Consider the following 251,101-nt stretch of genomic DNA (forward strand, 5'->3'; position numbering starts at 1 on the left):
TTATTTATCCCTCAGTAGTATCAGTAATTAGTAGTATTGTTTTCACTCACAATCTGTACACGGCTAATGTTTGTCCATCTGTATTGGTTCATTATTAAACTCACCTTCTTCTACCTGACTACCGGTGTAATCGTTACAATGAAAAACTTTGTGTTTAATTTTCCACTTAAAAACACTCTTCCATTTCCGTCGAGGCTGGAACTGTTGCTGTTAAAATAGAACAAATCATTTTCATTATGAACTGGAATAAACTGACTGATGACATCACAAAGATGTAGACAGAAAACACACATCCAGTCCTAATGAGAGGTGTGTGACTGGTTGAAGTTCTCAACAAGCAGGTCTACTCTGGGCTTAGTTATTAACAGTGCAGTCCTGAGGGAATGCCCAGCATTGAGTCTCTTTCTGTTTTTTAAAAGTACGCCAGAGTTGAGAACCCTGACTCATATAGGTATGTGGTGCCAAACTGGATCAGAACATTTACTGCTTTCTCAGCCAGGCAGGAGATCGCTCACTGCTGTAGATGACAACAAAATGAGAGGACCATGGCACTCTTCATACAATTACATAAAATGCCTTTATTTGTATGGCATGTTCAATGGAAACAAAGTTTTAAAAATCCAATGCGTTTTGACTGCACGGCCTTGGTCAGGGAGTACAAAGAAACGATAATGCAATGTCCTCTTTTGAACAGCTTTTTCCAGTCAGTCCTAACTTGATGGGGGAGGGGCCACAACATTGATTGGATAACACCAAGTAAGCAATACCAAACACATTAAAAAGTGAAATACTGTATACATTGGTGCAAAAAAAGTATTTAGTCAGCCACCAATTGTGCAAGTTCTCCCACTTAAAAAGATGAGAGAGGCCTGTAATTTTCATCATAGGCACACTTCAACTATGACAGACAAAATGAGAAAAAAAATCCAGAAAATCACATTGTAGGATTTTTAATGAATTTATTTGCAAATTATGGTGGAAAATAAGTATTTGGTCACCTACAAACAAGCAAGATTTCTGGCTCTCACAGACCTGTAACTTCTTTAAGAGGCTCCTCTGTCCTCCACTCGTTAACTGTATTAATGGCACCTGTTTGAACTTGTTATCAGTATAAAAGACACCTGTCCACAACCTCAAACAGCCACACTCCAAACTCCACTATGGCCAAGACCAAAGCGCTGTCAAAGGACACCAGACCTGCACCAGGCTGGGAAGACTGAATCTGCAATAGGTAAGCAGCTTGGTTTGAAGAAATAACTGTGGGAGCAATTATTAGGAAATGGAAGACATACAAGACCAAAATGATCACAAGAACGGTGAGCAAAAATCCCAGAACCACATGGAGGGACCTAGTGAATGACCTGCAGAGAGCTGGGACCAAAGTAACAAAGCCTACCATCAGTAACACACTATGCCGCCAGGGAATCAAATCCTGCAGTACCAGACGTGTCCCCCTGCTTAAGCCAGTACATGTCCAGGCCCATCTGAAGTTTGCTAGACAGCATTTGGATGATCCAGAAGAAGATTGGGAGAATGTCATATGGTCAGATGAAACCAAAATATAACTTTTTGGTAAAAACTCAACTCGTCGTGTTTGGAGGACAAAGAATGCTGAGTTGCATCCAAAGAACACCATACCTACTGTGAAGCATGGGGGTGGAAACCTCATGCTTTGGGGCTGTTTTTCTTCAAAGGTACCAGGACGACTGATCCGTGTAAAGGAAAGAATGAATGGGGCCATGTATCGTGAGATTTTGAACGAAAACCTCCTTCCATCAGCAAGGTCATTGATCCCAAACACACCACCCGGGCAACGAAGGAGTGGCTTCGTAAGAAGCATTTCAAGGTCCTGGAGTGGCCTAGCCAGTCTCCAGATCTCAACCCCATCGAACATCTTTGGAGGGAGTCTGTGTTGCCTAGCAACAGCCCCAAAAAATCACTGCTCAAGAGGAGATCTGCATGGAGGAATGGGCCAAAATACCAGCAACAGTGTGTGAAAACCTTGCAGAAAACGTTTGACCTCTGTCATTGCCAACAAAGGGTATATAACAAAGTATTGAGAAACTTTTGTTATTGACCAAATACTTATTTTCCACCATAATTTGCAAATAAATTCATTAAAAATCCTACAATGTGATTTTCTGAATTTTATTTCTCATTTTGTCTGTCGTAGTTGAAGTGTACCTATGATGAAAATTACAGGCCTCTCTCATCTTTTTAAGTGGGAGAACTTGCACAATTGGTGGCTGACTAAATACTTTTTTGCCCCACTGTATATGTTATCAAAAAATGTATCTCCAAGCTAGAAGCATCAGAACACCTAGAAAGGTAGTTCTAACCTTAAATATGACTGGGCAAAGTGCAAGGAATAGGAGAGCAATCCATTCCATAGTACACTAGAACACAGCAAACATGGACAACAACAGTCTAAACATATCTGAGTGCAATCAGCAAAATGTCCAGTAGATGACAACAAATGGACCCATCATGACCCTACAGGAAAGGTGAGAAATCCAAATCTTCTTTTAAACCAGGGTACTTACTGGCCTGTAGTTTGTAAATCCATATCTTCAGATCAATACCCATAGCTTGTAGGGAGGCAGGGTTGCCATGGTGTAAGGACTAGTAGTGCCTTGCCATGGGGTAGTCTTCATTACCTACCCGTATGGCATACTTGTGTTCAGCTAAGCGGTCTTGAAGGTGTCCCTTTGTCCGTCCAATGTAGAACACCTTGCACTGTGGACATTCCAATCTGTAGATGACATGAGTAGTTTTGCACTTAATGAAATGCTTGATGTGATATTCCATTTTAGAAGCTTTGCCAACAAAATACTTTTTCTGTGCAATATTTCTGCAATGGTTATATACTGGTTGAGAGCTGTTTTCTGTCATGTTGTCAATGTTTGGTCAGAAAGTGTTGTTTTAATTTGTTCGTTTTGAGAGTCTCATTGCTAAGCACTTCCCCGCCCAAAACACATTGTGATGCTCCTTGTTATTTTTCAAAGTTTTGTATTAAACCAAGAGAGAGAGAAACTCAATGCTGTTTTTGCGTTTCATGACAATTAAGCTCAGTCAGAACATGTGGCTAGCTTGAGTCCATTCAATGACAGCAGTGAGTGTTGGCGAGTGGGAATGACAAGTCAATAGCTGACGAGGCATCGTCTACTGCTGAACGACAGCACTGCACTGCAATAATAATTGAGAGTGGAAAGGAAGCCTGTACAGAATAAAAATATTCCAAAACATGCATCATGTTTGAAACAAGGCACTATAGTAGCACTGCAAAAAAACATGGCAAAGTAATTCAGTTTTTGTCCTGAATACAAAGTGTTATTAATCAATGCAGAAGGAGCTTCCACAAAGTATTTATTGAAATAGGAGTTTGACTACTTATGTAAATGAGATATTTCTATCCCCACAAGGATAGTAGAACCAACACACACAGCTCCTCCAGACTGAACGTTATGCAGGCTTCTGGTTTAGGGCCTCTCTGGTAGCTTTGTCATTGTTTCTCAAGGAACTATTAAGTATTAAGATGAGAAACAGTAGAACACCCAGAACAGTGATGATACTGATGATAGGTGACCTGACGATCCCAGAAACGCTTGTTTTTCATTTCTCACTGAGAAAATAAAGAGAGGTTAGCACTCTGAATACTCACAAATGTTGCAGTATCAAGCCCCATATGGAATATATACACTGAGTGTACAACACATTCGGAACACCTTCCGAATATTGAGTTGCTCCCCCCTTTGCCCTGAAAACTGCCTCAATTCATCGGGGCATGGATCCTACAAGGTGTTGAAAGCATTCCACAGGGATAATGACCCATCTTGACTACAATGTTTCCCACTGTTGTGTCAAGTTGGCTGGATGTCCTTTGCGTGGTGGAACATTCTTGATACACACAGGAAACTTTTGAGTGTGAAAAACCCAGCAGTGTTGCAGTTCTTGACACACTCAAACCGGTGCTCCTGGCGCCTGCTACCATACCTCATTCAAATGCACTTAAATCTTGTCTTGCCCGTTCACCCTCTGAATGGTACACATACACAAGCCATGTCTCATTTATCTCAATGCTAAATAAATTAAATCCTTCTTTAACCTGTCTCCTCCCCTTCATCATCACTGATTAAAGTGGATTTAACAAGTGACATCAATAAGGGATCATAGCTTTCACCTGGATTCACCTGGTCAGTCTATGTCATGGAAAGAGCAGGTGTTCCTAATGTTTTGTTAACTCAGTGTATATGAATACTGTATTATCACATTTAATTTGAATTACTGGACCTTTTCCTGGTCATATCACATGAACCCATTTAACTTATTTAACACTGGTCACTATATATTAGCATTGTACTTACATGTAACTTACATGAAACATTCAATGTGCCATGTCCGTTGCCACAGTTTGTGTTAATGGTAAAAGTGTAGTTTCCCTCATCAGCTTTGGTAACATTTTTGATCTCACAAAAGTAGGTGTTGGTTGTTATCGTAGTGTTACAATCTTTTATACAATCACAATTTCGTATTGGAGATTTTGATTTATGTTTCCAGAAATAATTTGTAGTTTTACATCCCATATTATTCTGACCTACATCACTGTATTGCACTCTACATGTCAGGTTGTGGTTCTGTCCTGGAACAACCGATTGATTTTCACACGTTACATTAACCCCTGGAAAACAAACAGGGACATGAATTAATGGACAAGCAACATAATATCGGATGCCAATGAATGAAAGGATATCAATGGGTAATATTGGGTATCAAACTATATCAAGGAATGAACATGCAACATGATATCATAGCATTGTTCCTATACAATTTTACATTATGATAAACGTGTTCATATACTGTACATACAATGACAAACGTGTGCATTCACATGTACATTATCATTCAGTGGTGTCCTGAAATGATTAACACCCTTCATAAAGATCAGCAATAATGACTGTACACTCTTAGAAGTAGAGCTGCCTGGAAGAACCTTTTGGTTTGCCACACCAGCTGAACCTTTGCAGGTCCTTGAGTAACCCCTCTGAAAAGGGTCTCAGAGGAACCTCTGTGTGAAAGTTCAAACTGGAAACCTTTGGTAATGTGAGGGGTTAAAATGTGAACCTTTTTATTAACATATTGTAGAGGTGACAGACTGTCAGATTAGAGGCATGGCTTATTGGAGGTGTGGCTTTTAGCTAGTTCTTTATGGCCACCCGTTAGCGTAAATATCATTCTGGTTCATAATTTTCATAATATTGAGTGTTTATGGATATTAGAGCAGTGGTACTGGGTTACCTTCAGACAAGTGTTGTAAGTCTTGTGGGCATACTAGAGTAAACAATTATCATGTACAGTGCCTTCAGAAACGTTTAATACCCCTTGACTTATTTCACATTTTGTTGTTTTACTAATTTTATTAAATATATTTTTTACACATAATACCAAATACATAATGACAAAGTGAATGCATTTGATTAGACATTTCAGTAAATGTATTGAACATTATATAAAGACATATTGAATTTCAAACGTGTACATTCACATTCATATGTACAGTGGGGGGAAAAAGTATTTAGTCAGCCACCAATTGTGCAAGTTCTCCCACTTAAAAAGATGAGTTCTGTAATTTTCATCATAGGTACACTTCAACTATGACAGACAAAAATGAGAAAGATACAGAAAATCACATTGTAGGATTTTTAATGAATTTATTTGAAATTTTTTGCAACCTGCCGCCCCATCAAACTAGTCAAGGTTAGTATTGTGGAATAACTACAATGTGTTTGATCCATCCTCAGTGTTCTCCTATCACAGCCATTAAACTCTGTAACAGTTTTAAATTCACCACCAGTCAAAACTGTAACTCGGCCACTCAAATCAAATCAACTGTTATTGGTCACATACACAAGGTTAGCAGATGTTAATGTGAATGTAGTGAAATGCTTGTGCTACAGTGTCCTAAAGTGCAAATCTTTGTAGCCGTGTCTCAGATGTGGAGCATGTGGTCTAACAGGAACAGAATCAAGAGTTATGCAGATTCTTCCCTTGCTGTTTACGAAGGGTCAGCAGCAATACAGGACTCATTCTTTATGGTGGCTGGGAGAGAACCGATTCCGGGTTTGGATAGTCTGTGTGAAATGCCAGGGGAAGGGATTCTAAAAGGTAACAAGTTAAAGCTGGTAAGATCACGCTCGCAAGCTCAGAAAGAAAAAAATGGAGTTTTCATCTATCACTACAATGTTCATTTCTGGGTACTTATGTAAATAAGGTATTTCTGATATTATTTTTAATACATTTGAAAAATGTACATACAAACTTGTTTTTGCTTTTGTCATTATGGGGTATTGTGTATTGATTATTATTTTTTATTTATTTAAGTACTTTTAGAATAAGGTTGGAAAGTAACAAAATGTGGAATGGGGTCTGAAAACATTCCTACTGCACTGTAGCTTAGTAGAACCCCCCCTCTTGTTTAATGCACAAAAATGTAAGAGGGTAATTCTACCCAATGCAAACGCTGAGTGTTGGAGTGTGCCCCTGGCTAGCAGTAAAGCAATAGAAAATAGAAAATCTTGTCGTCTAGATTGCTTAAATAAGGAATGTGAAATTATTTAAACTTTTACTTTTGATACCGAAGTATATTTAAAACCAAATACATGAATCAAGTAGTATTTCACTGGGTGACATTCACTTTACTTCAGTCGTTTTCTATTAAAAGGCGTCTTTTCTTGTATGGAAATTGGGTACTTTTTCCACCACTGGAATTTATACACCTCTGTCAGCATCAATGAAGCTACAAAACTGTCTGTGTTCAATCTGAACATGACAATACAATGACATTTCATCAAATGTCTTTTTTTCTCTCAACATGGCAGGGTTCATAATTATTGACACCAATGAAGATTCTTATTAATAAAGTATTGAACGGTTTTGTATTTGGTCCCATATTCCTAGCATGCAATTTGACTCTTCAAACATGTTGGATGCATTTGTTGTTAGTTTTGGTTGTGTTTCAGTTATTTTCTGCTCAATAGAAATGAATGGTAAATAATGTATTGTGTCATTTTGGAGTCACTTTTATTATAAATAAGAACAGCATATGTTTCTAAACACCTCTACAATAATGTGTTTGCTACCACGATGATGAATACTCCTGATTTAATTGTGAATAATGATGAGAGGGTCAAAGATCCTAACCCAAGACATGCTAACCCCTCACCAATACAATAACAGGGGAGGTTAGTATGTCTTGGGGCTATGATCGTTGAACCTATAACTTTCTCACTCATAACAACCATAATAATGTATAAAGTGTGCAGTTTACCTTGTTTTTCTGACTGGACATTAGAAGTGAGCAAACTGAGACTCAGAAACAGCAGAAGCATTTTGCCATGTGTCCTAAAGCACAAAGAACAAATACCACAAAACATGAATAGCTTATACATTAACCTACATTAACCTACATCAGATTGGACATAGGCCTACTGTTTGAAGCATAGTCTATGTTTTGAAGGGACTGGAATTAACCACAGCCCTGATCTGTAGTCATGGCAACTGTGGAGCTGTAGTGATATTTAAGAACAGGTCAGGAGAAATTCTGGGTGAATCTGAATAGTTTTCAAGTCCCACTCAAAGCAGTTTTTAAAATTACTTTTCCTGATGAAAGACCATATCCAAAGTATAAATACAGTAGTGTATACACACTTAAGCTTTAAAATAGACATTGAGAAAAATAGAGCTTTTTAGACTTATCTACAAAAGTCAATGAGTTAAAAAATACTTTGGCGTTGTAAAATGGGTATGAGAGGTTCTGAATTGCAACCTGGGTCTCCCGCCGCACCAAAACTTCTCCCCCCTGCAAGCAATCTGCAAAGCCTGAACTTTTCCACATTTATGCATTTTCGTCTCTCCACAGCCTTAGAAGGCCTACCAAAGAAACACCCAGAGTTCAGCTGAATTCACCATCGAACACAGACTGTCATTAGCGCTGAGGAAAACAAAATAACCTTCTGAGTTTGAGACCCTGAGAGTAATCATGAGATGTCCGTCGAGGTGACGTGACCAACACATCGTGACTCACTCACTCACTCCCTCCCTCCCTCCCTCCCTCCCTCCCTCCCTCCCTCCCTCCCTCCCTCCCTCCCTCCCTCCCTCCCTCCCCCTCCCTCCCTCCCTCCCTCCCTCCCTCCCTGCCTGCCTCCCTGCCTCCCTCCCTCACTCACGCGTGTTTTAAGGGCAAGCAGGCAGGCAGGCTGGAAGGCTGGAAGGCTGGCAGGCACACGCACACAATAATCTTAGTAGGTAAGGATACTGTACTTACAAGCTTACAGCCTCTGAATGTTCTGCCGTCAAATAAAGTTGTATTGTGCAGTGTCCCAGAAAATAACTGTGAGAGAAGAGATTGGGTGGAGACAGTGGATCCCGCATTTCACAACCCCTAACCTACATGATGCCAAATGTTGAGAAGGCATGCAACACGTTCTTTCTCTCTCTCTCTCTCTCTCTCTCTCTCTCTCTCTCTCTCTCTCTTTCTCTTTCTCTTTCTCTTTCTCTTCTCTCTCTCCGACAGATCCCCAACAGTCCTAAAATGGGAGCTGAGGGAGGACAAAGCTACAGTCATTTCACTTTCACCAATGTTTTTTTTCTTAGACAGGAAAGAACCCCAGACGAAAGTGGAGTTTCCAGACTACACTACTAAAATGCTATGTTTATATCACTTTACTTTTGTCAGAGCAGAGGTGTATGATTTGATGTGGATGATTTTCCATACATTTTCTCAATTCTAGGATCTGGATTCTGTGGCATTCGGGAGAGAGAGATAATCCCCGTCAGATTTCAGAATGAATTCAAATCAGACTGATTTCAGAGAGTATAACATATAGATGCCGCATGAGCTTAGTTCAACTGTCACATCAGATCCCCAAATGTAAGGTTGTTTTATTTATTTGTTTGTTAACAAAGCACACGTAAAAAACCTCTTTATTGCCTCAAAACATGGTTAAAACTATAATTGTTATATCATGAGTGGTCAGTCCTTGTATCCATAGTAGATCTAGCAATTTGAGAGTGGTTCAATGTCTCCATCCCCATTCCTCAGCAGTTTACCAAATCAGCAGCGGCTTTGTTATTGTCCCAACTGCAGATTACCCCTTTTAAAAAACATGACTTGGTCTTCCTTGTTTGAACAGGAACAAAACACAACTGAAACGTGTTTGGTTCCACTTTGAAGAGCTAGCTACACTAAATAGCCTGAATCAGGAGTTGTTCCTGTACAGGTATAACTCATGGCCCTGATTATACATTCACCAGACAGTTTATTAGGTACACCCATCTAGTACCGGATCGGACACCCCTTTGTCTCCAGAACAGCCTGAAATCTTTGGGGCATGGATTCTTCAAGTCAAAAACGTTCCTCATGGATGTTGGTTCATGAAGGTAGGTGGACTGTGAGCTACTGGTAGGTGGGCTGCAAGCTACTGGTAGGTGGACTGTGAGCTACTGGTAGGTGAGCTGTGAGCTACTGGTAGGTGGACTGCGAGCTTCTCGTAGGTGGACTGCGAGCTACTCGTAGGTGGACTGCGAGCTACTGGTAGGTGAACTGCGAGCTAGTCGTAGGTGGGCTGTGAGCTACTCGTAGTCCGCGATCGACCTGTTGCAGAGCTTTGCCCTAGACACTATGGTGCAGGAAAATCCCAGGAGGGTGGCCATTTCTGAGATACTGAATCCGGAGTGCCTGGAAACAGCGATCGTACCACGCTCAAAGTCGTTTAGGTCACTCGTTTTGCCCATCCTAACGTTCAATCAAACAGTAACTGAAATCCTCGATGCCTGTCTGCCTGCTTTATATTGCAAGCCAAGGCCACGTGACTCACTGTCTGTAGAAGTGATCCATTTTTGTGAACAGGGTGCTGTACCTAATAAACTGTCCGGTGAGTGGATCTCATATGGACATCATATAGCTAAGATAATTCCAGTGCTCATGACATGGATGAACACGTGCATTGCAAATGGCAGCCACACTACCAGCATAATGAATTCCCTCTGAAACAAAGCACAAATATTAGCTGTTTCCCCTAAATGGTGAAAGCAGTGGATCAGCCTCCACAACACTCGAGAGCAGTACATCGGATGGAATAACAGCATCACCTTCTGGTCGAGTAAGGAAGTTCAGAATCAAGTCTTGGATATATGGGTGTTTTCCAGAGATGATTCTTTAGGCAGGGAGCAAAGGAACACAAACACAGCATCCAGGCCCTCTGGCCATCCCCGCCTATACAATGGTACCTATGGAAACCACTGCAGTGGGTCCTTAGAAGACAGAGGGTCAGTGATTGTTTGGGCTTTTGGATGTTGAGGTGTGTTTGGGTTTCTGTGTGTGTGTGTCTCACCACTGTATGTGTGTTTGTGTCTGGCTGGGGGTCTGCTGTGTGTACTGTGTGTGTAGGAGTGTGTTGGCATGCATTGAGTCCTGTCCATCCAGCCAATCCTGGTAGAGTATGAGTAGGTCAGGGTTTGTGTCAGGCAGCCTGACTGTTAGACTGCTGTAGGCGTCCTCCATCTGCTGAACCAAGGCCTTGTCCACCCGACCCCCTGTCTCTCCCTCCGCCTGCCCACGACCACTCACACAGCCTGGGGAGAGAGAGAGGGGGGAGAGAGAGGGGGGAGAACGGCAGTCAAACAAAGTATAAAATACAAAAATAAAGATTACACTAAATCCCTTTTCTAGTTTCTATATCCAGTTCAGCTCAACACAATCAGGTTGACAGCTGCCTCGTCACATTAACCCAAAACCAAACCAGGACCAGGAAGTAGATGTGACCTACCGCCGGGACATGACAGCACCTCCACCAGTTGGTAGGGGATGTGTCCTGTCCTCATGCGGTGGACCAGAGTCTGGATGTTCCTGAAGCCGTAGACGGATGCAAACTGCAGCAGCACCTCCCCATCCCGCTCCAGACACACCTCCTGGAAGTCACGGTTCCTAGAGGAGGGAGGCAAGGGGGAGAGAGGAAGGGAGGCGGGGGGAGAGAGGGAGGGAGAGAGGAAGTGAGGAGAGGGGAGAGAGGGAGGGAGAGAGAGAGGAAGTGAGGAGAGACGGAGGGAGGAGAGGGGAGAGAGGGAGGGAGAGAGGAAGGGAGGGAGGCGGGGGAGATAGGGAGGGAGGAGGGGGAGAGAGGGAGGGAGAGAGGAAGTGAGGAGGGGGGAGAGAGGGAGGGAGGCGGGGGGAGATAGGGAGGGAGGAGGGGGGAGAGAGGGAGGGAGAGAGGAAGGGAGGCGGGGGAGAGAGGGAGGGAGAGAGGAAGTGAGGAGGGAGGAGAGGGGAGCAGGAAAGGGTTGAGATGGAGGGAGGCAGGGAGGTCAGAGAGGGAGATGGGATATATTTTTAAATTCACTCCCTCTTTTACAGCCTGCTTCCTTTACTCTCTTTTCTACCCCTCTCCGCTCTCATCCTTCCCTCTCCTGAGTTCAAATACTATTTAAGGTATTTCAATTACTTTCAAAGACATTTGGAAGTAACAATTCAGATATTTTTTATTCAACCACAAAAGTAGTTGTGTCACGAATATTACCGAAGGTGGCTCACCTTCTTGTTCGGGTGGCACTCGACGGTCGTCGTCGCCGGTCTACTAGCTGCCACCGATCCTTTGTTCCGTGTTCGTTTTGGTTTTGTCTAATTGGTTTCACCTGTTCATTGTTTGGTTGTTAGGGTGGGGTTATTTAAGTTCGTTTAGCCCGCTTCTGTTTGTGCAGGCTTGTTCTTCTGTATTTGTGAGAGGTGTTAGTGTTTTGTTGGGTTTTCTCGCTGTCCTGGTATTTTACCTAAGGGTACTATTATGTTTTTATAGTTAGGCCTGTGTTGGGTATACTATTTTGTTCCTTTGATTTTTGGACATAAAGCGTGTTTTTTTCCCGCATCCTTTGCTCTCTGCGCCTGACTCCACACTCATTCTCTCATTGAGCGTTAAAAGTTGAATATTGGCATCTATATGAAAATACTCAAATAAACAGTATTTATACACGTATTTATATACTCCCATGCATTTGGACCAGGGCCCGTATCCACAAAGCATCTCAGAAAAGGTCCTAGGAATCCTGTTAAAACCTGTTTTAAGACTACAAAAACTCTCCAAACTCTGAGCCAGGAATAAAATTGACTTATAAAAGTATATCTCAGCTGGTAATCACGACAGTTTGAGGTACCCCAAAGGAAAAATATTGTTGCCGTAAATTGACATTGCTGCAAATGATGGAGAATAACCAATCACGATGAGGCATCGCCAGCTGTGAACTCTATAGCAGGCACCAGACAACTACAGTGAATGTGACTGTACATCAAATGTTGTAATGGTAAAAAGGTAGATATCATTTCTGCCTGACACGATCACTTTGCCTACTATTAATTAATGCCTAACATGTTGGCATGCATAACCTTTTTTGATAATTCAAATTTTGAAAGTTGTTAAAAGCAGAATTTTATAATATTACCATTGTCAACACATTCGTCGTCACTCCCGTTCAACGACTCTAAATCGCTTTGGCACAGTAGGCATCAAGTCACTTGCCGATAATGTTGCATATAACGCTGCAACTTTTTGAAAGAGCTGTCATTTTCATCTTACACTATTGAAGTTAAAACCTGTTATGGCTGTGGTACCTGTACAGGCATCAAAATCAGTGGAAATTCCAGAGCGCCAACTAATAGTACTCGATACAACTCACACTTTCATTAAAACACACATGCAGGGTACTCAATTAAAGCTACACTCGTTGTGAATCTAGCCAACATGTCAGATTTTTAAAATGCTTTTCGGCGAAAGCATGAGAAGCTATTATCTAATAGCATGCAACCCCCCGAAATACACGAAGGGGACGTAAACAAAATAATTAGCGTAGCCGGCGCTACACAAAACGCAGAAATAAGATATAAAACATTCATTACCTTTGACGAGCTTCTTTGTTGGCACGCCTATGTGTCCCATAAACATCACAATTGGGTCTTTTTTTTAGATTAAATCGGTCCATGTATACCCAAAATGTCCATTTATGAACACCGTCAAATCCAGGAAAAAACTCTGTTTCCAAACGCAACGTCATTTTTTTAAATTAAAAAAGTTGCCTATAAACTTTGAGAAAACACTTCAAACTACTTGTGTAATCAAACTTTAGGTATTAGTAAACGTTAATAAACGATCAAATTGATCACGGGGCGATCTGTATTCGATAGCAGCAAGTCTTGAAATCGTCATCCATATTCTACCTTTCATAACTTCCTTCGGTGTACCCGAAGACAGGAAGTGCCTATTCCTCATCCAACCAAGGATAAACTTCAATTCAATTGCCAGTACTGGCGATATCGTGTGGAAGCTCTAGGCATTGTAAACTGGACGCTATCTATTTTTCCTTGCCATAGACAATACAGAGACTGGCGGAGGGATATTTTTTTCGTGTTTTTTTGTGATCAGTTTTTCTTGGGGTTTTGCCCGCAACACACGTTCTGTTATAGTCACAGACATCATTTAAACAGTTTTATATACTTCAGAGTGTTTTCTATCCACACATACTAATCCTATGCATATACTATATTCCTGGCATGACTAGCAGGACGTTGAAATTGTGCGCGGTTTTTATCAAAAAGCTGCGAAAATTCGCAGCATCCTTCAAATCAAATCAAATCAAATGTATTTATATAGCCCTTCGTACATCAGCTGATATCTCAAAGTGCTGTACAGAAACCCAGCCTAAAACCCCAAACAGCAAGCAATGCAGGTGTAGAAGCACGGTGGTTAGGAAAAACTCCTTAGAAAGGCCAAAACCTAGGAAGAAACCTAGAGAGGAACCAGGCTATGTGTGGTGGCCAGTCCTCTTCTGGCAGTTAACTTAACAGTTAACACTATAGATGAAGAGAAAGAGAAGACCGTTACACACTCGGAGTAGCTGAACCTAACAGACAGAAATACACTCACAGACACACATCGCCACCTCACTGAGCAATGAGCCTGACATTGAGCACTGACAAACACTTCCTGGTTAAGAGCCCAGTGAACATTGAAACACTCACACGTGGTCTAGAGGGACAGAGTCCAGGTCTGCTACGGACACCTTCATCTGTTCCATCATGAGGAACACCTCCCCTAGAACACACACACATTCCGTCTCACATTAAAACAACAGACAACTTATATGGAACGCAGTGTTTGATATTTATCAGACATAAATGGGACACATCACGTCCCAAAAGTTGACTCGAGTTTCCCGAACAGCCCCTGCAAGCACCTGGATGATCATCAAGACTCATGGAAGAATGTTCTGTGAACAAATGAGTCAAAAGTATAACGTTTTGAACGACATGGGTCCCGTTATGCCTGGCGAACACCAAACACTGCATTTCATAGTAAGAACCTCATACCAACGGTTGGTGGTAGTGTGATGGTTTGTGGTAGTGTGATGGTTTGTGGATGCTTTGCTGCCTCAGGACCTGGACAACTTGCCTTAATAGAAGGAACCATGAATTCTGCTCTGTATCAGAATTCTACAGGAGAATTTCAGGCCATCCGTCAGGTAGCTGAAGCTGATGTGCAGCTGGGTCATGCAGCAAGACAATGATCCAAAACACGCAATTAAGTCTACATGAAAATGGCTAAAAAGCAACAAATGTGAAAGTTTGGAATGGCCTAGTCAAAATCCAGACCTAATCCCAATTGAGATGACAGGACTTGAAACGAGCAGCTCAGGCTTGAAAACCCACAAAATGTTGCTGAGTTACTGCAGTTCTGCATGGAATAATGAGCCAAAATCCCCCCACAGCGAGCTGAAAGACTGATCAACAGCTACAGGAAGCATTTGGTTGGATTCATGGCAGCTAAAGGTGGTACAACCAGGTATTGAGTGTAATGGGGGCAATGAATATCTCACACAGGGGCATTGGGTGTTGCATAACTTTGTGAATAAAGAAAGTATGCAATTGTTGTGTTATTTTTTCACTCAGGTTCCCTTCATCTAATATTAGGTTTTGGTTGAAGATCTGATAAAATTCAGTACCAAAAATATGCAAAAGCAGAGAAGATCAGAAAGGGGGCAAATACATTACAGCTAGAGAGGATAAATATAGAGGTAGAGAGGATAGATATAGAGGTAGAGAGGATAAATATAGAGGTAGAGAGGATAGATATAGAGGTAGAGAGGATAAATATAGAGGTAGAGAGGATAAATATAGAGGTAGAGAGGATAAATATAGAGGGAGAGAGGATAGATATAGAGGTAGAGAGGATAGATATAGAGGTAGAGAGGATAAATATAGAGGTAGAGAGGATAGATATAGAGGTAGAAAGGATAGATATAGAGGTAGAGAGGATAGATATAGAGGTAGAGAGGATAAATATAGAGGTAGAAAGGATAAATATAGAGGTAGAGAGGATAGATATAGAGGTAGAGATGATAGATATAGAGGTAGAGAGGATACAGTTGAAGTCGGAAGTTTACATACACCTTAGTCAAATGCGTTTTGTTTTTTTTTACAATTCCTGACATTTAGTCCTAGTAAAAATTTCCTGTCTTATGTCACTTTGTTTAAGAACGTGAAAAGTCAGAATAATAGTAGAGAAAGTGATTTACTTCAGCTTTTATTTATTTCATCACATTCCCAGTGGGTCAGAAGTTTACATACACTCAATTAGTATTTGGTATCATTGCATTTAAATTGTTTAACTTGGGTCAAACGTTTCAGGTAGCCTTCGACAAGCTTCTTACAATAAATTTGGTGAATTTTGGCCCATTCCTGACAGAGCTGGTGTAACTGAGTCAGGTTTGTAGGCCTCCTTGCTCACACACACTTTTTCAGTTCTGCCCACAAATTTTCTATACGATTGAGGTCAGGGCTTTGGGATGGCCACTCCAATACCTCGACTTTGCTGTCCTTCAGCCATTTTGCCACAACTTTGGAAGTATGCTTGGGGTCATCAGAAGACCCATTTGCGACCAAGCTTTAACTTCCTGATTGATGTCTTGAGATGTTGCTTCAATATATCCACATAATTGTCCTTCCTCATGATGCCATATATTTTGTGAAGTGAACCAGTCCCTCCTGCAGCAAAGCACCCCCACAACATGATGCTGCCACACCCGTGCTTCACAGTTGGGATGGTGTTCTTCGGCTTGCAAGTCTCCCCCTTTTTCCTCCAAACATAAAGACATTTCTCCAAAAGTACGATATTTGTTCCCATGTGCAGTTGCAAACCTTTTTTATGGAGGTTTTGGAGCAGTGGCTTCTTCCTTGCTGAGCGGCCTTTCAGGTTATGTCGATATAGGACTAGTTTTACTGTGGATATAGATACTTTTGTACCTGTTTCCTCCAGCATCTTCACAAGGTCCTTTGCTGTTGTTCTGGCATTGAAAAGTACGTTCATCTCTAGGAGACAGAACGCATCTCCTTCCTGAGCGGTAAGATGGCTGCGTGGTCCCGTGGTGTTTATACTTGCGTACTTGCAAACATGGTACCTTCAGGCGTTTGGATATTGCTCCCAAGGATGAACCAGACTTGTGGAGGTCTACAATTTTATTTCTGAGGTCCTGGCTGATTTATTTTGATTTTCCCATGATGTCAAGCAAAAAGGCACTGCGTTTGAAGGTAGGCCTTGAAATACATCCAAAGGTGCACCTTCAATTGACTCAAATGATATCAATTAGCCTATCAGAAGCTTCTAAAGCCATGACATAATTTTCTGGAATTTCCAAGCTGTTAAAGGCACAGTCAACTTAGTGTATGTAAACTTCTGACCTGGAATTGTGATACAGTGAATTATAAGTGAAATAATCTGTCTGTAAACAATTACTGGAAGAATTACTTGTGTCATGCACAAAGTAGATGTATTAACCGACTTGCCAAAACTATAGTTTGTTAACAAGAAATTTGTGGAGTGGTTGAAAAACAAGTTTTAATAACTCCAACCTAAGTGAATGTAAACTTCCGATTTCAACTGTAGATATAGAGGTAGAGGTAGATCTAGACATATTTATTTATTTATTTATTTTATTTTATTTCACCTTTATTTAACCAGGTAGGCAAGTTGAGAACAAGTTCTCATTTACAATTGCGACCTGGCCAAGATAAAGCAAAGCAGTTCGACACGTACAACGACACAGAGTTACACATGGAGTAAAATAAACATACAGTCAATAATACAGTACAAACAAGTCTATATACGATGTGAGCAAATGAGCTGAGATAAGGGAGGTAAAGGCAAAAAAAAGGCCATGGTGGCAAAGTAAATACAATATAGCAAGTAAAACACTGGAATGGTATATTTGCAGTGGAAGAATGTGCAAATTAGAAATAAAAATAATGGGGTGCAAAGGAGCTAAATAAATACATAAATAAATAAAATAAATACAGTAGGGAAATAGGTAGTTGTTTGGGATAAATTATAGATGGGCTATGTACAGGTGCAGTAATCTGTGAGCTGCTCTGAAAGCTGGTGCTTAAAGCTAGTGAGGGAGATAAGTGTTTCCAGCTTCAGAGATTTTTGTAGTTTGTTCCAGTCATTGGCAGCAGAGAACTGGAAGGAGAGGCGGCCAAAGAAAGAATTGGTTTTGGGGGTGACCAGAGAGATATACCTGCTGGAGCGCATGCTGCAGGTTTGTGATGCTATGGTGACCAGCGAGCTGAGATAAGGGAGGACTTTAGGAGCCAGTGGGTTTGGCGACAAGTATGAAGCGAGGGCCAGCCAACGAGAGCGTACAGGTCGCAATGGTGGGTAGTATATGGGGATTTGATGACAAAACGGATGGCACTGTGATAGACTGTGTTGTGGAGGATCATTACAAAATATAACACTTACAAGAACTTGTGAATTCAATGTAGGCTTTTAATACAAACATATCAGAAGCCTAAATGGTCCGCGAAACACACACTTTCCCAGAGCACTGGCTCTGATTTATACACATACAACATATGAGTCCATCCCACATGCAAATTAAGTTACTTCCCTCAGTCCATCTGCCACCATTATCTTTCAATCTGTTCTTCCTGCTTGTTCATGCCCAATAACACCATATCTACTTTCAGTCAAGTTATAATGGTTACAGGACCTCTTCATGTCCCAAACATAATACATGCCCATCTTATCCTATGTTCAGCTTGGTGTGGTCTTTGGTATGTCTGTCCTTATTAGGACTAGTAGACTATGTGTCTCTTCTCTTCATGTCCTAAAAATATATGATATAAAAATATATGCCCTATGTCTATAGTCCATCCGTTGACCCCCTCCTTTGTATGTTCCTCTGATCTTGGCATGTCCAGCTGTCCTATGCTCTCATGGCCTTACTTTGGTTTCCTGTCCTATACAATAGACAATGCATTTTACCAGAATGGCAAATGCACTCTAAGTGTATCTTTCTCTTGTGGTACAGTATTATGTTTCTCCCTATATGTACATCTTGCTCCCACAAATCCCTCCTCTGGTGCTAATATAGCTACAAAAACTACACTAAAAGGACATATAGGGTGGAGGCCAATACCAACAGTTGACAAAAACATTAACATTAACAAAAGCTTACAAATCACCTGGACCAAACATCTCCAGATCCTATTTGAAGCATAAAACACTTACAAAACGCAACTAGACCAAACATCTCCAAACAATAACATAGATAGGAGTAAAAGATCTAGTCTGTAAAGAATAAAACACTTATAATCAATCATTATATTGTGAAGAAGCAATGAGCATGTAGTATGCCCACTCATCCAGAAACTATCAGCTATTCCTTAATCCTGATTATTTAACATTTCAAGATATAATGTTACTTGAGTTATATTACCACATTTTACCTTTGTGTTTTACAATCATTACTTTATCAAATTGACTAACTCCTGCAGATTCTATCACCCAAATAGTTTATTCAATTAACTATAGTGTTTCCCACATCCATCCCATTATCTCCATAGCTGTAGAAACATTCATTTTTCCCCCTTTCTTTTCTTTTACAATAGTAAACCCATCATTATGAGGATCATTCAATTCAGTTATTATGTTGCACATTCATGTTCTCCCAACATATTTTTATTTAATTCACTACTGCCTTTAGTGTTACCTGGTGCCAAACCGCATTCTATGTTACACAAAGTAATGTAGTATTTTCTCTGAATACATTGAACATTTTACATTTAACACATTCTTCAAATGATGCAAGTTCAGGTACTATCAAAAGATGAGACAAAGGTGATTTTCTACACAAAATACAATTGTCCATCTTATGTTTGTTTTTGCTGTATACTTAGCCCATTCGTACCACTCGTTCTTCATTACTTCTTCTCGTGTGGTGTCCTTGAGTGGTTCTGATTCTGAGATATGTCGCTTTTACAATGTTTTTGTCTTGAGGAATATCATTAGAGTTTGTCAAAAAGTTCCAAATGTCAGTAAAGAACCCTCCTGGTTCTGATGCTTTAGGTTTCTTTGTGGGTACATTGGACTACTTGGTAAGGGCAGTTGATGTTATGTTAGTGGTAGCTACTGTGGTCTTCACAGCAGCTTCCACTGTTGTTGTCGTTCTAGCTACCACAGGCTCTTCCTGTTTAGGTATTGGCGTAGGACCAATTCTAATGACTGAGGTGCTACTCCCTTCGGTCAATATTCTCGTTATTTCAACTATTAATTCTTCACCTTGAACTGGTTCAATCTGATTCATGGTGGGCACCCACTCGTCTACTTCTTTGGTTAACGTCAGGTCACATCCTTTTGGGTCCCAAATGACTTCTCCCTTCTTTTGATGATGTGTCCATCCACAGAATGCAATCTCCGGTAAGGGTTTGATCCTTTTGATTGAGATTGTCTTCTGTTCTCCTGTTTCAGTTATGTGTTGAGGTGGAACAGATATACTAACCTTGTCAGTCTTTTTGGATTGTTTGGCTGGTTCCTCTCTTCTCTTCCTGTTTCCACCCTACATCTTTATTGTGCGTGAGTCCGTTGTTTCTATACCAGCGTTCACTGTTACTTCTGTTATGTCAATGTCATTGTTCTTCTGTGGTTCTAACTTCAAGTGTCTGTTAAGGAGACCATTCAAGAGCTGAAAAGTCAATTGTGGGGAAATCCCCATTTTCTTCAGCTTGCTGGACTTTTCCTCCTCTTTGTGGGGTCTCTCCTTCTGTTCCTTGTGAGGCCTCTCCTCCTCTTTCTTCCCATGAGGCTCCCTCCTCAGGCCGGACTGGGCTTCCATCTAGAAGGGTGTCAATTTTAGGGAAGAGATGTTCCCATTCTGCAGGTGGTACTTAGGGGTCCCACTGTGGAGGGCTTCTGTCAAAGAGGTCTGCCACAACAGGTATGTCATCAAGAGTATCAGGCATGTTACTCCCTCCCATCCCTGGACTCTCTGGCCCCACAGGAGTAAATTCTGGTTGTTCGCAGGTTCTCTCTCCAGTGTTGTCTCTCCTTCGTCTTCTTCTGAGTGCATTAGGCAATGTACCTGTCGTATTTTGGCTTTCACTTGGTCTGCTGTTCTCTTGGCTCCTCCCTGGCTTCTCGATTGCTTTCGCTGTTCCTGCTATTTCCGAGCTCCTGCCTGATGGATCAGCATCCTCTGTGTCCTCATCTCGATATGGTTGTGTCCTTCTTTCTGTTGGGACTCAGGTGCAGTGATTCAGATGGTACCATGGTACCACGTCTTGCTTCCTTTCACTTGGACGGCCGTGTTTGTTGCTGCGGCCTCCTCATAAGGGTCTTTCTCTCATCGGTTGATCCCACTTCCTCCGGAACACTCGAACATAGACTAGATCTCCTGGTATCACTGGGAGATGTCCTTCTGGTCCCCTTGGATCATCAGACGTGGAACCTCTCGTCCTGGTTCAGGTTTCTGCCTTCTTTCTGTGAGGCATTCAGACTAGAGACGTATGGCCTCTGTTCTATGATTACACTATACATTCTCTTACTTCCATCACTCATCACACAACAAACTGACATTCCAGCTGAAGCTGGCCAACCCTTCTCCATCTGGTTTCCTAAACATAAGACTTGGAAAACAAAGGACAAAACATAACAGTATTGACAATGTTATGTGTTATGCATGAATATATTCATGAATACTGAAATTCCCACTCTCTCTTCACCTGCCTCTATGCCTCCAGGATACTTTTCTGCTGGACTCCACAAAAATAAAAGCCCTGTAAAGCTTCACCCAGTCTTCCCCTTTCGGCCCCAGGTTCTGAGAGGTGTTCCCAAATCATGTCATTTTTTACTTAGTTCCCCATCTGCTCTATTTCAACTGATAAGCATGTACATAACCTTAATCAACATTATTTCTTCTTGAAGTAATTCAACACTGTATCTGCTTTCACATCAAGCCTTCAACATGTTGTTTAGAGTACACCTACCCTAACATATATCCTTTTTCACATGATGCATTAACAAATAAAACAAGTAACCCCCAAACTCAACCCAGTTTGTCTACAGTGGAATCTAGTATTTTTTGCTCTCTCTCTGGTTCCACATCCTATGTCAGGGTGTTTTTAAGCTCACCCATTATTCAGCTAGACCTTACTTCTTGTGAGACTTATGCACCCACCAAAGAGAGACATGACGATCTTTACCACTGCAGGTGCTGTAAGAAGTATACCCCAGCCTGGTGTATCTTGATGTACACAGTCTCCAGAATTCAGCCCATGCCCTTCCATCTGGCCTCTTATGTGCTGTTTTTTCCTGAGGACATACACTCTAACACATGGGTTATTTCCTGACAACAGACTTTCTTCTTATAGCAAGATCACTAAATCTTAATTTTTTAATAACAGTCATATGTAAACATTCTGTCTCAAATACCTGGCCTCCTGCCACAAAAAATATTCATAATGATAGCCAAATTATGGTCCCTACAGCAACTGCTGTAAGAATAACATGGAATCAGTCAAGTGTCTTCCATTTGGAAGAATATCCAATCCTAACAAAACTAAGTCATAAGTTTCTTAAACTTTTGCTCTCGTGTTCAAAATGCCACCACTTATTTATTTGACCATAATCTAGGTATGTGTATTGTTCTATTTACTTTAGAATTGTGCCTATATTTTATATCCCTATATTTTTACAAGACCAACTATCCTTCCTTTTCTGTGAGTTATCTCGTCTTTTAATATACATTGTTTCTAGAAACACCCCTCCGCTACCATTACCTTCATGTATGAGCCCCCAATGTAGTTATGTAGTGAACTCCATAATATCGACTGAAACATGGCAAACGTTGTATAGAATCAATCCTCAAGGTGTTTTTCACATATCTCTTCGTTGATATATCGTTCGTGGAAGTCTGCTTTCTCCTCTGAAATCACATGGAATACTGAAGATTGCTCACCAATTTCGGCGCAGGACACCGGGCGGACACCTGGTAAATGTGGTCTCTTATGGTCAATCTTCCAGTGATATGCCTACAAATACGTCACAATGCTGCAGACACCTTGGGGAAACGACAGAAAGGGCTGACTCATTCCTCTCGCATTCACAGCCATATAAGGAGACAATGGAAAACGGAGCCTCAAAAATCCTGCTGATTTCCTGGATGCCGTTTCATCTTGGTTTTGTCTGTAGCTCACGTTCTAGGGCACGCACAGAGAATATCATTGCAGTTCTGGAAACGTCAGAGTGTTTTCTTTCCAAAGCTATCAATTATATGCATAGTCGAGCATCTTTTTGTGACAAAATATTGCGCTTAAAACGGGCACGTCTTTTTATCCAAAAATGAAATAGCGCCCCCAGAGTTTCAACAGGTTAAGAAACGGCTAAGCTTGAGAGCTAGCATATTTATTTCATTTCATTTGCGATTTTCATGAATAGTTAACGTTGCGTTATGGTAATGAGCTTGAGGCTGTATTCAAGATCCCGGATCCAGGATGGGTACTATCGAGAGGTTAATTCCTGATTCATGGTTTTAGTGAAACAAAGTCTCTCCTGTCCTTCAGGCTATTTTTAAATTGCAGCCTCTGTTGCTACAAATTGCCAGAGTCGCCTGCTGTTTTCCTCCTATTTCGTTACAGGGCTCGTAATATTTTTAAATTCTTTCTTCCTACTTCGCATCCGTTATATACTATCCGTGGCTTGTTTAATGCCTCTTTTTAACACCTATTGTATTGTTTACAATGGTTGTTTAGCACATTATCACGTCAATGTTTTATCCTTATGTATAACTTATTTTGCCCAATATTTATCGATTTCGTTCCTTTTCCCAGTGAGAGTTAAATGCACTCTCTTTCTAAAATTAAACTCAGTTAACTGTGAGAGAGGCCTGCGCATTCCTCTTCCTACCAGTTGGTCACAGACACGCAGCCTGTTCTTCCTCTTTTTTCTAATCTGCTCATTCATCACAAAGAATTGTCATTAATTAGTTTATTTTTCATTCATTTCATTCACACCCTTCGTTTTACCTAAAACGACCTATAGTTTCTTACCTACTGACTTAATTCACTTCCTCTACATAAGCCGGTATTATCCTATAGGATTTTTCACACATACGCTTCGTTTTACCTAAAACGACCTATAGTTTCTTACCTACTGACTTAATTCACTTCCTCTACATAAGCTGGTATTATCCTATAGGATTTTTACCGATATGACGAGACTACTGCCTAACCAGGTCAGCCTGTCTTCATACCCATACCCTTCATAACCATACTTCACCCACCCAATACTGGCCTCTATTTCATATTAGAGCAATATCGTGGCGTGACCTACCGATTTACAGACCCCCGTTTAGCTAGACGGAGCGTTTTTATCCACAGGATTTATTTTGCAGTTGAACCCAGCCAAATCGGGTCAGAGTTCTTCCGCTCCCTATCTATTCACCTGAGCAGTCCTTTTTTTCTCTTCTAAAAGGCGTAAACCGTGAATACACCACCCAAGCAGACCCCATTCTAATCTTTTTCTTAAAGGGCGGTATTTGTGGACTTTTCTACTTATTTTTTGATACGTTTATGACCCTATGAGCAGGCAGCAGCTGCCCCACACCAGGCCAGGCAGCTCAGCCAGAGAGCGCAAACAACCGCACCTAGTCAAACCACACAAGGTCCCGAAATGAATGGCTCGGTGAGAGGGGCAGTCCAAATCACACACACCCAACACAGGTCGCCCGCTCAGGTTGATTGGGCTGTGTTTACGCACATCCCAAAACAGATCCTGAGACAGTCGAGCCTGGTCAAGTAGAATCAGATGGAACAAATCCTCCCAATCAAACCAGACACGTGGGTCCGTTCGAACGGTCCGACCAGAACGGGTGCAAGCCCCCTCCACTAAACGCCCGACACCAGCAAGGTTCACAGCCCCTACTCACTTAGTCCTTACACCTGCACATATATGTTTATTTATTTATTTTTAACAACCCCCAAAATCACACATGCATGCAATTCATTGAATTCAAAAGTTCTTCAACACTTACTGGGTTTTTGGGAAATTTTAAAGAGAGACCTACATGACGCCCTTCTCGCTGAGACAGGATCTCTGAAGCAATCTAGACAAACATTTCAACTACGTAAGAACAAGCTTACCTTTTTATAGTTGTGTGGCCACATTTGTTTGCAAGATTGTCCAAAGAAACTATCACCAGCCCGGAACGTCACTCCGTAGTCCCTGTTCCTCCTGGCAAAGCTTGCCAAGTTATGTCGTGGAGGATCGTGGGCCCCTTATGTTCAGCTTGGTGTGGTCTTTAGTATGTCTGTCCTTATTAGGACTAGTAGACTATGTGTCTCTTCTCTTTATGTCCTAAAAATATATGCCCTAGGTCTATAGTCCATCCGTTGGTCATTTGGCTAACCCCCTCCTTTGTATGTTCCTCTGACCTTGGCATGTCCAGCTGTCCTATGCTCGCATGGCCTTACTTTGGTTTCCTGTCCTATACAATAGACAATGCATTTTACCAGAATGGCAAATGCACTCTAAGTGTATCTTTCTCTTGTGGTACAGTATTATGTTTCTCCCTATATGTACATCTTGCTCCCACAACTGCATCCAATTTGTTGAGTAGGGTATTGGAGGCTATTTTGTAAATTACATCGCCGAAGTCGAGGATTGGTAGGATGGTCAGTTTTCCAAGGGTATGTTTGGCAGCATGAGTGAAGGATGCTTTGTTGCAAAATAGGAAGCCAATTCTAGATTTAACTTTGTATTTTAGATGTATGATGTGGGTCCTCTAAGGAGAGTTTACAGTCTAACCAGAGACCTAGGTATTTGTTGTTGTCCACGTATTCTAAGTCAGAGCCGTCCAGAGTAGTGATGTTGGACAGGCGGGCAGGTGCAGGCAGCGATCGTTTGAAGAGCATGCATTTAGTTTTACTTGAATTTTAAGAGCAATTGGAGGCCACGGAAGGAGAGTTGTATGGCATTGAAGCTTGCCTGGAGGGTTGTTAACACAGTGTCCAAAGAAGGGCCAGAAGTATACAGAATGGTGTCGTCTGCGTAGAGGTGGATCAGAGACTCACCAGCAGCAAGAGCGACATCATTGATGTAAACAGAGAAGAGAGTCGGTCCAAGAATTGAACCCTGTCGCACCCCATAGAGACTGCCAGAGGTCCGGACAACAGACCCTCCGATTTGACACACTGAACTCTATCAGAGAAGTAGTTGGTGAACCAGGTGAGGCAATCATTTGAGAACCCAAGGCTGTCGAGTCTGTCGATGAGGATGTGGTGATTGACAGAGTTGGAAGCCTTGGCCAGATCAATGAATACGGCTGCACAGTAATGTTTCTTATCGATGGCGGTTAAGATATCATTTAGGACCTTGAGCGTGGCTGAGGTGCACCCATGACCAGCTCTGAAACCAGATTGCATAGCAGAGAGGGTATGTTGAGATTCGAAATGGTCGGTAATCTGTTTGTTGACTTGGCTTTCGAAGACCTTAAACAGGCAGGGTAGGATAGATATAGGTCTGTAGCAGTTTGGGTCAAGAGTGTCCCCCCCTTTGAAGAGGGGGATGACCGCAGCTGGTTTCCAATTTGGGAATCTCAGACAAAACGAAAGAGGTTGAATAGGCTAGTAATAGGGGTGGCAGATTTTGCAGCACTTTCAGAACATCACCTGACTGGATTTGGGAGAAGGAGAAATGGGGAAGACTTGGGCGAGTTGCTGTGGGGGGTGCAGTGCTGTTGACCGGGGTAGGGGTAGCCAGGTGGAAAGCATGGCCAGCAGAAGAAAAATGCTTATTGAAATTCTCAATTATAGTGGATTTATCAGTGGTGACAGTGAATCCCATCTTCAGTGCAGTGGGCAGCTGGGAGGAGGTGTTCTTGTTCTCCATGGACTTTACAGTGTCCCTGAACTTTTTTGAGTTAGTGTTGCAGGAAGCAAATTTATGCTTGAAAAAGCTAGCCTTGGCTTTTCTAACTGCCTGTGTGTATTGGTTTCTAGCTTCCCTGAAAAGCTGTCTATCACGGGGGCTGTTCGATGTTAATGCAGAACGCCATAGAATGTTTTTGTGTTGGTTAAAAGGGCAGTCAGGTCAGGGGAGAACCAAAGGCTAAATCTGTTCCTGGTTCTAAATTTCTTGAATGGGGCATGCTTATATAAGATGGTTAGGAAGGCATTTAAAAAAATAACCAGGCATCCTCTACTGACGGGATGAGATCAATATCCTTCCAGGATACCCCGGCCAGGTCGATTAGAAAGGCCTGCTCGCTGAAGTGTTTCAGGGAGCGTTTGACAGTGATGAGTGGAGGTCGCTTGACCGCTGACACATTACAGATGCAGGCAATGAGGCAGTGATCGCTGAGATCTTGGTTGAAGACAGCAGAGGTGTATTTAGGGTGCAAGTTGGTTCGTATGATATCTATGAGGGTGCCCATGTTTACAGCTTTGGGGAGGTACCTGGTAGATTCATTGATAATTTGTGTGAGATTGAGGGCATCAAGCTTAGATTGTAGGATGGCTGGGGTGTTAAGCATGTTCCAGTTTAGGTCGTCTAGCAGCACAAGCTCTGAAGATAGATGGGGGGCAATTAGTTCACATATGGTGTCCAGAGCACAGCTGGGGGCAGAGGGTGGTCTATAGCAGGCGGCAACGGTGAGAGACATCTTTTTAGAGAGATTGATTTTTAAAATTGTTTGGGTACAGACCTGGATAGTAGGACAGAACTCTGCAGGCTATCTTTGCAGTAGATTGCAACACCGCCTCCTTTGGCAGTTCTTTCTTGTCTGAAAATGTTGTAGTTAGGGATGAACATGCATCATGTTGTTGATTTGACTTCTAATTTAGTTTGGAGTCAATTTAAGTAATAATTACTTTTCATTGAATTTACTAGAAGTTTTTGAGTTAAAAAATGCAGATGGTCTTACAGTGTTAAAACAACACTCTCCCCCAAAATACTGTGTTATGGAATAAAACTAAAAAGTGTAGCAGCATAATCTCTAATAGTTTTAAAGTCTGAATAACCCATGGTGTTAGGGAACCAATGCTCTAGGGGTGTTAGTTTGTCAACACTTTATATAATTTATATAATACTATTTTATAGTACTATTTTGATGGGTCACATATACACATTAAGTGTTACATTTAACACTGTAGATGTAAAATTGTTGATCTGAATAATTCTATCTAGGGTTAAAGTTATGGTTAGGTTTTATGACTTTGTTGTTGTGCCAGCTAGTGACCACTCTGCAGAGCTGCCTCCACATTCATGAGTCGTCCAAATAAATGTCAACCTGCGAGCTACTGTATGTACTGTGATGTCTGAAATATACATTATTGGTATAGATAATAATTAAATAGAAGACAACAAGCTCTATATGATAGAAGTAACATTATAACGACTGGTTATTTCCAAAAGTGTATTTCAACATAAATCAATAACGATATTCATAACAAAATTCCCATTTAGAATATCACATCAATTATACAAACCAAGCTTAGTGGTAAATCAGTGCTTGTGAGTTTTGCAGAATAATACAACACATCAAATGACACAGTGCCTTCAGAAAGTATTCACATCCCTTGACTTTCTTCACATTTTGTTGTGTTAAAGCCTGAATTGAAAATAGATTCAACTGAGATGTTTGGGTCACTGGTCCACACACAATAGCCCATAATGTCAAAGTGGAATTCGGTTTTTCAAAAGTTTTACAAATAATGAAAAAAAATTACATCATAAATGTCTTGAGTAAAAAAGTGTTCAACCCCTTTGTTGTGACAAGTCTAAATAAGTTAATGAGTAAACATTTGCTTAACAAATCACATAATACATTGCATGGACTCACTCTGTGTGCAATAATAGTGTATTAACATGATTTTTTAATGAATACCTCATCTCTATACCCCACACATACAATTATCTGTAAGGTCTCTCGGACGAGCAGGGAATTTCAAACACAGATCCAAGCACAGAGACCAGGGAGGTTTTCCAAATGCCTTGTAAAGGGAACCTATTGGTAGATGGGTAAAACAAATAGCGAACATTGAATATCGCTTTCAGCTTGGTGGAATTACTAACTTGACTTTGGATGGTGTATCAATACATCCAGTCACTACGAAGATACAGGTGTCCTTCCTAACTCAGTTGTCAGACAAGAAGGAAACCGCTCATGGATTTCACAATGAGGCTAATTGTGAATTTAAAACTGTTACAGAGTTTAATTGCTGTGATAGGAGAACACTGAGGATGGATCAAACACATTGTAGTTATTCCACAATACTAACCTTAACTAGTTTGATGGGGTGGCAGGTTGCCTAGTGGTGAGAGTGTTGTGCCATTAACCAAAAGGTTCCTGGATTGAATCCCTCAAGCTGAAGGTAAAAACCTGTTGTTCTGCACCTGAACAAGGCAGTTAACCCACTGTTCCCCGGTAGACTGTCATTGTAAATAAGAATTTGTTCATAACTGACCTGTCTAGTTAGATAAAGGTAAATAAATAATAATAATTGACAGAGTGGAAAGGAAGCCTGTACAGAATAAAAATATTCCAAAACATGCATCATGTTTGAAACAAGGCACTATAGTAGCACTGCAAAAAAACATGGCAAAGTAATTCAGTTTTTGTCCTGAATACAAAGTGTTATTAATCAATGCAGAAGGAGCTTCCACAAAGTATTTATTGAAATAGGAGTTTGACTACTTATGTAAATGAGATATTTCTATCCCCACAAGGATAGTAGAACCAACACACACAGCTCCTCCAGACTGAACGTTATGCAGGCTTCTGGTTTAGGGCCTCTCTGGTAGCTTTGTCATTGTTTCTCAAGGAACTATTAAGTATTAAGATGAGAAACAGTAGAACACCCAGAACAGTGATGATACTGATGATAGGTGACCTGACGATCCCAGAAACGCTTGTTTTTCATTTCTCACTGAGAAAATAAAGAGAGGTTAGCACTCTGAATACTCACAAATGTTGCAGTATCAAGCCCCATATGGAATATATACACTGAGTGTACAACACATTCGGAACACCTTCCGAATATTGAGTTGCTCCCCCCTTTGCCCTGAAAACTGCCTCAATTCATCGGGGCATGGATCCTACAAGGTGTTGAAAGCATTCCACAGGGATATTGACCCATCTTGACTACAATGTTTCCCACTGTTGTGTCAAGTTGGCTGGATGTCCTTTGCGTGGTGGAACATTCTTGATACACACAGGAAACTTTTGAGTGTGAAAAACCCAGCAGTGTTGCAGTTCTTGACACACTCAAACCGGTGCTCCTGGCGCCTGCTACCATACCTCATTCAAATGCACTTAAATCTTGTCTTGCCCGTTCACCCTCTGAATGGTACACATACACAAGACATGTCTCATTTATCTCAATGCTAAATAAATTAAATCCTTCTTTAACCTGTCTCCTCCCCTTCATCATCACTGATTAAAGTGGATTTAACAAGTGACATCAATAAGGGATCATAGCTTTCACCTGGATTCACCTGGTCAGTCTATGTCATGGAAAGAGCAGGTGTTCCTAATGTTTTGTTAACTCAGTGTATATGAATACCGTATTATCACATTTAATTTGAATTACTGGACCTTTTCCTGGTCATATCACATGAACCCATTTAACTTATTTAACACTGGTCACTATATATTAGCATTGTACTTACATGTAACTTACATGAAACATTCAATGTGCCATGTCCGTTGCCACAGTTTGTGTTAATGGTAAAAGTGTAGTTTCCCTCATCAGCTTTGGTAACATTTTTGATCTCACAAAAGTAGGTGTTGGTTGTTATCGTAGTGTTACAATCTTTTATACAATCACAATTTCGTATTGGAGATTTTGATTTATGTTTCCAGAAATAATTTGTAGTTTTACATCCCATATTATTCTGACCTACATCACTGTATTGCACTCTACATGTCAGGTTGTGGTTCTGTCCTGGAACAACCGATTGATTTTCACACGTTACATTAACCCCTGGAAAACAAACAGGGACATGAATTAATGGACAAGCAACATAATATCGGATGCCAATGAATGAAAGGATATCAATGGGTAATATTGGGTATCAAACTATATCAAGGAATGAACATGCAACATGATATCATAGCATTGTTCCTATACAATTTTACATTATGATAAACGTGTTCATATACTGTACATACAATGACAAACGTGTGCATTCACATGTACATTATCATTCAGTGATGTCCTGAAATGATTAACACCCTTCATAAAGATCACCAATAATGACTGTACACTCTTAGAAGTAGAGCTGCCTGGAAGAACCTTTTGGTTTGCCACACCAGCTGAACCTTTGCAGGTCCTTGAGTAACCCCACTGAAAAGGGTCTCAGAGGAACCTCTGTGTGAAAGTTCAAACTGGAAACCTTTGGTAATGTGAGGGGTTAAAATGTGAACCTTTTTATTAACATATTGTAGAGGTGGCAGACTGTCAGATTAGAGACATGGCTTATTGGAGGCGTGGCTTTTAGCTAGTTCTTTATGGCCACCCGTTAGCGTAAATGTCATTCTGGTTCATAATTTTCATAATATTGAGTGTTTATGGATATTAGAGCAGTGGTACTGGGCTACCTTCAGACAAGTGTTGTAAGTCTTGTGGGCATACTAGAGTAAACAATTATCATGTACAGTGCCTTCAGAAACGTTTAATACCCCTTGACTTATTTCACATTTTGTTGTTTTACTAATTTTATTAAATATATTTTTACACATAATACCTCATAATGACAAAGTGAATGGATTTGATTAGACATTTCAGTAAATGTATTGAACATTATATACAGAAATATTGAATTTCAAACGTGTACATTCACATTCATATGTACAGTGGGGAAAAAGGTATTTAGTCAGCCACCAATTGTGCAAGATCTCCCACTTAAAAAGATGAGTTCTGTAATTTTCATCATAGGTACACTTCAACTATACTAATATTTAAAACCAAATACTTTGAATCAAGTAGTATTTTACTGGGTGACATTCACTTTACTTCAGTCGTTTTCTATTAAAAGGCGTCTTTTCTTGTATGGAAATTGGGTACTTTTTCCACCACTGGAATTTATACACCTCTGTCAGCATCAATGAAGCTACAAAACTGTGTGTTCAATCTGAACATGACAATACATGTTGTTAGTTTTGGTTGTGTTTCAGTTATTTTCTGCTCATAGAAATGAATGGTAAATAATGTATTGTGTCATTTTAGAGTCACTTTTATTATAAATAAGAACAGCATATGTTTCTAAACACCTCTACAATAATGTGTTTGCTACCACGATGATGAATACTCCTGATTTAATTGTGAATAATGATGAGAGGGTCAAAGATCCTAACCCAAGACATGCTAACCCCTCACCAATACAATAACAGGGGAGGTTAGTATGTCTTGGGGCTATGATCGTTGAACCTATAACTTTCTCACTCATAACAACCATAATAATGTATAAAGTGTGCAGTTTACCTTGTTTTTCTGACTGGACATTAGAAGTGAGCAAACTGAGACTCAGAAACAGCAGAAGCATTTTGCCATGTGTCCTAAAGCACAAAGAACAAATACCACAAAACATGAATAGCTTATACATTAACCTACATTAACCTACATCAGATTGGACATAGACTGTATGCTTCAAGCAGTAGTTATATGTCTTGAACACATGACCAACACATCCTGACACACTCACTCACTCACACACTCACTCACACACACACACACACACTCACTCACTCACTCACTCACTCACTCACTCACTCACTCACTCGTGTTTTAAGGGCAAGCAGGCATGCAGGCAGGCTGGAAGGCTGGCAGGCACACGCACACAATAATCTAAGTAGGTAAGGATACTGTACTTACAAGCTTACAGCCTCTGAATGTTCTGCCATCAAATAAAGTTGTATAGTACAGTGTCCCAGAAAATAACTGGGGGAGAAGAGATTCGGTGGACACGAGTGGAAACTCCCTTTCACAACCTATACCCTACATGATGCCAACTGTTGAGAAGGCATGCAACACATTCTCTCTCTCTCTCTCTCTCTCTCTCTCTCTCTCTCTCTCTCTCTCTCTCTCTCTCTCTCTCTCTCTACAGTGAATTTACTTTCACCAAGGGTTTTTAGCCACAGATTATTGGCATGGGAAACATGTCTTAACATTGCCAAAGAAAGTGAGGTGTATAATCTCTCTCTCTCTCTCTCTCTCTCTCTCTCTCTCTCTCTCTCGCTCTTTGTCTCTCTCTCTCTCGCTCTCTCTGTCTCTCTCTCTCGCTCTCTCTGTCTTTCTCTCTCGCTCTCTCTCTCTCTCGCTCTCTCTCTCTCTCTCTCTCTCTCGCTCTCTCTCTCTCTCTCTCTCTGTCTCTCTCTCTCTCTCTCTCTCTCTCTCTCTCTCTCTGTCTCTCTCTCGCTCTCTCTCTCTCTCTCTCTCTCTCTGTCTCTCTCTCTCTCGCTCTCTCCCTGTCTCTCTCTCTCTCGCTCTCTCCCTGTCTCTCTCTCTCTGTCTCTCTCTCTCTCTCTCTCTCTCTCTCTCTCTCTCTCTCTAATATAAGCACTGAAAAGGGACAAAGCCTACATAGATTTTTCTTATAAAAACACCAGACTCAAGGAGAGTTTCCAGATGTGTTTTAATGCTCAACATGTGTGACAAGGAAATCATAGGTCTATTTTTTTCGATAATACAACTTAAAGGGGTTATCTGCAATTGGTTCCTCCATTATGGGATTTGTAAATGACAGATATATTTGACTCGTCACGAAACTAGGCGTATGTCGTGGGTCACTACTTCACACGAGAGCCATTTGAACATAATGTTTGAACATTGTTTTTTATCAAAATGCGTTTTTTGGCAGAAATGCCTTCTGGAACATGTGAACTTTCATGTGCCTTAATAACAAACGCGTAAGCCATCTGTAAATACAAATAATATTGATAAATGATGATGAATGGTCTGGAAATGTCAAGGAATGAGTTTGGATTGGTCTGCCATACAGCTCATCTTTCTATTCGAGCTGGTTAGTATGTGTAGGAAATTCTGTCTAATGCTGCTTTTTTCATATATATTACATATTAGAATTGCATAAGTGTTGCTCTCCACTTTTCTGGAGGACCGAGTTTTTAAATGTATGATAGCTAAGGAGATGGAGAAAACACCTGTCTCCGAATTAATCTTTAAACTAAGGGCAACGTTACATGTATGATCTTATTATTTGTATCTGAGAGCCATTTGCTTGGCTAGTTATAGCCTACTGTTAGCTAGCTAACATTGAACCTGGTTGGCTAGCTACCTGCAGATTCATGCTGGTTAGTAACATCATGAGTCTGGATTATGGTCCATTGTTTAGCGAGCTAACAAAAGACTCCAGTATGCAAGAATCCATTTCAATAGAATGTCACTGCGACAACTGTTTGCCAGTTAGCTTGGGTGCTTGACTGCTGTTGTTAGGACAGAACACTCGTATCAACCCTTAAAGAGATTGGTGGAACTAAAGCTTAAGAGGTTGTGAAGGATGCTGAATGGGGGTAGAAAAAGAAGTGCTCTGCAGTTGGCACCAAAACATTCGAAAGCCATTTCCTCAAAATTGAGGTTACAAGTTGATCAATTTTCAAAGCAGAATAACTTTCCCATTGTTCCTCAAATGCAGTGTATGACATACCATTTTTGTCCAATGTCAAAAACAGGATTTCAAATGTTGCTACATAAGTCTGAATAAAAGCGGTTGGGCACATACCCCATCACCCCTTAATTGTCTAGTGTTGATCACGTGCCCACTGGAGCCTCTTCTTGCTGTTTTTAGCTGATAGGAGTGTAACCCGTTGTGGTCCCGTTGTGGTCTGCTGCAATAGCCCATCCGTGACAAGGATCGATGAGTTGTTTCGTACCGAAATGTCGCTCTGCACACCATTGTTGTACTGTGTCGTTATTTGTCTGTTTGTGGCCCGCCTGTTAGCTTACACGGTTCTTGCCATTCTCCTTTGACCTCTCATCAACAAGCTGTTTTCACCCACAGGACTGCCACTGACTGGATGTTTTTGTTTGTTGCACCATTCTCGGGAATCCCGAGACCAGGAGTCTCTAACCTTCTCTAACATGACACCCTACACCAGGAGTCTCTAACCTTCTCCAACATGACACCCTACACCAGGAGTCTCTAACCTTCTCCAACATAACACCCTAGACCAGGGCTCTCCAACATTTTTGAGCACGAGAGCTTCTTGAAAAAAATGAAATATGTTGCTAGTTACAATTTTTTTTCTAGATTTCAAATAACATTCTTCTCTTATCCTCTCCCCTGCAACTCTTCCCTGGGTCCTTAGTGTACAAGAGAAAGTAGTGCACTGTTTTAAGGGGGGACCTATTAAATAAGTGATTTTTTTAAATTCTTCCTGGTTTAAGATTTTGTTTTGTTTGGAGTCCATGTCAATGCTTAAATCACATCAGAACACAATTTCTTCAGGTCTGGAATTGTCATTTGTGAGTGTAATTTCCTTTTATATGTTCATCTGGCCCTTTAATTGCGTGTCTTGCGAATGAGGAATGGGCCATCTGATGTGCTGGTCTAGAAGGTTCTGTACTGCTGCTGCTCATTTCAAGGCAAAGTTTCTCATGTTCACCTTGAATTTTATATTGTTGTTATTTCTTTATTCATGTTCAAATTCCCATGTGCAGTCTGAGCCATTCTCTGCTGTACTACTAGTGTTGATGCTTTGGAACTGAAAGTAGTCAAATCTCTTGTTAGGCTTTTTATGTACATTACATCAGCTTGGATACAAGTGCAGATTACACGTCGATTTTGTTCATGTAAAACAGGGGTTCTTAAACTTTTTCAGCCTGGGACCAAAGCTTATGAAAACATGCAACTATATGTAAATATTGGTACATTTCATTGCCCTCATGCCTGAAACAAATGCATCATAAACAAATAACTGTCAAGTCTACTCCTCCTCCCTCCCTGCTTCCTGTGATTGCAGCTCCTGGTCTACTAACCGCTGGTCTACTGGTCCTGGCAACCCACATTTTGCACACCTGGTAACCATCATTGCGCACACCTGCTCCCCATCGTTATACACACCTGGACTTCATCATCACCCTCATCACTCTTCCTTTATTTATCCCTCAGTAGTATCAGTAATTAGTAGTATTGTTTTCACTCACAATCTGTACACGGCTAATGTTTGTCCATCTGTATTGGTTCATTATTAAACTCACCTTCTTCTACCTGACTACCGGTGTAATCGTTACAATGAAAAACTTTGTGTTTAATTTTCCACTTAAAAACACTCTTCCATTTCCGTCGAGGCTGGAACTGTTGCTGTTAAAATAGAACAAATCATTTTCATTATGAACTGGAATAAACTGACTGATGACATCACAAAGATGTAGACAGAAAACACACATCCAGTCCTAATGAGAGGTGTGTGACTGGTTGAAGTTCTCAACAAGCAGGTCTACTCTGGGCTTAGTTATTAACAGTGCAGTCCTGAGGGAATGCCCAGCATTGAGTCTCTTTCTGTTTTTTAAAAGTACGCCAGAGTTGAGAACCCTGACTCATATAGGTATGTGGTGCCAAACTGGATCAGAACATTTACTGCTTTCTCAGCCAGGCAGGAGATCGCTCACTGCTGTAGATGACAACAAAATGAGAGGACCATGGCACTCTTCATACAATTACATAAAATGCCTTTATTTGTATGGCATGTTCAATGGAAACAAAGTTTTAAAAATCCAATGCGTTTTGACTGCACGGCCTTGGTCAGGGAGTACAAAGAAACGATAATGCAATGTCCTCTTTTGAACAGCTTTTTCCAGTCAGTCCTAACTTGAAGGGGGAGGGGCCACAACATTGATTGGATAACACCAAGTAAGCAATACCAAACACATTAAAAAGTGAAATACTGTATACATTGGTGCAAAAAAAGTATTTAGTCAGCCACCAATTGTGCAAGTTCTCCCACTTAAAAAGATGAGAGAGGCCTGTAATTTTCATCATAGGCACACTTCAACTATGACAGACAAAATGAGAAAAAAAATCCAGAAAATCACATTGTAGGATTTTTAATGAATTTATTTGCAAATTATGGTGGAAAATAAGTATTTGGTCAATAACAAAAGTTTATCTCAATACTTTGTTATATACCCTTTGTTGGCAATGACAGAGGTCAGACCCTACAGGAAAGGTGAGAAATTCAAATCAGGGTACTTAGTGGCCTGTAGTTTGTAAATCCATATCTTCAGATCAATACCCATAGCTTGTAGGGAGGCAGGGTTGCCATGGTGTAAGGACTAGTAGTGCCTTGCCATGGGGTAGTCTTCATTACCTACCCGTATGGCATACTTGTGTTCAGCTAAGCGGTCTTGAAGGTGTCCCTTTGTCCGTCCAATGTAGAACACCTTGCACTGTGGACATTCCAATCTGTAGATGACATGAGTAGTTTTGCACTTAATGAAAGGCTTGATGTGATATTCCATTTTAGAAGCTTTGCCAACAAAATACTTTTTCTGTGCAATATTTCTGCAATGGTTATATACTGGTTGAGAGCTGTTTTCTGTCATGTTGTCAATGTTTGGTCAGAAAGTGTTGTTTTAATTTGTTCGTTTTGAGAGTCTCATTGCTAAGCACTTCCCCGCCCAAAACACATTGTGATGCTCCTTGTTATTTTTCAAAGTTTTGTATTAAACCAAGAGAGAGAGAAACTCAATGCTGTTTTTGCGTTTCATGACAATTAAGCTCAGTCAGAACATGTGGCTAGCTTGAGTCCATTCAATGACAGCAGTGAGTGTTGGCGAGTGGGAATGACAAGTCAATAGCTGACGAGGCATCGTCTACTGCTGAACGACAGCACTGCAGTGTGTGGGTCGCGGAATGATCAAGAAAGTTGCTGAAAAAATATCTGGTAAACCGCGAATCAAACGGACATCTCCAGCCCACTGACTCACTACGCAGAGAGCTCCCTGAACAGAGAGCGAAGATGCACTTGGCCAAATCTATTTCAGTTATTCAATAAATAATTATACATTTACTCTGATACTTCAATAAAAGGCTGATTTAAACACTAAACAGTACCGGATCCAGAATTTACCCTTGCTGGACACCTTTTGGTAATATCCAGGAAACCTGATTTAACACCATTAGTAAATACACATTGAGTTGTCAATTAATTTTAAAACCAGTTCCATGCAGCCTGGTCTAGGCTAATTGAGGTCACAGGGGTCACCACCTACGTGAAGGGGGAGAACCTGGGCCGCCTTCCAAACCTTGGGGAGAGTACCAGATATAATCGTCAGGTTAAAAATATGTGTCAATGATTCAGGGGGACAGAGAGCTGAAGCAAAAATGGGTCCAGGATATTAGCCCCAGTGGTCAATTAAACGACTGTTTCTCTCAAATAAAAAGCCTGCCGGAACAAAATTATGATTTTAAAGCATCACTTATACAATTCTTCTCAGTTATGATGCCAGAGTGAGACATAACTTGCATAGGCAGTGAAGAAGAGGAATTTTTCCCCTTCATTGCATTTGCTGTTTTCCAACATTTAGATGGATCGCCAGCAGAGTCAAAGATAAAGATTAAAAAGTAGCTTTCTTAATCGAGATCGTGTTTCTACATTCTCGTAAAGATTGCCAGTTCACTACACAGTCAATTTTCCTTGCTTTTGCCCAGCCCCAATTTCTCATCTGAATGAGCTCAGATAGCTCTGATGAAAACCAAGGTTAATGTCATGCTCTGATTCTGAATTGTTTAAAAGGTCCTGTTTATCTGCCAGAGGAATACGTTTGGAGGATTCATTTCTAACGGCTAAATCAGAGTAGAACATGTCAAGCTCCCTGTAGCTCTAAAATAATGTATGAGTATTCAAAGTCAAAATATATTCTACAGTTTTTCCATCAAGAAAATAAATATTCTGTAGCTTATTATTTATAATAGCTTGAATGTCATCAGGCTTTGGGCAAGTCATGATGAGGTTAAATCATGTCCTCTGTTTATCTCGCTCCTCTCCTCTGTCACTCCTCTGTCTCTCCTGTCCTCTTTTCTCTCCTGTGTCACTTCTCCTCTCCTCTGTCTCTCCTCTAAAGCACGCGGACATTGCAACACTCCTGATCAAGTTCAACATATGAGAACAACACAGTCACAGACAAGTGGTCCTTCACCCCTCTCCACGAGGGACAGACCACACTTGACCTGGCCACAGCACACATCCTTCTTCTGCTAGTGTTAACAGTAGATAGCAGGAAGATTTCAGAGGAAGTGTTACCATCAGTATTGCCTGATTCTCAAAATAAACAAGAGACCTCATGTTTTTGGCTCAAAATGTTAGACATGGTGAATGTAGACATGCATTTTATATTTCTAGTTGTTTCTGACTTATAATGACGTACTCTGCTCGCTATAATTCCCATCCAATGTATTTTTACACACGTGCCGGTGGAAACCGCTTATCACCCAGTACCTCTCACTCTGACCATATCCTCTTCCTTTCTCAGGCTTATTTCCATGCCCTGTTGATGGACACTACGCCTCCAAACACAGAGAACAGGAAACACCAGTACAGATCATCAAACTGATTAACCTCTGGAGGGGACAACAGGCATTGCTCAACCAGCGTTTGATTCGGCCCATTTACCACTCATCCTAACGGACTTAATACATAAATCGTTCAGCGGATGTATTTTGACATTTTGTGTGTGTTTCTTAGAGGGTGACAGGTTAGTTGGGGTCTGTTCTGAGGGGCAAACAGTTTCATTGTGTTTAATAGCTGCTCATAATTAGTTATCAGTTATTACATATGAAAGACTAGCTGTGGAATTTTCTGAAAGACTAGCTATGGATATTGTTGTTTTTGTAACTGACAAATCTCTAATCATATCCTGAAATTGTGTCCCTCAGGGCTGCAATGTTAAACGTCAACATGATGGAAGGGGGCTGCTTAAATTCAAGATGTCTGCCAGTGATACTGAACTTGTACCACTATGGGAGAACATTCTCTCTGATTGTAAAGGATATCAAAACTCATCTCCTCTCATGTGATATAGGAACATGTGGACTGTTGCTGTTCCATCTCTGCCTCAGATTCAGCGATCTAAGAGGGCTTTAGGTCAGAGAAATGTTGAATCATCCCCTTTTGGAAAATGAGATAACTGCTAGTTGTTTTAGATGCAGTTAGGGGTAATATGATTAAAGATACTTGAGTTATATGAATACTTTAGATATATGAAGAATATTATATAGGGCATTGATATAGAGTTGGCCCCCCCTTTTGCTGCTATAACAGCCTCCACTCCTCTGGGAAGGCTTTACACTAGATGTTTTACTGAGATCGCTGTGGAAGAACTTGACTGGCCTGCACAGATCCCTGACCTCAACCACATCGAACACCTTTGGGATGGAGAGGTTCAAACCAACTTAATGCACCATAGGACACATGTCAATCAAGAGCTCTCTCTGGGCAGACCCAGCCGTTGTGCACAGACAAGTTATATTAGCATGATTTAGCATAATTAATGAATCATTACCGTTTTGTTCTGTTCATGTGACTGACCAACACTGTTTCATAACATTTGACAGACCAATACTTCACAAGGCTTCTTTCTCTCTAAGTTGAGACCTTGAATCTGAGATATCTTTTGTTTGTTCTCAAAACATGGTCATTCGTTCTCAAAACACGGTCTGGGCATACTACCAAATTGCAGCTACTGATAGTAAGGATTTGTACAGTCAGCCACTTGCATGAACACAGAAATTAGTTATAAGAAAAGCACAAACATTAAAATTCCCATTACAGGATTCAATTGTGATTTTGGGGTCACAGGTCTACACACAATAGCCCATAATGTTAAAGTGGAATTATGTTTTTCAAAAGTTTTACAAATGAATTAAAAATGAACATCTGAAATGTCTTCAGTCAAAAAGTATAATAATAAGTTGCATGGACTCACTCTGTGTGTTTTCCAAATGCCTTGCAAAAGGCTAGTATTGGTAGATAGGTAAAACAAAACAAAAAGCAAACATTGAATATCCCTTTGAGCATGGTGGAGTAATTAATTAACTTTGGGTGGTGTATCAACACACCCAGTCAATACAAAGATACAGACATCCTTCCTAACCCAGTTGCCAGAGAGGAAGGAAACTGCTCATGGATTTCACCATGAGGCTAATGGTGACTTTAACCCTCCTGCTATGTATACAATTTTGTTCAGGCACATGCCCATTCATCAGATGTACACACTTCCTCTCCGAGACCTCCACATGCATGTGTGTTTGAGCACACACACTCACACACCTCACTCCCCGCCTTGGCTTCCAATGCAACCCCCACGGGAACCTTTCCCCAATAGAATCTTACCCCCATGGGAACCACACGTATTGGCATTCTCACAAATAATCGCAACATTGTTTCAATAAGATATAGATCTTTTCTCACAGCTCCGGTGTATATAAAGCTTTTTTGAGGCCCTTCTCAGAATTCATTCTGTGGCAGCACAATGACCAAGTGATATACTGTATGTGAGGCTCTTGGTCATATCTTTGATCATGACACTGGTGAGGAGGAGAGAGACCAGGAAACTGACAGGGAAGATGCATTAGAGGAGGAAGTGTCAGAAATTGAAGACAACACAGAATATGATCCAGACCAAGAGACAAACGATGTGGAACATTCCAGTGATGAGGAAGAGGGCCCTGTGGAGGTTGTTGGTACATTCCGTTCAAATAATGGGAATTTGTCCTGGTCTTCATACCCACCTGAGAGGAGAGGTCGGCTGTCTGCTTAAAATGTTATTCTGTTGACCCCAGGGCCAACAAGATACGCCATATCCCGGGTGGATGACATAAAATCCTGCCACTATTTAAAAATGTGAAATGGTTTCAAACAAATGTCCTTGTTAAACTTTGACACAAAGTAGTCTGTGATAAATTGCACAATATGTTTCATCTGAGTATTAGTCAATCTAATCCATACATTCTTTTCTTTTACTCAAAAATGAGTTGTATGAGCTCAAGTCAAGAGGTCTACAGGCCATAAATAGCAAATAGAAGTTCAAAACTTGTAATATTCACAAGAACTTAAGTTGATAAAAAGATCTAACACAACATTAGGTGATACTATATGTATTATTATGGATTTATAAGCAGCTATAATGGGGCGGCCATTTTGAACTGGAAACATAGAAACATAGACTGTGATGGCTGTGATAGGAGAACACTGAGGATGGATCAAACACATTGTAGTTACTCTACAATACTAACCTGATTGACAGAGTGAAAAGAAGGAAGCCTGTACAGAATAAAAATATTCCAAAACATGCGTCATGTTTGAAACAAGGCACTAAATTAATACTGCAAAAAAACATGGCAAGGCAATTCAATTTTTGGCCTGAATAGAAAGTGCTATTTTTGAGTCAAATCCAATACAACACATTACTGAGTACCACTCTCCATATTTTCAAGCATAGTGGTGGCTGCATCATGTTATGGGAATGCTTGTAATCGTTAAGGACTGGGGAGTTTATCATGATAAAAAATAAACGGAATGGAGCTAAGCACAGGCAAAATCTTAGAAAAAAACTTGGTTCAGTCTGCTTTCCGCCAGACACTGGGAGATGAATTCACCTTTCAGCAGGACAATAACACAAGGCCAAATCTACACTGGAGATGCTTACCAAGACAGTGAATGTTCTGGAGTGGCTGAGTTACAGTTTTGACTTACTTGAAAATCTATTTAAAAAAATATAAAATCTATCGCTTCATGTTCTTAGGAAACTATGCAGTATTTATTTTTTTATGTATTATTTCTTACATTGTTACCCCAGGAAATCTTAAGTCTTATTACATACAGCCGGGAAGAACTATTGGATATAAGAGCAACTTCAACTTACCAACATTACGACCAGGAATATGACCTTCACGAAGCGGATCCTCTGTTTGGACCAACACCCAGGACAATGGATCAGATCCCACTAGGCGACCCAAAACAACGGCTCCGCAGAAGGGGTAGACGGAGTGGTCTTCTGGTCAGGGTCCGTAGACAGGCACATCGCTCACCGCTGCCGGTTATACTACTCGCCAATGTCCAGTCTCTTGACAACAAGGTTGATGAACTCTGAGCAAGGGTAGCATTCCAGAGAGACATCAGAGACTAACGTTCTTTGCTTCACAGAAACATGGCTCACTCGAAAGACGCTTAACGGAGTCGGTGCAGCCAGCTGGTTTCTTCACGCATCGCACCGACAGAAACAACCATATTTCTGGTAAGAAGAGGTGCGGGGGGGGTATGCCTTATGATTAACGAGACGTGGTGTGATCATAACAACATACAGGAACTCAAGTCCTTCTGTTCACCTGACTTAGAATTCCTCACAATCACATGTCGACCACATGATCTACCAAGGGAATTCTCTTCGACTATAATCACAGCCGTATATATTACCCCCCAAGCAGACACATCGATGGCCCTGAACAAACTTTATTTGACTCTGTGCAAACTGGAAACCACATATCTGCATTCATTGTAGCTGTGGATTTTAACAAGGCAAATCTGAAAACAAGACTCCCTAAATTGTATCAGCATATCGATTGCGCAACCAGGGCTGGTAAAACCCTGGATCATTGTTATTCTAACTTCCACGACGCATATAAGGCCCTCACCCGCTCTCCTTTCGAAAAAGCTGACCACGACTCCATTTTGTTGCTCCCTGCCTACAGACAGAAACTAAAACAAGATGCTCCCGTGCTCAGGTCTGTTCAACGCTGGTCCGACCAATCTGATTCCACGCTTCAAGACTGCTTCGTTCACGTGGACTGGGATATGTTCCGCATTGCTTCCAACAACAACATTGACGAATACGCTGATTCGGTGAGCAAGGTCATTAGAAAGTGCATTGACGAATATGCTGATTCGGTGAGCAAGGTCATTAGAAAGTGCATTGACGATGTCGTACCCATAGCAACGATTAAAACATTCCCAAACCAGATACCGTGGATTGATGGCAGCATTCGCGTGAAACTGAAAGCGTGAACCATTGCTTTTAACCAGGGCAAGGTGACCGGAAACATGAGCGAATACAAACAGTGTAGCTATTCCCTCCGCAACAATCAAACAAGCTAAGCGTCAGTATAGAGACAAAGAAGAGTCTCAATTCAACGGCTCAGACACAAGAGGTATGTGGCAGGATCTACAGTCAATCACGGATTACAAAAAGAAAACCAGCCAGGTCGCGGACCAGGATGTCTTGCTCCCAGACAGACTAAATAACATTTTTGCCCGCTTTGAGGACAATACAGTGCCACTGACACTGCCCGCAACCAAAACCTGTGGACTCTCCTTCACTGCAGCCGACGTGAGTAAAACATTTAAACGTGTTAACCCTCGCAAGGCTGCAGACCCAGGCGACATCCCCAGCCGCGTCCTCAGAGCATGTGCAGACCAGCTGGCTGGTGTGTTTACGGACATATTCAATCATTCCTTATCCCAGTCTGCTGTAACTGAGTTAAACGACTACCGCCCCGTAGCACTCACTTCCGTCATCATGAAGTGCTTTGAGAGACTAGTCAAGGACCATATCACCTCCCCCTACCTGACACCCTAGACCCACTCCAATTTGCTTACTGCCCAAATAGGTCCACAGACGACGCAATCGCAACCACACTGCACACTGTCCTAACCCATCTGGACAAGAGGAATACTGTACCTATGTGAGAATGCTGTTCATCGACTACAGCTCAGCATTTACATTTACATTTAAGTCATTTGGCAGACGCTCTTATCCAGAGCGACTTACAAATTGGTGAATTCACCTTATGACATCCAGTGGAACAGCCACTTTACAATAGTGCATCTAACACCATAGTACCCTCCAAACTCGTCATCAAGCTTGTGACCCTGGCTCTCGACCCCGCCCTGTGCAACTGGGTAATGGACTTCCTGACGGGCCACCCCCAGGTGGTGAGGTTAGGTAACAACATCTCCACCCCGCTGATCGTCAACACTGGGGCCCCACAAGGGTACGTTTTGAGCCCTCTCCTGTACTCCCTGTTCACCCACGACTGCGTGGCCATGCACGCCTCCAACTCAATCATCAAGTTTGCGGACGACACTACAGTGGTAGGCTTGATTACCAACAACAACGAGACGGCCTACAGGGAGGAGGTGCGGGCCCTCGGAGTGTGGTGTCAGGAAAATAACCTCACACTCAACGTCAGCAAAACTAAGGAGATGATTGTGGACTTCAGGAAACAGCAGAGGGAGCACCCCCCTATCCACATAGTCGGGACAGTAGTGGAGAGAGTAGCAAGTTTTAAGTTCCTCGGCATACACATCACGGACAAACTGAATTGGTCCACCCACACTGACAGCGTCGTGAAGAAGGCGCAGCAGCGCCTCTTCAACCTCAGGAGGCTGAAGAAATTCAGCTTGTCACCAAAAGCACTCACAAACTCCCACAGATGCACAATTGAGAGCATCCTGTCAGGCTGTATCACCGCCTGGTACGGCAACTGCTCCATCCACAACCGTAAGGCTCTCCAGAGGGTAGTGAGGTCTGCACAACGCATTACCGGGGGCAAACTACCTGCCCTCCAGGACACCTACACCACCCGATGTCACAGGAAGGCCATAAAGATCATCAAGGACAACAACCACCCGAGCCACTGCCTGTTCACCCCGCTATCATCCAGAAGGCGAGGTCAGTACAGGTGCATCAAAGCAGAGACCGAGAGACTGAAAAACAGCTTCTATCTCAAGGCCATCAGACTGTTAAACAGCCACCACTAACATTGAGTGGCTGCTGCCAACACACTGACTCAACTCCAGCCACTTTAATAATGGGAATTGATGGAAATTGATGTAAAATATATCACTAGCCACTTTAAACAATGGTACTTAATATAATGTTTACATATCCTACATTACTCATCTCATATGTATATGTATATACTGTACTCTATATCATCTACTGCATCTTTATGTAATACATGTATCACTAGCCACTTTAACTATGCCACTTTGTTTACATACTCATCTCATATGTATATACTGTAATCGATACCATCTACTGCATCTTGCCTATGCTGCTCTGTACCATCACTCATTCATATATCTTTATGTACATATTCTTTATCCCCTTACACTTGTGTGTACAAGGTAGTAGTTTTGGAATTGTTAGGTTAGATTACTCGTTGGTTATTACTGCATTGTCGGAACTAAAAGCACACATCTGCTAATCATGTGTATGTGACAAATACATTTGATTTGATTTGAGGAAGTTAAAGCTGTGGAATTGTTAGATATTTCTTGTTAGATATTACTGCATTGTCTGAACTAGAAGCACAAGCATTTCGCTACACTCGCGTTAACATCTGCTAACCATGTGTATGTGACAAATACAGTTGATTTGATTTATTAAACTTAGGTTTAGGGTTAGGAGTTAGGGTTGGGTTAGTGTTAGGGGTTAAAGTTATGGTAAGGGTTAGGAGTTAGGTTTGGGTTAGTGTTAGGGGTTAAAGATAGGGTTATGGTAAGGGTTAGGAGTTAGGTTTGGGTTAGTGTTATGGGTTAAAGTTAAGGGTTATGGTAAGGGTTAGGAGTTAGGTTTGGGTTAGTGTTATGGGTTAAAGTTAAGGGTTATGGTAAGGGTTAGGAGTTAGGTTTGGGTTAGTGTTATGGGTTAAAGTTAAGGGTTATGGTAAGGGTTAGGAGTTAGGTTTGGGTTAGTGTTATGGGTTAAAGTTAAGGGTTATGGTAAGAGTTAGGAGTTAGGTTTGGGTTAGTGTTAGGGGTTAAAGATAGGGTTATGGTAAGGGTTAGGAGTTAGGTTTGGGTTAGTGTTATGGGTTAAAGTTAAGGGTTATGGTAAGGGTTAGGAGTTAGGTTTGGGTTAGTGTTATGGGTTAAAGTTAAGGGTTATGGTAAGGGATAGGAGTTAGGTTTGGGTTAGTGTTATGGGTTAAAGTTAAGGGTTATGGTAAGGGTTAGGAGTTAGGTTTGGGTTAGTGTTATGGGTTAAAGTTAAGGGTTATGGTAAGGGTTAGGAGTTAGGTTTGTGTTAGTGTTATGGGTTAAAGTTAAGGGTTATGGTAAGGGTTAGGAGTTAGGTTTGGGTTAGTGTTATGGGTTAAAGTTAAGGGTTATGGTAAGGGTTAGGAGTTAGGTTTGGGTTAGTGTTATGGGTATTGTTACACATTGCCTCTTCACTAACATACAATTACTGAGAATGTGAATTAATCAATATAAATAATGTTATGCAATTATTAAAAAGCCTAAAAGGACAATATTCATCTGTATAATCAACACCAATGCTGGAAGATAACAGGTCTGTCTGCCTCAACTGCATTGGCATAACCTTTACTAAGCTTGTTTAAAAAGGAAGCTGGTTTTGGTCTGCACAGTGCCTTCAGAAAGTATTCATACCCCTTAACTGACTGAATTCAAAATGGATTAAATCAATTTATTTTCTCACCCATCTACACACAATACCCCATAATGACAAAGTGAAAACATGTTTTCAGAAATGTTTACTAATTTTCTGCAAATGAAATACACTAATCTCATTTATATAAGTATTCACACCCCTAATTCAATACTTTGAAGAAGCACCTTCGGCAGTTTTATTTTAATAGGCAAGTCAATTATTATCAAAATCTTGTTTTCAATGACGGCCTAGGAACTGTGGGATGACTGACCGTTCAGGGGCAGAACGACAGATTTGTACCTTGTCAGCTCGGGGATTTAAACTTGCAACCTTTCAGTTCCTAGTCCAACGCTCTAACCACTAGACTACCCTGCCGCCCCAGTGTTTACAGCTGTGAGTCTGCAAGAGATTTTCACACCTGGATTGTTCAACATTTGCCCATTTATTATTTTCAAAATTCTTCAAGCTCTGCCAAATTGGCTGTTGATCATAGCTAGAGAACCATTTTCAGGTCTTGCCATAGATTCACTGTCTTCTTGGTAAGCAACTCCAGTGTAGATTTGGCCATGGGTTATTGCCCAGCTGAAAGGTGAATTAATCTCCCAGCGTCTAGTGTATTGGATTTGCCTAAAAAATAACACTTTGTGTTCAGGACAAAAACTGAATTACTTTGCCATGTTACCATAGTTCCTTGTTTCAAACATGATGCATGTTTTGGAATATTTTTATTCCGTACAGGCTTCCTTTTCACTCTTATTTACCTTTATTTAACTAGGCAGGTCAGTTATGAACATATTCTTATTTACAATGACAGTCTAGCGGGGAACAGTGGGTTAACTGCCTTCTTCAGGTGCAGAGCGACAGATGTTTACCTTGTCAGCTTGAGGGATTCAATCCAGGAACCTTTTGGTTAATGGCCCAACACTCTAAACACTAGGCAACCTGCCGCCCCATCGAACTAGTCAATTAGGTTAGTATTGTGGAGTAACTACAATGTGTCAAATTTCTCCTATCACAGCCATTACAGTTTTTCTCAATTGCTAAATCACTGAAACCCATTGGCTGAACTAAGTTCAGTTGCCTGGACTCATTGAGCTAATTATGCAGTCTGTTGTCAATACCTTAAACCATTTCACATGGTAAAACACAATTTGCAGATCTCACTTAGATTTTTCAGCAAAACTCTAAACACATTCTCATTCTCAAAACACATTCTGCACTCTAATGCACATGTCATCCATACTGGTAAACACAAGTGGCAACAATCAAATACAAATAGATGTCACGGTCGTCCTCCTCTTCATCTGAAGAGGAGAGGCGAGAAGGATCGGAAGACCAATATGCGGCGTAATATGTGTTCATGTTGAATGTTTTAATTAAAGAAAGAACTGAACACCGAAACACTATACAAAAAAACAGTAAACAAAATAACAACCGTGAAGCTAATGCGAGCTGCGCTGAAACAAGCCATCAACATAGACAATCACCCACAAACAAACAGTGCAACCCAGGCTACCTAAGTATGATTCTCAATCAGAGACAGCTAATGACACCTGCCTCTGATTGAGAACCATACTAGCCCGAAACATAGAAATCCCAAATCATAGAAAATCAAACATAGATTGGCCACCCAACTCACGCCCTGACCATACTAAATAAATACAAAACAAAGGAAATAAAGGTCAGAACGTGACAATAGAGAACATATGTCATTGATTGAACACAACAACTCAAAATTGATTTAACCTGTTTCAAATGATGCGACACAACCAATATAAGCCAGTTCAGAGAGCAAACAGGTTGTTGAAGGTGGGAAGGAGAAAGTCTGAGAATGGATGCTGTAGTACAGTGCATTGTAGGCTGTATACTGTACAATGGACAAATTGTATGGCCCTGAACATTGTGCTTTCCATTTATTAACAGTACTGACTGCTCAATAAATTTTGACTGGTTGCAGGTTCATATCAACAAAGAACAAGAATTACAGTATCACAGAGACAAAGGACAAGTTTGTGAGATGCAGGGTACAGTACTGTAAAAATAGGGGTACACGGAGGAGGAAGAACAAAATTGCAAAGAGCAAAGCAGAGAAGTAATTTCTGATCAATTTTGAGCTACTATGATAGAACATGTTTTCGCTCACCAAAAGACAATGACGGAAAAATTATGAATATTATATGAATATTTTTTAGATTAAAAATGTACTTCTCACTGAGAATTGTATGTTTTGAACAATGTGTCTTCTATTTTTCGGTGTATTGTTTACTGGCAGCCATAGACTATGCTATACACCCCTCACAACCCCAAGACGAAATACACCACAAATAAACGTATGTCACACCCTGACCCAATAAATGAAGATAAACATAATAAATATTTCGACCAGGGCGTGACAGAACACCCCCCCCTAAGGTGCGGACTCCCGGACGCACATCAAAACAATAGGGAGGGTCCGGGTGGGCGTCTGTCCATGGTGGCGGCTCCGGCTCAGGCGCGGGACGTGGAACCCACTCTATAAATGTCTTAGTCCCACTGAGAGGAAGCTCAGCCAGGTAGTTGGATCCGGCAGATCCTGGCTGGTTGGTGGTTCTGGCAGATCCTGGCTGACTGGCAGATCTGGAAGTGTCTGGCTGACTGGCGGATCTGGAAGAGTCTGGCGGATCTGGAAGAGTCTGGCTGACTGGCAGATCTGGAAGAGTCTGGCTGACTGGCAGATCTGGAAGAGTCTGGCTGACTGGCAGATCTGGAAGTGTCTGGCTGACTGGCAGATCTGGAAGAGTCTGGCTGACTGGCGGATCTGGAAGGGTCTGGCTGGTTGGTGGTTCTGGCAGATCCTGGCTGACTGGCAGATCTGGAAGTGTCTGGTTGACTGGCAGATCTGGAAGAATCTGGTTGACTGGCGGATCTGGAAGAGTCTGGCTGACTGGCGGATCTGGAAGAGTCTGGCTGACTGGCGGATCTGGAAGAGTCTGGCTGACTGGCAGATCTGGAAGAGTCTGGCTGACTGGCGGATCTGGAAGAGTCTGGCTGACTGGCAGATCTGGAAGAGCCTGGCTGACTGGCAGATCTGGAAGAGTCTGGCTGACTGGCAGATCTGGAAGAGTCTGGCTGACTGGCAGATCTGGAAGTGTCTGGCTGACTGGCAGATCTGGAAGAGTCTGGCTGACTGGCGGATCTGGAAGAGTCTGGCTGACTGGCGGATCTGGAAGAGTCTGGCTGACTGGCAGATCTGGAAGAGTCTGGCTGACTGGCGGATCTGGAAGAGTCTGGCTGACTGGCGGATCTGGAAGAGTCTGGCTGACTGGCAGATCTGGAAGAGTCTGGCTGACTGGCAGATCTGGAAGAGTCTGGCTGACTGGCAGATCTGGAAGTGTCTGGCTGACTGGCAGATCTGGAAGAGTCTGGCTGACTGGCGGATCTGGAAGGGTCTGGCTGACTGGCGGATCTGGAAGAGTCTGGTTGACTGGCAGATCTGGAAGAGTCTGGCTGACTGGCGGATCCTGACAGACTGACAGCTCTGGCTGCTTCATGCTGACTGACGGCTCTGGCTGCTCCATGCTGACTGGCGGCTCTGGCTGCTCCATGCAGATTGACAGCTCTGGCGGCTTCTTGCAGACTGACAGCTCTGACTGTTCCATGCAGACTAACAGCTTTGGCAGCTCCTTGCCGACTGGCAGCTCCTTGCAGATTGGCAGCTCCTTGCAGACTGGCAGCTCCTTGCAGACCCGCAGCTCCTTGCAGACTGGCAGCTCAGGCTGCTCCATGCAGACTGGCAGCTCAGGCTGCTCCGAACAGACTAGCAGCTCTAGCAGCTCTAGCTGCTCCATGCAGACTGTCAGCTCTGGCTGCTCCATGCAGACTGGCAGCTCAGGCTGCTCCGAACAGGCAGGAGGCTCCGGCAGCGCTGGAGAGGAGAAAGGCTCTGATAGCGCTGAACAGACAGGAGACTCCAGCAGCGCTGTAGAGAAGAAAGGCTCTGACAGCGCTGGAGAGGCGGGAGACTCCGACAGCACAGGAGAAGCGAGGCACACTGTAGGCCTGATGCATGGTGCTGGCACTGGTTATACTGGAGCGAGGACACGCACAGGAAGCCTGGTGCGGGGAGCTGTTACCGGAGGACTGGTGTGTGGAGGTGGCTCTGGATAGACCGGACCGTGCAGGCACACTGGAGCTCTTGAGCACCGAGCCTGCCCAACCTTACCTGGCTCGATGCCCACTCTAGCCCGGCCAATACGAAGGGCTGGTATGAACCGCACCGGGCTATGCACCCGCACAGGAAACACCGTGCGCTCCATAGCATAACACGGTGTCTGCCCGGTCTCTCTAGCCCACCGGTAAGCACAGGGAGTTTGCACAGGTCTCCTACCTGGCATAGCCATACTCCCTGTGAACCTCCCCCCAATAATTTTGAGGGCTGCTTTTCGGGCTTCCATCCGCGTCGCCGTGCTGCGTCCTTATACCAGCGCATCTCCGCTTTAGCCGCCTCTAGTTCTTCCTTGGGACGGCGATATTCTCCAGGCTGTGCCCAGGGTCCTTTTCCATCTAATATCTCCTCCCAAGTCCAGAAGTCCTTAGATCGCTGCTCCTCACAATTACCAGGAGGAGTAGGCTCAGGTCTGACTCCTGACTCTGCTACTCTCTCCCTGAGCCCTCCCCCAATAAATATTTGGGGGTGACTTTCGGGTTTCACTCTGCGCCGCCGTGTCTTTCTTTTCGACTCCATTCGCCTATAGCCCTCATCGCACTGCTCCAGCGAATCCCAGGCGGGCTCTGGCACTCTCTCTGGGTCGGCCGCCCACCTGTCTATTTCTTCCCACGTCGTATACTCCAAGCCTCTGCTGTCCATAACGTCCTCCCTTCGCTGCTCCAGCTGCCTGTTCCCACGCCACTCGGTCCGTGTGTGGTGGGTGATTCTGTAACGGCGTTCTTCGTTTGTCGCAAGAGAGTCGGACCGAAATGCAGCGTGGTGGTTACTCATGATCTTTAATGAAGGATCGCGATACATAAAATAACTATTACAAAATACAAAACAACAAACGGAACGTGAAATCTAATTACAGCCTATCTGGTGAAACTACACAGAGACAGGAACAATCACCCACGAAATACAAAGTGAAACCCAGGCTACCTAAATACGGTTCCCAATCAGAGACAACGAGAATCACCTGACTCTGATTGAGAACCGCCTCAGGCAGCCAAACCTATGCAACACCCCTACTCAGCCGCAATCCCAATAACTAAAAAACCCCACTACGAAATACAACAACATTAACCCATGTCACACCCTGGCCTGACCAACTAATTAACGAAAACACAAAATACTAAGACCAAGGCGTGACAAATTGGTCCCCCTTAGAGTTGTTTATTAACTGCTGTTTGACCAGGTATATTGACAGAAAACTGTGCACAACTTTATCTTGTACACTAAGGACCCAGGGAAGAGGTGCGGGTGACAGAATATAAGATGAATGTTTCTTTTTGAAATCTAGAAAAAAAGAGGAACTAGCAGCATGTTTCATTTCTTTCAAGAAGCTCTCATAGGGTGTAGGGTGTCATGCTAGAAAAGGTTGGAGACTCCTGGTGTAGGGTGTCATGCTAGAAAAGGTTGGAGACTCCTGGTGTATGGTATCATGCTAGAAAAGGTTGGAGACTCCTGGTGTAGGGTGTCATGCTAGAAAAGGTTGGAGACTCCTGGTGTAGGGTGTCATGCTAGAAAAGGTTGGAGACTCCTGGTGTAGGGTTTATATATAAAAATATAATAAATATATCCCATTTATTATATTTTTATATATAAACCCTACACCAGGAGTCCCAACCTTTAGCATGACACCCTACACCAGGAGTAGGGTGTCATAGGGTGTAGGGTGTCATGCTAGAAAAGGTTGGAGACTCCTGGTGTAGGGTGTCATGCTAGAAAAGGTTGGAGACTCCTGGTGTATGGTATCATGCTAGAAAAGGTTGGAGACTCCTGGTGTAGGGTGTCATACTAGAAAATGTTGAAGAGCCCTGGTGTAGGGTGTCATGTTAGAAAAGGTTGGAGACTCCTTGTGTAGGGTGTCATGTTAGAAAAGGTTGGAGACTCCTGGTGTTGGGTGTCATACGAGAAAAGGTTGGAGACTCCTGGTCTAGGGTGTCATGTTAGAGAAGGTTAGAGACTCCTGGTCTAGGGATTCCCAAGAATGGTGCAACAAACAAAAAACATCCAGTCAGTGGCAGTCCTGTGGGTGAAAACAGCTTGTTGATGAGAGGTCGAAGGAGAATGGCAAGAACCATGTAAGCTAACAGGTGGGCCACAAACAGACAAATAACGGCACAGTACAACAATGGTGTGCAGAGCGTACCAATTGTGTGGTACGCACAACTCATCGATCCTTGTCACAAATGGGCTATTGCAGCAGATGACCACAATTGGTCTATACTTCTATCAGCTGAAAACATGAAGAAGTGGCTCCAATGGGCACGCAATCAACACTAAACAATTTAGGAGTGGAAAAATATTGCCTGGTAATAACAAATCCAGGTTCCTCTTGTGTCATGCTAATGGATATCAGGAATTGGTATAAACAGCATGAATCGATGGACCCAACCTGCCTGGTGTCAACGGTACACCTATCTAGCACTGGATCGAACCCTTCTTTGCCTCCAGAAGTGTCTGAATTCTTGGGGGCATGGTTTCACTGCCACCCAATCTGCAGCAGCTGCGTGATGCCATTGTGTAAGCATGAACCAACATCCCTGAGGAAAGTTTTTGACTTGTAGAATCCATGCCCCAAGAATTCAGGCTGCTCTGGAGGCCAAGAGGGGTCAGATCCAGTACTAGATAGGTGTACCTCTGGAAACTCTACTAGTCTGGGGTTCTTTCCTGTCAGGAAAATCCCTAAGCAAAAAAGTCCAGGGAAAAAACCCTTGGTGAAAGTAAATTCACTGTAGCTTTGTCCTCCCTCGGTACCCATGTTAGGACTGTCGGTGCTGTGACACCTCGGCTGTGGAGAGACGAAAATGCAGTCATGTGGAAAAGTTCAGGCTTTGCAGATTGCTTGCAGGGTGGAGAAGTTTCGGGGCGGGGGGAGCCCCAGGTTGCAATTCAGAACCTCTCATACCCATTTTACAACGCCAAAGTATTGTTTAACTCATTGACTTTTGTAGATAAGTCTAAAAAGCTCTATTTTTCTCAATGTCTAGGTGTCTGGCTAGACTGCAAACTCTCCTTCCAGACCCATATCAAACATCTCCAATCGAAAATCAAATCAAGAGTCGGCTTTCTATTCCGTAACAAAGCCTCCTTCACTCACGCTGCCAAGCTTACCCTAGTAAAACTGACTATCCTACCGATCCTCGACTTCGGCGATGTCATCTACAAAATTGCTTCCAACACTCTACTCAGCAAACTGGATGCAGTTTATCACAGTGCCATCCGTTTTGTCACTAAAGCACCTTATACTACCCACCACTGCGACTTGTATGCTCTAGTCGGCTGGCCCTCGCTACATATTCGTCGCAAGACCCACTGGCTCCAGGTCGTCTACAAGGCCATGCTAGGTAAAGCTCCGCCTTATCTCAGTTCACTGGTCACGATGGCAACACCCATCCGTAGCACGCGCTCCAGCAGGTGTATCTCACTGATCATCCCTAAAGCCAGCACCTCATTCGGCCGCCTTTCGTTCCAGTACTCTGCTGCCTGTGACTGGAACGAATTGCAAAAATCCCTGAAGTTGGAGACCTTTATCTCCCTCACCAACTTCAAACATCAGCTATCTGAGCAGCTAACCGATCGCTGCAGCTGTACATAATCTATTGGTAAATAGCCCACCCATTTTCACCTACCTCATCCCCACAGGTTTTATTTATTTACTTTTCTGCTCTTTTGCACACCAATATCTCTACCTGTACATGACCATTTATCTATCCAGTGTTAATCTGCAATATTGTAATTATTTGCCTACCTCATGCCTTTTGCACACATTGTATATAGACTCCCCTTTTTTTTCTACTGTGTTATTGACTTGTTAATTGTTTACTCCATGTGTAACTCTGTGTTGTCTGTTCACACTGCTATGCTTTATCTTGGCCAGGTCGCAGTTGTAAATGAGAACTTGTTCTCAACTAGCCTACCTGGTTAAATAAAGGTGAAATAAATAAAAAATAAAAAATAAAGTGTTAGTGGTTAAAGTTAGGATAAGGGTTAGTGTTAGTGGTTAAAGTTAGGGTAAGGGTTAGTGTTAGTGGTTAAAGTTAGCGTTATGGTTAGTGTTAGTGGTTCAAGTTAGCGTTATGGTTAGTGTTAGTGGTTAAAGTTAGGGTAAGGGTTAGTGTTAGTGGTTAAAGTTAGGGTAAGGGTTAGTGTTAGTGGTTAAAGTTAGCGTTATGGTTAGTGTTAGTGGTTAAAGTTAGGGTAAGGGTTAGTGTTAGTGGTTAAAGTTAGGGTAAGGGTTAGTGTTAGTGGTTAAAGTTAGGGTAAGGGTTAGTGTTAGTGGTTAAAGTTAGGGTAAGGGTTAGTGTTAGTGGTTAAAGTTAGGGTAGGGGTTAGTGTTAGTGGTTAAAGTTAGGGTAAGGGTTAGTGTTAGTGGTTAAAGTTAGGGTAAGGGTTAGTGTTAGTGGTTAAAGTTAGGGTAAAGTTAGGGTTAGTGTTAGTGGTTAAAGTTAAGGTAAGGGTTAGTGTTAGTGGTTAAAGTTAGGGTATACGGTTAGTGTTAGTGGTTAAAGTTAGGGTAAGGGTTAGTGTTAGTGGTTAAAGTTAGGGTAAGGGTTAGTGTTAGTGGTTAAAGTTAGGGTAAGGGTTAGTGTTAGTGGTTAAAGTTAGGGTAAGGGTTAGTGTTAGTGGTTAAAGTTAGGGTAAGGGTTAGTGTTAGTGGTTAAAGTTAGGGTAAGGGTTAGTGTTAGTGGTTAAAGTTAGGGTAAGGGTTAGTGTTAGTGGTTAAAGTTAGGGTAAGGGTTAGTGTTAGTGGTTAAAGTTAGGGTAAAGGGTTAGTGTTAGTGGTTAAAGTTAGGGTAAGGGTTAGTGTTAGTGGTTAAAGTTAGGGTAAGGGTTAGTGTTAGTGGTTAAAGTTAGCGTTATGGTTAGTGTTAGTGGATAAAGTTAGGGTAAGGGTTAGTGTTAGTGGTTAAAGTTAGGGTAAGGGTTAGTGTTAGTGGTTAAAGTTAGGGTAAGGGTTAGTGTTAGTGGTTAAAGTTAGGGTAAGGGTTAGTGTTAGTGGTTAAAGTTAGCGTTATGGTTAGTGTTAGTGGTTAAAGTTAGGGTAAGGGTTAGTGTTAGTGGTTAAAGTTAGGGTAAGGGTTAGTGTTAGTGGTTAAAGTTAGGGTAAGGGTTAGTGTTAGTGGTTAAAGTTAGGGTAAGGGTTAGTGTTAGTGGTTAAAGTTAGGTTAGTGGTAAGGGTTAGTGTTAGTGGTTAAAGTTAGGGTAAGGGTTAGTGTTAGTGGTTAAAGTTAGGGTAAGGGTTAGTGTTAGTGGTTAAAGTTAGCGTTATGGTTAGTGTTAGTGGTTAAAGTTAGGGTAAGGGTTAGTGTTAGTGGTTAAAGTTAGGGTAAGGGTTAGTGTTAGTGGTTAAAGTTAGGGTAAGGGTTAGTGTTAGTGGTTAAAGTTAGGGTAAGGGTTAGTGTTAGTGGTTAAAGTTAGCGTTATGGTTAGTGTTAGTGGTTAAAGTTAGGGTAAGGGTTAGTGTTAGTGGTTAAAGTTAGGGTAAGGGTTAGTGTTAGTGGTTAAAGTTAGGGTAAGGGTTAGTGTTAGTGGTTAAAGTTAGGGTAAGGGTTAGTGTTAGTGGTTAAAGTTAGGGTAAGGGTTAGTGTTAGTGGTTAAAGTTAGGGTAAGGGTTAGTGTTAGTGGTTAAAGTGAGGGTAAGGGTTAGTGTTACTGGTTAAAGTTAGGGTAAGGGTTAGTGTTAGTGGTTAAAGTTAGGGTAAGGGTTAGTGTTAGTGGTTAAAGTTAGGGTAAGGGTTAGGGAAAATATGACTTGGAATGTAAATAAATGTTAGTTCCCCACAAGGATAAAATAATGTGTGTGTTGCTTGTTAGTAGTGGTTTTCAAAATATGTTTTACTCTGTACAGGCTTCCATCTTTTCACTCTGTCAATTATTATTATTTATATAGCTTTATTTAACTAGGCATGTCAGTTTTTATTTACAATGAGAATCTACCGGGAAACAGTGGGTTAACTGCCTTGTTCAGGTGCAGAACAACAGGTTTTTACCTTCAGCTTGAGGGATTCAATCCAGGAACCTTTTGGTTAATGGCACAACACTCTCACCACTAGGCAACCTGCCGCCCCATCAAACTAGTCAAGGTTAGTATTGTGGAATAACTACAATGTATTTGATCCATCCTCAGTGTTCTCCTATCACAGCCATTAAACTCTGTAACAGTTTTAAATTCACCATTAGCCTCATTGTGAAATCCATAAGCGGCTTCCTTCCTGTCTGACAACTGAGTTAGGAAGGACACCTGTATCTTCGTAGTGACAGGATGTATTGATACACCACCCAAAGTCAAGTTAGTAATTCCACCAAGCTGAAAGGAATATTCAATGTTTGCTTTTTGTTTTACCCACCTACCAATAGGTTCCCTTTACAAGGCATTTGGAAAACCTCCCTTGTCTTTGTCCTTGAATCTGTGTTTGAAATTCCCTGCTCATCCGAGAGACCTTACAGATAATTGTATGTGTGGGGTACAGAGATGAGGTGGTCATTAAAAAATCATGTTAAAACACTATTATTGCACAGAGTGAGTCCATGCAATTTATTTTGTGATTTGTTAAGCAAATGTTTACTCATGAACTTATTTAGACTTGCCATAACAAACATTTTTACTCAAGACATTTAAGATTTCTTTTTTTTTTTTTTACTTTTGAAAAACCGAATTCCTCTTTGACATTATGGGCTATTGTGTGTGGACCAGTGACCCAAACATATCAGTTGAATCTATTTTCAATTCAGGCTTTAACACAACAAAATGTGAACAAAGTCAAGGGATGTGAATACTTTCTGAAGGCACTGTGTCATTTGATGTGTTGTATTATTCTGCAAAACTCACAAGCACTGATTTACCACTAAGCTTGGTTTGTATAATTGATGTAATATTCTGCATGGGAATTTTGTTATGAATATCGTTATTGATTTATGTACAAATACACCTTTGGAAATAACCAGTCGTTATAATGTTACTTCTATCATATAGAGCTTGTTGTCTTGTATTTAATTATTATCTACACCAATAATGTATATTTCAGACATCACAGTACATACAGTAGCAGGTTGACATTTATTTGGATGACTCATGTATATGGAGGCAGCTCTGCAGAGTGGTCACTAGCTGGCACAACAACAAAGTCATAAAACCTAACCATAACTTTAACCCTAGATAGCATTTTTCAAATCAACATTTTTACATCTACAGTGTTAAATGTAACACTGAATGTGTATATGTGACCCATCAAAATAGCGTTATTAAACTAACACTGTTCAAAGTGTTGACAAACTAAAACCCCTAGAGCATTGGTTCCCTAACAAATTCAGACTTTAAAACTATTAGAGATGATGCTGCTACACTTTTTAGTTTTATTCCATAACACAGTATTTTGGGGGAGAGTGTTGTTTTAACACTGTAAGACCATCTGCATTTTTAACTCAAATACTCAAAAGTTCAATGAAAAGTAATTATTACTTAAACTGACTCCAAACTAAATGTCATGCATAGGTGTATAGGTGGCAGGGAAGTCAGGCGCAGGAGAGTCAAATGGAGTCTTTTAATAAAGTCCACGGAGTATGCTCCATAACACTAAAAGTACATAACAAACAAACAAACAAACAAACAAACAAACATGGGTACAAGGACCCGACGCACACCTATACAACAACCAAACTACACTGACAATAAAACAATCTTTGACAAAGACATGAGGGGAAACAGAGGGTTATATACACAACAGGTAATGAATGGGATTGAAAACAGGTGTGTGGGAAGACAAGACAAAACCAATGGAAAATGAAAAAAGGATCAATGATGGCTAGAAGACCGGTGACGTCGAACGCCGAGCGCCGCCCGAACAAGGAGAGGCAACGACTTCGGCAGAAGTCGTGACACTAAATGAGAAGTCAAATGAACAACATCATGCATGCTCTACTGCATGTCCATTTTTGTGAATTGTTTTTAAAATCTGTGTTTTTGCCAGAACATCAAGTGATTTATTGATTAATTTTATGCTGCACAAAGATCAATAAAAAATGTCTAAACTAATCTCTTTTTTTGCACCCTTACTAAAATGGTTATTCTAGTTTAAATGGATTAGGTAGTCTCTCACACTGTTCTGAACCGTGGCAGTCATTATGAATGCAGGTTGCGGGTGAATAGAATTTCCAACTGTTGTATATCCTATTTCTGTCTGGATTCCAATAGGAACAACACATCACTTTGCAAGCCTGCATAATGTGACTTGCAGGTAAGGAAGTAAGTACGTCACTGTAAGGTCCAAACCTCTTGTATTCGATGCATGTGAAAAATAAAATAAAATAATTTGAGGTAGGGTTGCAAAATCTTGATACATTTTCCAAGTTTTCCAGAAATCCCATTTGGAAGATTCCTGGAAACGCTACAAACAGTTTTTTTTTTTTATCTGGGAATTGTGCAACCCTAAATATAGGCCTGACGTGGCCTTTAAATCATCAGTGTCAGGCCAATAGTAATGTTACGTTTCATACCATGCTCTGAGGTGTGCGTCTAACATGCTAAGTATCCATCTTCGAAGCAGTTTGCCGATACGTGTTTCACTTTATCAGAAGCTTCGTTTGATCACATGGTTTTCCAAACTGTGTGTTACAAAATGCGATATCTCACATAAAACTGGGCTTTACTGAGTTCTTTTAATGCATGACTAACATTTTATGACAATGTTTCACACACACACACACACACACACACACACACACACACACACACACACACACACACACACACACACACACACACACACACACACACACACACACACACACACACACACACACACATACCACGTATCCTATTTAAACCTTTACAGTACAAATGCTTTATTGTCATCCCCTCATCTTTACAGTCAGGCCCAGTGTATGGAGTCATAGTGCCATAGAAAGGACAATGTGGAGGCAGCAACAGAACAGATGCTATGACCCTGAGGTCACATTCTGTGGGGACAAATCATCAGTGTCCTATCGCCCCTGCATCTGTATTGGTTAAATAGCTAACACATTGTGGGAAAACTTCTGGGAAATCCTACACTGGACCAGAACATTCCAATATGGTGTAATTGTAGATCACAATTCTTGATGATTCCTTGATATTAGGAAACGCCCGTTGGTGCCAGTCATTGATCAGTGCATTGATACCAGCTATGGTCAGTTCCAGATATACAATGTGATTTTCTGGATTTATGTTTTAGATTCCGTCTCTCACAGTTGAAGTGTACCTATGATAACAATTAAAGACCTCTACATGCTTTGTAAGTAGGAAAACCTGCGAAATCGGCAGTGTATCAAATACTTGTTCTCCCCACTGAATGTAACCGATGTGAATTGGCTAGTTAGCGGTGGTGCGCGCTAATAGCGTCTCAATCGGGTGACGTCACTACTTCTGAGACCTGAAGTAGTTGTTCCCCTTGCTCTGCAAGGGCCACATCTTTTGTGGCGCGATGGGTAACGATATTTCGTGGGTGGCTGTTGTTGATGTGTGCAGAGGGTCTCTGGTTCGAGCCTGGGACGGAAGTTAAACATTTACATTGATGCTGTTGACCCGGATCTGTTTGGGCACAGACCTTGATATTATGACAGAATTCTGTCTCTGCAGTAGATTAGATTGCAACTCCAACCCTTTTGGCAGTTCTATCTTGGTGGAAAATGTAGTTGGAGATCGGAATTTCAGAATATTTGGTGGCCTTCCTTAGCCAGGATTCAGACACGGCTAGGACATCAGGGCATCTTTGTTCCATTGTCATACTGGCTGGCAACGTTTTTAACCCTTGCTTGCTAGCTAGCCAACTACAGCTAACTACATCAAAAAGTGCAGCCAGAACAACAGCAAAGTAGCTACATTTGCATTTGTTTGTTTGTTTTCTAGTGACATGTATTTGGATACATCCATAACAATGAGCTAATGAGGCACGATTTTGCCTGACGTGGAAAATGTGCTCTCTCGTCAGGACACTGTTGTTCAAAGGAGCTAGCCAACAACACAGCTACAGTAACACAATCACTTCAAACTGAAGCTGGAAAGACTGCACATTAGCTGCATTTCATTTGACCTACAGTGAGGGAAAAAACTATTTGATCCCCTGCTGATTTTGTACGTTTGCCCACTGACAAAGAAATGATCCGTCTATAATTTTAATGGTAGGTTTATTTGAACAGTGAGAGACAGAAAAACAAAACAAAAATCCAGTAAAACGCATGTCAAAAATGTTATAATTTGATTTGCATTTTAATGAGGGAAATAAGCATTTGACCCCTCTGCAAAACATGATTTAGTACTTGGTGGCAAAACCCTTGTTAGCAATTACAGAGGTCAGACGTTTCTTGTAGTTGGCCACCAGGTTGGCACACATCTCAGGAGGGATTTTGTCCCACTCCTCTTTGCAGATCTTCTCCAAGTCATTAAAGTTTCCAGGCTGACGTTTGGCAACTCGACCCTTCAGCTCCCTCCACATATTTTCTATGGGATTAAGGTCTGGAGACTGGCTAGGCCACTCCAGAACCTTAATGTGCTTCTTCTAGAGCCACTCCTTTGTTGCATTGGCAGTGTGTTTTGGGTCATTGTCATGCTGGAATACCTATCCACGACCCAATGCCCTGGCTGAGGGAAGGAGGTTCTCAGCCAAGATTTGACTGTACATGGCCCCGTCCATCGTCCTTTTGTGGCGGTGAAGTTGTCCTGTCCCCTTAGCAGAAAAACACCCCCAAAGCATAATGTATAAACCTCCATGTTTGACGGTGGGGATGGTGTTCTTGGGGTCATAGGCAGAATTCCTCCTCCTCCAAACCCGGCGAGTTGAGTTGATGCCAAAGAGCTCCATTTTGGTCTCATCTGACCACAACACTTTCACCGAGTTGTCCACTGAATCAATCATATGAACTTCAGACGGGCATGTATATGTGCTTTCTTGAGCAGGGGGATCTTGCGGGCGCTGCAGGATTTCAGTCCTTCACGGCGTAGTGTGTTACCTATTGTTTTCTTGGTGACTATGGTCCCAGCTGCCTTGAGATCATTGACAAGATCCTCCCGTGTAGTTCTGGGCTGATTCCTCACTGTTCTCATGATCATTGCAACTCCACGAGGTGAGATCTTGCATGGAGCCCCAGGCCGAGGGAGATTGACAGTTATTTTGTGTTTCTTCCATTTGCGAATAATCGCACCAACTGTTGTCACCTTCTCACCAAGCTGTTTGGCGATGGTCTTGTAGCCCATTCCAGCCTTGTGTAGGTCTACAATCTTGTCCCTGACATCCTTGGAGAGCTCTTTGATCTTGGCCATGGTGGAGAATCTGGAATCTAATTGATTGATTGCTTCTGTGGACAGGTGTCTTTTATACAGGTAACAAACTGAGATTAGGAGCAATCCCTTTAAGAGTGTGCTCCTAATCTCAGCTCGTTACCTGTATAAAAGACACCAGGGAGACAGAAATCTTTCTGATGATTGAGAGGGGTCAAATACTTATTTCCCAATTAAAATGCAAATCAATTTATAACATTTTTGACACGCATTTTCTGGATTTTTTTGTTGTTATTCTGTCTCTCACTTTTCAAATAAACCTACCTAGGTTAAAAGTATAGACTGACCATTTCTTTGTCAGTGGGCAAATGTACAAAATCAGCAGGGGATCAAATACCTTTTTCCCTCACTGTATATCCATAACAATTATGCCAGCTGATTCATGATTTCGACTGGTTGAGAAACGCTGTCTGCAGGTCTGTCTCGTCCCGACTCCCGACACATTCATTACTACGGGACAGCTGGAGATCGAATTTGAATATTGAAATATTGAAATGTTGCAAATGTCATAGAGACAGACAGCAAGGTTTCTACACATCTCTGCTGTTGTAAACTAAATGTTAGTCTTAATATCAAATTGCCTGGCTGGGCTGATGAGACAGTGGATTGCTCAGTCAGATGGAACACATTAAATAGGCATTTTAACGTCATAGATTTAGCTGGTGGAAACTTGTGGAATAGACACCGACTGGAATGCGGTTTTAACCAATCAGCATTCAGGATTAGACCCACCGGTTATATAAATAAATATTATCTCGAGGTCTGAGTTAGGGTTGCAAAGGGTCGGTCAGAAACTTTTCGGGAAATTTACCTGAAATTTTCCATGGGAAGTTAAGCCCGGGAATTTAGGGAATTTTGCTTAAATTCAGCAAAAAAAGTTAGCTTATAACAGTGAACCTTTTTTGTATAATACACAAGGCAATTGTGGCATATTTTGGTTAAACTAGCCCCAATTCAATGGAATTGCAATCCTCTGCATGCACAGTCTGCAAGGTTAAATAAATATACAAATGTAAAAGTGCATTCTTCCATCTAGTCAAATGGCTACCCAGACCAAATTTACACCACTGCTACTCATCTGTTGTCATCTATGCATAGTCACTTTAATAACTCTACCTACATGTACATATTACCTCAACTAACTGGTGCCCCCGCACATTGACTCTGTACCAGTACCCCCATGTATATAGTCTCGCTATTATTATTTCACTGCTGCTCTTTAATTACTTGATACTTTTATATCTTATTCTTAACTGTATTTTTTTAACTGCATTTTGGTTACGGGCTTGTAAGTAAGCATTTCACTGTCAGGTCTACACCTGTTGTATTTGGCACATGTGACAAATACAATTTGATTTGGCCATTTATTTTGTGCCACGGGACAACAGCTGTTGACAACTGTAGCATTTAGCTAAACTCAAATATATTTCAAATCATATTAATTTATAAAGCCCTTCTTACATCAGCTGATATCTCAAAGTGCTGTACAGAAACCTAACCCTTTTCCAAGAAACACCCAGAATTGCAATTACAACATACTGGAATTTTCTGGTCCATGCTGGAATGTCAGCTAAATTTTCCCACTCTTGTTTAAGTTCATTTAAACCAGAGAGCAACAGGGTCTAACATCCTGCCCAAACCGGACGCAGGCATGTTGATTTTGTACCCCCACTCTAGATACAATCAGGCTACACACAATGGAATATCAAAATAAAGTCTGAACCAATTATATTAATTTGTGGACAGGTCAAAAATCATTAAACATTTATGGAAATATAGCTAGCTTGCTGTTGCTAGCTAATTTGTCCTGTGTTTATAAACAATGGGTTGTTATTTTACCTGAAATACACAAGGTCCTCTACTCCGACGATTAATCCACAGATAAAATGGTAAACCGAATTCCTTTTCTCTTCCTTCCTCGGGCTTCTTCTTCTTCTATGAAGTTTAATGGCTGTTGGTATCCAATGTGTTGCATTAACACCACCTACTAGACTGGAGTACAACTCCCCTGTACTTTGCTTGAAAAATAAAAATGTACTAAATACATGTTGTTATTTACTTTATTTAACTAGGCAAGTCCATTAAGAACAAATTGTTATTCACAATGGCGGCCTAGGAACAGTGGGCAGAACAACAGATTTTCAGGGATTTGATCTAGCAACCTTTCGGTTACTAGCCCAATGCTCTAACCACTAGGTTACCTGCCACACCTCTAATATTACTCACTAATTTCAAAATTATATCAAATAAAATGAGCACCAGCCTACTCCACTAATTAAATGTATTTATTTCTACCTCATGCCATCACTATTGGGGAATAATCAGAATTGGTTGGTAACATAGGTAAGATGTTTTATATTCATCATATGTGTGTAAGTTACTTCTCATCAGAATGTTATTTTTGTATAATACTTTGGCGGGGTTGCAGTATCTGTTCTCTGTCAGGACTAAGTTGCTTGGGCCGCAGAGAGGGGAGAGGTCAAGGTGTCATCATGTGTAAACATATCTTTTGCTCCACTGTGTCTGTGTGCCAGTCACTCCCTACTTTTCCCATCGGGGAGAGGAGGATGGCAGTGTCTGGAATCATTCTATGCTCCCTCTCTGTTGCCCCTATCTTAACCTATAGCCTCACTCTCCTCTCCGTGAGCTTGTCCAGGATTGGTTGTATTTAGAATTGGTTGTATCTAAATGACAATTTGATATATATCATAGGGTGGGGGTAATGTCTTGGTACCATTTTGCACCAAGGATGAAATAAGAGCTTTGTTTAGGAGACCAAACTGAACGATAATTTATAGCCAACTCTGTCTGGCTAGGGGATACTCCTCTCTGAAGTAAAGTCTTTCTTTGTGTAAGTTCCTAGGACCTGTGGATTGTCATGTCGTCGAGGGGGGGGGGGGTGGATTTTTGCTATTAAAGATACTCAGTTTCAATGTAGAAGGGACTCTCAGAGAATTCATTGATGGACACTGAATTGATCTGAGAGTCACAGGGTTTGTGATAGAGCTCATATAATTAAAGATGGACTTTGATAACTAACTCTGACTTGTGTGGTTTGCTCCCATGATTTGGTAAATAGAGGAAATTTCCTGAAAGGATGGGACACCACCACTTAACACTCAAATACCTCACCAAATGCAGCTGCCACCACAACCTCCATTTTCTGAGATTTATATTACATCCCTGCAGTATATTTGATAAATCAAATCAAATTTTATTTGTCACATACACATGGTTAGCAGATGTTAATGCGAGTGTAGCGAAATGCTTGTGCTTCTAGTTCCGACAATGCAGTAATAACCAACAAGTAATCTAACTAACAATTCCTAAACTACTGTCTTTTACACAGTGTAAGGGGATAAGGAATATGTACATAAGGATATATGAATGAGTGATGGTACAGAGCAGCATAGGCAAGATACAGTAGATGGTATCGAGTACAGTATATACATATGAGATGAGTATGTAAACAAAGTGGCATAGTTAAAGTGGCTAGTGATACATGTATTACATAAGGATGCAGTCGATGATATAGAGTACAGTATATACGTATGCATATGAGATGAATAATGTAGGGTAAGTAACATTATATAAGGTAGCATTGTTTAAAGTGGCTAGTGATATATTTACATCATTTCCCATCAATTCCCCTTATTAAAGTGGCTGGAGTTGAGTCAGTGTCAGTGTGTTGGCAGCAGCCACTCAATGTTAGTGGTGGCTGTTTAACAGTCTGATGGCCTTGAGATATAAGCTGTTTTTCAGTCTCTCGATCCCAGCTTTGATGCACCTGTACTGACCTCGCCTTCTGGATGATAGCGGGGTGAACAGGCAGTGGCTCGGGTGGTTGATGTCCTTGATGATCTTTATGGCCTTCCTGTAACATCGGGTGGTGTAGGTGTCCTGGAGGGCAGGTAGTTTGCCCCCGGTGATGCGTTGTGCAGACCTCACTACCCTCTGGAGAGCCTTACGGTTGAGGGCGGAGCAGTTGCCGTACCAGGCGGTGATACAGCCCGCCAGGATGCTCTCGATTGTGCATCTGTAGAAGTTTGTGAGTGCTTTTGGTGACAAGCCGAATTTCTTCAGCCTCCTGAGGTTGAAGAGGCGCTGCTGCGCCTTCTTCACGATGCTGTCTGTGTGAGTGGACCAATTCAGTTTGTCTGTGATGTGTATGCCGAGGAACTTAAAACTTGCTACCCTCTCCACTACTGTTCCATCGATGTGGATAGGGGGTGTTCCCTCTGCTGTTTCCTGAAGTCCACAATCATCTCCTTAGTTTTGTTGACGTTGAGTGTGAGGTTATTTTCCTGACACCACACTCCGAGGGCCCTCACCTCCTCCCTGTAGGCCGTCTCGTCGTTGTTGGTAACCAAGCCTACCACTGTTGTGTCGTCCGCAAACTTGATGATTGAGTTGGAGGCGTGCGTGGCCACGCAGTCGTGGGTGAACAGGGAGTACAGGAGAGGGCTCAGAACGCACCCTTGTGGGGCCCCAGTGTTGAGGATCAGCGGGGAGGAGATGTTGTTACCTACCCTCACCACCTGGGGGCGGCCCGTCAGGAAGTCCAGTACCCAGTTGCACAGGGCGGGGTTCTCGAGCTTGATGACGAGCTTGGAGGGTACTATGGTGTTGAATGCCGAGCTGTAGTCGATGAACAGCATTTCACATAGGTATTCCTCTTGTCCAGATGGGTTAGGGCAGTGTGCAGTGTGGTTGAGATTGCATCGTCTGTGGACCTATTTGGGCGGTAAGCAAATTGGAGTGGGTCTAGGGTGTCAGGTAGGGTGGAGGTGATATGGTCCTTGACTAGTCTCTCAAAGCACTTCATGATGACGGAAGTGAGTGCTACGGGGCGGTAGTCGTTTAGATTAGTTACCTTAGCTTTCTTGGGAACAGGAACAATGGTGGCTCTCTTGAAGCATGTGGGAACAGCAGACTGGTATAGGGATTGATTGAATATGTCCGTAAACACACCAGCCAGATGGTCTGCGCATGCTCTGAGGGCGCGGCTGGGGATGCCGTCTGGGCCTGCAGCCTTGCGAGGGTTAACACGTTTAAAAGTTTTACTCACCTCGGCTGCAGTGAAGGAGAGACCGCATGTTTCCGTTGCAGGCCGTGTCAGTGGCACTGTATTGTCCTCAAAGCGTGCAAAAGTTATTTAGTCCGCCTAGCAAGACATCCTGGTCCGTGACTGGGCTGGATTTCTTCCTGTAGTCCGTGATTGACTGTAGACCCTGCCACATGCCTCTTGTGTCTGAACCGTTGAATTGAGATTCTACTTTGTCTCTGTACTGACGCTTAGCTTGTTTGATAGCCTTACGGAGGGAATAGCTGCACTGTTTGTATTCAGTCATGTTACCAGACACCTTGCCCTGATTGAAAGCAGTGGTTCGCGCTTTCAGTTTCACGCGAATGCTGCCATCAATCCACGGTTTTTGGTTAGGGAATGTTTTAATCGTTGCTATGGGAACGACATCTTCAACGCACGTTCTAATGAACTCGCACACCGAATCAGCGTATTCGTCAATGTTGTTATCTGACGCAATCGAAACATGTCCCAGTCCACGTGATGGAAGCAGTCTTGGAGTGTGGAGTCAGCTTGGTCGGACCAGCGTTGGACAGACCTCAGCGTGGGAGCTTCTTTTTAGTTTTTGTCTGTAGGCAGGTATCAGCAAAATGGAGTCGTGGTCAGCTTTTCCGAAAGGGGGGCGGGGCAGGGCCTTATATGCGTTGCGGAAGTTAGAGTAACAGTGATCCAAGGTTTTTCCACCCCTGGTTGCGCAATCGATATGCTGATAAAATTTAGGGAGTCTTGTTTTCAGATTAGCCTTGTTAAAATCCCCAGCAACAATGAATGCTGCCTCCGGATAAATGGTTTCCAGTTTGCAAAGAGTTAAATAAAGTTCGTTCAGAGCCATCGATGTGTCTGCTTGGGGGGATATATACGGCTGTGATTATAATCTAAGAGAATTCTCTTGGTAGATAATGCGGTCTACATTTGATTGTGAGGAATTCTAAATCAGGTGAACAGAAGGATTTGAGTTCCTGTATGTTTCTTTCATCGCACCATGCCTCGTTAGCCATAAGGCATACACCCCCACCCCTCTTCTTACCAGAAAGGTGTTTGTTTCTGTCGGCGCGATGCGTGGAGAAACCCGTTGGCTGCACCGCCATAGCGTCTCTCCAGTGAGCCATGTTTCCGTGAAGCACAGAACGTTACAGTCTCTGATGTCCCTCTGGAATGCTACCCTTGCTCGGATTTCATCAACCTTGTTGTCAAGAGACTGGACATTGGCTTGAAGAATGCTAGGAAGTGGGGCACGATGTGCCCGTCTCCGTAGTCTGACCAGAAGACCGCCTCGTTTCCCTCTTTTTCAGAGTCGTTTTTTTGGGTCGCTGCATGCGATCCATTCCGTTGTCCTGTTTGTAAGGCAGAACACAGGATCCGCGTCGCGAAAAACATATTCTTGGTCGTACTGATGGTGAGTTGACGCTGATCTTATATACAGTAGTTCTTCTCGGCTGTATGTAATGAAACCTAAGATGACCTGGGGTACTAATGTAAGAAATAACACGTAAAAAAAAAAAAAAAAACTGCATAGTTTCCTAGGAACGCGAAGCGAGGCGGCCATCTCTGTCGGCGCCGGAAGTGTGTTATATATTTTATAAGTGTGTTATATATTTTATAAGTGTGTTATATATTGCTATAAATACTAAAAATCCAATCTTACTGAAACATATCACTTTTTGGCCTCTCCCTCTGTACTGGTATATCTCTACTACTCACACCACTCCTCCCCATTTTCCTCTACTTTCTTCACTGCCTCAGCATATGACAACTTCTTCACTACTCTAACCTTGGAAACCTCAACCTGCCTCTCTCACACGGGACATGTCTGATCCCCAGCCCCACGGGCACCCCTACAATTAACACATTCTACTACTTTCCCCAATACTACACATTCCTGTCTCATACCCTTCTGCACATTTCTCACAGCTTGGATCCTCGCTCCTACACCCTGCTGCCACAGGCCCATAAGCTTGACACCTGTAACATCGTAATGTATTCGGCACATAAGCTAGTACAGGATCATTGATATATCCTAACTTCACTTTGTCGGGCAAAGACTCAACTTCAAAACTCAAAAGAACAGACAATGACTTGTCCGTTTACCCACTCTCGCCATCTTTCCCCACGTGGGGTAAATGCTCCTAAAAACCAATGAGGAGATGGGAGAGGCCGGACTTGCAGTGTGTCGAGCGTCACAAAAAGAACCTATTTCTATTTTAGCACCTGGCCACGCAGACGCTCGCTGAGCTACGTGAGCAGTGTCGGTACAATGATTGAACAACATGGATGTGTACATTTATTTTGTGACGCGAACAGTGTGGTCAGCATGTAACATGAGCTGCCTATCAGTCATTGTTTTCCAAACCAGTGGATAGCCAGTGAAAAATGTGCTCTTGCAACAGCTGCATAGTGTGGATCCAAGCCTGTGTAATAAAAGTGAGGCTTTTAATGCTCAATCTAATTCATGCTGATAAAAAATAAATCCATAGGCCTAATGGACACATGGGTCGGCAGGGTAGCCAAGTGGCTTTAGAGTGTAGAGGCGGCAGGGTAGCCTAGTGGTTAGAGTGTAGAGGCGGCAGGGTAGCCTAGTGGTTAGAGTGTAGAGGCGGCGGGGTAGCCAAGTGGTTAGAGTGTTGGACTAGTAACCGGAAGGTTGCAAGTTCAAACCCCCGAGCTGACAAGGTACAAATCTGTCGTTCTGCCCCTGAACAGGCAGTTAACCAACCCACTGTTCCTAGGCCGTCATTGAAAATAAGAATTTATTCTTAACCGACTTGCCTAGTTAAATAAAAAATAAAACATGCTCAAACTCACACTTTTGATAGACTTAAAAAGGGGCAACCTGCAGTTGCTACATCAATATTTAAATTAAAAATATGTATATCTATTGATTCTTGGAGAATATCAGTTATAAATGCCTCATCAGCTTAGTTCAACTGTCACACCTCATCAAAACCCCAAATGTAAGCTTGTTTAACTCCAATGTTTGTAAACATTGTACATTTATACACTGTATAGCCTCATAACATGGTTAAAACAATAATGTTGATATCATTGATGGTCAGTTCCATAGCTCTGACTATTAATCTGAGTGGTTACATTTCTCTAGGCCCATCCCTCAGCTTTTTATTACCAAAACAGAGGCGAGGCGCCCGTTTTTTTATTGTTTCATCTGTAAATTTGCCCTTTAAACAGCTTGCATATTATCAAGATAAAGTATCACCAACTAAAAGGTAAACAAGAGGCCTATAGCAAATGCAGCATATGGCGTCATTTTTCCTCATGTAAATAGCACTTTTCAGTACTGCCATTCCATGAGCGCAGCGTTTATTTTTCAACTCGAATCAATGAGCCCAATCAGTCCTCCGTGACAACAATATCATAAAAAAACAAAGTAGGGCTGGCTAATAAGGCCTTAGTTTTGGGGTCATGCTCAGGTAAAACAATGTGGCTAATCTATACCTCCGTATTTCCAAATCCTTTTGGGACAGGTTTCTAATAACGGAATAAAATGTAGAAAGTAACCTGACCCAACTCGGCTAACCTGCCATGTAAACAACCATCTGGAGCGACAAATCATCAGTATTACCACACTGGCAACAGCTGGTTTATAAATAAATATTTTCTCTTTTAAAAAAGGGGAGAATTCAGACAGTAGCAAGTCAAAAGTGCACAAGAGAGCAACTAGACAAATACATTTCATAGAAAAAAAAACACTTTATTATATTATCATCAACCATAATTGGACTGTGTGTGTCCATCCAGATTGCACACATCAGTAGATTCCGTAGGTGTGCTCCTGTCCGTCTCTGTACCTGTCCAGGTACCGTAGGGGCTGTCCATGAGGGTACTTCACCTGAGGAGGGTGGTACACAGGAGGCCGCTCAAACTCAAACACGGGCTCTTTCATGTCTGAGGGACCAAGAGAGAGGATGCGTGAATCTCATGTCCACCCCGACGACCTCCTATGAGAAAAGACGATCGATGCATTCCACATTGCAGCCGACTTAAATGAGGAGTCAAGACTGACTGATCATAAATAACTGCTCAATATTGTCTGTAGATCAGTCAGTCACAATTTATCCATAAAAACATCATGTTTTTCCCTACTCTCAAACATGGCCTAGTGTTCGAGAGCATTAATTCCATGATGAATAGTGGCTAAATGGTCACTGACAGTCAGTCCGCAGCAGTTGTCTGCATTGTCGGCTGCAATGTAGAAAAAGCCCCTCGTTGACTTCCTCTGGAAGGCAAACAGATCATTATAGCCGATGATGTCACCTCCCAGGATAAGAGAGGACGGGCGGGTTCTTCCTTCAGATCACACAATTAAATACACACACTAAAGCGTTCCCAGAAATAGTATAACTCAAGGTCCACGATTTTCTTGTAAATAGACATGTCTGCAATCGCTGAACTGAAATAGAGACAAGATGCCACAGCACACACATTGCAATGAGTGTGTACCAAAGTATACTGAACAAAAATATAACCGCAACATGTAAAGTATTGGTTTCATGAGCTGAAAAAAAGTTCCCAGAAATGTGTTTGTATCCCTGTTGGTAAGCATTTCTCCTTTGCCAATATAATCCAATCCCCCGACAGGTGTGGTATATCAAGAAGCTGATTAAACAACACGCTCATTTCACAGGTGCACCTTGCGCTGGGGCCAATAAAAGGCCACTAAAATGTGCAGTGTTGTCACACAACACAATGCCACAGATGTCTCAAGTTGAGGGAGTGTGCAATTGCAGGAATGTCCACCACAGCTGTTGACAAAGAATCTAATGTTAATTGTTCTACCATAAGCCACCTCCAACGTAGTTTTAGAGAATTTGAACAGTACGTCCAACTGGCCTCACAACCGCAGACCACGCCAGCCCAGGACCTCCACATCTGGCTTCTTCACCTGCGGAGTCGTCCGAGACCCGCCACCCAGACAGCTGATGATACCAAGGAGTATTTCTGTCTGTCATAAAGCCCTTTTGTGGTGAAAAACTTACTCTGATTGGCTGATTAGCCAAGTGGGTGGACCTATGCCCTCCCAGGCCCACCCATGGCTGCACCCCTGCCCAGTCATGTGAAATCCCTAGATTAGGGCCTAATTTATTTATTTCAATTGACTCATTTCCTTATATGAACTGTAACACAGTAAACTCATTGAAATTGTTGCATGTTGCTTTTATATATTTTTGTTCAGTGTACATGTGCACACATCAAATTGCCGGCAACATTCCCAAAGGTTCAGCCAAACTAATAAAACTTGTGTGCACTTACCTAGTATGTTATGGAAAGTGTGGGTAACAGACTGGTCCCACTGACTCTGGAAGAAGGAGAGGCCTGCTGGAGTCATGCTGTCCTGGTGCTTCCTGTAGAACTCTACCGTCTTAAAGCTCCGCTCTGACAGAGACACACTTGGGGAACAGGGGGGGCATGTTACTATGTGTGTTCGTCTGTTTGGGTACCCTATGGAATGAACAGCTTGATGATTGATGTCATGGAGCGCGAGTGACACTTGTGTATGACCTGTTCCTCACCATGGCAGCGGTCGGATGTCTTCATGGAAGTCGATGGTTTCTTCCTGTCTGAACAGAATATAAACATAGCGGTGAAAGCCAGTACCCTTAGCAGGGATCGGGGCCAGGTATGGACACAGCTCCTCTCCTGAGGTCACAGCCCCACCTGGGATGTTCCCACTGGAAACAAAGAGAGGACGTCAATGACTCGCTTTTTTTTTGGGCAACCAATTTGTGATTGTTGTCATTTGATATTAGAGGTGTAAAAATATTCTGATGGTAACAGAGCTCATCATCATCAATTAAAAACAGATTTAAAAAGGGTCATCATCAGCCTAGTTAAATAAAGGTTACATTTATATATAAAAAAACATGTTTTTTTAATCATCGTCATCATATTGATGGTTGAAGGAGTAGGCAACCCCCAAGATATTTAAACCACTTACAAGTTTGACAAAAAGCACAATACAATTATCATTACTGCAATACTCACACCAGCCAGTGCACATACTCCCCTTCACTGTCCAGCAAATGCTCATCTGATACAAAGAAATCATTGGTTTACACACAAAACATGCAGTAAATGTTTCTTTAGTAATACAGTGCCACCATGTGGACATGTTAAGAACTGAATTACACAATTCTTGGTATTTTCTGATGGTGTGTGTCTGACCTGGGCTGGTGAGCAGCAGTGTCCATATGGAGCCCTCCTCTGCCTCAAAACTGACCTGAGGTGCCACAGCAGCCTGTTAAACACAGAGGTGAGGAGGTGAAATAGGAGAATACACAGACACATGGGTTGGTGCTCCCCTTGGGTTGTGCCGTGGCGGAGATCTTTGTGGGCTATACTCGGACTTGTCTCAGGATGGTAAGTTGGTGGTTGAAGATCTCCCTCTAGTGGTGTGGGGGCTGTGCTTTGGCAATGTGGGTGGGGTTATATCCTTCCCGTTTGGCCCTGTCCGGGGGTATCATCGGATGGGGCCACAGTGTCTCCTGACCCCTCCTGTCTCAGCCTCCAGTATTTATGCTGCAGTAGTTTATGTGTCGGGGGGCTAGGGTCAGTTTATTATATCTGGAGTACTTCTCCGGTCTTATCCAGTGTCCGATGTGAATTTAAATATGCTCTATCTAATTATCTCTTTCTTCTCACAGAGGACCTAAGCCCTAGGACCATGCCTCAGGACTACCTGGCATGATTACTCCTTGCTGTCCCCAGTCCACCTGGTCATGCTGCTGCTCCAGTTTCAACTGTTCTGCCTGCGGCTATGGAACCCTGACCTGTTCACCAGACGTGCTACCTGTCCCAGACCTGCTGTTTTCTGCTGTCTCTAGAAAGTTGGAGCGATAGAGATACTCTTAATGATCGGCTATGAAAAGACAACTGACATTTACTCCTGAGGTGACTTGCTGCACCCTCGACAACTACTGTGATTATTATTATTTGACCATGCTGGTCATCTATGAACATTTGAACATCTTGGCCATGTTCTGTTATAATCTCCACCCGGCACAGCCAGAAGAGGACTGGCCACCCCTCATAGCATGGTTCCTCTAGGTTTCTTCCTTGGTTCTGGCCTTTCTGGGGAGTTGTTCCTAGACACCGTGCTTCTACACCTGCATTGCTTGCTGTTTGGGGTTTTTAGGCTGGGTTTCTGTACAGCACTTTGAGATATCATCTAATGTAAGAAGGGCTATATAAATACATTTGATTTGATTTGATATGCAGGATTCTGGGGGCAAAAAAAAAAGTGTCTCTGAACAAAGGTTGCATCTGTCAGTAAATCGATTCTGAAAACTACAGCATCCACCTACGATCCGTTTCTCTTACCTCTGTGGGGGTCAAGTGGTTCCCATAGTGTACTTGTGCTGGGCTATCCTGGCCGTAGCTGACACACAGTGTGAAGCGGGGGTAGAAGTAGGCCATGGGGAACAGATCCTTGAAGATCCCATAGTGATCCGCTAGCCTCTGGACATGGTACGGGCCGCTCGTCTCCTCCCAGCCTGCCTGCACCCGATCCAGGGAGACCTTAACTGGAAAAACAACATCCATATTAGATCAAGATGACCCGTTAGTCTTTGAAATTAAGCTAATATGTCTGGTTTCTGTATGGTATTCAAAAATATCCGGCCGAGCTGGGGGAACTTACAGGTGCGCAGACGCATGGCTCTCTCCAGCTCTATACTACGTCTGTTCTCCTTCACCACCCTCTTCCGCTCCCTCGCTTCCTTCACCCTGGAGGGCCGACAATGTGGCAGCCCAATGTTGGCTCGCTCCACATCTGGACCAGAATGACATACAGGAGAGAAAACTGAGCATGCCAGACAATAAAGGGTTGAAATGTCTTCTGTGTCAGTTGCCATTCATCTTTATACTTCAAATCTTCTAAAAACTGGGCTGATAACACTACTTGAACCAGTAACTTAGCTGCAGATGCAGGACAAGTGCACTACCACCACTGTGATAAAGCAAGGTCCAGACCTCTTTGCAGAGGCCGAAAGTAAACATACTGTAGGAGGGCACATTAGGTAACGTTACTGTGTCAGTGTATAAGAAAATACCGCGCACCACGCCCAGGGTCCTCTTGCTCCTGATACTGTCTGTAGGTCTTCCACCAGGCTGGTGTGTTCTTCGCCTCCTCTGCTTTCTTGAGGTAGCGTGTGTAACTGCGATACTTTTCGAGTGATTCCAAGTTTTTGTAGTCTATGTCCTCATTTGGCATTGGTCCCAATGGAGCAGACCGTCGGCATAAAATGACTGAAAATCAAACACATATTACCAGAATAAATATTATATGCAAGTAACGTTATAAGGCATACGCAGGGAGTAGCCACTAGGCAGCTAGCTAACGTAGCTATGATCTGCAAACTTCCTTTCGGTATTCGCTTGCGAGAGGCTCGCCATTCTAATAATTCCTGAATTTGGAACCATAAATCTGTCCACAATAACATCTTACCTGCAGTTCCAAACGTCCTGGCATTGCTGACCCCTATATCTGTGCCCGTTCGCAAGACAGAGGAGCAAAGCATACGCAACGCCATTTTGGTGGTGAATGACGAAAAACGCAAACTGTAACTTCCGGTATGTGGAGTATAGATAGCTACGTATGATATTTATGAGTACTTCGTCATCATATGGCGCTTCATATGTAATTTGATGAGACGGATTCCCAGCTACTGTATTCAAATTAGATGACCTATATTAATTTATTACAGCGGTGAGCAACATTTACTTTAAAATCGAATCTTAGAATGACAATATGTTAAGTGTTTTACCTTTGATTCATAGAACTGTACTCATCTTTCGACTTGATAGTTGTCTTTTTACTGTAATAATGGTTACAAAGTAGCTAACTGGCTAAGTAGTAGCTACTATGATTTCCATTAATTTGATGTAGGCTTGCTAGCTACAAACTGCTGGCTTTGCTATAGCAGGGCTCTATGCTTACCTAAACTGCATTTGTGCGCCTCAGTTGAAAAATGTAGGCGCACACAAATACATTTAAGAGCACAATGAAAAATCTTTGCGATATTAAAGCCAGAATCCTTCATTTTTCTAGGTGCATTGCTACTCCTGAAATCAAATTCCAGGTCACACAGCATAATATGTAGGAGCCAGTGAAGGCTGCTGTGGGGAGGACGGCTCATAATAATGCCTGGGATGGAGTGAATTTCATTTCATTTACTCCTTTACAGCCATTATTATGAACGTTCTCCCCTCCGCAGCCTCCACTTGAGCCCTGTATAGCCTATGTAGCATCGTGTGACTCATGCAATGACATCCCATAATGGAACGTCGAGTTGCTGATAAGGTCCAGCTGTCACCATGGTCCTTCTTCAAAATGACTCTTTTTCTAGTGATGCTGCCGATAAGAAGGCCAGTATACAGTAGGCCAGTGTTCTGCCCCTGAACAAGGCAGTTAACCCACTGTTCCGAGGCCGACATTGAAAATAAGAATTTGTTCTTAACTGACTTGCCTAGTTAAATAAAGGTAAAATAAAAAATGTAAAAAAATACAGTAGACCAATATACAGTAGGCCAGTATACAGTAGGCCAGTATAGTATACAGTAATGGTTGGGTTTTCAATTGACATTATGACAACTACAGTATGCATGAAGCAATCTTAGAATCAATATTGAAAGCAATATCCATGTAATGGAGCTACTGTATCGGCAACCCACATGTCCTACTTCTCCCATTAATTTCTCTCCACAGACCTGAAGGGGAGTGTTTTGTACACAGATACACTGTAGTGATGGAGGCCCACAATTTGTCCTGCATCATTTGTTTGGATCCCTTCACCATCCCAGTCACCGTCCCATGCGGTCACACCTTCTGTCGAGACTGCATCACGGCGCACTGGGACACGAAGTCCATATCCGATATGCCCTATCTGCAATGAGAAATTCACCACCAGGCTTGTCCTGAATCGCAACGTGTCCCTGTCCTCTCTGGCTGAGGCCTCAGCGAACAGTGCCGGCGCATCCGGTAGAGACACTGTCCCAGTTATGAGGGGCGACATGGCCAGAGCCATGACCCTGATTCTGTGTGACCGACACAAGAAGCCCCTGGTGTACTACTGCCGGACAGACAACGTGTGTGTGCTGTGAGTGTGCCATCTCTGAGTGTAAGAACCACGAAGAGGTGCTGGTGGAGTGTGAGAGTGAGAACCAAGAGGTGAGTGTCAGACAGACCTTATGTAACTCCTATGTTTTTGTGGATGTCAACGAGATTAACACATAAAATATGTTCTGGGGGGCTCCCGAGTGGCACAGCGGTCTAAGTGCTAGATGCGTCACTACAGACCCTGGTACAATCCCAGGCTGTATCACAGAGAGCCATGAGGCGGCACACAATTGACCCAGTGTCGTCCGGATGTCCTTGTCTCATCGTGCTCTAGCGACTCCTTGTGGCCGGCCTGAGCGCGTGCACGCTAACTTCGGTCGCCAGCTGTACAGTGTTTCCTCCGACAAGAAGCAGTGCGGCTTGGCAGGGTCGTGTTTCGGAGGACGCATGGCTCTCGACCTTCGCCTCTCCTGAGTCCATACGGGAGTTGTAACTACCAATTGGATATCATGAATTGCGGGAGAAAAAGGGGTCAAAAGAATTCTGCCCCAAACACATTGGCTGCCTGTGACCCAACACTTCTGGAAAACACTGGCTATATACACACTATATTCTGTCTGACAAGGACTATCTGCGGTCAACATTTGTGTGCTGCAGCTGTCGTGGAATTTAATTCATATTCTACTACACACTCAATGTGGTATTGTCCATCTGTTTCCACAGTCACTACTGTGGAGGAAGAGTGTGGAGGTGGGAATATGTATAGAGGAGACTGAAAGGAGCTGGGCTGACAGAGAATATCACCAAAGCCAAGGTAAAGTTTATTTTTATTTTTTATAGTGACAGTCCAATACACTGGTGAAAGTACCAACATAGTCAATGGAGAGGCCTACATTGAAAATAGGTTCCTTTTCCCGGTAAAGTAGATTTGTCTGTGTGACGGTCATGGAATTTTGATTGACAGTTATTTGTCATTCAAAAGTCTGACACAGTTGTCAAATGAACAAATCTGTTGATGCTAGTGTGAACACTGCTCACTGCGTCCAAGTTGCTTGACATAGGACTAATATGTAAATATATACTGAACAAAATAATAAACGCAACATACACTTATTTTTTTATTATACTCTTATTTATATTATCAGTAGCGCCCTGTTTTAAATACAAAGAAAAAAAACGCATATAGCCACATATATATACAGACACAAGACATATAAGGTACACATTAAGAAAAACAATCACAATTAACATTTAAAATATCAGAAATTGGTGCCGTGTAAGAACCGAATTTTGAATTTCCCCAGAGGCACCAGAACATCTTATTGTTGTTTTTTCTGTAAATGGCTTGACATGTAAGGTGCGGCATAACTGAAGGCGCATTTTCCGATCTGTGTAGAAACTAGGGGGAAAACCAGGTCAATGTAATTCATTGACCTAGTTTTCTAATGAGTAATTCTAACAGATTAGATGTCAGATACATTGGAGGTGTTTGCATTAATGCTTTATACAGTTGGAAGTCGGAAGTTTATATACACCTTAGCCAAATACACTGGAATTGTGATACAGTGAATTATAAGTGAAATAACCTGTCTGTAAACAATTGTTGGAAAAATGACTTGTGTCATACACAAAGTAGATGTCCTAACCGACTTGCCAAGACTATAGTTTGTTAACAAGAAATTTGTGGAGTGGTTGAAAAACGAGTTTTAATGACTTCAAGCTAAGAGTATGTAAACCTCCGTCTTCAACTGTAGATAACATAAAACATGCAACAACTTCAACGATTTTATTGAATTACAGTTCATATGAGGAAATCAGTCAATTGATATAAATTCATTAGGCTAAATCTATGGATTTCACGTCGGGCAGGGGCGCAGCCATGGGTGGCGCTGGGAGAGCATACGCCCACTTGGGAGCCAGGCCCAGCCAATCAGAATACGCTTTTCCCCACAAAAGAGCTTTATTACAAACAGAAATAGTCCTCAGTTTCATCAGCTGTTCGGATGTCTGGTCTCAGACAATCCTGCAGGTGAAGATACTGGATGTGGAGGTTCTGGGCTGGCATGGTTACACATGGTCTAAAACAGCACATTTTAGAGTGGCCTTTTGTCCCCAGCACAAGGTGCACCTGTGTAATAACCATACTGTTTAATCAGCTTCTTGATATGCCACACCTGTCAGTTGGATGGATTATCTTGGTAAAGGAGAAATACTCACTAACAGGGATGTAAACATGTTTGTTGCCAACATTTTAGAGAAATAAGCTTTTTGTGTATACGAAACATTTCTGGAGTCTTTCATTTCAGCTCATGAAACATGGAACCAACACTTTACTCGCTGTGTTTATTCCATATAATAAGCATTTCAAATGAGCTCATCAAGGCTCATGAATATCAGCTCCCGGCCCACTCAACCTGTCTTTTTAGACTTCCTGGTAGTAAGACATGAATGTAATTCATAAACAATTGAGCATTTGTATCCAAAACATATTATGGGTGAAATTGTCACTCAAAAGGAAGGATGTTAAAAAAGTTTGCCAACATAACCATGATGTATTGCCTATCTGCTGTTTTAGAGCCAATTGTGACTAATATGCATCTTCTCACATGCTCCCTCCACAGACCTCTGCACTCTGACCCTCGTACGGCCAACAGTCACCTGCTACTCTCCCAGGAGGAGTGCTGCGCCGTGTCCCCGCCCACAAGACTCACCAAGACCACACCTGGCAGGTGCTCTGCTTCCAGGGCTTCAAACACAGAAAGCAGTACTGGGAACTGGAGGTGTCCAAGCCATGGGCCTACCTGGGGGTCAGAGTGTAAAGGCCAAAGTAGCCCAGAGCAGGGGGTCAGAGTGTGAAGGCCATGGGCCTACCTGGGGGTCAGAGTGTGAAGGGGGTGGGCAGTGTAACTGGCTTCCAGGTCCAGAGTTGAGTTTGGGGACTATAGAATTGCATCTATGTCTTTTGAGACTTCCCAACATAACCCTTGACCCCTGCGTCTCTCCCCCAGTTCACCTATGAGGGCATCCCCAGGAAGGAAAAGGGAAAGAGTAGCATGGTGGTAATGAACGATCTGTCCTGGAGCCTCCAGCTAGACGAGGATCAGCTGAACGCCTGGCACAGCGGGCGCCGGGAGACAGTGGCTGGTCACTAACCACCACATTGTAATGCTGCTGGATTACGAGGCGGGAACGTAGTACGAAGACAGGCTGATGAGGCTGCATTCCTTCTACTATGCCTTCACTCAGGAGCTGTTCCCCCGCCTGTCGGATAGGGGAGGGCGTCAGCGTCACCCTCTGCTCGCCGTGACGACAACACGAAAGGGAACAACTGAGCTAACAATGTCACAAGGGACTAGTCTTGCAAAGCTGATGAGTGTTCTGATCTCGCCTTACTGTACAGATGTTTTTACAGTCCTGTTGTGGGACACGGACTTGAACGGGAGCGACTCGTAAGTACATATGTGACATGGGACTCTTCTGCACTGTTAATGTTCTGAAATATGGGATCACTCAGGACAGTGGACTAGTCTTTGGGATACTGGTGTGGGATTTGCAGGTTCTCAGAACCGTGAGCACAGTTAGGAACTGGAAATGACTACTGTGCGGGAAACTGGTTTTCCTTAAGAGAAGGGAAAAGCACATGTCTAGGGTCCCTAAAGGCCGAAGAAATTTCACAGAAGTTCCTGTTGGATTTTTAATGGAGCTGACGTTAAATGGTTTGCACTACTTTGTGTTGGAAGTTGGAACTGGACAAAGATGGTATTTAAAATGTGGTCTTCCGATTTAGACAGTTTGTCGTTTTGTTAAACAAAGGCAATGACGTAGCGTATAAAAAAAAATACAGAAAGTTGGGTACCCAGGCTTGCATCACAATGTGTACAGAAAAATGCACTACTGTCAAATTAATAAAATAGACACACTTCACATCACAAGATCAGTTTAATAAAAATTCAATCCATATTAGTTACAATTGAGCCCATGCTTTGGTCTTTTTAATAATATATTTGACCATTTCAAATGAATTAATCAATAAATTAGTGGGAACTTGAAATAAATATAGCCATATCTGACTTTTTTAACTATACACATAGCCATGGCAGGCGCAAAGAGGCCCGATGCATAGCATTCTGAAAGTGCAAAGAATCTTCCAGCTGCATTGTGCCAGAGAGAAAGAGAGATGCCCAAATATTAAGGTGCTCAGATCAGATTCAGGAGACTGACCTCAAACATGTCAGTGAAGGACACACCACAAGAGAAGTTGATAGCCATCAGTGTAGTTAGATGTGAGAGATGTGACTATTGATCTAATATGTTAGTCCAGAACACTGCAGAGTAAATGTGATGCAAGGAACTATTTAATTTGTTTAATTTCCTTGATGTGATGTGGTGGGTGAGTGAGTTCTAGAATGTTCAGAAGAGTGACACAGGACATGACATCATAGGGCAACTGCTCTATATACACACACACACAGGAAGTAGCAGTAGTCGCAGAAAGCTAAGATCATCTTTCCATGTAGTTTGATAGTTCAACTGGGATCAGGGATTCTTAGTGTTCTAGATAGCTGTCCACTATACCGGACATTTTGGTTCCTATCAACACAATGGGAAAGTCTCAAATTACACTATATTCCCTTTATAGAAGGGTGTTATTTCAGATATGTAAATTTTCAACAAAGACCTGGTCCAATGATCTACTGCTATCCTCTCATTAAAAGTTGTCACATTAAAAGCCTGTACAGAGAAATAATAAATGAAATCAACAATATACAGCCTTTCACTAGCCCCTGGAAAGCTGAGAAATCACAGTCCTGTTCAATTAGTCATCAACGGTCTTCTGAAATAAACCAGGTTCTCACCAAAACGACCTGCTAAACCTTGAGCCTGCATGTCTGTCCGTTTCTGCTTTAGCCATCTTGCCGTTGTCTGATCTGGCAAGAAAATGTAGTGTTTGGCAATGCAGAAAAAGGCACGTACCCAAGAATACTACTAAACCTCAGTCAAAAACACCTCTGTCTTAACCTAATATTCCCCTTTTTCCTGACATCTTTGGCTCAAACAAGCTACAATCATATCATCAACCACTAGAAAAGCTGTAAGTAACACTGTTTAGTTAAAGTCAGGTGGAGAGAACTGTTTAGTGGAACTCAGAAGGTAACTGCCTGTACACGAGCTGGGAAGAGGAGCTGACATAGCTGGTTGTGAGTTAAGAGACTGGCCAGAGGAGGGGTGGAGTGACTTAAAAAGGGAGCAAGGTAGACCGAGAGGATATAGACCAAAAGGAGGGGTTGGTGGAAGAGAAAGAAGGAACAAAGACATCATAGGGATAGAGAGATGGGGTGGTGGTACAGGCCGTGTGAAGGAGGAGTGGGAGCTCTCTACTGGCTCTTCTTGTCTTCAGTAGGGGAGTAGGGGGGTGGGTTGTCCTGGAGAAGAGGAGAAAAACACATTACAGATATACACAGTATGGAGGACATCATACTGAGTTAAAAGCACTACAGTGTGCCGCTTCCTGCACAGCATTCATTGGCTGTACTCTGACCTGCTCTATGTTTATTGGTCGGGCAGTTGTCTGCATGAACCTTCCGCAATGACCCTGCCTCTCCTACCTGATGCTGGGCCAAAGTACAAACAATTTAAATATTTAAAAAATTAGGAGAATCCATACCCTTCTAAATCGAAACTTATGTTAATTACAGTACCAGTCCAAAGTTTGCACACCTACTCTTTCAAGGGGTTTTCTTTATTTGTACCATTTTCCACATTGTAAAAAAAATGTATATATAAAAATGGTGAAAACATCAAAACTATGCAATCATGTAGCAACCAACAACAACAAAGGTGTTAAAAATAAATATATTTTTGAACTTTCAATGTAACCACCCTTTGCCCACTTTATAAACTCTTGGCATCCTCTCAACCAGCTTCATGAAGTAGTCACCTGGAATGCATTTCAATTAACATGTGTGCCTTGTTAAAAGTTAATTTGTGGAATTTCTTTCCTTCCTAATGCATTTGAGCCAATCAGTTGTGTTGTGACAAGGTAGGGGTGAAATACAGAAGACAGCCAGCCCTATTTAGTAAAGACCATATTATGGTAAGAACAGCTGAAATTAGCAAAGAGACAGTCCATCATTACTGTAAGAGATGAAGGTCAGTCAATCTGAAACATTTCAAGAACTTTCAAAGATTCTTAAAGTGCAGTCTCAAAAACCCATTAAGCGCTATGATGAAACTGGCTCTCGTGAGGACTGCCACAAGAAAGGAAGACCCAGAGTTACCTCTGCTGCAGAGGATAAGTTCATTAGAGTTACCAGCCTCAGAAATTGCAGCCCAATATGCTTCACAGCGTTCAAGTAATCGACACATCTCAACATCAACTCTTCAGGGGAGACTGCTTGAATCAGGCCTTCATGGTCAAATTACTGCAAAGAAACCACCACTAAAAGGACACCAATAAGAAGAAGAGACTTGCTTGGGCCAAGAAACACGAGCAATGGACATTAGATCGGTGGAAATCTGTCCTTTGGACTGGTGAGTCCAAATTAGAGATTTTTGGTTGCAACTGCTGTGTCTTTGTGGAACGCAGAATAGGTGAATGGATGATCTCTGCATGTGTGGTTCCCACCGTGAAGCATGGAGGAGGTGGTGTGATGGTGCTTTGCTGGTGACATTGTAATTCATTTAGAATTCAAGGCACGCTTAACCAGCATGGCTACCACAGCATTCTGCAGAGATATGCCATCTCATCTGGTTTGTGCTTAGTGGGACTATCATTTGTTTTTCAAAAGGACAATGACCCAAAACACACCTCCAGGCTGTGTAAGGGCTATTTGACCAAGATGGAGAGTGATGGAGTGCTGCATCAGATGACCTGGCCTCAACAATCACCCGACCTCAAACCAATTGAGATGGTTTGGGATGAGTTGAACCCCAGAGTGAAGAAAAAGCAGCCAACAAGTGCTCAGCATATGCGAGAACTCCTTCAAGACTGTTGGAAAAACATTCCAGGTGAAGCTGGTTGAGAGAATGCCAAGAGTGCAAAGCTATCATCAAGGCACTTGATGACACATCAAGGGTGGCTACTTTGAAGAATCTAAAATATATTTAGATTTGTTTAATGCTTTTTTTGGTTACTACCTGATTCCATAGATGTTATTTCATAGTTTTGAAGTCTTCACTATTATTCTACAATGTAGAAAATAGTATTTAAAAAAAAAAGTAAAACCCTTGAATGAGTCGGTGTGTCCAAACTTTTGGCTGGTACTGTATGTCTATTAGATTAAAATGTGTTCCTACACATCAGATTTAGGTTGGTAAAAAAAAGTGCTAAACAGGGGTACCTGTGGCAAGTAGGTGGGAGGAAGTGTGGAACAGCTGCCACTGGTTGCTGCCTCTGCTGCCTTTGCCTCCGCTGGTGGAAGGAGAGAGAAACACCAGTGAAAAGAGAGAGAAGTGGGGGAAAAACACATAGAAAGCAAGAGAAGTGAATTCATTGTCCTTACTTAATGTGTCGGCAGCATGAGCTCACTCATCACGCTAATTAAACTACCATTACTGAAGGTACTTTGCAAAAAAAGAAAAATAACCTAAATGTATTCTGACCTGCAGGTGTGGAAGGCAGGGCAGGGTCGTGGGGGGCCTGCTGCCCCAGGGGGGCAGAGTAGGGCGGTGGGGGCATGTAGGCCGCAGGACCATCAAACGCTGGTGGGTTGGGGTAGAATACACCTGCAGAGAAACAAATAATACATATGAAACACAATATTACATGGGCTGGTTATGATTAACTTAGGTTTTCCCATTTTCAATTAGACAAGTACAAAAAGAAATTCATAGGAAGACAACAGTAGTCTGATCCGTACCTTGTGGAGGGGGGTTAGGGTAAGAGTACCCGGGTGGGGGTCCCGCCGGGTACCCATTGGCTGGGGGAGGAGGGTAAGCATAGGCCCCGTTGCCCATGTAGGGACAACCCCCAAAGCCACCACTCACAGGCTGCCCTCTGGACGCTGCACAGGGGAAGTGGGGGGAAAGACATCATTTAAATCTAGCTATTTAAAAAGGAGATAGTCATTGGGAAAATTGATCACAGAATCAGCTCCGAAAGTCATTTACCTTGTGCAGCGACCTGTAACATGTACTGTCCAAACTCTATGGCTCCTCCTGCAGCAAACACCATCTTAAAGGTGGCACAGCCCTCCCAGCCTCCTGGAAAGTGAGAAGTACAGTTACCAACTTTCAAAACTAAAATAAATATAATCCTGATTTCTATTTTTAAAGTCCATTTTTAGCACAGCAGTGGTCCTTGGCTAGATACGTCTAATAAATGTACATCGTATATTTCTCAGGTAATGAGTGTGAAGTTCATTGAGGGCTTGTGGGAAACACAGTCAGACTCCCTCTCTCACACACAAACACACCTCCGGGCTCTGCGCTGACTGTGCCTTTGATGTAGTTGGCCCCCAGGACAGGCTGTTTGACCTCACAGCCCTTCATCAGGTAGAAAGGCATCATGAAGGACTGCAGAGCATCACGACCCCCCTTCGCCACAAATATCACCTGAGGAGAGACAACTTGATTTACAGCCATCCTTTCATACCTAGATAGGTGCCTATGTGTTAGGGGCTAAGGTGTTGGTTGTATAATATGTTTGCATGGTAAAGAAGTGTGTCTCCTCTTACCCTGTAGGGGGTCAGGAAGATGCTCCCCTTCTTACTCTTCCTGAAGGCACCAGGCAGGCACTCTGCTTCACAGAACACCAGCTCCACATTCTCATAGCTCATCAACACACTGATGACACATATTTGCCAACATATAAGGTTGATGTTGCAAGCCAATTCATTATTACTTTATCTAAAATCAACATGACAATCATCCTTTTTCATAACCACATGGAGCTAAAAATATATATATATTTAAAAAAAACAGGTTTAAGAGATTAGGGGGGCATTGTGTAACTGTCCAAGCTGGTCAGTTACCTAAAAGGGCTCCAAGTTGGTTACCTAAAATGACCCATTGCAACTCTGCAGTAAAGAGCAAGATTATGAGATTAGGGGCCATTGTGCAACTGTCTAAATTGGTCAGTTACCTAAAGGGATCCATTGCTTCTCTTCAGTAAAGACCTAGTAATGTATAATAGGCTTGGGCCTGATGACACTCGTGGCTAGCACTTGTGTTAAAAAAAAATTAAATTAAAAGATATATATATATATTTTTTTTTTTAAAGGGGGGGGTGTATCTGTACTTCACTATTTAACTTTTATTTCACTACATTCCTAAAGAAAATAAAGTACTTTTTTTATTTTCTCTGACTCCCAAATGTACTCGTTACATTTCGAAGGGTTAGCAGGACAGGAAAATGGTCCAATTCACACAATTATCAAGAGAACATCACTGGTTAACCCTACTGCCTCCGATCTGGCTGACTCACTAAAATCTCACATGCATCGTGTGCCCCTGGCTATCGTAAATTAAATTAAAATAAGAAAATGGTGCTGTCTAGATTGCTTAATATAAAAGGGATTTGAAATTATTTATACTTAAGTATATTTAAAACAAAATACTTTTACACATGTATTACTACACTAGGTGACTTTAACTAGTCGTTTTCTATACTGAACAAAAATAAAACATGCAACAATTTTACTGAGTTACAGTTCATATAAGGAAAATCAGTAAATTGAAATAAATTAATTTGACCCTAATCAAGGGATTTCACATGACTGGGCAGGAGTGCAGCCATGGGTGGGCCTGGGAGGGCATAGGTCCACCCACTTGGCTAATCAGCCAATCAGAATGTGTTTTCCCCCACAAAAGGGCTTTATTACAGACAGAAATACTTCTTGGCTCCATCAGCTGTCTGGGTGGCGGGTCTCAGACGATTCCACAGGTGAAGAAGCCAGATGTGGAGGTCCTGGGTTCCCTGAAAACTTGAGACATCTGTGGCATTGTGTTGTGTGACAAAACTGCACATTTTAGAGAGGCCTTTTATTGTCCCCAAAACAAGTTTCACCTGTGTAATGATCATGCTGCTTAATCAGCTTCTTGAGATGCCACCCCTGTCAGGTGTATGGACTATCTTAACAACGGAGACACATTCACTAACAGGGATGCAAACAAATTTGGGCACAACATTTGACAGAAATAAACTTTTGGTGCGTATGGAAAAATAGTGGGATATTTTATTTCAGCTCATGAAACATGGGACCAACACTTCACATGTTGCGTTTATACTTTTGTTCGGTACATTAAGGTCTCTTTACTTTTACGAAAGTATGACAATTGGGTCGTTTTTCCAACACTGGTGACTGGCTAGGAGGCTAGTTATAACATCTTACCTGTTAACCCCCAGACCCGCATGACAGATACGTAACGTTAACTATGATCGGGAAAAGAGCGACACTATTTGCCAGAGCAGGCTATCCTTTGCTAACTAGTTAGTTATTTAGCTATATTTTGCAACTTTGTAGGGGCTAACTTAGCTCAACCTCAACCGATTAGTTGACGTGAGCGGCAGTCAACACAAGATGACCATCATTATGGTAAACAAGAGTCCCGGCAAATGTTGACAAGACACAAGGCAAGATCTGTTAGCTTGGTGCCTGAAATAATACGCAATGCTAACGCTACAGTAACTACAAAACATTGAATGGCTAGCTGGTAAACTACACAAAAATATAAGCTAGACTACATAGCTCGCTTCATGCACACAGTTAGCTAACGGAACGTATACGGCTAACTTGCTCACGTTGACTGAAAAGCACTACGCTAGTACGAATAAGCTAGCTAAACGTTTACCTTTCATTGTTGGTGATAATGACGCCTCCGGATTCAGAATTGTTCTTATTCAAAGCCATTGCGATGTTACCGAGTGTGTAATGAACAACGTTAAATAATGACAGATGCTATCTGAAATATAAACTGGATCCCCGTTACCAGCCAGCCTTGTCCCGCTCTTGTTGTGATGCTGATGCACCTGCACTTCCGACGTGCGTTACGTCCACACGGTGACGTCATCTCTGAGAAGGGGCTCTTTTTGTGCCATTACTCAAATCAAATCAAATTTTATTTGTCACATACACATGGTTAGCAGATGTTAATGCGAGTGTAGCGAAATGTTTGTGCTTCTAGTTCCGACAATGCAGTAATAACCAACAAGTAATCTAACTAACAATTCCAAAACTACTGTCTTAAACACACAAGTGTAAGGGGATAAAGAATATGTACATAAAGATATATGAATGAGTGATGGTACAGAGCAGCATAGGCAAGATACAGTAGATGGTATCGAGTACATTATATACATATGAGATGAGTATGTAAACAAAGTGGCATAGTTAAAGTGGCTAGTGATACATGTATTACATAAAGATGCAGTGGATGATATAGAGTACAGTATATACGTATACATATGAGATGAATAATGTAGGGTATGTAAACATTATATTAGGTAGCATTGTTTAAAGTGGCTAGTGATATATTTTACATAATTTCCCATCAATTCCCATTATTAAAGTGGCTGGAGTTGAGTCAGTGTGTTGGCAGCAGCCATTCAATGTTAGTGGTGGCTGTTTAACAGTCTGATGGCCTTGAGATAGAAGCTGTTTTTCAGTCTCTCGGTCCCAGCTTTGATGCACCTGTACTGACCTCGCCTTCTGGATGATAGCGGGGTGAACAGGCAGTGGCTCGGGTGGTTGTTGTCCTTGATGATCTTTATGGCCTTCCTGTAACATCGGGTGGTGTAGGTGTCCTGGAGGGCAGGTAGTTTGCCCCCGGTGATGCGTTGTGCAGACCTCACTACCCTCTGGAGAGCCTTACGGTTGTGGGAGGAGCAGTTGCCGTACCAGGCGTTGATACAGCCCGCCAGGATGCTCTCGATTGTGCATCTGTAGAAGTTTGTGAGTGCTTTTAGTGACAAGCCGAATTTCTTCAGCCTCCTGAGGTTGAAGAGGCGCTGCTGTGCCTTCTTCACGATGCTGTCTGTGTGGGTGGACCAATTCAGTTTGTCTGTGATGTGTATGCCGAGGAACTTAAAACTTACTACCCTCTCCACTACTGTTCCATCGATGTGGATAGGGGGGTGTTCCCTCTGCTGGAACAGTCCGTGTAGTCCGTGCTATTTGGGATCCTTGGGACGTCCGTAGCCCATTGGAGTTGAATTGTAAAATGGTTAAAGGTTAGATAAAGGTTAAAGATTAGATAAGGAATAGCTCTATAATCTCTTAATACTTGCCTCCAGAGAGAGTGGACGACATTAGAAAGATGTAATTAACCTCAGTGAATTTCTTTGCCATGCTGTTTTTAGTTAATGCAGCATTTAAGAGTGTTGGGCCAGTAACAGAAAGATTGCTGGTTTGAATCCCCGAGCCGACTCGGTGAAAAATCTGTCTTTGTGCTCTTGAGCAATGCACTCAACCCTACTGTAATTCGATTTGGATAAGAACATCTGCTAAATGACTAAATTGTCAATATTAACAGTTGATTTCAAAAGAGCGCTCCCGAAAATGTAGAGTACTTACTGAAACAGGAGGGTGAAAGTGCTCATGGTCTCTTCATTTTGTGGACACCATATATTTGTTGACGAGGACACAACCATGTGTGTAGGCTACTCCTCCCTGTATGTCAGGAAAAAGCACAACTCAACAAAGACAAAGTGTAACATCAAAAAACAGCTAGCCTGCATTATTACCCCCTTTGCCCGCACACACACACACACACACACACACACACACACACACACACACACACACACACACACACACACACACACACACACACACACACACACACACACACACACACACAGAGTCAGTGTTTTACTGTGTGGGTATACGTGTGTATGTGTTAGCCACATTCAGATTGAGCTTGCATATTCAGCCTACCAGGGGTGATAGGTACTTTTTGTGGTCAGCGCAGGCTGCAAAAGCCCATGTTGCTGCCCACCTTCTTTAGCAGTGGGTTTCTGAGAAGCTCTTCTCCTGACTGTAATTGGTGCACTGGTTTACTGTGCAGGGGTTGACCTCCCAACTTCCAAGTTTAATCCTTTGTTATATCTCATGCCATGCTTTTTATGTAAAAGGATTACTGTTGTGGACATTTCCATGCCTAATGCAAATCAACCATGTACATTATTTACATGTAATTGTCGTTCCTAATCCACAAATAACAGGACATAGCCATTTGTTTTTCTGGGTTTGTTTGTCCGTTTATGCATGTGTTGTGTTTGTGTGTGCATGCGAGAGAGGAAGAGAGAGATGAAGAAACAGAAAGTCACAGCAACCATCTTCAACAGGAAATGATGCCTTCCTGCTAAGTGACAGCTCGGCACCACTCTGCACTACTCTCTTGTATAACCTCTCACTGCCTCCCATTCCTTTAAACACAGCAGAAAACCTTCAGCCACACAGCCTCAGCAGAAAAGGGTATTTGGCTGTTCATCCACCTCAACCATGATGCCAAGCCAGGATGGGCTGTCCACAATTGGAGACAACCTGCTGCAACCTCCCGATCAGGCAAGTACCAAACTTTGTCATGTTACAAATAAGTTAATTTAATACAGTGAGGTCCAAAAGTGACCATTTTGTTGTTGGCTCTGCACTACAGAACATTTGGATTTCATATTGAATGAACCTTTTACGAATTACATCAGTTTTTGTACATAGTCCCTTCGTTTTAGGGAAACAAAAGTATTTGGACAAATTCACTTCTATTGTATTAAAGTAGTGAAAGGTTTAGTATTAGTAGAATTTGTCCAATTACTTTTGGTTCCCTAAAATAGGGGACTTTGTACAAAAAGTGTTGTAATTTGAACTGTTCAGCCAATATGGATGAAAATACCTTAAAATTAAAGCTGACTAGCTGCACGTTAACCTCATAGTCATTGTATCATTTCATATCCAAAGTGCTGGAGTACAGAGCCAAAATGACAACAACAATTGTCACTGTCCAAATACCTCTGGACCTGACTGTATGTTTTTTTCTCATTTGTCTGTAATAAGGATCAAAATAGATCCACGGCATTCCTCTTCTGTGAAAGACATTCATCGTATTGGTATTGGCCCAATTTATTAGGAAGGGGTTCAATTACATGTTGCCACTATGGACATCATCGGGTTCCAATGTGTGTGTATGTGTTGGGGGTATGATGCCCTCTCGGATGACAGTTTGGGATGATGGCCTCAAAAAAAAAAAAAACGGATGCTGAGGTCAAATCGTTTTTTGCGAAACTTTATTTTCACCATCACTGAAATGCTCTTCTGTTTTGAGTGACTTGAACATATCCTTGTAATTGAGCTGAAAATGTGTCATGATCATTGATGTTTTGATAAGACGAACTGACTGATGTCTATAATGAATGCACTCGTTCTGTGAGTGTTACATGCAGTCCATTTGGTATTCTAAGATAAGATCCCACTTTGCTTAAAACTGGTTCAATTGACGTTGTTTCCACATTCCACATAAAAATGTGATGACATTGAATCAACATGGAAAACTCATTATATTAAAAAAAAAAAATCCTAAACGTAATGGAATTTAGTATGTTTTTCCCCAAACTTTTAACCTAAATCTAATGACAATATGACAATTTTGGTTGATTTCACATTGAATTCGTTAGTTAACAACTTAACCAAATGTCAATGAAGACTAGACGTTGAAATGATGTCTGTGTCTAGTGGGATGTGACTGTGAAACATACTTCGGCATGATCAGTGTTTCGGGAAATCAGATGACACAGAGGGAGGTGTTTTCACTTCTCATAGAAGAACCACAGACGAGAAATCCATAGTTTTGATACCCGCGTGTCTGTGAGTGCATGTGTGTGTGTATGTGTGTATTGCATTCCTGTTTTATCTGTGTCCTTGTCAGATCTTTCTTATCCTATCCTATATTTTTTTGTTCTGAAACTGGAGACGAGTAGTTCCCGTATTGCCTCACATGAGGAAGTCCCTGACCTAACTAGTGTCACCCTGCTATTTGCATGAGATATTTCCACATTAAAAACACAGACATTTCTCAAGCTCCCCACTGTTGCACTGTTGATATGTCACAGCAAGTACAGTTGGCCCGTCTATAGTGTAGGGCCACGGGTTTCCTGACCACCAGTGGCTAAACTGCGTTGTTTCTCTTCCACATACAGGCTCGTGGCTCAACCAGGAACAGACAGAGACAGGTACAGTGAGCAGAACCTCTCCACTTCAACGACATATTTTAAATATGCCAGAAATACGAATGCTATTTTGCCATACATGTTTTCCACAAACAAGGGTTACTGTATATTGTGTGTAACTGCCCTCCTCCTCCCCCTCCTTCTCAGAGCTCCCCTGCCCGTAAACTGGGGATGACCAGGAGACAGAAGGACAAGAGGGTAGGTCCAGCTCCTATTTTCTCCACATAAGGACTAATGTTGTTAATAACCAGTATGAGCCAAAGCCTGATGCAATAAATATCATAATCAACGATGCCGTGTCTTGTTTGTATCTGCCATGATCAAATAAACTACTAAGTAGGCTCGTACACAAGAACTTCACGAACTGTGACTTTGGGACTTCAGCACTTCCTGAATTAAGAACCCACAGTAGATAACAGGATGGATGTACTTTCAGGACTTTAAAGAGAATGAGAACCCAGAAGAGAAGGAGAAGAGACACAAGGAGCAAGAGGTATCATCGCTATAACAGAATAATTCTGCTCGTTTTCATAGACTTTTTAGCTACAGGAGGTGGCACATTAGTATGTCGTTTAAGAGACCCTATTAAAGGTTGATGTTTGTTGCCCTCCCCCCAGCTCAAGCCGCTGTATAAAGAACTGCTGTACACCATCATCCACAAGCTGGGGAAGCCAGCCTCAGCAGAGGTCTTTACTGATAACCAGCTGCACCAATACATCAGAGAGGTGACAACCAAACACTCAACTTACTCTATTCTAACCCTCTCACAGATATGACATCTAACCAAACACTCTCAACTTACTCTATTCTAACCCTCTCACAGACATGACATCTAACCAAACACTCTCAACTTACACAGAACACAGACATGACATCTAACCAAACACTCTCAACTTACTCTATTCTAACCCTCTCACAGACATGACATCTAACCAAACACTCTCAACTTACTCTATTCTAACCCTCTCACAGACAAGACATCTAACCAAACACTCTCAACTTACTCTATCCTAAACCTCTCACTGACCAAATGTGTTCTGATTATTTTATTGTCCAAATACTAATACAGTACCTTGTTGCTATCAAACCACCCCTCCCCCTTCAGGCTTTCTCTATGGCAGAGGATGAACACCAGAGTCTGACAGAGAGGGTCCAGAGCACAGAGGTGAGTACGCAGAGGAGTGTCATACTTCTAGGAGAAGACATTTGACCCAGCAGTATTTACCTATACAGCATCTAAGGGGGTTATGTCCACAGGAGGTTGGTGGCATCTTAATTGGGGACAACAGGACTGTGGTAATGACTGGAATGGAATCAGTGGAGTGGTATCAAATACATCAAACACATTGGTTTCCATGGTTTCCAGGTGTTTGATACCATTCCGTTTGCTCCGTTCCAGCCGTTATTATGAGCTGTTCTCCCCTCAGCAGCCTCCAATGGTTCTGTCATACGAAGTCTGAGTCTTGTCCACAGCCTCCAGTCTACTGTCTGATGGCCACTGTGAAGGAAGCCAAGGGCATCCTGGGAAAAGACATCAGTGGTACGTCATACTTCAGATCTGTGAACACAATCAAATGTACTTCAACTACTTTGGTTATCTGGAGGCGTCCAAGAGAGTTCTGGATTTAGGTTGGTCCGTTTAGGAACCGCAGATCTAACAGTTGTGGTCTGTGAATCCTCCGGTGTGATGTGTTGTCCCCAGGTTTCAGTGACCCATACTGTTTGCTGACCATCCTGGAGGATGAGAAGGAGAGCAAGACACGACGGTCCAGATCTAAACCCCGTAAAGCCGTGGTGAAGGACGCCGTCTCAGACGAGGAGGTTTACACCACAGAAACCAAGAAACAGACCCTCAACCCCATCTGGAACCAAACCTTCGTACTGTGCGTGAAGGAACATTTAGATAGAACCTATGTTCTATGTTCTATTTGTTATTTTATTAGGATCCCCATTAACTGTTGCAAAAGCAGCAGCTACACTTCCTGGGGTCCACACAAAACTTGAAACATAATACAGAACATTAATAGACGAGAACAGCTCAAGGACAGAACTACATACATTTAAAAATGACACAAGTAGCCTACATATCAATACATACACACAAACTGTCTAGGTCACACAGGGGAGAGGCGTTGTGCCATGAGGTGTTGCTCTATCTGTTACATACATAGAACACACCTATGAGTTTACATAGGGTGCCTTGAAATAGCCTGGTCCCAGTTTGTACTGCCTTGAACGTCCTGTTAGCCTGGTCTCAGATCAGTTTGTACTGCCTTGAACGTCCTGATAGCCTGGTCCCAGATCAGTTTGTACTGCCTTGAACGTCCTGTTAGCCTGGTCCCAGATCAGTTTGTACTGCCTTGAACGTCCTGTTAGCCTGGTCCCAGATTAGTTTGTACTGCCTTGAACGTCCTGTTAGCCTGGTCTCAGATCAGTTTGTACTGCCTTGAACGTCCTGTTAGCCTGGTCTCAGATCAGTTTGTACTGCCTTGAACGTCCTGATAAAATAAACACTGAAGCTACTCATGTAGTGTCTTTTATTTGTATTTCAGTTTATTATTATTATTTTAGGGTGTAGATCAGCTTTAATAGTGCAGATAGATTGTGGCTTCTATCAATGTAATTGTCTGCATCATTTCCAATCCCCCATTTTTTGTAAATATATATATATTATTTTAAATCTATTAAGTGTCTTTCATGAAGATTATAAACCTCTCTCTTCCCCTGGGCTGGTAGGGAGTTTGAAGAAACTGATGGGGCAAGCTTCCACATGGAGATGTGGTGAGTAAACCAGTAGTCTACTGTTTGTGAGTCGGCTTGAAGGAAAAGAAACAAATAGAAAATCTTTTTCCATATTAATGTCTGATCAATCTCTCTCTCGTAGGGACAGGGATGAGGAGGTGTCTCTGGCACAGAAGCTTGAAGAGATCAGAACCAACTTCCATGGACTGAGGAGGTAGAGCTCACACACACATACACGCACGCACACACGTACGCACGCACGCCCCCACACACACACGCACGCACGCACGCACACACGTACGCACGTACGTACACACACAATATCCCAATGTTGATTGTTTATGTTCCCATTCAGGATGATCAAGGATGCTAAGAAATTAAAAGGCCAGGATGATTTCTTGGGAAACATTGTTCTGAGACTGAAGGTAAAGCAGTTTCTACACACACGCTCACCCACCATGACGCTCAACCACCATGACGCTCACCCGCCATGACGCTCAACCGCCATGACGCTCACCCACCATGACGCTCAACCACCATGACGCTCAACCACCATGACGCTCACCCACCATGACGCTCACCCACCATGACGCTCAACCACCATGACGCTCACCCACCATGACGCTCACCCACCATGACGCTCAACCGCCATGACGCCACCCACCATGACGCCACCCACCATGACGCTCACCACCATGACGCTCAACCACCATGACGCTCAACCACCATGACGCTCACCCACCATGACGCTCAACCACCATGACGCTCACCCACCATGACGCTCACCCACCATGACGCTCACCACCATGACGCTCACCCACCATGACGCCACCCACCATGACGCTCAACCACCATGACGCTCATCCACCATGACGCTCACCCACCATGACGCCACCCACCATGACGCTCACCCACCATGACGCTCACCCACCATGACGCTCAACCACCATGACGCTCAACCACCATGACGCTCACCCACCATGACGCTCAACCACCATGACGCTCACCCACCATGACGCTCACCCACCATGACGCTCACCCACCATGACGCCACCACCATGACGCTCACCCACCATGACGCTCACCCACCATGACGCCACCCACCATGACGCCAACCACCATGACGCTCATCCACCATGACGCTCACCCACCATGACGCCACCCACCATGACGCTCACCCACCATGACGCTCACCCACCATGACGCACCCACCATGACGCTCAACCACCATGACGCTCAACCACCATGACGCTCACCCACCATGACGCTCACCCACCATGACGCTCACCCACCATGACGCTCACCCACCATGACGCTCACCCACCATGACGCTCACCCACCATGACGCTCACCCACCATGACGCTCAACCACCATGACGCTCAACCACCATGACGCTCACCCACCATGACGCTCAACCACCATGACGCTCACCCACCATGACGCTCACCACCATGACGCTCACCCACCATGACGCTCACCACCATGACGCTCACCCACCATGACGCCACCCACCATGACGCTCACCCACCATGACGCTCACCCACCATGACGCTCACCCACCATGACGCTCACCCACCATGACGCTCACCCACCATGACGCTCAACCACCATGACGCTCAACCACCATGGCGCTCAACCACCATGGCGCTCACCCACCATGGCGCTCACCCACCATGACGCTCAACCACCATGACGCTCACCCACCATGACGCTCAACCACCATGACGCTCACCCACCATGACGCTCACCCACCATGACGCCACCACCATGACGCTCACCCACCATGACGCTCAACCACCATGACGCTCACCCACCATGACGCTCAACCACCATGACGCTCACCCACCATGACGCTCACCCACCATGACGCCACCCACCATGACGCTCAACCACCATGACGCTCAACCACCATGACGCTCACCCACCATGACGCTCACCCACCATGACGCTCAACCACCATGACGCTCACCCACCATGACGCTCAACCACCATGACGCTCACCCACCATGACGCCAACCACCATGACGCTCAACCACCATGACGCTCACCCACCATGACGCTCACCACCATGACGCTCACCCACCATGACGCTCAACCACCATGACGCTCACCCACCATGGCGCTCACCCACCATGACGCTCACCACCATGACGCTCAACCACCATGACGCTCACCCACCATGACGCTCAACCACCATGACGCTCACCCACCATGACGCTCACCCACCATGACGCTCACCCACCATGACGCTCACCCACCATGACGCTCAACCACCATGACGCTCACCCACCATCACGCTCAACCACCATGACGCTCACCCACCATGACGCTCAACCACCATGACGCTCACCCACCATGACGCTCACCCACCATGACGCTCAACCACCATGACTCTCACCCACCATGACGCTCACCCACCATGACGCTCAACCACCATGACGCTCACCCACCATGACGCTCAACCACCATGACGCTCACCCACCATGACGCTCACCCACCATGACGCTCACCCACCATGACGCTCACCCACCATGACGCTCAACCACCATGACGCTCACCCACCATGACGCTCACCCACCATGACGCTCACCCACCATGACGCTCACCCACCATGACGCTCAACCACCATGACGCTCACCCACCATGACGCTCACCCACCATGACGCTCACCTACCATGACGCTCATCAAGTAACGCTCCCAGTATGTGTGTGTGTGTGTGTGTGTGTGTGTGTGTGTGTGTGTAGGACCTGCATTGTACAGAGGATAACTGGTATGTCCTGGAGCCTAGAACAGAGACGTATCCAGATCGGGGCCAGTGTCATCTGCAGCTCAAATTCACCCACAAAGAGGTATGGAGCTCAAGTCCTTCTACAGCTCTCTAGTAGCACATGAAGTTACAACATAATGTAATGAACACATAAAACCAACCATGTCAATTTAAATATATGGTCAGACTGATGAGAGAAACGCCCAAAGAGCAGGGTGGTTTTTCTCTAACAGAAACTTTGAGATATGTGGGATTTTTTTGTAAGAGAGAGTTGATCTAGTTTGTGATCTACTGGATGACAAAGAAACCTACTCATTACAATGTGTTTCTCTGTGACAGAGAGACGGGACATTGAGTGCAGGTCGTAGTGCCTACGTCAACTACTGTGGGATTCTACAGCAGTTTGTTCAGTCACACATCTCTAAGCAACAGGTAACAGTTTGTCCAGTCACACATCTCTAAGCAACAGGTAACAGTTTGTCCAGTCACACATCTCTAAGCAACAGGTAACCGTTTGTCCAGTCACACATCTCTAAGCAACAGGTAACAGTTTGTCCAGTCACACATCTCTAAGCAACAGGTAACAGTTTGTCCAGTCACACATCTCTAAGCAACAGGTAACTGTTTGTCCAGTCACACATCTCTAAGCAACAGGTAACAGTTTGTCCAGTCACACATCTCTAAGCAACAGGAAACAGTTTGTACAGTCACACATCTCTAAGCAACAGGTAACTGTTTGTCCAGTCACACATCTCTAAGCAACAGGTAACTGTTTGTCCAGTCACACATCTCTAAGCAACAGGTAACAGTTTGTCCAGTCACACATCTCTAAGCAACAGGAAACAGTTTGTACAGTCACACATCTCTAAGCAACAGGAAACTGTTTGTCCAGTCATACATCTCTCAATTCAGTTTGAACATCTGACAGTCATACATGGTTCATCTGTGAAAGCAATACACCTCTCTCCCAGGGTAGTGTACATCTAGTGGTTCATCTGTGAAGGCAATACACCTCTCTCTCCCCCAGGGTAGTATACATCTAGTGGTTCATCTGTGAAGGCAATACACCTCTCTCTCCCCCAGGGTAGTATACATCTAGTGGTTCATCTGTGAAGGCAATACACCTCTCGCTCCCCCAGGGTAGTGTACATCTAGTGGTTCATCTGTGAAGGCAATACACCTCTCTCTCCCCAGGGTAGTGTACATCTAGTGGTTCATCTGTGAAGGCAATACCTCTCTCTCCCCCAGGGTAGTGTACATCTAGTGGTTCATCTGTGAAGGCAATACACCTCTCTCTCCCCAGGGTAGTGTACATCTAGTGGTTCATCTGTGAAGGCAATACACCTCTCTCTCCCCAGGGTAGTGTACATCTAGTGGTTCATCTGTGAAGGCAATACACCTCTCTCTCCCCCAGGGTACATATATACATCTAGTGGTTCATCTGTGAAGGCAATACACCTCTCTCCCCCCAGGGTAGTATACATCTAGTGGTTCATCTGTGAAGGCAATACACCTCTCGCTCCCCCAGGGTAGTGTACATCTAGTGGTTCATCTGTGAAGGCAAAGAGGGTAGTGTACATCTAGTGGTTCATCTGTGAAGGCAATACACCTCTCTCTCCCCAGGGTAGTGTACATCTAGTGGTTCATCTGTGAAGGCAATACACCTCTCTCTCCCCAGGGTAGTATACATCTAGTGGTTCATCTGTGAAGGCAATACACCTCTCTCTCCCCCAGGGTAGTGTACATCTAGTGGTTCATCTGTGAAGGCAATACACCTCTCTCTCCCCCAGGGTAGTATACATCTAGTGGTTCATCTGTGAAGGCAATACACCTCTCGCTCCCCCAGGGTAGTGTACATCTAGTGGTTCATCTGTGAAGGCAATACACCGCTCTCTCCCCCAGGGTAGTATACATCTAGTGGTTCATCTGTGAAGGCAATACACCTCTCTCTCCCCCAGGGTAGTATACATCTAGTGGTTCATCTGTGAAGGCAATACACCTCTGTCCCCCCAGGGTAGTGTACATCTAGTGGTTCATCTGTGAAGGCAATACACCTCTCTCCCCCAGGGTAGTATACATCTAGTGGTTCATCTGTGAAGGCAATACACCTCTCTCTCCCCCCAGGGTAGTGTACATCTAGTGGTTCATCTGTGAAGGCAATACACCTCTCTCCCCCAGGGTAGTATACATCTAGTGGTTCATCCAATACCCGGGTAGTTATCTAGTGGTTCATCTGTGAAGCAATACACTAGTGGTTCATCTGTGAAGGCAATACATCCCCCCCCAGGGTAGTATACATCTAGTGGTTCATCTGTGAAGGCAATACACCGCTCTCTCCCCCAGGGTAGTATACATCTAGTGGTTCATCTGTGAAGGCAATACACCTCTCTCTCCCCCAGGGTAGTATACATCTAGTGGTTCATCTGTGAAGGCAATACACCTCTCTCTCCCCCAGGGTAGTATACATCTAGTGGTTCATCTGTGAAGGCAATACACCTCTCTCTCCCCCAGGGTAGTATACATCTTGGTTCATCTGTGAAGGCACACACTCTCTCTCCTAGTGGTTCCCAGGGTAGTATACATCTAGTGGTTCATCTGTGAAGGCAATACACCTCTCTTCCCCCAGGGTAGTATACATCTAGTGGTTCATCTGTGAAGGCAATACACCTCTCTCCCCCAGGGTAGTATACATCTAGTGGTTCATCTGTGAAGGCAATACACCTCTCTCCCCCAGGGTAGTATACATCTAGTGGTTCATCTGTGAAGGCAATACACCTCTCTCTCCCCAGGGTAGTATACATCTAGTGGTTCATCTGTGAAGGCAACATACATCTGTGAAGGCAATACACCTCTCTCTCCCCCAGGGTAGTGTACATCTAGTGGTTCATCTGTGAAGGCAATACACCTCTCTCTCCCCCAGGGTAGTATACATCTAGTGGTTCATCTGTGAAGGCAATACACCTCTCTCTCCCCCAGGGTAGTGGTCCGTGGAAAGGAGACTTGTGTGGGGAAGGACAGACCCTGTTGGAACTATACGCCACTCAGAATGACCTCTCACCTTTCCTGCAGGATCTGGCGTAAGTACCACACACACTCAACACACACGCACACACTCACACACGCACACACTCACGTACACGTTGACATATGTCTTACAGGAAGTGGGTGGCCTACAGTAAACTTTACCAGAGTTTAGAGGTGGACTCCTCACTGCTACTGCAGCAGCTGACCAGTATAGAGTACCACTGGCACCAACAGGAGCTGCCCTACCAACAGGTAAAACAGTTCTTCCTTTCCTTATTTGACATATTATACACTGTATATTATTTACTAATGAAATAACCACATTGACATACATGCAGAAACAGGAGCTAGGGGACTCTCTCCATGGTTTCCTGCAGTACGGACTGTGTCTCGTGGCCAAATACAGAGACATATTTCCCCCAACGCAGGACGCTAACCCTCGCCTACACACACTACTCAGGTACCCTGCTGCGAGGTGTGTGTGTGTGTGTGTGTGTGTGTGTGTGTGTGTGTGTGTGTGTGTGTGTGTGTGTGTGTGTGTGTGTGTGTGTGTGTGTGCGTGTGTGCGTGCGTGCGTGCGTGCGTGCGTGCGTGCGTGCGTGCGTGCGTCTGTGTGTGTGTGTGTGTGTGTGTGCGTGCGTGCGTGCGTGCGTGTGTGTGTGTCTGTGTGTGTGTCTGTGTGTATGTGTGTCATATAGTATGTGTTTAAAACACATCTGATGAACAAACTGTGTGTTTTAGAATCCTGTCTCAGATATGTAAGACGCGGGCGTTTCAGAAGCTGAACCCGGCTCAGTTTGACCTGCACGACGAGGTCAATGACGCGGTGCACGTGAGTACATGTCGAAAGACCACTTTAAAGACCGCAGTTAATATGGTATGAACTATCTGTTAAACGATCCACAGAGCTGTTGGACTGAAAGTCTTTGTTTTCCTCAGTGTGGTACACAGGAGTGGTTCTCCATTAAGAAGGGATTACACCAGCCCATGACCAAGGTAGGCTGCAGACAAACAACGAGACCCCTCACACATATCACTTTCAAAATAACATCAAGCATTTATTTACCCACATTCTGTAACTTTATCTCTCTTTCCATCCCCACCCTCCCCTTCCTCCCCTTACCAGGACATGACAGAGACCGTGAGTGCCCTCTCGAGGCTGATAGGTGAAGTGCAGGAGGACATCAAGCACAACAAGGACAGCTGGAATAGAGTGTTTGTCAGGTAGGAGACACACAGTAGGAGACACACAGAACGACTGTATGGAGCGAGGTCACATTAGAGGGTTTATCAGGTAGGAGACAGACGAACACACAGAACGACTGTATGGAGGGAGGTCACATTAGAGGGTTTATCAGGTAGGAGACAGACGAACACACAGAACGACTGTATGGAGGGAGGTCACATTATCTGTCTTTAATACGAAGAAGGTCTGACTGTTAATCACATGAACGGACTTGAATGTGTTTCTCTCTCTCTGTGTAGTGCTGTGCAGGTTGATGTGTTCACTATAGTCTACCAAAAGCTGGACTCACTGGTAAGTGGCTGTGAAAGATAACTGCATTACTCCCTACCTCTCTTCCTCCCCCTCTCCACTGTGTAACTCACTGCTTCTCTCTCTCTGTGTCTCTGTGTCTCTCTGTGTCTTTCTCTCTCTCTCTCTCAGTTGGCGGGGGAGGTGAGGGACACCTTAAACCAACTGGAGGGTAAGATGGAGCAAAGTCTAGCCAATGGCTTGTTCCCTCTCTACCTGAGTCTACAGGCCATCCACAAAGACAAGGCCTTCCTACAGAAAAGGTCAGAGGTTACTCCCTTATATGGTCAGACAGTAGCAACAAACTCTGTTAGCCGCATGCATGTGAGTCCGCACTCAACTTTCTGCTGTTTTCCCCTTCAGTTAACACTATCAACATTTTGCTCAACTGTGGGAATTTTAATTGTAATATACCGAAACAAAATAAACTATGCTAGATTTAGTATGCAAAACCAACTATTCCATTGGCAAGCACAACTCAGGCCCGTACACAGACGGGGGGTCAAAACCAATCAGAGCTGAAGGAGGCCTATATGCAAATAGCGATGGACAAATATGTATCTGTGCCAGTCACTTTGAACTGGACTGTGTTTATAGCATGATTATCCATGCCCCGATGAATGGAGGCAGGGTGTGAAACTCAATATTAGGAAGGTGTTCCTAATGTTTGGTACACTCAGTGTAGAGCTAAGGCTGTTGCGTTGTTTCAGTGTTAAACCGTTGGAGCTGACTAACTTCCATGAGGGCTTCCGTGAGGCGCTTCCCTATTGGTTGAACAAGGCCTTCAGCACCACTCAGGACAGGGTGGAGAGAGCTGTGCAGGTGGACCAGGTAACATGCTGTAATAACATAACACCTCATGAAGCAGTATAATTAAGCAGTAAGGCCCAATGGGATGTGGTATATGGCCAATATACCACGGCAAAGGGCAGTTCTTAGGCAGGACGCATCGCAGAGTGGTATATTGGCTATCACAAACCTCCGAGGTGACTTATTGCTATTATAAACTGGTTACCAAACGTAATTAGAGCAGTACAAATAAATGTTTTGTCATGCCTGTGGTATACGGTCTGATATACCACTGCTGTCAGCCAATCAGCATTCAGGACTCAAACCAGCCTAGTTTATAGAATAGATACCAGGTAATATTTACTGTACAACTTGAAGCTAGGGTGAGATACTCAACCCGTCCCCCTACCAGGTAATATTTACTGTACACCTTAAAGCTATGTGAGATACTCAACCCGTCCCCCTACCAGGTAATATTTACTGTACACCTTAAAGCTAGGGTGAGATACTCAACCCGTCCCCCTACCAGGTAATATTTACTGTACACCTTAAAGCTATGTGAGATACTCAACCCGTCCCCCTACCAGGTAATATTTACTGTACACCTTAAAGCTATGTGAGATACTCAACCCGTCCCCCTACCAGGTAATATTTACTGTACACCTTGAAGCTAGGGTGAGATACTCAACCCGTCCCCCTACCAGGTAATATTTACTGTACACCTTAAAGCTATGTGAGATACTCAACCCGTCCCCCTACCAGGTAATATTTACTGTACACCTTAAAGCTAGGGTGAGATACTCAACCCGTCCCCCTACCAGGTAATATTTACTGTACACCTTAAAGCTATGTGAGATACTCAACCCGTCCCCCTACCAGGTAATATTTACTGTACACCTTAAAGCTATGTGAGATACTCAACCCGTCCCCCTACCAGGTAATATTTACTGTACACCTTAAAGCTATGTGAGATACTCAACCCATCCCCCTACCAGGTAATATTTACTGTACACCTTAAAGCTATGTGAGATACTCAACCCGTCCCCCTACCAGGTAATATTTACTGTACACCTTAAAGCTATGTGAGATACTCAACCCGTCCCCCTACCAGGTAATATTTACTGTACACCTTAAAGCTATGTGAGATACTCAACCCGTCCCCCTACCAGGTAATATTTACTGTACACCTTAAAGCTATGTGAGATACTCAACCCGTCCACCCTCTCTTCCCCCAGCTGCAGCCGCTTCAGTTGGGGATGGTGCCCATCAAACACAGCTCATCAGCCGTAGACCTGGTGGCCTGTGTCCAGCCCATCTGTCAGCTGTGGGAGCAGCTCTCCTGGCCAGACCCTGAGGAGGCCTTTATGCTAATGGTCAAACTCACTGAGGTAGTTCGTCACAAAAAAATGCGTGATCATGCAAATACACATATTATCTCATCATAATCAGACAAGAATGTGCTCTATCATACTTGGGGCTCCCGAGTGGCGCAGTGGTCTAAGACACTGCATCTCAGTGCAGCGTCACTGCAGTACCTGGTTCAAATCCAGGCTGCATCACTGCAGTACCTGGTTCAAATCCAGCCTGCATCACATCCGGCTGTGATTGGAGTCCCATAGGGCAGTGCACAATTGACCGAGCATTGTCTGGGTTTGGTCGTCATTGTAAATAAGAAGTTGTTCTCAATTGACTTGCCTAGTTAAATAAAGGTATAAAATACACACGTTTAATATTGTTGATATACAAGATTGAGCTCATTTTAATGTGTGTGTGTGTGTTCAGGACGTGTGTAAGATCGTGGTGAACTACTGTCGTATCCTGAAGGAGCGGGTCAGAGAGCTGTCTGAGAACTCTGACCACAGCAGTGCTGTCAACAAGGTGAAGGAATGAACCCTCCTACCTTCGTATCTCTTCCACTTTCATTCCTCTCTGCTCAATCTTTCTTCCCTCTTGTCCTTCCCTCTATATCTCCTTTTCTCTTAACTACATTCAAGTGAATGAATTGTGTTAATTGCCACCTCTCTGTGTCTCTCAATCTCGCCCCTCCTCTCCTCCCCCTCCCTCCCTCCACCCCCCCGCCAGCTGTGTGTAGTAGTGAATGACTTGGAACACCTGAGGTCGGTGCTGACCCACCTGCCCCAGCAGCTCAACTGGGCAGCGCTTCGAGAACGCACACGTCACGTGATAGAGGACCCTCAGTTCCACAACGTGCTCCCCTCACAGCTGCAGCATGCACAGGGGGTCCTCAGCAGAGAGATACGCTCTGCCTTAGAGACCGTTGGACGGAAGGTAGAAGGAGAGAGGGCTGGGGAGGGTTTAGATAGAGCGGTTGCAAAAGAGACCCAGACCATATTGAGTAATTGGCCTATAGTCCCCTTCTTCAATATAGCATTTCAAGTCTCTCTGTCTCTTTCTCTCTCCAGCTGAATTCAGACATTGAGACATACGTCCGCAGCATGTCTACTCGACACAGACTCCCCTCCAAGTCCACTGAAGATGTAAGAACCTGTCATCATTAGCCATTTCCAATTCAGCGATACTGGATTTATAGACAACCATTTCCTTTTGTGTTATGATGATTAGGACTCTATGTATTGGGTATCATGTCACATTACCTAGACTTGACCCTTTATCTCCAGAAATTAGAATGAAAGCAATAGAGTACCACAGTATGAGTCATAATACCCATCAAATCTAGCGGTCAAACAAGGAAATGGTTCCAATCGTTATTTCCATAGAGGATTTTAGAAACACTTAAAAAAGGGCTTTTAGTGAATGCTCACCCTGGTGTGATGTTTTGATAACCGTGTAAATCTCTCTAGGACAAGCTGACATTTGTCAATACATTCACCGCCCCAAAATGAAATGCTAATTAGCTGCTAATATGGCTATCATACAGAACTACAAATGCCATGATGCTCTGGATGAGAGTGACGAATCGAGGCAAAGGTAAGAATCTCTGGATTAACGATCTAATATAAACTCAATTTAGGAATTAATAAATTGGCTACGTCTGTTTAAATTGACAAATCTGTAAACTCTCTTGGGCAAGTTTTAAATGTTCACAATAACTGTTAGAAACGGTGTCAGGTAGAACTTGCAGGATTTTGTAGTTTTGAACGATGTCTACTTTGATGCTAATTATAATTTTAGAATTTAAGTATAAATAGAGCCGACTATATTGATAAAAGTCACCTTGTCCTAGAGAGATTTACATGGTTAACAAAACCTCACACCAGGGTAAGACTTCACAAAACAAAGGGTTTCTAAAATCCCCTATGGGAAAACGATTGGAACCATTTCCTTGTTTGACCGCTAGGTTTTATGGGTATTATGACACTTCCACTGTGTGGCTCTATTGTCTGATGGTGCTAGACCATCTGACATAAAAATAAAAAAAATGGGAGAGTTTGTTAAAAACCTTTTATTTAAAGCTTTTCAAATCCAGGTCATGTGACATGATTGTCAGAAACACAGGGCCCTAGTTTACGATGGCTGATGTAAACCATGTCCCTGTACTGCTCCATACATCCACCATCCCAGGCTGTGGTTCCTCTGATGAAATATCTGGAGAAAGAGCTACAGTACATGAATGAGAACCTGGTCCAGGAGAACTTTAACAGGTGTATACACACACACACACACACACACCCCTGTAGTACCCAACACACACACTCACCTGTGGTTCAACCAGTACTGAGGATGTATTACCCTCTGTGTTCTTAGAGCAGTGGTTTACAAGCTTTTGAAATATTTTCATCTCCCCCCTTCCTTCCTTCCTTCCTTCCTTCCCTAGTCTGTTGACTCCGTTGTGGACTAACTCCATAAGAACCTTATACCAGGTGGCTACACAGCAGAAACAAGAGGGGGACTCATGGTGTTCTGTCAACGACTGCAGTACACACTCCAGGTTAGTATAGTACTACAGTACACACTTCAGGTTAGTATAGTACTGCAATACACACTCCAGGTTAGTATAGTACTGCAGTACACACTCCAGGTTAGTATAGTACTGCAATACACACTCCAGGTTAGTATAGTACTGCAATACACACTCCAGGTTAGTATAGTACTGCAATACACACTCCAGGTTAATACTTTCCTAAAAGTACACACTTCAGGACAATTCTGACTGTGTTGCAGTGTCTGGAGCAGTGTTTTTATGCTGAGGGGAACGGACTGCCACTGGAGACCCTACACACAGACGACTACAAAGTGAGTTCATGTTGGTTACATGGCACAGTATATTGTTAGAACTTGGTTCTATAAGGGCATGTAGAAAAAGGGTGACCTTGTGTTATGAACGCTGTACAATAACCCTCTCTCTTTCTGCGCTCTCCTCAATTCATTCAGACTCTGAAATCTCACTTGACACACAACTCTCTCAACTGCCAGCAGCTCATAGAGAAATTCCTGGATAGGAAAGTATGGGAACAGGTAAGAGTGTATTCTACTTGTGTTGTATAGCAGCGAAAAACCATAGCTATACAGAATACATTGGATTGAATCTGCATTTGTGTAACAGAAAGTTTACAGTGGAGAAAAGTATGGCGCGGTCACACTCATAGCATCCTACAGGAGGTCTGACCTTAGACTTAGAGTGGAAGTGTTGAATGCAGCGAATCTCCTACCCATGGACTCCAACGGTCAGTGGTTTCCTCTCCTTGTCCCTTTTACATCGACATAGATCAAGGCAAAGGACAAGACAGGTCTTCTTAAAGATCCGACATCTCTGGCGTCTCTCTCCCTCCTCTCCAGGTTCCAGTGATCCGTTTGTCCAGTTGTGTCTGGAGCCTCGTCATGTGTTCCCTGAGGTGGAGCCTCGCACCACCCAGATCAAGAACTGTGACCTCAACCCTCTGTTCGACGAGGCCTTCGAGTTGTAAGCCCTATAGCTCCAACTGCTGCCCCTTCCGTCGCTACATTGGTGGCAGCAGATAATCCAAGTCTCTCAGATCTTTGTTGAAAACATGTTATGAGTTACAACCACCTTTTCCACTTCAACCTTGTCTCCTGCCATTTCCTACCCCAGGAACTATACAGGTAATCAATCTCTCCCACATCCCCCTCTTTGTCTTCTTCTCCATGTACCCCCCTGCCTCCCTCCGTCAGTATGGTGTCAGTGGAGCAGTGTCAGGCTGCGGGGGCGTGTCTGGTGGTGACAGTGTTGGACTATGACACCCTGAGAACAGACGACTTCGAGGGGGAGGCCTTCCTGGCTTTGAGGGCAGTGCCGGGTGTCGGAGGGGGGCCAGGGCACCAGCCAGACCCTTCCCCGGCCCAGATACGCCTGCCGCTCACGCACCCCAAACCAAACGGTATGATCTAGAATTAAGTTGTGTGAAAATTAACACATACTTGCATGATACTGAAGCGTGCTCGTTTTGTCCAGATGACAGTATTCTGAAGCTGTTGGAGTCGAGGAGAGGAGAGAGGGAGGCCCAGGTGTTTGTGAAGAAACGCAGACAGAGAGAAAAACAGTCACAGGAGGAGAAACAATGAGCATAATAACAAAAATAGACATGTATTTTATTGTTATATACCAAAACAGACTCAATTAAACACTGTTGGTGGATGCAGTAAAGGGATGGACTGTGTGCCAGGTGTGTGTCTGTGTATAGTGCCGGTGCTCTCCACAGGGATCATGTCTTTTCACCGGATAGCAACACAAGCACACACACCCCTGCTGTATCCAAAGCAGAGGTGGTACCTGATAACTGGTGTGGTCAGTGCATGGGGCAATTACGACATACAAAAACAATGTATATTAAAGGCTGGTTGTTTGACAGAAACTAAATGGCATTTGAGTTAACATGAAGCACCTTGTTATTATATTAAACTAATATACATCATTTCAAAGACCACACAATTGACTAGTATATTTTTCAAGATTGTGTTGTTAACATGCCCCCATCTTTCCAGTTAAAGAATATTACAGACAGCAAACCTGAGAGTCAGTCACGTACAGAAACTAGTCCTAACACACACAGACGGCTTCATCCAAATAGTCTAAACAGGGCTGTCATTCCTTCATCTGTAATTTCTTTATAGACTTCCACCATATATTCCCTTCCTGTAGTTTCAGAGCAGCGCAAAGGGAGAGGAAGCCTTTTTAAACTACTGAGATGCCTATTTCTCCTCTGACTAGAAGTCTCGTGAGCAAAAACTACTAGAACTACTGACTTTTGCCTTCACCTCTCTAGAAAAAAAGCATGAACATTCTATGAAAAATAGAAAATATTTTCCATTTTAACTGTAAAAAAAAACAAAGGAATTGTACTGCAGCAGTCTTCAGCGGTGGTCCCTATCGCCTCGATCACACCGACAAGGTACTTGTGGAAAATAGTACGCAGCATCATCTGGATGTGTGTACAACAACAGTTCAACCTTCTGCTACCATTTCTGTCCATCCATCTATGCATACTGTTTGACTCATACAATGGATAAATCAAATGTATATTACCTCAGCGAACGCACCGTAACTTCCTCTACAACGCAATTCTGCAAGGCAAACGAAGCGTTCCATTAAATGTACTCCTGGAGTGCCAAAACTTAATGACGCTGTCGGTGTGATCGAGACATTAGGCCGTAGCATCATGGAACAGAGGCCAAGCGTGCCCTTAACTGACTCTGAGTCAGTTGTGTGGTTTAGTTCGTAATGGTGAAAGTCAGGTCTGTAGTTAGTAGTTATAGTATAGTTGTTTTTGTAGTTATAGTATAGTTGTTTTTGTAGTTATAGTATAGTTGTTATAGTAGTTATAGTATAGTTGTTATAGTATAGTTATAGTATAGTAGTTATAGTATAGTTATAGTATAGTTGTTTTAGTAGTTATAGTATAGTTGTTTTAGTATAGTTATTTTAGTAGTTATAGTATAGTTGTTATAGTATAGTTATAGTATAGTTGTTTTAGTAGTTATAGTATAGTTGTTTTAGTAGTTATAGTATAGTTGTTATAGTAGTTATAGTATAGTTATAGTATAGTAGTCATAGTATAGTTATTTTAGTAGTTATAGTATAGTTGTTATAGTAGTTATAGTATAGTTGTTATAGTATAGTTGTTATAGTATAGTAGTTATAGTATAGTTATTGTAGTATAGTTATAGTATCGTTGTTATAGTAGTTATAGTATAGTTATAGTATAGTTATAGTATAGTTGTTTTAGTTGTTATAGTAGTTATAGTATAGTTGTTATAGTATAGTTGTTATAGTATAGTAGTTATAGTATAGTTATTGTAGTATAGTTATAGTATCATTGTTATAGTAGTTATAGTATAGTTATAGTAGTTATAGTATAGTTGTTATAGTAGTTTTTATAGTTTATAGTATAGTTATAGTATAGTTATAGTAGTTATAGTATAGTTGTTTTAGTTGTTATAGTAGTTGTTATAGTAGTTATAGTATAGTTATAGTATAGTTATAGTATAGTTATAGTATAGTTATAGTATAGTTATAGTATAGTTTCTGCATTCAACAATGTGAAACAGCAAGACAACAAGACAATGAGACAACGACAAGCTGGCTGAAGCAGCAACATACACCCTGACCAATAATGTGTAATTATATAACTGAACAAAAATATATATTCAACATGCAACAATTTCTAAGATTTTACTCAGTTACAGTTGATATAAGGAAATCAGTAAATTGAAATAAATTAATTTACGCCCTCATCTATGGATTTCACATGACTGGACAAGGGTCCACCCACTTGGCAGCCAGATCCAACCACTGAGGAGCCAGGCCCAGCCAATCAGAAAGAGTTTTTCCACATAAAAGGGCAGAAATACTCCTCAGTTTCATCAGCTGGTCTCAGACGATCCCACAGGTGAAGAACCCGGATGTGGAGGTCCTGGGCTGACGTGGTTACACGTGGTCTGCGGTTGTGAGGCCAGTTGGACATGCTGCCAAATGACGTTGGAGGTGGCTTATGGTAGAGAAATTAACATTCAATTCTCTGGCCACAGCTCTGGTGGTAATTCCCACAGTCAGCATGCCAATTGCACGCTCCCGCAACTTTAGCCATCTGTGGCATTGTGTGACAAAACCACACATTTTAGAGTGGCCTTTTATTGTCCCCAGCACAAGGTGCACCTGTGTAATGATCATGTTGTTTAATCAGCACTTTGATATGCCACACCTGTGAATGGATTATCTTGGAAAAGGAGAAATGTCGTAAACAAAGGAGAAGTGACGTAAACACAGTGCACATATTGAGAGAGAAAAACTTTTTGTGCATATGGAAAATGTCCAGGATCTTTTATTTCAGTTCATGAAACATGGAACCAACACTTTACATGTTGCATTTATATTTGCTCAATATAGTTTGCTAGAAGCTGGTTGTTTTGACAACAATAAAAAGGTACCCGTTTGCTGAGATGGTACGCCATTTCTCTGTTGCATTGCTCCATGGCAAAACTCTTCTGTTCGGCCTGGTCTTCCCTCTCGTAGCCCGGTGCCCAACCGTACCCCCCCCTCTAGCCCAGGGGGAGAGGGGTTCGCTTCCCACACACACGTCCTCACACAGCGACAGCACCTTCCCTAATAGGCCCTGCTCTGCCACACACAACCCCCCTAACGGGGGGAACGGCCCTCCAGACAGAGACCCAGACCTCCCACCTCAGCCCCCAGGACTGGGACATCCCTCATGGGCAGGGTAAGGGTCCAGCGGGCCTGGTGGGGAGCTGGGGGTCTGAAACAAGGGTTCTTCACTGATATGGGGCTCTGGGGGACAGGAGGAGAAAAAGAGTAGATAACTTACTTACTATCATTATAAACTGAGTGATTCAAGTCCTGAATGCTGATTGGCTGACAGCTGTGATATATCAGGCCTTATACAATTTACTGCTTTAATTCCATTAGGTAACCAGTTTATTGTAGCAATAAGGCACCTCGAGGGTTTGTGATTTTTGGCCAATATACCACGGCCAAGGGCTGTGTCAAAGCGCTCCCCGTTGCGTCGTGCTTAAGAACAGCCCTTAGCCGTGGTATATTGGCCATATACCACACACCCTCTGGCCTTATTGCTTAATCATACCACGATTATGGGGTTGTCGTAAGACACTTACTGTTGTCTAGGTGTGCGAAGGCAGAGAAGGGGCCTCTGGGGCAGCTGCCACACTGCTGCATGTCATTACACTTGGTGGATTTATAAATCTGGAGGGGAACATCAGACAAACAGTCACTGAACATAGAGTTCTGTCTCGTGTTAAGCAAATGGAGTTAACTGGCACAATCCTGCCAGCGCTACAAACGGACGACGTAGTTATGATTTGAGATGAGGATGGAGCTCAACACGTACCTCGGGGTGAAACTGCTGCTCGCTGCGTGTGTGGAAGTACTGGCAACCCTCTTCACCCTCACACTTACTGGGGTCTCCCCACTCCTCACTGTGCTTGACCGCTGGGCACGGCAGCGCTCTGGAGAGAGAGAGAACAAACTGAGGGTTTATAAGTCATATGACCTGTTTCTGTCAAATGGATGTGTCTATGTTTTCTACCTGTGTTTGTGTGCACTACTCCTCATGTTTCTACCTGTGTTTGTGTGGACTACTCCTCATGTTTCTACCTGTGTTTGTGTGGACTACTCCTCCTGTTTCTACCTGTGTTTGTGTGGACTACTCCTCATGTTTGTACCTGTGTTTGTGTGCACTACTCCTCCTGTTTGTGTTTGTGTGGACTACTCCTCCTGTTTGTACCTGTGTTTGTGTGCACTACTCCTCCTGTTTGTACCTGTGTTTGTGTGCACTACTCCTCCTGTTTGTGTTTGTGTGGACTACTCCTCCTGTTTCTACCTGTGTTTGTCTGGACTCCTCCTGTTTGTACCTGTGTTTGTGTTTGTGTGCACTACTCCTCCTGTTTGTACCTGTGTTTGTGTGCACTACTCCTCCTGTTTGTACCTGTGTTTGTGTGGACTACTCCTCCTGTTTGTACCTGTGTTTGTCTGGACTCCTCCTGTTTGTACCTGTGTTTGTGTTTGTGTGCACTACTCCTCCTGTTTGTACCTGTGTTTGTGTGCACTACTCCTCCTGTTTGTACCTGTGTTTGTGTGCACTACTCCTCCTGTTTGTACCTGTGTTTGTGTGCACTACTCCTCCTGTTTGTACCTGTGTTTGTGTGCACTACTCCTCCTGTTTGTACCTGTGTTTGTGTGGACTCCTCCTCCTGTTTGTACCTGTGTTTGTGTTTGTGTGGACTACTCCTCATGTTTGTACCTGTGTTTGTGTGCACTACTCCTCCTGTTTGTACCTGTGTTTGTGTTTGTGTGGACTACTACCTGTGTTTGTGTGCACTCCTCATGTTTGTACCTGTGTTTGTGTGGACTACTCCTCCTGTTTGTACCTGTGTTTGTGTGCACTACTCCTCCTGTTTGTACCTGTGTTTGTGTGGACTACTCCTCCTGTTTGTACTTCTACCTGTTTTGTGTTTGTGTGCACCTCCTCCTGTTTGTACCTGTGTTTGTGTGCACTACTCCTCCTGTTTGTACCTGTGTTTGTGTGGACTACTCCTCCTGTTTGTACCTGTGTTTGTGTGCACTACTCCTCCTGTTTGTACCTGTGTTTGTGTTTGTGTGGACTACTCCTCATGTTTGTACCTGTGTTTGTGTGGACTACTCCTCCTGTTTGTACCTGTGTTTGTGTGCACTACTCCTCCTGCTTCTACCTGTGTTTGTGTTTGTGTGCACTACTCCTCCTGTTTGTACCTGTATTTGTGTGCACTACTCCTCCTGCTTCTACCTGTGTTTGTGTTTGTGTGCACTACTCCTCCTGTTTGTACCTGTGTTTGTGTGCACTACTCCTCCTGTTTGTACCTGTGTTTGTGTGCACTACTCCTCCTGTTTGTACCTGTGTTTGTGTGCACTACTCCTCCTGCTTCTACCTGTGTTTGTGTGGACTACTCCTCCTGTTTGTACCTGTGTTTGTGTGCACTACTCCTCCTGTTTGTACCTGTATTTGTGTGCACTACTCCTCCTGTTTGTACCTGTGTTTGTGTGCACTACTCCTCCTGTTTGTACCTGTGTTTGTGTGGACTACTCCTCCTGTTTGTACCTGTGTTTGTGTGCACTACTCCTGTTTGTACCTGTGTTTGTATTTGTGTGCACTCCTCCTCCTGTTTGTACCTGTGTTTGTGTGCACTACTCCTCCTGCTTCTACCTGTGTTTGTGTTTGTGTGGACTACTCCTCCTGTTTGTACCTGTGTTTGTGTTTGTGTGGACTACTCCTCCTGTTTGTACCTGTGTTTGTGTGGACTACTCCTCCTGTTTGTACCTGTGTTTGTGTGCACTACTCCTCCTGCTTCTACCTGTGTTTGTGTTTGTGTGGACTACTCCTCCTGTTTGTGTTTGTGTGGACTACTCCTCATGTTTGTACCTGTGTTTGTGTGGACTACTCCTCATGTTTGTGTTTGTGTTTGTGTGGACTACTCCTCATGTTTGTACCTGTGTTTGTGTGGACTACTCCTCATGTTTGTACCTGTGTTTGTGTGGACTACTCCTCATGTTTCTACCTGTGTTTGTGTTTGTGTGGACTACTCCTCCTGTTTGTACCTGTGTTTGTGTGGACTACTCCTCCTGTTTGTACCTGTGTTTGTGTGGACTACTCCTCCTGTTTGTACCTGTGTTTGTGTGGACTCCTCCTCCTGTTTGTACCTGTGTTTGTGTGGACTCCTCCTCCTGTTTGTACCTGTGTTTGTGTGGACTCCTCCTCCTGTTTGTACCTGTGTTTGTGTGGACTACTCCTCCTGTTTGTACCTGTGTTTGTGTGGACTACTCCTCATGTTTGTACCTGTATTTGTGTGCACTACTCCTCCTGCTTCTACCTGTGTTTGTGTTTGTGTGCACTACTCCTCCTGTTTGTACCTGTGTTTGTGTTTGTGTGGACTACTCCTCATGTTTGTACCTGTGTTTGTGTTTGTGTGCACTACTCCTCATGTTTGTACCTGTGTTTGTGTTTGTGTGCACTACTCCTGTTTGTACCTGTGTTTGTGTTTGTGTTTACTACGCCTCCTGTCTTTGCTGTTGTGGTAGTAGGGACAGGCGTAACCTTGGCGACACAGACGAGGAGGTTTTTTTACGCAGATCTGTCTTGTAGTGGGACAACACATAGTTGTTATCTACAGAGAGAGGAGAGAGAGGGGAATGTAATTAGCATTGGAATCATGGCCTTCATATAGAATCTTCCTAGATCAGTTAAAAGATGTGTATTGTGTGTATAGCCGTACTCTGCCAACGGGGTTCCTCACTCAAGATCTTCTCAATGAGGGCGGTACTAGTCACCAGCCCGTCTCCTCCTCCTCCCTCTGCAGCCCCCGACCCCCCCCTGAGACTCCATCACCTGCACCTCCCTTGAGAGGGGGCGAGGGACGTCATGGCAACGAGACCAGTTAGAAACAGAACAATGAAACAGACAAAAGAGCCTGGACTACAAGATTGAGAGACCCTGTCTCTGGCTTTGGGTCATTATATTTGTATGACGCGTCTCCACTCTACCTGACGTCGTAGACGGGACATCGTAGGTCATGTGATCCGTGTGCGAAGGCGCAGTGGGAGCCGTTCTTACCGCAGTGACCCTTCCCGTCCGTCTCGTGGATACAGGAGTCCGTCTTATAGTACCTCAGATGATCCCGCCGCTCTGTCTCGCCTGTCGTACCATGCAGAAACGGACATCTGGAAATCACACCGTTGAGAGATACAATTATTTTTTTTAAACATACAGGGGTGAAAAACAATTTACACATCTTGATGGGTCAGGTGATATTGGCTCAGAGCCACCATCTTCATCATTAGCATCGCCCCTGTGTGTGTTAATGGGCTAGGTGTGAGTAAGTGATGTGTTAGCACTTCCCCTGATCTGACTGAGTTATGGGGAGAGTGGTGTTGCTTTCAGCAGCAAAGCACTGCAGTCAACAGCCATCACTTCAGCTATTCACCGGGATGGTTACAGGTGCTAGAATCGTTAGTGGGTGCATCCTCTCACCTCATTGATAAACAGTAACCTCAATCTGAAAATAAATCCCAATCCCAGGTGCTTTACTACGCAATGTAGAGCATGTTCAGTATATATTCATGTCGGGAACTCAAGGATTGACCATTATTTTGCCCCAAAAACATTGTTTTTTGTTGATTAAAAGAAGAGTGTCTCTGTCTGAGTACCAATACATGAAATCAATTTTTTAAATCCTTGGTGCCCACCCAGCACACAGACAAACACTCTCTCCCTCTCTCTCTGACACACACACACTCACTCGTCCGCATCAGGGCAGGTTCCTGTGCTCTCGTCGTATTTGGTACAGTAGACGTCTGGGCTGTAGTTGAAGGTTCCGTCCCGCCTGCGGATGGGTCAGCGGCGCTGGTTCAGGAAGTGCCAATGGAAGCAGGAAAAGGGTCGGTGCTGGCTACACTTGTGCTGAACGATCAGAGAACACTGTTCTGTCCTGAACTCCTTCAGACACCTGCATAGAGGGGGGAGGGGCAGAGAGGGAAAGACAGGTTGCCGGTGGTGATTGATTAATGAGTAGTGTATTAGTGTATGTCTTATATTTGACACCAAACGATAACTATAGCAAGCTGCAGGAGTCATAGCAACTTATGTTGCTCTCTTACTCTCTCAAAAAAAACAGACACACACAAAGATAATTTATGAACCAATTGTAGGTCATTAGACCAACCATTAAATCAAATCTTATTCGAGTCTTACATTGTAATTGTATTGCATATTATAATATCCAGACACAAAATGTTAACTCAGGTCAACTCTACATATGGATAACACTGACAGCTCCCCAAACAGTCCACCTCTGCCTATCCAAAACATACCAACTCAGTCACCAGTAGGCCTCTAGAACGGGTACACATTCATCCAAACCTGAGATAACTGAGAGAATACTTTAATTCAAATCCGACAGGATCAACTGACCAAATTCTCTTAACCTCAGTGGTGTTTTGGTATGTTTACTTACACACGTGAAGTTGAGTGTGTCTATATGTGGTCTACGTACGTGTAGTGTTGAGGTTTCTCAAGGTAGTGCGTGCAGGACGTTGGCAGGAGACGTCGTGCCTCCTGCGGGCGAGGAGGAGGAAGGTCCACCGGTGGTCGTAGTCACCGACGAGGACAGGGGTTGTATATGTGTTTGACATAATTTTCCTCTTTCTAGCCTTCCTACCCGTGTCCTGTATCCAGTGTGCGACGAAGTCCGCATTCTTTACTGTTGTATGCTTGCGCCTGGTACCAGGAAGTGTAAGCAAAGATACAGTACCACAGATCGAACCAGACATTTCACCGGATGTATAAATGTGAAGCGTTCGGGTGGCGTTTCCACTCACTACCAAATCTCTGACGAGAGGAAGCCCAGTGGACGGCAGTGGGAAAAGAGCGAGCAAGATTTTCTTCTATGATATACTGGCGGTCCGCAAACAAACGTTTAAAGTGTATGCCGCCACCTACTGTGCTGGAGTGTAATCACGATTTACAACATTTCTAAAACCTCTTACCTAACAGTACTGAGAAAATAAAAAAGAGCCCTACTAACTTCTAATAGACCCTCCCCCATTCCAAAAATCGCTTCCAAACCTCTCCAACCCTGTTCTACCTCAATGACCCTACACTTCAATCTTTCCCTCTCTTCAACATACTTACAACAATATAACAACACATGCTCCACCATTTCATCGACCAAACACTCCATGCACAAACCATTCACGTGCTTGCCAACCAGATGTAATGATGAGTTCAATGTACAATGTCCTAAGCACAATTGAGCAAACACAACATCTTCCTTCCTAATCTGACCTTTGAATCTTGGTCCACCGACCTTTCTTCGAAGGGCATGTAAGTGCCGGCTCTTGGGCTCAGAGTCCCATCTCTTCTCCCGCACATGTATCAAAAATGTCTCTAATCTTACATTTGGCCTCACCTCCAGCCAGTGGAAGACTAATATAAATTGTATATTGTTTCAAAACTCTTTTGGCTAACTGGTCAATAATATAATTCTCTTCAACACGTGAATGTGCTGGAACACAGCAGAATCTCACTACGACACCCAGTCTCTCAATTCTCCATAATAACATTGATACCTCCAATAGTACGTGACTCCTATGAGATTTACCAGATGATAAACTATTCAATAGAGACAGAGAATCTGAGCATCCTATAATTCTAACAGGTTGTACGTCCTCCACCCACTGGAGGGCAACTATTATCGCCAGCAGTTCAACTGAGTACACTGACAACAACTCTGTTAGTCTTCTACATATCTGCACATCAAATTCCAGAATGTAAACGCCTGCTCCTGTATGCCCACTATCTGTGTCCTTGGATCCATTTTTGAAAAGTGGTAGAAAAGCATAAAAACTTCTACCAATGTAATTGTCAACCAGTTTCCCTTCATCATTGACTTCTGACCAATCTTTCCTTTTCTCTACCAAGGTCAGATCAACAACGGGATCTGGGAGTAACCATGGAGGAACATCCCCTATCAACACAGAATGGCCAACCTCCAGCTCCCTCAAACCACTCTCATCAGCAAGCTTTCCAACTGTCCAACCAAAACCACTGCCTTGTCTACTAGCATATTCCCAACAGTCATCTAGAACAGTAACAGTGGGATAATATACATAGCCCACCTATATTTTAGCCCAAACAACTACCTCTTTCCCTGCTGTATTTAATTTTTTTATTTTGCTCCTTTGCACCCCATTATTTTTATTTCTACTTTGCACATTCTTCCATTGCAAATCTACCATTCCAGTGTTTTACTTGCTATATTGTATTTACTTTGCCACCATGGCCTTTTTTTGCCTTTACCTCCCTTATCTCACCTCATTTGCTCACATCGTATATAGACTTGTTTATACTGTATTATTGACTGTATGTTTGTTTTACTACATGTGTAACTCTGTGTCGTTGTATGTGTCGAACTGCTTTGCTTTATCTTGGCCAGGTCGCAATTGTAAATGAGAACTTGTTCTCAACTTGCCTCAAATCAAATCAAATTTTATTTGTCACATACACATGGTTAGCAGATGTTAATGCGAGTGTAGCGAAATGCTTGTGCTTCTAGTTCCGACAATGCAGTAATAACCAACAAGTAATCTAACTAACAATTCCTAATCTACTGTCTTATACACAGTGTAAGGGGATAAAGAATATGTACATAAGGATATATGAGTGAGTGATGGTACAGAGCAGCATAGGCAAGATACAGTAGATGGTATCGAGTACAGTATATACATGTGAGATGAATATGTAAACAAAGTGGCATAGTTAAAGTGGCTAGTGATACATGTATTACATAAGGATGCAGTCGATGATATAGAGTACAGTATATAGGTATGCATATGAGATGAATAATGTAGGGTAAGTAACATTATATAAGGTAGCATTGTTTAAAGTGGCTAGTGATATATTTACAACATTTCCCATCAATTCCCATTATTAAAGTGGCTGGAGTTGAGTCAGTGTCAGTGTGTAGGCAGCAGCCACTCAATGTTAGTGGTGGCTGTTTAACAGTCTGATGGCCTTGAGATAGAAGTTGTTTTTCAGTCTCTTGGTCCCAGCTTTGATGCACCTGTACTGACCTCACCTTCTGGATGATAGCGGGGTGAACAGGCAGTGGCTCGGGTGGTAGATGTCCTTGATGATCTTTATGGCCTTCCTGTAACATCGGGTGGTGTAGGTGTCCTGGAGGGCAGGTAGTTTGCCCCCGATGATGCGTTGTGCAGACCTCACTACCCTCTGGAGAGCCTTACGGTTGAGGGCGGAGCAGTTGCCGTACCAGGCGGTGATACAGCCCGCCAGGATGCTCTCGATTGTGCCTCTGTAGAAGTTTGTGAGTGCTTTTGGTGACAAGCCGAATTTCTTCAGCCTCCTGAGGTTGAAGAGGTGCTGCTGCGCCTTCTTCACGATGCTGTCTGTGTGAGTGGACCAATTCAGTTTGTCTGTGATGTATATGCCGAGGAACTTAAAACTTGCTACTCTCTCCACTACTGTTCCATCGATGTGGATAGGGGGGTGTTCCCTCTGCTATTTCCTGAAGTCCACAATCATCTCCATAGTTTTGTTGACGTTGAGTGTGAGGTTATTTTCCTGACACCACACTCCGAGGGCCCTCACCTCCTCCCTGTAGGCCGTCTCGTCGTTGTTGGTAATCAAGCCTACCACTGTTGTGTCGTCCGCAAACTTGATGATTGAGTTGGAGGCGTGCGTGGCCACGCAGTCGTGGGTGAACAGGGAGTACAGGAGAGGGCTCAGAACGCACCCTTGTGGGGCCCCAGTGTTGAGGATCAGCGGGGAGGAGATGTTGTTACCTACCCTCACCACCTGGGGGCGGCCCGTCAGGAAGTCCAGTACCCAGTTGCACAGGGCGGGGTCGAGACCCAGGGTCTCGAGCTTGATGACGAGCTTGGAGGGTACTATGGTGTTGAATGCCGAGCTGTTGTCGATGAACAGCATTCTCACATAGGTATTCCTCTTGTCCAGATGGGTTAGGGCAGTGTGCAGTGTGGTTGAGATTGCATCGTCTGTGGACCTATTTGAGCGGTAAGCAAATTGGAGTGGGTCTAGGGAGTCAGGTAGGGTGGAGGTGATATGGTCCTTGACTAGTCTCTCAAAGCACTTCATGATGACGGAAGTGAGTGCTACGGGGCGGTAGTCGTTTAGCTCAGTTACCTTAGCTTTCTTGGGAACAGGAACGATGGTGGCCCTCTTGAAGCATGTGGGAACAGCAGACTGGTATAGGGATTGATTGAATATGTCCGTAAACACACCAGCCAGCTGGTCTGCGCATGCTCTGAGGGCGCGGCTGGGGATGCCGTCTGGGCCTGCAGCCTTGCGAGGGTTAACACGTTTAAACATTTTACTCACCTCGGCTGCAGTGAAGGAGAGACCGCATTTATCCGTTGCAGGCAGTGTCAGTGGCACTGTATTGTCCTCAAAGCGGGCAAAAAAGTTATTTAGTCTGCCTGGGAGCAAGACATCCTGGTACGTGACTGGGCTGGATTTCTTCCTGTAGTCCGTGATTGACTGTAGACCCTGCCACATGCCTACCTGGTTAAATAAAGGTGAAATAAATAAATAAAAATAAAGACACTAGTCATTACTTCTTTCATGACCAGAGATTTTTCAACTTCATCGCTCACCTTTTCTAATGCATCCAAAGTAGCTCTACCTTTACGGAATCCACTTTGACATTGACCCAATAAACCTCTATGTTCCAAGAAATCATGACAATCTATTTATTGTCATATTTTCCATCAGTTTACACAAGTTAAAGGTCAGTGCTATTGGTCTATAACTATCAGCACCATGAAGGGTCCTTTACCAGGCTTAACATGAGGTCATATTACTGCACGTTACCAACCAGAAGGTATAACCCCCTCACTCCAAAGCATATTAAATAATCCCAGGAGAACATGCATGACCTCATCATGTTGATGCTTAAACATTACATAGCACAAGTGATCATGACCTGGGGCTGTATATCCACACCCTATTAAGGCTAAACGCATCTCATGTGTGGTAAAAACAGCATCCAAAGAAGAGTCAACAGTATCCCTTTTCTTATACACACTAACATGAGTATTTAAAATCTCCACACCTGCGTTGCTTGTGTACTTCATCCAAAGTTGCCATGTAACCTAGAAAATGTCTTCCCCAACAAGTCAGCTTTTTCTTCATCACTTACAGACATTTTTGGACCCACAACCAAATCTGGAATTCGAGAGGACCTGCTTCTTCCAGTCATCTTCTTCAACATTGTAACAGCTTTCTTCTGTTGAAGGAGGAGCGGACCAAAATGCAGCGTAATGGTTACTCATGTTTATTGAATGAAAGTAGACTAGACGTGAAATAACTGAACATGAACAAAAAAACAACAGACGGAACCGTGAAAAAACTATACAGCCTGTTTTTTTTATAAAAATGTATTTATTATCTTCAATACCATTCATTCTTTACAACTCATAATTTACATACATACTCAAATAATGGTATTTTAATTAAAATAATTAAACTAAACATAAACCCCAAACAAAACCTCAGGGGAGCATCTTCCCTCCCCGTCACCCTACAAAATACCTTTCCCTATCTCCCCGTCCCTAATCTCCTTACAAATCTAAATGACACCCAGCCCTAAACCCCCCTTCCACCTCTCCCGAGCAGCATGCTGCCCCCACTTCCTCTCCTCCCTCTTCATCCTCCCCCTCAAATCTCCTTCCACTCTCCTCACTATCCCTTCCACCCCCCAATCTCTCCCTGTCTTCACCATGTACTGCCTTGCTTCCCACAGCCCCCGTTTAAAGAGACTCATGAGAAGCCAGAGCAGAAACCTGTCCCTATCCGTCCCTCTCGCTCTCCCTACACCCCTCTCTAACCTGGCCCACGTCAATACAAAATCCCCCTTTACCAAACCTAACAACACCCGTGCCCTAGCCCATACTACTCCGGCAAAGGCACAGTCCCAAAAGACATGGTGCACAGTCTCCTCCCTGCCACAAGAGGATCTTGGACAGGTGGGGGATTGCACTAAACTAAACCGGTACAAGATGGAACGTACCGGCAAACACTTATGAAGGCTCAACCAATTCAGGTCCTTGAGCCTGTTGTCCAGACCCCGCGCCTGCACTCCCTCCCAGACCACTTCCGAGATGCCTACTACAGGCGCCCGACTCTCTGCCTTTCTGACCTCCTCGTACAGGTGCCTGTGATCTAAACCTACTCGGGCAACTTCAACCTCTGGGTGCGCACGCAGCCACTTGGCCGCATGACCAAAGTGCCACGGCAGCTGTTCCGCCCAAGGACCCGTGTTAGACCACACCATTATGCTTCTCGCCTGATACGAGAAAAATACCCGCAGGAGGTAACCGGACGGGTGTATCACTGGCTGAGCAAGCTCCCTTAACAAGAAAGAAACAACAATTGCATCCAGCTTGAGGGGGAAATGTGGTACCCCCCTACCTCCCTCCCCGATGGGACAGATCATGCGTGCCCTGGCGACCCACTCGCACCTGCCACTCCACATAAACTGAAACACAAGCCTCACTAGAGGCCTCCTCAGACAAGCCGGCAATGGGTAGATGTATGCCAAATACAAAAGAGACGGCAACACATCCACCTTTAGGACCAGGACTTTGCCCATAAAAGACAAATACCTAGCTTTCCACATTGCTAGCTTCCTCTGTACCACTGCGATACGCATGTTCCAGTTTAGCGTCGCTGAGCCGGAGGTCTCAAAATGGACCCCGAGAATCCTCAGGGCCCCCTCACAGAGAGATAACCCCCCAGGCACATCCGTTCTACCGCGCCATCTTCCGAAAAACTTGACGGAAGACTTTGCATGGTTCAGAACTGCTCCCGACGCTCGAGTGAAATCCCCAAAGAAGGCAAGGGACCTTGTCAGGCACGAGTCCTTGCACAACAGCAAGGAAGTGTTGTCGGCGTACTGCGTCATCTTAACACGCAGCCCACCACTTCCAGGGATCAGCAAACCTTCCACCCCTGTGTCTGCCCTAATGGCAGCCCCCAGAGGATCCATGTACAGAACGAAGAGGAGAGCCGAGAGTGGGCACCCCTGCCTGACCCCAGACGAGAGGTCAAAAACGTCACCCAAGTGACTATTTACACTAACTCGGCACCCCGCTCCGACATATAATGTACGAATCCATCCTATAAACTTCTCCCCAAATCCTAATCGACCTAACACTCTGAATAAAAAGGATCTATTCACGCGATCGAAGGCTTTCGCCTGATCTAGCGCTGCTACCATAAAAGGCAGTCCTCTATCTTCAACCCAAGCGATGGAGTCCCTGATTAACTGTAGGTTCCATCTAATAGAGCGGCCCTCTACCCCGCACGTCTGATCCTCATGAATGACGTAGGGAAGGGCTGTGCGCAACCGGTCTGCTAAAACCTTTGCAAGTAGCTTGTAATCTACACACAGCATGGTCAACGGCCGCCAGTTGCCAAGGTCTGTTACTTCCCCCTTCTTATATAAAAGTGACAGCACACCAACAGCCATTGATCCCCCCGGGACCCCCGTCTCAAGGATGGCCTTCAAGACTTCAAGGACCACTGGTCCAAGTATACCCCAAAACTTGAGATAAAACTCAGCCGGCAGCCCATCCATCCCAGGCACCTTCCCTTTTCCCATCCTCCTAAGAGCGCTCTCAACCTCTTCTAGTGAGATCTGGGCCTCCATCACTTCTCTAATGTCCTCCGGCAACCGCCTGGACAAGTGTTCTAAAAACACATTTCCCTGCTCTACATCTATTTCCCTTTCCTTAAATAAACCTTGGAAATGATCAGTTGTCACCCTGACCATATCCTCTGGTTCTCTAACTATACTACCATTTTCTTCCCTAACACCATGCATTACCTTCCTACTCCGTCTTGCCCTAACCAACTTAAAGAACATAGCAGAACAAGTCTCATTATGTTCTAGAAAGCCACTATGCGCACGCTCCAGGAAAGCTCGAGCCTTCCGCTCCTGCAATTCCCTGAGCTGCGCCTTTAGGGTTGAGGAGCTCTCCCAGTCAAACGACCCGCCGAGGTTGCCTGCCTCGTATTCGTGTTCAATTAACCTTTGGATACGATCCACCTCCCTCCTCTCATCCCTTTTTTCCCTCTTGCAATACCCTATTATAAAAGCCCTAATCCTCACCTTAACTAATTCCCACCACTCTAACACCCCCTCGCACATGGACCGGAGGCCCTCAAGCCTCCTAAAGAAACCATAAAACCCGTCAACAAAAGCCTGCTCCTCCAGCACATCCCGATCTAGCTTCCAGTACCCCCTACCAAAGAGGCAGACTGGCGACCCCACCTGCAGGAGCACCCCGTCGTGATCCGAAAAGAAAACAGGCAACAGCCGCCCAGACAACTTTCCCAAAGACCTGGGTACAAAAATATAGTCGAGCCTCCGCTCAACCCCCCTGGAGTTACGCCATGTAGGACCGTCCATTTTCGGAGTAGTGTGCAGACCACCATCTACCAGACCATGGCAAGCCATTAGCCTGGCAATGGCGCCTGCACTGCTATCCCCCCCTCTTCCTAAATCTGTATTAAAATCCCCCCCTATCACTAATTTCCTATTTGTGACACACAGGGGCGTCAGACAGTCCACCATCTACCTCCTGTCTGTCACCACCTGTGGCCCATACACCACCACTAATCTAAATTTACAATCCCTTATCGTGACATCCACCCCTATAACCCTCCCCTGCATTACCACAAAAGAATCTTCCACTGTTACCTCCCTGTGCCCACACAAAATCCCTACTCCCGATGAGTGCACCCCCCCAACACCCCAAACCGACTCCCCCTTGCCCCACTCCCTCTTAAACCTACTAACATCCCCTCCATCCCTCAGGTGCACCTCCTGTAAAAAAAACAAAAATCAAACCCCACACCCTCCAAATAACTAAAAACCGCCCTCCTCTTAACAATATCCCTTAAACCCCTTACATTTAAACTTACAAAAGTAAAATTAGACTCCATGAAAAATTACAAACATTTAATACACTCAAATTCCAAACCCAGACAGAAAAAAAACAAAAACAGGAGACTCACCCGATGCTCCCCTGCTCCATATCTACCGGTGAGAACACCATCCGTAATCCCGACATCCCCCCCTCTTCCTCCATCACACCATCCCAGGATGCAGGAATAGTGTTTGGCTCCGGGGTGCCCTGCACCCTGGGTCTACCCCCACAATCCTCCCCCTCCCCAGTGTTGCAGCTGGTTTGGAAAAAATTTGGGGAGGCTGAGTCCCCAAACAAAAAAACTCCCCACCACCCAGTCCTGAGTCTTGTTAGGTGTGTCCCCACCCAAACGAGGTTGAGGGCCTGGGGAAACCAGCAGCAACCCAGAGGTTTCTCCCACCCCCATCACTCTCTTGGCCATCCCCTCCCCCTCGCTGTCGGCCAATCGCACCCTCCTCTTCATTCTCTTCTTTGGTGATGGCGGCAGTGGAGAGATACCACCCTCCCCCCCGCCAGCTCCTCCACCATACCCCTCATCTCTTCCATCAGGGCACGTTCCCCCCAGTCCACTTGCTCTTCCACCGTCTCCTTCTCCACCACTCCTCCCTCGCTTTCTTCTCTCTCATGCTCCTCCACTCAGTTGCCTTCTTCCGCCTCTTTTCCTGGTTCTCCTACTCCCGTGCCTTCCGTTTCCTTCTCTCTTCCATCCGTCGCTTCTTGCTTCTCCTCCTTCCTTGCGGCCTTCCCCTCTGGACTTGTACTCTTGTCATGAGGCGTGCTTCCTTCCCCTCCTCTTCTTCCCCCATCCCCCGCTCCTGCTCCCCCCCCAGCCGCAGACGCATATGACCTCTGACGGGCCGACGGGCCGACGAGCCACACCCATGGCACGTCTTAGGCTTGTCACAATCCCTCGCCTCGTGATCCTCAGATCCACAAAATCTGCATTTTCTCATGCTGCACGAGGCGAAAATGTGTCCGTAGGCCATACAGCGCCTGCAAAATGGGGGCTGGCGTGCATAAAACAACGTCCCCTGTCAGCCCCAAGGGAGAACATAGCAGGAGGATGGAGGTAGCCACCATGTCCCTTTGGGTCCTCCCTGAGGAGGGCCTGGAAGCCTCTCCTCCCATTCCAAAACCCAAGGGAGTCTTTGAGGTGCCTAGCTGAGGAGACGTTATCCATGTATCTCCCCAGAAAGGCCCTCACCTCTTCGTCCTTAACGTAAGGGTTGTAAATGTTGACAGTTACAACCCTAAAGTTATTCTTCGCCAGGCTTGTTATTTCGTAGTGGCACATCGGCCTCTCACCTCCCACTGCTCTTGCCCTTCTCAGGATATCATTGTGTTTTTCCTCTGTATGTAGTGCCACGTCGTATGCTCCCTCCAACGAGTTGCCTTGGAAACAAAACACGTCCTTCACCGTCAGCTTTAGAATCCCCATCAATATTATCCTTCCAAAAGATTCCCGTCCTAAAGGCTCCAACTCCTTTTCCTTCCAAGCAAAACGAATCGTGTTGGCCAGCCCAATCCCAGGGACCAACCGTGTTGATGTATTTAGCACCATCTCCGCAAGGAGAATGGCGCTCGTTCTCTTCTCTTCCAAAACAAGAAAAAAAGAAAATCCAAAGTGACCGAGCCTATCTGGTGAAACTACACAGAGACAGGAACAATCACCCACAAAACACTCAAAGAATATGGCTGCCTAAATATGGTTCCCAATCAGAGACAACGATAATCACCTGACTCTGATTGAGAACAGGCAGCCATAGACTATGCTATACACCCACAAAACCCCAAGATGAAAACACACCACAAATAACCCATGTCACACCCTGGCCTTACCCCATAAATGAAGATAAACATAATATATTTCGACCAGGGCGTGACAAACATAGACAATCTTTCCCGAATAGCCGCAAGTGCACTCTTCAGTCTACCAAGGAACCACCTTCTGTTTTCTTACTTACTTCACTCACTGGTACATATAAATTAATGTAAATTCCCAGCACTCAAAACTCAGAGAGGTCACAGAGGCAGCACATACTGTACATACACCCAGCCTCACTAGAAGACAACTCTCCAAAAGACTTTAATTAAGCAATGATCACCAAACTTTTCACAGTTTGCTTAATGAAATCACTATCTTCAGAATGTCTGGAATATCTGGAATAGTAACATCAGAGTTCACAGTACACCAAATCAGGAAATGATCGCTTCCAACTGTAGAATCATTCCGTTCCATTCACCTATAGATGCAATAGAGTTAGAGGCCAGTTGTGAGGTCCAGGCAGGATGTAGTCCCTCGAACAACATCACCTCTTGTACCACATCCATCATGAAGACATACTAATGCTCTTGTTTTCATCATATCTTCAACAATAGAACCATTAGCTTCCCCATAAACTATTATGTGTATTAAAGTCACCGCACTGTATCTCTCTCGAGCCCATTTCTCCTGATATTTCATCAAACATCGCTACGGATAGTTGACACGAGTTGTAAAAATGTTGTACCTTAATATTACTACCTGCACTGTAGACTTCCACCATCACACGTTCATATTCAGATGGGACAGGTATATTACGATATACAAGACCTTCCCTTAGGAACGTAGCACAACCACCACCCTGTCCAGTTGATCTATCAGATCTGATAACCAGGAATAATACAATCAAGATGTGGTATAAGCCACGTTTCTTGAACACATATGTCATCAGGTTTGATCTCTAAATCAATCACATATTTCTTAAACTCCTGGCTGTTAGCAATAAGGCTTCTGGCATTCCTCTGAAGGATAACAAAAACCTTAACTCTAATTGTCATCATATTGAGACATTCCATCATTAGTATAATTTGGAGTCAACATTTCAACAGTCTCGCAGCCTCTGCATACGAGACATTATGAGTGATTTTATACCTTTGGGCCTCTCTAGCCTCTTTATGTACCTGGCATCCACCAAATGCTGCTCTGTGTTCCCCCCACAATTGCAACAATTAACCTTGACATTGTTCCCACATTCACCGTAATCATGTTCCCCTCCACACTTGGCACATCTTTTCTTTCCTTCGCACAGAGCCGCTACATGTTCCACTCTTTGGCATTTAAAACACTTTAATTGGAGGTGGGACTTACACTCAAACAGTGAAACGTAGGAAGCACATCTGTACTTTCTTCAGTAAAATCTTCTCTTAATAGTACTGACAGGCTTTCACTAGTCTGCCCCTCATTCTCAGTGAACAGTCGTTTGGCTTCAACCACTATGCCCCAATCTACATTTTATTGTATATCATCTATGGACAAAGATAATGGAACCCCAGAAATGTTCACCCGAAGCTCAAGGGACACGACTATGGAGTGAGATGGATTTTGGCCGACATTATTCAAATTTTCCAATTGATAAAACATTTTGATGTCAATTCAGTTTTAGGCTCCCAAAACTATAATCTGTTACAAACAGAGTGAATTTACTAGATTTTACCCTTTGCCAAAGTTTTTTTTAAAGAAAAAGAAGAAGTGTTGTTTAGGAGTGCAAGGGCGAATTGAGTTACTGCCCTAATTTGTTCCCATTGGAAACGAAAGGCTGTGATCTATCTTGGGTTAGTTATACAGATCTTTGACAGTCAAATGATGGGGTTTGCTAAGAGCTATGGAACATGTAGTTCAATAATGTCTTGTCCCCTTTGCTTTGAAGTTGCAGTGTGTGGAGTAGTCAGAAATATCATTTTAATATGAAACCAGTGTCTTTATTCTATGGAGAATACATAACGTTGTACTTCTGATGCAAACATACGAAAAGTGTGCTGCTCTGTGCAAACAAAAATAACAACATTACAGGCTTTTCCGTGTGTGGTCATAAACTGTTACAAAACATCCCTAAAATAACATTTCTAAACAGAGAATTTGAGAACAGAAAACCACAATGTTGTGAACAACATACAGACATCCAAGTGAAAATTATATTAGGGAGAAATGACTGTACAAATGTCGTTCGAAGGTCGGGGGGGGAAACATATATTTTATTGCAGTCATGTCTTCTCGGCCAAACAGCATTCACGATCTTACTCAGACAGCCATGACCATATCGACACTCACTGTCTGATACTGTGTAATCTTATAAACTAATTGATAATGCAGAGTAATCTAATTGATACAACAACAATCCTGGTCATTCACGAGCAATATGATCACGATACCATGGAAAAACAATCATTGCACTCTAACTAGGATGTCCTTCAAGTCACAGAATTGTTAAAACATGTTGAGAACATGTTTCAGAAGAGCATTTTGTTGAAACAACAATGTTTATATATTTTCTGCAATATTTTCAACCTAACTATTTCGCGATAATATTTCGGTCGCTCTGATTGGATACAGAGGACAGAAAATAACCAATGGGATGTTTGATTTTGTTAACCAATGAGTGAGCCAGTTTGACTGACTTTTTAACCAATGGTCTTACGAGTTTCTCGTTCTCAACCAACCGTCTTTAGAAATCGGTTAGTTGACGTCATGAGAAAGTATAAAAATGGATTCATCGCGGTTTTCCATTAATCGCGTTGTGTGTCTCAAAGAAGAGGAGTTAGGGTCTGCTGGTCTACCTGTTAAAGTTTTGGAATAATCCAACAGTTACCATACGGTGAGTAACTTTTGCTTTTTTTCTTCTTTGATAGCGTTTTTTTCCATTCGTGAATAGTTGAAATAGCAATCGGTTGACCTCCCAAATGAGTTGTCTGTACCGTTTAAATATATCTAGAACAATAGCAATCCCAACCGCGATATGTGATATGGCTGCCTGCTAACGGTAGCTAACTAAATACCTCTACGGATATGTGTAGCCTAGTTGTATTATGCCACCTTTTTCGCCGTGTTTTTTAATTAGCAGCTTTCACTCTTCCTTGACTTTCCGGCATTGACTCAAACAGCGTGGGGTTTCGATTTCTGTTTCTCGCTAACGTTAGCCGTAGTGCTAACGCTAGGTCAGTCGTCGGTCAGAAGTTGTAGCTAATATCAGTTCTCCTTTTCGTATTAAAACAATTGTTTATTTCTTTCTGATCTGGGCTTTTTTCCTCCACGGTGCCTAAGTACGAGTGGACAAACTGTCGTTAGCACAATATTCACGATACGTCTTATTCTTTCGATGTATGCTGTTTTCGTGCCCCGCTCAAACGAACAAAGACTGCAGTACAATGTCTGCTATGTTGGCAACTGGGCCGAGGCAGCAGGCTGCAAGGCGGTGCTCATAATCCAGCGCGACTGGAACCGACCAAGCGCCTCCCAGCGGGGCCTTTACGTTCGCGGTGGGGGAGGGGAATATTGAAACGATTGTTATAAAGGACGCTAAATTGTTTCAGTTATTGCAATTGTCTATCAAAATATATGTGGGGTTAACAGTTGGCTGCAATGTTTAAGCGTTTCTGTTTGTTTTGTAGAAAACAATTTTGTCTTTTTTTTTAAGCCGCTTTTTCCCATCGACAGCGATCGACAATGTAATGTCTCACTTTGAAGGCATTTGAAAAAAAATCGGACTGTATATATTTTTTCCCCCTAGTGAGAAATGGCTCGTACCAAGCAGACCGCCCGTAAGTCCACCGGAGGAAAGGCGCCAAGGAAGCAGCTCGCCACAAAGGCGGCCAGGAAAAGTGCGCCATCCACTGGAGGAGTGAAGAAGCCCCATCGTTACAGGTACTTAGAGCAGTGCAACCTGTTTTCACAACATGTTTGTTTACATAGATGTAACCTGAAGGAAGTGTCACGAACAGGTTTAGTTATAGCATGAATACTTAACGTTTTACTGTTCTGTTTCCCAGGCCAGGAACAGTGGCTCTGAGGGAGATCCGTCGTTATCAGAAGTCTACTGAGCTGCTGATCCGCAAGCTGCCTTTCCAGCGTCTGGTGAGAGAAATCGCACAGGACTTCAAGACGGACCTGCGTTTCCAGAGTGCTGCCATTGGTGCCCTTCAGGTAAAATCCCCAGACTGCTGGTTAGTCTGAAGGCTAATGGATGGAGTGAACAGGAACTCTATTTTATTAATCTCATAACTTGTCCCCTCTTCTCTCCACCAGGAGGCCAGCGAAGCGTACCTGGTCGGTCTGTTTGAGGATACCAACCTGTGCGCCATCCACGCCAAGCGTGTCACCATTATGCCCAAAGATATCCAGCTGGCCCGCAGGATAAGGGGAGAGAGGGCCTAAATGGTACTCAACCTCCTGCTCCAGACACACAATTCTATTTATCTCACTTAACCATTTTGTGAATTTTAAACATTGTTATTTCTTGGTTTTTCTTTTTGTAATGTATTTTAGAATGTGGTAACGATCAGATATGGTTAGTGTGCAGATAGGACGATCGGCTTGCCTTCAATTGCAAATGAGGCTTGTTTTTATCTTAGAGGATAGAAAGATTTACATGACTGTCACCCTGTTGACTTCGGTCAGGTGGCTTCACATGTTAACTGGCTCATTTAGGGTGACAGTAATACATACTCTAGATGACAGAGCCTTTGTGGTTGGGAGGGGGGGTTATGAGGTGAAAGGAGTCAGCTCTTTACATCAGCTTCCGGGGTGGTGTGTCAGGGTCTCATCTATTTCCACCCTTTGTCTCAGCAGTCTGCCAGCATGTCTTGCACAACAGTTCACTCCTAGCACTCCATAATGGTGTCAGGAGGATTGTCTATGCAGTTACTCCTCCTGACACTGTCAGGGATGGCCAGGAGGATGACCAAGACTCTGTATATTCTGGACTGTTTTTTACAATGTTATTTTTCCAACATGCAACAAACCTTGGCAGCTACATTTAATATTTATGAGTGTCACATTGTCTTTCTATTAAATGTGTTTACAAGTAAATGCTTGTTTGGTTTTCATTATCTACTAGGTGCTTTTACAGGAAAGTCCTTTTTAAAGTACCACATCTTAATTCTATTAGCTATACTTGGAAGACAACTTGCTGTGAAGTTCTTGACATTTTAAAGTTCATGCATCCAGTTTGTCATGCACCACTGAGCTTAAAATGTAGTAGGTGAAAACCAGGATTAAGTGTGCTTAAAATTGAAAGCCCTTCCCATCCTAAAATTACATTTTCCTGGCCTCAATGCACTAGGAACTAAAAATACCAGAGCTATTAAATGGTTATTGTGTACAATGCAGTTTGACGCAATGCTAGCTCTGAGCACCACATGGCAGGATCCTGTCATGTTTCTTTGGCATCACAAACAGCCACTGCACTCTGAAAACTGCTCTCCACCAATGGGAATAGACTTGTGCCGGCTCAGTATCCGTCATCGCTGCCCAAGATAACGACTGACTTGCCTAGATAACTACAGCGCGAGCACTAAGTAGCTTTGAAAGGCTGGCAGTGGCTCACAGCCCAGAAACCCTAGGCTCATTCAAATTCACATACCGCCTGACCAGATCCAAAGATGATGCAATCTGAATCGCGCTGCACACTGCCCTTTCCCACCTGGATGAAAGAACCCTAATGAGAATGCTGTTAACCGACGACAGCTCAGTGTTCACCATTGTGTGCACAAAGCTCATCGCTAAGGACACTGGGCCTAAACACCCTCTGCAACTGGACTTCCTGATGGGAAGCCCCCAGGTAACGGCAGGCAACAATCTGTCACCTAATCGCCAACACAGGACTCCTTAAAATATGTTTACTGTTACGTCTACCACTGAGTCCAGGTTGGATACGAACGCTACCACTGACCTGAGCACCATCCCTAGCTAACAGGGTATAGCATCAAACACAACCAATACACCTGGAAGACACAGACTAAAAATGAGGAAGGGAAGTCATACGCAGTTCTGAGATTGGGCTCATTTAAATGTTACCGGGAGAAGCAAGCTCTCATCCAGAACTGCAGTTCTGAAGTGAGAAGGCAGACATTTTTAAGTCTCTAGAGGTATAGGTTCTGTTTTTGCTGATGTGAGGAGTGACATTTTGTTTTGAGAACTGTCTTAGAAAAAACATTACGATCTCACATGCCTACATTTTCTTCTATGCCAACGGTCTGAGCAGAGACCGTATGTACTCATGCTTTCCGACTGTTAATCACAGAGAGGAAAGGAGTTTGTACCTCCACATCCAGTTTAAAGTCCTTTCTGAAAGGACCATGAGCAGGGACATGAAAGGCTCAGAGAGGAAGGATATTTGACTCCGTTGTGATTGTTGTTGGACACTCGACGTGGTGAAAATGATTTCTTCACACTAACACCAATTGCCAACACCAACCATTTAGTGAAAACAAACCAGTCAGGGAGACAAGCCTCATTCACAAATTCCAGGAAGCGAGAAAGCTGGGTTGTGTGGCTCTAAAATAGAAACCGGTAAAACAAGTAAATTATATTATATACTATAATATATATACTATATCCAAGATTTTATGTAGTCAAATTACCTAACATAAAATACATGAATTGTAATGTAGCAACAATGTATTAGAGCCAATATGAGTGACAGAGAACAGGCCTCCAGTACTATGTGTGTGTAACAGGTGTTTGATGAGGGCTAGCCTGAGGAGATATCGTCTTGGTCCCTGAAGATGTCAACAGCTTCCTGCAGGCTTAGGGCTGTTTAACGGCCAGCCACACAACGCAGGTGTGTTTTCTGCATTTTACCAACATGATATTGGTCACAAACACGCATGGATGCACACACACCTCTTTCTCTCCCTTCCTCACACACACCAGGGAGGGACAAGACAACAACAGAGGGGTTAGTAGTGTTATTTTCTACAATCTCTAAATGTGCTGTTGGTAGTTTAACTGCCGCAGGTGTCGTGCTGAAGGAGTTGCATGAAACATGGCCAGTATTCCCTGTGTACCAGACCAGTAGTCCCTGTGTATCAGACCAGTAGTCCCTGTGTATCAGACCAGTAGTCCCTATGTATCAGACCAGTATTCCCTGTGTATCAGACCAGTAGTCCCTATGTATCAGACCAGTATTCCCTGTGTATCAGACCAGTAGTCCCTGTGTATCAGACCTGTAGTCCCTGTGTATCAGACCTGTAGTCCCTGTGTATCAGACCAGTAGTCCCTGTGTATCAGACCAGTAGTCCCTGTGTATCAGACCTGTAGTCCCTGTGTATCAGACCTGTAGTCCCTGTGTATCAGACCAGTAGTCCCTGTGTACCAGACCAGTAGTCCCTGTGTATCAGACCAGTAGTCCCTATGTATCAGACCAGTAGTCCCTGTGTACCAGACCAGTAGTCCCTGTGTATCAGACCAGTAGTCCCTATGTATCAGACCTGTAGTCCCTGTGTATCAGACCAGTAGTCCCTGTGTATCAGACCTGTAGTCCCTGTGTATCAGACCAGTAGTCCCAGTGTATCAGACCTGTAGTCCCTGTGTATCAGACCTGTAGTCCCTGTGTACTAGACCAGTAGTCCCTGTGTATCAGACCTGTAGTCCCTGTGTATCAGACCTGTAGTCCCTGTGTATCAGACCTGTAGTCCCTGTGTATCAGACCTGTAGTCCCTGTGTATCAGACCTGTAGTCCCTGTGTATCAGACCAGTAGTCCCTGTGTACCAGACCAGTAGTCCCTGTGTACTAGACCAGTAGTCCCTGTGTACTAGACCAGTAGTCCCTGTGTATCAGACCTGTAGTCCCTGTGTACTAGACCAGTATTCCCTGTGTACCAGACCAGTAGTCCCTGTGTACCAGACCAGTAGTCCCTGTGTACCAGACCAGTAGTCCCTGTGTATCAGACCAGTAGTCCCTGTGTACTAGACCAAGGACTGACTCAGAGGGAGACACACAAACGAGTTAGAATGTCTGCAGGCTAGGGCCTCCTGAGTGGTGCAGCGGTCTAAGGCACTGCATCACAGTGCTTAAGGCGTCACTACAGCCCTGGGTTCGATCCCAGGCTTTGTCACAGCCGGCCGTGACAGGGAGAACCATGAGGCGGCGTACAATTGGCCCAGCATCGTCCGGGTTAGGGGAGGGCTTGGCCGACCAGGATTTCCTTGTCCCATCGCGCTCTAGTGACTCCCTGTGGCGGGCTGGGCGTCTGCAAGCTGACGTTGGATGGTGTTTCCTCCGACACATTGGTGCGTCTGGCTTCCGGGTTAAGCGAGCAGTGTGTCAAAAAGCGGTGTGGCTTGGCAGGGTCGTGTTTCGTAGGGTTCTCGACCTCTTCCCGAGTCCGTAGGGGAGTTGCATCGATGGGACATGCGTCCTCTGAAAAACGTCCCTGCCAAGCCACACTGCTCGATTGACCCCGAAAGCCAGACGCAACAATATGTCGGACGATACACCGTCCAACTGATGACCTGAAGTCAGCTTGCAGGCGTCCGGCCCTTTCTAAGAATCAGTTCAGGATGCATAGTGGATGAGCACATATGCACACACAATACAATATAAGGGTGTGCACACATTACACACATTACACATGCCACATTGGGTAGATATGTGCACAATGTTTTGAATCATATTAGGCAGATACACAGATACAATGAAAGACTTGTGCCCAATACATGGACAAAATATTGCATCTCATATTGCTGATGGTACTTGATGAAGGAACCCTTCCCACATGTTTGGGTCCCCAAACGAACATAACATAACCTTCACCCACTTGGCAACCTGAAAACATCCCCTCCCTTTGTTTATTTGTATTTTTGCACTAGATTACGTCAGGTGATTGAGTGATAGATTAGAATCGAATGGAGGTGAAAAGAGACATACAGTTAGGATGCTTAGAGGTTGCAAAAGTAAAAGCTGAAAGTGATGCTTCAAAATATTTTATACAGTGGATCCTTCTGAGATAATGTTTCACTGACAATAGCCGTCATTTCAAAGACACTGTAAGGTCCTGTATTTATTTTCTTAGTCAACCTTGTGTTCTGTTTCGTTGTGTTCTTGAACGTAGCCCTGTTTCTTTGTGTTCTTGAACGTAGCCCTCTCTTTAATTTTTGTTCATTGATTTCACCTGTGTTAGATACTCACCTGGTCTCATCAGCTCCTTATTTAGTTCAGTTCATTCTGTTTGTTCTTTTGTGAGGTATTGTTCATATTGACTCTACTAAGCCTTTTCCTAACTCGTTTTTGAAAACCAGTTATAGCCGTCGGTCCTCGTTTTGTTTCCTTCCTGTGACCACGATTTCTGCCTTCTGCGAAATTAACACCTTCCGTGCTCTGCGAGTGAATCTCTGCGCGTGAATCTACACCTTTTTCTCCCTGAGTATTCATTAGAGTGGCAGAATAATATTTGTCCTATTGTCCACCTTAAGAAAAGATTGCAGTCAGAGCACAAATACTGCGTCCAAAATAAACGTTTTTACTGCAGTAATGTTTCAGTGTAACTGCAGTTACAGTGGAGTGTGTGTGTGTGTGTATATATATATATATATATATATTAGACTATTATTCTGCAATTACTGCGTCCAAAATACCAGTCGACTGCAGTTACTGCACTTTTACTGCAGTTTCAGAACCGCACTTATTTTTTATATTTTTTTGTGAAGGTTGTTGAATCCTTAATGATATTTTGGCATACAGCAGCACATCAGCGTAACCTGAACCGCCCAAGACAAGTAGTGTATCTCAAATGATTATGGCTAATAAAGCCTGAGTAAATGTATCTATTTTGTAGATACTATCAGCTCTCGCTCAGCCTATTCCCGACTGTGCGTCCCCAAACGATCATAACATAATCTTCACCCACTGTTCATTCACCGGGTATCCAAAAGGGTCCCGAGAGGCAGATCTTTCGGATGAATAATTATTTCCCAGCACAGCTAGGAACACAGAGAGCCGTCTGTCATTTAACAGTGCATCATAGCCCCCACACACTTCCGCATGTCTAAAACTACCGATACACGCTTTTCTTAGGGCTGTTAAAGAGCGGTAAAACTTGATATCCATGTCCATATAGGCCACACATTTTAGGGAGGTTAGACTTGAAATGTTAGTGCAGCAATTCATACATTTCCACTCCAAAACATAGTAGCTAGCCTACTCTGTTTCAGAATAGCCTGGTTCACGTTGCACACAACTGCTACATCGTTTGTGTATTTTAATCGTGGTCTCAAATTATATGACGCGCTATAAATGAGATGCAGTTCTCTGGCGACCTCTTTTGGATATAAAAAAGTTGCATGATTTAACGCGTGAGATGTCCAACCATTTCCTCAGGCTATTCGTCAACGTCCGAACTTAGATTCGGACAACGGGGTGCTTGGTGACTCAATCCAGTTGCAGCAGATGAAGCCTGGTCGCATGTATGTATAAGGGATAGAGGTGTGGAGTAGGTTAGCTAGTCACACCTAAGGAGAACAAAAACCTGGTTTTCTGATCAAAATAGTGGACTAGCTATTATCTTCCCCGTGGATTCCTTAGGTAAGTCTTTCTGCTGCATTCAATGTGGCTATTGATCTTGAAGGTTTTCCTATTTCCTATGCATTCTGTAAACTGCGCACTCAAAGTGAAATTGTGTTTATTCTGTGCGCTCAGGAGGAGCGGTTGTCTTCTGCTGACTGTCCGATATGTTTGAGTAGCAACAGTGAAAGATGCACCAATGTATGTAATTAATTTATTCAAGTTTGGGCTCAATAAACCACCCGAAAGCGAAATCGTGTTAACTTCTGTCTCCGGGTGCTCAGGGGGAGGGGTTGATTTCTGCTCTGCCGTTTTAGATTAGTGGAGATGCACCATTTTATGTGAAGAATGTATTCGTGTTTTAGCGCAATAAACCACCCGAAAGCAGTTGTCTTGAAATGTGTCATTGTATAGGCTACATAATTACAGCCTAATGTGATGTTATGCATGGGAAATAACTGTCTAACTCATTTGAGAAATTGAGTAGTGGCTACTCAAACTCGGACAGTCAGTACCACTTATGATTTGAGTTCTACTAACTCAGATTTCAATAAGATTCATAATTTAATGTTGTACTGTTAACAAATATTAGGCTATTGAGTAAATATAACATTTATTTGTGTTCTGCTCATCTAAAGTTGTTTTTGCAAGTTATGAATTATATTTTAAAGTCGATCTAACGTGGATTAAATAAGTGGTTCTTACTTGATTCTAATTATGTTTTACGTATTTGTTTAAAATAAAGTAGTAGTCAGACATATTTCTTCTTGATTTATTTGTGTTGTACTGATATAATTATGACGTTTCTTAACTTAAATATTAATAACTTGTTTTTTTGCAAGTTATTAATATTTAATATTGACACGTGGCTCTGTTTTTAGAGGATTGTGGGTAATTAAATTTTTTTAGACTTTATGATACTTTCACGATACTTTTACATAATGTTGTATGTTTGAATAAAGAGAGGTATATTTCTAAAATAGTATTAAGCAGTTTGTTGTGCTATGAGATGTAATGGATCAGGATGAATGGATATAAAAACCAGCGGATAAATTGACTTACAACAACGAGACAAGCCATTCCCACCATCAAGGGCATGCGGTTCTGCTCTTAATGACAGAGGCTAATGCAGCTGCCTGCAATGATTAAAGCACTAGCTCCAGTTACTGCTAGAGGAATGAATATTGTGCCCAACAATGCCTGCCAAGTTGTGTTAAAAGTGATAAATTGTCAAATACATAAAACAATGTTGAAATGTAATACTTGCATACGGGCACAAGGCAGAAGCAGACACGGGAGATGGCTTGAGTCTTTGATATTTATTAATCAATCCAAAAGGGGTAGGTAAGTGGTCGTGGACAGGCAAAATGTCAAAAATCCTTTCACGAGATTATTGTAAGGTGATGTCATAGTGCCCCAACAGCCAACTACACTGTCAGCTGTTTTTTGTAATTTTATCAGTAACTTACTGTATTAAACAATTGTATAAACCGACTACCTACAGTATATTACCCAGACTGGAAGACCACGTCAGTGACTCAACCTACTCAAGTCACGCACCCCTCCTAGGGACAACATGGAAGAGCACCAGTAAGCCAGTGACTCAGCCCCTGTAATAGGGTTAGAGGCAGAGTGGAGAGAGGGGAAATGGCCAAGCAGAGACAGCAAGGACAGTTTGTTGCTCCAGTGCCTTTCCGTTCACCTTCACACTCCTGGGCCAGACTACACTCAATCATAGGACCTACTGAAGAGATGAGTCTTCAATAAAGACTTAAAGGTTGAGACCGAGTCTGCGTCTCTCACATGGATAGGCAGACCATTCCATAAAAATGGAGCTCTATAGGAGAAAGCCCTTCCTCCAGCTGTTTGCTTTGAAATTCTAGGGACAATTAGGAGGCCTGCGTCTTGTGACCGTAGCGTACTTGTAGGTATGTACAGCAGGACCAAATCGGAAAGATATGTAGGAGCAGGCCCATGTAATGCTTTGTAGGTTAGCAGTAAAACCTTGATATCAGCCCTTGCCTTAACAGGAACCAGTGTAGGGAGGCTAGCACTGGAGTAATATGATCACATTTTTTGGTTCTAGTCAGGATTCTAGCAGCCGTATTTAGCACTAACTGAAGTGTATTTAGTGCTTTATCTGGGTAGCCGGAAAGTAGAACATTGCAGTAGACTTACCTAGAAGTAAAAAAGCATGGATGAATTTTTCTGCATTTTTGGACAAAAAATGTCTGGTTTTTGCAATGTTACGTGAATGGAAAAAAGCTGTCCTTGAAACAGTCTTTATATGTTCGTCAAAAGAGAGATGAAGGGTCCAGAGTAACGCAGAGGTCCTTCACAGTTTTATTTGAGACGACTGTACCACCATCAAGATTAATTGTCAAATTCAACAGAAGATTTCTTTGTTTCTTGGGTACTAGAACAAGCATCTCTGTTTTGTCCGAGTTTAAAAGTAGAACGTTTGCAGCCATCCACTTCCTTATGTCTGAAACACAGGCTTCCAGCGAGGGCAATTTTGGGGCTTCACCATGTTTCATTGAAATGTACAGCTGTGTGTCATCCGCATAGCAGTGAAAGTTAACATTATGTTTTCGAATGACATCCCCAAGAGGTAAAATATATAGTGAAAACAATAGTGGTCCTAAAACAGAACCTTGAGGAACACAGAAATTTACAGTTGATTTGTAAGAGGACAAACCATTCACAGAGCACGAGGACATCGATGGAGCACGAGGACAGATGCAGGACAGATGCAGAGCCTCGGTCTGATGCCATTAAAATTTAATTTACCACCTTCACAAGTGCAGTCTCAGTGCTATGATGGGGTCTAAAACCAGACTGAAGTATTTTGTATACATTGTTTGTCTTCAGGAAGGCAGTGAGTTGCTGCACAACAGCATTTCTAACATATTTGAGAGGAATGGGAGATTCTATACAGGCCGATTTGTATTTTTATTTATATTTTCTGGGTCAAGGTTTGGCTTTTTCAAGAGAGGCTTTATTAATGCCACTTTTGGTTCACATCTGGTGGATAGAGAGCCGTTTATTATGTTCAACATGGGAGGGCCAAGCACAGGAAGCAGCTCTTTCAGTAGTTTAGTTGGAATAGGGTCCAGTATGCAGCTTGACGGTTTAGAGGCCATGATTATTTTCATCATTGTGACAGGAGATATAGTACTAAAACACTTGAGTGTCTCACTTTATCCTAGGTCCTGGCAGAGTTGTGCAGACTCAGGACAACTGAGCTTTGGAGGAATGCGCAGATTTAAAGAGGAGTCCATACTTTGCTTTCTAATGATCATGATCTTTTCCTCAAAGAAGTTCATGAATTTATTACTGCGGAAGTGAAATCCATCCTCTCTTGGGGAATGATGCTTTTTAGTTAGCTTTGCGACAGTATCAAAAATACATTTTGGTTTGTTCTTATTTACCTCAATTAAGTTGGAAAAAATAGGATGATTGAGCAGCAGTAAGGGCTCTTAGTACCGCGCAGTATCGGTCTTTCCAAGCTAGTCGGAATACTTCCAGTTTGGTGTGGCGCCATTTCCGTTCCAGTTTTCTGGAAGCTTGCTTCAGAGCTCGGGTATTTTTTGTATACCAGGGAGCTAGTTTCTTATGACAAATGTTTTTAGGGGTGCAACTGCATCTAGGGTATTGCGCAAGGTTAAATTGAGTTCCTCAGTTAGGTGGTTAACTGATTTTTGTCCTCTGACGTCCTTGGGTAGGCTGAGAGAGTCTGGAAGGGCATCAAGGAATCTTTGGGTTGTCTGAGAATTTATAGCATGACTTTTGATGCTCCTTGGTTGGGGTCTGAGCAGATTATTTGTTGCGATTGCAAACGTAATAAAATGGTGGTCCGATAGTCCAGGATTATGAGTAAAAACATTAAGATCCACAACATTTATTCCATGGGACAAAACTAGGTCCAGAGTATGACTGTGGCAGTGAGTAGGTCCGGAGACATGTTGGACAAAACCCACTGAGTCGATGATGGCGCCGAAAGCCTTTTGGAGTGGGTCTGTGGACTTTTCCATGTGAATATTAAAGTTACCAAAAAATTGAATATTATCTGCTATGACTTCAAGGTTCGATAGGAATTCAGGGAACTCAGTGAGGAACGCTGTATATGGCCCAGGAGGCCTGTAAACAGCAGCTATAAAAAGTGATTGAGTAGGCTACATAGATTTCATGACTAGAAGCTAAAAAGACGAAAACGTCTTTTTTTTTTTTTGTAAATTGAAATTTGCTATCGTAAATGTTAGCAACACCTCCGCCTTTGCGGGATGCGCGGGGGATATGGTCACTAGTGTAACCAGGAGGTGAGGCCTCATTTCACAGTAAATTCATCAGGCTTAAGCCATGTTTCAGTCAGGCCAATCGCATCAAGATTATGATCAGTGATTAGTTAATTGACTATAACTGCCTTGGAAGTGAGGGACCTAACATTAAGTATCCCTATTTTGAGATATGAGGGATCACAATCTCTTTCAATAATGGCAGGAGTGGAGGAGGTCTTTATTCTAATGAGATTGTTAAGGCGAACACAACCATGTTTAGTTTTGCCCATTTTGCCCAACCTATGTCGAGGCACAGACATGGTCTCAATGGGGATAGCTGAGCTGACTACACCGACTGTGCTAGTGGTAGACTCCACAAAGCTGGCTAACAGCCTGCTGCCTGGCCTGCACCCTATTTCATTGTGGAGCTAGGGGAGTTAGAGCCCTGTCTATGTTGGTAGATAAGATGAGAGCACCCCTCCAGCTAGGATGGTGTCGGTCACTCCTCAACAGGCCAGGCTTGGTCCTGTTTGTGGGTGAGTCCCAGGAAGAGGGCCAATTATCTACAAATTCTATCTTTTGGGAGGGGCAGAAAACAGTTTTCAACCAGCGATTGAGTTGTGAGACTCTGCTGTAGAGCTCATCACCCCCCCTAACTGGGAGGGGGCCAGAGACAATTACTCAATGCCGACACATCTTTCTAGCTAATTTATACGCTGAAGCTATGTTGCGCTTGGTGACCTCTGACTGTTTCATCCTAACATTGTTGGTGCTGACGTGGATAACAATATCCCTATACTCTCTACATTCACCAGTTTTAGCTTTAGCCAGCACCATCTTCAGATTAGCCTTAACGTCGGTAGCCCTGCCCCCTGGTAAACAGTGTATGATCACTGGATGATTTGTTTTAAGTCTAATATTGCGGGTAATGGAGTCGCCAATGACTAGGGTTTTCAATTTGTCAGAGCCAATAGTGGGAATGTTCGGCGTCTCAGACCCCGTAACGGAAGAAGTAGAGACCAGAGAAGGCTCGGCCTCTGACTCCGACTCACTGCTAAATGGGGAGAACCGGTTGAAAGTTTCTGTCGGCTGGATGAGCGACACCGGTTGAGCATTCCTACAGCATTTCCCTCCAGAATCCATGAGAAGGTTGTCCGGCTGCGGGGACTGTGTGAGAGGGTTTATACTACTATCTGTACTTACTGGTGGCACAGACGCTGTTTCATCCTTTCCTACACTGAAATTACCCTTGCCTAACGATTGTGTCTGAAGCTGGGCTTGTAGCACAGCTATCCTCGCCGTAAGGCGATCGTTCTCCTGTATATTATGAGTACAGCGACTGCAATTAGAAGGCATCATGTTAATGGTACTACTTAGCTTCGGCTGTTGGAGGTCCTGACGAACCACGTGCAGATAAAGCGTCCGGAGTGAAAAAGTTGAATGAAAAAAAAAAGTTGAGTGAGGGAAAAACCAAAAATATAAACGGTAATTAAAAAGTAAAAACCGTAAAGTTGTCAGGTAGCAAAGTAAGGTTAGCAACAAAACGCACAGCAGCACGTAAACAAGTCTACAAGTTGTCACCGGAAATGACACGATTGACAACCTGCTTGATTGCTTTGCGGAGGGAATAACTACACCGTTTGCATTCTTCCATATTCCCAGTCTTTTTGCCCTGGTTAAATGTGGTGGTTCGCGCTTTCAGTTTTGCGAGAATGCTCCCATCTATCCACGGTTTCTGACTGGTTTAATAGTCACAGTGTTTCCTGTGACTATTAACCGTATCGGTATATGTGTCGATATTATTTTCTGAAGCTGTTCTGAACATATCCCAGTCTGCGTGATCAAAACAATCTTGAAGCGTTGATTCCGATTTATCAGACCAGCGTTGAATAGTCCTTACCACGGATGCTTCCTGTTTGAGTTTCTGCCTATAGGAGAGGAGGGTCAAGATGGAATTGTGGTCCGATTTGCTGGATGGAGGGCGGGGGAGGGCCTTATATGTATTCTGGAAGGTAGTATAACAATGGTCAAGAGTTTTAGCAGTGCGAGTACAACAATCAATATGTTGATAGAATTTCGTGAGCCTTTTCCTCAAATTTGCTTTGTTAAAATCCCCAGCTACAATAAATGCAGCCTCAGGATATATGGTTTCCAGTTTGTATAAAGTCCAGTGAAGTTCTTTGAGGGATGTCGTGGTATCGGCTTGAGGGGGGATATAGACCGCTGTGGCTATTTATTGACGAAAATGATCTCGGGAGATAGTACGGTCGGCATTTGATTGTGAGATATTATAGCTCGGGTGAACAGAAGGACTTGAGTTCCGTATGTTATCACAGTTATACCATAAGTTGTTAATCATAAAACATATACCTCCATACCTCCACCCTTCCGGAGGGACGTTTGTTCCTGTCGGTGCGATGTACTGAGAACCCAACTGGCTTTGCAGAATCAGACAGTATATCTCAAGAGAGAGCCATGTTTCCATGAAGCAGAGAATGTTACAATCCCTGGTGTCTCACTGAAAAGCAACTCTCGCCTTGAGCTCATCAACTTTTATTATCCAAAGATTGGACATTGGCGAGTAAAATACTCGGGAGCAGTGGGTGGTGTGCACGCTTCCTAAGTTGGACCAGAAGATCGCCCCGAGTACCTCTCCTTCACCGGTGTTGTTTTGCGTCAGCCTCTGTAATAAGTTCAATTGATCTGTGGAGAGCAAACAAAGGATCCGCTCCAGGGAAGTCGTAATCCTGGTCATAATGCTGGATGTTCTGGTGAGTTACCGCCACTCTAATATCCAATAGTTCTTCCCGGCTGTATGTAACGACACAAAACAATTCCTGAGCTAATAACATAAAAAATAGTACATAAACAAACTAAATACTGCAGAGTTTCCTAAGAGGTAGTCGCGATGCTGCCATCTCCGTACACGCCATCATGCAAACTGTGTCTGGTTTTAGCTAGTCACTGGCTTCAGCCAGCATGGACCAAAATGGGGGGGAAGGGTCGTTCAAAACTCAGACGAAGTTGTCAAGTCAACACATCCGACAGTGCTGTGGTGAATTGCATCACAACAGCCATGCCAAACAGGAGACGTATACTTTAAAAAAAATCATTGATGTAATTTAAATGTTGTTTGAGTTGCTTTGTGTATCACCAAATTAGCTTGAGATGATTTTACTGCAACACTGCTCACTGCATCCATGTTGCTTGATAGAGGCGTTTCAAAGAGCTGTCAGGCAAGGTGAGCTCATGAATATAAGGTCCCCACCCACTCAGTCTGTCTTTTCAAACTTCCTGTTTTTTAGCCATGAGAGAAAATGTACTTTTCAGAATGACTGTTGAGGACGTTTTAAACTGTTTAATGGTTGAATATTTACCCCTGTCCATTTGATCTGTTTCGCCCTGTAATCACATCCAGTTTAGAAACCTTTATTTAGGCCTCTAGAAGTGCATGTGATATAAAACACCTATTAATTAACCTGCTTGCTCTAATCCTTTGTAATTACAATAAAATACTGTACAAATAATGTTCTAACAGTTTAATTGTCACTTTAACTGTGTTTCATTGCTCTGGCATCAAAGTACCGTGAATATCTCAGTATTGTATTGGCACTATCCAGAGATGGTCAGAAATTTATCATAAAATATCTTGTAATTTACAATTATTTTGAAGACCAATGTATCCCTAACTACAGTAACATTTTCAGTTACATTTTACTTGCTATGACACGTTTTTTATCAACCTCGGTTGAATGGACTGACTGTAAGTTGCTGAGGACAAGAGCGCCCGCTAAATGACCAAAATGTAAATGTAAAAATGAAAACTTGCAAAGAACCCTGGGTAATATGCCGCTGCGTGGGTCATTCCAGTAATATGTTGTAAATGAGATTACACTAAAAATTTTGGTACCATAAAATGGATTACTGTAAAATAGATTACAGTAGCTGTACTGTAAAATTACAGTAACTTACTGGTCAATTACTGCCAGTAAGTTTTACAGGAAATGATTTAGTGTAGCTGTGAAAATCCATTGTTAGTCAACATTTCCAAACACCCAGCAGCATGGGTATTCTACCGTGTTCTCCTTGGAAAGTTAATGATCATATGTGGCCCTTTCCGGCTGTTGCCTTCATCAGAAAAGGTTCAGCAAATCCCTCTTCGACATCAAACTAGCTGCAGGGTGCAGGCCAAGAGGGTGCTGCTGATTCAACACGGTCGTTCAGTGGGCTGTGAAAACACTCTCAGCTGCAGCTTCACATCTCCTTGGGATATCTGCCTGACACCAAGGCCATAATTAAGATGCATCGACCCACACACATCCTGAAAACATATTACTCTGCAGTTTTCCTCTCTCACACCCCTGCTCTCTCTCTCTCTCTGTATCTCTCTCTCTCTCTCTCTCTCTGTATCTTTCTCTCTCTCTCTCTCTCTCTGTATCTCTCTCTCTCTCTCTCTCTCTGTATCTTTCTCTCTCTCTCTCTCTCTCTCTCTCTCTCTCTGTGTATCTTTCTGTATCTTTCTGTATCTCTCTCTCTCTCTCTCTCTCTGTATCTTTCTGTATCTCTCTCTCTCTCTCTCTCTCTCTGTGTATCTTTCTGTATCTTTCTGTATCTCTCTCTCTCTCTCTCTCTCTCTCTCTGTGTATCTTTCTGTATCTTTCTGTATCTCTCTCTCTCTCTCTCTCTCTCTCTCTCTCTCTCTGTGTGTATCTTTCTCGCTCTCTCGCTCTCTCTGTCAAGCCAGGCCAGTTTTAGGTGAGGCCATCCTAATGAGCCCACAGAGGACCTTTACTGCAATGTAGGGATTTAGAAGTTGTGCAGTGTACACACACACACACACACACATTTCCGTATTCTGCCTCCTCATCGATTTGAGCTGCCATTGGGCTATAACTCAGGCCCAACACTGATGGAATGAGTGCCAGAAAATAATGAAACTGTGTATCACTGTGCCAGAGTATTGAAGCTGTGTATCACTGTGCCAGAGTATTGAAGCTGTGTATCACTGTGCCAGAGTATTGAAGCTGTGTATCACTGTGCCAGAGTATTGAAGCTGTGTATCACTGTGCCAGAGTATTGAAGCTGTGTATCACTGTGCCAGAGTATTGAAGCTGTGTATCACTGTGCTAGAGTATTGAAGCTGTGTATGTCTGTAACAGCAAATAATAAAGCTGTGTATCTCTGTGCCAGAGTATTGATGCTGTGGCTCGCTGTGCCACATTATTGATGCTGTGGCTCGCTGTGCCAGAGTATTGATGCTGTGGCTCGCTGTGCCAGAGGTATTGATGCTGTGGCTCGCTGTGCCAGAGGTATTGATGCTGCGGCTCGCTGTGCCAGAGGTATTGATGCTGCGGCTCGCTGTGCCAGAGGTATTGATGCTGCGGCTCGCTGTGCCAGAGGTATTGATGCTGCGGCTCGCTGTGCCAGAGGTATTGATGCTGTGGCTCGCTGTGCCAGAGGTATTGATGCTGTGGCTCGCTGTGCCAGAGGTATTGATGCTGTGGCTCGCTGTGCCAGAGGTATTGATGCTGTGGCTCGCTGTGCCAGAGGTATTGATGCTGTGGCTCGCTGTGCCAGAGGTATTGATGCTGTGGCTCGCTGTGCCAGAGTATTGATGCTGTGGCTCGCTGTGCCAGAGTATTGATGCTGTGGCTCGCTGTGCCAGAGTACTGAAGCTGTGTATCTCTGTGCCAGAGGGCATTTCCCCCCCCCCTCCCCAGCTGCCAAGATGATGAAGGACTGCCTCCAGTTCTTCATCGAGCCGGCCCAAAAAATCAAGATCCGCCTCAAGGTAGGACCCTTGGACACCTATCAACTATCAGACACCCCTTAATAGTACTGATGTTTGTCCTTGTCAAGATGACTCAAGAGAAAAAAGGATTGGGTCATTTCCCGTCTGTGCCTTATCTGTGTGACAGCGCTGCATGATTGATGAATGTCATTTTCCCTTCACTCTTCCCTCTCTTTGTCTCTCTCATCCATTGCTCCCTCTGCTCTAGGAGTCTCGTAAGAAAGGGATGGATGAGAAGAAAGAACCTTTAGTGGAGAGTCAGCTGTTCATAATGGAACTGGCCAGGGAACTCAACAGACTGTGCCAGGTACGCACACGTACACACACACACACACTCGGACACACACACACACACACTCGGACACACACACTCGCACACACACACACACTCGGACACACACACACACGGACACACACACACACACGGAGACACACACACACTCGGACACACCCACTCGGACACAAGCACACACACGGACACACACACACTCGGACACACGCACACACGCAAGCAAACAACCACGCTCTCTCTACTATTATCTTCTCAGAGGTCGAAGGTCTTAGCCCACATCTGGACCAGTGAAGACAACTGGCCTCCCAGTGTGTGTAGACACTTCATAGTGGAGTGGGCTGCCGTGCTAGAGAAGAGAGGCCAGGTGAGCACTGATGTTTAGAAAGCTATTTGATAGTTTTACTTTAAAAAGCCGTTTTTTCCCTTGAAATGAATCCTTTGTCATTGTTTTCTTTGTTGATAAACTATTATTAGACTTCTATGAGACTTGTTATTGCAGTTTTTACTTCATGATCTCTTTACGGACTGTCTTTTGATTGTGCAGCTGAGGAGCATGCAGACAGAGAAGAGGGACTGGAAGACAGGGGGAGAGTATGACATGGGAACCCACAAACGGGTCATCATGGACTGGACACACCAGCTCAGAAACAGACCAGAGGTAAGGAACATGGGAGGGATTGGGTCACTAGAGTCAAATAAAATGTATTTATAAAGCCCTTTTTTCATCAGCCGATGTCACAAAGTGCTGTACAGAAACTCAGCCTAAAACTCCAAACAGCAAGCAATGCAGGTGTGGAAGCACAGTGGCTAGAAACAACTCCCTAGAAAGGCAGGAACCTAGGAAGAAACCTAGAGAGGAACCAGGCAATGAGGGGTGGCCAGTCCTCTTCTGGCTGTGCCGGGTGGAGTTATAATCCCACCCATTTATAACCCCCACACCACTATAGGGATATCAACAGACCGCCAACTTGCTACCCTGAGACAAGGCTGTGTATAGCCCACGAAGCTCTCCTCCACACCACTAGAGGGATATCAACAGACCGCCAACTTGCTACCCTGAGACAAGGCTGAAGCCCACAAAGCTCTCCTCCACACCACTATAGGGATATCAACAGACCACCAACTTGCTACCCTGAGACAAGGCTGAAGCCCACGAAGATCTCCTCCACAGCACGAGTCTGAGGGGGCGGCAAAACAGGACAAGAAGATCACGTCAGTGACTCAACCCACTCAAGTCGAGTATAGCAAAAAAAGCCTGGCAAGACGTGACGCACCCCTCCTAGGGTCGGCATGGAAGAGCACTAGTAAGCCAATGACTCAGCCCCTGTAATAAGGTCAGAGGCAGGGAATCCAAGTGTCCAAAATATTACTAAATAGTTTACTACCCTACTATATTCATCTCTCTCTGTCTGTCTCTCTGTCTGTCTCTGTCTCTCTGTCTGTGTCTCTGTCTCTCTCTCTGTCTCTCTCTGTCTCTCTCTCTCTGTCTCCGTGTCTCTCTCTCTCTCTCTCTCTGTCTCTCTCTGCGTCTCTGTCTCTCTGTCTGTCTCTCTCTCTCTCCCCTCTTTTCATTTCTTACTATATGAAGTAATATGACTTCCTCCCCCTCCAGCCCAGTATCTGGCCCGGTGAGCCCGTATTGATGATGTTGGATGATCTGGAGTTCCAGTGGCGGAGGGGGCGTCTGCCGAACCTTCTCCCAGCCATGGAGCTGGTCATGTGGGTGGTGCTGAGTGCAGACAGCCCTGACAAGGTGTGCGTGTTTCTATGACTGAACCAAAACAATAATAACACCTTTGCCTTTCTTCAACTCGCACTTTTCTTTTCCGACTTGCACTGAATTTACCGACAGCTACTTATTGAGAGTGTAACATGCAGTTGTCTTTCTTAGCTAAGATGAATACACACAGTGCCAAATTGTAAAAACTAACAAATTGTTACCCCTTTTTGAACTGCATAGCAAAACCCTTTTTGGTCCTTTATGGAACCTTTTTTAAGGTTCTAAATGGAACATGTATGCTGTTATAAAGAACACTTTCCTAAGGTTCTATAAAGAACCATTAAAAAAAAGGTTCTATATATGTTACGGTTTTCTTCTAACTCCTCCTCTGACAAAGAGGTGTAGCAAGTATCGGACCAAAATGCGGCGTGTTGATTACGATTTATGTTTAATGAAAAACACACTAAACACAAACACTACAAAACAATAAACGTAACGAAAACCGAAACAGCCTATACTTGTGAAACTAACACAGAACAAGGACATAGGACACTAAGGACAATCACCCACGAAACACTCAAAGAATATGGCTGCCTAAATATGGTTCCCAATCAGAGACAACGATAAACACCTGCCTCTGATTGAGAACCACTTCAGACAACCATAGACTTAACTAGAACACCCCACTAAGCTACAATCCCAATACAAACACACCACATACAAAACCCATGCCACACCCTGACCTGACCCAATAAACGAAGACAAACACAAAATACTTCGACCAGGGCGTGACAATATAGCACCAAAAAGGGTTCTGTTATGGTTACAACACTTTTTGGGTCAAAATAGAACAATTTTTTATGGTTCTTGATATAACCTTTACATATAATGGCTCTATAAAGAACCTTCCTTCCTCTCAAGGGTTTTTATTCTGGTTTAATAACCATATTATATTGTTCAGTTCCATTGGATTTATTATTGCGTTTACTAACAAGTTGAATCAGGTGTACTAGCTCTGGAACAGCTGGGGGTCCCTGAGGAGAGAACTAACAACTACTGACTTAGTCAACCATTCTCAATTAGCACAAGACCATACATGAGTCTATCACATGACTCTGTCATTGGCCATAGACATACATGACATAAACCAATATAAGACAACACATTGGATAAACTGGAAGGACACTCACTCACGGTTGCACGAAAAGAGCTGTGCACAAACCACGCCCCAAAATATTCTAATTATCACTAAAACAGGAAAGAACCCTTTTTTTGAACTGCAAATAACATTGAAGGGCTTCTTTGGTTCAGTATGGTTCCACATTTGGGGCGGCGGGGTAGACTAGTGGTTAGAGTGTTGGACTAGTAACCGGAAGGTGGCAAGTTCAAATCCCCGAGCTGACAAGGTACAAATCTGTCGTTCTGCCACTGAACAGGCAGTTAACCCACTGTTCCTAGGCCGTCGTTGAAAATAAGAATTTGTTGCCTAGTTAAATAAAGGTAAAAAAATAAATGAACCCTTGAGGAATCCTTATTTTGTAATTGTAAGTCGCTCTGGGTAACGGCGTCTGCTAAATTACTAAATTGTTAATGTAAACTAACTGAATAATTATTCATCAATTAATCTGCATGATGAGATAAACTCACTCCATCCTTTGTGTCTGCAGGAGGACGTAACCAAGCAGTGGCTGATCAGAAAACAGAGGAGTCAGAAGAGTGGTGTGTAGAGCTTTCACGTGTTGAAGTCACCAAGAAAGCGCTACGCTTCGAACACACCGACCGCCTCGTTGCGCAAAATAATACACAGCATCATCTGGATATGTGTGTAACAGAAGTTCAACACTTACCATTTCTGTCAATCCGTCTACGTTCGATAAATCCAACGTGCACTGCAACTGTCACGCAATGCTGCAAGGCATTTCTGGTGTTCCAAAATGCAATGACGCTGTCGGTGTGATGGAAAGAAGGCCCTAGATCAGATCAAGCGTTAACCGGGGATAGACAACGCCAGCATAGCAGGTGTTTTGGTGGTGCCGGAGCCCTATCAGTGAGCAGCTGCTCATGTGGTCATTGTCACGAAGCCACACCAACTGTCGTTATTTTTTTAATTTAACCTTTATTTAACTAGGCAAGTCAGTTAAGAACAAATTCTTATTTACAATGACGGCCCACCCCGGCCAAACCTGGACAACGCTGGGCCAATTGCCTCCCCATGACACTCCCAATCACGGCCGGATGTAATGTAGCCTGCATTCGAACTAGGGGTTACGGTGACACCTCTTGCACTGAGATGCAATTAAAAAAGAATAACCAGGCATCCTCTACTGATGGGATGAGGTCAATATCCTTCCAGGATACCCAGGCCAGGTCGATTAGAAAGGCCTGCCCGCTGAAGTGTTTTAAGGAGCGTTTGACAGTGATGAGGGGTGGTCGTTTGACCACAGACCCATTACGGATGCAGGCAATGAAGCAATTATCACTGAGATCTTGGTTGAAAACAGCAGCGGTGTATTTGGAGGGAAAATTGGTTAGGATGATATCTATGAGGGTGCCCATGTTTACGGATTTGGGGTTGTACCTGGTAGGTTCAGTTCATTGATAATTTGTGTGAGATTGAGGGCATCAAGTTTAGGTTGTAGGATGGCCGGGGTGTTAAGCATGTCCCAGTTCAGGTCACCTAGCAGCATGAGCTCTGAAGATAGATGAAGGGCAATCAATTCACATATGGTGTCCATGGCACAGCTAGGGGCAGAGGGTGGTCTATAGCAAGCAGCAACGGTGAGAGACTTGTTTCTGGAAATTTGGATTTTTAGAAGCTCGAATTGTTTGGGCACAGACCTGAATTGTATGACGTAGATTGCCACTCCTCCCCCTTTGGCAGTTCTATCTTGTCGGAAAATGTTATAGTTAGGGATGGAAATTTCAGGGGTTTTGGTGGTCATCCTAAGCCAGGATTCAGACAAGGCTTGGACATCTGGGTTGGCAGAGCGAGCTAATGCAGTGAATAAAACAAACTTGGGGAGGAAGCTTCTAATGTTAACATGCATGAAACCAAGGCTTTTACAGTTACAGAAGTAAACAAATAAGAGCGCCTGGGGAATGGGAGTGGAGCTAGGCATTTCTGGGTCTGGATTAACCTCTAAATCAGCAGAGGAACAAAGGAGGAGTAGGATAAGGGTACGGCTAAAGGCTATAAGAACTGGCCGTCTAGTACGTTCGGAACAGAGTGTAAAAGGAGCAGGTTTCTGGGCGCGATAGAATAGATTCAAGGCATAATGTACAGACAAAGGTTTGGTAGGATGTGAATACAGTGGAGATACACCTAGGCATAGTGTGACGATGAGAGAGATATTGTCTGTAGAAACATCATTGAAACCAGGTGATGTCACTGCATGTGTGGGAGGTGGAACTGAAGGGTTAGCTAAGGCATATCGAGCAGGGCTAGAGGCTCTACAGTGAAATAAGACAATAATCACTAACCAGAACAGCAATGCACAAGGCATATTGACATTAGGGAGAGGCATGCGTAGCCGAGTGATCATAGGGGTCCAGTGAGTAGTTAAGCTGGCTGGAGACACAGCGATTCAGACAGCTAGCGGGCCGGGGCTAGCAAGCTAGCAGAAGGGCCTTAGAGGTACGTCGTGATGGAAGAAGTCTGTTGTAGCCCTCGCGTGCTGTTCCGTCGGCAGACCAGCCGTTATGGATTAGTAGTGTTCCGTGTAGTAAAGGTGCCCAGTCCAATTGACAAAATGCCTTGGACCGCTGCGCCACTCGGGAACTTGTTAGACATTCAAAATGAGAGGGTAAAGGTTATATAGATATAATGGCCATCAAAATGAAAAATCATAGAACAAAGTACTGACGATTTCTATAAACCTAATCAAGGTGTAGATTACATTCCAGTGTTCGAACTTGTAAACACGGCTGCATAGAGTTTCTAAATGCGACACCGTGCAGCCAATGGCAATGTCCACAATAGGTATAATGGGCGTATTAGATTATGCTGAGGGGTGGGGAACCGGGCAAAGGCCCTTCACGTCATTGGGTGAAAGCGGTGAGGGAGGAGCACCGTTCTCAAATCAAACAGCCGCTCGGTCATTTTGTCAACAAAGCAGCATGGTGCATCGTCCAGAAACATACAACATATTTTTTCCACAAAATTCATATTAAAATGTTCTGGTGACGGGGAAACTAAGTTTCCTGAAGCATTAAGGTTTTCCAGCCAATTGTGTCGAAAATAGGTTGATTTACTCGAGGCTTTGATCAACAGTGTACAATAGTGGCACCTGCTGGTCAAAAGATTTTAGAGCAACCAAATGATTATAGAGAGCGTCCCACACCCTGTAGCGTATGCGCAATGTAGCCCTTTTGTCTTATACCAAACCAATCAGGTCGTTGTTCAACAAAACAAAGCTTCGGATGTCATTGATCACATGCTTCTGATAAAGTGATACAGGCATTGCGTGCTGCTTTGAAGTACACTGCTTAGCGATTTTGACGCGTTCTTCAGAGCTCTGACATTAAACGTAACATCACTAGATTTTTCTAAGTAGTTTGCATTGGGAAGACAGATAAAGCATTTTTATCAAAAGCAGTCATTTTTGCATGGAAAAACACAGACTCCTACTAATTACAACTTGTTTAATTACATCACTTTTGTTTTGAGCCAACTTCGCCGTCGGTACGCCCGGTAGGCAATCAACTTTCACCCAATGCAAATCACACCTACACGGGTGCCCAGATTAATCGAACCCCCTAATTGCTGGGAGCTGACAGCTCTAACACAGTTTCAACTCCGACACCGCCAAAACAACAGCTTTGTAGGTGACGGCCATCGCAAATCTGATTAAATCTTGCCCTTACACAAGTGTTTACAGCAATCAGTGACAGAAATGTTGGAGATCACAGGTGTGTCATTGTGTGACAATGTGAGCTGATTGTGCCACTAAATAAAATTATGGCTAATAATCTATGGGTGCTCAGGAGATCCCATGAGATTCATAGAATTTATCATGAGCAAATCAATTGGTCAGCCTTTCATAGCCATGAGGGTAACATCCCAGCAAACATGACGCTATTGAATACCTATGTGGGTATTCGGCTGACACGGGCGAGCCAGTCACTCCAGGAATTTGTCTGGATTTTGTAAAATATTTGCTGAGGCAATTCTGACATTTCGCATGGAAATATGCAATGATTTTGTCCAATATGTCGCAAAATTGTGCTGAAAAGGGAAAACGTTTTGTGCACGTGTGGCTTGATTTAATCATATAATGTGGTGAATGTGCAGTGATTGGTTGAAATTGCGAGCCCTCTTTTTGTACTGCAGTGATCGGTCAGTTTTAAATGATATTACAATGATTTGTCTGTTTTATGCGTAAATAGTGTGATGAATGGTCAAATTTGTAAGCCCTCGCCTGGCATAATATGCAGGGAATTGTTGATTTTGCAAAACTATTTGCTGTTGCAGAATCACAGAATCCTGGAGCAACGGGCTAGCTCACACCAGCCCAACACAGGCTAGCTCACACCAGCCCAACACAGGCTAGCCCACACCAGCCCAACACAGGCTAGCCCACACCAGCCCAACACAGGCTAGCCCACACCAGCCCAACACAGGCTAGCCCTCACCAGCCCAACACAGGCTAGCCCTCACCAGCCCAACACAGGCTAGCCCACACCAGCCCAACACAGGCTAGCCCACACCAGCCCAACACAGGCTAGCCCACACCAGCCCAACACAGGCTAGCCCACACCAGCCCAACACAGGCTAGCCCACACCAGTCCACACCAGCCCACACCAGCCCAACACAGGCTAGCCCTCACCAGCCCAACACAGGCTAGCCCTCACCAGCCCAACACAGGCTAGCCCTCACCAGCCCAACCCTCACCAGCCCAACACAGGCTAGCCCTCACCAGCCCAACACAGGCTAGCCCTCACCAGCCCAACACAGGCGAGCCCTCACCAGCCCAACACAGGCTAGCTCACACCAGCCCAACACAGGCTAGCTCTCACCAGCCCAACACAGGCTAGCTCACACCAGCCCAACACAGGCTAGCCCTCACCAGCCCAACACAAGCTAGCCCACACCAGCCCAACACAGGCTAGCCCACACCAGCCCAACACAGGCTAGCCCTCACCAGCCCAACACAGGCTAGCCCTCACCAGCCCAACACAGGCTAGCCCTCACCAGCCCAACCCTCACCAGCCCAACACAGGCTAGCCCTCACCAGCCCAACACAGGCTAGCCCTCACCAGCCCAACACAGGCTAGCCCTCACCAGCCCAACACAGGCTAGCTCACACCAGCCCAACACAGGCTAGCTCTCACCAGCCCAACACAGGCTAGCCCTCACCAGCCCAACACAGGCTAGCCCTCACCAGCCCAACACAGGCTAGCCCTCACCAGCCCAACACAGGCTAGCCCTCACCAGCCCAACACAGGCTAGCCCTCACCAGCCCAACACAGGCTAGCCCAAGTCCTACTACCTCACAATGTAGAGGCAGGGACTTATTTGAATATTTGGGCCATTGTTTGCACACAGGTCTTTCTGTGCAACCGTTACTGAGAAGTTCGTTCCAGTTTAAGTGTTCTGTTGTGTAAGGCCCAAATAGTGTTTGATCTTGTACCGTGCCAATTATAAAGTTTTCAAAAATACTTCAATAAGTGTGAGGTGTGGGAAACTAAACAGTTTCTCTTGTAAGAAATATATGCATAGTAGTGACAACCTGGTTGTCATTCTGATACAATGTGACACATTCACCAAATACCTTTAATGCTTGAAAATGTATGCATTGGATTGTAATAAATAAATAATACATCAATTCATATTTAAAAACATATAAATTGGCATAGGGTGGGCAGCCCAAATGGGGCCATTATTCTTGCCCACGTCGGGCATGTTTGCTGGGAAAGCATTATTTCAGACAGAGTGAGGGCTGCCCACACTGGGCCAAAGCCTTAGGGACCAATGTGGAGCCAAGGCCCATGGGATTCATGTCCGCAGCCTTGGGACCCACATCGTGCCAATGTGGGCATGTTTTCTGGGATGGTTGATGAATCACTTGAAGTGCTGCCAATTGGTATTGATAAGAAAAATGAAAGGAGCGGAATGGAACAAACATGCCTGAGTACTTGGCAGTTAAGTAACAAATGGGTTAAGATTGAACTTTTGACAGTATTTTAACCCCAGTTTTGTCGACTCTTTCAGATGCAGCCCGCTACATTCCCCACAACGGTATGTGAAACTCATAATGGATTTGTTATTGAGGAGTAAAGGAAACCGTAAATACAATCACGCCTTTTCTTACTCTTAACAACACCTTTTCTTTATCTCAGTATGGAACTGGATCTGTGATGCTGCAGAGGAAGTAACCCTTGACCCCAAGACAGCCAACCCTGACCTCTTCATCTCTGATGACGACAAGCGAATGCGCTGTGGCCTGGAGCGGCGAGACATCTCCAACTGCAGTCGCCGCTTCGACGGCTGGTGGTTTTGCGCTCTGGGAAACGAGGGCTACATCTCCGGGCGCCATTACTGGGAAGTCGAAGTGGGCGACCGGGACTGGCGGCTAGGCGTGGCTAAAGGCTCCGCCCAGAGGAAGGGTTACAGTCCCCTCAACACACAGACGGGCTACCTCACCCTGAGGCTGGAGAGGGGCTCAGACCTCAAGGCGCTGACGGTGCCCGCCACGCCACTGGCCCAGATGCTGGTCCCCAGAAAGGTAGGGGTCTACCTGGACTATGAGCAGGGCCAGCTCTCCTTCTACGATGTGGAGAAGAGGTCCCACATCTACACGTACAACGAGACCTTCACAGAGAGACTGTTCCCCGTGTTTGGGACTGTAGAGGTGGTGAGGGATCTGGTGATCAGGCCGGCGCAGACCAGGGAACCCTGCCTCTGCCCTGGACCCTGTCTCTGGTGATAACGTATTACAGCGTTCTTCAAACCTGGTCCTGGAGAGCTAGCCTGGAATCCACACGGAATATTGTAAATGTAGCGAAATTCAGTGTAAATTCCAGGCTAGTGGAGGGAAGGCTTTTGTTCTGGTCCAGCACTATCACACCTGATTTGATGGTGTGATGATTAGTTCATTCAGGTGTGTTAAAACAAGGCTGGAACAAATGCATGCACTCCTTAGGACCTGAGCTGAAGAACAATTATTACCTCCTCCCTGTTACACTTTTTATTACATTGCCTTCATGCCACACTACTTCAAGGTACAAAGAAACTGTAAAAGAGCGTGCTGCCCAAATTACCCAAAGATCTGACGTAGTCGATATTTAGTTCAGCAAGAGCTTGCACACAGAAGACAGACACAGAGAGAGACAGAGACACACATAAAGACAGAGACAGACAGACAGCTAGGGTTTACAGTCTATAGTGTATAAAAGGGATGGTAGAGAGAGTAGCATGCAGTACTTCATTATTCCTCTGATTCTCTTATTCTTAGATTTTCTGATTCTTTTCCTGCCTGATTCTCTTCCTCTCTGATTCCACTGTCCAGCTTGCAAGAGTCTCATAACGTGTTTCATTCTATTTTTGGAACTTACGGTTGATATTGACAGTGTGTAAAATGGTGTGATAACAATTCTTTTTTTCAGTCAACAATAAATTAAAATCTCAAGGAGATGTTTGTCGGTTTCTAGTCAACAAAGGTGTGGAATTAGGGTTGCAAAGGTAGGGTATATTACGGGTAACTTTCAGGAATGTTATGGAATTTATCACATGACATCTAGTGGCCTGTATGGGTACTTCAGATTATCACAGGTGTCTAATTATTTCTGGCCTCTGTGGGGCCTTATCACACATACAATAATTTTAAAATAAAAAATAAAAATAAAACATCCTAAATACAACCCATCAACTTAGTGAATGCCATTTGTGTTTTATATGAGGGTTTCAGCATTAAATATCCCTTAGTTGAGTGCTTAGGGTCATTGTCCTGTTGGAAGGTGAACCTTCGCCCCAGTCTGAGGTCCTGAGTGCTCTGGAGCAGGTTTTCATCAAGGATCTCTGTACTTTGCTCTGTTCATCTATCCCTCGATTAAAAACCTCCCCACAGCATGGTGCTACCACCATCACGCTTCACTGTAGGGATGGTGCCAGGTTTTCGCCAGCCATTACACTTGGCATCAAGGCCAAAGAGTTCAATCTTGGTTTCATATTGTTTCTCATGGTCAGAGTCTTTTAGTCTTTTTAACTCCAAGCGGGGTGTCATGTGCCTTACTGTGGAGTGGCTTCCGTCTGTTCACTCTACCCTAAAGGCCTGATTGGTAGAGTGCTGCAGAGATGGTTGTCCTTATAGAAGTTTCTCCCATCTCTACAGAGGAACTCTGGAGCTCTGTCAGGTTCTTGGTCCCCTCACTGACCAAGGCCCTTCTCCCCTGATTGTCAGTTTGGCCGGGCGGGCAGCACTAGGAAGAGTCTTGGTGGTTCCAAACTTCTTCCTTTTAAGAATGATGGGGGCCACGGGGAACTTGGGGACCTTCAATGCTGCAGAAATGTTTTGGTACCCTTCCCTACATCTGTGGCTCAACACAATCTCGTCTCGGAGCTCTACGGACAATTCCTTCGACCTCATGGCTTGGTTTTTGCTCTGACATGCACTGTCAACTGTGGGACCTTATACAGACAGGTGTGTGCCTTTCCAATCAATTGAGTTTACCGCAGGGGGACTCCAATCACAGTTGTAGAAACATCTCAGGGATGATCAATGGAATCAGGATGCACCTGAGCTCAATTTCCAGTCAAAGCAAAGCGTCTGAATACTGTCAATAAGGATTTCTAAAAACTTGTTTTTCGCTTCGTCATTATGGGGTTATTGTGTTGAGATTGAGGAGTGAAAACGGGAAGGGTCTGAATACGTCCCGAATTAACTGTACATGAGAATATACAGAAATGCATCTAGAGGTGGTTTATATTCAATCTTTATTAAGTGTAATAAAATAGACATATATAAAACAGTAAGAAACTGATGAATAGATATAAAAAAAGCCTTATACATTTTTGTTGGTATATTTCTGAAATGTTAATGACTTTCACAACAAACGAATCTTGCCATGTCTTACTAAGTGTAAGGACTCTTTACAGTGGATACAGCATTTTGTATTGAACTGAAGCACAACAGGTTTGAAAATACATTATAAAGACAATACAATTTTTTTTGTCTCAAAACGTATACCTCAGAAATATCCGGACTAAGTCGTTGAAGTAATGCAAGAATATATTAGTTAGACACAAAATGTTTTAGACCATAGCACTCAATCAAACAATGACACAGTAACGAGACACACTTTAACTAGGAATACCTTAGTTCTAATTTAGATATAACCTCTAATATATGCGAATTAGCTAATGCTTTTGTCCAAAGTGACACAGAGTCACGGATGTATATATCATTTTTTATGGGTGGTCCCGGGAATCAAATCCACTATCCCGGAGTTGGAAGTGCCATGCTCTACCAACTGAGTTACAGAGGACCATTATGAATGTAATACATTTGTTCACATACGCATGGGAAAAAATTAAGGAAATGAAATATGCAAAACCATAGGAAACATATTTTTACACAAACAATACAGTATTTGGCATCAGCATTTTAATTCCATTTCTTCTGACATACAGAAAACACATCAGTCTAATATATTTGTAATGGCTGTGAGAGTTACCAACTATCTAATAATACAATGAACCCCTACAAAAAAAACTATTTAAGGTACTGGCAGGCATGTCATCAATTTAACAAACTGCAGCCATGTTGCAGACAGCTAGTAGCCAACCAGTACAAAAAAAATCTTACCTGCTCTCCCTCTCTTTATCTCTCAGCTAATCTCTGTCAAAAGATATATTAGCAGGAGCCAACTCTACTTTTTAACTATTGAGAACCGACCTCAGATAAGTGTAATGGTCTTATCTAAAGCCTCTGGGTGTGGTATCAGGTAGAAGCAATAGAGAATTACAACAAGACATATCTTTGTGGGGGTGGTAGAGTTCTTTGAATGTAAAATGTTTGCGACAACATAGAAACAAACAACAAAAGTAAATAATGAAGAATGAAAATGAATCCCGTGTCCGATGGAGGACAGGAGCCATTGTTTGTAACAGACAGAGAGGAGGACATGTTGGGTACCGTGGACGCCGCCATCTTGTTGTTGACCTTTGACTTCAGGTCTCGTAGAATGACCTCTCGACCTTCTTGGTGACGCTGCTGGTGCCGGCCACTTGCATGCTCCTCTGCACCACCTCCTTCGTCACATGACGTGTCACCATGCCACTGGTCTCTGTGTGCTGGGTCGTCTTCCCCACCACCATCATACCGTCTCCTAGGGGGAGGAGAGGGGGTTAGAGAGATGCTGTGAGTGAGAGTGAGAGAAATGCTGTGTGAGTGAGTGAGTGAGTGAGTGAAATGCTGTGGGAGTGAGAGAGAGAGCGAGCGAGAGAGAAAATGCTGTGGGAGTGAGAGAGAGAGATTAAATTGATACACCACCTGAGTAGTATGGGTCGTTGATCATGGTGTGTGTGACGTTGGTGCGTGTGCTGCCCTCTGTAGGAAGTTGGTACACATCTCTCTTGGTCAAGGACTGACTGCTGTACTGAGATGTACCACCTAGGCCTCCTAGTTGAGACATACTGCCTAGGCCTCCTAGTTGAGACATACTGCCTAGGCCTCCTAGTTGAGACATACTGCCTAGGCCTCCTAGTTGAGACATGCTACCTACAGAGAGGAGAAAGAGAATCCTACATTAGTATACAATTCAATTCCAAATATACAAACGCATAGAACACTGGCTAACACTGAGTACCGAAACCTTATTCATTTCAATTTAAGCACTCGATAAAACCTTAGATAAAAGAGACTCTTGTAGGACTCTGTCCTCTTACCGTCATCCTGAGACTCGATGGTGATAATGCCCTCCCTCTCGGGGCCGAAGCCCTGGGTCGTCCTGGCCTGAACTTTGAACTTGTACGGCATGTTCTCACTCAGGTCCGGAACTGTCAGACTGCTCTCAGCGCTGTCACCGCTCACCTGGAAGGAACGCATGTCACCTGGGGGAGGGGGGATGGAGATGACGGGGGTCAGTGGGGATCAGACTAGGGAATTAAAGTGGATATAAATATGAAAGTTAAAGGTCATTTGATTAACATTGCCCAATAACAAGTCAAGAAGACCTAGAGATTAACAAAATAGAAGAGTCTTTGATTTTGTCTCTCTTGATCACGTCAATGTATATATCCTAGCAAATGACTGTTGACAAAAAATCTCTACAATCCCCGAAAACTGATCTGGAGTCAGTGTTCACTCTCACCTCCTCCGTGCAGATGTTCGCAGGTGACCACGTAGCCCAGGATGTCTCCGTTGGGTTTGCGGGGTTTCTCCCAGCTCAGCTGCAGTGCCTCGGGGGACAGAGCTGTGAACACCAGGGGGCCTGGAGCACTGGGGGTACTGAGAGTGAAGGAAGAACCTGGGGGAGAAGGGGAGTTAGAGAGGAGAGAGTTAAGGGACAGAGCTGTGAATATCAGGGGGTCTGGGGCACTGGGAGTACTGAGAGTGAAGGAAGAACCTGGGGGAGAAGGGGAGTTAGAGAGGAGAGAGTTAAGGTACAGAGCTGTGAATATCAGGGGGTCTGGGGCACTGGGAGTACTGAGAGTGAAGGAAGAACCTGGGGGAGAAGGGGAGTTAGAGAGGAGAGAGTTAACCTCTTACATCTATGGGGGCGCTATTTCATTTTTGGATGAAAAACGTTCCCGTTTTAAACAAGATATTTTGTCACAAAAAGATGCTCGACTATGCATATAATTGATACCATTCGAAAGAAAACACTCTGACGTGTCCAGAAATACCAAGATATTCTCTGTGCGTGCCCTAGAACGTGAGCTTCAGGCAAAACCAAGATGAGATGGCATCCAGGAAATGACAAGGATTTTTGAGGCTCTGTTTTCCATTGTCTCCTTATATGGCTGTGAATGCGAGAGGAGTGAGTCAACCCTTTCTGTCGTTTCCCCAAGGTGTCTGCAGCATTGTGACGTATTTGTGGGCAGATCATTGGAAGATTGACCATAAGAGACCACATTTACCAGGTGTCCGCCCGGTGTCCTGCGCCGAAATTGGTGCGCAAAAGTCACCTGCCAGTATTTTTCCATGCGATACAGAGAGGAAAGCAAGCTTCCACGAACTGCATATCAATGAAGAGATATGTGAAAAAACACCTTGAGGATTGATTCCAAACAACGTTTGCCATGTTTCGGTCGATATTATGTAGTTAATCCGGAAAAAGTTTTACGTTGTAGGTGACTGAATTTTCGGTTCGTTTCGGTAGCCAGACGCAATGTAGAAAACGGAACGATTTCTCCTACACACAGACGCTTTCAGGAAAAACTGCGCATTTGGTATGTAACTGAGAGTCTCCTCATTAAAAACATCAGAAGCTCTTCAAAGGTAAATGATTTTATTTATTTGGTTATCTGGTTTTTGTGAAAATGTTGCGTGCTAAATGCTACTCAAAATGCTATGCTAGCTTTGCATACTCTTACACAAATTAGTCAATTTCTATGGTTCAAAAGCATATTTTGAAAATCTGAGATGACAGTGTTGTTAAGAAAAGGCTAAGCTTGAGAGCAGACGCATTATTTTCATTTTATTTGCGATTTTCAGAAATCGTTAACGTTGCGTTATGCTAATGAGCCTGAGGTTTTAGTCACAAACCCGGATCCGGGATGGGGAGTTTCAAGAAGTTAAGGGACAGAGCTGTGAATATCAGGGGGCCTGGGGCACTGAGAGTGAAGGGAGAAACTGAAGCGGGAAGACAGAGAAAGCGTGAGGAAGAGAATACATGGAGGGAGTGAAGGAGAGACCAAGGAACAAGGGATTGAAAAATAGAGGTAATTGGAGAGAGAGAAAGTAAATGTATATTAAACCGGAAACAGAGAGCTAGAGGTCGGAGATTAATCAGCTAACCAAAGAGTGATCTGTATAGCTGATTACTTGACATTGGGCTGAGTGATCTGTATAGCTGATTACCTGGCATTGGGCTGAGTGATCTGTATAGCTGATTACTTGACATTGGGCTGAGTGGGCTGTATAGCTGATTACCTGGCATTGGGCTGAGTGGGCTGTATAGCTGATTACCTGGCATTGGGCTGAGTGGGCTGTATAGCTGATTACCTGGCATTGGGCTGAGTGATCTGTATAGCTGATTACCTGGCATTGGGCTGAGTGGGCTGTATAGCTGATTACCTGGCATTGGGCTGAGTGATCTGTATAGCTGATTACCTGGCATTGGGCTGAGTGGGCTGTATAGCTGATTACCTGGCATTGGGCTGAGTGATCTGTATAGCTGATTACCTGGCATTGGGCTGAGTGATCTGTATAGCTGATTACCTGGCATTGGGCTGAGTGATCTGTATAGCTGATTACCTGGCATTGGGCTGAGTGGGCTGTATAGCTGATTACCTGGCATTGAGCTGAGTGGGCTGTATAGCTGATTACCTGGCATTGGGCTGAGTGGGCTGTTGGGGTCGACAGCTGACTCTATGGTGATGACTCCCTCCCTCTCCGGTCCCCAGCCTTCTTGACTCTGAGCCTTCACCTTGAACAGGTAGGAGTGGTTAGGCAGCAGGTCCTGCACCACCACGGAGTTGTCTGCGGGGCTGGGCATGTTTATACGCTTCACATCACCTGGACAGAGAGACAAAGGGGTTTAGATTACTGTAAAGGGATGCTGGGACAAGGCCATGAGATCTATAACAGTTGATTGGGCTTTCTTCAAATCCTATCAGAAGTCTTAACGGATTTACCCGAACCCGATTACCCGAGGTCCGACCCAGTATAGTGTTGACCCTCAGAGCACGCTCGACGGCCACAGACCTCGGATCGGTTTGGTAATATGGAAAACACTGGCCAGATCCCAAATGATATGTGAAGAGGAAAACATCCCGATGACATAAGATTTACATTTTCCTACGCATGGCAGTTGATGCAGTCAATAGCATTAATGTCTGTCTGCCTCTGTCTGCCTTGAGTTCTCTCTATAGCGAACTTGCATCATTGTTCCCACTGGAGATATGGGATCAGCAATATGGGGCTATTTCACATGAGGCGTAGTCGTTACTTAGGAACTTTTGTCATTCGCAATGGATGTAAAAACACTCTTGACTTTCTGTGAGGTGATGGAAAAACTACTTTGAGAAGCTCCACAGTTCCATAAGTGGTGGAGAGTTAAGACGATCAGAAATATTTCTATTTTTTAAATGTAACCTATATTTAACTAGGCAAGTCGGTTTAAGAACAAATTCTTATTTACAATGACGGCCTACCCCAGCCGACGCGGGGCCAATTGTGCGCCGCCCTGTGGGACTCCAAATCAAGGCCCGGATGTGATACAGCCTGGATATTATCAGACATCCCCAAATGGGAACGTTTATAGGTCAACATTTGCACACAAAATAAACATTAACAAACTAAGGGAAAACAATTCACACAATTAAACAATGAATGCACATGAATTAACAGGAGACAGAGAGCATTCTGTAGAGACAAAACTAGTAGTCTCTTCACCACACATCATTGTGTCCATATTTTAAATTAGGGATGCCATTTATGAAAATACTAAGCTGTGGTGTAGCCCACAACTCATTTATTTTAGATAGGCCTACAACAGAAAATGCATGTGAAACGGTTCACTGCCTACCACACAAGCCAAAACAATTCCGCAGGCGTGAGCACCAATAAAGCTGCATTTTGTATTATTTGGGTACGATACAGATCCGACCCAATTTGAATCTGATTCTACCTCATCTCTGACATATTCTGGGTCAGATCTGGTCCACATCGGATCGGGTAATGATTTTCAAATAAATGACTGTGTCCTGTCGATGTCTGATTGGAATTTCACAGATCCAATTCGGTTCAGATCTCAATTTGTGGATCCTATTCAACCGAACCCGACAACTGTGTTCACAGGTTCAAAAATGAAAAACAATATTCTTCTTCTGCACATAACGAAACACAATGTGTTTAGAATGTGACACAAATGTCCATGGGTCCATACCTCCATTCAGCAGCTGGTAGAGAACACAATACCCTAAAACATCCCTGTCACAGTGGGGCTCCTGCCAGCTGATCTTCAGGGCAGTGGGGCCCAGGGCAGAGAAGACCAGCCTGGTGGGGGTGTCAGGGACCCCAGGGGCCAAACGAGCATCTGGGGGGGAGAAGAATAGGTCAATGAGGGGGAGAGAAAGAGAGATGGGTTTCGGGAAGGAGGGTGGTTAGGGGTTAAGTGGAGTCAAAATCACAGGGGTTACATAGACTATTACAAGATGAGATGTGATTAACGAGAGGTGAGTGAGCATGATGCAGAGAGAGAGAGCGAGAAAGAGAACTTTCCCTATCAAAGAAAACATACATCACAGCAAAAAACTGCTTCAGCAACACAAAGCCTTCCCGTCACACCAGCGATGGGCATGGTAAGCCCTGCCATGAGGCCATAGTGTATCTTTAGGCTCTGCTATTGTCCCAGTGGTGTGAGAGAGGACAGCTGAGTGTGTTGCAGACAGACAGACTCACCCTGGAGCACCCTGTCCAGGTTCAGTAGTGCATCGTTGACATCCTCAGACTGGGTCCTGGCCCGGAAGGCCTGAGACATACCGTAGTCGTACTGACTCTGTGTCTGAGTGGGACTGAAGCCATACGTACCTGAGAATGCACGGAGCAAGCAAAAAAATGGAGCAGGGAGGAGGAGGACAGGAAAGGAAGTGAAAGAGAAGGAACAAAGGGAGGAAAAGGAAGGAAGACAGTGAAAGAGGCGGGAGGAGAGGATTGAAGTATGGAGAACAACAGGAGAAGAAGAGAGCGACAGTCAGCATAGCGCCTGCATAGCTCTGTGCAGCCACCAACCCCAGTAATCGATAACAGATATCCAAGCCAGCCGCTTCATGCACCTCATCAGTAAGCCTGCTGTAGATGATCTGTATATCTGACATTTATAGCCATGAATGATACAGACAAACAGATGAGCTTCTTTCAGGTTTTAACAGTAGAGGTCAGAAATATCTGAAAACTGTGATGGCATTTTCCTTGTCAAAGAATCTAATCTTACTTTGGCCATCTGTGTATCCAGACAATCCACTGGACAGGTCTCCTATGATGATGGAATCTCGGATGTTGTCGTCATACTCATAGTAACCTCTGTTCTCTGATCGCTTCCTCATGACAACATTCTCCGTGCGCGTCCCGCCCCCAATCACCTGAGTGCGGGAGAGAGAGTTTCCTCCTGTAGGAGAGGAGGAGACCAGTGATGACGACTACCAAATACATAGATACTGAACAATAGAATTCTAGCAAACAGTACATTCTGAGTCCAAGGTCGGCAAACTTCTGGTGTCAACACGTTTCCCATTTAAACTCTAAATCTCCAAGTTTACTGAACTCTGTTCTGGTGAAGACAAGCCAGCTGGAATTACTTGACATTGTCATATTGTAAGTCAACAGAAAGATTCAAAAGCTGGCACATTCTGCATCCATCCGTACCTTGTCCAGAGAGGTATGTTGTGGTGGACTCCATGGACATGGACCCCCCGGCCCCCCCGGCCCCCCCTCGGTGGCTGGAGCTGAGGGTGGACATGGGAGACACCTGGCTGTAGCTGGATGAAGACATGTTGGTACTGCGCGACATGGAATTATTTCCCCCGGGGAAGAGGAAGTTCTGTTCCAACCTGCCGTTAATTGGTTCTGAAAGACAAAGATGAGGAGACCCAGAAGAGAAGAGAAAGAACATCAAGAACATTCTGGAACCCAACACAACTCAAACCAAACATTCCGGAACCCAATATAAGTCAAACCAAACATTCTGGAACCCAACATAACCCAAACCAAACATTCTGGAACACAACATAACCCAAACCAAACATTCTGGAACCCAACATAACCCAAACCAAACATTCTGGAACCCAACATAACCCAAACCAGACATTCTGGAACCCAACATAACCCAAACCAGACATTCTGGAACCCAACATAACCCAAACCAGACATTCTGGAACCCAACATAACCCAAACCAGACATTCTGGAACCCAACATAACCCAAACCAGACATTCTGGAACCCAACATAACCCAAACCAGACATTCTGGAACCCAACATAACCCAAACCAAACATTCTGGAACCCAACATAACCCAAACCAGACATTCTGGAACCCAACATAACCCAAACCAGACATTCTGGAACCCAACATAACCCAAACCAAACATTCTGGAACCCAACATAACCCAAACCAGACATTCTGGAACCCAAACCAAACATTCTGGAACCCAACATAACCCAAACCAGACATTCTGGAACCCAACATAACCCAAATCAAACCTTCTGGAACCCAACATAACCCAAACCAGACATTCTGGAACACAACATAACCCAAACCAAACCTTCTGGAACCCAAACCAAACCTTCTGGAACCCAACATAACCCAAACCAAACATTCTGGAACCCAACATAACTCAAACCAAACATTCTGGAAACAAAATAATTGATTTAAGTATGTTAATAGCGGCAAATCACAACAAACTGCAAGAGAAACACCCACCTTAGACTGCACACAGGGACATACATACATTTGGTATCACCACATCCACAGTCATGAGAAGCCTTTATACATCACCAAGTCACCCGTGATACAAAACAGTATTAGACGTCCATCCATGTCTGAAGACTTCAGGAGATGACGTGAAAACCGACCACTAGGGGCAACAGTGAGCACTGTTACCTTCAAGTAGGTTTGGGTTTTGCTAGGCGTTGTGGACAGGGATGGTGGATGGGCATATGCATCAAAAGGTGTAAAAGGTAGCATGTTTTAAATGCAGCAATAGAAAGATTTTTTTTGTTTTAAGCCTAACCCATACCTTAACCATTCAGAGTTAATGCCTAACCTTAACCCTTACCTTAACCATTCAGAGTTAATGCCTAACCTTAGGATTTTGAAGTTAATGCCTAAACTTACCCTTAAACACTTGGAACAACTTCGAAATTTGACATTGGAGAAACATGGATGAACATGTAATTCTGACGTGAGACTGTGAGAGCTTGTTGCATATACAAGCCCTACAACCTGCCTCCTTCCCAGACGATCTCTCCACATAGAGAAACATGGATGAACGTGTAATTCTGACGTGAGACTGTGAGAGCTTGTTGCATATACAAGCCCTACAACCTGCCTCCTTCCCAGAGCATCTCTCCACATAGAGGTGTAAAGAGTGCAGACAGGAGAGACAGACAGGAAAATCCTGTCATGACCATCAACTGGCGGTGGGGCAGTTGATGCCTGGAAATGAAGACCCTTTTGGTGGGAGGGTTGAGGTGCAACAGGGGAAGAGGCCAGACCAGAACCAGAGGTAGGGGTAGATTGGAGGACGGAAACATGATGTTGATTAGAGATCTGAAGACTTTGTGCAAACGAGAGGTTGTGGCTTAGGGGGCACTGCAGCTGCATTGGGAGATTTGTGCCCGGCGTACACAGTAGCTGGCATGCCATCCCTGTATCTGTCTGTCTATCCAGGGCGGTCTTCACCTTGATGGGGTATCTGTGTTCGGCTGGGTCGGGGGGTCTCGTCGCCGCTGGTCTCTGTGTCAGTGCTGAGGTGGTAGGGGATCACATCCACATGCCTTTTCCAGGACACCGAACGCAGGTCCAGCTTGGAACCCACCAACTTGATAAAGCCTTGTTATGGAGAGGAGAGGCAGGCGGAGGGGGAGGGGGGGGGGTATTGATGGTTGGCATGGCAGTTGTTTTTGTGAAGCGAGGTGATTAGAAGGAGTTGAGAGAGGAGGAAAAGGAGGAGGCTGGATGTATGTATATTCTGTGATATCTAAACTACAGAGTAATAATAGGAGAGGTCTGACTGGCAAGATGAAGCCTTGAAGAAGAAAATGAAGACTGGCATGATAAATCCCAAAGCCACAAAGAAGAAAATAAAGACTGGTATGAAGACTGGCATAATAAAACCCAAAGCCATGAAGAAGAAAATGAAGAAGAGACACCAGTTGTGGATCTGAATGGTCTTGTGAAATGTAAAATAAAGTCAGTTTGTTAAAAGGTACTTGAGAGAGAGAGAGAGAGAGAGAGAGAGAGAGGAGAATGAAATAAATATAGAGAAAGAATGAATGAAAACGGAGACAGAAAGTGTTAAAAACAGCGAGAACGATGGAAGAAAGCCTCCTATCTGTCAGTGACACATTAAACCCTTTTTAGGATTCTCTTTCTTTCTCTTTCTGCTTCAGTGAGCAGATGACTGGACTACAGAAGATGGATAGACATGTCTCTTTCAGATCAAAACAGTGAGCTTCATCCCCATTAGCTGTTACTTAGCAACAACTATTCTTCCTGGGGTCCACTCAAAACACAATACAACTCCCAGGACACAACTGAAGCTAGACGGCAAAGAGATGTCAGGAAAGGTGGCGTAGTCTGCGGGTACCCACCTTCGTCTGAGACGCTGGGTCTCTTGGAGTCTGTTGGCGATCTCATGACCTCACTGCTGTACATCAGGTAGCCGTCGTACTCATCCCCCGCCTCCGCGTCCACTATAGGGATGTCTGGGATGATAGGGACTATAGGGAGGAGAGGAAGAGTGATGGATTAACGCCTCGATCACAATGACAGCATCATTGAGTTTTGGTACACCAGAAGTACATTGATGTCCAATGGAACGCTGCGTTTGCTGTTCAGAATTGCGTTGCGTTCGGTGTGGTGCAAACGTTTGATTTATCCAACGTATGAGTCAAACTGTATGAGTATCCAACGTATGAGTCAAACTGTATGAGTATCCAACGTATGAGTCAAACTGTATGAGTATCCAACGTATGAGTCAAACTGTATGAGTATCCAACGTATGAGTCAAACTGTATGAGTATCCAACGTATGAGTCAAACTGTATGAGTATCCAACGTATGAGTCAAACTGTATGAGTATCCAACGTATGAGTCAAACTGTATGAGTATCCAACGTATGAGTCAAACTGTATGAGTATCCAACGTATGAGTCAAACCGTATGAGTATCCAACGTATGAGTCAAACCGTATGAGTATCCAACGTATGAGTCAAACCGTATGAGTATCCAACGTATGAGTCAAACCGTATGAGTATCCAACGTATGAGTCAAACCGTATGAGTATCCAACGTATGAGTCAAACCGTATGAGTATCCAACGTATGAGTCAAACCGTATCATGAGTATCCAACGTATGAGTCAAACTGTATGAGTATCCAACGTATGAGTCAAACTGTATGAGTATCCAACGTATGAGTCAAACTGTATGAGTATCCAACGTATGAGTCAAACTGTATGAGTATCCAACGTATGAGTCAAACTGTATGAGTATCCAACGTATGAGTCAAACCGTATGAGTATCCAACGTATGAGTCAAACCGTATGAGTATCCAACGTATGAGTCAAACCGTATGAGTATCCAACGTATGAGTCAAACCGTATGAGTATCCAACGTATGAGTCAAACCGTATGAGTATCCAACGTATGAGTCAAACTGTATGAGTATCCAACGTATGAGTCAAACTGTATGAGTATCCAACGTATGAGTCAAACTGTATGAGTATCCAACGTATGAGTCAAACTGTATGAGTATCCAACGTATGAGTCAAACTGTATGAGTATCCAACGTATGAGTCAAACTGTATGAGTATCCAACGTATGAGTCAAACTGTATGAGTAGACGGCTTGACAGAAATGGTAGCAGAAGGTAAGTGTTGAACTTCTGTTGCACACACGTCCAGATGATGCTGTGTATTATTTTGCGCAACGACGCTGTCGGTGTGAACGAAGCCTAAGACCATGTCCACCGATTTCTCTTGAAACATTAGCTTTCTGGTTTGCTAGACACAATTGTTGCAGCAGGTAACAATCAAGATCATACTCGATGCTTTCTAGACGGAACATCCTTTCTGCTCTTATTTACTCACTGGACATGGGTCTGGTGGGCTGGGAGGCCAGGTTGATGGTGGCTTCTTTGAAGGGACCCCAACCCACGCTGTTCTTAGCCCGGACCTGATAGCAGTAGGTCTGGGCCGACTGCAGGTTCTCAATCAGCAACATCCTCTTCTTAGGGTTGTCTATCTTCACCTTCTTAGCTGCACCCATCGGCTCTACAAAGTGAAGAGAGAGGGAGTGGAGAACGTGTAAAAGCTCGGGGCATTTCCCGGCCTGAGACTTCGTATCTCTAAACAAAGTGCCCGGCCATAATTTGCAAACAGAGAGCAAACCAATTTTACATTAGAATAGCATGAAAATGTTGTCAGTCAGACTAAACACAGTGAGCCGAACGATCAGCAGACAAGCGGCAGATCAACATTCAGTGTGGTGTGTGTTGTCCTTTAGAATGTCCTAGAAGCACAGACATCACTCCGAGAAATTCTGAGATCATTTTGATTTGATCGGTCACTCACTCGTGTCGTCATTGATGGGCGTGTAGAGAACCTCGTAGGCGGTGATGACACCATTGGTCTCGGCAGGCTCCGCCCAGCTGACCTGAGTGACAGTTGGACTGATGACGTTAAACGCCAGACGACCGGGCTCACTGGGGACTGGAGCAGAGGGGAGGAAAGAAAGTAGACAGGAAGTTAATCACAAAGGTACGAAGGAAGAAAACCATCGACACAATGTTTGAGCTTACATGCTGTGTCAGACCCAACAAACATTCAACTGAGAAACCAAAACGGTCCACAATCCTAGAATTGTAGTGTTTCAAAGAAAATATATGCTCACCATCCTCCAGGGTCTTACAGGGCACCATGTCGCTGTAGTTTCCGTCTCCCAGGGCGTTGTAGCCGCACACCTTCGTCTCGTAGTCACAATAGGGGTACAGGTTGGCCAGGTCAGCATGGTTTGTCTTTACATTCATCGCAGGGGGGGCGTCAGCCTCAGGATCCCCATAGATCCAATACTTCACCTGGTGACCAGGGAGAATGAACAATCATAAACGGACCACATCTAAAGGGACTATATCTACTCCGGATATATTTTGTACGCTTTATTTTCAAAGTAATATTTAAAACAGCAGTTCAAAGTTGCGAGGAAAGCGAGGAAAATAATCTCCCATTTTCCACCAGTAAAAGTTGCCAGGTGTGTAAACTATTGAGTTCCTCTGTTGATGACCGATGCTCCTTACGGAGTAAAGGGTTTAAGTCAAGGTAAGTCCTGTACAGTGGCGGCTGGCGGAAGGAGCTATGGGAGGACGGGCTCATTGTAGTGGCTGGAACAGAATGAATGGAACTGTATCAAACACATCAAATATACATAAATCACGTTAGACTCCGTTCCATTTATTCCATTCCAGACATTACAATAAGCCCGTTCTCCTATAGCTCCTCCCAACAGCCTGTATGAAAGTTCCTCTCAGTACCTTGTAGTCCAGGGAGTTGGATCCTGCGGGGGTTCCTTACCTTGTAGTCCAGGGAGTTGGATCCTGCGGGGGGTTCCTTACCTTGTAGTCCAGGGAGTTGGATCCTGAGGGGGTTCCTTACCTTGTAGCCCAGGGGGTTGGATCCTGAGGGGGTTCCTTACCTTGTAGTCCAGGGAGTTGGATCCTGAAGGGGGTTCCTTACCTTGTAGCCCAGGGAGTTGGATCCTGAAGGGGGTTCCTTACCTTGTAGTCCAGGGAGTTGGATCCTGAAGGGGGTTCCTTACCTTGTAGCCCAGGGGGTTGGATCCTGCGGGGGTTCCTTACCTTGTAGCCCAGGGAGTTGGATCCTGAAGGGGGTTCCTTACCTTGTAGTCCAGGGAGTTGGATCCTGAAGGGGGTTCCTTACCTTGTAGTACAGGGAGTTGGATCCTGCGGGGGGTTCCTTACCTTGTAGTCCAGGGAGTTGGATCCTGAAGGGGGTTCCTTACCTTGTAGTACAGGGAGTTGGATCCTGCGGGGGGTTCCTTACCTTGTAGTCCAGGGAGTTGGATCCTGCGTGGGGTTCCTTACCTTGTAGTCCAGGGAGTTGGATCCTGAAGGGGGTTCCTTACCTTGTAGTACAGGGAGTTGGATCCTGCGGGGGGTTCCTTACCTTGTAGTACAGGGAGTTGGATCCTGAGGGGGTTCCTTACCTTGTAGCCCAGCGATTTTCCTATGGGGTCCCAGTTAAGGCGGATGCTCCGGGGGCCGGTGGCTTTGGCCTTCACGTTGGTGGGAGAGTTGAGACGACCACCAGGAGACGTGGCTGTCTGGTTGATGAAGCCTGCACTCTTCTCCATCTGGGCATTGTCTGGAAGTCCTGAGGGGATGAGAGGGGGAGGAGGGGGAGAAGAGAGGGGGAGGAGTGGGAGAAGAGAGGGGGAGGAGGGGGAGAAGAGAGGGGGAGGAGTGGGGAGGGAGGGAGGGAGGGCAAAAAGCACAATTTCTTGCATCAGATTCCTTTCAGATACCCAATACTGTGTGTGTGTGTGTGTGTACAGGTGTATATGTGTACAGGTGTATATGTGTGTGTGTTTCAGTATCTGCTTCTCTGTGTAATACCTCCATCAATAATAGTGACCATCGTTGTCTTCCTCTCTCCGACCACAGCTTTCGTACTGGGGTCAAACAGTTCCAGTTGGAAGGACTCTGGTTTCACCGGGCCAGGGTGAGAGCGTGGATCGATCACGATGTTCTTCTCGGTTTCCCCGGGACCAAACTTTAGGGGGCCGGACAGCTCGAAGCGTTTAGCGTTGCGGGTCCTCCAGTGGACGGTGGCGGGCCCCTCCTTATTGCGGGTGCGGACCACGGGGATGGAGTAGGTTGGGTCGGCGGTGGAGAAGTTCTGGGTGCTCTTCATAAACATCACCACACTGGGCTCTGATGGAAGCAAGGGGGTGAGGAAGTTTGGTACGGCCATGTTCGAGAGGAGGAAGTTACGGCTGGCTTTCCAACCACACATTAGTCAAGCTCTCAAAACCCATGGTAATAATGTCTGGGACATGTTGTGCAATTGTGTCCTGATGGAACAGAAACATTGCTTACATTAAAACTCTGGGATAATCGAAACAGTATAGTTAATTTTTTAATGCTATGTGATACACCCTGGGCCCTGTCCTCTCACCTGGTTGGACAGTGATGGTGACAGTAGTATATAACCTCTCACCTGGTTGGTCAGTGATGGTGACAGTAGTATATAACCTCTCACCTGGTTGGACAGTGATGGTGATAGTAGTATATAACCTCACCTGGTTGGACAGTGATGGTGACAGTAGTATAACCTCTCACCTGGTTGGTCAGTGATGGTGACAGTAGTATATAACCTCACCTGGTTGGTCAGTGATGGTGACAGTAGTATATAACCTCACCTGGTTGGACAGTGATGGTGACAGTAGTATATAACCTCTCACCTGGTTGGTCAGTGATGGTGACAGTAGTATATAACCTCACCTGGTTGGTCAGTGATGGTGACAGTAGTATATAACCTCACCTGGTTGGTCAGTGATGGTGACAGTAGTATATAACCTCACCTGGTTGGTCAGTGATGGTGACAGTAGTATATAACCTCACCTGGTTGGTCAGTGATGGTGACAATAGTATAACCTCTCACCTGGTTGGTCAGTGATGGTGACAGTAGTATATAACCTCTCACCTGGTTTGTCAGTGATGGTGACGGTGGTTCTGGGGTAGCGTCCCAACTTCGCACCCTGTCTTGGGTTACTGAGGTCCATGACAAATTGTTTGACCTGTGTGTCCTTCAGCAGACCGTCTCCCTCTCCCATCTCCAACAAACGAACAGGGACAGTCTGCTGGGTCTCCCCTGGCCCATAGGACAGTTCCCCATCCACTGTCACATAGTCCTGGTGAGAGACGGAAGAGTAGTTATGAGAATGGAAAAAGATGGTAGCTTAGACAAATGAAGAGTGTGATATCTCTGTCTTATTACCTTCTTGTCCTTGGCGGTGAGGTCTCGGGTGCGGTAGCTGACCTGTGCGTGTCCATCCTCTATGATCTCTCTAGTAATGGGGATGTTAGCCACTTTGTCCTGTCGGCTGTAGGTGTATGAAGGCTGGAGGAAAGACATAACACTCTTGGCTGAAGAGGAGAGAGACACACAGTTTTTAGCTAACTAAGGTGAAGGGAAGAACACAAAATAAACCAAAAGAATAAACACATTCACTGGAAATCAATGGTTTATAATGCTGTATGGTTTTGAAGCATCGCTCGAGAGGTCAGGGGTCAGATAAGATATCTCTGATTGGCTCTCACCGTGTTCTTTGATGATAGTGATGCTGACGAAGCGTTTCCCTATCTCAGCGATGCCCAGAGGAACGTCCACCGCCTCCACCTGCAGCTGCTTCTTATCATCATCTTCCTCCTTGACGAAGAGCGGCACGTGCACATCCACCGTCTCCACCCCCTCCTGGAACTCCACGGCACCAGCCGCCTCTGCAGAGAGCCAGACAGAGAGAGGGAGTGAGTTCGGAATTCCCAGACACACAGACACACACACAGACAGACAGACAGACACACACACACAAACACAGACACACACACACACAAACACAGACACAAACACACACACACACACACACACACACACACACACACACACACACACACACACAGACACAGACACACACACACAGAGACACACACACAGAGACACAGACACAGAGACACAGACACACAGACACACAGACACACACATAGACACAGACACACACAGACACACAGACACACACACAGACACACACATAGACACAGACACACACATAGACACAGACACACACATAGACACAGACACACACATAGACACAGACACACACATAGACACAGACACACACACAGACACACACACACACAGACAGACAGACACAGACACACACACATAGACACAGGCACAGACAGACACAGACACACAGACCTCTGTCTGTGGCCACTGTGTAGTAGCCCGGCACCACTTTGAGGTCCTGGAAGTTTCCAGACTGGACGTTTTTCTCAGTCAGTTTGACGATGTTGGGGTAGCTGGAGCGAGGAGCGGACAGAACGGTGTCTACAATGGCGTGGTCAGCTCTTTTACCAGCATTTCTCTGTAATCTGAAACACAAAGACAACATCAGTAATGATGATATGAGAAAACACGATTTAGACAACATTCAGAAAAAATAACTTTATTGTAATAAATTCAGGAAGGATTAAAGGTTGAAATTAGTGTCTGACCTGAATGCGGTGTTCTGAACTCTCTGGGTGCCAGGAACCTGCTTGTACACCTCATTCAGCTGAACAGAGAACACACACAACCCACTGTCACAAGGATGAGCATAGAGTAATGTATACATACACAGCTCACACACACACATTCACTCACTCACACACACAACCCACTGTCACAAGGATGAGCAAAGAGTAATGTATACATACACAGCTCGCACACACACATTCACTCACTCACACACTCACACACACACACTCACGTTGTCATCAACCTCCCTGCGTAGCAACTCAGTGTCTCTGGCGTCGGAGCGAGACAGACTGTCTGTGAACAACCTGTTCAGACGCAGAGACAGAGGGAACTGGACTATAGATGGAGGACGAAGAGGAGGAGAAGAGGAGAAGAGGAGGTGAGGAGGAGAGGAAGAGAAGTGGAGGAGGAGAGGAGGAGAGGAAGAGGAGGAGAGGAGGTGGGGAGGAAGGGAGGATAAGAGGAGGAGGGGAGGAGAAGGAGGTGGAGGAGAGGAAGACAAGAAGAACAGGGGAGGAGAGGAGGAGAAGAGTAGAGGAAGGGAAGAGGGGGAGAAGAGGAGGAGGTTTAGGGTTCGGTTTTCATAACAATGTAAACCAGGAAGTTCTAGTGATAACTCCAACCAATAGGAGAGCTGGAATTTGAAACATTTTACACTCACTGGTCTCTTTGGGGTTGGGCTGAACCTGCGCAAGCGGATGATTGGGCGATCGGTGGACATTGTCGGTAATCTTCCAGCGAACCACGTCGGTGCTCTTGGGTGGGCCGGTCCTCACTAGGGGCGTGTCTAAGTGGTCAGATGTGAGCATGGATTGGCGGAGCATGTACTGATTTTCCTTAAAGCCTACCGTACGACCTGAAGACACAGAGACACACATAGGAGAACACGTGTTCAATCACACAATGTAACGCGGCCTGGAAACATGGTACAGAAACTGTAACAGGCACAGAAGGATATTTCATCAGTCGCTCACCTCTTCCACAGCATGGCAGCAAAGCAAGACAGGACTGAAAGAGAATGAGAGAGGCAAATAGAGAGATTATTTCCTTCATAGTATGGCAAAGGCCGTGGTTGGTTGTTTTAAAGGTCATGTTATGGTTGTGTCTGGACCTTGCAGCAGGCGCAGTACTTCCAACAGCAGAGCGACAGGAGACCCAGCAGTAGCATGAGGAACATGATGAGAGGGATCAGCCACAGGAAGCCAGCAGGGGGACAGTCTAAGGGGACGGACCACAACAACATCACAACCAGGATGCAGGTCACCACGCGGTGAGCTCGTCGGTAACAGAGCAGGCAACCCCCGTAATGGTATTGACGTCATATACACCAAGGCAGAAAGATGTGAACGTTGTCTCACCTTTCTTCTTGAGCACCTGGACTTCCAGTTCCTTAACAGTCTGGTCCTCAGGATAGTCCACGGTGTAGTGGTACGTACAGTCGTCATCCTCGTCGCGGAAACTACACGCCTCAATCACCTCTTTATTTTCCTTCAGCTCTTCCACCATGACCACTTTGAACTGGCACTGGTCGCACTTGTCGCTGTCCTTCTTCTCTCCGGTCTTCCAGGCCTGACACTGGACACAGCTCCTCTTGTCCTCACACATCCCCAGCTGGGCCTGGAAGTTAGCCTCGCAGGTGGGGGTCATGGCCAGGCCAGAGTCCTGGCACTCACAACGACCACACTTACACACACCCCGTCCGTTACAGACGCCCTGAGAGAGGTGGGGTTGGGGGTAGTGGTTAGATCAGTCATGACCAACAATATTGTAGAAATCTGCAATGAGAGGGAGAGAGAGAGCACGAGAGACGGAGAGAGAGAGAGAGAGAGAGAGAGAGAGAATGAGCGAGAGAGAGAGAGAGAGAGAGAGAGAGAGAGAGGGAATGAGAGAGAAACAGAAAGAAAGGAAGAGACACAGAGAAACAGAGGGAGAGAGATTATGTAGTGCTCACCCCTTTCGTGTCCAGACAGGTCTGGTTGCTCATGGGACACTCACAGGCCGGTCCCTCCCAGCCCTCTGCACACGCACACTGGCCCATGAAGCAGCGACCACGGTCTAAAATGGAGAGAGAGAGACAGAGAAATGGTTAGAATCTACTTCAAATGCTTGACACTTTCACATACACTTACATAGAAGTTTAGGGACCACAAACGGTATTGATGACACAGTTGTCCACTCCTTACGACCGCCGCATTGTTGTCTTCCGAGAGACAGCGTTATTCCAACCCAAAGCGATGTGACGAGCTTGCTGTCTGAGACAATGACGACAGCCTCACACTCACCGTTGCAGAGGAAGCCTCCGTATCGTTGACACTGGGACTTGTCAAACTGACAGAGGGACCCCTCGTACTGGTCTGTGTTGTAACAAACACACGCTCCACACAGGCAATCTCCTCGGCCAGAACACGGCTCCTCCACGCCAGGACCCCGACAGGAAGTGCCCGGATCCGTCGACGCGCTGGCAGAGCAGTTACAGAACGGACCCAGCCTGGGGAGGAAGATTTATACTAATGTTCTGTCTTCTGTCCAAGAATATTTCATTCCAAATTGGCATAAATATCTCCTCATCTCTCTACCATACTAGTTGATGTATATCTCCTCATCTCTCTACCATACTAGTTGTTATATATATCTCCTCATCTCTCTACCATACTAGTTGATGTATATCTCCTCATCTCTCTACCATACTAGTTGATGTATATCTCCTCATCTCTCTACCGTACCAGTAGATCTGTGCATCACTCGGTGGTGGGAGAGGCGAGTTTCCCTGCTTACTATGTAAAGAGCTTTGAGCACTGGAAAAACACTATAAATCCAATCCATGACTGTTATTTTATATGTGAGAGAAAGTAGCTTCGGTTGGGTTTGTCTCACCAGCCGTCGTTGCACTTGCACTTCCCACAGACCAGGTCTCCGTGACCTGTACACCTCACTGCGTTTCGAAATGGATTCTGAGGGAAGCAGAGACAGAGAAGGAAAGACAGTGTTATATACCAAAAACACGTTTGAGCGTTTGTTTATGTGTGTGTTTGTATCTTCACACCTTCTCACAGTCGCAGGTTTTACAGAGCACTTCGGCGTTGATGTTTAGCGCTGTGCTGAAGGTTGTCGGTTTGACTCTCATCTTCCCCTTTATGTCACCCTGCTCCAGACTACACACATGTTGCTCCCCAACCATCTCACTGGCCTTGACACGCACCTTAAACTTCCCCTGGAAAACACAGAATGGGTTAATGGGGGTGTGTGTGTGTGTGTGTGTGTGTGTGTGTGTGTGTGTGTGTGTGTGTGTGTGTGTGTGTGTGAGTTGAGTGAGTTGAGTGAGTGAGTGAGTGAGTGAGTGAGTGAGTGAGTGAGTGAGTGAGTGAGTGAGTGAGTGAGTGAGTGAGTGAGTTGAGTGAGTGAGTGAATGAGTGAGTGAGGGCAACATGTTAGTGTTTCTTACTATTTGCCCAGGCTTGACTTTGAAGGTTCCGGCTTGTGCAACATTGCCACTGTAAGACAGGACCTGAGCTTCTATAGCTTTAGGTCTGTCCTCCGCACGGATGCTGATCTTAGAACGGATATTCTGAGAGGACGGACAGTAGTATTAGGACATCTGGCTTTCCCAGTAGCCCTTAGAGGGGATACATCAAGGGGAATCAAATCTAATTCATGTGTCCATTGCGCAACACTTGTTAACTTTAAACAAGCCCATTCTTACCTCGAAAGCTTTCTCCAGGATATTGAGGATGTTAGCGGAGTCTTCCTGTAGCAGGCCCAGCTCAGCGATGGGGAAATACTCATGAAGCTTCTACACAGGAGAACCCACAAAACATGAAGGGGTTATCTGCAACGCTACAGATGAGTTAAGTGCTCACAGAACAGACAGTGGCTAAACTCAGTGGAATAAGTACAATTTAGGAGTGAAAATGGGGATGATGATGTGTTTGTAGGGTTAGAGTAAGGTTCAGGGTTCAGGTTAGTATGGTGCAGGGTTCAGGGTTCAGGTTAGTATGGTGCAGGGTTCAGGTTAGTATGGTGCAAGGTTCAGGGTTCAGGTTAGTAAGGTGCAGGGTTCAGGGTTCAGGTTAGTATGGTGCAGGGTTCAGGTTAGTATGGTGCAGGGTTCAGGTTAGTATGGTGCAGGGTTCAGGTTAGTATGGTGCAGGGTTCAGGTTAGTATGGTGCAGGGTTCAGGTTAGTAAGGTGCAGGGTTCAGGTTAGTATGGTGCAGGGTTCAGGGTTCAGGTTAGTAAGGTGCAGGGTTCAGGGTTCAGGTTAGTAAGGTGCAGGGTTCAGGGTTCAGGTTAGTAAGGTGCAGGGTTCAGGGTTCAGGTTAGTAAGGTGCAGGGTTCAGGGTTCAGGTTAGTATGGTGCAGGGTTCAGGTTAGTAAGGTGCAGGGTTCAGGTTAGTATGGTGCAGGGTTCAGGGTTCAGGTTAGTAAGGTGCAGGGTTCAGGGTTCAGGTTAGTAAGGTGCAGGGTTCAGGGTTCAGGTTAGTAAGGTGCAGGGTTCAGGGTTCAGGTTAGTATGGTGCAGGGTTCAGGTTAGTATGGTGCAGGGTTCAGGGTTCAGGTTAGTAAGGTGCAGGGTTCAGGTTAGTAAGGTGCAGGGTTCAGGTTAGTATGGTGCAGGGTTCAGGTTAGTAAGGTGCAGGGTTCAGGGTTCAGGTTAGTAAGGTGCAGGGTTCAGGGTTCAGGTTAGTATGGTGCAGGGTTCAGGGTTCAGGTTAGTATGGTGCAGGGTTCAGGGTTCAGGTTAGTAAGGTGCAGGGTTCAGGGTTCAGGTTAGTAAGGTGCAGGGTTCAGGGTTCAGGTTAGTAAGGTGCAGGGTTCAGGGTTCAGGTTAGTAAGGTGCAGGGTTCAGGGTTCAGGTTAGTAAGGTGCAGGGTTCAGGTTAGTAAGGTGCAGGGTTCAGGGTTCAGGTTAGTATGGTGCAGGGTTCAGGTTAGTAAGGTGCAGGGTTCAGGGTTCAGGTTAGTAAGGTGCAGGGTTCAGGGTTCAGGTTAGTAAGGTGCAGGGTTCAGGTTAGTAAGGTGCAGGGTTCAGGTTAGTATGGTGCAGGGTTCAGGGTTCAGGTTAGTAAGGTGCAGGGTTCAGGGTTCAGGTTAGTAAGGTGCAGGGTTCAGGGTTCAGGTTAGTATGGTGCAGGGTTCAGGTTAGTATGGTGCAGGGTTCAGGGTTCAGGTTAGTAAGGTGCAGGGTTCAGGGTTCAGGTTAGTAAGGTGCAGGGTTCAGGGTTCAGGTTAGTATGGTGCAGGGTTCAGGTTAGTATGGTGCAGGGTTCAGGTTAGTAAGGTGCAGGGTTCAGGTTAGTATGGTGCAGGGTTCAGGGTTCAGGTTAGTAAGGTGCAGGGTTCAGGTTAGTATGGTGCAGGGTTCAGGTTAGTATGGTGCAGGGTTCAGGTTAGTAAGGTGCAGGGTTCAGGTTAGTAAGGTGCAGGGTTCAGGTTAGTATGGTGCAGGGTTCAGGTTAGTAAGGTGCAGGGTTCAGGTTAGTAAGGTGCAGGGTTCAGGTTAGTATGGTGCAGGGTTCAGGTTAGTAAGGTGCAGGGTTCAGGGTTCAGGTTAGTATGGTGCAGGGTTCAGGTTAGTAAGGTGCAGGGTTCAGGTTAGTATGGTGCAGGGTTCAGGTTAGTATGGTGCAGGGTTCAGGGTTCAGGGTTCAGGTTAGTAAGGTGCAGGGTTCAGGTTAGTAAGGTGCAGGGTTCAGGGTTCAGGTTAGTAAGGTGCAGGGTTCAGGGTTCAGGTTAGTAAGGTGCAGGGTTCAGGTTAGTAAGGTGCAGGGTTCAGGGTTCAGGTTAGTAAGGTGCAGGGTTCAGGGTTCAGGTTAGTAAGGTGCAGGGTTCAGGGTTCAGGTTAGTATGGTGCAGGGTTCAGGGTTCAGGTTAGTAAGGTGCAGGGTTCAGGGTTCAGGTTAGTATGGTGCAGGGTTCAGGTTAGTAAGGTGCAGGGTTCAGGGTTCAGGTTAGTAAGGTGCAGGGTTCAGGGTTCAGGTTAGTAAGGTGCAGGGTTCAGGTTAGTATGGTGCAGGGTTCAGGGTTCAGGGTTCAGGTTAGTAAGGTGCAGGGTTCAGGTTAGTAAGGTGCAGGGTTCAGGGTTCAGGTTAGTAAGGTGCAGGGTTCAGGGTTCAGGTTAGTAAGGTGCAGGGTTCAGGGTTCAGGTTAGTAAGGTGCAGGGTTCAGGTTAGTAAGGTGCAGGGTTCAGGTTAGTAAGGTGCAGGGTTCAGGGTTCAGGTTAGTAAGGTGCAGGGTTCAGGGTTCAGGTTAGTAAGGTGCAGGGTTCAGGGTTCAGGTTAGTAAGGTGCAGGGTTCAGGGTTCAGGTTAGTATGGTGCAGGGTGCAGGTTAGTAAGGTGCAGGGTTCAGGGTTCAGGTTAGTATGGTGCAGGGTGCAGGGTTCAGGTTAGTAAGGTGCAGGGTTCAGGGTTCAGGTTAGTAAGGTGCAGGGTTCAGGGTTCAGGTTAGTAAGGTGCAGGGTTCAGGGTTCAGGTTAGTAAGGTGCAGGGTTCAGGGTTCAGGTTAGTAAGGTGCAGGGTTCAGGGTTCAGGTTAGTAAGGTGCAGGGTTCAGGTTAGTAAGGTGCAGGGTTCAGGGTTCAGGTTAGTATGGTGCAGGGTTCAGGGTTCAGGTTAGTAAGGTGCAGGGTTCAGGTTAGTATGGTGCAGGGTTCAGGTTAGTAAAGTGAGTAGTAGCTCTGAGTTCTTACCTCATAGTAGGTGAAGGAGTGGTTTGTGACGGCGAAGATGGGGATGATGTTGTGTTTGCCCAGCAGGCGGACCAGGGTGGGCACAGAAGGGTAGTCCTGCCTGGTGTCCTCTGTGTATTTCCCATCGGGGTCCAGGTGGCACTGCTCGTCGTTGCGTGGCATGATGCCAGCCAGCACGTTGGCACCGTCACTCTCGTAGTGGAAGGCCGACTCGGTGGAGAAGACCAGAAGGTGGGTGGCATGGTCACGCCAGCCGATCTTTTCCTGGAAGGGAGAGAGGGTAGGGGGAGTGAGGAGAGGGGGAAAGAGGATAGGGGGAGAGGGGATAGGGGGAGAGAGAAAGAGAGGGTAGGGTGAGAGAGAGAGAGAGAGAGAGAGAGAGAGAGAGAGAGAGAGAGAGGTGGAGGAGAAGAAAGGAGGTAAGGAGAGAGTTGTATTTAATTATGTAGAGCCTTCTGAAGAATTTCACACAGTGGTGCATCACAGTTAACTTTACAAGCTTCAAATAATCAAACATCCAAAACGGTACACCAAAGATGGCTGCTTGTCCTTTCTAGTAAATCTAACTCTATAGTCCTACCCCGCAGACTGTTGCCTGCAGTATGGCGTCGAAGCCCCCCTCTGGAGCATCCAGGTTGCCTGAGATCCTCTCCTTCTGCAGCTTCTGGGTGAAGGACTGCAGGTCAGGGGTCAGAGTGATCACATTTCGGAACGAGAAGGGAGGGTCACTGTTGGGCCACGGCTGGGCCAGTCTGGAGAGGAAGAGGAGGGAAGGGGGGGGTGGGAGAGGAAGAGGAGGAGAGGGGAGCACGGTGGAGAGGAAGAGGAGTAGAGGGGAAGGGGGAGAGGAAGAGGAGTAGAGGGGAGCACGGTGGAGAGGAAGAGGAGGAGAGGGGAAGGGGGAGAGGAAGAAGAGGAGAGGGGAAGGGGGGAGAGGAAGAGATAGAATGAGGGACCATGAGTATGATTAGTGTATAAATGCCGACCTTTTCATACGGTAGTGATGTTTACCTTTGGGTCTGTGTGTGTATATCTGTGTCTGTATGGAGAGAATTCTAATAGTTAGAAAGTTCTTACTTGGTCGGTCTCATGTCTGTCTGGGGTTCCACCACCTTGTCCACAAATTTGCCGAAACCGATGGTGTAATCATCAGACAGCTTCCCCACCAAGTCAGCTATACGGAGAACAGAACACATCACCAAACCACACTATCCCAGTACTACACTGATGTCAATGGTTTTTACAATTCCACTCATCGTTCCCCCTCTCTAACTTACCCAGCTCAGCACCCATCCTTTTGAGGTTGTCCAAATCATCCTTCATGGAGTTGGAGAAGTCCATGAGAATGTAGAGGTCCAGAGGTCCTTTCGCTGGTTCAAACACCTCCATCTCGATCTCCCTCTCCTCCCCCGGCAGCAGAGTCATGGACATATCCTGGGGGGCCACCTGAGAGCGCTTCATCAACATGTCAATCTTCTGGTTCTAGAGAGGGATGGAGGGATGGAGGGAGAGAGATGGAGGGATGGAGAGAGAGAGAGATGGAGGGAGAGAGATGGAAGGATGGAGGGAGAGAGATGGAAGGATGGAGGGAGAGAGATGGAGGGATGGAGGGAGAGAGATGGAAGGATGGAGAGAGAGAGATGGAAGGATGGAGGGAGAGAGATGGAAGGATGGAGGGATGGCGAGAGAGAGATGGAAGGAGAGAGATGGAAGGATGGATGGATGGAGAGAGATAGAAGGATAGAAAGAGAGGGAGAGAGAGAGATGGAGGGAGAGAGATGGAGGGATGGAGGGAGAGAGATGGAGGGATGGAGGGAGAGAGATGGAAGGATGGAGGGAGAGAGATGGAAGGATGGAGGGAGAGAGATGGAAGGATGGAGGGAGAGAGATGGAAGGATGGAGGGAGAGAGATGGAAGGATGGAGGGAGAGAGATGGAAGGATGGAGGGAGAGAGATGGAAGGATGGAGGGAGAGAGATGGAAGGATGGAGGGAGAGAGATGGAAGGATGGAGGGAGAGAGATGGAGGGATGGAGGGAGAGAGATGGAGGGATGGAGGGAAGAGTGAGTCATGTATATATCATGGCAACATGGTAAACTTCAGGCGTGACCGGTGCTCCAACCTCAGCAAAAAGCTTGTGACTGTAACAACAGGAGGGCGCTTGTGGCCGAATGTACTGCAGCCAAACGATGAGGATGATGATATTACAGTGGTAACCAGATGAGCAGACTAATGAATCCATGTCGTAAGGATTACTGTGATGATAACAGAACTTACTCTCTCCATTGACACACTGCCTTCGGCTGTCACTGCGCCATTACAGCCGTGGTCGACGATGTTCTCCAGAAGGTCACAGCGGGGACCATCAAAGACCTGTATGTTAACACAAACACACGGGTCACGTTTGTGTTTACCGCTAAATGTGTGTGTGTGTGTGTGGGGGGGGGGGGGGGGGGGCAACTTTAGTAATAGTTTCTTCTCACCTCGTCTGGGCAGTAGGCACAGCCCTTTCCGGACTGGATACATGATGAACAGGTGTTAGCCCTTGCCGCCAGACAGTGGTTTACTACAGGACAGAGAATCATCAGAAACATGAAGCTATTCCTTTTCTGTCCTCTTCCTTTTAGTATTATAGAATTCCAGTTTGGATTCTAACGATGACTCAGCCACATGAACAAGTTGGTGTCTATTGACATATTAAAATATCCCAAGTCCACACTGTAATAATACAATGTAAAAAAACAACAACACTTAATTCATTCAAATTATTCTCACCTTTTTCAGCGTAGCTACTGGCCGTGAGGACAGCAAGTACAACCCCCACCAAGAAATGCAACGTCCATCTCCCCATCTCCCCCCTGCAACACATACACAGGTCATGAGCTTTCAACCTTCACCACGGGAGAGATACACTCATGACCAGGTGGGGTCAGGTTACAGTTTCCCCTCGATCGATGGTCAGTCTTGAGTTTCCACTCCGTTGGAGAGGTCAGGTGATCCTCGATCTGTGCGCCTTAAGCAACTTCTACTGGGAGAGAGGTCAGAGTATCATCAAGTTGACTCAAAGAGTCTCAGCAATCTCTTCATATTTCAGCCTCCAGTATTGCCTCCTGTGCAGCGTTATCAGCCTCCTGCATTGTAATTTCAGCACCTGGGTATTCCTCTACTGAAATATTATGGTGTTAGCCAAACCACCTGGCTCTGTTCTCTCTGTGGCCTCCTTCCCACAGACCTTACGCTCCTACAGAACACAGAGACACCGGATGGGTACAGCACTGAATTGTGACTGTGAGAGACAGAGCTCCAAAAGCATTGGGCCAGTGACATTAGTTTTTTGGGGGCTCTGTATTCCAACACTTTGGATTTGAAATGATACAATGACTATGAGATTAAAATTAGATACTGTCAGCTTTAATTTGAGAGTATTTTCATCCACATTGGGTGAACTGTTTAGAAATAACAGAACTTTTTGTATATAATCCCCCCCCCCCATTTTAGGGAACCGAAAGTAATGGAACATATTCACTTACAGTGGGGCCTAAAAGTATTTAGTCAGCCACCAATTGTGCTTTTGTCCTCTGTCATTGCCAACAAAGGGTATATAACAAAGTATTGAGATCAACTTTTGTTATTGACCAAATACTTATTTTTCCACCATAATTTGCAAATAAATTCATTAACAATCCTACAATGTGATTTTCTAGATTTTTTTCTTCTCATTTTGTCTGTCATAGTTGAAGTGTACCTATGATGAAAATTGCAGGCCTCTCATCTTTTTAAGTGGGAGAACTTGCACAATTGGTGGCTGACTAAATACTTTTTTTGCCCCACTGTACGTGTGTATTAAAGTAGTCCGAAGTTTAGTGTTTGGTCCCATATTCCTAGAACACAATGATTCCATCAGAACTTGTGACTCTACAAAGTTGTTGGATTCAATGGCTGCTTGCTTTGGTTGTGTTTCAATATATGTTTTAATGGTAAATTGTAGTCACTTATTGTAAATAAGAATAGAACATGTTTTTAAACACTTCTACATTCATGTGGATGTTCCCAGGATTACGGATAGTCCTGTGAATGAATTGTAAATAATAAGTTAGACGCACAAATATCATACCCCCAAGACATGCTAACCTCTCAATATTACAATAACAGGGGAAGTTAGCATTTTTTGGGAGGGGAGGGGGGGGTTTATGATATTATGTGCGTCTAACTTTCTCACTCATTATTCACGATTCATTCAGGATTATCCGTAACCATGGTAGCAGTAATGTAGTGTTTAGAAACATACTATATTCTGATTAACGATAAATAGAGTCGCAAATCAAACTTGATGTAATCATTACGTGGTATGGATATGGGACCAAATACTAAACTTTTGACTACTTTAATACACAAGTACATTTCTCCCAATACTTTTGGTCCTTTAAATGGGGGGGGACTATGTACAAAAAGTTCTGTAAATTCTAAACGGGTCACCCAATATGATCGGAAAGACCCTCAAATGAAAGCTGACAGTCTGCACTTTAACCCCATAGTCATTTTTATCATTTCAAATCCAAAGTGCTGGAGTACAGAGCCAAAATAACTAACAATGTGACACTGTCCCAATACTTTGAGCTCACTGTACTTTTGGGGGAATGTTCCTCCAGACATTAATATAAATGTTGTGCGCAAAGAGCTGCAGTCTAATGCAGTAGTATATATATATATATATATATATATATATATATATATATATATATATATATATATATATATATATATATATATAAAAATCAGATTCATATTTCTCACATCATCTTGTAATTGTTTATTTTATTCATACATCTCTACATTCATATGTTATAATGAAGCGATAGTGTTATAATGTAGTCTGTTGTGTTTAGCGTCAGTGTTCATAGATACTGTGTGTGGGATTGTGTACATTCTGCGCCTATACATATTGTCCGTATATTCGTTTATTTGTCTGTCTATATTCTGTTTTTGGCAGCACCATTTAACCAGGTAAAATTCTCATACTTGCAAATGTATTTGGCAAATAATTCTGGTGATTCTGAATCAGCACTGGTTTTTCTCCACAGAGAATCTGACATTTTAAGTAAATACTGACCAGTGGAGGCTCCTCAGAGGAGGAAGGGGAGGACCATCCTCAGTGAAATTCATAAAAATCTATATATATTGAAACATTTAAAAAGTTATCGTTTTAAGAGAAAACTATACTAAATATATTCATGTCACACAATAATTGATTAAAACACACTGTTTTGCAATGTATCTCTACAGTAGCCTCAGCAGCACTCTGTAGGGTAGCACCATGGTATAGCTGGAGGACAGATAGCTTCTGTTCTCCTCTGGGTACATTGACTTCAATACAAAACCTAAGAGGCTCATGGTTCTCACCCCCTTCCATAGACTTACACAGTAATTATGACAACTTCTGGAGGACGTCCTCAACCTATCAGAGCTCTTGAAGCATGAACAGACATGTTGTCCACCCAATCAAAGGATCAGAGAATGAATCTAGTACTGAAAGCATAACCTACAACTAGCTAGCACTGCAGTGCATAACATGTGGTAAGTAGTTGACTCAGAGAGAGAAAACCAATAGTTGAACAGTTTTGAAAATTAAAGCAAGCAATAAAGATACATCTATATTTTGTTCACTTTTATTTACTTAGCATTGAATGCATTAGCTAGTTTAGCCTACTCAAACAAAGAGGGATGCTATGTTAGCTAGCTGGCTATGGCTATCCAACAGAGAGGGATGCTATGTTAGCTAGCTGGCTATGGCTATCCAACAGAGAGGGATGCTATGTTAGCTATCTGGCTATGGCTATCCAACAGAGAGGGATGCTATGTTAGCTAGCTGGCTATGGCTATCCAACAGAGAGGGATGCTATGTTAGCTATCTGGCTATGGCTATCCAACAGAGAGGGATGCTATGTTAGCTAGCTGGCTATGGCTATCCAACACTGGAACTCTTCCAAGTCAAGGTAAGCTTCTGGTCTGATTCATTTATTGCCACCAGGTCCTGCCGGTGTAACTGCTAAACTGCTTGCTGCTGACTGTATACTGTACTGCATGGTTTACTAACATGTTAGTTCTAGTAGCTATGCTGACTATGAAGTGACAGCGATGTAGGCTGTGTGTAGCGGTTAGCGGTCATAATATGAAGGTTTGGCTTGGAAAGGTGTTTGTGCCTTGTCCCAGACAGCTGATGTGTTATGCACTGAAGTACAAAAGGGAAGGGAAAGGTGAAAGGAGGAGAGTGTGTAGACAGATGCGAGAAGGAATTATGTGTACAACAAGCTGTTTGTATGTGGCTGCTATGAAAGTTATCTGTATTTACGTGTGATCAGGGGTGTATTCATTGGACCAATTCTGTTGAAAAAGATTTCTTAAAACGGAAGCAATCCTAATAGAAACTCTTGTTGGCAACTGTTGGACTAAAGATTACACACTAGATCAGCTAGATGCAGCCAAGACTGTGCAAGGCGGTATTGAATATGTCACGGTCTGTCACCTTGATTACTCAAAATTCTCTTGATCTGTGCACCTACGTTGTAAACTTTCATTCGTAGGCTAGGTTGTAGCAACCTCATGATGTATATAGGGCAAATTCGAGTATCATGTAGTAGCCTAAACCTATCGCCGTTACATTGAACTGGGTGAATGGAATATGAATGACAGTCATCTAATATGCTGTAATAGAAATAAGGCCATGTTCATGAAAAAAATAATAGAAATCATCCTCCCTCATCTGAAACGGCCCCAACCGCCACTGATGCTGACCATTGGTGGCACAGGATATCCTAGTAATTGAGGAGGAATACGGTTTTATGGAGAATTATTATTATTATTATTATTATTATTATTTTTTTTTAAACGTATTTTGACCATTGGCTCACCCAGCAGGAAATTCACATCCCCAAAACAGAGCAGGGCAGCAGAGCAGGGCAACAGAGCAGAACAACAGAGCAGGGCAACAGAGCAGGGCAACAGAGCAGGGCAACAGAGCAGGGCAACAGAGTAGGGCAGCAGAGCAGGGCAACAGAGCAGGGCAGCAGAGCAGGGCAACAGAGCAGGGCAACAGAGCAGGGCAACAGAGCAGGGCAGCAGAGTAGGGCAGCAGAGCAGGGCAACAGAGCAGGGCAGCAGAGCAGGGCAGCAGAGCAGGGCAACAGAGCAGGGCAACAGAGCAGGGCAACAGAGCAGGGCAACAGAGCAGAACAACAGAGCAGGGCAACAGAGCAGGGCAACAGAGCAGGGCAACAGAGCAGGGCAGCAGAGCAGGGCAGCAGAGGAGGGAAACAGAGCAGGGCAAAAGAGCAGGACAACAGAGCAGAACAACAGAGCAGAACAACAGAGCAGGAAAAACACCTACTGACTAGGTTGAGCCAGTTAATTAAGAGAGAAAAACAGGACAAATGGTGTCCTCACTGTGAGAAGAAATATGAGACCCCTAAAGGTTGTATGTTAACTACTATAAAACACATCAAAGAAGAACATGTACAGTCAGACTTCTCTTGGAGAACATTCAAATCCTGAGGGTTTGGAAAAACAAAGTTCTGTTTGAACTCACCGTTGGTCTAAATGACTAAATATCTGGATCGCAGAAAATTGCGACTAACAGCTAATAGGATTCAAATAAACAACACTAGTGAAATACAGCCGTATAAAAAATATAGACTTACGATGTAAAGACAGAAACAAAGACGTTGCTAGTTCAGTGGTCTCAGCTCAATAATCTGCCCGGCAACCAGGTGAACATTCCAACGGAGGGAGGGGACCCAGATATATGACATCAATAGGGGTCCTCACGTCAGTGACAGGGGGCACAGCCAGGGAGAGCTAGGTAAAAATCAACCCTCAACTATTCAGTCAGCCCCGTAGAAAAACAGCTACTTAATTACCACACCATCAATCCATCTAAGCACAGTCAGGTAAATAGGAACAGCTGCCTCAGAGTGGAGAGATGTCTGTGACCTTGTGTCTGTCTGTGGTTTCTGATTCTGCTGCAATCAGAATGAGAGTCCCTCGTGGTCTGGACTGTCCCAACGCACCTTGTCATTACCCTGTAAATCTAGTTGGCTGTGTCTATGTTACCAGAGCGGGAGGGGTAGGACTCTTAAATAGTAGTTGTTAACGTGCAAAGAGAAGAATGCTGTTATGCAACAACTCTTACAAACTATGGTTTGATAGCAATAAAAAACAGGAAAGGATTTTGTATCAGTATAGGCCTTGAACCTCTATATGACTCTCTCTAAGAGCAGATGCATCCTCTGTTGTAAATCCATTTCATCTGTCGAATTTAATTCGCACAACTGTTTTCATCTGTGTCACATTTTGGTCTTCATCCTTAGCATGTTATTAAGAGGAGCTAGACAACTTACTTATTGACCCTTGACCTGAGTAGCTGACACGAATTCAAAACACTCAGGTCTTAGACATTGTCAAGAGATATCCTTTAACTATCTTATAAATGCACAGCTGTGTGCCTCCTGCTGACTTCTATCTCAATAGGACTCACCTGAATAGGACTCACCTGAATAGAAAATGAATAGAATAAAACTACTTTTGTAAATTTTCAAGTAGATAACTATCGTCTTAACCTTGCAGGCTGGAACAGAAGTGGTAGATCAGTGAAAACAATGGTCGAAATTAGTGAGTTTATAGCCTTGTTAAAGAGATTACTGATCAAACGAACCTCTTACAGCTGCCTTGCTCAATCCAAGCCCCCAAAAAAGAAGAAAAAAAATAGAAAAGGGAATCGCTTAATCCTTTTGTTTTACTCTCCACTCGTCTGTAAAGTCAGTATCCACCAGTGTCTGGGGGGGAAAAACCCTCCTCTTCCAGCCTTGAAGTCCGAGTTCCACGTCTAAGAGAGTAATGACAGGGGAGAGAGACTCAACTTTCCCCCTCTTTTTCTTCCCTTCTTTCTTCTCCGCTCGTCTTCTATCCCCCTTGAACCTGGAGGCAAGGTGCGTGCCTGTGTGTACGCCTGACTGTCAGTCTTAATGACAGAGCGAGAGAGAGACGGGAAAGAGAACCAGCGAGTTTGTGTGTTTGCTGAGATTTGATCCCTCCTCTAATTTGCACCCACTCTCTCTCTCTCTCCAGTTTAGGTAAGTAGCTAACAGTAAGGGTAACTCCCTCACCCTCTCTCGTCCCCTGGTGTTTAATGCTCAAAGCTCCACACCTCTGAGTGTGTTAGGCCCCCTCCCGGCTACATTCCTCCCAGGCTGGGCTTACCTGTATGGGCTTGAGCCTGGGAGTGTCAGAGAACAGAACACTGCCTGGAGGTTACGTGAAACAGTCACACGAACACAAAGACCTGGAGTTCTGTACTACAGTTTCACAACTCCAGTCCTCCAGTACCGCAACAGTTGTTCCCAGCTCCAGTCCTCCAGTACCAACAGTGGTTCCCAGCTCCAGTCCTCCAGTACCCCAACAGTGGTTCCCAGCTCCAGTCCTCCAGTACCCCAACAGTGGTTCCCAGCTCCAGTCCTCCAGTACCCCAACAGTGGTTCCCAGCTCCAGTCCTCCAGTACCCCAACAGTGGTTCCCAGCTCCAGGCCTCCAGTACCCCAACAGTGGTTCCCAGCTCCAGTCCTCCAGTCCCCCAACAGTGGTTCCCAGCTCCAGTCCTCCAGTACCCCAACAGTGGTTCCCAGCTCCAGTCCTCCAGTACCCCAACAGTGGTTCCCAGCTCCAGTCCTCCAGTCCCCCAACAGTGATTCCCAGCTCCAGTCCTCCAGTCCCCACATCAGCACATATTTTTGTTACAGCCCCAAACAAGAGCACCTGATTCAACTTGTCAGGTAATCATCAAGCCCTCAATGAGTTGAATCAGGTATGTTTATCCAGGGCTACAGCACAAGTGTGTTATGTTGGGGGTACTAGAGGACTGGAGTTATAACACTGTTGGGGGTACTAGAGGAATGGAGTTATAAACACTGTTAGGGGTACTAGAGGACTGGAGTTATAACACTGTTGGGGGTACTAGAGGACTGGAGTTATAACACTGTTGGGGTACTAGAGGACTGGAGTTAACACTGTTGGGGGTACTAGAGGACTGGAGTTATAAACACTGTTGGGGGTACTAGAGGACTGGAGTAATAAACAATGTTGGGGTTCCTAGAGGACTGGAGTTATAAACACTGTTGGGGGTACTAGAGGACTGGAGTTATAACACTGTTGGGAGTCTAGAGGACTGGAGTTATAACACTGTTGGGGGTACTAGAGGACTGGAGTTATAACACTGTTGGGGTACTAGAGGACTGGAGTTATAACACTGTTGGGGTACTAGAGGACTGGAGTTAACACTGTTGGGGGTACTAGAGGACTGGAGTTATAAACACTGTTGGGGGTACTAGAGGACTGGAGTTATAAACAATGTTGGGGTTCCTAGAGGACTGGAGTTATAAACACTGTTGGGGGTACTAGAGGACTGGAGTTATAACACTGTTGGGAGTCTAGAGGACTGGAGTTATAACACTGTTGGGGGTACTAGAGGACTGGAGTTATAACACTGTTGGGGGTACTAGAGGACTGGAGTTATAAACACTGTTGGGGGTACTAGAGGACTGGAGTTATAAACACTGTTGGGGGTACTAGAGGACTGGAGTTATAACACTGTTGGGGGTACTAGAGGACTGGAGTTATAACACTGTTGGGGGTACTAGAGGACTGGAGTTATAAACACTGTTGGGGTACTAGAGGACTGGAGTTATAAACACTGTTGGGGGTACTAGAGGACTGGAGTTATAACACTGTTGGGGGTACTAGAGGACTGGAGTTATAACACTGTTGGGGGTACTAGAGGACTGGAGTTATAACACTGTTGGGGTACTAGAGGACTGGAGTTATAACACTGTTGGGGTACTAGAGGACTGGAGTTATAACACTGTTGGGGGTACTAGAGGACTGGAGTTATAAACACTGTTGGGGGTACTAGAGGACTGGAGTTATAACACTGTTGGGGGTACTAGAGGACTGGAGTTATAACACTGTTGGGGGTACTAGAGGACTGGAGTTACAACACTGTTGGGGGTACTAGAGGACTGGAGTTATAACACTGTTGGGGGTACTAGAGGACTGGAGTTATAAACACTGTTGGGGTACTAGAGGACTGGAGTTATAACACTGTTGGGGGTACTAGAGGACTGGAGTTATAACACTGTTGGGGGTACTAGTGGACTGGAGTTATAAACACTGTTAGGGGTACTAGAGGACTGGAGTTATAAAAATGTTGGGGGTACTAGAGGACTGGAGTTATAACACTGTCGGGGGTACTAGAGGACTGGAGTTATAACACTGTCGGGGGTACTAGAGGACTGGAGTTATAACACTGTCGGGGGTACTAGAGGACTGGAGTTATAACACTGTTGGGGGTACTAGAGGACTGGAGTTATAACACTGTTGGGGGTACTAGAGGACTGGAGTTATAACACTGTTGGGGGTACTAGAGGACTGGAGTTATAAACACTGTTAGGGGTACTAGAGGACTGGAGTTATAACACTGTTGGGGGTACTAGAGGACTGGAGTTATAACACTGTTGGGGGTACTAGAGGACTGGAGTTATAACACTGTTGGGGGTACTAGAGGACTGGAGTTATAACACTGTTGGGGGTACTAGAGGACTGGAGTTATAAACTGTTGGGGTACTAGAGGACTGGAGTTATAACACTGTTGGGGGTACTAGAGGACTGGAGTTATAAACACTGTTAGGGGTACTAGAGGACTGGAGTTATAACACTGTTAGGGGTACTAGAGGACTGGAGTTATAACACTGTTGGGGGTACTAGAGGACTGGAGTTATAACACTGTTAGGGGTACTAGAGGACTGGAGTTATAACACTGTTGGGGGTACTAGAGGACTGGAGTTATAACACTGTTGGGGGTACTAGAGGACTGGAGTTATAAACACTGTTGGGGGTACTAGAGGACTGGAGTTATAAACACTGTTGGGGGTCACTAGAGGACTGGAGTTATAAACACTGTTGGGGGTACTAGAGGACTGGAGTTATAAACACTGTTGGGGGTACTAGAGGACTGGAGTTATAACACTGTTGGGGGTACTAGAGGACTGGAGTTATAACACTGTTGGGGGTACTAGAGGACTGGAGTTATAAACACTGTTGGGGGTACTAGACTGGAGTTATAAACACTGTTGGGGTACTGGACTGTTATAACACTGTTGGGGGTACTAGAGGACTGGAGTTATAACACTGTTGGGGGTACTAGAGGACTGGAGTTATAACACTGTTGGGGGGTACTAGAGGACTGGAGTTATAACACTGTTGGGGTACTAGAGGACTGGAGTTATAACACTGTTGGGGGGGTACTAGAGGACTGGAGTTATAACACTGTTGGGGGTACTAGAGGACTGGAGTTATAACACTGTTGGGGGTACTAGAGGACTGGAGTTATAACACTGTTGGGGGTACTAGAGGACTGGAGTTACAACACTGTTGGGGGTACTAGAGGACTGGAGTTATAACACTGTTGGGGGTACTAGAGGACTGGAGTTATAAACACTGTTGGGGTACTAGAGGACTGGAGTTATAACACTGTTGGGGGTACTAGAGGACTGGAGTTATAACACTGTTGGGGGTACTAGTGGACTGGAGTTATAAACACTGTTAGGGGTACTAGAGGACTGGAGTTATAAAAATGTTGGGGGTACTAGAGGACTGGAGTTATAACACTGTCGGGGGTACTAGAGGACTGGAGTTATAACACTGTCACTAGAGGACTGGAGTTATAACACTGTCGGGGTACTAGAGGACTGGAGTTATAACACTGTTGGGGGTACTAGAGGACTGGAGTTATAACACTGTTGGGGGTACTAGAGGACTGGAGTTATAACACTGTTGGGGGTACTAGAGGACTGGAGTTATAACACTGTTGGGGGTACTAGAGGACTGGAGTTATAAACACTGTTAGGGGTACTAGAGGACTGGAGTTATAACACTGTTGGGGGTACTAGAGGACTGGAGTTATTATAACACTGTTGGGGGTACTAGAGGACTGGAGTTATAACACTGTTGGGGGTACTAGAGGACTGGAGTTATAAACGCTGTTGGGGTACTAGAGGACTGGAGTTATAACACTGTTGGGGGTACTAGAGGACTGGAGTTATAAACACTGTTAGGGGTACTAGAGGACTGGAGTTATAACACTGTTAGGTACTAGAGGACTGGAGTTATAACACTGTTGGGGGTACTAGAGGACTGGAGTTATAACACTGTTAGGGGTACTAGAGGACTGGAGTTATAACACTGTTGGGGGTACTAGAGGACTGGAGTTATAAACACTGTTAGGGGTACTAGAGGACTGGAGTTATAACACTGTTAGGGGTACTAGAGGACTGGAGTTATAACACTGTTGGGGGTACTAGAGGACTGGAGTTATAACACTGTTAGGGGTACTAGAGGACTGGAGTTATAAACACTGTTAGGGGTACTAGAGGACTGGAGTTATAACACTGTTGGGGGTACTAGAGGACTGGAGTTATAAACACTGTTAGGGGTACTAGAGGACTGGAGTTATAACACTGTTGGGGGTACTAGAGGACTGGAGTTATAACACTGTTGGGGGTACTAGAGGACTGGAGTTATAACACTGTTGGGGGTACTAGAGGACTGGAGTTATAACACTGTTGGGGGTACTAGAGGACTGGAGTTATAACACTGTTGGGGGTACTAGAGGACTGGAGTTATAACACTGTTGGGGGTACTAGAGGACTGGAGTTATAAACACTGTTAGGGGTACTAGAGGACTGGAGTTATAACACTGTTAGGGGTACTAGAGGACTGGAGTTATAACACTGTTGGGGGTACTAGAGGGGGTACTGGAGTTATAACACTGTTAGGGGTACTAGAGGACTGGAGTTATAAACACTGTTAGGGGTACTAGAGGACTGGAGTTATAACACTGTTAGGGGTACTAGAGGACTGGAGTTATAAACACTGTTAGGGGTACTAGAGGACTGGAGTTATAACACTGTTGGGGTACTAGAGGACTGGAGTTATAACACTGTTGGGGGTACTAGAGGACTGGAGTTATAAACACTGTTGGGGTACTAGAGGACTGGAGTTATAACACTGTTGGGGGTACTAGAGGCCTGGAGTTATAACACTGTTGGGGGTACTAGAGGACTGGAGTTATAACACTGTTGGGGTACTAGAGGACTGGAGTTATAACACTGTTGGGGGTACTAGAGGACTGGAGTTATAAACACTGTTGGGGGTACTAGAGGACTGGAGTTATAACACTGTTGGGGGTACTAGAGGACTGGAGTTATAACACTGTTGGGGGTACTAGAGGACTGGAGTTATAACACTGTTGGGGGTACTAGAGGACTGGAGTTATAACACTGTTGGGGGTACTAGAGGACTGGAGTTATAAACACTGTTGGGGTACTAGAGGACTGGAGTTATAACACTGTTGGGGGTACTAGAGGACTGGAGTTATAACACTGTTGGGGGTACTAGTGGACTGGAGTTATAAACACTGTTAGGGGTACTAGAGGACTGGAGTTATAAAAATGTTGGGGGTACTAGAGGACTGGAGTTATAACACTGTCGGGGGTACTAGAGGACTGGAGTTATAACACTGTTGGGGGTACTAGAGGACTGGAGTTATAACACTGTTGGGGGTACTAGAGGACTGGAGTTATAACACTGTTGGGGGTACTGGAGTTATAACACTGTTGACTGAGACTGGAGTTATAAACACTGTTTGGGGTACTAGAGGACTGGAGTTATAACACTGTTGGGGGTACTAGAGGACTGGAGTTATAACACTGTTGGGGGTACTAGAGGACTGGAGTTATAACACTGTTGGGGGTACTAGAGGACTGGAGTTATAACACTGTTGGGGTACTAGAGGACTGGAGTTATAACACTGTTGGGGGTACTAGAGGACTGGAGTTATAAACACTGTTAGGGGTACTAGAGGACTGGAGTTATAACACTGTTGGGGTACTAGAGGACTGGAGTTATAACACTGTTGGGGGTACTAGAGGACTGGAGTTATAAACACTGTTGGGGGTACTAGAGGACTGTTATAACACTGTTGGGGGTACTAGAGGACTGGAGTTATAACACTGTTGGGGGTACTAGAGGACTGGAGTTATAACACTGTTGGGGGTACTAGAGGACTGGAGTTATAACACTGTTGGGGGTACTAGAGGACTGGAGTTATAACACTGTTGGGGGTACTAGAGGACTGGAGTTATAACACTGTTGGGGGTACTAGAGGACTGGAGTTATAACACTGTTGGGGGTACTAGAGGACTGGAGTTATAACACTGTTGGGGGTACTAGAGGACTGGAGTTATAAAAACTGTTGGGGGTACTAGAGGACTGGAGTTATAACACTGTTAGGGGGTACTAGAGGACTGGAGTTATAACACTGTCGGGGGTACTAGAGGACTGGAGTTATAACACTGTCGGGGGTACTAGAGGACTGGAGTTATAACACTGTCGGGGGGTACTAGAGGACTGGAGTTATAACACTGTCGGGGGTACTAGAGGACTGGAGTTATAACACTGTTGGGGGTACTAGAGGACTGGAGTTATAACACTGTTGGGGGGTACTAGAGGACTGGAGTTATAACACTGTTGGGGGTACTAGAGGACTGGAGTTATAAACACTGTTAGGGGTACTAGAGGACTGGAGTTATAACACTGTTGGGGGTACTAGAGGACTGGAGTTATAACACTGTTGGGGGTACTAGAGGACTGGAGTTATAACACTGTTGGGGGTACTAGAGGACTGGAGTTATAACACTGTTGGGGGTACTAGAGGACTGGAGTTATAAACGCTGTTGGGGTACTAGAGGACTGGAGTTATAACACTGTTGGGGGTACTAGAGGACTGGAGTTATAAACACTGTTAGGGGTACTAGAGGACTGGAGTTATAACACTGTTAGGGGTACTAGAGGACTGGAGTTATAACACTGTTGGGGGTACTAGAGGACTGGAGTTATAACACTGTTAGGGGTACTAGAGGACTGGAGTTATAACACTGTTGGGGGTACTAGAGGACTGGAGTTATAAACACTGTTAGGGGTACTAGAGGACTGGAGTTATAACACTGTTAGGGGTACTAGAGGACTGGAGTTATAACACTGTTGGGGGTACTAGAGGACTGGAGTTATAACACTGTTAGGGGTACTAGAGGACTGGAGTTATAAACACTGTTAGGGGTACTAGAGGACTGGAGTTATAACACTGTTGGGGGTACTAGAGGACTGGAGTTATAAACACTGTTAGGGGTACTAGAGGACTGGAGTTATAACACTGTTGGGGGTACTAGAGGACCGGAGTTATAACACTGTTGGGGGTACTAGAGGACTGGAGTTATAACACTGTTGGGGGTACTAGAGGACTGGAGTTATAACACTGTTGGGGGTACTAGAGGACTGGAGTTATAAACGCTGTTGGGGTACTAGAGGACTGGAGTTATAACACTGTTGGGGGTACTAGAGGACTGGAGTTATAAACACTGTTAGGGGTACTAGAGGACTGGAGTTATAACACTGTTAGGGGTACTAGAGGACTGGAGTTATAACACTGTTGGGGGTACTAGAGGACTGGAGTTATAACACTGTTAGGGGTACTAGAGGACTGGAGTTATAAACACTGTTAGGGAGGACTGTACTAGAGGACTGGAGTTATAACACTGTTAGGGGTACTAGAGGACTGGAGTTATAAACACTGTTGGGGTACTAGAGGACTGGAGTTATAACACTGTTGGGGTACTAGAGGACTGGAGTTATAACACTGTTGGGGGTACTAGAGGACTGGAGTTATAAACACTGTTGGGGTACTAGAGGACTGGAGTTATAACACTGTTGGGGGTACTAGAGGCCTGGAGTTATAACACTGTTGGGGGTACTAGAGGACTGGAGTTATAAACACTGTTGGGGGTACTAGAGGACTGGAGTTATAACACTGTTGGGGGTACTAGAGGAATGGAGTTATAACACTGTTGGGGGTACTAGAGGACTGGAGTTATAACACTGTTGGGGGTACTAGAGGACTGGAGTTATAACACTGTTAGGGGTACTAGAGGACTGGAGTTATAAACACTGTTAGGGGTACTAGAGGACTGGAGTTATAACACTGTTGGGGGTACTAGAGGACTGGAGTTATAAACACTGCTGGGGGTACTAGAGGACTGGAGTTATAACACTGTTGGGGGTACTAGAGGACTGGAGTTATAACACTGTTGGGGGTACTAGAGGACTGGAGTTATAACACTGTTGGGGGTACTAGAGGACTGGAGTCATAACACTGTTGGGGTACTAGAGGACTGGAGTTATAACACTGTTGGGGTACTAGAGGACTGGAGTTATAACACTGTTGGGGGTACTAGAGGACTGGAGTTATAAACACTGTTGGGGGTACTAGAAGACTGGAGTTATAACACTGTTGGGGGTACTAGAGGACTGGAGTTATAACACTGTTGGGGGTACTAGAGGACTGGAGTTACAACACTGTTGGGGGTACTAGAGGACTGGAGTTATAACACTGTTGGGGGTACTAGAGGACTGGAGTTATAAACACTGTTGGGGTACTAGAGGACTGGAGTTATAACACTGTTGGGGGTACTAGAGGACTGGAGTTATAACACTGTTGGGGGTACTAGTGGACTGGAGTTATAAACACTGTTAGGGGTACTAGAGGACTGGAGTTATAAAAATGTTGGGGGTACTAGAGGACTGGAGTTATAACACTGTCGGGGGTACTAGAGGACTGGAGTTATAACACTGTCGGGGGTACTAGAGGACTGGAGTTATAACACTGTCGGGGTACTAGAGGACTGGAGTTATAACACTGTTGGGGGTACTAGAGGACTGGAGTTATAACACTGTTGGGGGTACTAGAGGACTGGAGTTATAACACTGTTGGGGGTACTAGAGGACTGGAGTTATAAACACTGTTAGGGGTACTAGAGGACTGGAGTTATAACACTGTTGGGGGTACTAGAGGACTGGAGTTATAACACTGTTGGGGGTACTAGAGGACTGGAGTTATAACACTGTTGGGGGTACTAGAGGACTGGAGTTATAACACTGTTGGGGGTACTAGAGGACTGGAGTTATAAACGCTGTTGGGGTACTAGAGGACTGGAGTTATAACACTGTTGGGGGTACTAGAGGACTGGAGTTATAAACACTGTTAGGGGTACTAGAGGACTGGAGTTATAACACTGTTGGGGGTACTAGAGGACTGGAGTTATAACACTGTTAGGGGTACTAGAGGACTGGAGTTATAAACACTGTTAGGGGTACTAGAGGACTGGAGTTATAACACTGTTGGGGGTACTAGAGGACTGGAGTTATAAACACTGTTAGGGGTACTAGAGGACCGGAGTTATAACACTGTTGGGGGTACTAGAGGACCGGAGTTATAACACTGTTGGGGGTACTAGAGGACCGGAGTTATAACACTGTTGGGGGTACTAGAGGACTGGAGTTATAACACTGTTGGGGGTACTAGAGGACTGGAGTTATAACACTGTTGGGGGTACTAGAGGACTGGAGTTATAAACGCTGTTGGGGTACTAGAGGACTGGAGTTATAACACTGTTGGGGGTACTAGAGGACTGGAGTTATAAACACTGTTAGGGGTACTAGAGGACTGGAGTTATAACACTGTTAGGGGTACTAGAGGACTGGAGTTATAACACTGTTGGGGGTACTAGAGGACTGGAGTTATAACACTGTTAGGGGTACTAGAGGACTGGAGTTATAAACACTGTTAGGGGTACTAGAGGACTGGAGTTATAACACTGTTAGGGGTACTAGAGGACTGGAGTTATAAACACTGTTAGGGGTACTAGAGGACTGGAGTTATAACACTGTTGGGGTACTAGAGGACTGGAGTTATAACACTGTTGGGGGTACTAGAGGACTGGAGTTATACACACTGTTGGGGTACTAGAGGACTGGAGTTATAAACACTGTTGGGGGTACTAGAGGCCTGGAGTTATAACACTGTTGGGGGTACTAGAGGACTGGAGTTATAACACTGTTAGGGGTACTAGAGGACTGGAGTTATAACACTGTTGGGGGTACTAGAGGACTGGAGTTATAACACTGTTAGGGGTACTAGAGGACTGGAGTTATAAACACTGTTAGGGGTACTAGAGGACTGGAGTTATAACACTGTTAGGGGTACTAGAGGACTGGAGTTATAAACACTGTTAGGGGTACTAGAGGACTGGAGTTATAACAGTGTTGGGGTACTAGAGGACTGGAGTTATAACACTGTTGGGGGTACTAGAGGACTGGAGTTATAAACACTGTTGGGGTACTAGAGGACTGGAGTTATAACACTGTTGGGGTACTAGAGGACTGGAGTTATAACACTGTTGGGGGTACTAGAGGACTGGAGTTATAACACTGTTGGGGGTACTAGAGGACTGGAGTTATAACACTGTTGGGGGTACTAGAGGACTGGAGTTATAACACTGTTGGGGGTACTAGAGGACTGGAGTTATAAACACTGTTAGGGGTACTAGAGGACTGGAGTTATAACACTGTTAGGGGTACTAGAGGACTGGAGTTATAACACTGTTGGGGGTACTAGAGGACTGGAGTTATAACACTGTTAGGGGTACTAGAGGACTGGAGTTATAAACACTGTTAGGGGTACTAGAGGACTGGAGTTATAACACTGTTGGGGGTACTAGAGGACTGGAGTTATAAACACTGTTAGGGGTACTAGAGGACTGGAGTTATAACACTGTTGGGGGTACTAGAGGACCGGAGTTATAACACTGTTGGGGGTACTAGAGGACTGGAGTTATAACACTGTTGGGGGTACTAGAGGACTGGAGTTATAACACTGTTGGGGGTACTAGAGGACTGGAGTTATAAACGCTGTTGGGGTACTAGAGGACTGGAGTTATAACACTGTTGGGGGTACTAGAGGACTGGAGTTATAAACACTGTTAGGGGTACTAGAGGACTGGAGTTATAACACTGTTAGGGGTACTAGAGGACTGGAGTTATAACACTGTTGGGGGTACTAGAGGACTGGAGTTATAACACTGTTAGGGGTACTAGAGGACTGGAGTTATAAACACTGTTAGGGGTACTAGAGGACTGGAGTTATAACACTGTTAGGGGTACTAGAGGACTGGAGTTATAACACTGTTGGGGTACTAGAGGACTGGAGTTATAACACTGTTGGGGGTACTAGAGGACTGGAGTTATAAACACTGTTGGGGTACTAGAGGACTGGAGTTATAAACACTGTTGGGGGTACTAGAGGCCTGGAGTTATAACACTGTTGGGGGTACTAGAGGACTGGAGTTATAAACACTGTTGGGGGTACTAGAGGACTGGAGTTATAACACTGTTGGGGTACTAGAGGACTGGAGTTATAAACACTGTTGGGGTACTAGAGGACTGGAGTTATAACACTGTTGGGGGTACTAGAGGACTGGAGTTATAAACACTGTTGGGGGTACTAGAGGACTGGAGTTATAAACACTGTTGGGGGTACTAGAGGACTGGAGTTATAAACACTGTTGGGGGTACTAGAGGACTGGAGTTATAACACTGTTGGGGGTACTAGAGGACTGGAGTTATAACACTGTTGGGGGTACTAGAGGACTGGAGTTATAACACTGTTGGGGGTACTAGAGGAATGGAGTTATAACACTGTTGGGGGTACTAGAGGACTGGAGTTATAACACTGTTGGGGGTACTAGAGGACTGGAGTTATAAACACTGTTAGGGGTACTAGAGGACTGGAGTTATAACACTGTTGGGGGTACTAGAGGACTGGAGTTATAACACTGTTGGGGGTACTAGAGGACTGGAGTTATAACACTGTTGGGGGTACTAGAGGACTGGAGTTATAAACACTGTTGGGGGTACTAGAGGACTGGAGTTATAACACTGTTGGGGGTACTAGAGGACTGGAGTTATAACACTGTTAGGGGTACTAGAGGACTGGAGCTATAAACACTGTTAGGGGTACTAGAGGACTGGAGTTATAACACTGTTGGGGGTACTAGAGGACTGGAGTTATAACACTGTTGGGGGTACTAGAGGACTGGAGTTATAAACACTGTTGGGGTACTAGAGGACTGGAGTTATAAACACTGTTGGGGGTACTAGAGGACTGGAGTTATAACACTGTTGGGGGTACTAGAGGACTGGAGTTATAACACTGTTGGGGGTACTAGAGGACTGGAGTTATAACACTGTTGGGGGTACTAGAGGACTGGAGTTATAACACTGTTGGGGTACTAGAGGACTGGAGTTATAACACTGTTGGGGTACTAGAGAACTGGAGTTATAACACTGTTGGGGGTACTAGAGGACTGGAGTTATAAACACTGTTGGGGGTACTAGAGGACTGGAGTTATAACACTGTTGGGGGTACTAGAGGACTGGAGTTATAACACTGTTGGGGGTACTAGAGGACTGGAGTTACAACACTGTTGGGGGTACTAGAGGACTGGAGTTATAACACTGTTGGGGGTACTAGAGGACTGGAGTTATAAACACTGTTGGGGTACTAGAGGACTGGAGTTATAACACTGTTGGGGGTACTAGAGGACTGGAGTTATAACACTGTTGGGGGTACTAGAGGACTGGAGTTATAAACACTGTTAGGGGTACTAGAGGACTGGAGTTATAAAAATGTCGGGGGTACTAGAGGACTGGAGTTATAACACTGTCGGGGGTACTAGAGGACTGGAGTTATAACACTGTTGGGGGTACTAGAGGACTGGAGTTATAACACTGTTGGGGTACTAGAGGACTGGAGTTATAACACTGTTGGGGTACTAGAGAACTGGAGTTATAACACTGTTGGGGGTACTAGAGGACTGGAGTTATAAACACTGTTGGGGGTACTAGAGGACTGGAGTTATAACACTGTTGGGGGTACTAGAGGACTGGAGTTATAACACTGTTGGGGGTACTAGAGGACTGGAGTTACAACACTGTTGGGGGTACTAGAGGACTGGAGTTATAACACTGTTGGGGGTACTAGAGGACTGGAGTTATAAACACTGTTGGGGTACTAGAGGACTGGAGTTATAACACTGTTGGGGGTACTAGAGGACTGGAGTTATAACACTGTTGGGGGTACTAGAGGACTGGAGTTATAAACACTGTTAGGGGTACTAGAGGACTGGAGTTATAAAAATGTCGGGGGTACTAGAGGACTGGAGTTATAACACTGTCGGGGGTACTAGAGGACTGGAGTTATAACACTGTCGGGGGTACTAGAGGACTGGAGTTATAACACTGTTGGGGTACTAGAGGACTGGAGTTATAAACACTGTTAGGGGTACTAGAGGACTGGAGTTATAAACACTGTTGGGGTACTAGAGGACTGGAGTTATAACACTGTCGGGGGTACTAGAGGACTGGAGTTATAAACACTGTTAGGGGTACTAGAGGACTGGAGTTATAAACACTGTTGGGGTACTAGAGGACTGGAGTTATAACACTGTTGGGGGTACTAGAGGACTGGAGTTATAAACACTGTTGGGGGTACTAGAGGACTGGAGTTATAACACTGTTGGGGGTACATGAGGACTGGAGTTATAACACTGTTGGGGTACTAGAGGACTGGAGTTATAACACTGTTGGGGTACTAGAGGACTGGAGTTATAACACTGTTGGGGTACTAGAGGACTGGAGTTATAACACTGTTGGGGGTACTAGAGGACTGGAGTTATAACACTGTTGGGGGTACTAGAGGACTGGAGTTATAACACTGTTGGGGTACTAGAGGACTGGAGTTATAACACTGTTGGGGGTACTAGAGGACTGGAGTTATAACACTGTTGGGGTACTAGAGGACTGGAGTTATAACACTGTTGGGGGTACTAGAGGATTGGAGTTATAACACTGTTGGGGGTAAAGCTCTCTCTGGGGTTAAACCTCTCTTTGGGGTTAAACCTCTCTCTCTCTCTCAAACCTTCCTCCCGGGGAAGGACTGCCCGTTCCATGATCTCGCCATCACGGTTGACAACTCCATTGTGTCCTCCTCCCAGAGCGCTAAGAACCTTGGCGTGATCCTGGACAACACCCTGTCGTTCTCAACCAACATCATGGCGGTGGCCCGTTCCTGTAGGTTCATGCTCTACAACATCCGCAGAGTACGACCCTGCCTCACACAGGAAGCGGCGCAGGTCCTAATCCAGGCACTTGTCATCTCCCGTCTGGATTACTGCAACTCGCTGTTGGCTGGGCTCCCTGCCTGTGCCATTAAACCCCTACAACTCATCCAGAACGCCACAGCCCGTCTGGTGTTCAACCTTCCCAAGTTCTCTCACGTCACCCCGCTCCTCCGCTCTCTCCACTGGCTTCTAGTTGAAGCTCGCATCCGCTACAAGACCATGGTGCTTGCCTACGGAGCTGTGAGGGGAACGGCACCGCAGTACCTCCAGGCTCTGATCAGGCCCTACACCCAAGCAAGGGCACTGCGTTCATCCACCTCTGGCCTGCTCGCCTCCCTACCACTGAGGAAGTACAGTTCCCGCTCAGCCCAGTCAAAACTGTTCGCTGCTCTGGCCCCCCAATGGTGGAACAAACTCCCTCACGACGCCAGGACAGCGGAGTCAATCACCACCTTCCGGAGACACCTGAAACCCCACCTCTTCAAGGAATACCTAGGATAGGATAAGTAATCCTTCTCACCCCCCCCTTAATGATTTAGATGCACTATTGTAAAGTGGCTGTTCCACTGGATGTCAGAAGGTGAATTCACCAATTTGTAAGTCGCTCTGGATAAGAGCGTCTGCTAAATGACTTAAATGTAATGTAAATGTAATCCTCTCTCTGGGGTTAAACCTCTCTCTGGGGTTAAACCTCTCTCTGGGGTTAACCCCAACCCCCTCTCTCTGGGGTCAACCCTCTCTCTGGGGTCAACCCTCTCTCTGGGGTCAACCCTCTCTCTGGGGTCAACCCTCTCTCTGGGGTTAAACCTCTCTCTGGGGTTAAATCTCTCTCTGAGGTCAACCCTCTCTCTGGGGTCAACCCTCTCTCTGGGGTCAACCCTCTCTCTGGGGTTAAATCTCTCTCTGGGGTTAAACCTCTCTCTGGGGTTAACCCCAACCCCCTCTCTCTGGGGTTAAACCTCTCTCTGGGGTTAAACCTCTCTCTGGGGTTAAACCTCTCTCTGGGGTCAACCCCAACCCCCTCTCTCTGGGGTTAAACCTCTCTCTGGGGTTAAACCTCTCTCTGGGGTTAATCCTCTCTCTGGGGTTAACCCCAACCCCCTCTCTCTGGGGTCAACCCTCTCTCTGGGGTCAACCCTCTCTCTGGGGTCAACCCTCTCTCTGGGGTTAAATCTCTCTCTGGGGTTATACCTCTCTCTGGGGTTAACCCCAACCCCCTCTCTCTGGGGTCAACCCTCTCTCTGGGGTCAACCCTCTCTCTGGGGTCAACCCTCTCTCTGGGGTCAACCCTCTCTCTGGGGTCAACCCTCTCTCTGGGGTCAACCCTCTCTCTGGGGTCAACCCTCTCTCTGGGGTTAAATCTCTCTCTGGGGTTAAACCTCTCTCTGGGGTCAACCCTCTCTCTGGGGTCAACCCTCTCTCTGGGGTCAACCCTCTCTCTGGGGTTAAATCTCTCTCTGGGGTTAAACCTCTCTCTGGGGTTAACCCCAACCCCCTCTCTCTGGGGTCAACCCTCTCTCTGGGGTTAAATCTCTCTCTGGGGTTAACCCTCTCTCTGGGGTCAACCCTCTCTCTGGGGTTTAATCTCTCTCTGGGGTTAACCCTTTCTGACCAGGGTGTGCGTTTTACACCCGACAAGGGTTTGTGTGTATTAAAGAAGAGTTGCATGCACTTTCCCACACTGTGGAATACAGTATATGTAAATATGACACTGTGGAATACAGTACATATGACACTGTGGAATACAGTATATGTACATATGACCACAATGTATTGTATTACCAACAGCTCTATTGAAAAGAGCTACATACATGAACTCTGCATCTGTTCCTGTTCACCTTGGAGGGGATATGACCTCTGCCCCAACCAGACCAGCTGTTACAGGTTACACAACTCCTGTGGCTAGATCTGCTCTTACTGGAGAAACCCACTGTCCAGTGTCCACAAACAGCCCAGAAGACCCTAGGTCAAGACTAAGGCAGCATATCTATGGGGTCTTAAGACTCAGGAGACCGAGACTCTCTGGTCCACAGAGGACTGAACACACGTCAAACAGGCTTATTCAGCAAACAGAGAGAACAGGAGCTCAACAGTACCTCAAAACTCCTGTTCCTGCTCGTACTGTATCCAGACTTGTGACTGGCATACGATGACTCAGATGTGATAAAAAAACGCTTCTCCTCCCCAACTGACTGTTTGGAAAGGGCATAATTTAAACAGAACACAATCCTACCGATATAAACCACATTTGGGACTGACAATGGTTAAATTATCTCCAGAGGAATAGACATGTTGCAAAACACCCTCCCCCTCCCTCCCTTCCCTGTTTTTTTTGCCTATGTTGCCAATCCAAACATCACTTTGCCTTGGTTCTTGATTGAGGGAGAGGCAGGGAGTTCTAGGGTGTTGCTTGCATCCAACTTTTGTTTTGCCGCAAAAGGTTCTACTGTCGACAACAGTATGAGAGGCGGGTGTACTTAACCTTGAACATTACCGGTAAAACATTCACACAAAAAGGTTTACTACAATCCAGTACACCGACTACTTTCAGGTGTTGTACGAACCATCTTGACATGAAGATTAGAACGACTATCACAATGCACCAGCACAGAAACGTAGCAGACCTACGAGAGGCCTGTTGTATAGAAACAGAGGAGACCTACGAGAGGCCTGTTGTATAGAAACAGAGGAGACCTACGAGAGGCCTGTTGTATAGAAACAGAGGAGACCTACTAGAGGCCTGTTGTATAGAAACGTAGCAGACCTACTAGAGGCCTGTTGTATAGAAACGTAGCAGACCTACGAGAGGCCTGTTGTATAGAAACAGAGGAGACCTACTAGAGGCCTGTTGTATAGAAACAGAGGAGACCTACTAGAGGCCTGTTGTATAGAAACAGAGGACACCTACTAGAGGCCTGTTGTATAGAAACAGAGCAGACCTATGAGAGGCCTGTTGTATAGAAACAGAGGAGACCTACGAGAGGCCTGTTGTATAGAAACAGAGGAGACCTACTAGAGGCCTGTTGTATAGAAACAGAGCAGACCTACAAGAGGCCTGTTGTATAGAAACAGAGGAGACCTACTAGAGGCCTGTTGTATAGAAACAGAGGAGACCTACTAGAGGCCTGTTGTATAGAAACAGAGGAGACCTACTAGAGGCCTTGTTGTATAGAAACAGAGGAGACCTACTAGAGGCCTGTTCAGAAACAGAGGAGACCTACGAGAGGCCTGTTGTATAGAAACAGAGCAGACCAACTAGAGGCCTGTTGTATAGAAACGTAGCAGACCTACGAGAGGCCTGTTGTATAGAAACAGAGGAGACCTACTAGAGGCCTTGTTGTATAGAAACAGAGGAGACCTACTAGAGGCCTGTTCAGAAACAGAGGAGACCTACGAGAGGCCTGTTGTATAGAAACAGAGCAGACCAACTAGAGGCCTGTTGTATAGAAACGTAGCAGACCTACGAGAGGCCTGTTGTATAGAAACAGAGGAGACCTACGAGAGGCCTGTTGTATAGAAACAGAGGAGACCTACTAGAGGCCTGTTGTATAGAAACAGAGGAGACCTACTAGAGGCCTGTTGTATAGAAACGTAGCAGACCTACTAGAGGCCTGTTGTATAGAAACAGAGGAGACCTACGAGAGGCCTGTTGTATAGAAACAGAGGAGACCTACTAGAGGCCTGTTGTATAGAAACAGAGGAGACCTACTAGAGGCCTGTTGTATAGAAACAGAGGAGACCTACGAGAGGCCTGTTGTATAGAAACAGAGGAGACCTACTAGAGGCCTGTTGTATAGAAACAGAGGAGACCTACTAGAGGCCTGTTGTATAGAAACAGAGGAGACCTACGAGAGGCCTGTTGTATAGAAACAGAGGAGACCTACTAGAGGCCTGTTGTATAGAAACAGAGGAGACCTACTAGAGGCCTGTTGTATAGAAACAGAGGAGACCTACTAGAGGCCTTGTTGTAGAGAAACAGAGGAGACCTACTAGAGGCCTGTTCAGAAACAGAGGAGACCTACGAGAGGCCTGTTGTATAGAAACAGAGCAGACCAACTAGAGGCCTGTTGTATAGAAACGTAGCAGACCTACGAGAGGCCTGTTGTATAGAAACAGAGGAGACCTACGAGAGGCCTGTTGTATAGAAACAGAGGAGACCTACTAGAGGCCTGTTGTATAGAAACAGAGGAGACCTACTAGAGGCCTGTTGTATAGAAACGTAGCAGACCTACGAGAGGCCTGTTGTATAGAAACAGAGGAGACCTACTAGAGGCCTGTTGTATAGAAACAGAGGAGACCTACGAGAGGCCTGTTGTATAGAAACAGAGGAGACCTACTAGAGGCCTGTTGTATAGAAACAGAGGAGACCTACGAGAGGCCTGTTGTATAGAAACAGAGGAGACCTACGAGAGGCCTGTTGTATAGAAACAGAGGAGACCTACGAGAGGCCTGTTGTATAGAAACAGAGGAGACCTACTAGAGGCCTGTTGTATAGAAACAGAGGAGACCTACGAGAGGCCTGTTGTATAGAAACAGAGGAGACCTACTAGAGGCCTGTTGTATAGAAACAGAGGAGACCTACTAGAGGCCTGTTGTATAGAAACAGAGGAGACCTACAAGAGGCCTGTTGTATAGAAACAGAGGAGACCTACTAGAGGCCTGTTGTACAGGGCCACATGGCTTGCCATTCAAGCCAATCTGACTGAACAAAGAATTTGATATAGGAATGTTGGTATAGTTACAGTCAGCCAGGCAACCTAACCCAACGACCTGTAACCTCTAAAGAGTTTTAAACAACTCTATAAAAGCATGCGACGTTGAATGCCAAACAAACATCATAAAGCAACACGTTTTAATATATACACTAATTGTATCTCAGTTCTCAGAGAGATTCCTAACCAACACACATGTGCTTTGGAGCTGGTTCTAAACACTATGTGACACCCCGTGTTCTGACAGTCCAGGTTGTTTTTTTGTTGTTGTTTTTTTTACCTTTATTTAACCAGGCAAGTCAGTTAAGAACAAATTCTTATTTTCAATGACGGCCTAGGAACAGTGGGTTAACTGCCTGTTCAGGGGCAGAATGACAGATTTGTACCTTGTCAGCTCGGGGGTTTGAACTCGCAACCTTCCGGTTACTAGTCCAACGCTCTAACCACTAAGCAACCCTGTCGCCTCTACACTCTAGCCACTAGGGTACACTGCCGCCTCTACACTCTAACCACTAGGCTACCCTGCCGCCTCTACACTCTAACCACTAGGCTACCCTGCCGCCTCTACACTCTAACCACTAGGCTACCCTGCCGCCTCTACACTCTAACCACTAGGCTACCCTGCCGCCTCTACACTCTAACCACTAGGCTACCCTGCCGCCTCTACACTCTAACCACTAGGCTACCTGCCGCCTCTACACTCTAACCACTAGGCCACCCTGCCGCCTCTACACTCTAACCACTAGGCTACCCTGCCGCCTCTACACTCTAACCACTAGGCTACCCTGCCGCCTCTACACTCTAACCACTAGGCTACCCTGCCGCCTCTACACTCTAACCACTAGGCTACCCTGCCGCCTCTACACTCTAACCACTAGGCCACCCTGCCGCCTCTACACTCTAACCACTAGGCTACCCTGCCGCCTCTACACTCTAACCACTAGGCTACCCTGCCGCCCCTGTTGAAATGACCGCTGTGGCTGGCACTCCCAATGGCAACCATTTCGACTGACCAATGACTGGGGCGATGCATAACCGCGGGAAGGTGCTGCAATGGTTTTTTCCAACGCTGAAAATAGTTGTGGAATATAGAAATAAATCAAATGTATTTGTCACATACACATACTTGCTTGATATGTTTTCCAGTTTCTTTAAATACTTTGCCAAGGCAACTTATTGTCTAGGTGAAAAATAAAATGGTCTATTCATTCATTTCCTTTTTAGTAGACACTCTGTTCCATGGCAACTTAGTAGTGAGTGGAGACATTTTCAGACTGGTCCCCAGTGGGAATCGAACTCAAAACCCTAGCATTGTCACGCCCTGGTCAAAGTGTATTATGTTTATTTTCTTTTATTGGGTCAGGCCAGGGTGTGACATGGGTTTATTGGGGTGTGTTTCGTCTTGGGGTTTTTGTGGGGTGTATAGCATAGTCTATGGCTGCCTGAGGCGGTTCTCAATCAGAGTCAGGTGATTATCGTTGTCTCTGATTGGGAACCATATTTAGGCAGCCATATTCTTTGAGTGTTTCATGGGTGATTGTTCCTGTCTCTGTGTTTGTAGTCACAAGATAGGCTGTATAGTTTTTTCACGTTTCCGTCTGTTGTTTTTTTTTGTACATTTCACTATTTTCATGTCTAGTCATTTTTCAACAATAAATATGAGTAACCACCACGCTGCATTTTGGTCCGCTCCTCCTTCAACAGAAGAACTGCGTTCCAAGCATTGCAAGCACCGTGCTCTACCAACTGAGTCACATCACCTTTTGATGTCTCAATGTACTCAATTACCTGTATTGGTCATTGTTGATCTCCATGGTGAGAGAAAGTCTACAGGTACAAACCTATATGACCAGCCTATGTACAACACAGCAATATACATTTACATTAAGTGGTTTGTAAGGATGGTAAGTTAATACTGCACAAATAAATGGTTGTTTTCCATGTTAATTGATCGCGAAAACTATTTAATTTGATGTGGATGTGTTGTGTCTTTGTCCATAACTTTGCACCTTTTAGGTGTGAATGTTTGAGGACAGGGTTTTGTTCTTCCTGGATTAGGTCAACGCAAGGTAAGTAGTTCGTTGCCGACGGTAGGTGGTAGCCTCCCGGATACTCGTGACGTTGACAGGCTTCAGCGACATTTAGCCTAAGATATTTCACTAAATCCAGGCAAAATGTCAGTGCATACAAAATGTTTTGAGCTTTTTGGACATTCTCCCCAACCGATTCTTCCCAAATTCAACTCGCGCGCTTTGTTCAACACAGTGTCCAGTGCCAAACTCGGATTTCCATGATAAAAGAGACCGTTCTGTATGGTCTTTGTGCAGCTCTTTTTTTCTATAACACGGGTACAAACACAGCCAATGAGACATATGGCCTGTTTCTCAGGGGAGTGGGATACCAATTCATGAAGACATAGCCTAGGCTACATAAGTGCTTGGTGTTTCAGAACATTTTGTCCAAATATGTTAGACTTCAGTAAACTAACCTACAATTAATTCAGGCTATCTAGCTTTAAAAAAAAAAAAAGGATATCAAACTTTCACCAAGGATAATGTTTTAGACAACTTCTTATTCACCGAGTACATGGAGACGACCCTGTGTCAGTGTACCAGATGGAGGGTCTGTTGTGTTGACGAAAAGGTTTATGCCTGTTCAGTACTTTCATAGCTGTACACTGGGTGTGTCTCTGACTCACCTGGGCGCAGAAACACACACACACACACACACACACACACGATTCCAAGGACAGGCCCAGATCAGCCAAAATAGTTTGTGCGAGTGTGTACTGGGTAGGGCTGCTATGCTGAAGCTACAGATGAAATGCAGCCGGCAGGCATGTATCTCAGCACACTGCCATGAAAACAGAACTTAACCAAACAACACAGGGAGAGAGAGGGGAACTTAGAGAGAAAGAGACCCCCCCCACACACACACACAACAGTACTGACATGGGAGAGGGGGACAGAGAGAGAAAAGTAGTTGAAACCCGATTTTGCAGAATAACGATGTATTACATACTGAACCTCATATTGTTTCTAGTTCTCCACTCATCTGGTTTTAGAGTGGTGGAGTATCTCAGGGAGCTGGGTCAGCGGTGGTGGGATGGGATGATATCCAGGAGAGCATGTCGGTGGCTCTGAACCACAGCTGACAGACAGACGTCTTCGATGTTCTGAGCCGACATTCTGGGTGTTGGGCCCCATCGCGTCGAACAAGCTGAAAAACACAAGAACTCCCAGTCTGTATTCACATTAAATAAAATGTTTGTTCAATTACAATGTCTGGAGATTTGTCTGAAAATGCCATGACAGGGAACCTTGGACGTGTCCTCATTCTCTTTCATGGCTTCCTTTCCTTAATCCCCACTGATAGGTGAAAGGTATGGATGGGTTACCACCACATAGGCTTTTGATCTTTACAAAACAAAACAAAAAACTTAAGCCCTCTTCACTCATCAAAAGACAAACCAGCCACTTGTGACAACTTCAATCCACGGATAAAGGATACGGTTAACAAGGGGCTGCAGTGTAGCCTAGTGGTTAGAGCGTTGGACTAGTAACCGGAAGGTTGCAAGTTCAAACCCCTGAGCTGACAAGGTACAAATCTGTCGTTCTGCCCCTGAACAGGCAGTTAACCCACTGTTCCCAGGCCGTCATTGAAAATAAGAATTTGTTCTTAACTGACTTGCCTGGTTAAATAAAGGTAAAATAAAAAAAATAAAAAAAATGTACTCACATCTAATGGGGATCTGTGGAGGGTAGGCTGATCCTAGATCTGTGCCTTAGCGCAACTTTAACTGAAACGGTACGTACTCTAGTGAACGACTCTTCTGAACTATGACCTCGGCCCGCTGTGCTTCACTGCGGAATGAGGCGGTGTTTTATCGTTTCTGCTGCATGGAACGCAGATGGAGAGATAAGAGGGATACAAGACGGGGAAGATGGATGTAAATCACAACATGCACCTGGACACCGAGTGGCCAGAGAGAGAGAGAAGGGTGGAGAGGAAAGGAGAATGAGTTCACTTTTTATAGTTGATTTCATTTTGGTTTATCCATTTCACTTGCTTTGGCAATGTAAACATGTGTTTCCCATGACAACAAAGCCACCTTAAATTGAATTGAGTGAGATCTATTGAGTGAGTGAGAGCGAGAGGAGACAGGAATTCTTCTAGACAGATTCAGACCAGTGGCTGCAGTCAATAGTACTGGAACACAAAACAATCCCTTCATTTCTGGACAGAACATTCAAAATATTTATCCAGAGAACAGTATGAAAATAAAAAATACTATTATCTTAGATTATGTATGAAAGACAGATGCTATTGAAGCCAAGACAAGCGTACAAGAACGGACGCACACTCCGATTGAAAAGACAGCATGACGTTTATTTTATTGATCATACCATCATCAGCAGCAATATATATGTACATTTGTAAAAAAAAGGATTCCTCCTAAGCTCTTCCAATAGGCCATTTAAAATCAATTTATTTTACTAGGCAAGTCAGTTAAGAACACATTCTTATTTTCAATGATGTCCTAGGAACAGTGGGTTACCTGCCTGTTCAGGGGCAGAACGACAGATCTGTACCTTGTCAGCTCGGGGATTTGAACTTGCATTTGAACTTGTTTTTTAGCCTAGTTTTTTTTTTAAATGAGGCGAGGAACATTGATGCAAATATCCATAGTCTGAGTATTCCTCTTTCATCTTCACTAGACCACATTCCAGTACATGGTCAAAACACAGCCCAGATACACAGATAGAGTCGAAAAATAATACAAATATATACACATTACCATAACAGGTGGGTAGAAACCACTTTACTGGAGGATGGGAAGTGAGAGACTAACTCTTCGAGTTTCAGACATGAGACTGGTAACTTACGCCATAACTAGGTTACTTCCTAGGTAGTATGGTTCTCCCAACGGATAGTCTTTAGCTAACATCTAAACCCAGGTTCTTGCTGACAAACAAAACAGATCAATGCTGAACTTCAACAGAGTGCTGACTGGAGAGCTGGATGAAAGAGGAATCTCACACTGATATAAATAAATCTCAAGTCAGGATGGAGTCCATTGACCATATCCTGTAGATCAAACATCCCAGAAACAGAAGGAGATGCAGAAGTCTTGCATGATGAATATAGAAATGTTCGATATTGTCGGGAAGACAATCTCTCTGAAACAATACAGTCACACAGGACCATACACCCCAACACACTTCTCTCGCTAACACACGTTCTCTTCCATCCATCCTCTCATCCATCCATCCTCTCATCCATCCATCCATCCTCTCTTCTATCCTTTCATCCACCCATCCATCCATCCATCCATCCTCTCATCCATCCTCATCCATCCATCCATCCTCTCATCCATCCATCCATCCTCTTCTATCCTCTCATCCATCCATCCATCCTCTTCTATCCTCTCATCCATCCTCTCTTCTATCCACCCATCCATCCATCCATCCTCTCATCCATCCATCCTCTTCTATCCTCTCATCCATCCATCCTCTCATCCATCCTCTCATCCATCGATCCTCTTCTATCCTCTCATCCATCCATCCTCTCTTCTATCCTCTCATCCATCCATCCTCTCTTCTATCCTCTCATCCATCCATCCTCTCATCCATCCATCCTCTCATCCATCCATCCTCTCATCCATCCATCCTCTCATCCATCCATCCTCTCATCCATCCATCCTCTCATCCATCCATCCTCTCATCCATCCATCCATCCATCCTCTCTTCTATCCTCTCTTCTATCCATCCTCTCATCCATCCATCCTCTCTTATATCCTCTCATCCATCCATCCTCTCATCCATCCATCCTCTCATCCATCCATCCATCCATCCTCTCTTCTATCCTCTCTTCTATCCATCCTCTCATCCATCCATCCTCTCTTCTATCCTCTCTTCTATCCATCCTCTCATCCATCCATCCTCTCTTATATCCTCTCATCCATCCATCCTCTCATCCATCCATCCATCCTCTCATCCATCCATCCATCCTCTCATCCATCCATCCATCCTCTCATCCTCTCTTCTATCCTCTCATCCTCTCTTCTATCCTCTCATCCTCTCTTCTATCCTCTCATCCTCTCATCCATCCATCCTCTCATCCATCCATCCTCTCTTCTATCCTCTCATCCATCCAAAAACACACACTTCCTCCCTGTTCACTGCTTGGCTTTCTTCAGGATGGTGCCTACGGCAGAGATAACAGTGGTCTTGGTTCCGCTGGCGGTGGTCGTCACGGAGACAACCGCTGGCAGGGTTGCCGTGGTAGTGAGCAGGGCGGGCTGGGCCAGGGTCACGGGCACCGCAGAGTCCCACTTACTCTTCCTCTTCTGAGCTTCTGGTGAGGGAGAGAGAGAGAGGACTGGTGAGAAAAAGAGGATAGGGAGAATGAGAGAGAGAGAGCGAGAGCAGGAGAGAGCGAGAGCAGGAGAGAGCAAGAGCAGGAGAGAGCGAGAGCGAGAACGGGCGGGAACGGGAGAGAGCGGGAACGGGAGAGAGCGGGAACGGGAGAGAGCGGGAACGGGAGAGAGCGGGAACGGGAGGAAACGGGAGAGAGCGGGAACGGGAGAGAGAGCGGGAGGGAGAGCGGGAGGGACAGAGAGCGAGCGGGACAGAGAGCGAGCGGGACAGAGAGCGAGCGGGACAGAGAGCGAGCGGGACAGAGAGCGAGCGGGACAGAGAGCGAGCGGGACAGAGAGCGAGCGGGACAGAGAGCGAGCGGGACAGAGAGCGAGCGGGACAGAGAGCGAGCGGGACAGAGAGCGGGAGAGCGAGAGAGCGGGTAGAGAGCGGGAGAGAGAGAGAAAGGGAGAGACTCAGGAGGTATGCTATGGTGTTGATAGTATCCTAAATTAAATGATAACATAATTCCAATTGGCAACACTTAAACTCATCCTTAGCACTTATTCCCCAATATTTGGAACCAAAGACTGATCACCCCTCTCTCCCTGATCACATCCACGCTCTCTCGCGTTCTCAGAGCCTAGTTCCTCTCTAGGTTTCTTCCTAGGGAGTTTTTCCTAGCCACCGTGCTTCTACACCTGCATTGCTTGCTGTTTGGGGTTTTCGGCTGGGTATCTATACAGCACTTTGAGATATCAGCTGATGTAAGGGATTCATAAATGAATTTGATTTGACCTAAACATCAGCGCCACAGGTAACTTCCACAAAGCTGTGAACGATCTGAGAGATGAGGCAAGACGGGCCTTCAACGCCATCAAAAGGAACATAACATTCAACATACCAATTAGGATCGGGCTAAAAATACTTGAACCGGTTATGGAACCCATTGCCCTTCATGGTTGTGAGGTCTGGGGTCCGCTCACCAACCAAGAACTCACAAAATGGGGCAAACAACAAATTGAAACTCTGCATGCAGAATTATGCAAAAATATCCTCCATGTACAAAGTAGAACACCAAATAATGCACACAGAGCAGAATTAGGCCGATACCCGCTAATGATCAAAATCCAGAAAAGAGCCGTTAAATCGCTAAAACCAACTAAAAAGAAGCGATTCCCAAACCTTCCACAACAAATCCATCACCTACAGAGAGATGAACCTGGAGTAGAGTCCCCTAAGCAAGCTGGTCCTGGGGCTCTGTTCACAAACACAAACACACCCCACAGAGCAACAATTAGACCCAACCAAATCATGAGAAAACAAAAAGATAATTCTTTCCAATGTGTCAAGTAATTAACAAAAAAAAAGAGCAAACTAAAGAATGCTATTTGGCCCTAAACAAAGAGAACACAGTGGCAGAAAGCTTTGTCTATGTACAGACTCTGAGCATAGCCTTGCTATTGAGAAAGGCCGCCGTAGGCAGACATGGCTCTCAAGAGAAGACAGGCTATGTGCTCACTGCCCACAAAATGAGGTGGAAACTGAGCTGCACTTCCTAACCTCCTGACAAATGTATGACCATATTAGAGAGACATATTTCCCTCAGATTCCAGACCCACAAAGAATTTGAAAACAAATACAATTTTGATAAACTCCCATATCTATTGGGTGAAATTCCACAGTGTGACATCACAGCAGCAAGATGTGTGACCTGTTGCCACAAGAAAAGGGCAACCAGTGAAGAACAAACACCATTGTAAATACAACCCATATTTATGTTAATTTATTTTCCCTTTTGACTGTATAAATACATATGACATTTGAAATGTCTTTATTCTTTTGGAACTTCTATGAGTGTAATGTTTACTGTTCATTTTTTACTTCACATTTGTTTATTATCTATTTCACTTGCTTTGGCAATGTTAACACGTTTCCCATGTAAATAAAGTTCTTCGAATTGAGATGGAAAGAAATAGTGAAAGGAACCAGATAAACGGAAACGGGAACCAGATAAAACCTTACAGGTTTTTATTCTCTCTTTTAAGGAAAGTCACACTAAAAATCAGAAAAGATCATGTTTCTATAGTGGGGGAGGGGTTCTCTGTCTATAGTCTGGGGACTGTAACACAACAAACTGCGGAATAAGTCAAGGGGTCTGAATACTTTCTGAAGGCGCTGTAGTTGTGTGTACCTGTCACGGTACTAGCAGCCGTATTGGTTGTGGGAACTGCTGCGTTGGTGGGGTTGCTGCCCTTCTTAGTGGCCGTCACAAACTCAATCTAGGAGAGAGAAGACAAAACACCATCACACCCGTACTGCAGAGGGCTGGGCTGGGTGGTGCTGACGGGCTGTTGTGGTGACACTTAATCTCTTGGCAGGATACTTGAACATAAAGTACAGGCAGTCTGTGGCAACATGCCCCTGACGCACAGACTGATTACAGAACAGCCCTGTCTGTGATTAGTGAAACAGGAGCGCAGTAAATGTATAGTGTTGGAAAAGCTATGTTCTCTGTACAAGTTTAACAGAGATTGAGCATGGGGTTAGAAGGAAGGCGCAGGTTAGTTTTGTTGAGGGGGGTTGAAAACGTGTGTATTGTATTTATATTACCTCGGGTGGCCTCTTCAAGGCAACTAAAACGCCTGTGGTCCTCACCTTCGTCTTGTCCTTCTTGGCTTTCTCCAGTTTATCCATCTCCACTTTCTGAGCTTTGGCTACAGGGAGAGAAGGAAAACTGTTCAGTTGATAGGACTGACTGGCAATCACACACTGCCACCAACGACCTCCTTACCCAGTGCCTCGTAGTAAGAGTCCTCTGGCCAGCCGTGAGGATCAAACATGTCTTTAGGGTAGTTGGTTCCCAGTTCATCTATGCCACAGAACTGGATGAGTTTCTCATAGATACTGGATAGACACAAAGACAAAGACATGTCAACACTCTGTCTCTCTCTGTCTCCCCCTCTCTCGCTGTCTCCCCCTTATCTCCCCCTCTCTCGCTGTCTCCCCCTTATCTCCCCCTCTCTCGCTGTCTCCCCCTTATCTCCCCCTCTCTCTCTGTCTCCCCCTTATCTCCCCCTCTCTCTCTCAGTCTCTCTCTGTCTCCCCCTTATCTCCCCCTCTCTCTCTCTCTCTCGCTGTCTCCCCCTTATCTCTGGATAGACACAAAGACAAAGACACATTCAACAAATGTATCTGGAAAAGCAACGTGTGTATCATCGATAGGATCGTAACTCTAGGAATCTGTGTGTGTGTGTGTGTGTGTGTGTGTGTGTGTGTGTGTGTGTGTGTGTGTACCTGGGATTCCTGAACTCTTTCTTCCTCTGAATGTGGTTGTTTGTGTCTAAGTCTCCATGTAGATTCTTCTCGTACAGCTTCTGGATCTTCACCTGTTGATAGAAAACCAACATATGTAACACATGAGTCAAATTTCCACTAGGAAAGTTCCTAATACAGGTTCCTAATACCTCAGGGAAATATTTGGTAACCAGGGAGCCTGGCCAGTCAACTGGAGCCTGGGGGATCCACTATGATAAATGGTTATTAAACGGACAAGGTGGAGGATTGGAATGTAATGACACCACTGTATCTACAGTACTCAGAACAGTCAGTTCAATTGGCCCAAGTACTAGGACAACGGAGGTGTTGAAAAGCTCTTCTTCGGAGAGACAAGGGTAGTGACGGCTGTTCAAAATGATGAGCTTGTACTAAACACAAGACAGACTAAACCCTGGCTCCGCATGGGCCCCGAGTCAAACAGCCCCCTTCCTGTGTGTGTGTGTGTGTGTGTGTTGGTGTCAGATGCAGCCTGAGGTGAGGGATAACCAGATAGTGATTCATCATCACTGAGGGATGTTAGGGTGTGTTCGCACCCTGAGGCAACGCTATACGGTGCTGAACTGTTCAGTCAGTCAGCCACACCCTCACCTGCCCCAACACCTACCCAACAAGAGTTACATTCACTTCACCAAGTTTGGCAGACTTCTCCCTTACGGATCGGGCTAAGATTTGGGGAGGATACGCTAGATCCTAGATCTGTGCATAATGGCAATGTCTACATAGGAATGCAAACTTATTTCTGAGGAAAACTTTGGACCAGAGTCAGAGAGACGGTCGAGAGACGAGGATTGTGGACTGTGAGAGTGTTGACCACTGTGAGATGACCTGCTGGTGGTTCCCTACATGTTGATGTTATTCTCTCACTGGAGGACTCTGCTATCCAGCAGAACATTGTGGAACATTGACCAACAACTGCAGAATGCTGCTTGTCAGGCAGCTGGCATTGAACGAAGCTCAGGCATTGGCAGGAGAGGAAATGTACTCCCCGGAAACCAGTGTTTATCTCATACCCAGCCCAATTCCAGTACATCACACACCTACCTGTCCTCCCTCCCTCCCTCCAGTACACCATACACCTACCTGTCCTCCCTCCCTCCCTCCAGTACACCATACACCTACCTACCTGTCCTCCCTCCCTCCAGTACACCATACACCTACCTACCTGTCCTCCCTCCCTCCAGTACACCATACACCTACCTACCTGTCCTCCCTCCCTCCAGTACACCATACACCTACCTACCTGTCCTCCCTCCCTCCAGTACACCATACACCTACTTACCTGTCCTCCCTCCAGTACACCATACACCTACCTACCTGTCCTCCCTCCAGTACACCATACACCTACCTACCTGTCCTCCCTCCAGTACACCATACACCTACCTACCTGTCCTCCCTCCAGTACACCATACACCTACCTACCTGTCCTCCCTCCAGTACACCATACACCTACCTACCTGTCCTCCCTCCAGTACACCATACACCTACCTACCTGTCCTCCCTCCAGTACACCATACACCTACCTACCTGTCCTCCCTCCAGTACACCATACACCTACCTACCTGTCCTCCCTCCAGTACACCATACACCTACCTACCTGTCCTCCCTCCAGTACACCATACACCTACCTACCTGTCCTCCCTCCAGTACACCATACACCTACCTACCTGTCCTCCCTCCAGTACACCATACACCTACCTGTCCTCCCTCCAGTACACCATACACCTACCTGTCCTCCCTACAGTACACCATACACCTACCTGTCCTCCCACCCTCTAGTAGACCATACACCTACCTGTCCTCCCTCCAGTACACCATACACCTACCTGTCCTCCCTCCAGTACACCATACACCTAGCTGTCCTCCCTCCAGTACACCATACACCTACCTGTCCTCCCTCCCTCCAGTACACCATACACCTACCTGTCCTCCATACAGTACACCATACACCTACCTGTCCTCCCACCCTCTAGTAGACCATACACCTACCTGTCCTCCCTCCAGTACACCATACACCTACCTGTCCTCCCTCCAGTACACCATACACCTACCTGTCCTCTCTACAGTACACCATACACCTACCTGTCCTCCCTCCAGTACACCATACACCTACCTGTCCTCCCTCCAGTACACCATACACCTACCTGTCCTCCCTCCAGTACACCATACACCTACCTGTCCTCCCTCCCTCCAGTACACCATACACCTACCTGTCCTCCCTACAGTACACCATACACCTACCGGTCCTCCCTACAGTACACCATACACCTACCTGTCCTCCCTCCAGTACACCATACACCTACCTGTCCTCCCTACAGTATACCATACACCTACCTGTCCTCCCTACAGTACACCATACACCTACCTGTCCTCCCTCCAGTACACCATACACCTACCTGTCCTCCCTCCAGTACACCATACACCTACCTGTCCTCCCTCCAGTACACCATACACCTACCTGTCCTCCCTCCAGTACACCATACACCTACCTGTCCTCCCTCCAGTACACCATACACCTACCTGTCCTCCCTCCAGTACACCATACACCTACCTGTCCTCCCTCCACTACACCATACACCTACCTGTCCTCCCTCCAGTACACCATACACCTACCTGTCCTCCCTCCAGTACACCATACACCTACCTGTCCTCCCTCCAGTACACCATACACCTACCTGTCCTCCCTCCAGTACACCATACACCTACCTGTCCTCCCTCCAGTACACCATACACCTACCTGTCCTCCCTCCAGTACACCATACACCTACCTGTCCTCCTCCAGCAGTCTACTACTTGTTGACAGAGAGCTTACTGGGTCACTGCTAAATTGGAGGTGCTGTAGGCCAGTGTGACAAATGGGCAAGTGATGGTTGTTTAAAACAGGTGACCAGACCCCTTTAGACAAATAGGAATTGCACAGGTATGAAAGAATGATAGCTAGTCATATAGCTCAGCAGTTTAGGTGACTGGTACAGGTAAGTAGGGCTGTGAGTACCTGTAGGTGACTGGTACAGGTAAGTAGGGCTGTGAGTACCTGTAGGTGACTGGTACAGGTAAGTAGGGCTGTGAGTACCTGTAGGTGACTGGTACAGGTAAGTAGAGCTGTGAGTGGAAGGTGTGGGTACCTGTAGGTGACTGGTACAGGTAAGTAGACCTGTGAGTGGAAGGTGTGGATACCTGTAAGTGACTGGTACAGGTAAGTAGGGCTGTGAGTACCTGTAAGTGACTGGTACAGGTAAGTAGGGCTGTGAGTACCTGTAAGTGACTGGTACAGGTAAGTAGGGCTGTGAGTACCTGTAGGTGACTGGTACAGGTAAGTAGGACTGTGAGTACCTGTAAGTGACTGGTACAGGTAAGTAGGGCTGTGAGTACCTGTAGGTGACTGATACAGGTAAGTAGGGCTGTGAGTACCTGTAGGTGACTGGTACAGGTAAGTAGGGCTGTGAGTACCTGTAGGTGACTGATACAGGTAAGTAGGGCTGTGAGTACCTGTAGGTGACTGGTACAGGTAAGTAGGGCTGTGAGTGGAAGGTGTGGATACCTGTAAGTGACTGGTACAGGTAAGTAGGGCTGTGAGTACCTGTAGGTGACTGATACAGGTAAGTAGACCTGTGAGTGGAAGGTGTGGATACCTGTAAGTGACTGGTACAGGTAAGTAGGGCTGTGAGTACCTGTAGGTGACTGGTACAGGTAAGTAGGGCTGTGAGTACCTGTAGGTGACTGATACAGGTAAGTAGACCTGTGAGTGGAAGGTGTGGGTACCTGTAGGTGACTGGTACAGGTAAGTAGACCTGTGAGTGGAAGGTGTGGATACCTGTAAGTGACTGGTACAGGTAAGTAGGGCTGTGTGTACCTGTAGGTGACTGATACAGGTAAGTAGGGCTGTGAGTACCTGTAGGTGACTGGAGCAGCGTCCTGGTGGTTCAGGGGGGATCCGGATCTTGTCAGGTGACATGTTCCTCACTTTTTCTGAGAACAGAGCTGGGGCGGAAACACAGAAATATAACCAATCAGAAGAGCAGACTACAGACAGTCTAGTAGCTACATTCTTTAGAGGTGAACCCAGAAATCATGTCTGTAAAACGAGAGTGTTGAATCAACATGTTCAACGCAATTCTGAATTGAAGGTTGTTCTGCATGCGTGTGAGGTGTCCAGGACCATCTGGTCCTGGTATGAAACCTAGTTACCACACCCAGTCAGGGAGGGTATGTTGGGGCTTGTGTAGAGAAGAGAGGATGCCCTTTTTTCAAACTCTTCCCTCCTTTCTCTCCTCTTTCTTTCTTTCTTTCTTTCTCTCTCTGACTCCAGGCCAAGCATCCTTCAGTCTAAAGTCTCATCAGTGGGAGGGCACTTTACAGTCACTCAGCAGTGTCAATCTATCACAGGCTTCAAATGGTTGAGCAAAAATGTGTGTAAACTTTGCGTGTGAGAACAGATAAGTAAGGTACAAGACTGAGCGTGAATTTAGATGAAAACATTTCTATCAGTTAAACCTCTAGGACCACGCCACCGCAGATGTTCTCCTTTGGTCTGTATCGTAGGTCACATACACTATGGTGTGGAGGCAACAAGCTCCTCTATGTACCCAACACATTCCAGGCTCCCTCCCCCTCCCCTCAATCTCTTTACTCTCTTCTTTATTGTCAAACTTCTCTCTCGTCTTGTTTGATGCTGAGGTGGAAACAAAAGCAAACCCCGAACACTCACACTACCCTGCTTGACCTACCCTCTCCCCCTCCTCTCCACCACATCCTGCCTTGTCTGTAGGTGAGAGGGGTATGACAAACCCCTATAGGGAGGGGAAGGGCGTTACCCCCTCCACTCCACCACATCCTGCCTAGTCTGTAGGTGAGAGGGGTATGACAAACCCCTATAGGGAGGGGAAGGGCCTTACCCTCTCCTCCCCACCACATCCTGCCTTGTCTGTAGGTGAGAGGGGTATGACAAACCCCTATAGGGAGGGGAAGGGCCTTACCCTCTCCTCTCCCGCTCCTCTCCACCACATCCTGCCTTGTCTGTAGGTGAGAGGGGTATGACAAACCCCTATAGGGAGGGGAAGGGCGTTACCCTCTCCTACTGGCTAACTGCACCAACAGGACTGTGCACACGAAAAACTCAGACACACACACACACACACACACACACACACACACGAGTAAATAGATAGAAGCCATTACAGAGTCATGATGTACTCAGTGACAACAACCCACTAAACACAAATATGCACTTGGCTGCAAGCACACTAATGAAAATACCATACTGAGTCAGACGAGTCATGCGCCCTAGCATGCTTTACATGAACAGTGTGTGTGAGCTAACAGGAACATAGCAGACAGCGGTCTGGATCACAGCTCTCTAAACCACAAGAGGTCCCATCCCAATACGATCAACTCTGACTAGGCCTACCTCAAGCTAGAGGTGTTCACAGATCCCATTTTTTGGGGGGGAAAATCAATACCCAGGTGCAGAATTGTTTTGGCGATTCGGATTTCAGGTGGAACAAATCCGACCCAAAATATGTCAGAGATGACGAATGGATCCGAAAATGGGGGGGGGAGTTGCACTCCTCCACACTGCCCTTTCCCATATGGACAAAAGGAACACCTATGTGAGAATGCTATTCACTGACTACAGCTCAGAGTTCAATACCATAGTACCCTCAAAGCTCATCACTAAGCTAAGGATCCTGGGACTAAAAACCTCCCTCTGCAACTGGATCCTGGACTTCTTTTTTTAATTTTACCCCTTTTTCTCCCCAATTTCGTGGTATCCAATTGTTTAGTAGTAGTATCTTGTTCTCATCGCTAAAACTCCTGTAAAGTCATGTGTCCTCCGATACACAACCCAACCAAGCCGCACTGCTTCTTAACACAGCGCCATCCAACCTGGAAGCCAGCCGCACCAATGTGTCGAAGGAAACACCGTGCACCTGTCAACATTTGTTAGCGCGCACTGCGCCCAGCCCGCCACGGGAGTCGCTGGTGCGCAATGAGACAAGGATTTCCCTACTGGCCAAACCCTCCCTAACCCGGACGACGCTAGGCCAATTGTTCGTCAACCCACGGACCTCCCGGTCGCGGCCGGTTGCGACAGAGCCTGGGCGCGAACCCAGAGTCTCTGGTGGCACAGCTGGCGCTGCAGTACAGCGCCCTTAACCACTGCACCACCCGGGAGGCCCGGATCCTGAACTTCCTGACGGGCCGTCCCCAGGTGGTGAGGGTAGGTAGCAACACATCTGCCATGCTGACCCTCAAAACTGGAGCCCCTCAGGCGTGTGTGCTCGGGTCCCCACCTGTACTCCCTGTTCACCCACGACTGCATGGTCAGGCACGACTCCAATACCATCATTAAGTTGGCTAACAACAACAGTGGTAGGCCTGATCACCGACAACAATGAGACAGCCTACTGTATATAGCCCCCCTACTGTATATAGCCCCCCTACTGTATATAGCCCCCCTACTGTATATAGCCCCCCTACTGTATATAGCCCCCCTACTGTATATAGCCCCCCTACTGTATATAGCCCCCTACTGTATATAGCCCCCCTACTGTATATAGCCCCCTGTATATAGCCCCCCTACTGTATATAGCCCCCCTACTGTATATAGCCCCCCTACTGTATATAGCCCCCTACTGTATATAGCCCCCCTACTGTATATAGCCCCCCTACTGTATATAGCCCCCTACTGTATATAGCCCCCCTACTGTATATAGCCCCCCTACTGTATATAGCCCCCCACTGTATATAGCCCCCCACTGTATATAGCCCCCTACTGTATATAGCCCCCCTACTGTATATAGCCCCCCTACTGTATATAGCCCCCCTACTGTATATAGCCCCCCTACTGTATATAGCCCCCTACTGTATATAGCCCCCTACTGTATATAGCCCCCCTACTGTATATAGCCCCCCTACTGTATATAGCCCCCCTACTGTATATAGCCCCCTACTGTATATAGCCCCCCTACTGTATATAGCCCCCCTACTGTATATAGCCCCACTACTGTATATAGCCCCCCTACTGTATATAGCCCCCCTACTGTATATAGCCCCCCTACTGTATATAGCCCCCCTACTGTATATAGCCCCCCTACTGTATATAGCCCCCCTACTGTATATAGCCCCCTACTGTATATAGCCCCCTACTGTATATAGCCCCCCTACTGTATATAGCCCCCTACTGTATATAGCCCCCCTACTGTATATAGCCCCCCTACTGTATATAGCCCCCTACTGTATATAGCCCCCCTACTGTATATAGCCCCCCTACTGTATATAGCCCCCTACTACTGTATATAGCCCCCTACTGTATATAGCCCCCCTACTGTATATAGCCCCCTACTGTATATAGCCCCCCTACTGTATATAGCCCCCCTACTGTATATAGCCCCCCTACTGTATATAGCCCCCCTACTGTATATAGCCCCCTACTGTATATAGCCCCCCTACTGTATATAGCCCCCCTACTGTATATAGCCCCCTACTGTATATAGCCCCCCTACTGTATATAGCCCCCTACTGTATATAGCCCCCCTACTGTATATAGCCCCCCTACTGTATATAGCCCCCCTACTGTATATAGCCCCCCTACTGTATATAGCCCCCCTACTGTATATAGCCCCCCTACTGTATATAGCCCCCTACTGTATATAGCCCCCCTACTGTATATAGCCCCTCTACTGTATATAGCCCCCCTACTGTATATAGCCCCCCTACTGTATATAGCCCCCCTACTGTATATAGCCCCCTACTGTATATAGCCCCCTACTGTATATAGCCCCCTACTGTATATAGCCCCCCTACTGTATATAGCCCCCCTACTGTATATAGCCCCCTACTGTATATAGCCCCCTACTGTATATAGCCCCCTGTGTATAGCCCCCCTACTGTATATAGCCCCCCTACTGTATATAGCCCCCTACTGTATATAGCCCCCTACTGTATATAGCCCCCCTACTGTATATAGCCCCCTACTGTATATAGCCCCCCTACTGTATATAGCCCCCCTACTGTATATAGCCCCTCTACTGTATATAGCCCCTCTACTGTATATAGCCCCTCTACTGTATATAGCCCCCTACTGTATATAGCCCCCCTACTGTATATAGCCCCCTACTGTATATAGCCCCTCTACTGTATATAGCCCCTCTACTGTATATAGCCCCCTACTGTATATAGCCCCCTACTGTATATAGCCCCCCTACTGTATATAGCCCCCTACTGTATATAGCCCCCCTACTGTATATAGCCCCCTACTGTATATAGCCCCCTACTGTATATAGCCCCCTACTGTATATAGCCCCTCTACTGTATATAGCCCCCCTACTGTATATAGCCCCTCTACTGTATATAGCCCCCCTACTGTATATAGCCCCCCTACTGTATATAGCCCCCCTACTGTATATAGCCCCCCTACTGTATATAGCCCCTCTACTGTATATAGCCCCCCTACTGTATATAGCCCCCCTACTGTATATAGCCCCCCTACTGTATATAGCCCCCCTACTGTATATAGCCCCTCTACTGTATATAGCCCCCCTACTGTATATAGCCCCCCTACTGTATATAGCCCCTCTACTGTATATAGCCCCCCTACTGTTATTTTTCAGTCTTTTTTACTGTCTTTTTTACTGTTGTTTTTATTTCTTTACTTATCTATTATTCACCTGATACCTATTTTTTTTAACTTAGAAATTGCATTGTTGTTTATTGCCTGTAAGTAAATAATAATATAATAATATATCCCATTTAGCAGACGCTTTTGTCCAAAGCGACTTACAAGTCGGCTGGGGCCACTACTTTTACATATGGGTGGTCCCAGTGGGAATCGAACCCACGACGCTTGGCGTTGCAAGCGCCATGCTCTACCGACTGAGCCACACAGGACTTTCACTGTAAGGTCTACACTAGTTGTATTCGGCACAGGTGACAAACAAACTTTGATTTGAACTTAGTTATAGGCAGGTATTCAGACCTCTCCAAATGGTCAAACATAACTACCATACACATCCATCCTCCCTCCCATAAAGTAGAGTTTGGGCGTGACACGGGAGGTTAGTGTTGTATTACATCATGTGTGTGAAATTTGGCACCTGGATGTGGGGTCATACCTGTGTACACACAGTTTCCCTCTCTGACACATATACACACACTATAAGAGACAGTAACACACACACACACACACACACACAGTAGAGGGAGTGATAGGTAGCAGGGGTTGGAACCGGTTCAGGGAACAGAACAATAACACATTTTCCAAGGAACAGAATCAGAACCGGGAACGAAAGTGATCTATAATGTTCCCGGAAAAGTTATTTGAAAAGCATGGGAATCGGTTAACATTATTTTAAGTTCTGGGCCTATTTTTCCCCCAGTCCCACAAAAATAACGCAACAAAGAGCCTATGCAAAGCCCCCCCTCTGTCAATCAGAAACTTCTTCCAGAGTCTGCCTGCCAGCTGGAAATATTTGCCAGTGTGTGTGTAGGCTACCTGCCCCTCTATGGTCCAATGTTAAGCCAACTCTGAAGTTCAAAGACATTCAAAAGTTCCTTCATAGAAGCTGTTCCTCCATAGATATAATTCTGGGGGCCAATTTCAGATAACGCACGTCATCACAAGATGCCAATCCACCTCCTCTCTCCCAACCCGCAAAATGTCAGTTTCATCTCACACCCAACACTTGTCCTTCCATCACGCATATAAACAACTCACTGATCTGTAGCTTGCCTGTTCCATAGCAAGCTGCTCTATCCGTACTGCATGATTGGTGAAGTAATTTAATGTTGAGGTAAATAAAAAGTTATGATTTCAGGAACGATATTTACCAGTACTTTTTTTGGGGGGTGCGGCGGACCACTTCAGAACTTTATTCTGCTGGTTGGAACAGAGGAACGTAATGAAAAAAATAAAAAAAGGTTCTGTTCCGAACTAAACGATTGGAAAATGATTTGGGTTTCAACCACTAATTGGTTACTACTGTTTAATGGCCTAATAAAGCAGTGTGTTCTTTCCTGCTCTGAACACACACACACAGTCAATTAATAATTATAACAAATTATCAAAAAACATGTCAACACCGATCTTTTCAAATTAGCATATGTTGTAGCCTAGACCCTATTTTACATCATCTAAGGTGTTTGTGTTGGGCCTGTCATCAGTTGAGACACAATATGCTCTTGAATACAGGGTGGGTGTCATGTTCAGGCTGATAAATGTACAAAAATCTGTTGTTTTAAAACTTATACTGTCAATCCTATATAGGAAACCTATTGAAATCATAGACATAGATAATAGACTAGACATGACCATTTAAGTTGACATTTGACAGTGGGTGGACTAGGTGCCCTCTTTGTGGTAGTAAATGTACCAGCTAAATCGTGTGACAGCAACTATGTGAGCTTACTACAGTATTATAGACACCATGTCCTGGGATTTCCTATGATCTTCTATTTAGAAAAAACCCTTACAGTCTAACGACTCTTGTGTTACATGTGAGTGCACATGAGAGTCTAAGCTTCCAAATAGCTATCAATAGTTTGTAGCTCAAATCATTCGGACTCTACAGACATTTTTGTAAAAAAAAAAAGACCCAGTCCTGGGACCCTTTGGGATCCGCCCTCGTCTCAAACACCACTGGAGCTTATAACCTCTGTTAATCACACATACTAATAGTTGGTATCTACGGATGCAGAAGAAATAGGCAAATACAATGGTACAATCCAGAAGTCTGTAGCTCAAACACGGAGCGGCAGGAAGCCTAGTGGTTAGAGCGCTGGACTAGTAACCCGAAAGGTTGCAAAATCGAATCCCCGAGCTGACAAGGTAAAAATCTGTCGTTCTGCCCCTGAACAAGGCAGTTAACCCACTGTTCCTAGGCCGTCATTGTAAATAAGAATTTGTTCTTAACTGACTTTAAATAAAGGTTAAAAAAATATATATATATTTTTAAACACACAATGTTTAAAATGAGTGGGACTGGTTGGGTTAAGAGCATGTTGTGTCTCAACCAATGGCGGGCACAACTCAAAAACGTCAGATGTAAAATAGGGTCGAGGCTACAACATATGCCAATATTTAAAAAATCTGAGTTTACAGGTTTTAGATAATTGACGTTAAAGGCAAAAAAATTTTTTTTTAAAGACATTAAAAAAAAAAGATGATGGAAATGATAAAATAGACAACCTTGTTGGTAAGCTTTTAAATGATATCAAACACAACTATTATATTCCAGAGATGAAGACATGGAAGTCTCATGTTTATGGTGGGGGTATGCAAAATGGGTCAACTCTGAGCACCTTGATCTCCTCAATGTTACGGCATAAAAGTCCCCTTTCTGACCACTTCTTCCATGGGCAGATATGTATGTGAAAGTTTGTTTTACCCTATGACATATTTACAAGCTGAATTACCCAGTCTGAAGACAAAAGACTTACTGAACTCCCATCCACATCAGTTACTCATTAAGTCAAACCAAAAGCATGGTTTGGGCATCTAATGTTCAATTGGCACAATATAAATAAATATTTAACACCAAGTTTGTATTGTATCTGTCTGTATCTCAAACATGGTTTTTCTGTGTGTGTGTGTGTGTGTGTGTGTGTGTGTGTGTGTGTGTGTGTGTGTGTACACTCACCGACCAGCTCATTGGGGTCTCTCCTCTCTGCCTCTGGGATCTCCTGAAGAAAACATACAGAAGGGGGGGGTTCACATTACTCACAGAACCACGGACTGTCCCAGATCTCCGGGAAGCATAACATCGCAGCTGCTGTCGATGTTGATGCACTGTCAATTACACCAGTTATACTTCTTCTTGTTAAAATTCCCATACAAGTTACAGTGGGGCAAAAAGGTATTTAGTCAGCCATCAATTGTGCAAGTTCTCCCACTTAAAAAGATGAGAGAGGCCTGTAATTTTCATCATAGGTACACTTCAAGTATGAAAAAAATCCAGAAAATCACATTGTAGGATTTTTAATGAATTTATTTGCAAATTATGGTGGAAAAATTATATCTTGTTATAAATGTCCATACCAGTTATATATCTTGTTATAAATGCCCATACCAGTTATACAGTGCCTTGCGTAAGTATTCGGCCCCCTTGAACTTTGCGACCTTATGCCACATTTCAGGCTTCAAACATAAAGATATAAAACTGTATTTTTTTGTGAAGAATCAACAACAAGTGGGACACAATCATGAAGTGGAACGACATTTATTGGATATTTCAAACTTTTTTAACAAATCAAAAACTGAAAAATTGGGCGTGCAAAATTATTCAGCCCCCTTAAGTTAATAATTTGTAGCGCCACCTTTTGCTGCGATTACAGCTGTAAGTCGCTTGGGGTATGTCTCTATCAGTTTTGCACATCGAGAGACAAATTTTTTCCCCATTCCTCCTTGCAAAACAGCTCGAGCTCAGTGAGGTTGGATGGAGAGCATTTGTGAACAGCAGTTTTCAGTTCTTTCCACAGATTCTCGATTGGATTCAGGTCTGGACTTTGACTTGGCCATTCTAACACCTGGATATGTTTATTTTTGAACCATTCCATTGTAGATTTTGCTTTATGTTTTGGATCATTGTCTTGTTGGAAGACAAATCTCCGTCCCAGTCTCAGGTCTTTTGCAGACTCCATCAGGTTTTCTTCCAGAATGGTCCTGTATTTGGCTCCATCCATCTTCCCATCAATTTTAACCATCTTCCCTGTCCCTGCTGAAGAAAAGCAGGCCCAAACCATGATGCTGCCACCACCATGTTTGACAGTGGGGATGGTATGGTCAGGGTGATGAGCTGTGTTGCTTTTACGCCAAACATAACATTTTGCATTGTTGCCAAAAAGTTCAATTTTGGTTTCATCTGACCAGAGCACCTTCTTCCACATGTTTGGTGTGTCTCCCAGGTGGCTTGTGGCATACTTTAAACAACACTTTTTATGGATATATTTAAGAAATGGCTTTCTTCTTGCCACTCTTCCATAAAGGCCGGATTTGTGCAATAATACGACTGATTGTTGTCCTATGGACAGAGTCTCCCACCTCAGCTGTAGATCTCTGCAGTTCATCCAGAGTGATCATGGGCCTCTTGGCTGCATCTCTGATCAGTCTTCTCCTTGTATGAGCTGAAAGTTTAGAGGGACGGCCAGGTCTTGGTAGATTTGCAGTGGTCTGATACTCCTTCCATTTCAATATTATCGCTTGCACAGTGCTCCTTGGGATGTTTAAAGCTTGGGAAATATTTTTGTATCCAAATCCGGCTTTAAACATCTTCACAACAGTATCTCGGACCTGCCTGGTGTGTTCCTTGTTCTTCATGATGCTCTCTGCGCTTTTAACGGACATCTGAGACTATCACAGTGCAGGTGCATTTATACGGAGACTTGATTACACACAGGTGGATTGTATTTATCATCATTAGTCATTTAGGTCAACATTGGATCATTCAGAGATCCTCACTGAACTTCTGGAGAGAGTTTTCTGCACTGAAAGTAAAGGGGCTGAATAATTTTGCACGCCCAATTTTTCAGTTTTTGATTTGTTAAAAAAGTTTGAAATATCCAATAAATGTCGTTCCACTTCATGATTGTGTCCCACTTGTTGTTGATTCTTCACAAAAAAATACAGTTTTATATCTTTATGTTTGAAGCCTGAAATGGGGCATAAGGTCGCAAAGTTCAAGGGGGCCGAATACTTTCGCAAGGCACTGTATATCTCCTTGTTAAAATGTCCATACCAGTTATATATCTTGTTATAAATGTCCATACCAGTTATATATATTGTCTTGTTAAAATGCCCATACCAGTTCTACATTGTCTTGTTAAAATGTCCATACCAGTTATACATTGTCTTGTTAAAATGTCCATACCAGTTATATATTGTCTTGTTAAAATGTCCATACCAGTTATATATTGTCTTGTTAAAATGTCCATACCAGTTATACATTGTCTTGTTATAAATGCCCATACCAGTTATACATTGTCTTGTTAAAATGTCCATACCAGTTATACATTGTCTTGTTAAAATGTCCATACCAGTTATATATTGTCTTGTTAAAATGTCCATACCAGTTATATATTGTCTTGTTAAAATGTCCATACCAGTTATATATTGTCTTGTTAAAATGTCCATACCAGTTATATATTGTCTTGTTAAAATGTCCATACCAGTTATATATTGTCTTGTTAAAATGTCCATACCAGTTATATATTGTCTTGTTAAAATGTCCATACCAGTTATATATTGTCTTGTTAAAATGTCCATACCAGTTATATATTGTCTTGTTAAAATGTCCATACCAGTTATACATCTTGTTAAAATGTCCATACCTGTAGAAATCCACTTTTTTGAGCTGAAAGACGATGTCCAGAGCACAATGATGAAAGTCAATAAGTTTTAGTCAAAGTATGATATATTTGGGCTTAAAGTGCCAAATCTAAATGTCTGACTTCGGATGTTTTCGTGAGTCTTATGCGCAAATTATTTTCATGCCTACGTTTAGTTTAAGGGTTGGGATTAATTGCAACCTACCAGCACGGCAATCACAAACACTGGCTGTAAAGTCATACATAGCTGTGCAATTTAGACAATGCATTGATGCAGTGCCTTCTGTATCATTTTGTTACGTTACAGTCTTCGAGGTGGAACCTAAATGACCATTTCTGCTCTAGGACAGGAAGTACTCTAAATAGGTGCGGCAACTTCCTCTGAGGTGGGCCTTAAAAGGGATACTGCAGGGTTTTGGCAATGATCCCTTTTTCTACTTCCCCAGAGTTTTCTAGTGAAAACAGGGGCTTGGCAGGAGGTGGGGCAATCTGAGCTGCTTCTAAAATATGTCCCGTCTTTGCCAGAACTTGGGGCATGACAGAGGTTCGGCAGAAAGGAGCAGTGCTCTTATTCACTGGAACACATACACTTTCTGCCACCCAGTCACCTAGCAATTGCATGGACACATCCAAGAATTGACATGAAGAGGGCCCGAGGGCCAAACTAAATAGGACAGGAGGACCCAGGAAGGGGTGTGGTTACCAGAGGTCCTTCCCCTCCTCCCCTTCCCCTATCTCACTGTAACGAATGGCACTTTCAGCCAGAGAGGAAACGACAGCAACAGAACTAACAGCGCGGCCAAACTGACATTATTCTGGGTTACTGCATATTCACTATGGGCAAAAACACAGGTCACGGGGGTAGAGAGGGGGCAAGAAACAATCAAACAGCCCCCACTCTTTCTCCACGGTCCCTGACACGATCAAGAGACAAATGTCTGACACATTTCCACCCCACTACTTTCTCATTGACCAAGGAGAGAAGGAGTGTTGGTTCTATCATGGTTCTATCATGGTTCTTCTAGTCTGTGGTAGTAGTCCACTCCTGGTCCCTCTAAAGAGAGGGTGTGTTGGTTCCATCATGGTTCTTCTAGCGTGTGGCAGTAGTCCACTCCTGGTCCCTCTAAAGAGAGAGTGTGTTGGTTCCATCATGGTTCTTCTAGTGTGTGGCAGTAGTCCACTCCTGGTCCCTCTAAAGAGAGCAGGCCAGAATAAAGGTACCCCACCATATACATCCTGCTCTAGAAATGACCATCCTACTGATCCTCGACTTCGGCGATGTCATTTACAAAATAGCCTCCAATACCCTACTCAATAAATTGTGCCATCCATTTTGTCACCAAAGCCCCATATACTATCCACCACTACGACCTGTACGCTCTCGTCGGCTGGCCCTCGCTTCATACTCGTCGCCAAACCCACTGGCTCCAGGACATCTACAAGACCCTGCTAGGTAAAGTCCCCCCTTATCTCAGCTCGCTGGTCACCATAGCAGCCCCCACCTGTAGCACGCGCTCCAGCAGGTATATCTCTCTCGTCACCCCCAAAACCAATTCTTCCTTTGGCCGCCTCTCCTTCCAGTTCTCTGCTGCCAATGACTGGAACGAACTACAAAAATCTGTGAAACTGGAAACACTTGTCTCCCTCACTAGCTTTAAGTACCAGCTGTCAGAGCAGCTCACAGATTACTGCACCTGTACATAGCCCACCTATAATTTAGCCCAAACAACTACCTCTCCCCCTACTGTATTTATTTATTTTGCTCCCCATTATTTCTCTCTACTTTGCACATTCTTCCACTGCAAATCTACCATTCCAGTGTTTTACTTGCTATATTGTATTTACTTTGCCACCATGGCCTTTTTTTGCCTTTACCTCCCTTATCTCACCTCATTTGCTCACATCGTATATAGACTTGTTTATACTGTATTATTGACTGTATGTTTGTTTTACTCCATGTGTAACTCTGTGTCGTTGTATGTGTCGAACTGCTTTGCTTTATCTTGGCCAGGTCACAATTGTAAATGAGAACTTGTTCTCAACTTGCCAACCTGGTTAAATAAGAAATTAATTAATTAATCACCTTCATAAATACATTCTATTATTACTGTTATTTGACACACAAATATGTCTAACACAGATATGTCATTTTCTCAGTTCAATCTAATCAAAGCCATTGCATATGCAGTGTGGATAGGAGAACGTAGTGGCTAGATAAATCAACGCTTGTGCAACAAACAAACTATTACCAGTAAGTTTTGGCTGAGAGTTGAAGACGTGTTTGAACAAACTGCTAAGCGTTTAACTCCCTTAAGATTATCAGTAAGCAATGTGCAACAGTCACACAATAGCCTACTGCTAGAAACATCTCCCTTACAGAAACTAGCTTCATCTAAACCCAGCACTAGATGACTTGTAAGATACAATAGGAAGGACGTAGCAGTTGAATATGACTTTGCGCACAGTTACGGAGTTCGGCCCTTAGGACAAAGTGGGGGCCAATGGTGTGGCTGACAAGACATTACTCGTAATAGTGGGTCTCAGCACTGAGGCAACAGTAGCTCCATACAGGACCAAATCAGAAGAAGACACGGAGTAGACAAGGTGTTGGTAGTGAAAACACATTACGGATTTAGTCTTTGTCAGGTTCTGGATCGGTTTACCACAACTCAAGCACTCCCTCTGACATAAAGACAACATACCCCCCCCCTCTCTTCCTATGTTATGAAATGCCACAGTTCTGCAGACAAATTGCATCCAGGGCCTAATCATAGGCCCCTCGTAGCATAGCCAATTGTCAGACACACACATAATGCTATGTTATTAAAGTGGCCCTGTAATGATTCAGTTTGAGTAGCACCGAGCCCTCCGTCTAATTGGCATAATAAACAAATCCTCATGAATAGCCATCATTTTAAGTTCGAGATATCAGGTTTTCTATCGGTTGTTTTTCTCCACAAGCCTCACAAGACTAGTCTGAAGGTGCCCGGTATCAGTTTTAAACAATGAATGGAAGTACAGTGTATATGGAGATGGTTTAGAGATAAACATAAGGGGTTAAATTCATGTTTAAAAAAATATATACAAATAGTTTCCAGACCCTTCTTATATATCTCTCAGATATAGAACAGACACTTCACGACAAACTTCCTTTAGTTCGATGGAGTGAAACTGTTATTCAATGCATTTGTATGGGATAATAGCAGTAAGGCCAAATTCAATGTTTCATCAAATCATATTTTGATAAATTATTATTTAAAAAAAAAATGTTTTTAAGTACTTCAAATTCAAAATCAAATAGCAAAATTATCCTTGGTTTGAGCTTCTTAGAATAATTTCATATGTTAGATTAGTAGAAGGGCTAAAACCAGGAGATATTGATAGCAGTAGCTTGACAGCAAGGCTTGTGACTTCAAGTATCCGCCAATAAAGACAAATGATACAATAGAGCAACAGTTCCCCCTAGTGGCACATACAGGGAATTTTAATAATCTTCACCTCTTTGCACCCCACAGATAAACAATGGTTAAAAATAATCAAGATTAACTTGGCAAGTCAGTTAAGAACAAATTCTTATTTACAATGACGGCCTACCTCGGCCTCCCCTAACCCGCCACCCTATGGGACTAATGATCACAGCCGGTCGTGATACAGCCTGGGATCGAACCAGGGTCTGCAGTGACGCCTCTTGCACAGATGCAGTGACTTAGACCGCTGCACCACTCGGGAGCCCCATGACCCCCTAACAAACATTAAATAAGTCCAAACCATTACACAATCAGGGGGGGGTTCAAATACCTTATAATCATCGGTGTCTCCACCCTCGTCTGACTCATCCATTTCCTACAAAGACAAGAATGCAAAGCGTTAACATCCCTCAGTGACACACACTGAGAAATACCTCTAGCAGGGTGCTGCGTGAAAAAGACTAACTAAGTTGAAAAGAGAAAGAGAACCGACAGAGTTACGGGAGCTCTCCCCGCTGTCCTCGTCTCCGGATGCCTTGTCGTCGCCATCCTCAATCCGGTTAATGTCGTCCTCTCCATAGGCAGCTGACACCAGACCTACTCCATGGCTCTCTGCAGAATAACAAAGAGCTTGGTTATCAGGTTGGAAACATGACAGCATTCAAGGTTCCTGACCCAATAGCAAGCTAGCTTGCTGAGATTAGGTCGGCCTCTACTTCATCGACATTTTGTATAGGCAGTAAATTGAATAAACTGCCATTTCAATTTACTCTACTGGTTGTCAAATTGGTTGGTTCTTAAGTCATTGGAAATTTTAGATAAAAACATACCCTAGTTGGATGAGCCGCAATTCAAACTGAGCTGATTGAATTCCAGATGTCGAGCCAAATCAGGGATGCGCTCAGGAGGGCCGACCGAGTCCCTGCGTGCGTTTTTGGTGGCATGCTCAGAGGAAAACAGTGCTATAAAGAAGCGGACATTTTATGTGCTAACAGTGTTTGGATCAACTTACACCTGCAAGTCCTCATTTTCTTCTATGAACGCATGAATGAAACCGGCATTCACAAGTCAGACTTACTGCGCATAAATCACATCCATCGCACCCGACATCCACACGATCGTGTGCAGTTTTACGTTTCAGCACCACAAAATGGTCTGCTGCCTGCTTTATTAGTTGACTGTCTCCCGTATTCTCTCTCCTCATGAATTAAGTTCAAATGTAACTTTTGCATTATTTAGGTAGAATAACTTGCTTCTTGGGAAATTGCATTTGGGACTTTTTGCATGTCGTAAAAATAAAAATAATATGAAAACAATCTAATAATTTGGGGGAACCAAATATATTTGGCCAGCCGGCTGCCAGTTGAGGATCCCTGTTCTATACAATAGACCATAATTGGCCCAACAGACCTGCCATATTCCCATGTTCAAGGAGCTTTCCGTTTTGATTGGGTTATTTTACCTAAAAAACCTTTAGGGCTTACCTGTAGATAAATAAAAACAACTCTGCATCTCTTCCCAGCCTGAAAAGTGGTAAAAAAGGGTGTGAAGCCTCCCCAGTGGCTTTGCAGGTGAAGAGAAGATATTCTCCTGATGCTCTCCAGGCACCATCGCATGATGGCCACAGACTGACCAATCCCGTGTTTGTACAAATGAATTCGAAAAGGTACTAATAAGTCATTTTTCGTTTAATTTGTATTTAATTCTAAGTCACAGCCTATACGGGCAATTTATAGACTATAATGATTTAACAACGAAATGTTGTTTAATAAATGCTAAGCGCTTTATGTCCCAAACAACCCATTGCGTATCACTCGCAAATGCTTAACAATTTATTTATTCGTAGGCTATAACCTTGAAATAATATACACTAAATAATTCATTTTCGTTCCTTCTTAGGTTTCATGTTTGGCTCCTGACCTATTTAGTGTTTATATGCCGTTTAATTATGACATGTAGCCTATTTGATATTATGTGCGCTTCTTGCATTCACATTTTCATGTTTGTTCAAATACTTTTCATTCAAATCCATATGGTTTGGTTTCAAAACTTTAAAAAACCAAATGGTAGGTCCAGATGGTCACACATATAGATGGGTGCGCAAGCATTGCTAAATGGGCGATGTGTGGGATTTCTAACCGCTCAACTCCGCTCACATGCTCTGATATCCGTAGCTAAAATACATATCTACCTGATTCTTCGGTTTCTGGGTTGGAATCTGGCTCAGAGTCGTCGCCATACTCCGCCAAAGAAGAGAGAAGTACACTATTTTTGCTGCTCGCCATTTCTCCACCGGTCGCATAACATTGACGTCACTTCTTCTTCTTTAGGATTTGGTTGGCAGATCGCATCCAACTTTTAGCTGCATACACCGTCACCTACTGTACTGGAGTGTGAGGCCATTCACAGCCTACCTACAAAAGGAAAATGACCCTGCCAACTATTAGCCCTCACAAAACAATAACAAAAACGACACCACCACATTCCAATATTTAACCCAATCTAATCTTACTCCAGATCAATAGTCTGGGAGGGCATAACACTACCACTCAACACCCTCTGCAACTGTTCTGCAGTAAATCCTTGCAATTTTTGTAATGACTTGGTCCTGCCTATCTTGGCCAGGATGCTCTTGAAAAAGAGATTTTAAATCTCAATGAGCCCTTCCTGGATAAATAAAATAAAAAATAAATAAATCCCAAGTACTTCTCTGCAGCTGCCACCACAACATCTATCCTCTGTGATTTTACGTTCCATTGCAGCGGTATAATTGACCACCATGGCCATGAAAGCCAACAAACCAACCTTACTGAAGCACATGCGATTCCTATCACTCTACTCCCAGGGATCTTCTGAGGATCCCTCACCCTGGACCCATCTTCCTCAACTACTCTCTTCACTGCCTCAGCACAGGACAACTTCTGTACTACTCTGAACCTCAACCTGCCTTTCTCTCACCGGACACATCTCCAGCACCATTGATACCCATACAGTTTACACACACAACTTTTCCCAACGATACTACAAATTCCTTCGTCTCATGTCCTCCTGCACACGTATCACATCTAGGAATCTCCCTCCTACACTGCTGCCACAAGACCATAAGCTTGACACCTAAAACACTGTAATGGGTTTGGGACAACAGCTCTAACGGACACATCCTAACTTGACTTTATCTGGTAAAAACTCTGCATCAATAGTACCGTGTCGTCTCTGTTTCACCACGCTCTACACTGGGTCTGCGTCACATCAAATGGCAGGTGTCACAGACACCGGGAATCTTCAACTTCAGTTGACCCTCATCAACACTTAACGCCACAACAGTTATCACTCCTTTCAAAGGCGCCCTGCTCCAGAGAGGAAAGCATGTCACAGTCCCCAGACCCGTGGTGCAGAGTACACACTCCCCCTTGACAGCGGAGACACGAAAAAGTCACTTTCACCAACCCAACATTCCCCAACCTCTTCTCCACCCAACTTGATACCACATAAGGGTCAGCCAAAAGGCAAGGATCCATTGTCTCCAAAACATCTCACTCCTACTGGGCAAAAAAACACAATCGTGACAAGGCTTAAACTCTGTGTCCTTTACCGCACCTGACACCGCAGTTAATTCATGTTCAATTTCCTTCTGCAGAACTCTATATTTACTCTTAATATGTTCCACTTTCCTCCTTCTTTTCTCTCCTGCCCGCTCCTTCTTTCCATCCTCAATGACTCCATCTCCAAGTCCATTCTGGCACACCCGCCATCTTGTGACTCATTCCGGCTCTGCTATACAAGACCACGTCCCTCTCAGCATCGCTAATGATATGCGCATGCATATAGTTTTTTATTGAACGGATTCATTTAAAGTTTCAACATTTAATTATAATCAAACAGCACATTTTCATAATCAAATACGTAAATCAATTTATGAACATTATTATCTTGACTTGGATCAAATTACTTGCCAATTCAGACATTCCTCAGAGTGTTTGTTTAAATGATGGGCCCATTAATAATGTTTGAGCTGGAAGCTTTTTCTGCAGTCTTTTCTTTTGGAAAAGTCCTAGTAGACGTAGGGGGTACAGAAAATCTAAATGGCCGTAGAACAGTCATGGAGAGTGTGACCCACTTCTCTAAAGCACCCCCTTCTTCATCCTCCTCTTCCCCCCTCCAGGTGAGCAGCAACAGCCATACATTAGAGTGAAGACCACCAGGGCCAGGATCATCAGCAGGAACAGCCCTATGACCACAATGCCCCCCAACGCCCAGGGCTCCATCTGCAGGCGCTGCATAGCCCACTGGACCCAGTCCTCTGGTGACCCTGCCGGGTCAGGGGGGTCTGGAACACTACAGTGGGAGTGAAAAGTCAGAGGTAGGGGGTCAGAGGAAAGGGGTCAGGTATAGGGGTCAGAGGACGGGGTCAGTGATAGGGGTCAGAAGTAGGGGTCAGGAAGTAAAGTGGGGTACAAAGTTGTTTTGTTGTATTTTTAGTTGAAATGATCCAGGAAAAGCCCATTTAGAAGATTTTCCTCAGATTTGTTTGACCAGCTCTTTCATAGAACAACAAATGACATTTTTAAAGATACACAACTTTTCCTTTTTCCTGTAGTTCCACCGACGTTCGTTTCACATTGTAACCTGCTAGCAGTATGATTTATGTACGGGAACAACAAGGCTTTCCTTCATGTTACAGATCTGTTCATTACTTCATTACTTACTAGCTCTGACTTTGCTGGACGGTACTTTATTGAGGAAAAATGTACCGACAACGACTGTGATAAGCAGTTGTCCCACCGAGCCACAGTATCTTCAGATAAATGCACTGACTTGTAAGTTGCTCTGGATAAGAGTGTCTGATAAATTACTAAAATGTTCAATATAAATGTAAATCTGTTAATCAACAAGTTTCCAATCAATGACTCACCTTTCCAGAGCCATCTCTCAATGTTCCCAGCGATGGCTACAGTAAATACAGTCTGTTTGACCTGGGTTCTGGATGTATAGGCCTCTGTTAGTATGTCAATAGCTGGTCCAACCCTGCATCTGTATTCCAAATAAACACTCCACTTCAGCCTCTAGAACCCCTTCTTTAGTGTGAGAGTCTTGGTATCCTGTGAGGTACGCTCATTTACTCTCAACTCCAACTGGATTGTTCTCTCTCGATTCCAAAAGCCTAATCAGTGATCGTGACTAGTTCTCTTGTTGTGAGGGCTTTCAATACGTGACGCAGTAGGAGAGAGAGAGAGAGAGAAGTCCAGCTGGGTTAATGTTTACCGACAATATTGACTCTATCGGAGGTGAGGCCCGAGACTGTGCTACAAGGTCTGATAAGGTAAGCTCTACTGCACGATACACTACACCGCTGGGTGGCACGGTTACTGGCACCTGAAGTGAAAGTATCAGGGATAGGGTGGGTCAGTATAAAGATGGAGTCTTTGTCGTTTAATAGATGGAAAGTTCGATATGACATAAGCCCAGCCAGTGTTACATTCCAACGGTTTTAGCTGTTGACACAATGCATTAATAACAAGAATAATCACAATGTACATTTTTTTAATTATTTACTGTACTATATTTTATTTGCACTTAAACATTAAGTAAAGCTAAACTTTTTACTTCTCAAATGACAACTACAGATGAATATAATCCCAAAACAAGTTGTTTCACTCCAAATGATTGATGTACAATGAATCGGTGATGGTACAGTAACAGTAGAACTAATGATAATCACGATTTGCCATCTGTAAGGCAACAGATATGTCAGGCCCTGGAACTTAGAGAGCCTTTAATTCTCTAATTTGGTTAGGTCGGGGTGTGACTAGTGTGGGTACTCTAGTTTTTGTATTTCTATGTTGGCCTGGTATGGTTCTCAATCAGAGGCAGCTGTCTATCGTTGTCTCTGATTGGGGATCGTATTTAGGCAGCCTTTTCCCACCTGTTGGTTGTGGTATCTTGTTTTTGTATTGTTGCCATTGAGCACGACAAAGCTACACGGTCGTTTCGCTTTATTGTTTTTGTGCCGGTACACATAATAAACCATGATGAACCCAAACCACGCTGCATTTTGGTCTGATTCTTACAACAACGTTCGTGACAAGATATTACTACTATTTCTACAATACTGCATCAATAATGTACAACACTTTTTTCAGCTGTGGCAGGCAGCCTAGAGGTTAGAGCACTGGGCCAGTAGTCACTAGTTCAAATCCCAGAGGGGACAAGGTGAAAAACCTGTCTTTGCCCAAGGCATTTAACCCTAATTGTTCCAGGATTGCCATTGACAGTGGGTCACCCCACACTTATTATACCAGTTGCGTAAATGTATTGTCTTCATTGCACCAGCAGAGGGCACTCTCTATATGACTGTCCGTTCTTTTCCACTGGAAAACAGCCACACAAAAACAAGTTTGGAACTTCAGCACGTTTTCTATAGAGTCATCTTGAAGGAGAACAGAGATGGGTTTTACATTCTGGACATTAAAACGACTCTGTTAAACACAACAAGATTGAAATCCGAGCAAGTTTTTTTTAAATGTTTCCTTCTATAGACCTACAAAACTTACAACATAAAACCTATCGGCTCTTCCAGGTCAAATCACATGAGAAAGCAGGATAAAACTTGGGTGGGTCTTTCAACCCTCGTCGTGGTTTGTGTCCTCAGACAAAACAACAGCACAGAAGCAATGTTAACAGTTCTCTGTTTATAGAGTGTCATTGTCTGTTTAAAGCTACTGCTACGTAGTGTTAATGAGTCGGCCATTGCTCATCAGTCTTTATACACACACAGATTCCTCAGGCTGGTTGCAGAGCAGTCTGTCTGTCCCCTCCAAGTTACATTGTCCAGGCGATTCTAAGACTAGTTCTTCCCTGGGATTGCTGTTTCCTCCCTTCCTTAAATGTTCTATGTATTGTAACTGGGCCAATGTCTCCTCCTCAGACAGACTGTAAGGGCTGGACTCGGGATTTAAGCTTTCCACAGCAACAGCAGCGAACGCAGGACAGCACAATAATAAACAAGAATGTAGCTGGAAGGAGAGAGAGAGAGAGAGATTTAGCTTCATGACAATATTATGTAAACAAAGACTAACTTGTTGCTCTGCCAATAACAGAATGAAATGTCACATGATCAATGTGATTACTGATTACATTAGTGTTGCTGTGATCACTGTAATTCAACTCGTGTGGTTTTACCCAGTTGAAATAGAAACAATCCGAGATCACTGATCTGACTGCTTATTCGTTTTAGAGTGGACTTGTGTTGCCATGGCTTTTATGACGTGCTCCTATGCTATCAATGACTCAGACATAAAAAAAAATAGAAAATCAATAAGGGCCCCTCTGGAGGCTCGGGGGCCCGGTCGGTAATCCGGGCCAATAACAACATAATGAAAAACATTAAGACCTCCATTGACAGGCGGTTGGCTAAGTGGAGATTCCACCATATTGCTTACAGGCATTTCCTTCCTTCAGATCCACCAGAGGTCTCTAAGGGTTGAGGCCTACGGACGTGGAATGTGCCTAGACTCACCGACGAACAGGATGATCATGAAGAACGCCCCCAGCTCCAGTGAGTTGGCCTGAGGCAGGTTCTGTAGTTTAGTCCACACCTTATTCAGGATGTACAACATCTCCTCCCTCACCTCCATCTTGGATTTCCCCTTGGCCTGGTCAGGTCTCACACACAGAGGGTAATGTAGGTCAAACCTATTGTAGCGTACGGGAGACAACGATACAAAGACATGGACAGAATTAGAGGTTTGATGCATTTCTTCAACACATACAAGTTTGTTCATATGCACACACACACACACACACACACACACACACACACACACACACACACACACACACACACACACACACACACACACACACACACACACACACACACACACACACACACACACACACACACATACACACATACTTTAGGCACACACACACTTCCTGTAAGATCTTTCCTGTCAGACATCTACAATCTCTGACATATGTTAGTCTGAACACTTTCCAGTGTTTCCTTTGACGTATTTAGGTGAAAGACAGTAGCATGTGTTGGTATCGAACTCGCCCTGGACAAAATAGCCCTTCAACCACACCCTAACCCTTCCAGTCCATTATGCAATTTGTACTGAATGCTCTACAATTACCTTCCACCATCTATGTTGTATGTATATTTATATTATACTATATATTTAATGTATATTTATATTGTACTATATATTTATGTATATTTATATTATACTATATGTTGTATCTATATTTATATTATACTATATGTTGTATGTATATTTATATTATACTATATATTTATGTATATTTATATTATACTATATGTTGTATGTATATTTATATTATACTATATATTTATGTATATTTATATTATACTATATGTTGTATGTATATTTATATTATACTATATATGTATGTATATTTATATTATACTATATATTTATGTATATTTATATTATACTATATGTTGTATGTATATTTATATTATACTATATGTTGTATGTATATTTATATTATACTATATATTTAATGTATATTTATATTATGCTATATATTTAATGTATATTTATATTATACTATATATTTAATGTATATTTATATTATACTATATATTTAATGTATATTTATATTATCCTATATGTTGTATGTATATGTATATTATACTGTCTTTTTATGTATATTTATATTTATATTATATATTTAATGTATATTTCTATTATACTATATGTTGTATGTATATTTCTATTATACTATATATTTAATGTATATTTCTATTATACTATATATTTTATGTATATTTCTATTATACTATATATTTTATGTATATTTCTATTATACTATATGTTGTATGTATATTTATATTATACTATATATTTAATGTATATTTCTATTGTACTATATATTTTATGTATATGTATATTATACTGTCTTTTTTATGTATATTTATATTATATTATATATTTTATGCATATTGACATTATCCAATATATTTTATGTATATTTATATTATCCAATATATTTTATGTATATTTACATTATCCAATATATTTTCTGTATATTTATTTCACACTATATGTATTTAGTATATGCTCCTTTATTTTATCCCACTCCCTCTAATCCATGTACTGATTTACTTCATGTGTTGGTGTGTATTTATGGACTACTCGGGGCGGCAGGTAGTCTAGTGGTTAGAGTGTAGAGGCGGCAGGTAGTCTAGTGGTTAGAGTGTTGGACTAGTAACCGGAAGGTTGCAAGATTGAATCCCCGAGCTGACAAGGTAAAAATCTGTCGTTCTGCCCCTGAACAAGGCAGTTAATCCACTGTTCTTAGGCCGTCATTGAAAATAAGAATTTGTTCTTAAACTGACTTGCCTGGTTAAAAATAAAGATTAAGAACCTGTGTGTTGGTGTTTCCTGGGTGTAAGGAGTCCTGGTGTAGCTGGAACAGTCATTCTGTTGTTTAATTATAACCTGTCTGTACTATTTCAGGATGGTGTTTCAGACTGGGTCCCGTCATCAGCTAGAGCAGCTGCTGTGTGTGGGCTATCAGACTAGAACTGGACTCAAATGTGTGTGTCCTCACAAGAATAGTAAACAAACAAACATTTGACCAACTGGGGACATTTTGTTCATACCCACAAGGTCAAATGCTACTTCTAGTGGGTTTAGGGTTAAGGTTAGAATTAGAGTTAGGGTCAGAATTACGTTAAAGGTTAGGTTTAGGGTTTGGTGTTAGGGAAAATAGGATTTTGAATGGGACTAAATTGTGGGTTAGCTGTACAAGATTGTGTGTGTGTGTGTGTTACCTTTGTACTTATCTAGTTCTCTAATAGCTTATTAAATATTTTTTGTGAGAAGCTGCTATGTCAGCTAGGGACTGAGACCACATTCTGTGGTGGTGTGTGGCACACCACTGTCACATCTAGTGCAACAACAACCTGCCTGCACAACGTCCTTTTCTGTCCCTGTGGTCTGTCCCTGTGGTCTGTCCCTGTGGTCTGGTCTGTCCCTGTGGTCTGTCCCTGTGGTCTGTCCTTGTGGTCTGTCCCTGTGGTGTGGTCTGTCCCTGTGGTGTGTTCCTGTGGTCTGGTCTGTCCCTGTGGTCTGGTCTGTCCCTGTGGTCTGTCCCTGTGGTCTGTCCTTGTGGTCTGTCCCTGTGGTGTGGTCTGTCCCTGTGGTGTGTTCCTGTGGTCTGGTCTGTCCCTGTGGTCTGGTCTGTCCCTGTGGTCTGTCCCTGTGGTCTGTCCCTGTGGTCTGTCCCTGTGGTCTGTCCCTGTGGTCTGTCCCTGTGGTGTGTTCCTGTGGTGTGTTCCTGTGGTCTGGTCTGTCCCTGTGGTCTGTCCCTGTGGTCTGTCCCTGTGGTATGTCCCTGTGGTCTGTCCCTGTGGTCTGTCCCTGTGGTCTGTCCCTCTGGTCTGTTCCTCTGGTCTGTCCCTCTGGTCTGTCCCTCTGGTCTGTCCCTGTGGTCTGTCCCTGTGGTCTGTCCCTCTGGTCTGTCACTGTGGTCTGTCCCTGTGGTATGTCTCTGTGGTCTGGTCTGTCCCTGTGGTCTGTCCCTGTTGTCTGTCCCTGTGGTCTGGTTTGTCCCTGTTGTCTGTCCCTGTGGTCTGGTTTGTCCCTGTGGTCTGTCCCTGTGGTCTGTCCCTGTGGTCTGGTCTGTCCCTGTGGTCTGCCCTTGTGGTCTATTTCTGTCTGGGCAGATTGGTCTTGTGATCTCCCTCATTGTTTCATGATTCACTATCCTCTGATACAATCAATCAGTTGTATTCCCTTCATCGTTAAGTTTTCCATCATTTTGCTTTGTTTGCCTCAAAGGCATAGTGAAGGAGGGGACTGTGATTATGTGTGTGTCTCTCTCTGTGTGTGTGTGTCTCTGTCTCCCCCTTATCTCCCCCACCTCTCTCTGTCTCCCCCCACTCTGTCTCTCTCTGTCTCCCCCTTATCTCCCCCACCTCTCTCTGTCTCCCCCCACTCAGTCTCTCTCTGTCTCCCCCTTATCTCCCCCTCTCTCTATGTCTCCCCCTTATCTCCCCCTCTCTCTCTGTCTCCCCCCACTCTGTCTCTCTCTGTCTCCCCCTTATCTCCCCCTCTCTCTGTCTCCCCCACTCTGTCTCTCTCTGTCTCCCCCTTATCTCCCCCTCTCTCTATGTCTCCCCCTTATCTCCCCCTCTCTCTCTGTCTCCCCCCACTCTGTCTCTCTCTGTCTCCCCCTTATCTCCCCCTCTCTCTATGTCTCCCCCTTATCTCCCCCTCTCTCTGTCTCCCCCCACTCTGTCTCTCTCTGTCTCCCCCTTATCTCCCCCTTCTCTCGCTGTCTCCCCCTTATCTCCCCCTCTCTCTGTCTCCCCCTTATCTCCCCCTCTCTCTGTCTCCCCCACTCTGTCTCTCTCTGTCTCCCCCTTATCTCCCCCTCTCTCTATGTCTCCCCCTTATCTCCCCCTCTCTCTCCGTCTCCCCCCTTATCTCCCCCTTCTCTGTCTGTCCTTGTCCCCTCTCCTCTCCTCCTCTCCTGGTTTGTGTTTTCTATGTGAAGTCTACTTTAACTTTGA

The 251,101-nt window shown here is 44.4% G+C and overlaps 8 protein-coding genes, 2 long non-coding RNA genes and 2 pseudogenes across 17 annotated transcripts in view; 4 read left to right on the top strand and 8 right to left on the bottom strand.

The window, feature by feature from the left end:
• Window positions 1-3,091: 3,091 nt before the first annotated feature.
• Window positions 3,092-8,483, bottom strand: LOC135503779 (uncharacterized). Its single transcript, XR_010450002.1, has 4 exons — window positions 8,321-8,483; window positions 7,325-7,398; window positions 4,376-4,678; window positions 3,092-3,622 (listed from the first exon to the last, which is right to left on the bottom strand). It is a non-coding gene; the product is annotated as an uncharacterized LOC135503779 (long non-coding RNA).
• A 19,292-nt stretch (window positions 8,484-27,775) lies between these two features.
• On the bottom strand, window positions 27,776-32,374 carry LOC135503780 (uncharacterized). Of its 2 annotated transcripts, none has more exons than XR_010450003.1 (4): window positions 32,243-32,374; window positions 31,853-31,926; window positions 30,050-30,352; window positions 27,776-29,296 (listed from the first exon to the last, which is right to left on the bottom strand). It is a non-coding gene; the product is annotated as an uncharacterized LOC135503780 (long non-coding RNA). The 2 variants fall into 2 exon arrangements; XR_010450004.1 differs by having other exon boundaries at window positions 30,039-30,352.
• Window positions 32,375-71,047: 38,673 nt separating this feature from the next.
• Window positions 71,048-75,920, bottom strand: mrpl38 (mitochondrial ribosomal protein L38). The gene is made up of 9 exons (XM_064924366.1): window positions 75,825-75,920; window positions 75,437-75,625; window positions 75,018-75,149; window positions 74,699-74,901; window positions 73,544-73,616; window positions 73,364-73,409; window positions 72,892-73,050; window positions 72,632-72,768; window positions 71,048-71,266 (listed from the first exon to the last, which is right to left on the bottom strand). The coding sequence occupies exons 1-9, from the start codon at window positions 75,907-75,909 to the stop codon at window positions 71,130-71,132; spliced, it is 1,161 nt and encodes a 386-aa protein (XP_064780438.1). The 5' UTR covers window positions 75,910-75,920; the 3' UTR covers window positions 71,048-71,129.
• A 79-nt stretch (window positions 75,921-75,999) lies between these two features.
• LOC135505204 (E3 ubiquitin-protein ligase TRIM65-like) lies at window positions 76,000-81,295 on the top strand (annotated as a pseudogene).
• Window positions 81,296-81,355: 60 nt separating this feature from the next.
• LOC135505203 (WW domain-binding protein 2-like) lies at window positions 81,356-88,418 on the bottom strand. Its single transcript, XM_064924367.1, has 8 exons — window positions 88,227-88,418; window positions 86,111-86,219; window positions 85,850-85,988; window positions 85,545-85,637; window positions 85,295-85,438; window positions 85,038-85,160; window positions 84,776-84,846; window positions 81,356-82,858 (listed from the first exon to the last, which is right to left on the bottom strand). Exons 1-8 carry the CDS (start codon window positions 88,283-88,285, stop codon window positions 82,811-82,813), a joined length of 786 nt encoding a protein of 261 aa, XP_064780439.1. The 5' UTR covers window positions 88,286-88,418; the 3' UTR covers window positions 81,356-82,810.
• A 2,349-nt stretch (window positions 88,419-90,767) lies between these two features.
• Window positions 90,768-109,045, top strand: LOC135505205 (protein unc-13 homolog D-like). The gene is given in 35 exon segments (XM_064924368.1): window positions 90,768-90,940; window positions 92,566-92,598; window positions 92,743-92,793; window positions 93,032-93,088; window positions 93,213-93,320; window positions 93,701-93,760; window positions 94,069-94,135; window positions 94,298-94,478; window positions 95,332-95,376; window positions 95,480-95,551; window positions 95,693-95,762; window positions 98,084-98,188; window positions 98,446-98,538; window positions 101,083-101,183; window positions 101,265-101,382; window positions 101,469-101,590; window positions 101,872-101,962; window positions 102,070-102,126; window positions 102,257-102,354; window positions 102,616-102,667; window positions 102,797-102,927; window positions 103,375-103,495; window positions 104,689-104,841; window positions 105,236-105,331; window positions 105,536-105,742; window positions 105,877-105,951; window positions 106,997-107,076; window positions 107,250-107,314; window positions 107,317-107,363; window positions 107,597-107,668; window positions 107,807-107,890; window positions 107,979-108,099; window positions 108,212-108,335; window positions 108,566-108,771; window positions 108,846-109,045. Coding segments are annotated over 35 exon segments (3,336 nt in total). The 5' UTR covers window positions 90,768-90,877; the 3' UTR covers window positions 108,956-109,045.
• Window positions 109,046-110,815: 1,770 nt separating this feature from the next.
• On the bottom strand, window positions 110,816-117,759 carry LOC135505206 (RING finger protein unkempt homolog; annotated as a pseudogene).
• Window positions 117,760-130,446: 12,687 nt separating this feature from the next.
• Window positions 130,447-132,765, top strand: LOC135505207 (histone H3.3A). The gene is made up of 4 exons (XM_064924369.1): window positions 130,447-130,555; window positions 131,468-131,601; window positions 131,727-131,880; window positions 131,983-132,765. The coding sequence occupies exons 2-4, from the start codon at window positions 131,474-131,476 to the stop codon at window positions 132,109-132,111; spliced, it is 411 nt and encodes a 136-aa protein (XP_064780441.1). The 5' UTR covers window positions 130,447-130,555; window positions 131,468-131,473; the 3' UTR covers window positions 132,112-132,765.
• A 5,283-nt stretch (window positions 132,766-138,048) lies between these two features.
• LOC135503782 (butyrophilin subfamily 1 member A1-like) lies at window positions 138,049-158,949 on the top strand. The gene is made up of 9 exons (XM_064921923.1): window positions 138,049-138,259; window positions 148,210-148,306; window positions 148,515-148,613; window positions 148,855-148,962; window positions 149,143-149,256; window positions 150,211-150,351; window positions 151,986-152,037; window positions 157,530-157,556; window positions 157,658-158,949. Exons 2-9 carry the CDS (start codon window positions 148,244-148,246, stop codon window positions 158,242-158,244), a joined length of 1,191 nt encoding a protein of 396 aa, XP_064777995.1. The 5' UTR covers window positions 138,049-138,259; window positions 148,210-148,243; the 3' UTR covers window positions 158,245-158,949.
• A 1,284-nt stretch (window positions 158,950-160,233) lies between these two features.
• LOC135505208 (integrin beta-4-like) lies at window positions 160,234-215,115 on the bottom strand. Of its 4 annotated transcripts, none has more exons than XM_064924373.1 (39): window positions 215,097-215,115; window positions 186,968-187,050; window positions 186,676-186,758; window positions 186,470-186,565; window positions 185,471-185,675; window positions 185,271-185,367; window positions 184,774-184,945; window positions 184,194-184,457; window positions 181,210-181,299; window positions 180,952-181,074; window positions 180,553-180,720; window positions 180,384-180,460; window positions 179,792-179,997; window positions 179,461-179,564; window positions 178,868-179,222; window positions 178,621-178,727; window positions 178,484-178,517; window positions 178,171-178,365; window positions 177,742-177,845; window positions 177,488-177,546; window positions 177,192-177,364; window positions 176,534-176,713; window positions 176,211-176,359; window positions 175,917-176,124; window positions 174,827-175,144; window positions 174,418-174,584; window positions 173,089-173,272; window positions 172,770-172,907; window positions 172,287-172,469; window positions 170,793-170,921; window positions 167,848-168,048; window positions 167,417-167,590; window positions 166,885-167,013; window positions 166,370-166,519; window positions 164,809-164,997; window positions 162,629-162,784; window positions 162,204-162,368; window positions 161,809-162,036; window positions 160,234-161,644 (listed from the first exon to the last, which is right to left on the bottom strand). In XM_064924373.1, exons 2-39 carry the CDS (start codon window positions 187,041-187,043, stop codon window positions 161,487-161,489), a joined length of 5,994 nt encoding a protein of 1,997 aa, XP_064780445.1. In that variant the 5' UTR covers window positions 187,044-187,050; window positions 215,097-215,115; the 3' UTR covers window positions 160,234-161,486. The 4 variants fall into 4 exon arrangements, with proteins under 4 accessions (XP_064780445.1, XP_064780443.1, XP_064780444.1 ...); XM_064924371.1 differs by lacking the exon at window positions 215,097-215,115 and adding an exon at window positions 192,900-193,369; XM_064924372.1 differs by lacking the exon at window positions 215,097-215,115 and adding an exon at window positions 191,887-192,100.
• A 1,328-nt stretch (window positions 215,116-216,443) lies between these two features.
• LOC135505209 (SAP30-binding protein-like) lies at window positions 216,444-241,987 on the bottom strand. Of its 4 annotated transcripts, XM_064924377.1 has the most exons (11): window positions 241,748-241,987; window positions 240,050-240,168; window positions 239,888-239,932; window positions 233,407-233,449; window positions 225,663-225,751; window positions 221,732-221,823; window positions 221,229-221,341; window positions 221,048-221,151; window positions 220,629-220,716; window positions 219,645-219,694; window positions 218,355-218,432 (listed from the first exon to the last, which is right to left on the bottom strand). In XM_064924377.1, the coding sequence occupies exons 1-10, from the start codon at window positions 241,839-241,841 to the stop codon at window positions 219,672-219,674; spliced, it is 810 nt and encodes a 269-aa protein (XP_064780449.1). In that variant the 5' UTR covers window positions 241,842-241,987; the 3' UTR covers window positions 218,355-218,432; window positions 219,645-219,671. The 4 variants fall into 4 exon arrangements, with proteins under 4 accessions (XP_064780447.1, XP_064780448.1, XP_064780450.1 ...); XM_064924375.1 differs by lacking the exon at window positions 219,645-219,694 and having other exon boundaries at window positions 216,444-218,432; window positions 241,748-241,981; XM_064924376.1 differs by lacking the exon at window positions 219,645-219,694 and having other exon boundaries at window positions 216,444-218,432; window positions 221,093-221,151; window positions 241,748-241,977.
• Window positions 241,988-245,095: 3,108 nt separating this feature from the next.
• The window catches only part of LOC135559421 (octapeptide-repeat protein T2-like), a 7,546-nt gene continuing 1,540 nt past the window's right edge, over window positions 245,096-251,101 (bottom strand). Inside the window, exons 2-3 of the mRNA XM_064993572.1 lie at window positions 247,073-247,248; window positions 245,096-246,569 (exon numbers count right to left, since the gene is read on the bottom strand). The gene's annotated coding sequence lies outside the window, so the exon portion shown is untranslated. The remainder of the gene's footprint in view (window positions 246,570-247,072; window positions 247,249-251,101) is intronic.

The sequence above is a fragment of the Oncorhynchus masou genome, chromosome 18 (genome assembly GCF_036934945.1).
Source record: "Oncorhynchus masou masou isolate Uvic2021 chromosome 18, UVic_Omas_1.1, whole genome shotgun sequence".
NCBI lineage: Eukaryota > Metazoa > Chordata > Actinopteri > Salmoniformes > Salmonidae > Oncorhynchus > Oncorhynchus masou.

Excerpts from the sequence above, each read along its gene's own strand:
- mrpl38 (XM_064924366.1), bottom strand. The coding sequence starts at position 75,909 with ATGGCGTTGCGTATGCTTTGCTCCTCTGTCTTGCGAACGGGCACAGAT. Across the intron at positions 75,626-75,824 it reads CAGGACGTTTGGAACTGCAG|TCATTTTATGCCGACGGTCT; the intron begins GTAAGATGTTAT and ends TTTGATTTTCAG. Across the intron at positions 73,051-73,363 it reads GAGTATGTGCACTGGCTGGT|TGGGAACATCCCAGGTGGGG; the intron begins GTGAGTATTGCA and ends CTTTGTTTCCAG.
- LOC135505203 (XM_064924367.1), bottom strand. The coding sequence starts at position 88,285 with ATGGCTTTGAATAAGAACAATTCTGAATCCGGAGGCGTCATTATCACC. Across the intron at positions 85,989-86,110 it reads TCTTCCTGACCCCCTACAGG|GTGATATTTGTGGCGAAGGG; the intron begins GTAAGAGGAGAC and ends GTCTCTCCTCAG. Across the intron at positions 85,161-85,294 it reads CCCTAACCCCCCTCCACAAG|GTGTATTCTACCCCAACCCA; the intron begins GTACGGATCAGA and ends GTTTCTCTGCAG.
- LOC135505207 (XM_064924369.1), top strand. The coding sequence starts at position 131,474 with ATGGCTCGTACCAAGCAGACCGCCCGTAAGTCCACCGGAGGAAAGGCG. Across the intron at positions 131,602-131,726 it reads AAGAAGCCCCATCGTTACAG|GCCAGGAACAGTGGCTCTGA; the intron begins GTACTTAGAGCA and ends TCTGTTTCCCAG. Across the intron at positions 131,881-131,982 it reads CTGCCATTGGTGCCCTTCAG|GAGGCCAGCGAAGCGTACCT; the intron begins GTAAAATCCCCA and ends TCTCTCCACCAG.
- LOC135503782 (XM_064921923.1), top strand. The coding sequence starts at position 148,244 with ATGATGAAGGACTGCCTCCAGTTCTTCATCGAGCCGGCCCAAAAAATC. Across the intron at positions 150,352-151,985 it reads GTGCAGACAGCCCTGACAAG|GAGGACGTAACCAAGCAGTG; the intron begins GTGTGCGTGTTT and ends TTGTGTCTGCAG. Across the intron at positions 157,557-157,657 it reads CCGCTACATTCCCCACAACG|TATGGAACTGGATCTGTGAT; the intron begins GTATGTGAAACT and ends TCTTTATCTCAG.
- LOC135505208 (XM_064924373.1), bottom strand. The coding sequence starts at position 187,043 with ATGGGGAGATGGACGTTGCATTTCTTGGTGGGGGTTGTACTTGCTGTC. Across the intron at positions 179,223-179,460 it reads CCTGTCTGGACACGAAAGGG|GGCGTCTGTAACGGACGGGG; the intron begins GTGAGCACTACA and ends CACCTCTCTCAG. Across the intron at positions 166,520-166,884 it reads CCTGGACAGGGTGCTCCAGG|ATGCTCGTTTGGCCCCTGGG; the intron begins GTGAGTCTGTCT and ends TCTCCCCCCCAG.
- LOC135505209 (XM_064924375.1), bottom strand. The coding sequence starts at position 241,841 with ATGGCGAGCAGCAAAAATAGTGTACTTCTCTCTTCTTTGGCGGAGTAT. Across the intron at positions 221,824-225,662 it reads GCTGCTCCAGTCACCTACAG|GTGAAGATCCAGAAGCTGTA; the intron begins GTACTCACAGCC and ends TTCTATCAACAG. Across the intron at positions 221,342-221,731 it reads AAAGAGTTCAGGAATCCCAG|TATCTATGAGAAACTCATCC; the intron begins GTACACACACAC and ends GTGTCTATCCAG.